This window comes from Homalodisca vitripennis, chromosome 5 (genome assembly GCF_021130785.1).
Source record: "Homalodisca vitripennis isolate AUS2020 chromosome 5, UT_GWSS_2.1, whole genome shotgun sequence".
NCBI lineage: Eukaryota > Metazoa > Arthropoda > Insecta > Hemiptera > Cicadellidae > Homalodisca > Homalodisca vitripennis.
This window is the reverse complement of record NC_060211.1, coordinates 116,974,012-117,250,676: the sequence shown is the minus strand read 5'-3', so window position 1 is coordinate 117,250,676 and position 276,665 is coordinate 116,974,012. Positions and strand designations below refer to the sequence as shown.

Genomic DNA, 276,665 nt, shown 5'->3' with positions numbered 1-276,665 from the left:
TTTTTGGTTCAGTGGGACATTATACAAATTTAAATAATATATTTTATATGCTATATACGAGTAAGCTATATAGCTTGAACGGTAATACAATTTAGCTGAGTCTCTACAACACTATTGTGAAAACCCGTTTCTAGAAAGTACGTACATTGTGGATGGTTCTAGTGTATATGAAGCATCTTATAGCTGGGTAAGTATCCAGAGTGCTTCTGTTGAAGATTGATACATCAATGCATACAGTAGATGACAAGTTCAATCTATATTTGTTGAAGATTTCACTATTACATTATATACGTACATTATAAATTGTGTATGTTTTATTTCAATAAATGTGTATTAATGGAAACTCTAATGGATGTACAGGAAATATCTATTGGACATATAAGGATGTATAAATTTGCATTAAATGGATATCTGGTGGATATTCTAAATATTCATACAAGATCCACTGGATATACACTTGTTATCTGGTGGATATTTCAAATATCTATGGATGATCTAGTGTATATATAGTGTACTTGGGTATTTATCGATTTGATTTATCGAATGCACATAGAATACCCACAGAAACTCTTCAGGATATACAAGGTGGATATACAGAATTGGGACATTGGATATCTCGTGTATATCCTGTGGATACCACTGTATATAGTTAATATCCATAGTGGACATACAATGTATATGGTGGATTTATCAAATGTACATACAATATCCACAGTAAAGCTACAGAATGTACATGGTGGATATACAAAATCGGGACATTTGGTTATCTTGTGTGTATCCTGTAGATACCACTGTACATCGTGGATATCCATGGTGGACATACATTGCAAAGGTTTGTGCTGTAAGGGTGGCCTCTAGTTCCCTGTGTCATCTTTTTTATGCAGAATGACTTTAGCCATTTTGAGACTGCAAGGAAAAGATCCATGAAGAAGTGATAAATTGGCCACACACTCTTACGGTAAAAGAAGTCCCCCTTTGGAATATTTAACAATCTTAGAAGTAATCTCGTGTAGTCTTGCTGATGGCTTTGGTTTTAAACAGTTGGTTATCTTATTTAGCTCAAGCTCTTTATTTGGTAGGAGCCCATTTAGACTTATATGGCCATTATATTTCTGGGAGAGAGAAAGCACAGATATAAATCGATCTAAAACATGGCCAGTAGACTTCAATGTATTATCAGCGATGGTGTTGAAGTACTGATTAAAGTGGCGTGTTAGTACCTTGGAATCCATTATGCGTTCTCAATTTACAATCAAGGACTTTGTCTAAATGTTGACTTTTTTCATAGTTGATCACGTCCCAAATAGCCTTGCTTTTGTTATCAGATGTCATAATATGATTGGCACTGGAAGTGCTTTGAAGTTCTCTCATCCTCATGTCATAACTTTTCTTTAAAGTATTTGATTTTAATTTATCCTCCTTTTCACCACCTAAAAGATACCGGTTACTATTGGCCTCCAAGAATACCTCTTCAATTCTCTGGCTTCTTCATCCCAGAACATCTTTCTTTGACCTCTGTTACTTCTTGATATGTTAACGGGCAGGTGAGATCAAGTATTGCTCCGACCAGACATTATAATATAATTATTTAAGTCTCATTAACATTGTTGAAGACGGTTTCCCATGATTCCAGAGCTGACTTTTCAGTTGATTTAAATGTCTTAACTTGGTGTTTCCTCCAACAAAAAAACCGTAGGTTTGTTACACTAATTAGGCAAACTCAGTGAGCATAATTTTCCGGAACCAGTCTGCATCACTTGTACTACTATTTGGTTTAGGCTTAAATAGTTCACACTGTGACGATACAGGTATTAGAGGTTGGGGTGATCGTAGCTGGAAGCAGTTTGACTATTTTTATGTTAAAAAATGCTAGCATTTTATTTAGCAGACTCCTTACGGATGAATCTTTTAAATCATCAATATTCAAGTCTCCAATGATTAGAATATGTAAGTTAGTTGTTGGAATGAGTCAATAATGTCTAGAGTTTGTTTGGAGATGTCTAAGCAGTTTGTGGGTGGCTGATAGAATCCTAATATAAAAATGACCTTAGAATTACTGAGACTGATTTTTATTCCAGCAATTTCACAAATGAGGAGTATGCTAATATTTTCTATTTCCAGATGTACGGTTTCATTCATGAGATTATTATTTCTATAGATAGCAATCTTTGATGTGAGTTTTCTGGAAATATACTACTACTTGTGAGAAACCAATGAGCTTTGCGTGTTTTTTTTTTTTAATCTTTTTAGATCAGTTTCCATGTTTTCTTAAGACAATCAAATCGGGATCCAGATCTTGTAGAAAACAATTCATTATTTCAATTTTGTTTGTAATCTGTCAGTGTTTTGATGGAAAACAGTCAAAGTTTGTCACTTTTATGGGAGGTTGAGTTGTTCTGATCCATTTTCCTCTTTTACCTGCTTGTTTACAGGAGAGTTCACTAATATCCTTATATTGTGTTTTTGTTTGAGTTTGTCTTTTCGTCTTGGATATTTGGCTAAAACTGCCCTTCTGTATGTGAGACTCTATTAATTGTATGTTTGGATGTGAGTAGTTGCCCTGGTGATGTACTTGTACATCCACAACAATTCTATTCCTATCTTGAACTGGGATTTATAGGAGTTATGTAGGCCTACTTATTAGTCCAGGTTCTGTAGATAACATCTTATTTGAGTTTTCTGTTTTTGTTTAGGTGTGTGACAGTCTCTCCCAGTTTTCATCTGCTGGTCAGTTGTCGTTTGGCCAGGGTTTTGTGTCACTCAGGACGTATCCTGTGTTTTGGTCCTCCAGCTCCCATTTGTTGGTTGATTGCCATCTGCTCCAGGTCTTGATCAACTAAACATTTTTTTCTTTCTTTTCGTTTAGCCATTTGTAATGAAATACTAAAACAGCTATTTTTCCATCCTTTGTTATAGCGTTAGTTTGGTTTAATTATAGTACTGTTCCCTACTATTTTGTAGCTTTGAGCTGTAAAATCTGTCTGAGTTTAGAAGTACTTTAGTATGTATGTCTGAAATTTGTGTTGTCAAGGCCTTAACAGCTTGTTCCAAACTATCTTGCCTATCCTTTATTTGTATAAGATTGATTAGAAAGCCTGAGGAGGCAGTTGTAGGCTTAGGGGTAAAGTGTAAGAATGTTTCAGTTTGAGTTCCATTACTCGTATTAATGTATGAAAAAATTCAGATTTTGAAGAGTCAATTTTTTCAAGAGCACTAATTGTATTTTGCAATTGATCTACTCCCTTGACATAATCATGAACAAGTTGACCTTGTTGGCTGTCGTGTTCTGAAAGATACCTTGTATATCAAAATGAAGACTCTTTTCCTCTTCTGAGCTGAATTTGTGTTTCAGAAATATTCTGTAGCATGTCTTCTGTTTTACTGACTCGTACCTACTTTCTGCAGTTTCCAGTTATAAAATTTTTCTTCTAAAATTTCAAGTTCAGTCTTTAACCCTCCGAGCGCTTTTCGTCGCGCCCGCGACTATATAACAGCGCTTTGTATTACGAGTATATTCATATTAAAATGGCAGCAAAATAGTCAAATTCGGTACCATTTGAAAGATGAAGATTTGTTATAGTACATATCATTGCGACAATGCATAATTGTGGAGGCAGTGCATTACGCATACTTTGTTTTGGCGATACGTTACAACTGCGTAATGCTGACAGCTGACTGCAGTGTTGCGTGATTTTCAAACATGGATCGTGATGCTTTAGAACATTCTAGTGAAATTCGGGATGTTTTAGATGAATATCTAGTGAAAACGATGCAAGTGACATTGAAGCTCCTGATATACCTTCAGACATGTCACTTCGTGATTTTTCAAGTGGCAGTGGTAAAGAGTACGAGCCGGACCCTAATGAACTTTGAAGCTAGGGTCAAATTACGCCGGTGCACAGTTTGCTAACTGAAAAAAAGAGGCCGAAGCAGATTTTGGTGTCCTGGCTGTAATACAGGTGTGCACAGGGAATGTTTCCACTTATTAGAACATTTCTGGAGACCCCTTAGGCCTGAGAGAAAAAGAAAGGCATCACAAAGCAGACACTCAGAGTAAACACAGGGAAACATTGTGTATATACTTGTGATTTTTCAATTTTATAGTTTGGTTTTAGTTTAAATATAGACAAAGTTTATATATTTGTAAAACTTATTACATTTGGAATAAAATGGCTATTTTGAAACTGTGTTTTTTTGTACATAGTGAAATCTTGAGTAGTGGATGTTAGGACATGACAAAATTGGGAACATTTTATTTGATATTTAACATAAACAATTTAATTACAACATTGTATTTTATACGGGTTTTTTTAAAAGAGAACTGTATAAACGCCAAAAAAACTGTGGCACTAAGGAAGTGGGTATGTGGCACTCGGAGGGTTAATTTTAAATTTTTCTTTCAAATAATTGTTTTTCAATAGGAGAGCTGCTCCTGTTTTTAATTTTTCCATTACAATCAGAAAATTTATTGTGGTAAACATTTTCACAAATGCGACACAACGTCATGCTTAGGCTTAATGATTATTTAACTAATTACTAAGTCTATCTACCTGACTTATTAAACTAACAAACTTTTCAATATTGTAACAGCAGAAATCCAACAACAAACATTTAATTTTCATTTTAAAAGGTCTTAAGCTAAGTTGTTGGATATGGTTTGGTAACAAATTATACAGTTTTTTGCCTATTTCTAAAAAGTGTGATTTAGTGGAATGATAGTTGTACTGATCTAATCTAAGCATATTACAGTTTCTTGTGAAATAACCATGTACAGAACTATTAGTTGGCACAGAATTTAAATGAGTTTTTACATACAACAAACATTCCAATATAAAAATAGAATAAACAGTTAAAATCTTAAGCTGTCTAAAATATGGTTTACAGTGAGTTCTATTCCCCACCTGACATATAACTCTCACAGCCCTTTTTTGTAATACAAGTACCCTTTTTACATTCCCATCATTACCCCATACTAAAATTCTATAGGTTAAATGGCTATGTATATGGGCATAATAAACAGCTATTAACACTTCTCTATTAACAATTGATCTTAACCTACACAACATAAAAATTCCTCTAGCCATCTTTTTACATAACATTTCAATATGAACATTCCATTTGATATTAGACTGTACATTAACACCAAGAAATTTAGTATTATATATATCAACATCATTTCTTAAACTAAACATAAGATTTTGGGTTTTACTCTAATTCAAACATAAAGAATTTGCTGCACACCAATCATTTACTATTTGGTCAACACTTAACAGCACACTATCAGGTAACAAATTGGTATCTCTTTCAATACTTATCTTAATCAGCAAAAACAAATGCAAAATCATCATTATCGTCTAACTTTTCTTAACAGTTAATTTCACTAAGACTGCTCACTAACTAGTTCATTTAGGGAAGTGCACATGTTTTGGTTCTTGAAACAGCTAGGGTCATAAGTACTGTGGCATTAAAATTTACCCTGCAATTATTCCATGTCCAAAAGTTAATTTCACTATCTGTCCATTTTTCAGGGAAATTCCTGGAATATTCTGATAGCCTGCATGGTGCCACATATCACAAGAACCAGAGCATTTAATCCCTGAATATTTTACTCCGACTGTGCAAGAACCACAATGGAATTTTGTGGGCATTTTAAGTTTACAAATTTAAATGTAAAATTAAAACCTGACAGTTTGTTAGGCAAGGTGTTAGTACACAGCTGCTGTTGTCACATTCCGTCACAAGTGCTGAGCTACTCGTAATGAGGTCAAGTTGCAGGTCAACATATTTTAATAATTACCGCACTTGTATTCTTCATTTAAGTTCTATTGTTTAATTGGTCTAGTTTTTGTTGTAGATACATTTTAATTTTACATGAGAAAATGATTGTCTTGAGCTTTAGTTATACTAGATATGATGTGGCTGTATGATTCAGCATGCTTGCTGTTGACATCATTATCTAGGCGAGTTATGTGGAAGTCAGTTAATTGAACATTTTTCTTAAGTCTTCCAATTAGGATGTATAATAATTGTGTGAGGATCACTTACAGTATTCCAGGTAAGGTGTAGTTAATAAGAAGTACTCTGTTGATTTTACCTAAAACCATCACTATTTCACCATTTCCTGGGACCACTATCACTATGAGTGGCAGTAGCTATGTTGTTTTGGTAGTATTTCAATCTCCTCCATTAATTGATAGATTGGAACAACCTTATGACTCAATAAAATCAGTTTCATAAACCCTTAGTTGGTTTGGAACCCCATATTTTGAAAAGACACCAAAAGAAAGAAATATTGCACAAGAAATTTGAAGTTAATGAAATAATTTGCTAAAAAGTTGTGACAAATGTTCATCTAAAAAGACCTTAAAATGTACATGTTTAATTTAAATTAAACAATGAAAGGAAGACTGCAAATAAACAAACACACAATATTTGTTAAGTAACTTTTATTGTATAACATTAAGTAGTAACATAGTATAAGTGCAATACCAACTAATTTAATAATTAATATAATCAGTATTGAGTTTCTAAACGATTATCACAATCATTCTGCACCGGTTTCAACATTCAAGGTTTTAACAATTTAAAAATAAATATTACTCTACAATTCTAAATACAAGCAATGGATCACATCAAAGCACAAACTATTTTAAAATAAAGTGTTAATCCATAAGAGTAATAAAATAAATAAAACTAATAAACACCGGTGTACGTTTAATATTTCATTTTTATTATTCTAACAAGCAGTGATTGCTTATCTAAAAATGTAAAAACGTGTAAAAATACTTTCATTGCAATAAAAGTGCTTTGCACTAATCACTAAAATAATTTGTAAATTATAAAACAAGTTTACAAATAATTCAACACAGTAAATTGTACTCGTGATTAGATAGTTATTGCAATTCCTAATGGAAATGTGAACAGTTCCAAAATCATCTGAACCCTTTACTAACCAAGAGTCAAACTATCCATGAAAACTATCCCATGAAATTTGCAGAGACTACTCAAACATTACGCACACTGAAATAATTAATTCTAATTAAGGCTTTTCAATGACTTGATATGCCCATTATATACGACTACATCCAAACACTTTCTAGGACAATGTTTTTAGTTATCCATAAACTGCAGTTTAGCTGTTGCTGCATTTTTTCGAGCTGACTTTTTACCTCTTCTTTTATGGTTTCTCTTACTAGAACATGGCATAGGTTTAACATCTTCTTTTTGGCCATCATCTGATTCAGAAATATCTGATACTTCTGATACATCACATGAACTGGAGTCAGGTTCGGCGAGCCAAATATCACATTCTTTATTATTCAAGTAATTTCCTTTAATAAAAGGTACATCACTTTCTCCTTCTGAATCATTCCCGCTTTCACTCAATCTTCTCTCCAGAGACCGTTTTTTATTTCTCATTTTCCGCTGATTCTTTTTTCGCTGGCCAAGAATGCTGGAATTCATTCTGAAAATTGAGACATACATAGTAACTATATGAACGTAGTTTATGATAAAGCCTGTATAGCAAAATATACATGTTTGAATACATTGTTTTGCTTGAAAAAGGTATATAAAGAGAATTTTAAAGATAATACTCATTAAAACTCATAACATTAGCGCCAAGTTTCTACTTGGAGCAAACAGTTCCCATAAAAGAGTATTTAATACAAAGTGTTTATAAACCAGTTATCTGATTAAATTTTTTTTCACAAAAGTTTCTTTTATAATCCGAATTAATTCAATATATGTGGGGTACTTAGCTATTTCAGTCTTCAAATTTTGTGGTGGAGGTAGAAGGGTAGGGTTGACTTAATATAAAACATTTTCTTCCATAGAAGTAGATGTTTGCGGCAAACTCTATACTTAAGGTTTTTAAATTTTTATAAAGATGCAATTAAAAAAAAAACATCATGTATAAGTTGTATGAAATTAATTGTCAGAAAACAGGTTATCATAGAACATATGCAAAAACAGTTTTCATAGAAAAAAAATTTTGAAACTGTTTCAAATCATTATTATGAATTTTTAACTACAATGTAAGCCAAAATCCATTAAGTCTGGGGTTTGATTAGTTTTTAAAATTGGAACATATGTTACGTTGTAAATTTATTTATACATCTTTAATAAATACAAAACCTATTTTTTTCATTTTAAAAAGCTGAAAGTCTGAAATGATGGATTTTAATTTTTAGAGAAAAACATACAATTGGGGTATTCATGGATATCTCAAAAACTTTTAATAGATATTTTAGGTACATTACTGTTCCTGTGTTACCTGGGTGGCATGGACAAGGCTTTGGCACATAAGCCTAATAGTGACCTTCGCCTTTACACCGATGATGCAAACCTAGTGATGTCATCAAAACGTCTAGAAGAATTAGAAATTCATACATTTATTGAATTGGAAAATATTAGAAATTTTTTTAAATACATACCACAAAGTATAAACAGAAAATGGCCTAAAGTTTAAAACTATGCTTAAAGATTATTTACTCAACAAAGCACTTTACTCTACTGAAGAACTATTCACATCTCTCTAATTTTAAATTGTGTTTTCTGAAATGATGTTGTGAAAATATTAATTTCAATTGTAATTATTTTTAGTTTAGTAGTGTATAGAACAAGTAAGTTTGGCACTATTTAATATATACACATGTACATAAAAATTAATAAAGAATTTTGAATTGAATCGAATATCACATAAGTCTTACATCATATTGACTATATGTTAAAATGACAAATCTTTTCTTTTCATATTAGTTTTTATGAGAAAGATTTTACTATAGTTGAAACAATAAAACTATACTATATTCTATAATGACTTAGTGACTATTAAACCAAATGCTAGATTATATTGTTGTTTGCATATGGAATCAACACAATGATAGTTTATTTCAAACAACTAGCTCATGGCGTATCTGTCATGTCATCTTGGAAGAAGGGAAGGCTATCTCTATCTCTGTACCAGGCTATCCAGTCAGCAGGTAGGGGTAGTACTCCAGTTATGTTCAGGCTAGTAACAGCCTTTAACACTAACAGTCATCCTCCATACTAGACTGGACCTTGGAAACTCGTCAACCCTTCCACCCCAATATTTGTGCTTAGTGATGTGCCGCTCCTGGACATCCACAGTGTTGCCCAGATTTAGATGAAACATCAGATTTTGCTGTACCCAGTGTAGGTTCAAATGGAAAGTATAAACCATCCAGAAGTGAACTCTGCTGGGGAGGTAGTGAGGACATACAAGGTTATATAATGTCTATGCTAAATTTTGTATTAAGTTGAGCACATTCTGATATTTCAGTTGTTGCTACATTTCAGTAGTTTATTTTAACTTGTAAGGCCACAACACAGAGGACAGAAATCACGAACATCTGTGCAAAATGCCATAGCATTTGTTACAATATTTCTGACATTTTGTTAGGTTAAAACTTTAAGGACAAAACATCAGTCTAAAAATTAAAGTGCTTATCTGCTTGTGAGATATCATAAATTATTGCAAAATTTCATGGACCAGTTTTTTTGGCCATTATCTTTTTACAATTGTTTTACCAATTTAAACATAATTTAAGGCTTTACTTTTACAATCTGAATGTTTTCAGATACCAAAAAAGTTTTGCATGCTTTATGTACTCATTAGAATGTATTAGTAGGATTTGGGGTCATCAGCCCCAGAATATGTGAAGCCAAACATTAAATGTTCCCTGTTATATTATAGAATTAATACATAACAGACATGCGCACCCAGTATTTCGCTAAACACTACTGCCAATTTATTTGACAAAATGAGAACAATTACAACATATTAGAGCTTCACTAATCGTGTTTACTGTTTCTTTAGTTATGTTGAAAACACTTGAAAACTAATTTGTACATCTAACCCTTCGTGAACTCCCGGGAGTCTGCGGATCATCAGTTGGGAACTGACATAGCTCTAGACTATTCGATGCTCACACTACCAAAATGTCTGCAATTTTTACATTATCAGAATCTGATTGACAAAACCCATCTTATCATCTCGGTGAGGTGCTCAGGCGATTAGGGCTGTTCCTTGGTCTTTAGGAGTTCAACTGTAAAATCTCAATTAAGGAGTACTTTGTGCCCACTCTGTTCTGAAGCAACGTCTTCACACCATAATTACCATAAAATATCTCCATGACCGTATCTCATTTAACAAAATACAGAAATATTTAAGCTGTTATTCACTCCCTTATGATACCTGATAATATAATAACTAAGAATGAATAATACTGTACGATGTCTGAATAATTTAATGTAACTGATGATACATACCTGAAAGAATGCTTTGATATAACTTCACTGAATCGGACAGTCTTCTTCGTTTTCTCCAGTTTTTCTGGTGACCAAGAAGCGTAATCGTCTACACTGGACTCTGACAAACTGCGACCAATTTTCAAAATGCCTCGGCTTTTACTAAGCTAGAAACAAAATAATAAAATTTATACAAAAATGTTGGATTTAGTAAAATATATTGTGTTCAAAAATAAATATTTCTGAATTTTAAAAATATCTACTTTTTAAACATTCAACAAGAATTCAAATCCACCATTGTTAAAAGCAAGAACATTTTTAGATGATCAGGGAGAAGACAGAAACTGTATTCTTTATACAATAGTACTGTTTACACTAATAATATGACTATTAATACCTTTTGTGCCCTAAAAAGACTTTGGCTTAGACTATATTTGTATTCACTGTTACAGATTGTTTCATTCCTTGTTTTAAAATACAAGATTCTTTTGAAATAAAGTAAAGGCCATAACAATAAATTATTGAATACGAATTGGCAATAGATGAAAATATTTAAAACTATCTTACATTAAACTTGTTTAACAAGAATCTCCATCTTAATAATATTAAAGTAAAAAACTAAACAGTCATAGTTTCATGTGGAATTTAAACTGAGTAATTATATTGACAAAATCTATCTTGAATTATACGATAAGACCATAACTTCGAACATGATGCACTCTTCAGAATAATTACAAGTTTTAATTTTTACTACTTAAACCTTAGTTTACTTTAATCAAAGTATAGCTCACTTTTTGGCATTTTTGGCACATAATACTGGTGCCTTACCTATCCTTCTGGATTTATATTCTTTCAGCCCCTCAAGGGTTGTATTATTTCAAACCTGAGCTTCACACTGACTAGTTTTTTTTTTGGACTAATATAATCATATACTTGCTAATTATAAAACTCATTCATAACTACAAACGTATGATAGAGAAATTAAATAAATATATCATGATACTATGATTAGAACTTTTTGTATTGGGGGTTTTGGGGAGAGGTGAATAGGAGGAGAGGAATTGGGTGGTTTTCAGATTGAAAGATAAATGTGTTGTAAAATACTACTTTGCCTGTTCCGGGTTTGAAAGAAAAAAACACACAATAAATTTTGCAGAAATAGTTTGCAATATTATATATGGCATAACACCTCTACAGATTTTTAATTTGAGAATAAACAAAATATGTAGGACTAGAACCAAATCAACATTGTTAGAATAGAAAACTAATAAAATGTTACGTTAATGCCCTTTTACAAAATAATTTCTATTAATATTGTAGGCTAATTAACCCTCCAGCTGGTATGAAACGAATTTTCGTCGCCAAAGGTCCGTCCGATTTGGCAAGAACGAATATTCGTCGCCAAAGTAGACGTGTACAGTTATTGATATTTTAGACAAATGATTTTTATTTGATGTATTCTTGAAGAGCATTAACTTTAGTACCGATTTACTGTTCTTACTTCGATTATTGTCTTCTTTGTTTACAGTAAAACATCGTTCTCTATGGACATCTGATGTGAACGTAGTACGGGTCAACCACATTGTTGTGAAACTGTAAACAAGTGCCGGGTTTTGTGTTTGAGGTTCCGAATACAATAGTATTTGGTGTTGTTATTATTGTTTTTTTAGCATTCTTAGGTTACAGTTTTAGTTGTTCAGTATGGGTGAAAACTTTAGAGACCGATCAAATCTCGCTCGCTCGCAGGGCGGGATCTAGAGACGCTGAGTGAAAAATGAAACTTTGTATATATTGTACATATGTAAATAAGGTAAGATTAAAATTTATCATTTATTTTCCTTTTTTTTATCTGTCATACTTATATAAGTATAAATGCAGTCAAGAAATTATGTTTACCCACAAACAATAATATTATTTAGAAATCTACGCATTTTTGAAAATAAGTAAATATGGGTGCTTTTTCATACAAAGCCCTGTAACACATACGTTTTGAGGTAAAGGTTACAATAATTATATATTTTTGGAATCAGGACAAAATTTTGAATATGTTATATATTTACAGTTTTGATGTAAAGCTTATTGCTAAGCAGTTACATAACGGAATATTTACAAAAATAATGTCCAAAAAAACATTTTCCTTACATTTTGTAAAAAAATAAAAATATGTTTCCATGGAAACAATAAGATATTGTTATTATAATGCTCTCCATTTATTCTTGAATACATTGACATAATAGTTTATATTTGGATTAACAGTTATGAAATGTAATACATTATAAGAAACATCTGCCAGGCTGTTAAAATAGAGCCGCCAGTACAGAGTGACACCATTGCCAGTTCTAGGGTTAAATAATATTTAAACCCAAATAATTAATTCAAAAAGAATTTCAGAAAGAGGTTTTTAAGGAGGGAGAGAACATTTTCAGATTTATGAATCCATGAATGAAACAAGGTCTATGTTCCAAATTTCTCCTCTGGACGAGATAAATATGGATCAACACTATCATCTACATTTTCCGATTTACACTACATTGAAACATTATTAATGCAATTCAAATATTGAAATGTTTTTGTTCTCACTGTTGAGAGCCATCTCAGTTCGGCTAACAAATATTAAACTGGAACTAATTCCAATTTAATATATTTCAACCATCAAGGGAAGAGGCAGAAATACTGTAAACAATCTTTTGACAGTCTGGAACAAAAAGCCAGATGATATTGATTTATCAATGTAAAGCTAAGAATTAAGATAAATATGTATCAATGAAAAATATGAAAAAAACCATGTCACGTTTTACTACCACATTAACCAACAAACCAACTATAATCATATGGCTTTTTTATTACAGAATTGTTTGTTAATTAATCTTCAGCTAATCACAATAAAGCTCTACCCATTTCAACTCACCTATTCAAACAAATATTATTGACAGTGTTAGTTTAAAATTTGTTTTCCAACAATGGTTCTACAGAGCGAGACAAGAATCTAATTGCGTAAGCAGTGTTTCAACAAGGTGTGAACCAGAAAACTTACATGATAGTGAATTAGGCCACATAACCTAATAACTAAGAAAATAATTTAAGATTAGTTTGTATGTAGTTATTAGGTAATGATTATGACATTTTTATCTTAAAAGATACAGAAGTTTAAAAAATAGGACAATTACCATCAAATCTTGATGTGACTCTGACATTGTTCGTGTCTTGACTGGATGATGATGTGGAGATGATGAACTTTCATCAAAACTCGAAGCACTCTCTGAGATATCTCTGCCCTCCTCAAGGAATTCATCAGTGTCTTCTTCATTTTGTGCATTATTTCCTTTTGGCAAATCTTGATTTTCATCATTTTCCTGCACAAATAAAAGAGAAATAATTGACTCTGAATTAGTCAAAACAATCCTGAGACTTTTGAGAGACAAGGAAAGCAATTTAATAAAGTTAATGAAGCCAAAGTTTGTAAAAATAGGCGAACAGAGGTCAGACCTTAAATAGGTGATAAGCGGGGTTCCCCAGGGCTCTGTTCTGGGCCTCTTCTTATTTTCATTAACAACTTTCCAAACTTTGTACCTAATAAAAGTGTACTCTACACAGATGATACTACATTAATGTGCTCTAATTTGCTTCCAGAAATTAATTCAGTTATGATAAACTATATGAAAGACAGGCCTAACCTCTGGTTTTCCGCTAATGGCTTACATGTGAATGAAGATAAGACTGAGCATATTATTTTTAGCTTAAGGAATAACTTTGTAAATAAATCACTCAAACTACTTGGTATCAACTTGGACTCAAAGCTTACCTGGAAACACCACACAGATGTCCTTAGCACTTGATTATCTAGAGTAATATTTTTGTTAAAAAAGGTCAAAACTCATACCAGCTCTACCTTGATAATGAAAGCATATTTTGCACTGTTTCACTCACTTTTTTTGTATGGAACTCTTCTTTGGGGTAATTCAAGTGGTGCTAAAGAGGTCTTTCTATGCCAGAAGAAAGCATTACACACAATGTTCAATGTAAGTACTACTGATTCATGTAAACCCTTTTTTATAGATCATAATATATTTACTGTACCCTGTATTTTTATATTTCAAAGTTTAATGTATATTACAGAAAATTTAGACATACTTAACCTTAGAAGCTCAAATCATGATTACTCCACTAGATATCGAGACCTTATTGATCTAGAATTTGCTAGACTTACTAAAACCCAGCACTCCTACTTCTATGTTGTACTAAATTATTCAATAAGCTGCCTGTAAATGCTAAAGATGTCTCTTGTAAAAAATTAAAAATTGTTCTGCTTAAATGGTTGAAACAAAAAAACTTTTTATAATGTTAACGAAATGCTTATGTGTAACGTAAATAATTTATTCTTTTAAACTTATTCTTTGACTTGTAGTATTTACCATATGTATGTAGTATGCATTTATATTTATATATTTTTTATATTGTTGTATTATATTGTATATATGTATAACCCTTCTGCTATAAGGACTTTGTCAATACAATATGTTTATGCGACGACAATAAATATTCTTGGTACTTGATTCAAACCGGATTTGAATACGTACTGATACTGATACCAGCCGCAGCACAACAATGAAATTCCTGACCTCTTGTATTATTCCATATTTGGGTTGAGTAAAAATATATATCACATCTAAAATATTTCTCTATTTTAAATATGCATTTACAATAGAATTTATAATATGTTATTTGACTTTAGAGCTATTAGAAACACACAGGATTCAGATTCCAAAATGAGGGCTAACTAAATGAAAAAAAATGTGAGTTAGTAATAATGAGTGTTGCCATCAACACAGTTCCTTAAAGTTCTTTGTCTCAGAGAGTGGTTTGGTCATGCGGAATTAAGAATTACAATAGGACAGTGTCACATTTAGAATCAAAGTAATAACCAGCAAAACTTTCATTGTATGGGGGATGAAAATGTGTGAACTAAATCTAAAATATGTGGATAAAATACACTTTTTAATGACCAAGACTAGGATCTAAGTACAAAATATTTCAATTGTTGTGTTTAGAACATTCGTATTTACACAATATGGTGGGATACTTCTAAGCTATGTAGAATTTCATGTAAAATAAAAAGTTTAGAAACATTAAAAATCTTGAGTAAAATTGAAAGAATATTGGATTATCATGGACAGATTCTGATATCCAAGGGTTTCTGCAGAGATCTGGAGATTTTCAGAAATATCACAAAAGTTAATCCAAAGCTTAATCTACGATCGTTACGGAGTGCATTTTAATTTTTTTTCCTAGCATTTCAGTCACAATTGAAGGTTCACTCCTTTGATCATCATTCACAGAACGTGTGACCATTTTTAAATTCGTGTCACCACTTGAACACTCATACAATTCATAGCTTTATCACCATATGCAGTTTATAACCCCATTATAAACCTGAACCAGAGTTTTTTCTCTACCAAACGAGATAACTGATGACACTGCATATTTCACACTTGGCGGGAGATTGGATTAACCTTTTTCACGAAACGTATTGTCGCATCGACAGTTCTCAACGCACTAACATCGAACCGGTCTCGTTGCGTAGGGGAGGAATCAAGGCTAGACAGCAGTGCTTGAAAAAAAAATCCCTCAGGTCGTGATAGCCTCAGTACACTTTCTGGATTTGTCTCCTATAAATTAAATATATATAGGCGGCATATCCAGAAAGATATATATGTATATTACTGGTTACTCTCTGACTAATGTAGAGTTTAGGGCTGTTTTAACACAGCAATTGATAAATGACACTGCTGGATTCACAAGTCATTTTACTAATCATTGGATTTTATATATATATATATATATATATATATATGATACGTATACAGTAATATATATTGGAAAGAAATTAAATATAAACATTCTCTATATTTCGTCTAAACTAGACAGTTTAAGAAAAGAAAAAGTATGTAAATACTATCAACAAAATAATTGAACAAAAACTCAAATCATATGTTAATAAAAACTAATTTTGAATAAGAGTAATAGAAAATAGTTTGCAATTAATGTCCACCATCTGTCTGAATTCACGAAAATATTGAAAAATTTAACGGCTTAAGCTTACAGAACGTTGACTGATCAGTTGTCAGTGTTAAGTGGGTTATCTTGGAGCCCAGTTCAGTGAATTTTAACGGAAGATTTGGAATGAAAAGGGTTACTGCCAAGTTTGTTCCTTGGGTTCTAACTGACATCGAAAGGAGCATCGAGTAGAAACATGTTGTGTTTTGAAACAACAGCTGGAAACTGATCAAGATTTTCTGTCAAAGATCTGGATGAGTAAAGGTGCTATGGTTACGACCCAGAAACAAAAGCAACAGTTTAAGCTAATGGGAAGACGTCATCGTCACAACCGTCCAAAAAAAATGTTGTCAAGTCAAATCAAACATCAAAACAATGCTGATTTGCTTTTTTGATGCTAAGGGCGTAGTTCATTCAGAGTTTGTTCCCCCAGGTCAGACCGTCAATCAAACCTTTTATTTGGAAGTTTTAAGAAGATTGCGCAGCAGTGTTTGTCATAAAAACACCCGATTTGTGGTAGACAATAACTGGTTTCTTCCACCACGACAACACAAGCCATCTCTATTAAACAGTTTTTGGCTAAAATGGCATGCATTTCCGCTGCCCCATGCACCTTACTCCCCCTGACCTGGTATCATGCAACTTTTTCTTATTTCCACGCATGAAAAGGGGCATGAAAGGACACCAAAGAGGTCATGAAAAAAACGAGGGGAGGAGCTGTCAGCCATTTCTAAAGATGAGTACAAAAATGTTATTGAACAGTGGAAACACCAGTGGGACAAATGTATTAGTTGTAATGGTGAGTATTTTGAAGGGGATAAGGTTTTTTTATAAAAAATTTGAAAATTTTTTTTATGGGTACCCCCCTCATACCTTTGTAACCTAAAGGCCTAATTACAGAAAAAATTTATATTTTTTCAAAACTTTATTTTCAAAATGGCGGCTTCCTAAAAATCTTTAAACGTAAATATCCTAAAAACGTCCTATGATAAAATAATCGTCACATTTTTTTGTACAATCCCACTGCAGTAGTAATATTGAATATAGATTGTTGAATATTAGACTGAAACTGTTCATCATCCGCAGCAGAAATTGGTCTTTTAATTCAAAATTATGTTTGTAGTGCCTACTCTGTTATAATATAAAAACTTATATTATTTAATCTGAAGTCATGTGCAAATAATGTTATGAAGCCAAGTTTCATTTTATACCTGGGATAGAAAATGAGTAGGATGAGTGTTGACAGACTCATTCTCAAGATTATTTACCTGAACAGGATTGTTTATTGTATCAGTTTGCTGTTCCTCTTCACTTCTTGTATGGGTAATATTTCTTCCCTCTTCATTAGTATTTTCTATGGTTCCATTTAAAGCGCATTTTTCTTTCATTTCAAATCCTGGAAAAAAAATGTTCTATGTCAAACAGATATATGCAGGCTGTCTAGAAAGTAACATACATTTTGAAATAAAAAATTAACGCAGTGAAAATAAAAATGTTTACTATTTACATTTTTAAGGTAAACACTTTGACTATTTTTCTACATAATCACCATTTAAATTAAGACATTTAACATAACTTGGTACAAGCTCTTCAATACCCTCCCTGTAGAAATCTGCAACCTTGTGAGTTCAACAACCATTGGTTTACACCAGTGTCAGAGTCAAATTGTTGTGTAGCGAGCCACGTCTTCATCACTGAGAACAGGTAGTAGTTGCTTGGGCCCAAATTCCAGGCTGTATGGTGGATGATGTAAAACTTTTCCAACCAAACCATCTAAGAGCTCTTGGAAACCCAACTTTGCACAAAAATTTATGGTAACCAAATTTACCAACTACAATTTCATGAATTAACTCTGTGAAATTTGGGGGAAATGTTTTAAGAATTCTATTACCGTGAAATGACAATACTGTATTTACGAATTGTTTTTTTAAAATATTTTTAACACCAATTCATCACTTACAAGACTAGGTTACAAGACTAGGCCTACCATTTTGATCCTCATCGTGAACACGGTTCGTCTATTTTTTAAATCAAGGCACCACTGCCTCACTTGGCTTTTCACTCATAATTCTTTGACTCTCCACATCACAAATCTGGTGATGCATTTCAATTGGTTTGTGATTTTTCATCAACAGAGACCTTATCACTGATCGCACTTCACAACTGCCTAACTGGTGGGATATCAATTTTCAGCACTCATTTCAACAATCTACTGTACACAAAGTATGGTAGGTACGATGCACAATCAACTATGGCTGATTCCGTTCTAGAATGTGGAAACACTCTGATACCAAGATGGCGGTGCTAGTCCTGCCCATTGCTGTGGCCATGTCAAAACGTCTGTTACTTTTTAAACAGCCCTTGTATAACAAAAAAGTACAGTAAAGTCCCGCTAACCTGAACTAATTGGAACCGAACCCAGTTCGGATTAAATGATTGTTTCAGATTAGGCAAAATGGCAGGAAAAATATGTCGTTAAGCATGAGAATGGATCTGTTTTGTTATAAAGTTATCAGTATTGTTTACTAAAACAAGTTTTTCTGATTATTGTATTTCATGTGGCAAATGTATTGGACTGCAAATACTAAGCACAGTTAGTAAGTTACAGTACACAGTAGATCACTTTTGTAATGCACATTGCAACATGTATAAGCACTACAAAGCAGTACTCTCCCTACGTCGGCACGGCCAAAAATACACACATTGACTCATAGAACAGCTGGACATTTCACTGAAGTCTGCAATGGTCGGCTGTGTGTCCGTCTGTTTTCTCAGTGCAAACATCGATTCCAATGTCATTATTTGTGTAAATAAAAAGTGTGAGAGCTGATTGTTATGGTAAGTGAAAGCATACCACCGTTACTCTTAAAGACAAGCTGGACGCTCTTTGCACAGTCATTCAAGAAACGATGAAGTGTGAGGAGGAAGGAAAGGAAGGAAGTAACGACAAGAAACTGTGTGATAAAGAAGAGTTGGTACCACACACGCAGACGGTACAGCAGCACTTAACCTTGCACTACGATACCTAGAGCAACAGACTACCGCTACACCTGCTGATATCATGTTGATGTTGGCGAAACTACACATCATCCAATAGACTATAATCAATGCGACCAAAAACAATTATTGTATTTATGTCTTTTAACAATTAATATTGTACTCAACAATAATACCCGTGCAATACGTCCAATTTTGTTTGATTTCACTTCTAAACACATACTTAACCTATAAGTTTCAATTTGGTACTTTATTTAAACTTCATTATTTATGAAATGTACTGAACCGTACACATTTGGCCTAATAAAACTAACTCGTATTTAATGAAAGTTTTTTTTTTACTGCATGATGCACCATTTTCATTTTTTAGGTAATTATTTTGCTATAACTATGCATTATCATTATAAATAAATATAAGAATTTCTTCCAGGATGTGTTCAGATTAAACGGATGTTCGGATTAGAGGAACTCCACTGTACATCTATTGAAAGTAGTGAAATAAGTGTCAGTCTCAGCTCAGCTGCCTTACAGTTCAGTGGTCTTTCTTGTTTTAAACCTCATAGTTTAAGTCATGTCTCTTTGCTCATCTTGTGGAGATGAATTACCACCCGATAATGACTATGTTAAATGTGCTGTTTAGTAGTTGTAAGTTACATTACAATTGTGTGCGGGAGTTGCTGAAAAATCGTGGCGACAGATGGGTAATGTTCGCCGTGATGTCTACTGTTGTGTTTTATGTAGGAATTTCAAGAAGGATTCTGGGAACATTTCAAGTGGTACTTTTACAACTGATTTGCAGGAACATTCAAATGTAAGTAAACAAAATATTCCAGAGAACTTTTTTCAGGATCTAGAGAAAAAAATTGTCAGCAGTACTATTGAAAAGCATTTGAAATCCATTGGTGATAAATTTAATGAATTTGAAATATCTGTTGACTTTTGTTCTAAAAAAAATTGATGACTTTGTGGAAAAATTGGAGTTTGTTGAAAATCGGATGAATGAAATTGAAAAACAAAACTACTTAGTAGCTAAAAACTTGAAGTTGGAAAAAGAAGTCGAACAAATAAAAATTCAGTTTGAGGAGTTACAGCAGTATGGGCGGAACAGCAACATCCAGATAGATGGTGTGCCTGAGTTACCAGGTGAAAATGTTTTGAACCTGGTAAATAATATGGCAATTGCTATCGATGAAACTATAGTTTTGAATCATGACATCCAGGCCTCACACAGACTGCCATCAAAAAAATACACAAAAGCCTCGCCCTATTGTTATTCAATTTAGTAACCGCCAGAAACGGGACTGTGTTCTAAAGAAAGCAAAACAGTGCAAGTTAAAAAGTACAGTATTTGTGAGGGATGCACCAGAAACTATGGTGTATGTTAATGAACATCTAACTCCATACTTCAAAAAACTATTCTAATGAATCAAGATTGGTAAAAGCAGAAAAAAACTATCAGTACCTATGGATATCAAACTCAAAAATATTCATGAGAAAGGACAGAGACTCGAATGCAGTAAAAATAGCCAGCATACAGGATTTGGAAAAATTGAGAAACGGTAATTGAGTAAATTGTCAACAGATGGACAGACAATCAAGTTTGGACAGAGCATTTCTGGAAAACTGGATTCTTGTGTTTGGTGCTCGTGTGGATTGACCAAAGGACAGATTCAAACATGTTCTTGTATTGGTTAATGATAACTTCAGTCACCTGTGCCATCACTATTATATTTTTACTCTTATCTTCACCAACTACCAAGGTCCTTCAGCAAGCCATTTCATCACCTCAAGCAAAATTCTCTTATTGCCATGTTGTAGAAAATCAATATTCTTTTCTCACATATTGTTTTGTCTCCTTTGATAAGGATTCAGATTGTTGTTTTATTTTTATATTTAAATATTTTCTTGCTTTGAGAAGCATCATTTTATTTTAATTTTATGCATTGTCTTTCTGATACAAATAATTCATTTCCGTTTTAAGCTTAGAAGAAAAACTTGATGTTTATTTTGGTGTAACAGAATAAAAATTTAATTAGAAAAATTTGTTTGTATTCTTGATTTGTATTGTGTCAGACAATGTTTCTTAAATGTAAATCTACTGTTACTAAATGCACATATACAATTGCAAGTAAGTAATTTTTCTGTATATTTATTTGTATGTGTGTATGAAATCATTGTGGTTAAGTTTACTAGTGTTTTTATGTCTACTATTGTATAACTGATTATGTTCTTGTTTTTAATGTAAAAAATGTTGTAAATTGTAAATAATGTCTAGTTCAACACTTTTAGAGAGCATTAATGATGTAAATCAATTTTATAGTGAGAAAAAGGGTTTATTATTGTGGCACACAATATTAGGAGTGTAAACAAAAATTTTGATTCATTTATTGCTTATTTAAATTTGCTTGCAGGTAAAGCCTCAAGTAATTGTATTGTCTGAGGTTTGGTTGGTAAGTGAGAAAGAAGCTGTTTTTATATAATATTAATAGTTTATCAAATATTTTCATCTTGCAACTCTGCTGTCAGAAGTAGTGGTGTCATTTGTCTATATACATCATGCTGTCAGAAGTAGTGGTATCATTGTCTATATACATCAGTCTATAACATCGGTTCTGTGTGAATGTGATATACCTGGTTGTGATGTGGTGATATTAAGCACCTTTGTTTAACAAATTTTAAACCTTTTATTAACGAAAGTTCCTTATTTTTATTTCCCATTACACTGACAGAACTAAAAATACAAATTAAGTCTCTCTTGCTGAGTAAAAGTACTGGTGATGAATTTTTATCATCAAGGTTAATATTTAAAATGTCAGTAAAGAATTGTCTCCTGTACTTCTTAATCTATTTAATAAAAGTATTAGTTCAGGATGCTTTCCGATGTGCTTAAGATTGCTACAGTAATACCTATATTTAAAAAAGGAGACAGGCTTTTTCGTAGAAAATTATCGTCCCAATTTCTTTACTTTCAGTTTTGTCAAAATTATTAGAAAAATTAGTTAAAGTAAGACTCATAAAAGTTTTTAAAAATAAATAAATTTTTTTCTAAAGTTCAATTTGGTTTTAGAGAGGGACTCAGTACAGAGCTGGCTTTGCAGCATTTTTTGAAAGATATATATATAACGGTTTGAATAATATATTCTTGTAACAAAGTGGCTGGTTTATTTTTAGATGTAAGTAAAGCCTTTGATACCGTTAATCATGGTTTGCTGCTAAATAAATTGGAATCTGCTGGTATTCGAGTGTCCCTTTGAATTGGTTTAAGACATACCTAACTGGTCGACAGCAATTCGTCAAAATAAACAGTAGCACCAGCTGCTTGGAAAGTCTACATTTTGGAGTCCCCCAGGGATCAGTTCTTGGGCCTAATTTTGTTTTTAATCTTTGTTAATGACTTTTTACTCTGGAAATTTCAATGGTAAGGTGACAGCATTTGCTGATGAGACACAGCATTTTCCTATAGTGCGTTAACAGTTGTTGATGAATTATATTCAAGGATGCAGAATGACCTAAATAAAATATCTATATGGTTTGCTTGTAATAAATTATCCTTGAATGTATCAAAAACATTATATATGATTTTTTCTTTGTCCCAATCCGGCAACTTTGGCACAGCCTTAAGAATACATTCAATAAATTGCAGCAAGGATCTGTGTGATTGTGGCATAATTAATACATGTAGTCAGATTAAGTATCTGGGTTTGACTCTAGATGAAAACTTATCGTGGAAACCTCATATAGGTTCTCTGAAAAAAATCTCTACGGTCATCACTTAGGGCATTTTTTCATTTGAAATCAGTTTTGTCCTCCCTCATCTTTATGAGACTGGCTTATTTTTCTTTGATTAATTCTAGGCTGGAGTATGGATTGTCATTGTGGGGTAGTTTCATATATGTTTCAAATTTATCTAGTCTAATAGTCCTTCAGAAAAAATTTATAAGATTGATATGTAATGCTAATATTAGAGAACATTCGTTTTCCACTTTTTGTTAGAAATTTTATTTTACCAATTAAGATATTTATATGTTTTTAAAGTTTTAATAATTTTTTTCATACTAAGTGTTAACAGTGGACCTGTTATTGACAACTCTAGTTATACTACTAGACTCAGTAATCAACAGTATTTGCGATTGCCTAACCAAACTGTTCTTTGTTTCAAAAATGTTTTGTGTTTTTAAGTTATAAGTTTTTTTAATTTAATTCCAAGTGAAATTAAAAATTAATAGATCCATATTTATTTTTAAAAAGAGGCTGAAGGTTTGGTTATTGAGTAGAAGTGTTAAAGGTATTGAAAATTTATATTTAGTTGTTCAGTAAAAATATTTTGTTCTTATTTTATAAATTGTAAATGAATTTTTTATATTGAAGGTGAGTTTGGATTTCTCTAATTAATGTGTGTTAATTTGATGGTTAACAGTAATTTTAGTTTGTTTATTATTATTTTGTTGTATTTTCATATTGTTATTATAGAACTTAAATTAAATTAAGAAGCTGATGATGGCTCCCACCCAAGTGCAAGATTATTTTCTTTTTGGGTTGGTTAATATTTTTTCTCTGTAATCTGTATATTTGTTGTATACTGCATTTACATGTATTTAAAAAAAAGAGAAAAAATCAAACGCATTTATTATTATTATTTATTATTAAGTTCTTTGTAGTGTGTGTAAACTGTTGAAATAATACCTAAACATAGGTATCTGGACTCTTATGTTGTAAACTGAATATATATATATATATATATATATATATACAGTTTAAGAATAATATTATTTATATATATATATATATATATATATATATATCAACTATATGTCATTAATAACGTGAACATGTCTTTTGCTTCTCTGGCTGTTAATTTTCACACTTTTAAAATTAACTATAGATTTCAAACTTGACATGCAATCTCAGTGTCTGGTATGTGACATTTGAAGTGACGTATTTATACCTTATTTGATTTAGTTTATTATATTTTTTATCCAAATTACTTTGTAATGTTCAGGATTTGTTCACATTTATAATTGACATCAGATAATCTACTATCAATAAATAAACGAAAACAAATATTTTTATCATTGCAAGCTAAAAAAAAAGATAGGTACATAAATTGTACATATAAATAAAAGTATAGATTATTTCTAGGTGAACTATATTCATCTTATTACAGTTATATACGAGCTGAAGAACAAGATCAATTCCAAACAAATATTTATAGGTAATATCAACTTGCAAATTTTTAGGTAATAAGGATGAAAAATGGTCAATTGTAAACGTGAAAGCTCTTTGTGAATTATTTTAAACACCCAAACGGTTAATAAAATTTATTAAATTGTAAAAAAAACAAAAGATTTTTACCCACTAATTCTATTGTTGCTCTTAAAAATTTATACTAAAAGTTAACTTACCTTTTCCAGATCTTCACAATCCAATAATACTGGTGAAAAGCTTAATCTTTTTTAAATTATTGTGATCTATTCCAACATAACACTCTGTCAAACGTACATTGCAATTCAATTGTAATAAAAACGATAACGTTGTTGTCCCCAGACTTCAACTTTGAGTGTTTCAGGGCTAATTGTAGTTTGACATTGTAACAAAATGTACATTGCATAGTTGATAGGAAAATATCCTGCTCCCACTGATTGAAATGAAATATGAACCCCATCATTTATAAAGTGTTCCTTGACAGATTGTGGGTTCACATTCTGTACTTGAAGAGTAAAATGTTAAAATATCTTTTAGATATTGACATGTGAAGGTTGGCAATGAATAATGTATATTCTGCTGTAAAAACTTGTAATCACCTGAATCACATACTTTAATGTCCTTTTCAAATAACATGTTCTCCGTTTTCGAAACTACTTTAGCTATTCTTTCAGATATTGGATTTTTTTTCCACTTCATCATCACTAGAAATGCTGTTGGTCCTTCCATAGTATCACACTCGACTCCACTATCTTCTCGAGTGGCATCAATGTTTGAATGAATCCCTTGTCGTATTACAGGTAAGCAGATAGTCAAAACCTTTTTACTAATATCAAATTTTGCATTTCCTTTACTACTATCAACTCTATAAGGTAATTTTAACTTTAATTTGTACTTTGCTGGATTTTCACTGACAAGGGTGATTAATTTTTCTGAAACATCAACAGATGCATCTGAAGCATGCTTCAGAAGTGGCAAATCAATAACAACAACAAGTTCATTAGGAAACAGTGATGGACATTTTTGACATTAGATCATTAGTATAATCTTGCATGTCGATATTATTACGATACTTAATAGAATATTTTGGCATCGCATACTTAGCATCTTGTTAGATAACACATGCAAATCTTCATGTTCTTTTCTTTTCAAAAGTTTTTAAAATACTTCCTGTTTTTTAACTATCATCTTTTACTGGTGGATAAGGGTAGTTAGGTAAATCTAGGACTTCTGTGGGGTTGAAAATTTTCAATCTTTTTTCTTATTACAGTTGCATGTTTCATTCCTTTAAATTGCAATTTTGGAAATTTCAAATTAATTTTATCCAAAGAAACATTGAAATTTTCTTCTACTGCTCCTAGGGCAGTGTCATTCACCAAATTTTTAAACGCACCATTGCTTTTAGTCATATGTAGAGTATCTGGGTGAAATATGACATCAAATACGGTACATGTATTATTCTTTTTATCAACATCTTCTCTTGGTGGGCCAAACAGTATGGTATTGACCACCGTAACCCACGCTGACTTCCATTAATATCAGGATTAGATGAAGGTTTTCCTAACATTTGTGTTACTGCAAATATTTATAAAAGCTTTACTTACGCCATCAACACTTGTTTTAATAAACATATCCAGAAGAAGGATGGACAAATTTAATATCAACTCCTCTTTCATTTTCTAGCTGGGTAATTTCTTTCTCATACTGTTTCCTATTTTCAGGATCATTTATCTCTTTCACATATTCAAGTAAAAGATTTCGGAATTCCTCTTTCTGTAGGGCTTCGCCAAGGTTTTTCACCTCATCTCTGGAACAAATTTCAACTCTTCCCATTTTTGTTTATTAAAGCTTTTCCATGTACAGTGGTATTGTAAAATTACTGAAATTGAGACAATATTTTTATAAAAATCCTTATCAAATAATATCACAAATACATCACAAATCGTACGGTATGAAGAAAGTTCAATGTACTGTTATTTATAACTAGGTTATGCGATGTGACGACTCTGCTTGATTTTGTATTATCTGGACGTCAACAAAACATGAACTAAATTGATCATACAAATAAATTTCAAATGTTTCTAAAAACTGAAACTAAAATTATATAATAGCGAACACTGTTATCTAATCAAATTCATAAAACAAACATAAGATTGTTTAATGTTCACTTCACTTTAGTTGATTGTTTGTATCTTTTTCTTTATTCTTCTCTTCAACCTTAAATTGGTCCAACCAACAGGAGTTTTTGCATGATACAACGTTGTCTGTAATTTCGTAAAACCATCTGGTTATCACAGATTATACAATGTGTGTCACTTTCCTATTGGTCTCCAGGATTAGAATGATTTACTATGACTTCTCAGAGTAACATAGATAGATACCGGCTGTATAAACTTTGGATATTAATTATCTTCATCACGTTCGATTTCAATTTTTTTTTTATTGAACATTTCAATTATTTTTCAACGGTAAAGTCACTTTTTACAGAGTTTAACAAATTTAGAATAAATGCAGTTATTGACAATAACAATATCAAGATAAATAACAATAAGTATAAAAAATAACACATATGTAATAATAACGATAACTAACTAACAAAGGATTAAAAAATGAAGATAATAACATTATATACAAAGATAACAAATGCATTGTAACAAATATGAGAATTGTGTGTTCGTATCGCGCGCGTATCGTGTGTGTGTGTGTGTGTGTGTGTGTGTGTGTGTGTTTGTGTGTGTGTGTGTGTGTGTGTGTGTGTGCGCGTGTGCCTGTGCCTGTGTATACTGCTTGTGACCCTTTGAAGGCGCCACTAAGAGAAAGGGATGCAAGGGAGGAGAATGCTGTAAAGAACGCTGACATGAGACCTGTAATGATAACGGCAGATAAGGAGAATGTAATAAAAAAGTCACCAACATTGATAATATTATTTAGAGACGTTGTAAGGAGTACTATTTATATTTTTTGGCCTTGGCAACACTGACCATTTTTCGGACTTCAGTAGACATTTCCGTGTAAACTTTACGTTGTTGAACATAACCTTAATCACAACAATTTGTCATTTGATTGCGATTAGCATATTTCCAGCTAATTGAAAAGTGCAGTATTTAGAAAAAAATGTAGTTGTTCCATAAAGCCTTTTGTGCATCCATAGACATTCTCACGGTTCTTAATATGAATATAATAGGCCTATTCTTATTCTAAAAGTCCCTCCGTGCTACGCCCAATTTGTCTTTAAATTAACAAAACATTTCATCTTGTCTCTACAGTTGTGTTAACATGGTTATATGACAGCACTAACCCCATGTTTTAATTCATTAATGTAACCACTATTTTCAGTTTCTTCTTTACATCGTAGTGTGTAAATTTTAAAAATGTACCGTTAACTGTAGATTTATTGCTTTATTTATTGTTGAAACTTTATAGTTTGTTCTTGTTACATATTTTTAATGGTTTATTTTTCTATCTGTACCTCTGTACATATTTATTCACCTTGTTATCTACCGTCTATAATTATTCTCTTTATTATTTCTGTATATAGTTATTCTCCCTGTTACGTACTGTTGCATAGTTTTTTCTCTGTTACGCTGCTATAAAATAGTTTATTCTATGTTTACTTTGTTAGGTACTTAATTTATGTTCAGGTCTTTTTTTTTTAAGCGTAAGGAAATTGTTTGAAATTGTCATAAATTTGTACGTGTATGCTTAGTTTAAGCTTTATTATTCTATTTGTGTTGCAAATTATTTCCTTTATTATGGTGGGTATCACTTGTTACTATTAATCATTTATATTTATAGTTAGTAAGATATTATTGCAGTCTTTCTGGTCAGCTGTTTCTATGTCATGTATTGTTAGTTTACGTTATCTCTATTGTGCCAAATGTGTTGTATAAAAATTATTATTGTTTACCGTTGGAAATAAATAAATTCTCTAAGGAGTAACCATTAACTTTCAGCCGTGTTTTAGTTCAGCAATAATTAGGTGAGTACCCATTTTATTTATAAAATGTCCTAAAATTCTAAGATGTAACTTGAAAGTCTCCCCCTTGAAATAGTTCGGAAGAACTATGGTAGATGAAAGTTCGTTACACTGTTCTTTGGAACTAATGTACCAATTTAAGCTCTAATATTCTAAAATATTTCAAATAATTTTCAGTTTAAAAAGAAACAAAGGCATAAATGAATGTCATTGTTAATGTACATCATTATCAAGTATGTATGGTAAGGTATAAAAAGATAAAATTACTATCTAATTTTTTACTATCATTTAAAAATAGAAATCTTTTGACAGAAATAGACTTTCCTGATCTGTGATACTTATATTTTCTAGATCGGGGAAAAAGGCAAAATCAACTATGGGACGAGAAATAATAAGAACTAAGTATACTACAATGGCCATAAATATACAGATTATGGAGTATTTTCCTGATCATAGAAACAAGGCAAGCTCTAAATTGGCGTCGGAAATAGAATTAACTCAAACAAGAAGTGCTCATACAGGTGCAAAACTGTGAGTAACTGCTAGTAAGTTATAAGTATAAGATATTTCGAGGAATATTTCAATGTCGGCAGCGAACGTGTGACATTTAGTATGAATTGCAGGTTTTATTCAAAAGAAATAGAATAAAAATGGAGTTAAAATAACAAATGGAGTGATAGACAATTATAGTCCTATCAAAAGTTTTTAAAATCTATAGGGAGATGGAGATGTAATCGATTGGTGCTCAAAGAAATTCGACCACATTAGCCATTCTCACATTCTGGCAAAACTGGAAAAGTTATTAAGTATTGGAAATTGCACACAAGTTGTAGCAATAATAATTTTAAACATAAATTTGGCTTGTAGATTTACTGAGACTACTTTCAACACATTTGCTCTACTTTCTTGTGTGACACAGAATTCCTTCTTTAGACCGTTTTATATTTTCATTCACTTTAAGATTTCTACAAATATAGATTTTTGCAGATGGCGTAAAGCTTTAAATTCGAAGGTTACCAGGCAGTAACGACTGTCATCGGCAATTTAGTCCTATATTGAGAATATTGTCCTTTTGGTGATAGGAGAATCACGAGAAGCGGAATTAATATAAATGTTCTGTAATCACTTTCACCTGATGCAGCAACTCTATTACATAATTATGTCTACCGTATTGATAGTGATGACCCTTATAGAAATTTAACGGTCTGTGATCTTAGGATGTCGTTGAACTTAAATATCAAGTATATTAGGCGTATAACTAAAGAAATATAGTAACGGTGCAGGCTATGGCAACACCGAAGTTGTCACTCTAGTAGGCAGATGCATTCGTGAAAAGACTGTGTTACCGAAATATGGTAACATATTTCAATACCTAAAAATTATATCTCGAGAGATGTCTTGTATTAGTGCTGGCAGATTCGGTCAAACCCAGACATAATGAAATGGTTAATACATTGAAGATTGTAATTGAAAGAAACATTGAAAGGACTATTCTTCCTATATTTGGACGATCCGTCTTTACAAATTGAAATCTTAACAAATCCACATGTATATTACAATTAATCATAGAATATATTCTAAAGTTAAATTTTTTAGTCAGAGTAAAGAGAAAGTAAATATTTACCCTCAAAATTAATTAATAATTAGAATAACTGTATGGCTATATTGTATGGTTATTGCAATTATATGGCTGCCATTTATATTATTAATAATTTTAACGAAATATCCTTATTTTGTGATATAATAAACATTATTTTCCATATTATATAGCCCTGAACTGCGGATTGACATTTATCAAAACAGTATCAGACTGTAGTTATACACTACTATAGTTTCGACTTTTAATTAGTCATCTTCTGGTGTCAGTGTCAAAAAATATTTAAAGCTAGGATTATTCATCTGGAGTCGTCATAGCTTAAAATTTACGAACACAGCACAAAATACAACGGATAAATTAATAATACGAGAAACAAACATTTGGTACGAATATTAAAAATTATATAACATCACGGCCGGCATAAGACAAGGCAACTAACACTAGGTGTATTCCAATCCCGTTACATCGACGTGTCAGCTGATCGGTCGATTGGTGAGACGCTGTTGCGAATGGAGTAATATGTTGAACAAATGTGTAAAATGACAACCATCTTGTTTTCTGCCATGACGATCGCCAATTTAATATTGACCTCTGGTCAGGCTATAGGTGGTTGGTTGACGAATGCAGGACGTATTGTAACCCGTATTATGTATTTCAGTTTTAAATAATTAGTATTGTGTTTAGTTTTTTTTTTTTTTTAATAAGCACATGTTTTAAAGTAAGTGAAGTTGATACACAACATGGTGGTTGTGATTCACTGACATAGAGTGTCACAAAACTCTGGTATGATTTTGTTTATTTAACCTAGTTTGTCAGTGTTAAGTTACTTATTTACCTGAAAAAAGTTCAGGTTATTGCAGATCTCGAAACGTAGTGTTACTGATTTTTTTGTTTCACTTAACGAACAAATGTCCGAAAAAAACTCTAATTTCCTTCACAATCCTTCCATCGTCAAAAATAAACTTCAAACAAAATGTAACGATTGCAACACATCACCCTAAAATACACCCAAAACGCTGTTTCAGATTAGGTGATCGAGCACTGTCTTATATTCAGATATGTATTATTGTCCGATCACCTCTGCGTTGTTCGATATGGCAACCAAGTATTTCTCTGCAAAATTGGATATTATTCAAAGGATTTCTTTGTTTGCACTTATTATAGACGCCATTATAAAATAGTCTGATGAGGCTATTGGTGATTTCAGTTCCCCCCATTATAAGAAATAAAAAAAATATAAATGAGCTTTCCTTCAAATAATGACCGAATTCTGAGGCTGATTTGACCTCAATTATGCCTACACAAATATAAGACAAACGATTTCCTAAATCTACGAAAAAATATTGGATCCATTTTTTTGGTTATGCAACCTCTCCCCAAAAACATTATCAGGCATTGAATGGAATCAGTATGAAACCCCTTAAAACCTGTCAGGACTAAATATTGAATCCGCTGTTACTTTTAATAAACACCTCACTGCAACAGCGTGGCCTTTTTGTATGGCTGAAGAATTGCCAAGGTCAGGCACTTTAAAAAAAAGGAATGAGTCGGAGATGTGTAGTTACCGCCCAGTCCCACTTTTGCTTTTGTTTCAAAATTAGTGGAGAATTGTCTGTCGCCAGCTGACTGCTTATTTCCTGGAGGGAAATAACAACTCCTGTGAGCGGCACTATGGCTTCAGGAAATTGAAACTTCAAACAAAACTTGAATTTGATTGCATTTTATGAATAGTAATATCGACGCAATGGAGACGGCAGTTGTAGGATGCTTTGCCGACCTTAGCAAAGCTTTCGATTGTATCGAAGTTGGTGTACTGGTTGGTAAACTCAAGGCGTTTTGGTATCGTTGATACCGCTTTGAGTTAGATGATTGTCTATCTCAGCGGCAGACGCCAGTTGACTGAGATCAAACACGTTTCAAAATTCAAAATAGAATTCATCAGATCAAATAAAAGGCAAATACCAAATAGTATCCCCGAGGGCGCTTTTGAGGCCTTGCTTTTTTATCAGTTACAACAGTTATATTGACAAAGGTCATCTGAGAGCAAACCTCTTTATGCCATCACTATCAATCACCAGGCATGAGGTTTTGATACCCTTGAAGGCAATGTGTTTACAAAAATAAGTTTTATGGCTCAATTTTTGCAATACATTTATTAAAATTGAAACATGAAAAAAAAACAAAATTGTCTTTATTCAAATTGATTGAAAGTGCCTTTCACAATTTTCAAAAGTCCCAACCCATTCCACCAATGAAACACAGCTTGATGTCACTCATTTAGTCGATTTTGTGGGGTAATGTTGAAACGAGTGTACGTAAAAAACTGTATTGAACAGTGTGTAAGATTGATTAAGGCTTGCCAAAGGACATTTTTTTCTTACCCAACTTCAGGGTGCTAAAAAAACTTGATCCTAATGAAATCAGTCCTGCTTGTTTGAGTAGCACATCTCCTACTCTATAGTATTATGGGTTTGTGACTGAATCAAAATTTTGTCTTGCACAAGAAGGCACTCAGGTGTCTTTCAAGTGCCCCTCAGCCGGATTTGGTATATATGGGAATTTTAACAGTGACAAACCTTTACATTTTGAAGTCTCTGTTTTACATACAATTTCACACAATGAGATATGTAAAACAACACCCCTATTCATACAACACCAGACATAAAACATAGGTTTGCGTTTCCCATAGACTAAACATTTATATAAAAAAAAAAAGCATAAAATATGCTGGTTTAAAAATTTTCAAGCACTGTCCATTGAAATCCGATCAATTAAAGGACCAAAGAAATTACAAAATAGAATTTTTTTTATAAAGGTCACCAGGGTGTTATATCATACCTCTTTTATGCCATCCTTCCATCGCCCTAAAGGCATGGGAGGTGAAATGTACCGCTAAGGCAAATTTTACAATTCTAACATTGCTCAGATCAACTGACACAGTATGAAGTATCAAAATAAGTAAGTGTATGCAACCCACCTCGAGTATGGACAGTCGAAGACCCCGCTTTGACAACAAAAACTCCCTCGTCACTATACTAGTTTCAAGTATATGAAAAGTTAACTGATCCGTCTCAACATCTATTACAATAATTTGTTTCACAAACAAATACACGTTCAATACGTTTGATAATTTATCTGTTTTCAGGGGGGACAAATTGTTGTCAGCAGCGATATGGCAACATCGCCTTCAAATGTCAATCGTGCTAAGATATTATGGTCTACTGTGCGAGTTCAGAAATTTCTGCTTTTTTCTTACTCCCAACTCTCAACTAAAAAACTTCACCACAGTTGTTTGCTTATGCACAATGTTTATTTACTGTTTGAGTTATTAAATGATCATTCTAATCACTGCAATCTGTTTTTGTCCATTTTTAATGGTTTAGGTTTGTGTAACTCTTTTGTACTCATTGGTGTTGGTGTTAGTAAGCTTATTCTTAGTGAAAACTATAACAAATAAACAACGTTAGGAAAAGGAGTATGAAAATAGGTTACGTTGCTGTATCATCTTAAACTCAGGCTCAAACTGATATAAGCTTAAAATAACATCATTAAAAATGGTAGAAGATATTATCACTGATGAACGTTTAGAAGAATTATCTGCTTTAGTAAGAGTAACCTACAACTGGTAGTTAAATATTGTATTTTGCAGACAATATAATTAAATACTAACCCCATTAACTCTTTTAAACCCTAGAATGGTAACGCCTATTTGCCACACATAAATGGTAACGCGTAGTCCTTCTCAGACTACTTTAGGGAAAAAATGATAAAAATTTATAAAAATTTAATTAAAATTAAATTTATTTACAAATGACATTATTTACATCTTAGAGGTCATGTTTCCTAATTTTTGTTGATTTCAGTCTTTATTGGAAACTTTACACACAGCATTCCTCGGTGCTCCAAGCAAATATGCTTATAAACATTTTGTGCACTGGAATCGAGTCATTCTCCTTTTTTTCGCTGGGCAAACTGCACAAATCTTCTTGTTCCTGCTTTCTTCAATAACACTTTGAGCCTCAGATGTTGATGTGCCAACGACATCTTCAATGTTGCGTTTGAGATTCCTTGATAAATTTGGCAGTTTTTGTCTTCCCGAATGTGTGAAGTTGTTAGTTCAACACATATTTCTTTAGCAAATGCCCTTCTTGTCATTGGCTTAATTTTTTTTGACAATGCCTGATGGACATAAATAACAAATGAGTTGATTAAATGATAAAAAAAAACGTTTCATCATGATCACTTTCTTGCTCATCCACAATCACTTCGTTCAAGTTTAGATAGTATTTAACTCTTATTTCAAAAACTAGTGTTCAGTGCATCAAGCCATGGTTACTTGACCATCTACGTAAAAATTATCACAAAAACTAACACTACATTCGCAACAAAACAACTTTTCATATATTTACTCAGGAATCAAAAAAGTTACATAAACGGTAACGGCGTAGTCTACCAGACGACTATGGACTCACTGAAATGAACTGAGTGAATGAAATAAAATTGGAACCCTATCCAGCATTGAACCTTGGCAGAAGGGGGAAGGTTATCTGGTGAATGGGGGGTCGGTCAAGTCATTCACCTACCAACCTGGACCGGTTTTACATATTGTAGCTTGCGTCGTCTGAGAGACTACGCGTTAACCATTTCTAGGGTTAATGTCAAACCATAAGCTACTTATTGACCTAGACCAACACAGCATGGTAGATGCATAGACCAGTAGACATTAGGTCTGCTTGATGTCACTACACAGCCACAGCAGCTTGTTCAATTTTTATAAATGGACACATAACCACATGCACTTCTGGTTATTTGAAAGTTAGAATGCTGATTTTAGTACAGATTCAGGTTCTTGTTTACATTAGTCATGTAGCTAAAATGATCCTCAAATCACTTATTATATCAATTTTTAAAAATATTATTTTTGTATTTCCAGAAAGAATGTTTAAGCAGTTAGGATATAATCCATAATTGCACATAACTGATATGATTGAAATTTTAGGTTATATCTAAAATAGTCCATCAATCTAGGACCCTGAGGGGAATCGGGGTTTCTGGATAGGGGAGAATAACAAGCTAAGGAGAAGTAGGCATTGGTGGAGGGATAATCTAGATACTAACATTCAGGCAAAAAAAGTACAAGGAATTTTAAAGGTCAGAGAAGGGCTACCAACTGCATACGAGGATTAAGCTATTCTGTTTTGTTCCTCTTTACCTTCATTTTTACAACAGATTCTACCTCTATAGTGAAGATTAATTGACTTTTTTTCCTCTGTAGTCTCTGTCTTGTTTCTCTTTCTAAAAATTTTTGCAACAGTTTCTACCTCTATGATAGTAAGTTTTTTCTCTATGCTCTCGGATTTTCTTTACCAATTAAAATCTTAGTCCCTGCATCCTCGTTCTTACAGATTTCAAAATAAAAGTTCTTCTTGAACACCAGCCAATTCATCATTAATCATATTCAACAGATCCACATCGTAGAGTCATCATCCTCAGGGATTTTAACTTCGTTATCACTCTCTGAATGACTGTACAAAATTAATTATTTCTTAGCTTTGTGTTTAGTTTTCCATTTTGTTTGCTTGTTGTTTTTTAGCTTTTTGTTTCAGGATTTTCTTCTTCATTCTCTTAATGTCTTGTTGTAAGTGGTATCCATAACAATGTTACTTCTACTAGGTTTTCTACCTTTTTTGTTGGTTTTTTTTCTTGCCTACTATCTTTTAGTGTGGTTGAATTACTTCAGGAGTTATAAAAGAACAGGAACTATTTCTGATAGGAGTAATCGTAAAAGTAGATAGCTCATCTTCCCCTCAATCACAGGTATTAAGGTAAGCATCTATAGAACAATCTGCTGCAGGTGAATCCTGCAACATTAGATTGAGTTTTGACAATACTCAGATTCTGTAGCTTTGCCCTGGACATTATTGAGGTTTCATAATGTCCATGTTCATAATATAATGGCATAAGCTCCAAGGAAACCCTGATCTGAAAATACGTTTCAATCAAATAGACAAATACCTGTTGCTTTGAAACCACTAACAATGTTGATGGTACTAAATGCTCAAATAAATTTGACCAGTGATTTCAACGATGTCATAAATACTGAATATCTTACCAGGGTTATTCATGAGCCAACTTTCAACAGTTTGATTACAAAAAATTCTAAGTGGTGAATAAACTATAACATCGAGGGGTTGTAGTTTGTGCGAGCTATGTGGTGAAAATGGAGGCTGCAGTATAATAAGTGGAATATTTCACCACCAACACAATAGAATATTTCAAAGAAAAGTATAGTTTTGCTAGTTTTCAATCTTGAAAATTAGTGTATAAATATTAAAATAATTTACAAATTAAATCTAATATTTGAATAATATAATTACAACAAAACAATAACATTTACTTACCTTGTGTATTTTCAAGGATAAACGTGACTTGTGAAACAAAGAAGACACATACGTCACTGTTCTTGCCACCATTAGTCAATAACAAAACACGTTTTTAATTTTGGATTTATTTCCAAATACCTTTTTACTTTAAATAAATTTTGAACGATAATTTCGAGCTGAATTAAGTTTTAGGCTTTAAAAATGTTAATATAGAGAAGCTATACTCTTAAATGTAAAAGAAATGTATTTGTTTCAGATTAAATCAAATAACTGAACTTTATTTAAAGTCTGTTTGAGCAGCGCAGTACTTACAATTACTTTAGCCAATCTGAAATTAAATGGTTTTTCTGCAGGTACAAATACTGTAACAACTACATTCATTAATTAAAATGTTGTAGTTTGTTTGATTTCAACTAAAATAGTACACAATTTTTGGTATATTCATAATACCAAATTAAGAATGTTCAAACAAGTTTTCCCAGGTGCATTTTTTTTGCACGCCCTGTTTGTTCTTACCGAAACACTATTTGATTTCCACTTTTAATTCTAGTTTTCATCTACTCACTACAAACAGGATACTTTGGATTTAAGGAGCTAGCTCCTTTTCTTGGAGCCATTGAAAACATCTTTGCTCAGTGTTTATAAAAACATTTTGAGCCAATATTTACTTATTCATCGCCATGCCATTGTTCTTGTCGTCACTAGCTTCCTCCTTCGTAAATGAAATAACAACAGCTGGTAATGACGTCACTAGCCTAAATAAAGAAAGCTGGCAATGATTAATTATGAATATCTGTGGGTCAAATGTCGTATTTGATAGTATCGATATTTAAAACCAATAGTTGCTGGGACACACATAATTGCTAGGAGTAACCATTCATGAAAAAATTTCATGGACACAGCATGTCGACAAGCTGTTTAAGAAATGAAATACCAGTCCTATGTCTTGAAACAAATAAAAACCACAGTAGTAACACATCAACTGCAAAAACTACTTACTTTGCAGTATTCTAATCGTACATTCAATATGGGATAGCCACCTGGAGAGAAAATAATCAAGAGAACTTTCAACGACTAGTGCGTCTCCAGAAAAAAAGCTATTAGGATTCTTAATTGCGTGGGCCTCAGAGACAGGCCTGCAAGAACCTAAAAATGATGACATTTGGTCTCTAGTAATGAAGTTACAGAGGGAAGTGTGTGTGGCACTTTAATATGTGGGTTTATTGATGACCATCTCGATTTAAAGTTTCCAAAAGAGATATGCTAAGCATTAAAGAATTGTATATATCTATTCATTAATGTACAGTATAAAATTTTAAAATTCATAGACCTATTTCGTTTATCAATAATTTTAAAAGGTACAGTAATTAATGTAATTCAAACTGTACGCACAACAAATCTAGAAACGTTTTGATGCACATAAATGATACAAAGATACTTTTAAAAAATGTCACAAAAAGTAAGGGGTAAAATTTCTAACGGAATAATCTAATACAATTTCAGTTAGTCAGGCTTTAAAAGTACTTCTGTATGTAATAAACACCACTCTAAATAAATAAGTTTTATTTAGTAAATTATAAGTTGTAAAATCACGTTTTTAGTCTAGATTTTGGTATGTTGCAGGGCATGAAGTACAAGAACTTGTCAGAGCCAGTTGTAAGGCCCGAGATCACGCCTATTGCCCTTACAGCCAGTTCAGTGTAGGGGCTGCAGTGAGGATGTCCTCAGGAGATTTGTATACAGGATGTAACATTGAAAATTCTGCCTATCCTGTCACCATATGTGCAGAAAGAACTGCAATCGCCAAGGCTGTGAGTGAGGGGAACAAGAATATCTCTGCCATTGCTGTTACTGCTATTCTAGAACCTAATAAAACATTTGTGTTTCCATGTGGATCCTGTAGGCAGTTTATAGTTGAATTTGCTAAAGATAAAGATGTTCCTATTTATCTTGCAAAACCAGACTTGAAGAACATTTATGTCACTTCAATAAAAAAACTATTACCACATGACTTTCATTTTTGAATCAGTGCAGTAATCATACTTATATTTACAAAATACAACAGTAATTTTTATAAATTCTGAACCTATTCAACTTGTGAGCAGTACAAAATTTCTCGGTCTTTGGATAGATAATAATTTTAACTTGGACCAATATGGAAATAAGATTTGAACTAAAACTAACTTTGTCACATATATGTTTTTGGAAACATGTCCAGTTTAAGCAGCGAATCCACACCAAAAATGAGTTACCATTCCTATATTTCATTTAGAATAAGTCTGTTTGTTTCAACAAAAAAACAAAATCTTGGTGCAATTTTTAAGCAACAAAAAGGAGTAATTAAGACAGGCTTATTAAGATAATTCATTCTATCCTGTTATAATATTCTACCAGGAAATATTTCAGATCTTTAAATATATTAACAGTTTATAACCAATCTGTTTCTGATATTATTATGATTTTAAAAGATGTGAATTTCTGCAACATTTCAAAATTAAATTTTATATTACAATATCAAAAAGCAATTTCTAATACATTATAATAAAAAAGCTGAAATCATACCCAACCGCCACAGACATAATTCTATACAAAAACAATTATGTATAGAATTATACAGGTGCAAATCATATGTATATATTCAAAAACATATTAAAGCAGCATTTGTTTGAGAGTGATCTACTCCATGGAGTAATATTTTTACTGTAAATGATTGTATATGAGGTAGGTTCCATAAGTTTCTGCACTAGGAAAGAAGGAAAGGTGAAAAAATTAAGTATCGTTTTTCAATATATTCTGCTACACACTTCAGGCACAGCTTAGGTAACATTTCCATACCTTGAAACAAATAGTTTTCTTCCTGCCTTGCCTGCAAAAATGTTTTTTTCCACAGCTGGTTGGTGGACCTCTTTATCTGTGTTAGTTCTCCTCCCTCATTGATCAGATTTCAACTTGGAAAATAGATAATAGTCACTGGGGCCCAGGACTGGGCTGTAAGGTGGATAAACGATTTCGTGAAACCCACAGTCCCTCACAGCAACCTTGGCAATCAATGTATGCCAGATGTATTGTCTTTTCTTGTTATAGCATTATGCAAATGATGAATTAGGACTTCATAATAATCTGCATTCACTATGGTAGACTATATGTTTCTTTAAAATCACTTAGCAGTATCCCTCTACAATCCTATAAAGGTGTTCACACAATTTGTTTTGTCGGCTTCTACATTTGGCAGGGTCTTCCTGGCCTTCTTCATTGCATGGATCCCCTTTTACTGAGAAGTTATAGTACAAGACCGTTGTTACATTCCTAGCGAATGTTCATTAGTTCAGACATTATGTGGGTCAGAATAAAATAAAATTTTAAAAAATTCATTGGAACAACAAACACCCATCTTGCGCTCACCTTACTCATATGCAAAAGTTCTTTTTTAAACATCCCAATCTTGCAGCTATCTTTGGTCTTCTGACACCTGTTGTTTCAATTTTCAAGAGTTGGTTTGTTTCAAGTGTGACTGTTTCCACAGAGCAACCATAATCTGACTTTCTCACTCTAACATAAACATTTCTCACTATTCTTTTACAGTAGAATACGAGGAGAGAACCGCCCTTAGACAGCATCCAAGCACTCTTAACTTGTATAGGAGTAAGGGACTCCTTACACAAGAATTTAATCACCACACTTTACTCAATCTTAATCATAATGAAACAGCATTATTTCCTTCCATGTCAGAGACAGACTGACAAAACTGAAGAGATTTGGGGAAGAACCGGTCCCAGCCAGCTTGAAGCAGGGCAAGTCAGAAACTTACGGACCTTATCTTGTTGGTAAGGTATATAGTATAATATAGTTATAATATATTATACTACTATTTAAGGTGACCATAACTGTGAAACATCAAAACAGGATGACGGAAATGTTTAAGTAAAATGGTGAGTTTTTATACTTCATGATATTAATTACTTTGCTTTACTATAAAAAAAAATTCTTTGTATTTGTATTATTTTCGTAGCCACTACTCTAGTTTAAATAAAATTTAAGTACAATTATTATTATATAGTACATTTGGCTGTCCCAATGGGAATCGTAGGGACGCCAGGACATGATTTGCTAAATTGGGACTGTCTTGCCAAAAGCCAGATGTCTGGTCACCTTAACTATAATAAACATTATAATAATAAATCAGATATGGCATAATAAATAAGACAAAGTAGAGTAAGGAGGACTTCTGTATTTTATTACATCATGACACTATTGAGATTGTACCTCGTACAATTATTAATGAATAAACAGAATTTTGATTTTAGCTTATATTAATTATTATTGTAAATTAGTTGTAAGGGGCATAAGGAATTAAATATGTATTATGTTGTTTATAGGTTATTTGATATTGGTTGAGATAGTCACTTTATTTAAACCATATCCAGGCTGTCAAAATGATATTCATATTTTTAGTAATTTTTTTATTTATATGTATATTTATATTTATACTTTCTATGGCTCTAGTCACTTTTTGTGTTTGTCAGTGCTGTATGCTAATTTATTTAAGTTTTACAAATGTTTAACTTAAAACTATTAAATTTAAAAAAATTGTTATTTAATAGTTTTAAGTTAAACATCAGCAGTGAAAAACTTGAAGCCAATGTTCAGTCAAGTTTTTTGAGTACTGCAAATGGATTTTATAATACCGCATAAAGTATCTCAAGCATTGGGCCTGCCATTTCAAGGAGCTTGAAGAACAACTTGGTTGGCTCTATCTGAAGGAAGTTCCAGTTTGGGAGAATGCAACTTTAGGTAAAAATTTATTATTTTTGAATATATTAATTATATGTAGGAACTGATTTAACCAGTATTAACTTTTGCATAGTAGAAAAATAAATTTATTATTTGTGACTTTTGTTACCTTTTTCTGTTTACTTTCCAATCATATAATTATAATAAATCTAATGTAAAATATCGAGTTGTAAACAGATGCCAGCTCTAACAACGCTGTTTGTGATTAACATGGTATTATTAAGTATAGTAGGATATCTTTTACATGGAGTGAAGTGACTACAGTCAATCATAAAAAAGAGGAAATGCACAAAAATAAATACTGTAAGCACTCTTGTACAGTAGCAGTAAATTAGACTAAAATTTTACTTCTGATAATGCATGTAATTTAAATGTCAATGTATGCAGAATATTGAAGTGTGTTATTTTATAAAATTCATTTTGTTTAATACAAGTTTCATGTAATTTATTAATATACTAAAAGAGAAAATAGTATCTCACTTTACAACATAAAAGCTAACTTGTGAAATCTTCAGAGTAGCCTATACACAAATATGAATGAACTGCCCTATGTCACTGAAGAAAATTAATTAATCCCATGTGAAACACTGAACTAGTCCTAAAATGCATTCACAAATAAGTTCTTTATCAATTCAATAAAAAGTGTGCTATGTTTATGAAATTAGTTTGCTGGAAAAATTATAATTATGGTAGCTCTATCCATAAAGTTAAACAACTAAAACTGTGTTGTCATAAAGATAAGGCTGTGTTGTCAGAAAGATAAGGGACGTACTTCTATGTTGAACCTTTGCTTTGCCTTCAGAAGTGGTTAGACAGAATAAATTAGGTTACAGTACCTGATCATGACACTTATTTAAGTAATTATGATTACTCAAGTTTTGAGATTCGGTATCCCATCTTCAGACCACTGATGTCTTGAACCAAATTCCAAAACATGGGTAATAAAATATTATTTAAATAAAGGTGATGATCAGGAACTGTAACCTTATTTATAATATTTCTATGACTCATCCAATTGTCCATAGCTTAGGAGGAAGGTAAGAATCTGATTGGCAGGTAGTTTTTGTGGTCATCGAGACCACTGTTCTCTTTCTTTATATAAATAAAGGTATTAAGAATTTCTAAATATACTTTATTTCCAGTAATTTTGTTTAATTTGGGTCATAATTTTGCCACTGAAGTACAATTAGTTATTAAAATTATCCAACCAGGATCTGGTACACAGATCAAAGGTTAACTGATTAGACATTTTACTCATACATGTACCAGCACCAAGTTACATAAGGATCTCTGGATAAAGCCCTGAATTCTAAATCACTTCAATTTGAAGGAAACAAATTCAAAGTTCTTCATGACTTGGCTCCTAAAGTTTGTTTTGGATTATATTAAAGCAAATTAGAAACTGATCATCCAAATTCCACCAAAGATTAGTGTAAGTGTATCAAAGTGCTATTTCAAATTTTCATAAGAATTTCATAGATTTCTTTATATGAAAGAGAGACTAATAAGTCTATGAAGTTCATTTTGTGCTCTGATAAAGATGGTTCCTCAATCACATGATATACCAAAGCCACTATACAAACTATAAATCTATCAGAACTAACTGCTACAGAGAGATCTAAAAGTTCAATATGTGAAAGCCATTGTAGATAAGGATATAAAATGTGTTAGGTAAATATTTATAGTCAGTAGATCATCAGTCTTTATACTGTAATAAAGCCTATTGATTACAATTATTATTACCAATATAAATAACTTTTATCTTTTTCTAAAATTCATTATTTTTTAACGAATTAGAGTACTTAATTATAAGATTATAGTGATTTGTACATTATATCGTTCTAATCTTAAAATTAGAAAAATTGTGCATTATAAAAAAGATAATGATTTTAAATGGTTGGTTTTATATAAAGATGGACCCTTTTAACTTAACTTGTAATGTCATTATGATCTTTTGGATCCTTCCACAATATGTTGTATTGGTTTATTTAACTGCCTTAATTTTTATTATTGGTTGTCTAAATTCACAACATATAATCATGAACATTGGTATATGACCTGTTTTAAAGATGGACTGCAATTTCTATTCACAAATTAACATTATTTGAAAATTCACCAAATTATAAAAGACCTAATTTCAAAATGAGCTGCTGCGTCATTTAAAACAGCATACAATGTTGTGGGTTTTTGCTGGACAATTATGTAACATATACACTAGATGTACATTTGACTAATATAATTTTATTTAACCCTAGAACTGTGTAAAAAACGTCTTTAGACTAATTATTTAATTGCATTGTTAGTTTACATTATATCATGATAACATTGGTATCAATCGGTTCAGGGGATTGTAATCTATATATTTTGTGTCTATAGGTGCAATATATTGGCCATAATAAATAGTTTCCCAAGCTTATTTTGAAAGCTGTGAGTCAATCAGGATAGTGGAACCCATAAAATACGTTGTTTCAACCAATTATAGCTATTTCACCCGTTTGACATAACACCGGTTGGTAAACTGTCTAATTTGCATTAGGAATAATAATATTTCTTCCAATATTTCTGCCACTTTATTTATTCATCCGGTTTATTTACATTTCTGTAAAGCTACAAGAGGTAATTTAGAAAATGGTATAGACGTGTAATACACATTTATGTCAGCAATTATTTATTGCAAAAATAGAAAGAAAAAAAATATTTTGTTGTAGCTGAAGAGATGTCCTATCAGTAGAATAGTATTTTGTGCTACAGGTTGTCACTACTGACCAATTTTCTAAACAGAAATCTGTCTCTCAATGGCAGAGTGCTCTAGCCATTTTCGCGTTGTGTAGACTAGTCAAGTTTGTGCCGAGTGTTGTGTGATTAGTCATCTTGTATACATGCGTATGTTATAAATTAATGTTATTAAGTGTTGTGATAATGTCTTTAATTTATGTCGATAGTTAACAAATAAAATTATTTTTTATAAACAGATTTATTTATCTGGAAAACCATTGATCTGTTGAAACAATTTCCAACTCTAGTTTGTCTGAAATTGTAACATTTATTTAGCTTCAGAGTAACAACTATAATTCCTTATTTACAATTACATACAATTCATTACAATAAGTAGTGTTCACTGGTCTGATGTGATATTATGTAGGCCTAAACCTACAAAAAAATTGGCATATATTTTGTAGTACATAATTATAATTTATTGTATTATTTATGGTCTAACATAGTATTAGATGTAAAAAAATCCTAAAGATGTTTTTATAATGACTCATTTACTTAAAAAGGGTTTTTATTTTTATACAAAAATGTGATTTTGTCTTGTTTCGCAAAATTTATCAATATATGGGCATTTACAGTATTTTGTTATCACTCAAGTTTTTACTATTACTTTTTTTATTTTCTTTTAGCCAAAATGTTATAGAATAGGCATTTAAAATTACTACAACAATAAAGTATAAGAACAAATTTAAGATTTAACAATTTAAAATTTGCAGTTTCATGATACAATTTTTTGTATGTTTATAACATTTTTTTACATTTTTGGGTTAAAATAATATTTACTATTATTTTATCAAAGAAAATTCACAATTATCCAATAATTTTAATATTTTCACACGAGGCCTTTCAACATCAAAGATGCCATCGTCAGGTGTAATATATAAAAATAATAAAATCATATTATTTTATTATTATATATGACATCGTCAATAAAATAATATTATTTCATAATAGTGTATGTACTTTTTAAGTGTACAAAAGAAACTTTATTTGTACTTTATAACCACTGTTACAAAAATAAAATAAAATATATGGTAGTGAACATACAAATTAGCTCACTCCTGCGAATTTGTAAAAAAGTGCCATAAATAAATACAATATTATACATCTATTAAAATAAACTACATATGACATTATTTGTCAAAAAATTATACACATTTTTGCTATTTTGGATTTGGTTACAAATTTTATTACTCCTTATGAGTGTTTAACGTTGCAATTTTGATTTATAACATCCATTCTTTACACACAAAAATAAATTTATAAGAAAAATATCTCAGTAATAGTTATCACTTTTAATAGGTATAATTTCTTTCCAAAAACATTATACGTATAAAACAATATTGTTAATTTAATTTTAGTATTTTTAACGTGAAGGCCTGCATACAGCCTGAAATAGGCACACCAGTAAAATTAAGGAAGTTTCCATAGGCACAATGCAACAGGGTTAATGTAATATTTTATGAACCTGTTGTTGTTGAATGTAATTACTGTAATCAACTTGTAAGGTGATTTACTGTCTTTGGTTATTATTATTTATATTCTGTTTATGTTATTTAATAAATAAATATTTTATTCACCGTTGAATTTTTGTCCTGTTGTTTTTATTAACACTTTAGTTTTAAATAAGTAGTGAAATTTATTTATTTATTTTAACTAATTGGTCAAGTATAACACAAAGCTAAAACCAGATGCATAATTGCATACATGTAAGAGTGAAATATTTATATGGCAGAATGATTAAGGGTGATATGCTCCATTTTAATATATGACATATTAAAATAATTAATATTTACCAAGGCAAAATTCTGAACACAAGAGATGGAATAAAAGATGGTTTAACTTAAATAAAATAATAATTTCTTCATCTTCAGAAATTATATTAAGCTATGGTGACTGTACATTCATTTTGAAGTGTTTTTACAGTGCAACACAAATTTAATTTTTTAACCGAACCTATTATATTAATATCAGTGTACTGAAAATGTAACTGACAAATTTAAATGTTATCGTCATTGGATGGATCTTTGTCAGTTTTTAAGACAATTTGTTCAATAGTCTTTCTAAATTAGGAATTATATGAATCACACTGTTTATCAACTACAGTTCCTGTTTAATAAATAATATGTCAGTGTCTATGTTCGCACAAGTAATTTGATTACTGATTCAGGTCAGGGAAAGGAAACAAATAATAGAATCTTGAAAACATCTAAAGCCATGTATTTTTCTATACAAATAAATATACAAAATATTGTTTACTTTTTACATGTACAATATATACTAAAAATACTAATAAAGTCTTGGACACAATGTAGTTTACATTCCAAGTAAGAACTCTTGATAATCCAAAGTGTTGGTATTACGAGGACAAAGAAATGGGAAGATTATCCAACATGAAAAGTTCTAGTAGTTTTATAACAAAACATATGCCCCTACTTAAACTTTTAAAATCTAAGCTCAAGATGAAACTAAATTATAAAATATTCATCGTCATACGCTAAGTGTGGACTGTACAATATATTTTACACATTATGTCTAAAGTTAACAGTAAATTTGCTAACAAAAATAATATTTTAAAACAAGCAATAGGTTGAGACATAGAACAATAAAAAATGTTGTAATGTATGAGATGGTGTATAATAAAAATAATTAAAATTCATACAATTTTTAAATTTAATTATTTTTTCTGGGACTAAATTTGATCAAATATTTTTAAATTTATGTTAGCCCTTGTAGCTAAGGGGAGACTACCTGGTCCATACTGAACAGGTCAAGCATAATATTTAACTAAATATTATAGTTATTTGGTGACGTAAGGTTAAATAGGAGTCTCGTGAAAACAATAACAAAAACTGCTATTAGTATTATTTAACAAGTTTTAACAAACAATAACCAACTTGATGAAGTCTGTATATTCCAGTCCAAAGCAATCATGCCTCAAGAATACAAATTTATTAGGTACTTGTTCATGTAGCTGAGTGTAACAATATACAATTATTACAACATAAATTTTAAAAATTATATAAAGGGTTGATATATTGTTAATTCAGCAGAACTGTATAATTGCAACACAAAAAAAAGAAAATACCTTATATGGAATAGTTGTTCCATGTCATGATACGAGAGGTTAGGTTGACATTTACCGCAAATGACACACCATCCACAGCTGATATTTTTCAGTATATTTTATATAGTAATAAACTAAAAAACAGCACAGTTAATCTATCAACATGCCATCTTTATTTTTTCCTAAATTCTATCGCTAGACTACAGATATTTTTGTTTTACATATCATCAGCTGAAATTGTCGTTTTGTAAGGGAGTCACTTTTTATGCAAGTTATTTTGTCATTGTTGATCATTTTTGGATGCTATAAATCACAGTTGTTCATGTAATTTTATAACTTTGCCAGATTTTTAGGACTTTTCAAAAATAACAAGTTTTTTGTTCCTGTGCTTTTTTTCTTAAAAGGAAATGTGTAAGTTGTATTATATTTTTTTGGTAATAAATTTATCTTTATTTTGGATTTTTGTTTGACTTGAATTTGGTATGCTGTACTCAATGTAAAAAAAGTAAAAAACCAATAACTTTTCAACATGCAACGGTAAGTAATTGTAATTATTATTTCCTTATTCTGTTGCTTTTGCTGAAAAAACATATATAATATGTTACACTTGGCTAATTTTATGTACTTATTATTTACTTTCAAAATATGCTTGCAAAACTCTTAAAAAAGTGTAGTACAGGTGAATAATACTCATCATTTGTAGAGTTAATTATTGGAGACTTGTAGGACACATATCAGCTAAAGTAGAGCCCAATGTTTATGTATTATTTTTAGTTCTTTAAGAAGCTATATTCAAATATGAATTAATAATAAATACTACTTATACATAAAATAAAAATAGTTTCATAAATTAGTAAAATAAATCTAACATCATTAATCTACCAATACGACACTAAAACATTATACAGATAAAACTTGCACATAGGACGTGCTATTTTATTGTTATAATCTTACAGAATATTCAACCAAATTAAATATTAATTATAGTATGAGACATATCATTCCAAGTCTGGACATTTGGCTTTTTTTATTTATTAATAATAATGTAAGATCTGTTATTCCTTCATTAAACAACAGTTTATTTAACACAGTACAGACTTGCAATGGTGTGTTTCGTACTATAGTAATTTTAAAGTGACAATTTTAGCATGAATAAATAACCTACATTTGTAATAAATATTATTCACAACCGTATCTGTTTCTATACTTTTACACACACACAGTTTTAGAGTAATGAATCAACCTTGGTGTTTTGACAACATAAGGTGAACTGAGCCAAATGGGAATAGCTGTGAAACATTGCTGTGGTAGCAAAGCCACTCCTAAACACTGCTATGGCTATCCTACTTTTGCAGAAATAATTTATATTGTTTTCAACAAAAACAGGCTTTTTGATTTAAATATACAAGAATTAGGGTATTTTAGACCCTTCCAAAGAACTAACATAACTCAAACCCTGCTATCGATGCCACTGGGTAGCACAATCCATCAACTCAACATTTGGTGGTCTCTGTGAATCTGGTATAATACCAATTAAACATAACCTGAACAGTGTAATTGGAGATATTTACTAATTCAAATCAAACCTGTGTTTAACTCCAGACCACTATGCTGACTAAAAGAATATATACACTTGTTATCACTCCTACTCTCCTCTCTTGGTAAATAAACTATTCTTGAACCAAACAAACTTAAGGAAAAGTAAAATTCAAGATAGACTTAATGGAAAATTACTATACTTGCAATTTCATGGACAAAGTATATAAATAAATACACCTTTTATGATTATTACACGTTTTACTACATTTAAGTTCACTCACTGCTGAAGAAAAACATTTTCAGACTTTTTTTACATAGATTATACAGAAAAAAACATCTGCTACCAGTCCAAGGGGTGGAGTGAAAAATCCCAACTTCTGGTTGTGCTTTATTATTCAAAGAAATAACTTTGGTGCCAAAAGTCTCTCCACTATATGTCAAATCATTCTTGAGATACTATATCAACAAACCCAAATTACCATGCTCAAATACATCTACACATGCAGACTAAAACTTATTGCATCTTCTCAATTTACTGGTTTCGCTTTGCTCGGCCAACCATATAATTTACTGTATTTTATACATTTATAATCTAAATTTTGTGCTGAAATAAAATTGTCTGCAACTAATTATATTAGCTGATATCTTGCCCATCTAACTATTTAAAAATGATTTACCAAACAAAATTAGGAAAAATAAATTTAACTACTTTAAATTTTGTTTAAGTATTATATAAGGCCAAAACCTATTTTCCTGAAAGTGAAGTGAAGAAAAAGTGAATTTGCCAATGATGATACCAAACCATTTGATTATTCATAACTTAGGAGGTAGCAAACATTATCACTATTGTGGAACAGCTGTTTAACACGTTCACTGCGGGTGAGGTCTCGGGACCTCAAGCAGAGGGTTCGGCGCATGCGTATGAGGTGGTCTCGGGACATCATGTACACATCACTTCTTTCTTTCATTAGTGTGTCCTTGGCCCTTGCGCGGGATGGTTGAGGTTATGTTTGTTTTGTTGTATGGGCTCGGCTGAATTCTCGGCACGTGTAGTTTACACTTCCTGTGCTCGGCGAGTCTGTGGCGTTTTATTAAAAGTAAACGTCACAAGTATGGAATCAAGTTGTATACATTATGTGATCCCATGGATTTATGCTTACATTTTTAATTTACTGTGGAGTTTTGGATATGGGAGGAAAAGGGCACGCCGCGAATGTTGTTCTGAATCTAATGAGAGAAAAACTCCACAACAGCCACAGTCTGTATATTGATAATTATACAGGACATTTGGGTGGCTGGTAGGGATGTATACATAATTGTAAATACATAGTTATGCATATATTTGAGCTTTCCCACAATATTTCTAAAATGTAGAGACAAAATGTGTTTTGTGCGCAAATGATAGTGACAAATCGTGTGCTATGTGCGCGTGAGGTCCCGGGACCTCAAGTTTTATACATCGCCTAAATGAACTTTTCCGGGCTACAATTGAATATATTTTACCTTTCTGACAATAATTCTATACATAAGAGACAAAATGTGTTTCCTTTGCGCAAGTGATAGTGATAAGTCGGGCGCTGTTTGCGCATGAGGTCCCGGAACCTCAAATTTTCAAAATGGCCAAAATAAACTTTTCCAAGTTACAATCAACAAAATACCATCCCCAGCCTACAAGAAAACATCTAACGTTAAGTTTAAACCAAAAATATATTTTAGCATATTGGGTACGTAGTGGGTTGAAATTCAGCAGTGAACATGTTAAAAACCAACCATTATGTACATCAGCCTACTTGAAAGATCTCAGAGATTTTTTTTTTGTTTGGTGCAAAAGAATGATATGAATATTATATTTTTGTATATAATTATTCAGTTTTAAATTTTTTTTGTACAAATTTTAATTAGCCCATTTGATTTAGTTCATTAGTTTCATTAAGTTCACTCTCATAAGTTTATATTGTGCAATCCTTGACTTATAAGTATTTAAATAAAAAAGTAAAGCACTATGGGTTTTCTAAATAATTTTATATGTATATATATATATATATATATATATATATATATATATATATATATAAATATAATTTATCAGTTTAGAATATTTTATAGATTATAAAATTATTTAGAAAAACCATATTCCTTTACTTTTATTTAAATACATATAAATCAAGTATTGCATAATATAAACTTATGAGACTGGACTTTATGAATAAATAAATAAATATATAATCTTAATATTCATAACTGGAGCTTTCTCTAATCAAACCATTACTATTAAATATTTGATGGCTATATTTTTGATATCTTATTCATATAATTTGTGAAACTTGAATTGCAAACCTGTATAACACTTAAGGGTTCTGCGTAATGTATATAATTCATTGAATCTCTCCATGAAGACAAAACCAGCCTGCCACCCAGGGAATGTGTAACCACTACTTTTAGGATTAAAATAACATGTTTACATGTAACAAATCTTTAGTGAATCTAATGACATGGACACACACATCTTACATATTTACTGTAACTTTATTAACAACAATATTCACAAAGAACAAGTTATACTTTAAATATTTAATGTAATTAACAGTAAAAAATAAACATTAATATTGTTTAAAATTCTGGCTTTATGCCCCATTCATCAAGAAAATGTGAATATTTGGTATCAAATATGTTACAGTTAAATGCCTCCAAATGGCAGTCCAATATAAATTTTTTCTGCCTATAGCAACTTATTGAGTCATTCACTAAACACAAATAAAATAAAGCTAAAATTTACTCTGACCTTCACATTATATACTTAATTAAGAGGTTGCCGCATCACTGCAGGAAAATTATTTACCAAAATGGACACCTGAAAAAAAAAAAACAATAATTACTTCCAAATTTGAACACATCAGTCTGTTATGAGCTTGAACAATATCACTAGTATATTTATTTCCATACAAAAACATACTGTCTGTTTATTCTCAATCTTGGACACCTTAAATACAAAGAATTTACCTGATGTTGTACTTAATAATATAATGATCTACTATATTGTATACTATAGTAGTGAATGTATTAAATATATTTCAAAATACACTTTTAAAAATGAAGTTCATTTGATAAAATTCTTAGTGTTGATTTTATACTAAGCTAAAGCTATATTGAACAGCTTGCTGAAATAAAGTGTATTGGTGAGAATGTAAATGAATTTATAAAAAATTATTAAATACAAAAATTAGTTGTGTTGGAAACCTGAAGAGTGTAAAGCTCTCTAAAATCACACCTACTTAAAGTAAATTATTTGTACTCTTCAATAATTTACCAGTTAACTATTTTTTACCTACTTTTGGATTTTTTGGGGATTTTTACCTACTTTTGGATTTTTTTGGGGATTTACATTTAGAGGTGTAGTGGATACGTTTCTCTAGTTTATTGGGGAGAAAATGAAATAAAGATTTGTATTCATAACTATGAAATAAAAATCAACAGCTTTTAATACATTTTTGTGAAACTACCAATTATTGTTTTGACACTTTATGGTTCGCTTGGTAAATAATAACTGGCACTTTTGAGTACACTAAGTAAAAAAATTGGTCAGCACTCAAATGGTTGATTTGCTTAATTTGGGCATTAGTTTTTAGAAATATGAGTCACCCTACCTCACAAAAATAATCTTAAACATAAAATAAAACATTTTGAAAGCATTTTAAACTACTACAGATAATGTATTAATCGCTAACAAGGTTGTTTGAATAATGATAAAGGTTAAAGGTAGTATGAACATAAAATATTATTTCTTATCTGAAAGTTACAATACCCAACAAGAGGGTGATCAGATATCAGTACTGTTAGAGTTATCAAAGTTGTAACACAACGGGTCATCCTATTTAATAAAATTTAAGATTACACCTCTTGTGGGTGTCTGCCATCATGAAACTCACAAAATCAACTTCAGATTATGTTATATTATAGAAGGAAATTTAAAAAATATACTGTTAAAAAAAAGTGGGGGTTACTGTGTATATATGGTTGGTTTTATGTTGTGATGGTAACAGCGGGCGAAGAGTTTCCTGAAATCATGAAGTCATGAGAGAACTTTTATGAAATGTACCAATAAAATGTTTTTTATGTCATATAAATTTTTAAAATTCTAAAATATTCAATTAATACTTGAAATAAAAATTACAAATTAATGTTAGAGTTTTAAAATTTAGGAATGACTAAACTGTTAATGTCAGCAAACATTTTCTGAAAAGATAGTATTACCATCCAATATAACACTGGCAGAGGTTCTCGTTGGCTGTTGCTTGCAATATAAGGAGTTGTACTTGTCGATCAACTGTCAAAGATTCTTCATGTGCAAAGTCACGCCCAGTTAGCTTTTCTCGAACTCTTGTCACAATAGCTAATGCTTTCATATTCAAGGCTTCAGGCTGACTGCTCTCACCTACAACAATTACAAAATGTTTCTTATTAATACACAAACTAGATTAACACAATACATACATTTTAATTAGAATACTATCGCTATGTGTGTAAACATCTATTGTTGTTCAAGTTAAGATTTAGCCTAACTACAGTAATAAGAACCTTTCACTTTTCTCTCTATGTAATCCTCAGCAGAGTAATACGACTTGGGTCCACCATCCTTCCTTCAGAGTATGTCCAGTAATGTCTTTTTCTAATTTTTTAAGTCAAATATACTTACTTATATAAAGTTCCTAATTTTTTTCAGCCTATCTATGTGCATTAGATAAATAATAACCTTTCGACGTGTTCCACTTTGAAAACATAAAAAAATCCAATATAGCATTAGATAGTAAATTTTATGTACTTTCCAAGAAATATGTTTGTTACATTATGTAACAGCATACTAAAGTTACATGTAAAAATGCACAAAGCTTAAAAAATGGATGTTTATGTCTATTCTCAAAATCATAAATAAAAAACTTGTATTTACACACAGACACACAGGTTAGTGCTATTCATAAGTTAAAAAAATTTTCCCAAAAGAACTTGTATTGTATTTAAAAATATAATAATTTTATCTGTTTTAATTGGCTTTATGCTAAAATAAATTGGTATAAAAGTACTATAATGATTTTTCAAACGAATAGATGTGTTTTATAACGTACCTATATTCTCAATACTACTAGGAACAGTGGCTTTCTTGGTAACGGTGGCACTGAGACTGTTGGCCACACTCTCCAGGATATCACCCTCCCCGCCCTGGGAGGAGGAGGAGGCGATGCTGGAGTCAGGCTGGGACTTGGTCCGTTTGGTCTTGACCACCGTTCCACCCTGATCCATCAGCCTCCAGTTGAGAAGTGGGTCGTACACAAATGCCTCTAATACTGCCATAAGGCTGTCTTTGTTACGATGTAGAACTGACATCACACTCTCACATGTCCGTCTGTACGTACCCTCTATACCTGTTACCTGTAGCAATCATAGACATAATTATACCATAAGGCTATCTTTGTTACGATGTAGAACTGACATCACACTCTCACATGTTCGTCTGTACGTACCCTCTATACCTGTCACCTGTAGCAATCATAGACATAATTATACCATAAGGCTATCTTTGTTTACGATGTAGAACTGACATCACACTCTCACATGTTCGTCTGTACGTACCCTCTATACCTGTTACCTGTAGCAATCATAGACATAAATATACCATAAGGCTATCTTTGTTTACGATGTAGAACTGACATCACACTCTCACATGTCCGTCTGTACGTACCCTCTATACCTGTCACCTGTAGCAATCATAGACATAATTATACCATAAGGCTGTCTTTGTTACGATGTAGAACTGACATCACACTCTCACATGTCCGTCTGTACGTACCCTCTATACCTGTCACCTGTAGCAATCATAGACATAATTATACCATAAGGCTATCTTTGTTACGATGTAGAACTGACATCACACTCTCACATGTCCGTCTGTACGTACCCTCTATACCTGTTACCTGTAGCAATCATAGACATAATTATACCATAAGGCTATCTTTGTTACGATGTAGAACTGACATCACACTCTCACATGTCCGTCTGTACGTACCCTCTATACCTGTCACCTGTAGCAATCATAGACATAATTATACCATAAGGCTATCTTTGTTACGATGTAGAACTGACATCACACTCTCACATGTCCGTCTGTACGTACCCTCTATACCTGTCACCTGTAGCAATCATAGACATAATTATACCATAAGGCTATCTTTGTTACGATGTAGAACTGACATCACACTCTCACATGTCCGTCTGTACGTACCCTCTATACCTGTCACCTGTAGCAATCATAGACATAATTATACCATAAGGCTATCTTTGTTACGATGTAGAACTGACATCACACTCTCACATGTTCGTCTGTACGTACCCTCTATACCTGTTACCTGTAGCAATCATAGACATAATTATACCATAAGGCTATCTTTGTTACGATGTAGAACTGACATCACACTCTCACATGTTCGTCTGTACGTACCCTCTATACCTGTCACCTGTAGCAATCATAGACATAATTATACCATAAGGCTATCTTTGTTACGATGTAGAACTGACATCACACTCTCACATGTCCGTCTGTACGTACCCTCTATACCTGTCACCTGTAGCAATCATAGACATAATTATACCATAAGGCTATCTTTGTTACGATGTAGAACTGACATCACACTCTCACATGTCCGTCTGTACGTACCCTCTATACCTGTTACCTGTAGCAATCATAGACATAATTATACCATAAGGCTATCTTTGTTTACGATGTAGAACTGACATCACACTCTCACATGTCCGTCTGTACGTACCCTCTATACCTGTCACCTGTAGCAATCATAGACATAATTATACCATAAGGCTATCTTTGTTACGATGTAGAACTGACATCACACTCTCACATGTCCGTCTGTACGTACCCTCTATACCTGTCACCTGTAGCAATCATAGACATAATTATACCATAAGGCTATCTTTGTTACGATGTAGAACTGACATCACACTCTCACATGTCCGTCTGTACGTACCCTCTATACCTGTCACCTGTAGCAATCATAGACATAATTATACCATAAGGCTATCTTTGTTACGATGTAGAACTGACATCACACTCTCACATGTCCGTCTGTACGTACCCTCTATACCTGTTACCTGTAGCAATCATAGACATAATTATACCATAAGGCTATCTTTGTTACGATGTAGAACTGACATCACACTCTCACATGTTCGTCTGTACGTACCCTCTATACCTGTCACCGTAGCAATCATAGACATAAATATACCATAAGGCTGTCTGTTTAACAACTTCCAATAACATTGATTGCTCAACAACAGTTATTTCACAATTAACATAAAAGACGACACAACAAAGAATAATATAATAATGTTTTTGTTATATGAGGATCAAATTATTACAGCACTTATCTACATCATCAACAGCTGAAAGAAATTAATTAAAAAATCAATTAAAAAACTCTATGAATATAGTTCTATTATTGGTATTTTTAATAAATTTCTTTATATATTTTTCAACTATGGTCAATATTTTATGAATCTTATGTTATGTACTCACAGCTTGAGCAATCCAATTTATTCTTAGCGTGACGAATTTCACTCGATCATGGCATTGTCAAACACACACTAAACATTGTTAACACAGCGTTTGAAAATGCCGTGATCGAGCGAAACACATCACACTAAGAATAAATTGGATTGCTCAAGCTGTGAGTACATAATATAAGATTTATACCAGCAACCCCGGAACGTGATCAAAATAAAAATATTTTATGACTGGTTGATGAATATTTGATGAGTTTTTTTTAAATTAATTATTCTAATTAAAAAGTTTATTATAGACAAATTGCATAGTATTTTGTAATACAAGTAAATTATCTTACAAAATATGATAAAAATGTTATAATTTTAACCATAGAATACAGTTTTTTATTCCCAAAGTTTTGCAAATGAAGATTTCAATTTGAAATAAAGAATAAAGAAATTACCATTGGACTATTAAAAGAACGGGCTGGGCAGTTAAGCCTGCATTGATAATTAAAAAGAGATAAATAAAGTCCATGATTAAAAAAAAAGTGGTAAGTCATCTATTATCAGTTTTCTGCTCATCACAAAATTAGAAAAATCAAATTACATGATCTTGCAAGGTTTCTTATGAATTTACTAAAGTTTTCAAAACTTATGTATTGAATAATGTCAAGAAAGTTAGTCTACCACAAGTTCTGTGTTTAATAGATCCAAATAGTTGTTTCTGAGAATCCCAAAACACAATGATGGCTTATGTTGTGATTTGCTTATACATTTAGAAAACTAAAGTGAAGAATTTCTAACAAAATTATAATTGATTATGGTATTTTGATTGAGTCTGTAAATCCTCAGTCTAAAGAACGGTTGAAGGTATATTGTAGTAGGTGAATACATGACATAATCTAATAGAGCAATAATATTCTAACAATACTGTTATGATGGGAGACAGTTATGGTAACTGTGATTAAGGATTCAAAGGTGCTGAAAATCAAAACGTGGGTCTATCATTTATTCAAAAGTATACTGTAAGACACTAAAAAAAGCTTAAAATTTTTAGTAATTTCCAGGACTATTTTGAATTTGATAAAATACAGAAACACAGTAATGTTTTTGGTATGTTAGCACTAAGGATCTCTTTTAAAATCTAAATGTTACTGTAAATGTGGGTCATTTTCATATTCATATTGTAAATTATGGGACTTTCTATATGGAGGATTTTGTGATTTCAATATGATCAATTTTCATTACACTTATCAACATTTTTGTTAGGCAGAAGGATTTATTCCCTAGCCTTCCTCATCACAGCCACCTAAATACAACCACTTAAGTATGATTTTGTAATTTCAATTCGATGAACACTACTTACTTCCATTGCATTTATCAGCATTCTTGTTAGGCGGAAAGGTATTTTCTCTGGGAACTTTTCCCTCGTCATGGCCACCTCAAAGCAATCACCAAAGTCTATGTGGAGGATTTTGCCACTCAATCGATCAAGCATGAGATTTGATGGATGCCTATAAAATAAATTAATTCTAGTACTATTGAATTAAAATTATTTTACAATTTAGTGTGTAATTATTATGTACTGATCTATTGGAGGGGTTTTTAAACGTATTAAAACCATTACTTTATTACTTGATAAAGAAAATATTACTTTCAAGCATACATGGAAACTGTAATTTGAGTTAATATGTACACATAAGTTGCTTTGTTGTTACTCTATACCCATATATCTACCACATCTACTCAAAAGTTTACCAGTGTATTTTTGTATTTAATGTAAAATGTATTTTTCCTTTCTGTTGGGGTTATTTTTTAAACTAGTAATAAGTAGCAATAAAAGCTAATAATTTTAGGTTTATCAGTATATACAAGGTGTTTGAAAAGTCTGGGTACAGCTTAATATTTTAAAAACCATAGCAGATAACATCTATAAACTTTGCACAGTGTCATATGGCTATGTAAACTATTTTTCCTTGCTATTACCATGACATGCCAACCATGGGGGGACGGCACACAGAGGAAAACATGGAAATCTTAAATGAAAGCATGGGTCGAGTGATACCTCATTTGAAAGAGCTCACTTAGTAGAGTTGAATGCCGCAAACCGCATCTCAAAAGGTTTATCCAATCAGAAATGGCGGGTTGTTTTAGGTACACACTGTGAAGTACATTATGCGCTGCCATTTCTGATTGGATCGTCGTATTCTGATGCGGTAGGCGGCGTTTCACTCTACTAACCAATGTGTTTTCACTGACATTTTTTAAATTAGCAAATTATGTCATAAATTTATAACACAATAAATGAAACTGTCACTCGACCCATGCTTTCATTTAAGATTTCCATGTTTTATTTTGTGGGCCGTCCCCCCATGAAAGACATGTCATGGTAATAGCAAGGAAAAATAGTTTACATAGCCATATGACACTGTGCAAAGTTTATAGATGTTATCTGCTATGGTTTGTAAAATATTAAGCCGTACCCAGACTTTTCAAACACCTTGTATATCGTATTATTGAAGAAGTAAACATTAAATGTCGTGGGAAATATCGAAAACTGCCCAACATTATGAACGAACAAGTTATTTAAAAAGACACATACCAACACTTTTTGTAGAAACATTTCAATCACAGCATATTATAATTGTAATTTTAATGTTAAAATGTGAAATGTTTTTATGTTCATTCAGATACAATAACAGATGGATTAATAGATTAGTTTTATTAATAAAAACCCAATTATATATTATTATTGACTAACAGTTATGTTAAACAAATAATATAATACATCATTTTATGATTTTCCTGGAAAAACATAAAATAGAGTAAATTCCTGCTCATATTACTGGAAAGTTTCTAGGCTCAAGCGAAATGGCCGCTCTGTCACAGAAGAATATTTATTTGCATTTTGCATCAGAATGGTGAATTTCTCTAATCAATAAATACAAATTAAACCCTGAATTTTAATCTTGGGTAGAGTACGATAAGCGGACCCAGTTTTTTATGTCGATATTGACAAACGATATTACTAAATTATCCATCAGTATAACCAATCAATACTTACTTACTTACGGCGACTTTTACAGCTATTCTGGCCGTTTGTCGCAGTCAATACGCCATTGTCTCTTGCATAGCCATGCATCCTCTTCAATGTTTCTTCTTTGCATGGCTTTCTCTATTCCATCTTTCCACATTAACCTAGGTCTTCCTCTTTTCCTATTCCTTGTTGGTCTCCAATTCCATACTTTCCAAGGGATCCTATCTTCATTCATTCTTCTCATGTGACCATACCATTGTAACTGTTTTCTCTCTATATTGTCCGTAATTGATGATTGAACATTCATTATCTCTCTTATTGTCACGTTTGGAACTCTATCTTCTAATGTCAGTCTACAGCACCTTCTCCGATAACTATTTTCTAGTAATTTTCTAGTATATAAGACCAATCAATACTGATTCATTAATTTGAGAAATAATTTACTTATATCATCTATATATGAACTGTAAAAAGGTTTCAGATAGTACAAATATTTTAATTTTTAATAAGTGACTTTGTTGAATTAAAAATGACAGTCAACTTGAAATTGCTTTAAAAGATGATAATACATGTTTTTCTTGGCCTCAAAATGTTGGTGTGGTGCCAAAATACCCATTATGTGGACAAACACAGTCATGGTTCACAAACATGTGGAAGGCATATTTTGTGTTGAGTGAACATGGTTTTGTGCATTTTACCGTCAACAACTTTTTAGAACCAGCAACTGGTTCTAATACTCAGACAGTCGATAGCTCATAAAGGGCCAGTGGCATACCAACCAACCTGCTTACAGATAATCTCTGTGAGTGTTTGTACAGAAGAGAGCTATGGTTTTCTAGATGATGATTTCAACCACTTCTTGAAAGCTTATTTTCTGTTCTAAATGTTATTTATGTTGTTATCATTTTGTTATTATTTATGAGTTTTGCCTTTTTCCTGCTATATTGTCTGATTGATTGTTGTTTCCTTCATTATTTATGAGATTTTCACTGTGTATATTAAATTAATGATTTAAATTTCAAACATGACTTTTATTATGACTATAGATATGCTGATATAGATTGATAGTCTTGTGTTTGATACACATATGTTATGTACCAATGATTATACTTATTGATATAAAAAGACAGGGTCTGCTTATTGTATTCTGCCTTTCCTCTTCACTAAAAATCAACACTTTTTGTCATTTGTATTACTTTTTTAAGTATGTAATCAATTTCATTATCGACAAATATCAATTTACACGTGCCATCTTGCACAATAAGCAAGCTATCAACCAACCAATGAAAACAGCATATAAATAATCTACTTGATACAAGTTATAAGTTATGGGAAGTTCAAATGATTCCAAAATGTTGCTAAACATACGAGAAAAATTACGAAGAATTAAAGTAAAATACAAAAAACATTTAGCACACAAGGAAAATATTAATATGAGTTGATTATTTCATAAAAAGTTCAAATGACTCCTGTACGATGACAAAATTAGACAAAAAGTGATTGATAAAAGAAATTCAACTTTAGTACCAGGATCCCCATTGTGGAGGTTTGAAGTGATTGGTTGGGAAGGAGTCAATTTAAATTACTAATTAAATTTTAATAATACTTTGTAAATGAGGGGATTTTTGGAGACATAAAACAAAATAGGAAAAAGACCTTACTAATGAGATCTTTTTAAAGTTTAGACTTACTGTTTTAAACTTTGAAACTTTAAGTAGTAAGGAACCAAGAATTGCTATACAAGAACTAAAATTATAAAAATAATTGACATTTAAATAATATGTTTTTATATGAATTTTGAATTGATTAATGATAATGGCATTGTACGTTAGACTTACCTATCTCCTAGACCCAGAATGTATCCGACCATGGACATGACAGCGAGTGTGAACGAGTGTAGTTGGTGCGTCGATCGAACCACACCTCAGAGCTTGGAGACTTGAGCCACAACAGACGAGCCAGGTCGTCTCCCTGGGTGTGTTCCAGGGCATGCTCAAACACTTCCACCTTCATCATCAGTGACAGATGGTCATAGTCCGGAGCCATCTACAAGTATATACTATTATTAATATTGAATCCTTTCTAAAACACTTCCTAGGAAAACTATACTTCCTAATGAAAATTTCCACATTAATGAGTGTGTATTTCAAAGTAGTAATGTTCATATAAAAAATAATGCATCTTTCACAAATAAAAAATATACCACGACACTAATGAAGAGTTCTTAAATGACCATTCTTAAAAATAACACGGGAGATTAATGGAGAAATAGAGCAACAAAATAGGAGTAAGCATCTTCAGTGCTAAATGTTATTTATATTAAAAAATTGATATGTTATAGTTGTGGCACATCTATCAAAAGTGATTTTCAATTACTTTATTTTTAATACTCTAATAATATGAATAACAGCTGATTATATTCAGCAGGTATATAATTAGATACGAGTTTTAATCCAATTATATATTAACCATAATAATAAAATCTATTGACAAGCTATGGAATAAAATTACCTCAGTATTAATAATACAAAATGAGGAATTAAATTATAAAATCAGGCTAGTGCCTAACATTCAGAACTAACAAGGTTAGAAATGTTGGTTCTAACCACAACAATTCAGTTATGTGGGTCTGATGTTGATGTGCTCATTGAGTACGAAAGGCCTCATAGAAATAAAAAAAGTATATTATTGGAGTGTTTGTTTTAAATTAATAAGGTAAGAAATGTTTCTTTAACCTAACCCAAACTATGACTTATAGCATAACTTACCCTTAGCATGATACGGTGTTCAATATTGAGAAGAATTTTCTTCTTATCCCTGTAATCTCTAATTAGAGTATGCAGAGTATCACAGTAAGGCACCCATCCTATCAGACCGGAGTTGGTAGACAATGGGATAACTGCATATCGCTGAAAAAATTAAACCCCATTATCTCTGTGTATTTTATTATGAATGAAAATTAAACCATAAAAAAATACAGTAAAACAGTTCAACAGAAATTATGAAATAAGACATCTTCCAACATTGAGGCTGTGTTTTGAGGTGCATTTTTGAATTTTAAACCATATTGATTCCATTTGGATAATCTATGCTTTTTAACAATTCTTAACAGAAGAAAATGACCTGTTAGTAGTTGAATCTAATAATGTTTTATCGCTATTGTTTAACTCTTTGATGAAGGTATTTCTTATTATTGATTGTCTATACTCAGTTCAGGACTATTCTAATACGGATAGTACTTTTTTTTTAACTTTTTCTTAATTTTGTATTGTATCAATTCATAGTTATTAATATAAAATATGAAGTATAGAAAATAACAATTGTATGATTTTTTGGAGGAAATATGTGCCATCAACGGGGTAATGTATTTTATTTTCACCTGGAGACATAGGAAAAATAATGTGATGGGGACGGTAAGGATTTTAAGTGTACAGTAGCAAATATGAAGAAGAGAAGATACCCACTCTTGGCAATGGATTCATAAAATTTTATGGAAAGAAACGGAAGTTATTTTGCAGAACAACAGTGAGTTAGACATGACAATAGCTATGGCTGTCCATATTTACATCTCATTCTATAATTTTTAACTCTCTGACAATAACTTAAATGAATTACCTGTATAGTGAGGTTTCTCCTGAATGTATCCGGATCATTTAGTAGTAGTGTGTTGACCAATCCAAACAGCTGCATCACTCTCTCATCTTGACGGAGATCCTCATGGCCTTTCAGCAGGAACACGTAGTCATTGCCATTGCTACCTTTGATACATAACTTGCGAGGTCGCTGCTTAGAGGTGATGACTTGTAGGGAACTCTGTATATGAGCGATGCGGACAACAGGCTGGCTGGGAATGTAAGAGCCGGGGACAGCCAGTTCCAGGTCACGACACACCAACAACTTGGGGCTGACATACTGCAGCTCCAGGCTTGTCAGCTGCGGCAGCTGGCGTGAGATACGACGAAATACGTGATAATACAGATCCCACGCTTGGTTCAGATCTCTGACATTGCCCGATACCTTGTATCGCTGGCACCAGTCCATGGCTTCCATCAGGTCTCGTCCATACGCCTGTAATGATCAGGGAATGTCACTTGATGGTTTAATGATTAACCTTTGTAATATATCAGGCACACCTAAGTTTGATAGTTATTATCTAATTACACCATTTAACATCTAATAAATAATACAATATGGCATGTAACTTATGAATTATATTACACTACAACTAGGTTGGATTATATAAAAGTATGGTCTCAAACAATCTAAAGAGTACTTATAAATATAGGACCTTACACATAAAAAAAATGTTGTGGAAAAATGATGAAAGAAAAAGAAATTTTACTCAAGATGAATTACAATATTCTTTAAATAATATTGTCGAAAAATAATTTGCCAAGCCTTTATAATGTTTCCTTTAATTGGACAAATTGTTACTTGAGTTTTGTTGTGAAACAAAATAATTTAGTTCAGCCCAACCCAAGTAAACAATAATGTATCAATCAATCAATCCTTTATTAAAATTTTCTTACAGTAAAGCAATGGAGTCATATATTTTACAAAGCAGTAAATCACAGTGCAAATTTGGGATTGAGCAAGTGTACATAAAGTAGTTTTTTTTACAAAACAAAAAAATAAGAGAGAAAAAACAAACGATTTATGAAGGCAGTGTTGATGCATTTTTTCATTCCAAAAATTCCTACTCTGAGTAGAATGAGTGTTAGGAGCCTGTTGGTCATGACAGTCTTCAGTCTATTTATAGAAAGTCTTTTCAAGTGGTTAGATAGTGAGTTAAATAAAGCTGAACCTTTGTATGGAGGCTTTTTCTCAGAAAGACTGATATCGTGAGGATCCAGAAGAAAGTTATGCTTGTTTCTAGTGCTGTGTTGGTGCTGGTCCACTAGTCTTGTTTTATTAGAACTGACAGCATACATAATGGTGTCGAGAGTATACAACATTACTACTGTCAAGACCTTGTGCTATCTGAAGGCGTCCTTGCAGCTCTAATAGCTTTTTTTGTGCGACTAATACTCTTTGTAAGTTCTGGGCCGTTGTTTCTCCACATACCACTAAGCCATATATATTAAGTGTGACTCAAACAGGACAACATAATCTTTGCTGTTTGGGAATCACTTACTTGGTTTATTTGTCTGATTACATAAACTTCTGCTTAATCTTTTAATAAACTGATCTAAATGAACTGGGGTGTTTATGAAAGAGTATTGTTGATGTTTACGCCAAAGTATTTGGTTGAGTCAATAATGGAAAGCTGTGTAATTGAGTTATAGTTGTTCTTAGCTACAGTGAAAATTAATTGTTGTGTTTTGTTTAAATTTAGGGCCAAATCATTCACACCACAGTATTGCTTTGTCATTTCAAATGCAATAAACTAAGAATGTCAAGCTGTTTTTTGTTTCTGCTGCCAAGAATGAGGACTATGTCATCTGCAAATAAAACCGTTTGACAATAGTTGAACAGAAAGGCAGGGAGGTTGTTTGTCAAAAGAAAAAACAATTGGTCCAAGCACTGAGCCTTGAAGTAAACCTCTTTTTACTTCCAGTGGATTAATTTGACTTTTATTTTTGTGCTTTTGCTCTGCAGGTTAGATTACCAGTTGTTTTTTGCCAGATAAATAACTATTAAACCATTTAGCATCTTTGCCTGTTACTCACAGGTGCAATTTATTTATTATGACACTGTGCTCTAGGCAGTCAAGGGCCTTACTTAGATCCATTAGTATAGTAGTAGCTATTGATCTGTTTTCAAGATGGTTTATCACAAACTCCACAAGTTGAACAATGGCTGAGGTGGTTGATCTTCCTTTGGACAACCAACCCTGCTGTCTTGGTGTTAGAAGAGTTAGCTTCAAGATGCTCAAGCAATCTTAGGACACAAATACATGTCAAGGAAGGACATATGTGTATGGGTATGCGTAGATAGTATATTTATCTAGATAAATTTCATTCTAGAGTTTTCCTGTGTCCTAGTATAGTACATAAAAAAAATTAAAGATGCTTGTTTTTTGAGTACCCTCACGTGCTGTGTCAGGCACATGGGATCATTAAATCAAAAAAAAAAACTGTTAATTAATAAATAAACATATTTGACATGTGAACATACATGAACACTAACAGAAAATACTAACACACAGCACTCTCTTTGAATTATTCAGACTCACATTGTGATAGAAACATGAAAAATGTTAGTAATGTACTGCAATGGCACATGTAATGTAAACATAATCAGAACAATTCCAATTATCACCAGCTGTCTTCCTTCATAGTATTTTGAGATATATTTTACCATATAAATTTAACAATATTCAAGAGGGTACTAGTATATTTTGTTTATAACCTACTTTAGATCATGTACTAGTTTATTAGAATTTGAGTCAAAGGAACATGGAATGGGTCTGTATGACAATCAGTCAATCTCTACTGATATAAAAGTTATCCAGAACAATTATATAAAAAATAACTATTAAAGGTTCTTTTTATTAAATCAAATTACTTGAAATTGATAAAGGGATTTATTTAACACTCAGACCCCACTTGTGAATATTGTATATGACAATAACTACATAACACTATACAATTAATTTATAATATTACAGATCTTTTTATAACAGATCACAATGGATGAAATCAATGGATTGATCTAATATGTAGACATGTCTTGCAACATGTAAGATTGTATATAAATTTAATCAGAACAATTCTACAATTTAGTACCATGAAAAAAAATTCACACACGTTACATTTAGAGTATAATTTAAAGGCATATATATATTTATGTTAACAATAAAATATATAAATTTGAAATTCTGCACCAATATTCAGAGTACTATACCCTGTCAATTCTAAGGTTAAAGTAATTATTTAATGTGAACCATTTTATTTATATTACGTTTTCATTACATTATTACAAAACTGTTTTGAAGACATATATTTATATAAATTTATATAAATTTATTATATAATATTTTCTCTAAATATATATAAAAGTTATTTCTCCAAAACAGTATTATATCATTAGTTAACATTTAAAAAATTTACTATAATTATATTACTATTACTTATTATATATTATGTATATATAGTCCCGGCGGAGCAAGTACTTTTGTGATCAATGTTTATTGAAATTATATATATATATATATATAAAAATATATATATATATACATAAAAATATATATATATATATATATAATTACAATATTAACCATTTAGTTCCACCTTAATAGTATATTAAAGAAACATGTACTAGTTTAACACATAATATTATTATTATATGCTGTTAAAAAAAATCATAAAACCCATATACACGTTATTAATATTCTTTACATACCACAAGCACAGAATTAAGAAAACTGATTGGTAAGTTCCTCTACAATAAGGTTTTGCAAATCTATGAAAAGCAGGCTAGTTAAAATACCGAATAGAGACTATAAATACAATTAGAGATTAAAAGACTATACATGCCTGATTGAAAGAAGTTTCTTTGAGGGTCTGAGGGCCTCGTTCCAACATCGCATGAAGTGGTTCTATCCTAGCGTGTCAAACATGCCTTTCACGTTTCTCTCCCCGAAATATAGTCAGCTGGCCTCCTCAAGCCCCTCATGCCACAGTTCATGCCACAGGATGGCCACTCTTATCAGTTCATCACTCACCTAGATATAACACATTTTAACCGTATTACAGCTAAAAAATTGTAATACAGTAAAATTACTAATTTGAAAAGATTAAAAAAGACCAGAAAACTCCAAGAGGAATTTCATAGTTAGGTTTATTCTAGTACACTGACCATGACTGCTTGCTGTACGAGGGCGGGGCTGTGCTCGCACATGCTTTTCAGAATCTTGTTAGCAGCATTGCGGCGGGGCACGCTAGCAGACTTGCTGGCTACGGTGAGGGGGTACACCAGGGCCTGGGGGTGATGCTTGCCAATGTCCATCAGCAGGTGATGTATGAGGCGGCTCACCAGTGTGCGTGGTGTGTCTATCCGGGCTATCAGCTGTGGTATAACCTGATAAACATATATACACATAGAGAGCTACTTGGTATGTAATGCACTAGTGGTCTTATTTAGCTCAAATACTTAGTATAAGTACTAACCTGAAGCCAAGTGTCAATCTCAATGGTACGAATGCCTTCCACAATAGCATCATAGACCTCGGGCCACTGACCGTAGTCGAACCAGAGGGTCAATAGTCGTAGAGTATCCTGGAGGGAACTGCCATGGGACAGAGCGATGGAGCGAAAGAAACCCTCCACAGCGGGGACAGTGAACTGTGAGATGTACTGAGTACTCGGCTGTTTACAAATCATTATATCAGCACAATTCACAAAACTTTTCCTATTCAGATGCATTAAATTAAGTTTTAACGTAAATAAAATCTAGAAGAAAGATTGTATAAATATATGTTAACATTTTTTATATTCTACATGATTTTCATTTTTGTTCCCAAAACTGGCATACTGCTCAATAGGTTTCCAATTGCAACATCAACCAAATCTACCATCTGTGAAGAGGCCTATTATTAATCTTTTTATCTATTTTCAAATTGTCCTATTGGAACAAGTGAAAATAATTGAGCCAAGATGAATGATCCAGTTGTTCCCAACCAAAAACATGATTATGCTCTGTGTTGTTCTAAAGAATGTGTCATTGTAATATCAAATCAGAAGTAAGTAGGCCAAGCCACTTCTTTTTTTATAGCAAACTTAAATTTTCTCAAGGCCACACAATAAGCACCAGACTAAGTTGTGCCTCAGTAAAAAATCTTTACTGTCTCAAGACAGTTGTCATGATTTTTTTAATGCTGGAATTGTCTGTTTAGCTTTTATTTTGGTTGGCAACAATGTGTATTTTTATTCAACTGTACAGATTTGTACTCGGAGAATTTCATTAGTTTCAGTACAAAAAGGAGCTCCTTAGTGTTCAAATGATAACAGAAATGAAAACTGCAGTTATAGACTGAGAATCTTCAAATGTTCTTTGATTTCAGAATTCAAAAGCTTGTTGAGTGGAATAAAAAGCTTTGTTTATAGAGGTATTTGTTATAGTAGTTTTTTTTTTTAATGAATCCCAATTTAATAATAATTTATCACAAAATTTCAAACAGTTTAATACAAGTCTACTATATTAAGTTCAATAAAAATTCTCACACCCCGAGGTTTTCCCACAATCAAAGAATCACTTTGATATTTTCTGATGATTAAATTTTCCCTTGATTACTATTACTATATCTTTCAGGCCAAGTTTCTTAACTCTAAATTTTTATAATTTTTTACCAAGTTGATACTCTTTTTTTAACCTTTATTTTTACCCACTATCAGATTTTACTTGTATGGACTCTATAGGAGTAGGTGCTAGGTGGATAGACGGGTTTAAGAATAAGACTGTTGATACTGACCAGCCCAGTCCTAGGAGCGTCGCCCAACTGTTGCTGCTGGTGCTTGTAGAAGAGTACAGTCTCAAAGTTCATGTACGCCCAGGCATGCCAAGCCTTGTACCAGTTGGGATCGTGATCTGTAGCTGCAGCATAGTATTGTAGCACTGCCGGAATAGAGTGCTCATTGATACCCTGCAGACTCTCCTGCCACTGGCCCAGCTTCAGATAACATCTGTGTAAAACACACATGGCGATAGCTATACCATTCATTAATGAGAACACCACATGTTTATACTGTGATAAGATAAACTTAGTGAACGATTTACCTGGCGAGCAGTCTTCGACGCATCTCCAAATTCTTGCCATCATCTGACAAGGCAGGCAGCTGCTTCACCGGTTGAGTGAGATATGTCTGCACGAACTCATGCAGCTGACTGCAATAAACATTTGTTATATTTATTTATATTTTTACGTTAAATACTACTGTACATCTACATAGTTCTTAACCCTTTGCACGCCAGCCTATTTTCCAAAAGTACTACCTAGAAACGCCAAGGGCATTTTCAGCAGTTTTGCAAGCTTTCACAAAATGTATCATAACTTTTTTATTTTTTAACAGATATTGATGATTTCTTTACCTTTATTTTGCTTATGAAATGCCCTTGTTCAGTTGGTAAATTGTAGTTGCATAAATGTAATTTAAACTTATAAAAAAATAAAAATTTAGAAAAAAAAATTTAAAATTTTCAAAAAAAGTTTTTTAGCACAAATAAGTGGTTAAAAAAAAATGTATGCAGATATCCTGTTATATCCCAGTAAACTATATCCACCCCTTAACCTAATTACAAAATTTCAAAAGCCTACCTTATATAGAAGTCCAGTTGTGATTTTTTTCACTAAATGTGACGCGGGCAGAGTTTTAGTAAGTTGCATGGACGTTGTATGTAATGTTACACTATATTCACAAATCAATATTTGACACTATACTAAAATAAATCGGTACTTTGGGATTATACCAACCAGTATGAAGAACACAAAAATATAAATTTACTCTTTAATTACAAAATTAAAAACTTACAAAGATTATCAATTGTTAATGGGGTCAGATTCGCTTAAACTTTTTTCAATGAACTTAGGACGTTATAAAACAATGTAGTTGAGTAACAGAACTAACATTCCATCAATCAACAAGCATTTCCAGGTATTGTGATCGGTTTTGTCGCATCGGTATTGTGTTATCTTATCTTTCTTGAGAATCCCGATTACGGCAGGCAGCACGGCATCACATGATTATTTAAGTTTTTTGCACGGTACATAATTGCCTTTCCATTACAATTCAATTTATATTTCTGATCAGCCCCTCTAGAATTTAATATTTTACTGATATGTACTATCTCGAGGGATGTTTTTCTTTCGTTGACATCAGCGCGGGCTTCGGCAGTACCTTCGGCCCGAGGCACTCTCATTTTGGGTGGCGGAGTGTGATCAAGAATAAAAACAAGTTTTGTGTGTTTTTGTCAATAAAGAGTTTAGTTTTTGTTTGGTAATGTTTGTCTTTGTTGAATTTTTGTGTTTGGAGAAATGTAGGGGTAAAACACGGAAGTACAACAAAGCTACGCACCAGCTGAACGGGCGGCGAGACTCTGCAATCACGTTATCTACTAGACCGCTTGACTTTTACCTCTGTCTGAGGATGGGGAGGGGTTTGCGATAAGACAATTCCTGTTTTATATTGACGAAATATTGTTCTACGCTAATATAGTAATCAGTAGAAGCTAAATGTCAACTGACTGAGGATGGGGAGGGGTTTGCAATAAGACAATTCCTGTTTTATATTGACGAAATATTGTTCTACGCTAATCAAGTAATCAGTAGAAGCTAAGTGTCAAATAACGATTCATGTCTGGGTGTGGTCGGTATAATCCCAAAGTACCAATAAATATAATAAAAGGGCCATAATAAAAATGCCCTAACAACAAAAGTAATGAGAGAAATACAAACGTAAACAACGCACAGCAACACGAACGTAACCTCACTCTCGACCAAACAATCCAACAGCTGCGAAGCTCAAATACGACCAAACAAACAGTCCATAGAGGAATAAACTACTTTGTGGTTTCAAAGCAATTAATCGACTATCGATTAGTCAAAATTTCACGGCAATCAGATGAACTATAAGAAAATTACAGGCGAAAAACGTGACGTACCTATATTAGGGCCGTTGGCGATTTTCAGTTGAGTAGCCGACGGCCGTAATATAGGTACGTTGGCGTGCAAAGGGTTAATAACTTATAGATATAAGTTTATAGTAAATTAATTAATTTATCTACTTCAGATGACAACAAACAAATTAATTTTTAAATCTCACGTCTTTGTTTTATTTATAACAACAGTAACATTAAGTAACATCTAATAGTTGCACAACAGTTATCCCCTGATTACAGCTACAAAAACAAAAGAAATAATGTTCTCTTTTGTGTTTAGACTCAACTACAATGTTTGGTCAATATACACCTATATCATAATATTTTGAAAGATTCTGAAAAAAGGTTTAATATATATTAATACAGTGAGACAAGATGATGATGGATGAGACATGAGTAGGATGGAGATTCTTCCAGTGACAGTCATTGACTCTGGAATACTTAGATATGTCTTGCTGTACATAAATACTGACCGGTGATATTTTATTACAGACCATTTGGTTCCAAGTCTGCTTGCAGACAGGCTATGGAATTTAGGCTTAGGACTGAAATACACACATTATGGAGAGTTCAAAATGTAAATTAAGCCTTCTATATAAAATAAAACTCATCAGACAATTCAATACAATTACAATCAGTTTTAAAAGATATATGAAAAATATTAATCATTTACCCATATGCTTTCTCTTTCTGGCCAGCCATCCATAGGTGTTTGGTGTAGGCAAAAGTAACCTGAGGATGATTTGTTGGCAAAGGATCATTAGGTGTCAGGGATGGATCTACTCCCAGCAGCATCACAAGGGTTTTGTGTGATAACATCTGTACAATACAAAACCAATAAGGAGCTTACAATAATACTTCACTTGTATATAAACATGCTTATAAAGACATCCCTAATCCAATAAAATAAACTAAAATAAATTTTTCCAATTATGATTTAACTAGTACGTGATGACTTCCTATGATAAATTCATAACCATTTCTTACTTCCTGGGAAAAGGAAGGCATCCCGGCCAGCAGCAGATGATGATATAATGTTAACTTATTCATTGGGTATTATCCCAACACTATATCCTCTTGACTCCAGAAGTGACAACTGTCAGATTGCCAATAATATTTCCTTGTTTGTGAGGTGGCAACCATCGGATTTTTAATGATCCTGTACTATTTTATTTTAACTCATGAGGTAATGTTTAAGGTTAAATTACACCCTAACGTATCATATATCAATAAATAGGTAAGATTTTAACTTTTTTTCGCACATAAAACAAACAATAATTTGTAAAAGTCAAAATTTACGGCAGTTGCTCCAATGAAATTCAATAACTTTGAGAAATTCTACTGGAATTATTATTATTTTTAGAAACTTTTGGAGCAAGTATGTCCAATTGAGTGTTTTTATGTAAGAGTTACAGTTTCAATTTAACAGATTTTTTAAATTATGTCTTTATTTGAATAACTATAAACAAACAAAAGTTTCAATAGTCGGGAAACCAACGAATCTTATTTTATTTGAATACATGATATAAAACATTTTTGTTCTAATGTTATTTATGCCTAACAAAAGCCTATGATCTTTACATTGTTCGATTACCTTTGTAATTGTTATCAGTCAGCAGTTATTATGACACAGCTGTTTCAAAAGCAATCATTTTGTAGGTTATTAGATCATCCAATGCAAAGCTCGGAGTCAGTTAGGGTTGTTTATTTTTATTAATTGGTGCTCGTGTTGATGTTGTAATAAAACAGTAAAGGGAATTGCACAATGATACAATCACGTATATTTGACTTAGTGACTGTTTGTAGATTTAACTACAAGATACTGAATTTATAATCTGATAAATGTTTGAATTGTTTTGCCTCAAATCTGGATTTTTTTTGGATTGCTTCATGCATATGGTGTTGAATTTACAGGTAGTATTCCTTATTGACCATTTGACCTTGTAGCAAGAATTCATGAATTCATTCTATACCATTAAATCGAAGAACACACTGAACATAACCTTCAAGTTCAACTGTACTTGTCAAGCCTTTTCAATCTTGGTGAACCAGAATGCCTTCACTGAGATGATTGAGCCTTAGTTTTGACTTCAAATCTGTAAACCCATGTTTCGTCACCTTATAACACGCTTCAGTAAATATGCATCGTCGTTGACTTCATTTAGTGATTCCTGAGGAACTTCCATTCACCGCTGTTTTTGTTCAAAATTCAAATTTTGCTGTCACATTTACCCATACACAAAACATTTAAAAAAATTTCATAGCATGAGCCAATTGATATGCCAACATTACCAGCGAATCCTCTGATTGTAATAACCATTTCTTTCACTTTTTTTACAATTTCATCAGTTTATGTGCTGAGATGTGCATTCGTTATCTTCAATGTCTTCACGGCTATCTTTGAAACAATTATACCACTTGTAAACCCTTGTTTTACTCATAGCAGACTCACCATTATGGTACGCCTTTGTTAACATTTCCCACACTTTGTTATAGTTTATTTAATTTTTCACACAAAATTTTATTCAAATTCTTTGATCCATATTTTTAACAAACAAAATTGCTGAGTTCATAAAACAGGCCAGCCTTAGCAGCTGTCCCTGAAAAAGTAAGCACTGAATACAGCTAGGAATGTTATTACATCTCAGGAGTATGAGTACCAACATAATTTAAAAAATCTTTATAATAGGACTCTACAAATCCATGAAACTTAAAAATTCTTGTTACTTTTTCAACACACCTCGTATATGACAATTTTAGACAAAATATAGAGAACTTTTGTTTTTAATTTCTTTTGTTTTTTTTCAAAGTTCTATAAACATAAAACTATAATAATTGTTTGGACCTTAAATTTTTTTATTCACCACTGTAATTTAACTCCTTTGTCATATTTTCCACATTTCGAAGATTTTATAAATAAACATTTCAATTCATTCATCTTTTTAAACAAAATACCAAACAAATATTTTATATTTATTTTAGCATTGTCACTCTAGATACTCACGAGTCTTGAAGCCTTGCGACACAATGAAGCATACTTGAGCCATGTAAACATGTCCTCCTGAGGGCTCACAACCAGAGTGTGTACTTGAATAATCCTTTGCCAGTCTTCCACAACTCTTTGGCACCCCTGGAAATCATATTATATATGTATTAATCATTAACACATTTCAAAATAGTAGGCTACTATCCAAGACCTAACATTAATCTCTGTGCTACTATCCAAGACCTAACATTAATCTCCGTGTTGGCTGGTAGTAATAATAAGTAATGGCTCTATTCCAAAACTCAAAACCTGAAATTCCTTAATACTTTGACATCACGAATCTTTTTACTTGATTCAAGTCACAACATTTTTAAGGTATTTTATTGCAAAATAATAAATAAAATCAATTGAAGTGCTTACAATAATACATTTAGATTCGGAATTGGATTCAAAAGTTTTAGATTTGCCCGTCACTATTATGACTACACTTGTAACAGGTCAAATTACGACATTTGAATATTCACGGGGAATTGGCAGACTGTGACGTCAATGAATCGGCAGACTGTGACATCAGTGAATCACATGTTGTCAGAATTGAGATTTATTTAATAACGAAGACATTTATTGAACTTTATACGGGAAAAGATTTGATTAATTAAAATGAAGTAAACATAACCAAAATTCGTGTTTTACAAAAACATTAAATAGAATTACGCAGAAGAGCCAATTGTGGTATGAATGACTTGTAAATTTATGACGTCATAAAGCACATGTTGCTAAAAATTTAAATAAAAAGCTTTGAAAAATTAATAAAAAGAAAATAGAAATACTTAAATTGATTAATTATAGTAAACGTGATAAATTTCGACAATTATAAAAAAAGAATTAAATTAAATTTATTCGTGAAGACGCTGATTTGAACGAGAGAAGTGATGAGTGTTGTTTTGAATCAGTATCCGTCGTATTATACGGAGATTCCTTCTTCTACCATCAGACTCGAAGCAAGGAGGTTGTGTTAGTTCTCCTGGGAAAGTAATGATCTGTTGTATAGTATATTGAAATTTAATCAAGGATGGGATATTGTTTAGACTTTTAAAATTATCAAAGCACTGCAAGGTGAGTGAGTTTATAATATTGTTGAGAGTGTGACATTTAATAAACTAATCTCGTGGTCACTTGCTTTGACTTTCTTTAAACATCCCTTTTACAAAAAGTGTGGAGTGATGTTAAATTTTGTAATTATTACTTAATATATTTTGGAACCCTGACATACACACAGACTTGTCTCTGGTGATAACACCAGAGACATTCAAATCTAATAATTTTTGAGTAATACGAGGAAATACAGCTAGCATTGGGCAAGATGGCGACCGATACTATGATGAACAACATGGTATAACAACGTGCCACTGGTGACAAGGCGCGTACAACTACATGGTGAGTGAATAATTCTAAAGAACTGACTTTCAGCAAATTATCGTAACCAACGTGGGAGTGACACATAGCAAATTGGTGTTATAACCTGGGACTCTCATCAAATTTACACTCGCATCAAATTTGACCTACATCAATAGGCGCAGCAACGAGGGGTCCTCATCAAAATTGACATCTCATCAAATTTGGCTTACATCACACTTATAGCTTTAACGGTTACACAAATTTGGAATAGTAATAAATGATTCATGAAAATATGTTCCAGTACTAGTAACAAAAGAGATCAAACATTGTCTAATTGAAGTAAAAGATGGTGGATCATACTGCTGATGTTACATTCCACGGAAAACAACTGTAAAATTTATTGGTGTATACAACAATACTCTATCTACTTCTACAATGAGCCAGGAATCGAATTCTATAAATAATACTATTTGTGATTGTATCCTGAATATTCTTCAAAATAATTAAATTAACTTCAATGTTCAATGTTTAGTATATCCATATCAAATATCAATCCATATTAAATAAATACCTCATGTTACAATGGGAATAAAAATGGTTTAAAATTTAAACCTATAGGTAAACCGCTTACAGAAAGACCCTGGATGATTTCAGTTCATATATGAACAGGGTGGGGTAAATACCCCTCCGACGCTGTGATGTCACCCTTTCCCAGTATCTCCACCACTGCTCGGCATTTGCTCTATTAGATCAGCTGATTGATCTGGCTCAGTTGGTCTCGTTCACTGCTGCGATTCGTTCAGTTGAACCGGTCAGTACAGAGTTACTGAGCCTTTCCGCTAGAGCGTGTTATACTGGTCATCGTGTTGACCGAACAAAATGAACGACTGGATGTAATGACCGAGTGAACAAAAGGATCTGCTAGTCAAAGTGTTCGAATAGAGGAAAAAACAGCATATCATACAGTGAATGGCTAGATATATAACAATAAATGTATTATTTCAGGAATCTAGTAAATGCTAATATATCTATTAAAACATATTTAGAAAATGTAATTGTAAGTTAGTTACTATATACATTACTAAATATTTTAAATGTTAATACTTATAATCAATGGACTTGGTTGATTGATGCCTTTGATTTATCATAAGTAAGGTTATTCCCTACAAATGGGGAGACTCCCTAGTCCCTCTGTTGAGTTATACGATTACGGTTTTATTCTTAATCGGTTAGCAGTGAATGAAAGTAACGACTGAACAATTTTGAGGACCTAGTGTCATCTAATGCATAAACTCTATAGTTTTGGTAAGTTCCATATGATGTTAAGCTATTTTCCATGGATACGAGTTTTTAAATGAACTTAATAATAATATTGTTAAGTTTTAACGGTTATTAAAAATAATATATCTGGTTTGAAAAAAATATCAAATATTTATTTTGTTGGCAGGAAAAAGTGAACGAAACGTTCTAGGTGAACGGGTCTTTTGAAACACTCTGATCTGGATCACTCGTTCACTTGACTGACCCGTTCGAATGGAACGACACATCTCTAATGGCCACTGCCACTGCACAGCTATCCTCAAAGCAAAATGCAAGCTACCTGGATACATCTATGGCTACATTAATCTGTTTAAACCCTCCGAGTGGTGGTACTTTTTATCAAAGTGGCGGGACATTTTTACTGATTTTGTATGTTTGCAAACGAAAATTGATATAAAATACTGTAAATTATATAAGTATGACATATCATATATCAAGTTAAACTACATAACACGCAAAATTGAATGGTCATAATATGAAACACCTACCTTGGATAGGTGTAAAAAACCAATGGGTTGAATTCCACAAATAAAAATAAAATATTTTTTGTTTTATGTTAGGCATTTTTTATTTACTCAATGTTACTAAATTTAATTTTTTACACAAATCCAAAATAACTATTTTGTTTAAAACATTATTCTAAACACAAATGTATATAGTTTATATGTATTATTCCTAAAAAAAACACACTAATTGCTGATCAAAACTTTTATGTAGACGATTTTTACTGCACTTTAGTCAGTATCAGGGCCAACCTCATTCCCCCTCTTTCTTCCTGGCCTGAGAGGTCTCCAGTAATGTTCCAAGTAAGGTAAACACTCCCTATGAACCCCAAAATTACAAGCTGGGCACCAGAAGTGAGTTTTTCCCCTTTTTTGGTGTGTCCACAGACTGCACAAAGTCTTTCACTACGGTTTGGTAAATGAGCAATCCGGTGAGGAAGATCTCCACTTGATCCAGGAGGTGGTACAGTAAGTGGATGAACTGTTTGTAAGGGTTCCACTTGTGCCAGTATATCTAAATGCAATATCAAATTAAAGGTTGGAATCAGGTCTTTCTAAGCATACCTAACATATAACGTTTAAGTTGCGGCATAACATCGGAAATACCGGAACAAAAGAGGCTTGCGTTAATACACGCTAGAGCGTCTCTGCCACTCTCGAACGTGATTTAATAGACGCTGCAGCGTCTTTCACCACTTGGAGGGTTAATTAATATTTTAGACTGCGACACGTGTATACGCCTACAGAAAAAAATATATAGTCATAGAACAGGTAAACTAGCTGCAGTGTAAACAAAACAGTGAGAGTGAGACACGATCCACACAGCTGATAAACAGATACAAGAAGGTGCTGGTTCCACTCCCCACCTCAACACCCCGCCGGAGGGGGGCCCCTCCTGCACAGTACTGATTGATAATTGATTGATAATTACCTATTAACAATGAACTTTAATCGCTTTTTGATTAGAGGATAAAATTGAATTGGTTTTGTGAGTGTTTCTGAGTTTACAGATGTTTTAATCAACATACGAGGGCTGTTTTTTTAAGTAAGGGCCGTTCTCCCGTACACGGTAGTAGTTCGCGTTCCTGCCGTAACGAGCGTGCGCCCCGCCTCCCGGCATTCTTAGCGAACAACTTCATGCCAGTTGCAGCTCTGTAGCTAACCTGTATGCATTACTGTGGATCTTTAAAATGTTTAAGATTATCGAATCACCCGCCGCGTGTGAGATTCGGTCAGTGATACGATTTTTGACTGCAAGAAACATGTCGGCTGCTGACATTCACCGTCAGCTTTGTGAGGTGTATGGTGCCAAGGCAATGAGTGAAGGTAAAGTGCGGAAATGGGTCCGAGAATTTAAAGATGGCCGCGAAAATGTCCACGATGAAGATCGCTCAGGCCGGCCATCTGTGATCACGGGAGATTTGATTACTGCAGTTGACGCAAAAATTCATGAGGACCGACGGTTCACAATAACCACTCTCTCTATGGAATTTCCTCAAGTGTCCAGGTCAGTACTGTACAAAATTGTGTCAGAAAACCTAAACTTTAAAAAATTGTGCTCAAGATGGGTATCCAAACTCCTCACTGAGGATCACAAAAAAAAAAGAGATTAAGCAGTTCTTTGACTTTCTTGACCCGCTACGACGAGGAAGGAGACGACATGTTGAGTCAAATTGTCACAGGAGATGAAACATGGGTATCCCATATCACTCCTGAATCAAGCAACAGTCCATGGAATGGCGGCACACAACATCTCCAGTCAAAGTCAAAGCCAAGCAAACGCTGTCGCGGCGCAAAGTTATGGCAACTGTGTTCTGGGACAGGCGCGGTGTTTTGCTAGTGGACTTTATGCCGCGACGAATGACGATTAACTCAGAAGCCTATTGCGCAACCCTGGCCAGTCTCCGACGCGCCATTCAGAACAAAAGACGCGGCATGCTGACAAAGGGAATTCTGCTCCTCCACGACAATGCAAGGCCTCACACCGCTGCTGCTCGGACACAGGAAATGATCGACTCTTTTGGCTGGGAAGTTTTGAATCATCCGCCGTACAGCCCCGACCTTGCTCTGAGCGATTTCCACCTTTTTCGTTACTTGAAAAATCATCTTGGCGGGAAGCGCTACAATGACGACGAAGAAGTCAAGACGGCCGTGAACTCCTGGTTGTCAGAGCAGGCGGCAGATTTCTTTGAAGAGGGATTTCAAAACTTAGTTTTAAGATATGATAAGTGCCTTAACAAACAAGGCAACTATGTAGAAAAATAAAGAAAAGTATGCAGATTCTGAAAATAAATGTATTTTGAAAAAAATAATTGTTGTTTATTTACAAAAAAAAAAACGGCCCTTACTTAAAAAACAGCCCTCGTATATAGTTTTATTCAATCTGAACTCATTTATTTAATAGGTTTTATTTTATTTTTTTACCAAAAGTTTTCATCACAATTAGACTTACAACTCTAATCTATATAGATCTATATATATTTCACCACGGGTTAGAATATAAGTTTTTTTTTACTTTTAAACTAAAATATACATAATTAATATACAAACAAAAATAGACAAACACTTTCTTAGATTAAAGTTTGTGTGGGTATTATATAATTGTGGTATTAAAAAGTTCCAATGTAGTATAAAAAACCCATTGAAATAAAATGTACCTTTAGATTGAAACATAACCAATTATCATAAACCTTCACTTAACATTAAGGTTGGTGATATTTTGTGTAGCTTTGGCCTTGAAAAACCAACCTTAGACTTGCATGTCACATCAGTCGAATTTACAATTTTTTAGAAATAAATTGCAGCTTGTCAGTCAATCCTGAGCGAATTGTACCAACACATGGTAAATCTTGGAGTTTTTAAAACTACAAGCTTGCTTAGTACTATACCTGAAGCCTATCCCACCACATGCTCCGGATTGTGGGTTGGCGCTCTGGTACTAGCTTGTACTGCACTACCTCCTCCAGTTCTGCCAACATTTGGACAGACACCATGGCACCATATGCTCTTTGGTAGCTTTCCCCAGCCATGGCAGTCAGTTCTGTGTCCAGTAGATCTCTGGCTGAGTCTATCAACTGAAACAAGTTGAACATGAAAGAAAAAAGAATATGCAAGGTGAACATTTCAACAGAAAGAAACATGGTACTGGAAAAGTGAAAAGAAATATTGTTCCAAAGAAGCTAATGAAGCAAATTACATTAAATTTACTTTTTGTGTTGCACAAGATTTTAAATTTGGGTTTTTGAAAGCAAGAATTTTTTAACAGAGAGTTGTAAAAAGTAGACTATTGTTTAGTAAAACATCTTGAGATTATGGAATGTAGGTATTATGATATGTTCTATGTTTATTGCTCAATTGAAATTTTGTTTTAGTTTAAGATATTTTCCACATGGAAGATTGGCTTTCCACAGCAAAGCAAAAATATTTCAATATAGCAAAAATATTTCAATATTTGAATTGTGTTTCGATGGACTATAACCCAGTAAACATTATTATCAAATATCAACTTGCATGAGTGCTCAGCCTTAAAACACAAGATATAATCATTGCTATGAGTATTATAATCTGCTGAGGTTCCTGTCTTCATCAAATCTCTTAAAAATTCATAACGTATTGGTATAAGGAATATCAAACAGATATGCCTACAATCACATTACAATGTCCAGTGGTCATCTATGGGTTAAACATGAATATTTTTTGTGTGTAAAACTCGACGAAATATTCACAAAACTTCCTTTAGTGTCCTTTAACACTTATCGCAAAAAAGTTTACTTTGTTAATAATATACGAGTTCACTTTGTCATAATATGAGTTTCACTGGGTAAAATCTAATCATCTGTAACATCTTTGTTAACATACAACAACATTTTTAGACAATAAACATCATACCTGTTGTGCGGTAGCATACTGCTCACGGTGAACAGCTAGTACTGCCCGATAGAAGGCACCATCGGTAGTGTCGCGAGGAATGCAGGATACATAACGCTCCATGGAGTCCCACTGTGCCAAGCCCCAGGAAGCAGCTGCAGCCATACGTGACATGCGCTCCCGACCTGCATCAGTCAGCTCGGTCCAGTGTCCACTAGCTGTGCTATGCAGCTGTCCCCTGTCACACAAGCGGGACATAGTAGTGGGGTATGTAGCTATTTTTAGTAGTAATTTATGACAGAAAATAACAATATCTGAACACCTCACACTCTTAGTTTACATAAGGAACTTTTTTAAGAATAAAGAATTGAAAGAATGGAAAGGAACTAGATTAGACTGTTCCCTGTGAGGAATACAAATGTCATTCCAAGAAATTTTATGAAACTATAAATATAAATAAATGATTGAACTATGGTGCTAACATTTAGCAAAAATAAAAATATTTTAATTTGCTATTGAATAATTACTGTCACAAAAACATGGGTTCTAATTCTTTTCCGAATTTTTCAATATTTCAGAATACAGGATACAAATAAATAAGTAGAAAAAAAATTGTAATTTAAACACATCCTTTTTATATTTTTTGGTTTATGTTCAACATGAAATATCTTTAAATTATAACATATTGTGTAAAATTTAATATTTTCATCAAAAACTTGATTTTGTGTTATATCGGACTATGCTTACAGCCATCATGTTGTGTCAAATAAATAGTGAGTATAAACTCTTGCTGTCTTTAGTTCACATAATATTATGATTTATCCTTATTTAACATAAATTAAAGTTTTTCTATGTGACCTCCTCACACAAACGTGTGCTCAGTCTCCACACTACATGGCATCCATATAGGCTACTGAGGATAAATTAAACTTGTGAGACATGGGAGGGGAATCTAAAAAGTTTACGTAATTAAGGGAGAATCTAACATCTATTTAATAGATTTGTCACAAATCAATAGCAATCAAAGCAGTGTACTGACTCAGTCAAGTAGAAGCTTTTCCACTTCGACATATTCAAGACATCCCGTGTGGATATCTGCCATGTCTAGCTGCTAGTAATCATTGCAGAAAATAGTTACCTAGTGGTATAGGTTTGATCCCTGTTCTTGGTAATTGGGTTTTACTGATTAGGTGCATTTAAACCAGAGTCTTTGGTCTGTATTAAGTTAAAACTTAATTATTTAAAAGCCAATCTTAAATTTACACTAGTTGGCTTAGTCTGTAGTTAACAGGATTAGCATATTCTTATATAAATTTAGAAGCCAAAAACACGATTCTGAATTCTTTTGCATCTACTTCTGAAAATAATTCAGTATGTATTTATAATGTTTTATGAGAGTATACTATTAAAGAATAAGAAAAAAAAAACAATTGAGTCAAACTGTAATAAACCACATAGTTCTTCAAAAATATAAAAAAATGTAAGAAGCAAAGCAAAGTAGTAACTTATCCTGATAACATTTTATTTTGAAACTTTATTTGTATCAGAACTAAGAAGAAAAATCTACATTACTGTATAATAATTAGCATGTATAACCACATACCAATCACCCAAAGCCTCCATACATCTCATTTGGCCCAGCACGAGCTCTATGTCATGAGGGTTCTCAGCCAGTCGGTCCTTGTAAGACTGAAGAGCCTTCTCCCAGTTGTGCAACTTCTCGTACCACCGCTCCTGCACCTTGAGGTGTTCATCCTGATGTGACATCACGTACTCCACCAGTCCTGTGCAATATTGCATTCATATCTCGCATGATATCATCTTACTATAAATAAAATAATTTTATTACAATTTAAATATATCTTTGCAGTTGAACTTTCAGTAGTTCTCACTATTTGAAAAAAAGAGAGTGATTGCTTACTCAAGTCAACAAGAATTAGCGCACAATATTTTCTGAGATGATTAATACCCGCATTGTGTCAATTTTTTCCCTAACTTATCCCACTTTGCTATGTTTTAGTTCACATATTTCATAAAATTCTTAAACATTAATTTATAATTGGTATTTTCAATCATCTTAACATAAAGTAGTAGATTGTTAGCTCAGACTTTTTTATTATAAACTTTTTTAGCACCTCAAATATTTTCAGTTTGCTAAAACTGACAATTTTTATTTAACTCAAAATGTAGTTTCACTTAAATTTCCTTGAGTCAAAACTAATTTTTTTATGAAAATCTAAAATACTTTCTTTAAATTAGAGGTAGTTAAATAGAATTTCTAAAAATAATATTATATCAAGACATTTTCAATTTATTTTATAGTATATAAGATATTTAAAATTTACTTAATTTATTTCTGTACATAAAAGGAAAAAATATAACACTTAAACGACTTTATTTTGTTATTATGTTGTTTTCTACATGTATACAAAATTGTAAGGCTTCAATATGAAATTTGTAAAAGCTGTAGAGCTCATTGTACAAATTTATTTGCTACCAACAACGCATGCAAAATGCAGACACAAAAGTTTTTGTTAAAAAATACACAACACAGCAACCATGAAAGTTCATAATAAGCATAGTAGCATAGTTTATAATGAGCTGTTTTCTCTAACTTTCAAAGTATTTGGATGCTCAAAAGTAAAAAAATGAATGAAGTGAGTGAGTGGTCTGATATGTTGCATTCTTACGTTAAAAGAGTTAACAAAAATCAGGAATACTATTACTTATATTTCTCATTGACAAAGAATTTTGAATTTATATATAAAACAATTAGTTCCTTACTTAGAATACAGAAGCCCTTTGTATGTATTTCACTGAACAATGTACAATGTTGGAGCATTCTCAATACTTCACCAACCTGATTATTTCTATAATGACAAAATATTCTCAAATACCTGCAGCTGCCTCTTTCTGTTGCAGTTTATTATTGATAGATATCAGAGACTCGAGGACCTGGGAAGTGCGAGCTTTGTGGAACTCCTCCTCTTTGTAGTGAAGAGCTTTGGCATATGCTCGGCAGTGCATTGCTCTCTCTCCTAGTAGTTGGGGGTCTAGTGGCAGAGGACCCTGTGACAATACCACTTTATTTCATATGGTTACTAAAAAACTACAACAATTTTATCCCTAAGTACGTCTATCATCACAAAATATCTACTACTCTGTTCAATTTACCTTATCACAATGATCCATGAATTCAGCCAGATTGAGGATGGTCTGAGTAATCTCCGGAAGGTCTGGTACCATCAAGGCTTGCTCCAATGTACGGATGAGCTCCTGCTGAAGAGCATCAGTCAGCTCCGCCCAACATGACACAAACGCTACATTGAACAAATCTCTAGGAAGCTGTGAGTACGTCTGTGCTAATGCCCAACACGACCTGTGAACATTGATTTGTTTACATCAAATCTGTCACCTGTCTCACCACCTGAAGGTAAGATCAGATCACAAGAAGATTTCTGAACCACTTACTGTCAAACACATATCACTAAATGTTAAATATTTGGAACAATTGCATCACCCATTCAAATCGATAAACAATCGTTATGATTTTACAATGTTAAAAACAAGCTTAAAAAGTCAAATTTATATTAAATATCAGAGTTTTTATTACAACACTGAAACTTTTATTTGGTTGTATGACTGGTACTAGATTATTAATAATCTACAGATGTTAATTTAGATTTCTTAAAACAAAATCTTTTGGCATGGATTCTAAACAAAACTGGAGAAAATTAAATCCAATAAATATGAAAATTTAAAAATAACACTTTAAATATTGTTATTTGAGTTTCCTAAAATGTGTATTCATTTGTTAAGACCTACTCCTAACACTACTCATAACAAAGTAGATGCATTGACTTTTATGCACCCTGAGTGTGTTAAGAAACACACAGTATCTGTGTCTTAGGTATCGAAATAAACATCAAATTATGGATATTTTCCTGTATACTGTCTCTTTAAGTGATCCTTATTAATATGCAAAACCGAATAGCTCACAAACTCACAGCAACAACAGTGTAAAGTTGTTGCAACTAACCTGTTGAATAAGCAGTATTTTGTTTATTTTGTGTGCTGTTTAACTAGTGATTTATTGTAAATTGTGTAATAATTTACATAGTGATATTGATGTAATTGACATTTCAAATAATGTTTCTTCAGGAGACTTCTTTACGCTGAATCAGACTAAATTTTAGGCTTTTTTATATGCAAATATTTTATAGTTTTAGTGTCATAACTTGTTGGTGTGTAAAATAACAGTATTTACATGTATATTTCGTAAAAGAAGATATAATAATCAACATCTAGTATATTCAAGTTAAATATTTCTTATTTTTTAATACGAAGAAGTGTTTAAAACTTTTTTCAATTATTTTATGTTTTACGTGTTTTGACTGAGGGGTTCTCCAAAAAAGTGAAGGAAGTGTTTCACCAACATATATACTAATAGAACATATGTTTATAAACATTTTAATGTATAATAGTGCTTACATTGAAAAATTGAAAGTGGATCAGAATGTATCAATGAATATTGCAGAGAGCTGGTTTAAAACAAATCATTTAAATATAAATAATAAAAAGACAGAATCAATTATGTTTTCACTAACTAAATTAACTGAAGCAGAATCTATTAAACTACTTGGCCTATACTTAGACAGCAGTTTGAAATGGGATGTACATATACAATACCTTTGCAAAAAGCTATCTAAAATCACGTATTTACTAAGAAAACTTAAACTGTGTGTTAGTAGTGATATGTTGATCAATGCGTATTACGCTTTTTTTCACTCTCAGATTGTATATGGTGTTACTTTATGGGGAAATAGTACTTATATGGAACAAGTTTTTTAGATGGCAAAAATATGCTATACGGATCATAAAAGGACAGTGGACAATCGTGAATCATGCTTTCTCCCATTTTTAAAGAATTAAAAATAATGACACTCCCATGTTTATATATATATTTCTGTCTAATAAACGTAAAAGAAAATTTGCATAAATATAAAATTAGATCCTGATATACATAATTATAACACAAGAAATAACTATGCCTTAGATTTACTACCTGCTAGACTTACAAAAACAAATAAACAGCATATTTTGCATGAAAAAAATAGATTATTTAACAAATTGCCAGAATCCGCTCACACTGTCACTATTAACCCATCTGCGGATCACTGACGAGCTGGGCTCGTCACGCAGCGGCCGGGCCTAACGGCACGGTGACGAGCTCAGGTCGCAAATGCGGTCTGCTTTTAAATTTCCCTCCAAATAGTTCTGTTAATGTCTGATAGATCGGGTGATCGTCTTCACTTGTCTACTAAGAGTGTTTAACAACGGTTCTACGTTTAGAGTTTTCAAAAGTTTTATAAATATCCTACAGATCGCAGTTATATGTCGAAGTTGAAAAATCATTCATATGAGTTTACTCTCTGCTTTTTAGCGCTTTCTGATTGGGTGTTTTTCCTCAGTTGTTATTATAATACTTTTGAGGTTAGTGACACAACTAAACGACGTAGACGTACATGTTGGTGGGTTTAGTGTAGACAATGGCCCGGATGTTGCAATCGATTCGCCCGAGCCGCTTTAATTTAGACCTATGATTCAGACATCATCCCTGCCACGCCGTAACCTTGCTCGCGTGTTATCGTTCCTACATCACGGATACCCCAGCAGGCCCATGTTCCATCTGAACGAATACCTTTGCAGCTGAATTTTTTAGTATACAATAGCGAGCGATACGATGTGGCGCACCATTGCTGTTCGTGCGGCCGCTGACCGTGAATTAATTCGCACCCGCTGGTGCCCGCGCGCCAAAACAATACGATCCGCAATGGGTTAATAAATTCAAATATTGCTTAAAAAAAATGGTTAAAGGAACAAGTTTTCTACAAGGTTGATGACTATTTAGCTACTGATTATGGTAAATTTAAAGACATCTTCTACTAATTTTGAATTGGAAGCTGAATTCAGATTAGAATAATTAAATGTATGTATTTTTATAAATGTTGATGTAATGTATATAGGCTATTCATTGTTGACATTGTTTTAAATTTTATTAGTTTATTGTTTTTTATGTTGTTAACTGTTGTCTAATTATTTATTTTGTAAATATATGTCTTTTAGGTCTATTAATAATTTACGTTTTTAATGTTAAAGAATTAATATGTAGTTTTATATAGTGTTATAACTATTTATAATGTTATATGTTTGTTTTTAGTTTTCACTTAAATATAGTGGTTATATAGTAATGTTTCTAAATCTATTAATAATTTATGTTTTTAATGTTAAAACTATTACAGTGTAGTGTATATAGTGTTGTAACTATTTATTATGTTATTCTATATTTATTTTAATTTTCACTGAAATATAGTAGTTACAAACAGAATTCAACAAACAATGATAAAGTAAATTGTGTATATTATACGACTGACGAAATCCTATTGCATCACTGTATGTTTAATGATGAATAAAATCTTGAATCTTACGTTCTATAAAAATTGTATTATTAATGAATTTATTTCCCAAACGCTTACAAAACCTTCCAAATCAGTGAAATACAGTGAACACTTAGAGAGTTAAATGCCTGTATGCCTGTAATTACTTGTGGAGTGATCAAAACAAGTATGTTTAATTTGTGTATCTTCAGCATATGAATTTAAAATAAAGAAATATTTTCCACACCATAAATTGATTCCACCACTTAATTACCTTCACTGCTGGTCTATGCTGGGTGAGACCGACAACTCATGTCGCACTTCTGTGCGCTAAGGCATCTGCCGCAGTTAATATATTAAATAAACACTTCATAGAATTTAAAGGGCTAAAGTTAGTAATAAGAAATAACCTTAGAGCAGGAGAAGGAGATTCTTTGAGGAAGTCAATACTCAGTCTTCTCAACCACTCCAGCCAATCGTCCTTGGAAACTCTTCTAGTTGCTGTCCAAGCTTTTTGTAGATTGAGAACTGACGTATGCATCTACAGTGGCAAAAACAAATTTGAAAATTTATTATGAAATTGAGTTTAAACAACAATAAGTAAAACTCATGTCTATAATTTCAATTATTATGGTTTTACGGAACAGTTTCATAAATGTTATTCTGCCAAATAAACTGTAATACTCTGCAGGATAATTGAATATAGATGAAAATTTGTAATTAATGAATGTATAATTAATATATGAAGAACTGTTAAATCACTTAATATATATGGTTTTATTAAATTGCTTAACATTAAATGAACTCACCCGTTTAATGGTGGTAGTCTCTGTAGGATTCAAAGCTGCATCTCTAATTTTACTTCTGGTTAGTTTGTGCCTTGTCAAAAGGAAATCTTCTTCTGCTGCTATGGTAGATTCCTGATGAAACAAAATTAATTCAAAATCTTATTAATGATTAATCAATTTCTTTCACATTGTTAACACAAGCCAGAATAGTTTTGTAAAAGTCCCAAGGATAATTCTGTAATCAGTAATTAGTTATCAAATCTGGAGAATTGTTTCAATTTACTTATAAATAAGAATGCAGCTACTTTTATTATTTTGTGATGTTTAAACATAAAAAATAAACAATAATTGTATTAAATTTAAACAAAAAAATAATTTAAGTAGGTATTAAAGCATTAACAACACATAAAATAACATAACAGCCAAGAATATGTCATCTTATAACAAAATGTTTAAATGTCAATGTTAATACACATTAATTTGGGCACATTTCAGTAAAAGTTTAAAAAGAAACTAAATGTACAATTCAAGTTTATTTACTTAATTAAAACTCACCGTTAAGATCTTTGTAGTAAGCAGTTCATAGCGTGTGCAAGTGATGCGATGTCTTGTGACCACTTTGCTGACCAAGGGAACAAATATTTTATACTTTCTGCCAAGTTGTAAAACCAGCGCACACAAAGTTTCCATGGCAGTGTTTCGCAACTCTGGGCACTGATCAAGGCTTCGCACCTAAAAAAGTTTGTTGCATTTTAGTTTGAATTTTTTGCAAAAAGAATGCTTGATTAAATTAATAATCATTGCCAATTCTCAGTGGTAAATATCTATTAAGTAGTCTGCTACTTGATGGTCAATTTGGCCTGATCTGAATAAAAGATTATCCAACCAAACTATATAACTCTACCTAATCACTGTAATTGTATAAGAAAATTCCTGTAGAAGATTAGTGTACTTAACAATTGAAATTTACCAGTGGATGAATGATGCGAGATGCAAAATCAGTGAAGTCCAAGGTGTCAGAGAGCTGATCAATGGTTTCCATGGCAACGCGACAGACAGCCACCGGGCAATCCGTTGCATCGAACAACTTCACAATGGGCGGCAACACCAGGTGGAGGTATTCATCAAGGTTGCTACCAAACTTCTGCAGCGCCACCAGCAGCTTCATGGTGACAGTGCGGTCCTTGCTAGTGTCATGGGTGAGAACCCGCAAGATCTGTGGCATCAGTTGAGGCAGGAATATCTTGAATTCAGCTCCCAGGGCCACTGCTATATGTTCTACAAGCAGTATTAGCGTGCTTTGTATGGGACTATTGATGGTCCAGAACTCCTGTAATAATACAAAAATAATAATTGAACAGCTAAAGAACTTAAATCATATATATTAGTTCATTCAAAACTTGTTCTAAATACTTCCTTGTCCGATTAACTTGTTAACATGGGTTTCAAATGGCAAGAATAACAAACAGCTGTCAAAATTAATACAACCAACATCTTAGCAGACAAAAACTTCTCTTATTTCCTTATTTTAATTTTCTTGTTATTATTATTGAAAAACAAACTGTATTAAACCAGTCATAACATTGAAAATAATATGCTACAATTACCTCTACCAAGATACTAAGACAAAACAAATTCAATTTAGTGTAAAGTTTACAATAGCACACAAATAAGGTAATCAACAATCACAGAAATGAACTAGAGTGGAACCCACCTTTATTAGTTGGAATATATCATCAAGATAATTCCTGATGTGTTGCTTCACAATAGCAATCAATAGAGCCAGTTGTTGAAAGAGAAACTCTCGAAAGTTCACATCAGCTGTTCTGATAACGTTGAGAAAGCTGGGCATTACTTGTGAGATGTATGGTACACATTTTATACCAAGTGACTTGAAAATAAATGTTACAGCCTGTAAATAAATATTACCAATGAGTTAAACACCTTTTAATATAATGTTCTTACTACGAGAATCAATTTAATACTTAATAAGCTCATTATGATGCAAGGAGATGCAGAGGAGATGATGGCCATGAAATCATGGTAATTTAAAAATGTATAATTATATGGACACACCCACTGCTAAAATCCACTAAATAAAATTAATTGATATAATTATTTTGTAGTAGTGAAGTGTATTTAAAATAAAATTAATTAATTGAATTGTACAGTAAAACCTTGATTATCGGAAACAACTTGAGAAGTAGTGAAAACAGTTTCAGTAACCTTGAATCGAGAAATTATAGAAAGAACAAATAAATTGGGCAAGCGACAACCCCAAAACAAAATATTCACTGTGAGGGCTATCAACGGAGGACATCACTTCAACCTCTCGCACTGGGCCGATGTTCACAAAAAAGAGCAATAAAAACTTTCCTCCTCAATATCATTGGAGCTTCCACTAGCCACACACCTAGTCATAGCTATGCTATCTGTAGATGACTCACCATCCTTCCATCCCTACATGTTCCCCCTTACAGCCATCACCGCCTCTTTCACATCTAATATTTGTATATTAATACCGCACTCGCCAATACTTAAAATTAAGCCAAACGTACTGATTCTGACAGAGCATGGTCTTAAACGAGACCAAATAGAAAACACTGTAATCACAGGATACTATCTCAAGGCCCACTTCTGTAGAACAGAACATAGGAAAGGTGGGGTTGCTATCTATGTTGACAAGAACCTTGTGAGGCATACAGAAGAACTTATTGTTGTCCAGTTCTGCAGAGAGATTACGCTTGAGGCTGCTCTGATCAAAATCAGGCTTAAACAATCAGTTATCCACATTCTTGGTACATACAGATCTCCTAACGGAGATTTTGATTTAGCGCTAGAAACAGTGTCTAATATAATCACTAGTACAAGAATAGACTACTATCCTCTGGTCATAATGGGGGACATAAACGTTGACATTTTAAATCCTGACAGAAGAAGTACTTTATTAGATGAGACTCTGGCCTCTCATAAACAGCAAGAGGGTACAACTTCCAGCGACCAGAATTACCCCAACTACACAATCCTCTATCGCGACTGGATTTGTTCTAATATTGACACTGAGAAGCTTGACACAAAGGTTATCCATGCTGGCATCTCAGACCATACTGCCCAAAGCTGTGAGGTCAACTTCGCAGTAATAATACAGGATAATCCACTCAGAATGAGTCGCTGCCTCAGAAGAAAAAAATCTTCAAGAGCTCAAATGCATACTTGGGGGAAGAGAACTGGTCAAACATTCTGCAAACTGAAGATGCTGACGAAGCTTTTGAAAGATTGAGCTCTACTCTACGACTTGCCATGGATGCAGCATGCCCTCAGAGGAAATTTAAAACACGCCATAAACTAAAACCTAATATTTTGCTGACCAAGAAGCCAATAGACTAAAGGACAGATACCTGATAGCCCTTAGTAAATATGAAATGACAGGATCTATTGATGACAAGGAAGAGTCAATAAGATGTAAAAAAAACTATGACCTACGACTGAAACTCCTCAGAAAACAAGCGGCATCAGACCACATTGCCCGTGCCGACAATAAATCCAAGGCTATGTGGGAAGTTATAAACACAACATGGTCCAAGAAAGGAAAGTCAGTGAACGAAATAAAGCTAGAAGTTAATGGAAAAATCATTGACAACTCTGTTAGAAGTAGCAGACCATCTAAACTCTCACTTTTTACACATAGCTGAAAAAACGTTAGAAAAAAAATAATGGAATAATAAGAACTTTTTTACCACCTGTACAGCCAACACTTCAACAGCTCATAAACCTTCGAGAAATAAATGAAAATGAAGTCAGAACAATCATTAACAACCTCAAATCAAAAAAACTCATCAGGTTTAGATGAGATTTCTTCAAAAAATACTCAAATTTTGCCCTGAAGAACTTGCACTGCCCCTCGTCGACATATTCAATAAGTCTTTCAGAAGTGGTAAAATTTCCTTCAGCTCTAAAACTATCAAAAGTGTATCCAAAATATAAAAATGGAAGCTACTTAGATGCCAGTAATTATAGACCTATCTCTCTTGTATCCACTTTCTCAAAACTGTGCGAAAGAATTGTTCTTAGAAGGCTACTGGACCACTGCGAAAAACATAATCTACTGACAAACTGTCAACATGGCTTTTACTAAAGGCAGGTCTACCACCACTGCAATAATAAAAATGGTAGAGTCTCTTATAGATAGTATTGAAGAAGGGAATTTAACTACTGGAATTTTCCTAGACTTTAGTAAAGCGTTTGACTGTCTTAGCCATGATCTCATCATCCGGAAACTGGAAAACTTAGGAGTAGCAGGAACAGCTAAAAATTGGTTCCAAAGTTACCCTTGGAGGACGAAAACAACTGGTTGAGCTAAGCAAAACAGAAAATGGAATATCCAATTATGTAAGATCTAGTCTCTCTACCTGTAAACCGAGGTGTTCCCCAAGGATCTGTTCTTGGACCAGTACTCTTCATCCTTTTCACTAACGACTTACCTCAATACATTTGGTGATGCATGCTTAACCTTGATGTATGCTGACGACACAACCTTGATGTTTAGTTGAAACCTCAACTGAAAATATGGCAATCACATCCTACCTATCCTCAACATGACCTATCAGTACTGTCATAACAATGACTTAGCAGTAAACACTACCAAAACTGCCCAAATAGCTTTTGGAAGGAGATCTGAATGTGTGCCATGTATACCAGATGTTGCAATGAATGACGAAGTCAAGTTTTTGGGCATAACTCTGGATAAAAACTTATCCTGGACCTCTCATGTAGACAAACTCTGTGGGAAGTTAAGTTCCAGCCTCTATGCAATTAAAAACATCAAAGCTTCTACTGATGAAACAACTACAAGAGCTGCTTATTTCGCTTTGTTTTGAGGCTCACATAAGATATGGTTTAGTAGCATGGGGAGGAACATCAGCTGGTCAGATTCAAAGGGTTCTCAAAAAAACAAAAAACTGCAGTCAGAACACTTGCAGGGCTGCAACCACCAAACAGCTGTAGAGAAGCCTTTAGAACCCATAAGATCCTCACTATCGTATTTCACTATACATTCAAGAAAAAACTGTGATGCACGCAGTAGTAAGAGAGGGCCTACCAAAGCGGGGTGAAGTTCATCAGTACAACCTCAGAGATACTACTTTGTATGACCTTCCAGCCCACCGACTGTCACAGTTCGAAAAGAAGGCCTACATACATCGGGGAGGAAGCTTCACAACCACCTGCCATCAGAGCTGAGAGACAAAGGAGAGAATGAACTCAAACCAGCACTACACAAATGGCTTGCTGACCGCCCCTTCTACTCCATAGAAGAATTTTTTTCAAAGAGTATTTGACATTTAAATTTTACAATGTAACCTTTTATATCATAACAAAAACTTTATATTTTGTAAAAAAAAAAAAAAACACTTGTAGTGTTTACTATGACGCTAATACTGTTCTCAATGAGCATGTTAATAAAAGAATTTTTGTCTATTGTTCTATTGTCTATTGTCTATTGTCTACTCCTGAAAGCAGCAACCCTGTTTCCCCATTAACACGCTCAGTGCTCATCTTGCAGTAGCAAGTGTTGTTTAGTCTTGTATCTGATTTTTTCACAAAAAAATAAGTTTATATTCAGTGGAATATGAATGTTTTTTAAAACACTATTTATTTTCTATACAAACTTTAAAATAATATGGTAGTATATTTGTAGTATAATATAGTAGTATATTTTTATAATTTGATTATATCTATGTATATTTCCCAGAAGTTCTTCATATTAACATAACCTTGCATTACTGGAAATTTCAGTTATCCAAAACGTGTCCATCCCCTATTATTTCCGATAATCAAGGTTTTACTGTACTTTCAAAACTAATTATGGCTATACTAAAAATAACTAATTATCATAGAATATTAGCAATGAAAAATTAACTACATTAATAGTACAATGTACTGGGAAGTGATGCTTGTAAAATCCTTGTATCTGAATTGATAAGAGTTTATATTTTCTTACTATTTGTGTGAGGACAGCACAATATTATTGTATCACATCACTATAGGCTTGCACTATTCACCTGATGCAGATCTGTTATTAGCTCAGCTCTTATAATTCTAGGGTACACTTTCTTATACCTCTTTTAAGGGTTATTATTTCAAAAAGTTTGTCCCAACATTTTTTTATGCAGAAAGAAGACAAATTAAAATTAATAACTATTATAATAAAACCACAATATGACTTGATTCAAGTCAAAATTTAAAATTGTACAATATTAAACTATGTGACTGGTTTTTAATTCGTATATACATATAATGAATCAATAACGAATACCCAAACAGAGAAAGAAAAAAAGAACAACACTCTGTTAAAAATGCCTTATTTAGCACTAATAAAACATAAATGTGCCAGCTTCCCCTTAAAAATTATTTGTAGCTAAAAATAACTAGTGAAGCAAATGTTGAATTGAGGAAAGGAGTGTCAGAAGTGTTGGCTTTTATAACTGTACTGGTGGCGTCTTGTTAGATGTTTCATGTTTTTGAGATTTCATGAGCTCCCAAATAATTAGGAGCTGACATGCTGATTGTGTGATCTGGATTTAATATTACTTAGTCTACTGTGTTTCTACTAGATATCGTTTGGATGTTCCTAACTGTTTCAGTTGCAAAATTAACCTAATTATTTCATTTCCATTTTCGTTTCTGCCTGACACTTGTAGGTTTGTATTGGCTGTTTTGCTTTTCAGGACCTGACAGCTCAGCTGTACACTGCATTATTTGCCTTTTCTTTTACACTTCATATCGTTACAGATTATGAAAACTTACATGATTCTAAAGTTAATAAGGTTGTGTAGAGTGATTGTGAATATAATTTAAGTGATACTGATGGATGTGTGGACAATGCCAAGTGCCACTGCACCTTTGTTTGTTGTTTTGCAAAATTGTTTTAAGGCTTTTTATACTTTAGTAAATTACTAAAGAAAGAACAGTGAACCATGTAAATATTACTATGTATGTATTATGAAAAGAATTTGATGGCTTTTTTAATTTAGTCAATTTAAAATAAGACTATAGAACATTTATTTTAAACAACATTTCATATTTAAATGCTCTACCATAAATAAAAAGTTCTATAACCAATACCAATACCAAAGCACTTATATTTTCACAAAAAGTAATTGCTGCAACCTGACCAGCAGCGGCCTAAATAACTACTTCAATGGGTTAATGAGAGCATAGGAGTCTTTCTCTACAGAGAGACAATCAATGATTAGAACATTAAACATAAATTCATTTATTATTACAGTATGTACAATATTGAATAAACAAAGATTGTTTTCAACTTAAAACTTTTAATTCACTGACCTGAACAACCATAGTGTGGTGTTGAGAGAGTGTGGGGTCTCTGATGATTCTCATCAGAGTAGCGATGGCGATGGCTGGATAATATTCCTCCAATGAGCAAGAGCTCATGTTTACTAGCATTTCACTTGTGGTGAGCTCTAAAACATTTCAACAGTTCATTGAAGACTAGCACTCTATAAGGTGAGTTAAAAAAGTAATGGGAATTTATAAGTTTCACAGTTTGTAGTGTCCGATTGTCAAGATCTTTTATTATGTTGGTACTCATGCTCCTGATATATAATACAATTTCCAGCTGTATTTATTGTTTACTTTTTCAATGGCAGCTTCTAAGCTTACGTGTATTATGAACTCAAAAATGTTCTTATGGATCAAGATATGAAGAAATGGATCAAGAATTTGTATCAAATTTTGTATGAAAAATGAAATAAAGTGTGAGAAATGTTAACAAAGACCTATGGTGAGTCTGCTATAAGTAAAACAAGAGTTTACAAGTGGTGTAACATTTCAAAGATATACATTGAAGATGACGAATGCTCCAGATGCACCAGTGAATTCCCAAACAATTACTTCCATTAATAGTCTGTTTGTGATGAAACGAAAAGATATATATCTTAAACAGTTAGTCCAGGCAGGTCCGTTCTAAGATGCTCTGGGCATGTCACTGGCAGAAGATTGAATGTGAGATTGTGTGGAAATTAAAGTTAGGATTTATTAGAAATGATTAGTTATAATAACTAGTTTAGTTTTATGAGAATATTAAAAGCATCATTTTATTTAATGCGTTTAACATTTACAAAAGTAGTTAGTTTATAATTTTTAAATTTTCATTTACATGCTAAAATATTTTATTGATTTTTCCATGCTATTTAAATGTAACTATGTTTGATTTTTAATCATGAGGTAATATATAATTTATTTTTTTAATTTCTTGTTGTTACAGGTTAAGTCTAAGAAGCCACATGGGCCTAACTTTCTCTGTTATAAAGAATTTTTCATTTAGTTTTTTTATTTACCATCAACAACTGATGAAAACGTAAAAAAGTGGAATAAATGGTTATGAACGATTGCAGTATTACGATCAGAGAAGTTGATGATGATGTTGGCATATCAATTGGCTCATGCCATGAAATTTCCCGAAATTTCTGGGCATAAAACGTATGGCAGCAACATTTTCCAAAAATTAGAATTTTGAACAAAAACAGCGGCGAATGAAAATTACTCAGGAGTCACTACAGAAGTCAACGACGATGCAGAGTTATTGAAATGTTTTATAACAGGTGATGCAAACATGGGTTTACGGATATGACATTAAAACTAAGGCTCAATCATCTCAGTGGAGGCATTCTGGACCAAGACTGAAAAGGCTCAACAAGTGCAGTTGAACTTGAAGGTTATGCTCACCGTCTTCTTCGATTTTAATGGTATAGTGCATTGTGAATTCTTGCTACAAGGTCAAATGGTAAATAAGGATACTACCTGTAAATTCAATGCCGTATGCATAGAGCAATAAAAATAAATTTCAAAAAATGTTTATTTTGAAAAATAAAAATAACTCTAAGAGGGCATGGTTTTAAGAGCATACACGATTTTAAAAGCACATTACTGAAAGAGCTAAAGGCTATCCCAAAGATCGAGTTTGAGAAGTGTTTCAAGGATAGAAAGAAGTGCTGGCACAAACAAGTCCATAATAACTAATGGGAACTATTTTGAAGGTGACAACAGTAATGTAGATGAATAAATTCTTTTAATGAAAAATCCCTTTACATTTTGAACATAAATTGTGTATCGATAAGGATCTTTAAAATTAAACATCAATTGAAAACAGCATTACCCTTACCGTGACTGGCTTCTGCCTCAGATTTGAGGTCTGTCATGGAGAGTAGAGCTGTGGAATCAACCTGAGTGTCAATCTGACCTAGGTTCATCTTGTGTTTGTATGGGTCCAAGGCTCCTAGCAGACCCAGCACTCTGATCGTTTCACGCCTGAGAACATTTTACTTTAGGTAGAACAGGGAAAGAATACAATTCAATCTCCACCATTGATGCAGTGTATAAAAATAAATACCACCACATAGGATGTTTTTGCAGCTTAGAAGTAGTAATTAATTGTAAAATACAAAACCACCCAATAACAAAGTTTTGAAAGTGAGCTTTCTTATAATAACCCTTTCAAAAGTAACACCCCCCTACATCAATTTGCTAATAAACAGTATTGTAACGGTAATAACAAGACGTTATACGTTATTTTATAATTTCAAATATTATGAATTTATGAGGGCAAGTCTGACAGGTATTTATTTCTTTTGTGGAATCTATGAACGTCTTATATATTTGTAAAGCCATTCTAATTTTCTTCTAAAAGTCTAAATAATACAGACTTTGCAATGTCATAATTTAAAATTATATAAACAACAGCAAGAATTCATCAGTCAACTTCAAATAACATGCACTGTTAGAAACATTCTCTATGATTTTCAAAAGAAGTTTTTTGCAAAGTCTCTATATTTATTGTTTGTTACTTCAAGTAGTAGAAAATTTGAATAGCTTTTCAAATATACAAGACGCTTATATATATCACAAAAGAAATAAATACCCGTTAGACTTGCCCTTGGTTAGATTACATAAAATTAAAAATATTCAGGTGTTTTTAAGAATAAAACTATTTAGCAAGTTACCATATATAATTTATTTATACATGCATATTAGGGTGGTCCAAAAAGTTCAAATTTATCCTAGACCTCTGAGCACGCACTCACGTTTTTACTACAGTTGATAGTTTAAATTGCCAAAATTTTAATAGCTTAGTTATTGTAGAAGGCAGTGCTTAACATCTTAGAAATTTTGAAAATGTTGTCATTTTCTTAGTAAAAAAATGTATATTTATATGTTCTTTTCAAGATTAAGTTTTTGTATTTAAAATAGATGTAAAGATAACTGTATACAAAATTAAAAAAATAAAAACTGTTAACAGTTGTTTGTTAGGGTTGTTTTTACTACATGATATCATTTTAGACTTGTATTTTTCATATATAATGCCATTACCTTATGATGGGCTGTTGTTCAGTTTTCAAGAAGTTAATGAGGGTATCTAGTAGAGCAGGATATTGGTTGTAGGGGCGAACCACAAAACCAGTGGCTCCCACCAACTGTCCGAGAGCCCACAAAGCCACCCCTCTCTTCTCCGGGGAGCTGGCATCTCCCAGCATCTCCAACAAGATTGCCAACAGCTCTCCCATCCAGGGCTGGATCTTCACACCATTCACCTGCTCATGGAGTAAACTTTGAATAACCAATTAGCCAAGCTGATACTCAAGTTCATGGGGTACTTATATTAGTAAATGATCAAAACCACATTAAGAGTGTTGTAAATTATTTCATTTCTTACATACAATTTCAGAATTAGGTTCTTTACAAACAACTTTATTAGTATAAAATTTAGTTTTCATAATCTCAATTCTTTTCACAAGGGTCCTTTTGTTCATGAATAAAAAGGAGGTTTTTTAGCACATTAAAACATAGTTTTAAATATAACTGTAAAATTAACATTGCCAGGTATTTTTATTTTCAACCTAATTTCAATAAATGTACTAATACATTTGTGTTAAGGTTCTAAACTTTTTTAACTCTTCGTACGCTAAATAATCAGTAGAAATAGCTACTGTTATGCTTAATGAATTTTTTTTTTTAATTTTTAATTTTTTTATTGAACATATTGGTTAAATAATATATAAAAACACATGTTATGTTAAAAAATTATTTTTATATTATTTACATAAATACATATAATACATAATAAAAGTTTTCAAGTAATTTTAATTTTTTTTTCATTTAATTTTTTAAGACTTGATACATATTAGTTTAAAACAAAATAATTTGGATTTGGTACACTGTTAAAAATTAAATTAGAAGGCACAAAACAGTTAGAACATTGCACAGTTAGAATTGAGCTTGACTGTGGTAGACTTCAAAACAGTCATCCGGATGGACAGCAGATTGGCATTGCATGTCTTGCAAAGATAAATGGTTTCTTTCCTCAGACCTCTCTTCAAACACACGACGCACCTAGCTGTTCCTTTCCCCCTTTTTTCATAAAGTGAGTCTTTCCACTGTTAGGTAACTAAACAAACAATGCACGTTCAGCTGTCGTTTTCACGAGCGAGTTTACCCGCTCCGAGCGTAGAGACGGCAGGCCGAGTGCGCGCACAGGCGTTCACAGCCTACAAAAACCAGATGTTGTGACTGACGACAGCTGTTTTGATGTGTCACGCTCCACCAATATCACAATGGAAGACATAAGAAGCATTCATGAACATTCTGACGGGATTTCGTGGTACTGAAATGTTTATAATACGTTGTTAAGAGATACCGCGAATTATACCGCTTAGCGCGCTACGGGGAAATTACGATCGGCGATATATACCGCTTAACGCGTACGAAGGGTTAAGTTTAAAAAATTTGTTATTTACAAGCGTCTGGCATCATATTTATAATCATCCCATACCAAAAAACCACATAATATTTGTGGTTAAGGTTTTTAAATTAAATATATTATACAGAAATATGAGTTTTGTCCACAACTACAACTCTTAGACTGTGACATTCTCTTTTCACTTAAAAAACAAAGTAGATGTGATTAATATAAAAATCAATAAATTGTGTGGATTGCACAACTATAGACTAAATAACACTTTATTATAGAAACAATTTGTGATATAAATATTTAATTATTATCAAAATATAATTTTTATAATAGTCATGTACACTGTATACAGGTAGGATAAACCATCTATATAAAGGCAGTAACGAAAATATTGCCTATATACAAGGGCGGTTTGATAAGTCTGGTAACTTTGTATGAAAGAGTGGGAAATTTTTGGAACCTGCACTGTTGTTGGTAAGCCTCATTTTTCCACGGATTTTACAGAAAGTTTCGAATGGCAGCTGTTATTAGTTGACTGTTGAAGTGGAAACTGCATAGTTAGTTCCTTAGGATGGAAAAAAATGAATTTTGTGCGGTCATTAAACATTTTTATATGAAGGATTAAATTTGAGTTAGATAAAGTCCATGTAGATTCTGCACCAACAGTGAAAACCATTTATTTTTGAATCAATGAGTTTAAACGTGGTCAGAGAAGCACAGAAGATGAAGCATGCTCTGGTCGGCCCGTTGAAGTCACCACACAGGAAACCATCGATAAAGTGCATGATATGGTAGTGGAAGATAGAAGATTGAAAGTTTGAGAGATAGTTAACATTGTAGGCATCTCAACTGAAAGAATTGCAACTCACTTTGGTTCAAAGACAGAAACGAAAGAACATTTCTACTCAGAATCACAAACTTTTCAGGCACAATCTACAGGACTTTTTGCACATATTCATAACTGTGGATGAAACTTGGATACACCATCACACTCCAGAGACCAAACAATGGACGAAAAGTGGGGAGATTGCACCAAAGAAAGTGAAGATTGTTTTGTCAGCTGGAAAGGTGATGGCAACTGTCTTTTGGGATTCCCAGAGTATAATCCTGATAGATTATTTGGAAAACGGCAGATCCCTAACTGAGCCCTATCATGCTGCTCTGCTGAATTGTTTGAAACAGGAACTCATTGAACATTGAAAAACGACCAAGACTGGCATGGAAGAAGGTGCTGTTTCACCAGGACAATACTCCAGCCCACACAGCCGCAATGGCGAAAGTGCTCAACTTATGATTCAAATTGGTTCCTCACCTACCCTATTCACCAAACTTGGCTCTGAGTGACATCTTATTCTCAAATTTGAAAAATTGGCTTAAGTGGGAATTAATTTTAATGAGAAAGTGTCCGTTGCTGTAACGGACTTGCAAAGTTTGACATTGAGTTGAAAAAATTGAAAACTCAAAGGACCTAGTGTATAGCCTTGCAAGGAGACTATGTTGAGAAATAAAGTAAGTTTTTGCCTTTAAAACAACATTTTATTCTATTTTTACCAGACTTATCAAACCACCCTCATATATAGCTCTAGATATTATGATATTTTCTTCCTTCTACTTTCCATCTGCATTTTAATACAACACAAATGATCAAAAGTGAAAAGATATACTGCAATATAGTGTATTAACTAGATAATCCACACTGTGTAATATATTATATAAAGGAACTCTTGTCCCATAACCAAAATTTATAGTTTATTATAAATGAGTAAAGAAGCTGAACAGAACAGTTCAGGCAGTCTGGGCCAGCTGACTATATAGATCTTATAAAAAATAGTTAACTGATTATAGACAAACAATTACAAACGTATGACAGACCTCAGCCAGATCACCGATGGCAGTGAGCACACTGATGACCACTCCAGGATTAGGTTCTGGCTCCTTCAGCTTGGGTACGAGCACCTTGAGTATGGGCTCCATGTAGTTCCTGATGAGCCTGGGAGCGTTGACCACGAGATGATCCAACATGCGGGCACTCTGTTCCTTGTTACGACCCATCCCACTGTGTTCCAACTCTGTCAGGAACTGCAACAACCAACAATTTTTTCTACAATTATTGCAATTTATACCATATTTTTGTGATTAAAACATTGTTAATTTGTTTATATTTTAATATGTTTAGATGTTAATCCACTGTAGGGCTAATTATGTTGTTTGAAGATAAAGATAAATTGTCTTCTGATTCCTTTAACAAAATATTTATTTACTTAAGACTTTAAATACCATTAAAAGTTTAACTGAAACAGACTCAAATGTTCAGATTGTGAACTACTAGACTAAAACATAGACATATTTGAATTCAGAATCTATAATTAATGCTTTCTTAACTGTGTTATTATTACCTTGCTTTAGTTTATGAATCTAAACTACGTGATAGTAAGTCCAGTATTTAACATACACATTTGACTTAACACAAGAAAAACAGCTCTTCCATAAAGACACATTCAATTTTGCATTAGTGTATAATATAACAATAGTTAAAGAAACAACTATAATATTAACACTGTAAGATAACAGTTAACTATGAAAACCATTACAGAGATGTGTAAAAATCAACCCATTTTGTAGAAACTATATCTACAAAAATTATTTTTGTAAACTCACTTTTGTCACTTATACAAATCCATAAAATAAAAAAATTAAACTATTATGTCCTCCTAAAAATAATTAAACTAAATATTTCAGTTCTGTTTAAAATAATTTTCTAGTACAATTATTATACACAAATCCTTATTACAAACTCTTAACAAGATAACTAAAAGGGAATAGAAAATAATACTTACCTGGATTAATGTTTTGCGAAGAGAAGGCATTACATATGCAGGGTTCAATGAACTTAGCCGTCCAATAGTACATAAGGCCATTTCTCTTATCTCAAAAGCTTCATCATTCATAGCAACAAACAGTGCACTCAAATTTTCAGCTTGCGCCAAATGGTTGTCAAAACTTTCATCTAAAGATGCCATGACCCAGTAACGTACTTCAGGATCTGTAACAGTAAAATAAGTATGAAAATAATTTTAAATTTCATTTACAGATAACATAGTTTTTAAAGCATGAGACTGAGTAAGGAACAGTTTAAGCAATTGCACATTTATTTTTAGTAATTGAGATTCATCAACTGTCTAGAAACATTTACCAAAACTCGTTAAATTCATTTCATACAAAAACAATACTACAAAGAATTTTTAAAACCTTTTGAAAAGCATCTACTTGGTTATAAAAATCCTATATATTAAAAAAAAATGCTTGCAAAAACACCAAGCCATATGATATTCATCTTACAGCTATTCTATAATAGTTTCTGATAACTATTTATTCAATGGATTGTGAAATGTTGTACTTAAAACATTGTGAAAACAAAAAACGAATATGATCTGCTCCAAAATTAACCTCCTGATACCATAAATAGCAGAAAAAAGCATAAAAACAGGGTGTGTAGAGATTAAAATGAAATGGGCAGTCCTCTACTTTTACTAAAGATTACAACATTGACCATACTGGAGAAATTGTAACCATGGACAGTGTAGGCTACAAACACTTTCATACAATAAAGTAAGTAAGTAGTTGGGTAGTGCCGATGGCCGAGCGGTCTAAGACGTTGTACTTTGAGTCTGAGTTAGAGATAGCGCGGGTTTGAATCCTGTCTGTAACTGTTGCACTTTTATCAGTACCATCGACCTTGTACCACATCGACTCTCCCCCCCTTATTCTGTTTGATAAGATCCTCGCACAGACCAGTAGCTCATGAGGACGAACAGAGTAAGGCTTAAAAGGGGATCAGCTTCTCCTAGAAAAAAAGAGTTCCGATATTGTTGAACGTTACTCAATTGCCGGAGTTCATTTTTTTAAAGTGGAATACTCATCTCACATGAACATCAGTTTCTTTGTTTGTACAACCTATACTAAAACATTTATGCCACTTGTATGCTGCTGTTTTGTTTTCAACCTTCTCCATATATTTTTTCAGCATTTCAGATTTTGATTTCTTAGAAAAAATGTAAAATTTGAAGTAGCAGACAAAAGTGAAGAAGTCATTCAAAAATCTGGTCAATAATTAGGAACATCCTTTAGGCAGAAACTATCAGCAGCTGTTGAGAGGAAGAACTACTTGCAGCTATTAAAAGAAAGAATGTCACACTATCTTACATCTAACATTGCTAAGGAAATATAAATTTATATGACACTAATTTTAATATTTATAATAAATAGTATTTAATAAGTCCAAACTATTTCTCACAAGTTTTCTACCAATTTGAACTATGAACAAACAACTATAATCACCAGTATCGGTAATGCCGACGACTAGAAGTTTGCCCAGTACTTCGCTGACAGTAGCCGTGACAGTGTGTGAGTGGCGACTACTAGAACTCTCCACAGCCAATCGCAGCAGGCGGGAACATGTCCGCACCGCTTCTAGTCGTACTTCTTGTTGCTCACTGTTCAAAAAGTGCTCTGCACACCGACGTACAAACTGCAGCAACGAGTGACCTACAACACACAACAGCAAACAGTTGTCACCATATAGTTGTAATTTTTTAATTTCCTACAAACTAAAATCCTGTTTCCTTTACCTACATCTAATTATAAATTTATGAAGAAATGTTTTTTGTAACTCTTGGCACAATTGTTTCTGCTTTGAAAACTAATACATGCTCACTGTGGCTATTTTCGCCCTTGTCTTCAGCATTGAACAAGTGGTTACCTAAAGATTAATGGATGTTGACTTTAAAGAACCAAAAACTGAGACAAGAAGAATAAACTTCCAAGTATTAAATTTCATTCCTATTTGTGACTATACTGAAAGGAAGTAGTAAATTTATTTTTGGGTCAAAAGATTATAGGGCAGTCTGTCTACCAGTCTGTGCAGTTACTCTTTGTTATGTTCTGACGAGTCCTTCAATATTACACTGTATTTGGTTTATTTATTATAGGGCAGTCTGTCTACCAGTCTGTGCAGTTACTCTTTGTTATGTTCTGACGAGTCCTTCAATATTACATTGTATTTGGTTTATTTATTATAGGGCAGTCTGTCTACCAGTCTGTGCAGTTACTCTTTGTTATGTTCTGACGAGTCCTTCAATATTACACTGTATTTGGTTTATTTATTATAGGGCAGTCTGTCTACCAGTCTGTGCAGTTACTCTTTGTTATGTTCTGACGAGTCCTTCAATATTACATTGTATTTGGTTTATTTATTATAGGGCAGTCTGTCTACCAGTCTGTGCAGTTACTCTTTGTTATGTTCTGACGAGTCCTTCAATATTACATTGTATTTGGTTTATTTATTATAGGGCAGTCTGTCTACCAGTCTGTGCAGTTACTCTTTGTTATGTTCTGACGAGTCCTTCAATATTACATTGTATTTGGTTTATTTATTATAGGGCAGTCTGTCTACCAGTCTGTGCAGTTACTCTTTGTTATGTTCTGACGAGTCCTTCAATATTACACTGTATTTGGTTTATTTATTATAGGGCAGTCTGTCTACCAGTCTGTGCAGTTACTCTTTGTTATGTTCTGACGAGTCCTTCAATATTACATTGTATTTGGTTTATTTAATAACCAAATTTATGCATTTAGTGTGAGTTAAAGCTTAGAAGTAATTCTTCATGAAAATGAGCTATGATCTAACCTTAACCTTTTCTTCAAAAAAATCTTAAAACCTTATTCACAGAACATTACATTAATTCAAAATTTAGAACATTAGCAATCAAATAAATTCTAAATGGCAAAACATCTCGCTACTGTAAAAGTTTAAGATGGTCTTACAACAAATTTACATACATTTTTGTTTAAACAATTTGTTAAAAAATTATTTATTAATACACAATAATTATTAATATTTATTAATACAAACACATTAATGGTAATTTTAAAACTAGTAATAGGCTATTTTAAACATTTCAAAATTAAATATGACACTTATTGTAATTATTTATTAGTTATAGTTAACTTAAACAGATACAGTACTTCCAATAGCCGAATAAAATATTACAGTTTTTTTTAAATAAAAAACAGAATATTATAATGATGTTGAAAATACTTAGAATAAATCTTTATGTATGAAAATTACCATCAAAGTTGAAGCTGCCTAGAGTACGGAGAGCTAAAACAATGGATGCAATCTCCTGTGGCTCAGAACTGAGACTGGCAGAGACTCCAGGGATGTGAGAGGTCCTCACATGTTTGTTCATCAGCACCTGAGACAGCATTCGGAGCAAACCTGCAGCAACCATAGTGCTCTATAACTCACTTTATCAGCAAGCATTATTATCATTTTAACATCAAGACTCAATATACATAATCTTTATAGAATGATCCTCTCAATGAGTTTGGTGAAATTCAAATAATAAAATACAACTTATAAACATCAATGTAGATAAACTCGTTTTAGGAATGTTTCAGATCTATGAAAAGAAAGCATGTACAGAATACAGCATAAGTTTGAAATGATGAATAGATTTAAAAGGGATGAAAACTATAAGGCATTTACGAAAGATTAGGCTTGGTAACTATTAATAACAGTGTTATATAATATTGTAAAGTTCAGTGTAATATTGGTTAAAATTATCAATTCTATATGCTTCAAAACTAAGTATAACAACTTTTCATTTACCATACGGGTTTTGTTTTTAATGTTGTCTTTAAATTTACTAAGTTTAAATAAATGTGTACCACAGTACAAATGCAAATGCTGAGATCAGCTCCAGTTCACAGATTTAACTCCTGGAATTTGAAATTATGTACGGCTGAAGAGATCCAAAAAAAGTCATAAGAAGAAGCTCAAAATAAACTCTTTTTCATCGTTTCAATATCAGAGTCTCCTAGACTACAAAATCAATCAAGTACAATCTAGATGAAGAGGAGCTTTCTTTTTCTCATCAGGTGCATCTTGTGACATCAGGAGTCAAGTTCTGACTGTGTCAGATTTCAGACGCTGCACTAAGAAAGATGTGAACTGGACCTGGTCTCGGCATTTGCATTAGATAATTCCTTGCCAACATTGCTACGTTATGTGAAGTAACAAATTATGAAATTCATTACGACATTATACAGGGTGTTTGAAAAGTATGGGTACGGCTTAATATTTTAAAAACCATAGGAGATAACATCTATAAACTTTGCACAGTGTCATATGGCTATGTAAACTATTTTTACTTGCTATTACCGTGACATGCCAACCATGGGGGTACGGCCCACAGAGGAAAACATGGAAATCTTAAATTGAAGCATGGGTCGAGTGATACCTCATTTGGAAGAGCTCACTTAGTAGAGTTGAATGCCGCAAACCGCATCTCAAAAGGTTTATCCAATCAGAAATGGCGGGTAGTTTTAGGTACACATTGTGAAGTACATTATGCGCTGCCATTTCTGACTGGATCGTCGTATTCTGATGCGGTTGGCGGCGTTTCACTCTACTAACCAATGTGTTTTCACTGACTTTTTTTAATTAGCAAATTATGTCATAAATTTATAACACAATAAATAAAACTAAAAAACATCGGTATTTGTTGTGTTTTATTTATTGTGTTATAAATTTATGACATAATTTGCTAATTAAAAAAAGTCAGTGAAAACACATTGGTTAGTAGAGTGAAACGCCGCCAACCGCATCAGAATACGACGATCCAGTCAGAAATGGCAGCGCATAATGTACTTCACAATGTGTACCTAAAACTACCCGCCATTTCTGATTGGATAAACCTTTTGAGATGCGGTTTGCGGCATTCAACTCTACTAAGTGAGCTCTTTCAAATGAGGTATCACTCGACCCATGCTTCAATTTAAGATTTCCATGTTTTCCTCTGTGGGCCGTCCCCCCATGGTTGGCATGTCACGGTAATAGGAAGGAAAAATAGTTTACATAGCCATATGACACTGTGCAAAGTTTATAGATGTTATCTCCTATGGTTTTTTAAAATATTAAGCCGTACCCATACTTTTCAAACGCCCTGTATGTTAAGTACAATACTGAACAGATTTGATCAAATTTGTATATTTAGAATCTATAAATACATTATTAAAACATGCTTTAGAACACATAAATTCTTAAATCTGGGTAAATAAATAACTAAATATGTATTAATTTTAATAGCCAGATTTCAAAGACTACTGTACATAAAGTAGTAGATAATTTCAGACAAACGTTTAAAAAAATGTATTTTTATTTTCTAGAAATTTTTTGCTAATAAAATACTAAATACAATGATATATAATGTAGTACTATTTTGTACCACACACGTGAAATAAATAAACATAAGGCAATTTGACCACAAGTCCCAGGATTAATGTAGTAATAAGATCAGTGGAGTTACCTGCATAATACGTTCGCCTATTGATCTGTTTACATAGTGATGTAGTGATCATGCTGTTATGACATGCAAGTGTAAAATAAATATAAGATCAACAGGTGTTGCCTATTTGTAATTGTATTGCCTATTTTGGTACATACATTTTTATAATTTAAAGAACACTAGCTACAGGACAAGAACAACTGGGGAACAGGAAAATCATAATGCTAATCCATACATAAATATAAATATTTTAGGACTGGCAAAATACAGAACTTAGAACAATTATTGACATAAAATAGTTTTGATGAAGCTACCTTCAGAAATGTCAGGCTTGAGCTGGGGGATGCTTGTGGCAAGCTCCCGCAGGGAGGTGGTGAGGGCAGGAGAGAGTCCTGTGGCCAACATGGGTTCCAACAGGTCCTTCACATCAGACTTGATGAGGGTCTTCACTGCATGTCCCAGTAGTGTGATACACACAAACACAGTTGGCTCGATACCTGACGTCCGCTTCTTGCTAGGAGTGTCCTGTCAAAAACACATGCCAACTGATCGTAAAACTGAGGTGAAATATTTTAATAATATTGTTTACCACTTGTTAATCATTTTTTATAAACATGTTCATACTGAAGGTTGACTGAAGACTGAAGAGAATATGACACCTTTATTAACCTGAGGAAAATAACAGACAGTATATACATGAAGCATATGGTTATTTACAAGATTCTAGTAGTATCATTAAAAATGCTAGCAATAACATAACAATTATATAACTCACTAATTCGGTAATGACCAAGAAATCACATTATATATAATCATGGTTTTAAATCCTCCAAATCAGACATACACATTTTAAAGTAATATATTTCTATTATTATTTAGACATTTTTAAGCATGGTAAAACAATGCACTATTTTGTGCTTAGAACCAAAGTAAACTATTTAGTTTAATCATGACAATGATTACTATTGGAAAATACCTTAGTAGGAAGTGAAGCTCTGATTATCTCCATTATTTTAGGAAGGTAGGGTTTGATGTGATCCTCCACTGCCACTGCTATTAGACCAATGGTAGTAAAGGCGGTGGCTCTGTCCCGATCCCTTCCTCTCAGGGTTGTCAACAAATACACCATCGTCGGATTCAGGTGTCTGAAAAACAACATTTTCCTTGACATTTGTCTCATACTTACATTAACAAATGTATGCTTACAAAGCATATTAATTTATACATGAAAACAATATAAACAGGTTGAGGTTTTTGCTATTATATCTATATTTAGTTTGATTTCAATAAAAGAATTTAAAAATCAGAGGCTATAAAAGGGAGGCTCATTGTTAACAAAATGCCTACTACTGCAGCTTGCTGCCGCTAGCTGAGTCACTAGAAACAGCTCATGGCCATAGTGATTCGGTAATTGATTAAAAGTAAATCCCTTAAATTTAATCCTAATTTCTCTTACTACTATTTCAAAATAAATATAATACTAAATAAGTCAAGAAAACTTAATAAAATAAGTAAACATAGTTATGGGTAATTAGCATGATAAAAACTGGTACAAACAATATGCATAAGTTCTACAAAACAATTTTCACCATTAAAAAGTATTAAATATTGTTTATTTGTTCGTTTTCATTCATTTAACATAAGACTGAAATGTGTAGGTAGACTATAAACAATTCTAAAAATTCAACCGTAAGAAGTGACATGTGTCCTGCAATGCACAGAGAGAATGGAGAGAGACAATCATATTTCGAAGCTAAGGGGGAAATTGGAGTTGGCCACCACTGCAGGCCATGGGAGTGTTAGAACAAAACAAAAAACATCCTGAGAAGTGCTAAAGTTAATTTGCCATAAAAAATGTTTAACAGTGTGCATATGTATGTGGTGGTCAGAGATGTGATACTGAACGTGGTTGTGTATTAAATATTCAATGTACGAGGTGCAATGCATTTATCCAAAGACTTGTTATAACAGATCCAATATTTCAAGGATGTTGGTGATGACAAATGTTTAATAGTAGAGGCTAATAAACTTGGGGATCCTAGCAGATTGGATGTCACCATCATTAATACAATGCTGTAAAACCGAATTGGAAGTGTAACAGAGTGAACTTAAGGATTGCTATCAGACAGACTCTACTCTCAGTCGTACTAATGACTTCTGTATTCTACTCAGCATACGTTGGCTTCATGATTTTAGAGAAGTGAGTCAACGCCAATCCCAAAGTAATAACAAAAGAGTGCTGATAATCTCCTAATGTCAAATGTATTTCTTTGAAAATTACACACCTTTAGGAGAGTGTACAGTACCAGTTTTTGCTTATCTGTAATAAACAAAAATTTCTCAATAATTCATATTTAACAAGAAAACGGATAATTAAATTTAGAGTACATGCAGAAACTCTGCCACAGCAGCACAGAGAAGGTGCAAGTAACCAATATACAGTACACACACACACACACACACACACACACACGTGCGTGCGCGCAAGCACACAATACATAAAATGGAAATATGAATACTTATTAGACACAAATTATAGGTTCGGCTGCAACTACGATTAGTAACATATAAAGGATATTCTGCCATCCTAAATAATGGTTAATGATATATCCAAACAATTGCTGGGTTTTAAACAACAAATTCATTAATAATATTGAATTATTCCTGAATTTGGAAAAAGTTAAAGTTAAAAGTAATAAGGAGAAGAGTAACTCACTTACTAACTCATCTACTTTATTAAAGTATTAACTATGTTAAGGTATAATTTCTTATTACAATGATTGAAAAGTATTCACTAAGAGAGAAAATACATAGAACTTTTAATACCTGTTCTAAATAAACTTTAGAATAATCTCACAGAACTACTCACGTTTTCACAAATTTCTCTTTGTTGAACGCTGCAAGCCTAGGCAGAATGGCCAGCAAAGTTTGAAGGATATGGGTAGACCGAGATATCCTCTGTGCCAAAGTCTCACTACAGACATCATCAAAATGTTCGATCATGAGACTGCGACAGACGGAGCTCTCAAACAGCATGTGTTCAGGATTGGACTTGTTGTTGGCCAGCACTATGGAGCTGATACTAGTGTGAGACGCTGTGCTCTGGCGTGTCTTGGTGGAGATTAGTGGTGACTTTAGCCGAGGCAGCAAACTTACAGAGTCCTGAACAGAACATTATTCAACCATTCAACTAGTGTTCAATACTTTACAGCAAAATTTGTGTTTATATCACGTTAAGACTCAGCCTTTAGTCTTCAAAATAGGTATATATATATCATTAGCCAGAAATACTAGACTTTATTGCAATAGGTATTGTTCAGTTTATAAAATCCAATTTCATTTTAATCCAGCCACTGTTCCCCAACACAGAAAAACTTCAGAAAAGCACTACAACAGTCACCATATTCATACAATGACGAAATGACCTTACTGCAAATTCCTTTACGACACCATTACAATATCAAAAGCTAAAACATAATTAAATATTTTAAAAATAAACTTAAAATTGTAAATAAAAATGTATGTTTAAGGATTTCCATTACTTTAATTAATACAAACACTTTTAAGGATTAATAACTACTGTAAATTTAAAATTACAGTCCCTCTAAATTCCGTCTAAATAGTCCAGTAGAGCAACAGGTTGCAACCTAAAATGTTATTATTACCTGTAAACTGATCGCAACTGGATTATTTACCAGCATAGTTGTTCTGCTTAACAGTGTCTGAAACACCCAGAACTTCTTGGCACATTTAGTAGACCATTCTGACAGAACATGGAGTTCCGAAGAAGTGAAGCATTACAAGAACACTCTGGTTCCAAAACAATCTGAGGGAACTAGTTCCACTTCTTTGGACACATTTCCAATTCTTATCACTCAGATTAAGCATGCCTAATTCTCATCCTCCAATAACTAAGGATCTTTAGGACCATGTAGAACTCAACCCCAAGACACTTTTTGATTGGGGTCTGACTTCAATATTTTAACCAGACTTAACTCCAAGTTCCAACTAATTTCCAGAAGCAAATCTAAATTCTCCTAGATCCCAGTTCTCAATTAGTGAAAATTGTGAAATGACAGATGGAATAATATACATTTTTTAAGTACTAATGTGTCCCTTCAGAAAGGTGGGTAGTTATTTCCCCACAAATCCATTCAAATTACCATACCAAAGGCCTTACTAAAGTATTAATTATACTTTAAAATTATTGGTTAAATATAACATAGTCTAAACAAAATTTATAGAAATAAAAATATACAAGATTAAATGTATATACCGAGGGTGGTGTAGTAACTGGGCATTGCAACTTCTGCATCAAATCTTCATAGGAGCGTTCCCACTGGGCATTACTACATCTCATCAGCTCGTTGAGCACCAGCAATGATCCATGAACTCTATCATCTCGATTTACCCCTTTTTCTTTGGTGAATGTGTCGTCAAATCCGTTTGAAGCTTCATCGTAACATTGCTTGTACCTGCACAAAGGTTATAATTTTCAACAGACTACATAACAAAATTAACCGCCTTTTTAATCATCCAAGAAATGACAAGAAAACAACAGACGATTACAGAGTAGAACTAGATCTAGAAGTTATAGATCCAACGATTTTTTGAGAATGATGAGACGTGTTAAAATAATGTTCCTGGACATAACTGATTTTCAAAATTGAACAGAGAAATCATAATGGCTTGACTTCCACTTTGTCTATAATGGTTATAACACTTACAAAGTAAAAATCTTTATGTTTTCAGTGTGAATTAAAATAAAAGATGTTTAAAATAGAGTAAATATTTTACTCTATATCTCTCTCAAAGTCAAATTTTGTTATATATTATGTATTTCACTTGCCACTGAGGTTTCTGAGTCTGTTTCGCAGTCTCCCGCTGTGCCGTGACCACCAGAGCGGCCCGAAGAGCTTCCACAGCACCTTCTCTGATTATGGGTTTCTGATCTCTTATTGCATTAAATATCAGATCAAAAAATAGTTGCACTTGCTGGAAGAAGTATGTAGGAACACTCACAGCGAGTTCTCTTAACACCAACACCTACAAATAATACAAAAAAAATAATATAAACTTAATAACTCAAGTCTTATGTTCAGTTGTAAAAATGTACTATCAACTTTCATAACCCATTTCAGAACAACTCATAAAAAATATAACTATTTAGCATTTTCCTGCTTATCTATTATATTTGTTGCACTTAAATGCTGGGAATAGAAAATGAGGATTTTTAAGGGCCTCAGAAACCTCTCCACAAATCATAACACATTTTGTTAATACAATTAAAACATGTATCTTACACGTCAATATGAAGATGAAATATATACATGTATAAAAAACGTAAATCTCATTCATACACCATTTTAAACTTCTTACCATGATAAGCTATTTGAAAATCTAAACTGAAAATTTAAATTTTTAAATATCTATACACTACAAAAAATATATTCTTACTTTCATTTTTTTTTAGTTTTCTTTAGATGTAGTTTTAGTATTTATGTATTAAACTTAACCCTGGAACTGGACATCATTTTTCCCAAAATGGCAGACACTTTTTGGTGATTTTGTAAGGGTTTTGTATTTTAATCACTGCTCATCTATTTTTTAAGATAAAAACATTTTAAAAACATCAATGTCTTTAGAAATAAATGTATTTTTCCCAAAAATATTAAAGATTGAATCATTTAATGTATTTTTATTTTTTTACAGATTAACGTAAAAATATTAGTAAAGAATAATTTTTTCTCAAAATGTATAGCACCCTCTCAGGTAATATGAATTTTTTTAGAATAATTCTAAAATATACAAAAGTTTGCTTATATACCTCAATTACAAATTACAACAAAAATATTTAGATAAAAGAAGTTTATTGGTACTTTTGAATAATATATCTATAAAAACTACAAAATCTGAAAAAAGTTTGTATAGCACTATTATGTATACCATTGTGACATTTTGAAATCTATTGGATGAACAAATATTTATTTCTAAGAGATACATATATGTAGAAGAGAAAAATATGATATTTATAGAAGTTTACATTGTATAAGATATTTTTATATGGTAACAAACTTTTTTTAACTTTTACATAAGTCAAAACTGTGAAATAAATGCCTAACTTTTTTAGCTAACAATTTTCTTTTCATCCAAAAATTATTTATAAAGATAGTACTTTTATTGAAGTTTACAAAAATGTATTTTTATCTCTATTATTTTTTGTTAAAAAAATAAAACAATGGTCATAGAAATAAAACGCTAATACCTTACCTAAAAGTAAAAGTAAATACCTAAAAAGTAAAAAAAAAAAAACTTTATTGTGTAAAATACATGAATATGCTTTTATAATAAATACCTTTGCAAAAATTTAAATCAAAATTTAATTTTAATTAAAATTAAATTGTCTACAAAATAATAAAACACTGAACCTACGTGAACATAGGCTTATTTTCAGTTTCACAAAAATCCAACCTATTCAATAAAACTTAACCTAACCTCTACATTTTTCACTTCACTAATTAAAAAAAAACACTAAACAAACTTTTATTTACGAAAAGTCCAAAATATCCAAATAAATAGCAAGCAACACACTAATACCGGCAATGGCGTAATAACAACAAAGAAATCAACATGGCAACCAAGCCATGCGTTGTTCTTCTCTACTGGCTGAGTCGGTGATTGCGCAACAGAATAAAAATAAAATACTAGTTCATAATCTTCGTTGATGATACTGTTGCTTAGAGCAATTCTTCTTCTTTGTTTTGATATGATTTTCACTATTTCCAGACAACGATAAAATAACAAAATTTAATTAAGCTATTTTCGACACATTAGGCATTTTGGGATTTTACAAAACACGAGCTTTTCAAACGCTTATTTTATAAACATTTATTTTCCTACTGGCTATTGAAAAGATGTTTCTGAAAGCCAAGAATACACTGTTTTCAATGACGACACTTACGATCATGTAGAACGTAAACTCACGATAGGAAATTTTTACAAACATACGGTAATTTTAGCGTGTTCGGAAATTACGCAAACAAATGGCAATCAGAATAATGTGAACATCCAAGTTTAGAATTTTATAATGAAAGATTTAACGTAACTATAGAACGTTTTATGATATAATATGAAACCTTGGATCTTTATCTTTAGATTTACGTATGTTTTACTTCAAACAAAGTAAAAATAGACTTGCTGTGAGAGATCATATTACGACATAGTTAATGCGTCGAAAATAGCTTAAGTAGTGCCATTTTGAAACTGTAGTTAATGCGTCGATAATCGCTTAAAGCCAGTTGCAGGGTTAACTTAAATATACAATAACATTTGATAAAATATTTGAGGATATTTGAAAAAATATATTAAATCTAGATTAATTGATATCAATTAAAGCACTGCCAACGGCCCAGCCCAGCCTATTTGGTCTCGGCTGGCAGCAATAGGTGGGTGTCCATTTAATTGCATGTGTTTCGACTTTACAAAAAGGCCGGGAAGGGCTGGGCTGGGCCTGTCTCAGTGGGCGGATGTTCATTTCATTACATGTGTATTGACATCAAAAGAATCCGGGACTGGTCTGGTCACAATCAGCGTCATGCTTTACCCTTCTGACTTCCTAGTACAGTTTCGCATTTTACATTGAAAACAAAATAAAATAAGTGAAATGATAATAATGAAAATTAAAAAATGTGAAAAATGAAAATGAAATTGAAGAGGCGGAGTTAGGGCTATTATACCCTCTCTACAACTCAACCTCATATTGTATACAGAAAATTTACAATACTTTGATACAAATGCGGTACTTTAATTAGAAAATAACAAAATTGCTTAACCTATACAAAATTAAATTAACTTAAAAGTAAAAATCTATATATTGAAATGAACTCAAAACTTAAAATACAAAAGAAAAACTTTATGTAAATTGTAATAAATACAAGAAAAATTCAAAATGAAGAAGCAAAGACACATTAAATCACTCTAACACACTAATTGACCACATGACTAAAACAAGCAGAACCCCCAACACCCCCACAGACAAGCTCCAAATCTCCGCCCTGAAGCGTGAACGGTCTTCAATACATCTAATATCATCTGGAAGAACGTTCCAGCCTGAACAGTAAAGAGCCTATTAAATACTACATTGATGAATTAAAATTGATAGTGGCTTTCCTTCTTGTAGGTCATTCAATAATATCAGAGATAAAGTTGAAATGATTGGACAGATAAAAAATACAGTGCAATCTCGCTAATCCGGCAGTATATCTGAATTGGTAGTGTCGGATTACCGAAATTGCCGGATTGCCGGATTAATGGATGTATGGGTAAAAACATACGAAAAACATACAAATGTACATTTATTAAATATTGAAATTTATTAGAAACCAGTTAAAGTATAGTTTAACATAAGTAGAACGCAAAAGTACAATTGGAAAATAACTAAATAAACAATTAAACGTAATAAACAAAGAGTACAGTATGCCTAATCTGGCTGAGAATTAACAACGGAAGGATACAGTAAAAAAAATTTGAAAAGTAGGCAAGCAACTGACGAGTGACTAGTGGCAGCGCGGCGGGCCGGTGAGTCATCCGTGCTTACAGTGACATGAACCGAAGGGCATTAACCCGACCCGTCATCGCTTGCACAGTGCCGGATTACTGGACATGCCGTATTAGCGCACGCCCGGATTATAGAGACTGCACTGTATGTGGTTTTGATAATTAAATGTAGAATAGAAAGAATGCGGAATTTACGTAGTTAATAAAGTTTCATGACAACTGCTGAAATAAATATAATACAGTAATTATGAACACGTTGGAGTTTGCCTAATTGCTCAACGCTCATCTCACCATCACGACATCATAGTAGTCAAAATGTGATAGTGTAAGAGTCTTAATGAGCATCTACTTAACATTGAATGGCAGGTACAAGGCAAACGACTTTAAACTGTGGATGCCAGTAAAGACTATTCTGAGTTTGACGTTATCGTAACTTGTCAGTCCATTTGAGATTTGTGTTCATAGTGAGTTCAAAATTTTTCAGTATGTTCTGGTAATTCACCGTTCACAACTCTTTAAGTTTTGGTATGGTGTCAAGATTAATTTGGTTTATCATCCTAGAGTCAACAATCATTATTGCTTACGTTTTGTTTTCATTTAGTTTCAGTCCTTGTTATGTTGCCCAAGAGTTAGTTAATGGTTCAATATCTAAGTTGAGTAGTGACAAAAAACTGGTTAGTTCATTTAGCAAACAGTACATGTATATTTGCAAATCGTCGGCGTAAAGATGAAAATTTGAAAGTTTTTTTAATTGAAGTGAATTGTTTTTAGTGAGAATAAAAGGGGCCTAAATACAGAGCCTTGTGGGATCCCCGCATAACAGATTTCTAGTCTGACATTTTATTCCCCTCCTTCCCCACCCAGTGAGGAGATCAACTATATGTGATCAACTCAATTATTAACATAGAAATAATTACATCTATAAGAAAAGAATTCACATTGAAAACATTAATAAACAGTTAACCCTTTTATGGACAAAGGGCTATTTATAGCCTGAAAGTTTGTTGTCCAAGGAAAGCTATCTGTAGCCTGCTTTTGTTTAGTGTCAATGAAACAAAAAACATTATAAAATTATGATTACCAATATTAATGTACGTTCTAGGACCTTTCTACAAATATTTTATGCAGTCATGGTGATAATATGTCATTTACATTTTTTTGAGTTTTTTATCCTTATTTACCAAATAATTAACATAAAGTGTTATACCCTTATATAAAATTTAAAAAAAAAAACTAAAAAATGCTGCTTCCTACACTAAAATGATATGCTCTTCTTACAGTAAACAAAAAAACACAAATATGCACCTTTAAATGGAATGCACTGTTTCACAGTAATGCATTTTTGTTAAGAAAGTAGACCTACACAACAATAAAATTCTATAAATTTACCAGAATTTTAAATTTGGTCTGAATATAAAAGATTTGTAATCAGAGAAAATTATTTACAACATGTAACTAGTTACTTGACAGTTCTTTATTTATGCATTTCTTTCCTATTCATAATGAATTCAGACTCCATCATGATCTATTCTATTAGCATACAACACAGTATGATTACATAAAATGGCTGAAATAAAATATAAATAAGTTAGTATTTAAAACAACCAAAATTTAAAACCACCCATACTTACGGCTGCATGTCTTTTTCCTTCATGCCTGTCCCCACCGAGCCACTCAAACGCACGTTTCACTTCAAACTCCACATACTGTGCTGAATATGTACCGGATACCAGTGCTAGTTTTCCAACTGTCTTTGCTGCTAGTTCCATCACACCAATATCATTAGATGGTAAGAGATTTCTTAAATAGTTTGCAAATCTTGATATTCTGTTGTTGATATTTCCAACATCGGCATCTATTAGGCAAACTGAAAATAAACCATTACGATGGATTAATATTCAAATTAACAATAGTATGAAGATAACATCTAGAAGAGTTTAGTTCTATGGTGAAAGCTTATTACTGACAATGTTTGATTTGAAAACACAAAACAGGATTTCAAATATAATTTTACAAAAGACAGAAACAATGTTTTGAGAACAGATACTGTATATCTGCAATCTTCTTCAGGTGTCAAAACCTAACACTAAAGGTTAAGCATGCATCACAATTAACAAATCAAGATTTGTACATAAAACTCAGCATATCTCTAATCTAGCATATAGTAGTTTAGTTCCCAGCCACCGAATTAACCGGTCTATGTTTTGATTTTTAATCTGCCACTTTTTAATACAACATCATTTTAACCAACCGTGACCGACCAGAAATGAACAACGACAATGTTTCAACTAAACTCTATGACTCATAATGACCTGTTACAACATGGATGCTCTTTCTTAATTCCTGTACAGTCTTGGATTCTTATTGTTTATGATGTTGACAGTTTTACAAATACAGTTGTAGGTTATGCATGTTTTTCCAATGTGTGACTGTAAGATTAATTGTGTGTTCTGTATACATACATATTTTTATTAACAAAACATCAAAAAATTGAAAATAAATAATTTTTTAATTATTAGCTAAGAATATAAATTTAGTGTCCGGTAAACTATAATATAATAAGTTTTAAAACACATCAATTTATCCGGCCAAATCATTATCCGGTCGGTTCTCGAGCCTCGAGTTAGCGGAATGGGTGGAAAGCTATTGTAGTACAAATTAGTAAGGCCTATAGAAACTAAACACAAAAACTATTAAGACTGTTAGTATTCTACGAGTAAGTCATCACTGGCCTATTTAATTTCATTACACATCTGGAAACGCATGTAAAATACGCATGCACAATGTACCATCATTATGCGTTTCTGATTCTAATATGTACTAACCAATTGCAAGGATGCCTCCTTTCTTCTCATGAACATCGGAGCCAGACACCATTTCAAATATATGATGATTGAACTCATCCATAAAAGATGCCAGTTCCTCTGCCGATACTTCTCGTAGTTCAGTTTTAACCTGTAAGCATCGAATTACCACAATAGATAAAACAACTAAGATTAAAATAGCTTTATAGACTGTAACTGTTGATTTAAAGCAATAGTAACAAAGTCATGAACTTGTCCAGACTACTTAAGAGTGATTACAGTCATTATTCTGTTACTACTTCATTAAACCCAAATTACATCCAAATAAAAAATATCACATGTAATACTTACATATAAATACAAATCCCGAGCTGATTTCCCACGAACCTCTGGGTTTCGAGACTTAAGTCCCTGGACAAAATTGTGAGTAAGAGAATTCGACATCTTACTTGTTTTTCTTTGTCTTCAGTAGGAAACTTGAATCTGTAACAAAACGTCAATTTTATTTCAATAACCAATTAAATTGAATAAAAATGTATTATAACAAGGTAGCTGTAAAAATGAAAATCTTGTCATTATCATGTCAATCTACAGTTTGAAGATATGGCCAAGAATTGCATAGTATTTTAAATTTGCCACCAGTTTAATTTTTTTGGTATTTGAGAGAAAAGTCTAGGACCCTGCACCTAGTACTAAAGGGTCCATGCACCTCCCTTGCATTTATTCCTCAAATATAAGTTATCTGCCAAATCCAAAAAAATGTGTGGGCTTTTGTTCTCCATTATCATTTACGAGCATTCATCAGTGTAGCTTAAGCCAAACTCCACCAGATGTTTCTGAATAGAACCATGCCCTGTTATCTTCCCGAGCACACGTTGTATATCCACATTGCTTAGATCAAAGACTCTAATCCAACTTTACCATATGGAGAGAAGTTATCTCTCCATGTACAATTACCATATAAAATATTTAATTACCCGAGTCCTGACGTTTTTTTCCACATCTCAGATTTTATCCTCTTTTCCCAGGCATTTACAAGAGCTTTACTGTAAAGAAGACTACCCCATAGCCAGCTCTAGCCCTACCAAAAGATTTTCAGAGCCTATCTTGGCCTGGATGTCCACGGTCTCATTCCCAGGAATGCCTTTATGACCGGCATCTAATCAAGGATGACTTTATTCCTCTTCACCAGTTCTGTTAGAGCAATCCTGCATTCCTACACTACCTTTGAGTCAAGAGTAGGCATCTAATGCCTGTTTTATCTTGGGTTGTTCCTTTGTTGCGGGTTTCATCCAGTAGAAGGGAATAAGTTGCATTGCAGTTTTTAGATATGTTTTCCTGACGAAAAAAAATGTTTCTTACTATTATAATAATCTCAAACAAGCCAGCTACAACAGTACATTAATTACTCATTTCCGGACCCATATTTGAAATATTGGTGATTTTTTCAACAACTGAACTAGGCCTACCTTGTTGTAAAATTGGATTGGTGATCTAACATCTCAACAACAGTTCTTCCCGATTGCACAAATATAAATTGTGTCAGGCTAAAATTAAAACAGATTATCTTCTCGCAGACCACCTCTAAGATAATGTATTGGTATTTGTTTCTTCACCAACATCAGCAAAGAGACAGTTAGACAATGTCGAAAATGCAGAAATTCGCCCACCGAGGAAAAACAGTGGTGTCAATTAACGTTTCTGGACTCTAATCAAAAACTTTTTTTCAGAAAAATTAACCATGTTCAAATTTTAATTCCCCCTAATGCGTTGGGCACTGCAGTGATCTAATTAGCAGGTCTTTTTAATGGGAGTCTTCAGGAATGATTTTTCTCAGCGTCGTACCTATATTCAAAGATAGGGACTGCATATCTGCAAGTAACTATCGATCGATTACAATCCAGTTTCCAATTGCTAAAGTATTTTAATTCATTGCACTTGATAGATTGAAGTCTCTCATTAAGTTAGTTATTATTTAAAAACAGCATGGATTTTCTGCGGGCCTCTTAACCACAACAAACTTAGTTGTTTATAAAGATTATACATTGTCTACCTTCACTGATGGGCTGCAGGTCAATGCAATTCATCTTGACTGTAGTAAAGGCCTTGATAAAGTGAACCACAACATTCTGGGGCCTTATTTGTTTAACTTATTTATGAATGATATTAGCGAGGATTGAAAGTAAGTTTCTGCTCTTTGCTGACAGCATAAGTTGTTTTAAAAGCTGAGTTATGTGCAAGAGAGCAATATTCTACAGCGCTATCTTGCATGTCCATATTCTTTCGTTGCAGCGATTCCTACTTCAAGAGACTATCCCACAGATGGCACTTGCATACATCATTGTGAGAAGGTGAAGAAACGGTTCTCTTGAACGTTACCCTTTCTCTGGATCACCACATCAATGCTGTATGCAGTAGAGCAAGCCGACTCGCAGGTTTCTTATGGCTAGTGATAGTTTGGCAACTCCATGGTCATCCTCTTCAGGACGATTCTACATCCCATTCTGGAGTACCCAGTGGTCTGGATGCCATCATATTACCAGGCTTTAAGAGATTCAGAGAAGATTTGTGACGCTTGTAGAAACCAAGATGGGTTTCGGTAGCTAAACAGCGATATAATGAAGTTGCTTGATGCCCTTTAGAACAACGATTTAATCTGAATGATTTACTCTTTCTCCATCAATTTTTCAATTGATTTATAGACTGTCCAGCTCTACTAGCCAAAACTGACTTAGGGATTCCAAGGTCCAACAGATCTAATGAACTATTTGCTCACAACAACCACAGGACAAATTATCTGAAGGCTGGACACATCGCTAGATTACATAAGCTTGGTAATTGTGTTCCAGATGGAGTGGACTTCTTCCAGGATAAACTACATATATTTTAGATGTATGCCTGTTGGCATCATTATCTTTAACTTAAATGAAAAACATAAAACCAATATTTAAGACTTTTTATTGTTTTGTGAGGTCTTCCGATAGCGAGGCTATCTTCTTCAGACAAGTGTATGTACTCATAGTGGAGGAAGACGATAATGTTATTGACGATAATTTTTCATCTGATGAAGACAATGAGTTGAGTTCAAACAGTTCTAGGGACAGTGAAGGCGGCGTCCCCCACCCCCAGTGGGCCAGCACGGCCAGCGACATGGCTGGTTTACGTGACCTGCCATTCACTGGTCAACCTGGCTTACTCGTTCCCATTCCAGGTGACAATAAACCAATTGACTGGTTCAATCTCCTTCTTGACACTGTGTTTTTAGAGAATATCATTAGACAAACCAATCTGTATTTTGAGATTCTTTTGAGATGTCTGCATTATTCAAGAATTGATACCCCTGATCACCCCGAACCTGCTAACGACCGGTCTTTTAAAATTCAAAATATTGTTGATTATTTCAACAATAAGATGCAACAGATCTATTATCCCAACCGTAAACTGACAATCGACCAAGAGATGGTACTGTGGCGTGGCAGACTGGTCTTTCGCCAGTACGTAAAGGGCAAGCGCCACAAATATGGAATCGAAATTTATTCCCTGAATGAACCCGAGGGACTCATGCTGCGCTTCCATGTTTACACGGGGAGCCATGACTTTTGTAGTGGCAAAGGTCATACCGTCAAAGTCGTCATGAAGCTGATGAGTGACTTCCTGGGAAAAGGCCATTCCCTGTTCATGGATAATTTTTACATCTCCACACAATATGACAATGAGATGGTCCAACCACCAACGGGCGAAACCAAAAATAAACGCCAAAACCAATCATGTACTACAACTCTCACATGAAGGGGACTGACCGCTTGGACCAAATGGTATCTTATTACCCCTGTGAGCGCAAGACCCTGCGATGGCACAAGAAAATCTTTGTGCACTTTCTCCAGGTTGTTGTAGTAAATTCTTTTTACCTGTACAACATGTACAACTCAGATAGACTGTCCCTGTATGACTTCCGAGTTTGTGTTCTTGAAGACCTGCTCCCTCCAAAGGAAGGCCCACTTCTCATCACACACCGACGCACAACAGCATGCATCGTCTCTCCAAACTAACGAAGCGCAGGAAACGGCAAGTCAGTTACTCGGAAGTGCCGCGTTTGCTACCAAGAAGGCAAGCGTAAGGAAACAGTGTACTATTGTGCAGTGTGCCCTGACGAACCAGGTCTGTGTGAACTCAGTTGCTTTAATAAGTAGTTTTTAGTCTTTGGCGGTGGGTGGGGATGTATATAGTTTTTTTTTTCTAATTTTTATTAGGGGAGGGGAGAGTGTTAACTGTTTTTGATGTTATATATTTTTCAAACTAATATGTAATATATCCGTGTAATTGATGTACTATCTACGTGTCATTCATGTACTATATACGTGTAATTCGGGAGTGGTTGTGCCGAAAACTAGTGCGCTTCGAGCACATACAACACGGGGACCGGCACCCGGTGCGGTTGACGAGCAGACTCGGCACGGACATGACGTCACCCGTTCCGACCAACGAAGCTTCCGGGATACCTTGGACAACCCTTTCAGGGGATACTTATCCTGACTCCGTTTTGGGTAAGTAAAAAACAAAAAAATTCCCGCATTTTCTGTCGCTAGTAATTTTGTCATCCGCAGTGAATGTGTTAACAACTTGTTTTGTATATTACTGTAGCAAACTTCAGTGCATCTAGTTCTTTTGTTACACTTATGTGTATATTGAAATTGCTAATGAAAATAAAATATAAATAAACTGTTCTGTGTAAAAATTGTTTTACAGCACAACCATATGTTTAATTAGTTTTACCACTATTTTCAATTTGTTTACATTTACAGTGTGAAAGCATAAAATAAACCTGATAATAACAACACGTCTTATTGCAACCTTTTTTTCTGAAACCGCCATTGAGCAGAGAGTAAAAAAATAACCAGATACAAAAATAGAAGTTTTAGTTAAAATATACTTTTAACTGTAGTCTACATTTTCAGCAAATATTAAGTATTAGATATAAAAGATAAAGTTACTATCTAACCTTTACTATGAATTTATAGACTGTTATAAAACACACCTTCATTGTCTTTTGACAGAAGGAGGCTTCTCAGACCTGTATATGTATACATATTTTCTTGATCAAGAAACAAAACAAAATCAACTATGGAATTAAAAAAAATCTAAGACTGGAGTAAATTTAAATGACCATAAATATACTCCTTGACATATTTTCTTGATTGTGGCAACAAGGCAAAACACAACATTAGTGTCAGAAATATAATTCATTGAATCAGAACTGTTAGTAGTAATTCATAAAGTATAAATTAGAGTAATTGTTCCCAAGCAATAAATTACATCACTAATTGTCTCTTTGAACATAATGGATATTGCCTCAACAAGAAGCTGACTCGCCCCTCCCAATACTAAGTAAGGGAGTTGAAAATGTTTGTTTAGTTTTCCAGAAAATAAGGCACTGAAACACATATCACAAATTTTGTCAAAATCATCTTTTAAAGACGAATTGTGATGCCCTCAAAGGAGGGGGGTTGGGGTGTAAAATGTATGTTGTAGGCTATGGCTGCAGTATGATAAGCGGCCACCAACACAAGTGAATCATTAATATTCATGATTATCTAGACTACTGGAACCAAAATTTCAAATTCAATTACGTTAAAATTACAATTGTTTTTATATCAAAAAAGTAATAATTTAATGATGAATAAAAAACATCTGGTTCTGTGTATTTAAAAATTGTAACAAATGAAACAGTGTAAGGGTACTTTGGGATTATACCGACCACACCAGTATGAAGAACACAAAAATAGAAATTTATAGAAACAAACATGATAGAACGAAAAAACAACTCTTCAATTACAAAATTACAAACTTACAAGCATTTCCAGGTATTGTGATCGGTATTGTTGTCGCTGTTATCTTATCTTTCTCGAGAATCCTGATTACGGCAGGCCGCGCGGCATCACGTGATTTGCACGGTACATCATTGCCTTTCCATTACAATTCAATTTATATTTCTGATTAGCCCCTCTAGAATTTGATATTTTACTGATAGGTACTATCTCGAGGGATGTTTTTCTTTCGTCGACATCAGCGCGGGGCAGCACCGAAGGTGCTGTCGAAGCCCGCGCTGATGGCCGGAGGCACTCGCATTTTGGGTGGCGGAATGTGATCAAGAATAAAAACAAGTTTTGAGTGTTTTTTTAATAAAAAGTTTAGTTTGGTAAATGTTTGTTTTTGTTGAATTTTTGTGTTTGGAGAAATGTAGAGGTAAAACACGGAAGTACAACAAAGCGATGCACCAGCTGAACGGGCGGCGAGACTCTGCAATCACGTTATCTACTAGACGCTCGACTTTGACCTCTGTCTGAGGATGGGGAGGTGTTTGCGATAAGACAATTCCTGTTTTATATTGACGAAATATTGTTCTACGCTAATCTAGTAATCAGTAGAAACGAAATGTGAAATAACGATTCATGTCTGGGTGTGGTCGGTATAATCCCAAAGTACCCAAAAAAGTAATAATTTAATGATGAATAAAAAAACATCTGGTTCTGTGTATTTAAAAAATGTAACAAATGAAACAGTGTAACATTTTGTTACATTTGTTTATTTTGAAGAATAAACTTGTTCTACAGCTTTGTTACAACTTGTGACACTAGTAACATGATGAACATCGCCATTGTTCTTGTGACAATTACTCAAATACCATACAAATGATTTTAATGTTTTTAAATGAACTTAGAACAATATTGTTATTATATGCAATAAAAAGGAATGGAAATAGTTAATTTTAAATAACTATAAATGAAATGTTTCTAATCAATAATTTTATAGGCTGCAGTATAATAAGCGGCCACCAACACAATCGGATTATGATTATCAATTTTAAATATTGTTAATATAGAAATACAACATTTGACCTATAGATATTCATAAATAATCATTGCCAGCTTTCTTTATTTAGACTAGTGACGTCATTACCAGCTGTTATTTCGTTTATGTAAGAGAAGGCTAGTGACAACAACAAGAACAATGGCAATGAATATGAAGATATTGGCTCAAAATGTTTTTATAAACACTAAGCAATGTTCTAAATGGTTACAAGATAATGACCTTGCTACTTTAAATCCAAATTGTCCAGCTTTTAATTGACGAGATGAAAACTAGAATTAAAGGTGGAAATCAAATAGTGTTTAGCTGCAAGAAAAGTAAATCAAACACAACATGTCTAAAAATGATCTTGAGAAGACTTATATTAATATTAATAAAATTTGGTATTACTAATATGAAAAACAATGTACTATTTTAGTCGAAATCAAACAAACTATTACTTTTCTATTAATAAATGTACTTTTGACAGAATCAGTATCTGCAGAAATACCATTTCAGATTGGCTAAAGTAATCGTAAGTACTACGCTGCTGCTCAAATGTCATTTTAAATAAAGTTTAGTTATTTTATGTAATCTGAAACAAATACATTTATTTTACATATAAAGGTATAGCTTCACTATAATACAATTTTAACAGCCTACAACTTAATTCAGTTCGACATTATCACTCAAAATTAGTAGTAAAATCGGGGAGGGTACGATGGTATTACAGTCACCTTCCCCCAAGGTGGCTTCGGACCTTCTCTCATTAAACAGATCAATGTCTTCTAAGGTCATTGGTCTCATTACGGGGCATGGTCACCTGAAGAAGCATCTACACAGAGTTGGCATCCTTCAGGAGGATCCGCTCTGTGGTCCAAGGTGTAATGAGCAGGAGGAGACTGCTGAGCACCTGCTCTTTGATTGCCCTGCAATAGCAAGAGAGCGGTATGCCATCTTTGGTAGCTTGAACAGGGATGGTGAGTTTTCCCAGGAGGACTTGATAGGTTGTTTTCGGCGGTTTGTTGAACTGCTGAAGTTGTAGACTGGTAGGCCTCATGGTGTTTCCGGGGTGCGCAAAAGGCCCTTGAGGCTTAAGTGCATGGCAGTAGGCCGCCCCAAGGAAAAAAAAAAAAAAAATAAAAGCGGACCCGGTTTTTCATATCGAAATTGGCAAACGATATTACTTAACCATAACCATCGATATAATCAATCTATACTGATTTTAAATTATTTTGAATAGTTAACTGAAATAATCTATATCAACAGCTGTAAACACTTTCTAAATAATACACGTAAGGTAATATTTCAATTTTACATAAGTAAAATTTGTTCAATTAAAATGGCAGTCAATTTTAGAAAACTTTACGACATTGGTTTGAAAAATGATGACATAGATTTTACATGGTTTCAACATGTTGGACTCGTACCGAAAACCCCATTAAGTATGTGAAATTTGTGGGAAAGAAACAACTTGTAACTGTGAGAGGAGCAAATATTGTTGTCTTCAGTTTTCCTAATTTTTGTTATATTAATTTATTTAATCACTGTAAATATTAAATTAATATTTTAATATAAAACATATTATTGTTGTTGAGGACTATACTTTTATATCGATTGATGGTCTAGGATTTGAGATATGAATATTAGGTATCAATGATTACATCCTTCGATATAAAATACCGGGTCCGCTTATCGTACCCTACCCGTAAAATCGTGTTTGGAAATAAATTCAAATTTAAAATCATATGTTTTTTGGGGAGACTTTAGTAAGCGGCCTACACTCATTATTCGATTGCTATTATCAAACAATTCCATATATTATCCAACTTAAAACTCGTACACAATAAGAGTTATAATAAATTACTGTAACAAGAAGAATCTAGTAAATAACAATTTTTAAAACATACATTTTACAATAACATTACAAAACCAACTATGGCCTAGACTTAGATATTAACCCTAGAACTGGCGGTCATTTCATCCTGTAGTGTGGGGCTGTTTTGGAGCTTCGCGCAAGGTTTTTTTAAAAAAATTATTAAAAATATAAAATAAAAGCAATATAAATAAGAGTATATATTTTTGTGTTCAGAATTAAACGTAGAATTGCACTATATTGTAAAATTAACCATAAAAAATTTTGTAATAAACACTTTTTTTTAATCAAATATAAAATTTACGAAAAATATTTCTTAAATTTGGGGGGGACCATACCTAGCAAATGAAGTTATGGTGAGAAATATTACTATGCTTAAGTTAAATAAATTGTAATATCGAATTATCCTACGGATAAAAACAATCGATGGCGGCAAGAACAGTAACGTACGTGTCTTCTTTGTTTCACAAGCAGCCACGTTTATCCTTGAAAATACATAAATCTCATATTCTACCCATATTTAAATTTTATATTTTGTTGTAATTATTTAAACTATATATTACATTATAATTTGTAAATTATATTAATATTTATACATTAATTTCTAAGGCTGAAAACTAGCAAAATTATTTTGTTCTCTATAACATCTATTACATTATTTGTTCCGACATTTTACTTTTAGTCTTTTGGATGGTCATGAATATTGATGATCTGATTCAATTCAATAATCATAATCTGATTGTGTTCGAGGCCACTTATTATACTGCAGCCATTTGATACCCGATTCGATTATGGTAGTGGGCACTTACTAATATTGCAGCCACCTTAGGGGTCACCCATTTGTTATTAAACACATGTGACTCATGTCACATATCAAATGTGTGGGAACACATAGGCTAGGCCTAGCATGTGCCCAATTATGAATTACATATACTGCTTAAGTCTTTATTTGTTGGAATTGGTATATTTATAGAAAATGTTGGACACATAAGTTAATGTCAATAGCAATACGGCATTAAACTATCAACCATTAAACTTAGAACAAACCTTACCTTCTTAAATATTAGAACAAACCTTACCTTCTTTAAATATTAGAACAAGACTTACCTTCTTAAAAATTAGGTTATCTTCAATTAGATATCTGAATGTAAATACATAGTTATTTTAAATCAATTATAAGTCACCACAACTGTTATTAGTTCATACATTTTACACACAACTCTTTACATTCTCTTCTGCGCTTAAAAACAACGATCATAATATTAACCTTTGACCCTCTTCTCTTCTTTACAGTTTTTGTTTGTGTTGTATAATCTACAGTCTACAGATGTCGCAAAGTCACCGCCTCTTAAAATATCAGGATTGGTAAACGGAAATTACTATGGTAAGAAGATTTTGGTACACCATAATCAATTTGCAGAGATAACATAAATCAGTCTCTTCTATTCACGTGTCACGTATTATCTATAATATTTATATTTACAATGGTGACAAAGGTTATGTAAGTAATTTTGTAATCATTCAGCCGGTAACACCGGCAGTTATGATATCACAATCTTTGAAGTCTTTTTACTATAGGTCTTTGAGCTTAAAACACTACTCAGCTGATGTTGTTTACAAATAATTAAAGATACTGACAAACGTCAAAAAGTTGATTCAAGAAAATCAATGTAAAGTTGATAGTAAAAGAACGAAATAAAGTTGATTTTATTTGTAAGTGTGTGTAACTTTGTAACGTTTGAGTTAAAATGTATTCCTGTTGAAAGCTGAAAGGTGTAGTGAAAGGTAAGTCCATGTATTATTTGAACAAATCGGCCTATTGAGATTAGGTTCTTCTCGTTAATTTAAAAATAAAAGTAAATGCTGAACTTAACACAATATGGTTTCAAATCAAGTATTGGTTTATTGCTATTATGTGTGAGCATAGTTATACTCAGTTTTATATAATGTAGAGTGCAATTTATTCTCTAGTTGAATTATTTTTTTTTAATTAATGTGAGACTCAGACAGAAGTGACTAATTCTCATAATGTGCTGTGAATATATATTTTGAAAAAGTAGTTTCCTAATTATTCAACAAAAAGGCATTAGCAAAACTTCAGTTGGGCGTTAGTAGCCCAACAACAAACATTAATTAGGAATGAAGACATATACTTATGCATAGCCCCTGGAGAAAATAATAGTTCCTATCAGTATATTTTTTTATGAACACACAGAAGAAATTTCTTTTCCATCAATATACCTCCGTCAATTTCATGAATTTCAAAAAGGTATCTCTGTAACACCATTTATGATTGCAAGTAGTGAACTCAGGTGATATGACAGATGAGGAATTGTCCCTCATCACATAGTATTTATGGCAGAAAAATAATGAGAATAAGAGTATGTGATTCGCTTATCATTGCATTTAAGCATGTTGGTAAAGACACTAATATTACAAAAGAACAAATTGAAAGTTCTTTCCTTGCTTGCTTCACTTCATCAGTCGTATTTTTATTTACACTTACTTCTGTTTTCTGCCCTATGTAAATTACAAATTCTACTTCGCTGTTCTCAGAGCTTTCATCACCACCTTTTTTTATTTGGTTTTGTGGATAAATCGGAATAATTGTTTTCATTTTCCTCCATTACAATTTTTAGCTGAAAAAGAAAAAAACAAATATTTACTACCTGTGAATACAATTAATAATAATATGTACGGTACATTACAGCTGATTGTAGACACCAATCTAAATGCCTAGTTGTTGACTGCTGGTAGTATTAGTAAAACATGCTTTAAATTGTATGTTAGTTCAGATAGATGTTTATATAACGGATTTTTTACGTTTCGGTAAAGCTGTCATTCTACTTTGAAAGCATGTGGAAAACATAAACATTTGTGAAGTTCTGTGACGCAAAATGAAAGATTTTCCCCTGTACATACATCCACAGCCCCCCCAAAAGAAGTAGTCACTTCAATAGGCCCAGCATTCTGGTAGAAGAGGAAGAGGATCACTGTCCTAGACCTATTTAGTGATTAATTCAACTATAATTAACCTTTTTGCTGCTGGGGAATCACTGCCAGACATTATTTGTAGTCTTAGTGTCTACATATGAAAAGCTCCCTGATGGGACTTTCTATTTTGCTGATTGGAACATAACTCTGGAGGCTGGGTATGGTACTTGGACTAATCTGATTTTGATTAAACTTATTAATCATCTTTGTATACATATTTTGTACATACATTAAAAAAAATTATTTCTCTGGTTTATTCTTAGTATGTTTTCCATGAAAAACTTCTTTAAACCCTGCAGACTAGGTACTAGACTAATCCGATTATGTTTAAACTTGGTAATTATCCTTGTATACACTTACAAAACTCACTCACTTACAAAAAAATTTAAACGTACCACTTATACGTTGTATTAATATGTATAATTTTAAGTTAGAAGTAAGATTGAATTATGTGCGTTGATGAGTAACAATAAAGTTGATAAGTAGTAGTAGGTGGTACAACTGGTTGAAGCCTGTTATAAGAAAATCAGTACTAGGACTGCAAAACATATGTTTACTAAGTATATGATGAGCAGTGTAAATGTGATATTAATATTTGAGAGAGAAGACTTTCATTAACTTACCGGGCTTCTGCCTGTAGGCACTTTTCGATTTAAGTGAGCTCTTGGAGAGAGTTAATTTGTTCTAGTGATGACAGTAGTTGGTATTCTTTACCGAATCTTTAGAAAATCTTAATTCGTGTCAACTATTTCTAAGTACTTTGTAATAATTGATGAATGAAAAGTCACAATTCTCCAATACTTTTATAAGATGTATTAAATATAAATATAATATATTAATAATATTATATAAAACATATATTATATAAAATAATATAATAAGAAGATATAAAATTATTGGAGAATTGTGACTTTTCGTTACAAAGTAGTGTATTCCAATAAGAAGAGCTCCTCCTTCAATGAAATATTTGTAAGTAGTTATGTTTACAATTTTGTTGAATTTTAGTATAGACCAATTTTAAGTAAGTTTATTTCGTTTCAAATTTCTTAAATTTTAAAATTTTTCTTAGAAAGTAAAGTTGTTGAAGCAAAAAGTTTTAAAGAGGATTATTTTTCAAAAAACTAATTAATTAACATTTTTATTTTTTCAAGTGACATTTATTATTTTGTGACTAAAAGTAAAATTTTATTTGGACTTCACTTAGGTGAGTTTTCCTGTTTTAGTACAAGTCCTGGTTGTATTTAGCTATTTTGTTTTACTATGAAAATATATTATTAGTAACAAAAATACTAATATTTAATTTTAAATATATTTTCTGAATGTTTATTTAAAATTTGTTAAAAATGTATTTAAAAAAATAATTCCTTTCAAACCAGTGGTTCATTTCTCAGATAGGAAAAATGTTCCTATGATGTACAGTTTTATCTGAAGTGTATATGTGTGGTGCCAATGGTGCAGTGTAGCGGGTACAATGGTTATCAAAAGATAACCGAATCAAGCAATGTCGAGCGTGGCTGCTGCTTGGCTGGGTGATCGCGGAGCGATCCTGTCCTTGCAAGTGGCCCGCCTACCCAGCTATTGGTGGTGGTTCAGTAGTCACCTTTAGTTGGTCCCCAGGTTAAATGTTAACTAATCTGACAAAAATATCAAAATACGGACATTTAAAATGGCCGCACTAATTTTTATGACAATAGTCGTAGCGTAGTAACTGAAGATTTTATGTGGAAAATCAATGACAAAGTTCGTGAAAATCACTGTTTTACAATGATTGAACTCGCGGAACATTTCCCACAAATTTCATGAAGCTTACTTTTAGGGAAGCTTGGATACCACAAATTTTGTGCCAGGTAGGTTCCAAAAATCCTAACCGAAGATCACAAAAATCAAAGACTTGATGTCAAGACATCATCAATCAAGACATCATTACCTTTTCTTGATGAACACGACAAACAAGATAACAAAATTCTTGATCATTTCGTTACTGGTGATGAAACATAGGTGAAGCATGTCAATTGTGAAACAAAAATGCAATCTATGGAATGGGGCACACACATTCTCCAAAAAAACCAAGAAAATTTCTCCTAACTCTGTCAGTGGGAAATATTATGGCAACTGTTTTGGGATACTAAGGATGTGATTCTGGTTGATCTCCTTGAACGAGGATCAACAATCAACGCAGAGAGGTACTGTGAAACGTGGTAGAAGTTATGGCGAGCAATACAAAATAAGCGTAGGGGAAAATTGAGCTCAAAAGTTTTGTTTTTCCATGACAATGCACGCCCCCATACACAACAAGTCTTGGATGATTTTGATTGGGAAGTGTTTGATCATCCACCTTATAGTCCAAATCTGGCACCAAGCGACTATCACCTTTTTTCCAGTGATGATGACCTGGCTCGCAACACAGTGCTTCGATAGTGACATTGGCATTAATTAAGATCTAAGGCGGCACATTTCTACACAGCTGGAATCAAACTTGTATAGCGTTATGATAAATGTCTCAATTTTAACGGGAATAATGTTGAAAAATTGTGAAAGAACCCACAAAGAGATTTTATTGCCAAGTCTCAATATTCCAGAGAGGAATCAAAATGTGCAGCAACCTAGTTCCCGATGGTACAAGGATTCGAATTCTCTTCAGGAGGCAGGAACAGTCTACCTACATGATAGATCAAAAGTTTGTACATCATTATAAGAACAACAATTTTATTCTAATCAACCGATTGTAGTAGACCAAGTTGTAGTTACAGGTCAAATACTTTAACCTTGATATATATAAAATCTACTTGTACACCTAGGATTCTTAAAAAATTGATTTTGAACTCACTGAAGCAATTCAACTTTAGTTCTGTTGGTAAGGACACCACATAACTGAAGTGTATCCTAAAAACTGGTGTACTAGTCTAGTACCTTATAAAATGCCATCTAGGTTGATGTTCTAAATCCAAAGTGACATAACAGAATAAGACCGAAATAAGAAAAGTTTTAATGAAAGTACCTGGCACTAACACTGAAGTTCATTCAGTGCTTGGTAGTCGTCAACCAATTTAATTTCCCAAAAATTCTTCATGGTGTTAGCAAAGGTAAGAAATTTACTATTTAAGTACAGAGCTTTGTCATTCATAAATGAAGAAAACCAGAATAATCTCATATGAGACCCTTGAGGAACCCCGGAACTTGCATAGAAAGTGTCTACAAAGGTAGCAAACTTAATAAAAGACCTGCCTGTTAAGTAAGTAGCAAGCTCCTGTACCAATCAAACAAGAGACCATACATGCCATATGCTTACAATCTAATAAAAAATTATTATAGCTGATCTTATCAAATACTTTACTTATAGTGCAGTCATTGAAGCATTATTGCTTCGAATTTTTTTACTGTGAACCGAATTGAATACAATTTTGGAATTAGGTTCATCTTACCCTTAACTTCAAAAGTGAAAATGATTTGAACTCCGCAACCACCCTGGGGGTGGTTGCCACCCCTTCTCGGGGGTGAATTGTTTTTTTTTTTCAAAATAACCTCGGATATCGATAGAAGGCCTAATTTTAAGCAAAAAATCATCTATAAAGTTTTTTAAAAAATCCAATAATTTTCAAGTTATTGGCAATTGAAAATTCGCAATTTTTTCACGTTTTTCATTGGTTTTTTGCAAATATCTCCAAAAATATACGTTTTATCTAAAATTTTATAAAGAACAAAATAGTAGCAGGTAAAAAAATGAACAATTAAGTTTTTTATTAAGTATTCTAAGTGCAATATTAAGCTAGATATTAAAGATCAAAGCCGTTTTTTATTTTGTCTGAAATTTAATCGATGTGGTCAATGCCATCTAGCGGCGAGGAGATGCATTTTAGGCATTCTAATAAAAAAGGATTTTGTAGTGCTTAAAATAAGCTTTAAAAATGAGCACTATTAAGTCTTTTGCACGTAAAATAAGTGACCTGTATTGCAAATAAGAGGAGCATCTAATGTTTTTTCTTTTAAATCAATGGGTTTCATAAGTGCCATTTCCACCAAAATTAAAATTAATCGTATTCCGCCTAGAACTAACTTTATTATGAAGAGTTTGATAGATTGTATCAGTTTGGCTGCTTCAGGACACATATTTTTCAAAAAAGTCACGATTAAAAAATTTCAAATTTTTAAAAATACCACCTTTTTTCATAATATCTCAAAAATGACGACAGATACGTATAAAAGTGTAGGAATGAAAAATTTAGGTTTTTTTCTGACAAACAATTTGGTTTTTTGTTTTTTCTGTCAAACAAAAATTGACGGAGATATGATTGTTTAAAGAGCGCGTGGCAGCGCAATCACAGCCTCTCTTAAGCCTTTTAACCCTTCACCGTTTGAGAAAAAGGTTTTTTACTATATATTGCAATGAAGGATGTTGTAGCTCTCTCAATTACCTTTACAATGGTTTTTTTATAAATTTTGATAACATGAAAATTGAAGGAGTTATGGTCCAAAAACTTATCATATTTTTTTCTACTTAGTAACTGAAAATTTCGGAGTGTGAATATTTGGAGCAATGTGAAAGTATGCAGTATAATAGAGACCCAAAACTATTGTAATGTGTATATATATACATAATATGGCTCATATATTTTGGAAACGTAGGCATGAATAAATACCAACGTTCTTATATATATATATATATATATATATATATATATAACATATTTGAGTGAATTTTGTATAATTTGTAAATATTTTATTCAATAAATGGCAATTTTTTACTCTAAATTAAATTATTTTTAAATATGTAATCATATATATTTACTGTTTTAATTTAGGGGTAGTTTTAAGGGTAGAAAAGCTTAAGAATATGATAATCATTTTCGAGAGTGTGGAATAATATTTAAATCCTTTTCATTTTATTAAAAAAATGTTTTAACAATTTTTTATCAAGAGGTAGTTTTCAAGGGTTGAAAGGGGGTTAAAAATTTGATAATTATTATAGAGAATATAAAATATTACTTACTCTATACTTACATCTTTTATGTCATACCAAAGTATTTTTTTGTGATTTTTTTCAATTTAGGGGTTGTTTGCAAGGGTTGTAAGATTTTCAAGGGGTTGGAAATTATTTTAATATGAAGTAATTGTGTTAGAAAACACTTTACAATTTCACCACTTACTATTAGACATGTTTTCTAGCGATAAATGGCTAAATGTCAATTTTTCAATTAAGGGGTTGTTTACACCCCTTAAAAATAATAGGCGGAGTTCAGATCATTTTCACTTTTGAAGTTAAGGGTAAGATGAGAATAATTCCAAAATGTCATGCAAATCGGTTCACAGTAAAAAAATTCGGAGGTAAGACCGTATTTTTAGCTTCAATTACTGCACTATTAGGTCGATATAGATGAGGTAAAACTCATTATTCCTTGCAAATGCATCCAGAATAAGAGTTTGAAAAGTCAAGACATTGTTTACAGCAGATTTTCCAGAATAAAATCCATATTGTTCCACGATTATATCTGTGAAAACTGTATGCTGTTTAACTCCAGCCAGTTGAGCTCTGTTTGATAATAGAAGGAAATATACCATATGTCACACTAGCGTTGAACAAATTTGTGGACACCGGAGCAACCTTCTATCAAACTCTCAATGCAAAGACCCTATCAGACATAGGCAATGTAGATAGATACATACTCCTTTGCAATGCATTTACATTTGTCCTGAATATCAATGAAATTTTATGTTATCCGTGAAATGTCTTTTTCTTGATAGCCAATAATTACGGTAACAACTATTCTTTGAATTATTTGTGTATAATTTTTATTAATTAGTGCATTATGTGCTCATGTTATTGTAATACCAGAATATAGTAAAATTATAGTATTTTGAGTTGCTTTTAAAACCACTTTTGAAAAAGTGAGTGACCAACTTTTCATCAGAGTTAGTGTCATTTTTGGTACAAAACAATCAAAAATAGAAAATAAATTTGTTTTCTTTACTGTACCACTTCTTTCAACCCAAAATATTGTGCTTTGTGTGCTTTAAAAGTTAACTAAAGTGTTCATCTTGGTTACATAACATTCATAGAGTAAAATACAGACATATATTGAAATAGTGACATTGTCTTCATCCACTTTTGTTATTTCCTTCTTTGTTATATGTTAAGTTTATATATATAATTAATAATTAATTGGGTATGGTGCATAGAAGTAAGTTCTTGTTGACTGTGTTTTCTGTAATAATAACTCATACAATTATTTTCTTAAAATCTGTGTACCTATATTGCAAAAAATGTAATGCTATTTTTATTTTCTGCTTTGTATTCTTGATGGAAGTCACCAGGTTTTAATACAAAAGGCAAATGTGGAAGAATAAAATTCTTATGCTATTTTCTGTCCATTTCTATTACAACCAGAATCTGAACATTTACTTGTGGCTAACATATTTTATGTTGTTGTATGTTAACCAATTTGATAATGCGTAATCTGGAGTTGGAAAACTTTTATTTCTGCCTGTCCGTCTATCCACACAATATCTCGAGAACAAACTGATCTATAGACTTAAAATTTTTCATGAAGCCTCATTTCTATATAAGAAATATTGTGTTTGATGATGGTGCATGTCATTCCATGTGATTTGGCTGAGTAAAAACTTTTACATTGGTCTTTTGGATGGCCTTGATGGCAACAAAAAACTGCAGAATAAATAAATTTGTAAAGAACTGTATATGTTCATGATATTGATCAATTGTCATAATTTAGCGTAATGAAATAAGCTCCTCACTCATTGAGATTAATATTTTGAATAAATACAAATGGCCACCATCTTTTTTTATTGGTCGATATTGGCTTAGAACTTTTTTAACTCTTTGTACGCACTACCTGTGTATTAAGTTCAGTCTGTATCTAGTAGAATCACATGTGCAGGATCATCAGCAAAACCGTTACTCCTAAAATGAATCCTCTCTTCTTTTTTATGAGATTAGGGGTAGTAGGAGTGAGAGAAAGCACATAGTGTTTTTGTATCCATGTGTTCTTGTTGATTCTGAGTTAATCAACATGTAAGTAGTGTTGTTTCAAAACCTAATAAGAACTTGGATCTTGTAATGTGGATCACCAGATTTTTCTTTAAGAACAAAGATTCTTGTATGTTACTTTGCAGAGGCTTTGTTCAGAGCCATTTTCAGTACGCCACCATTCTCTGGAATATAGTTAGACATTACACAAGTAGAGCAAATCAGGATGTGCAGGGTAAAATCCTTTCATGGATGATTTAGAAGTTCCTTGAGCTGGTTAGAATAATGAATATTCACTGTTATCAACACAAAACAGTTCATATACAAAGTCAAGAAAACAATTTCAATAACGATAATACAAATACCAATATCAATGTGACAGTAATGATACAGCCCAGAATAGTGTTATAAATGTAATGTTTTCATACAATCCTATAATATATATTTAAATACAATATTTTCATCATTTAAACTTATAGAGCATTTGGTTAGGGTATGATGTGTGGTACAGGGAGATATTAAATTCTGTTTATATACATTCTTATCATTTGTCATGAAATACTATTTCTTTAAATGTCAGGATCAGGAATTGTGCACTGGATAGTGTTAAGTAAAATAACAAATAGGTGACCAGTCATACAGTGTAGTTTTACAAGTCAATATGGTGGTAAATATAATATATACTGCACCCAATTATATATTGTACCTTTAAATGTCAGGATCAGGAATTGTGCACTGGATAGTGTTTAAGTAAAATAACAAATAGGTGACCAGTCATACAGTGTAGTTTTACAAGTCAATATGGTGGTAAATATAATATATACTGCACCCAATTATATTGTACCTTTAATTGTATAGAGCATATATTTCTCTTTTCTGGGTACAGTCTTCATGAAACAACTGCATCATTGTGTCGATCTGACTAATCTTATCACATAGTCCAAAACTTACTCATCCACTTACCACACCTTCTTTCTATGTGCTCTCTTGTTGGATACAGTTGCTTCAGTTCTATGTATTCCTACTTCATAACACCTTTAACTTCTCTTCCACATTTAACTGTTTTCATTCACACAAAACATGTTCTGAAGCATTTTCTAATGGGTACAGCTCACAAACAACATTCTTCATATTCCCTATCCTTTGCAAATAACTCCTAAAACATGCATGTCCCTTAATATCTGCATCAGTTACTATCCTACCTCTCAATATTTTCTGTTTATCCAGCCTTAAATGTTTTGATCTAATCTCTGTGTACATACATCTTTTTTATATCTCCATTTTACATTCTTATCTGCACTACCTTTACGTTCTTGCTTTCTCTTGCTCTTGTTGTCTTATCCAATATCATCTATCAATATCGTACACAATATCTTCTTGTGTAGACCTCTCCCACCAGAGTAACAGATGGAGTGCTCATCATCACAAAAACAGCATTTGTTGATACTATTCTGTTTGCTGATATTCTAAGAGAGGCTTGTCTCTAAATTGATAGGGTCCCCTTGTAAGTCTTATTGTTCAAGCCAGATTCCCTATGCTACTGCATAGTCCATATTAGAAGTTACCATACTTGCTAATTAATAATCTGCTATTTTACCTATATCCACCCACATTTGACATAAAACTTAATACAGAGGAAAAGCTCAACTTTGTTTTGTAACATCTAAAGAAAACATGTAAATAGTATGTGATAAATCAATTCCAAGGAGTCAAGATTCAATAATGAAGCTGGTACAGTGACTTTTAGAAAGAAATAATACAGAACAAATTTTGTATACCTTAATAGTTGATGAAATGACATCTTGGCAACACAATTCCAGATCCACAAGTATTTGTTTACTTGACAAGTCTGCTGCCCATTCTAACAGTGTCTAGTTCATTTGCAAGGTGTCTATAACCTACTATATAACCTCTTCTTGGGACTTGAAGATACCATTAGTGATTGACAAGTTTCCACTGAACGCATAATACTTTCATATCAACCTTAAAAAGATGTAAACATCTCATGTCATGACAAAAATCTGAGAGGTTCTATCATTATGAATTGTTTATTTATCAATACAACAGTAATTATTAGTAACAAGAAAGAGGGAAATCTTTTAAATAGCCTTCAAAATGTCTGATTTTGATTCACTTGGCAATTAAAGATGATTTTAAAATTCAAATACTAAATCCTTGCTGCAGTCATCCAAATGTTGTTGTTTGTCAAATACGTGTTGCGGTTTGATGCCATCCACGCCACTACAGGTCTGGTTCTCATAACAGATTTTAGAAAAGTTTTCTCCGGATGCACAAACATTTGAAATTTCCTCGGATTGAATATGTATGCCATTAACAGGAGTTGTCACCATGTATTACTTGATTTAAACACTATGTGACAAAAGTTAGAGTGTTACTATGAATTTAATTTTGTTTCTTCATCCAGCAATACAGTTACATAATATGTACAGAGCCCAGTAATTACTCTATATACGTACGAATGTTTTATTAGAATCTGAACTCAGTTATTCAACTGCTTCAGTATTATGTATCAGTTTATGTAAAGATCTTAATTTATTTATTTATTTGAATTGTAATTTAAAAATTGTTCAACCATACACACATATATATATATATATATATATATATATATATATATATATATATTACATTTAAATTCTAATTTGAAGTTCATCTTGTTTTCTTAATTGACGATGGTGTGAGTTGTATCTCAAAGCTTAATATTTCAAATGCAATCCAAAAATGCATCTGTGTTCAGTAGCTGTATTGTTCCAGTTTGTTCAAGACTGTCAGAAATGTCAAGAAATTCTTATGTTGCATTGTGATAGTGACAAAACCGTATTGTTGATCAGCAAAATGGCAAGTGCAGTGAAGTGGGCAGCTGTTGCAATATCTGTAGTGGTGTAGTGTGGTGGAGTGATAGTGTGCGGAGCAGAGTGGGTGGCAGGCAGCGCCGCGACGCTATCGATCAGACCGACGCTGCCGTCGACAGTTGGGCACCAGCGGCGGGTGACTCATCGTCGGCATCGACCTCACCGCGACCTTACTGCCACCGCCACCGCTACCGCTGTGCTCATTTCCTGCCCTCACTGGCACCCGTATGTCCCCCGCAGATACACATTTCCTGTCAGGACTCGTCAGAAAACATCGTTTGAAAATGTCCATCAGATAAACTGATGTAATTCGAGTGCCAGAGTGATGTCGAAATATGAGCAACACGAATTGCTGAATGGAAATTTGAATGGTGGACTCCCTGACTATTAAATGATCAGCCGTTTCAGAGCCATTACTCGAAACGTCGTGATTGAAAATTTTGTTATCTCGTATCAACACAACCCTATACTTACGTAGTATATAATATTCCCAATTTTATTATTTTAAACCCTTAAGTTACCTTTAAATCGTAACGTTGCTACTTGTATATGGTCTAAATGGTCTGTAGTCTAATTTAGCAAAATGGAAAGAAAGTAAATTACGCTGTACATTTTGATTTGGCAAATGAAATAAAACCCTAGAGAAATAAATGGTCACAGAAATTTAAAATAATGAAATGTCCATTTTAAGAAGTTTAAGTTTCATCATTTTAGAAGCATTTCAGTTTTACTTTTACACTGACAGTTTTAAAAAGGGATAAAATCCATTATCTATAGCTCCTGAATTTTATAAATAACTAAAATGTGGTACTATACATTTTCAAACAGTTTCAAAATGTAGTAGCTGTCCACTACATGTTTCAAAACGATTGTTTCACCATCGTTCATAAAAAAATATGTCCGGAAACGGTTTGTTAGCGAACTACGGCTAGCGAAAGATTTTCTGGAAAAGAACGGAAATAAAGCGAAACTAATGTTTTTATGGCGCAAAGATCTATGGTGTTAAATTTATCGGATTTTATATGAAATGGACTTAAAAATTGAATAAATTGAAAACGTTCCAGACCTGTAATTCTCGACTCATACCGAGATATCGGACAAAATATGTAAAAATTCGGTCTCGAAAACCTGCTTCGTTTAGATTGTAAGTACATTCACTTCATTAAACTAGTAATAAACTCGCAAAACTTTAGAAGAAAACTAGGTAGAAGACGAAGATATATGGAAAGATAAGGTGGAAAGAAATGGAGTCGAAGAGGAAGACGAGAGTGAGGAGTAATATTAATTATTTATATTTATTTTTTGTGATAGTAAAATTATTTATATTTACTTTTTATAATAATAAAAGTTGTTAAATTTTTTTAATACATTTAAAGATGTTTTATAGATTTTTAATAGAGTTAGTTTTTAAACCCCTGAAAATCAAAAGCGGACACAGAGTTAACTTTAAAGTAGAGAGTAAGCAGAACCTAAATCTTAATTTTCATACAGTTGGGTTTCCCGGTTAATAACAATATTTCGATGTAATTTTTTAATGATAACTATCATAAGGGTGGTTTTTAGGGATCGAAACTCTTTATTAATATATCAGAAATTGTCTTTCGACGTTACTTTATCGTATTTGCAGATGATTGCACGCTCGAAACTAGAAAGTTGTATTAAGTTTTTCGAATGGGGGTAGTTTTCACCCCTAATAATTATAAATCAACCCGCGGAACAGGGTCAACTTTGAAGTAGAGGGTAAATAGAACCTGAATTCAAATTTCATTGCAAATCGATACTATTTAAACAGTTAAATAACTGCTTAATAGCATGTTTATTGTTTTTTAAATTATTTCTGTCATAAGGGGTGACTGTTAAGGGCCGAAACTGATTAATGAATCATAAATTACATTAACAATTGTCAATTGATGTTCATTTAACAGATATAAATATGATTTCAATTGATTACATACTCCAATCTATTTTTTCTTCGAATTAAGGTGGTTTTTACCCCTAAAAAGGTAACTCTTGGCACAAGTAGAACCTAAATCCAAATTTTCACACAAATCGGTGCTGTATGGGATAAATACACAGTTTACACTTTTTTATCGCCATTGACTGGACTATCAGGTTTATCTAAGTTGTTTATCCTTCATTATAGCATTAATCGTTTATAAGCCAATATATCCGTGTAAAATTCGAGCGATTTTACAATGTACTCGTATTGCTAATGAGCATGTAGGCTATATTTGGTCTGGTAACTGCTGCATACATACGATGTAATGTGTGGCTTCAAATCCTAGTAAGACACAAAAGAGCTTTAAAGAACCATGGGAGACTATCATTCTTCTGGGCAAGTTGTCAATGTGTGTTATCCATATCACATTTCAATCTAGCGCAATCCCTTCACAAATATAGGTACTCGACTTCCGAAAAACGTTCAAAATTAAAAAACGAATAAATAATTAATCACGTTTTTTTCTGGATCACAATCACTGTTGCTAACACATTAAAAAAAATAAAATTGGCGTCATATAGGAGTTTTAACGTACTTAAAAGTAGCTATTTGCCATATCCCAGAAGTATATTGTCAATATTTTATACCATCCGAGACATGACAACACACATTGCACTGTTCACTGACTAACAATGTATGAATGGAGCCTTATTGTATAATGTATGTGTAATGAAAGCCTCGGGAACTGTCTAGTTCTAGACGTTCATGTTTCTACATTATATTCGACTTTCCAAAGCTTAAAACATAAACTTTATTGTTTAAATACCACGTAAATATGACTCTAATTTAGAACATTAATAAAACTTCTTGTCAACTTGATAGATGATGGTACCTTGTAGTGACACTGCCAACTGCAATCCCAACAATCGTTTATCAGGACTCATGTATACTGTGCGTTGGCGTATATGAAATATCCCTTTTGTTGGTTGAGCAGTTTCAACCATAAGAAAACGTTGCATGGTTTTTTAGTAATTTTTATTAATTTTAAACGTGTTTGCTTAATACTCGTGTTTTGTAGTGACAACCTCGAATGGAGCACCCCTGGACGACTATTTTTACATACTTTGAATTGCTTCTTATAATCCCTTTGAAAACTTGAAAACCTCGTTGGATAAACATATGACTATTTCCAGTTTTCTACAAGTGTCAGACTTGGTCACCTCTATAAAACTTAATTGTAGTTAAATAAGAAAGCCAGATTAATTTAAAAGATAAAAACATTGGAATATGTTAAAACAATAATTAAGTAGGTATGTTGATCATGGAAAATTAATAAGTTGTAGGATTTCTTACAGAACTTGTATATACTCTTTTGAGTTTCCTTCTTTTTTTGTAGAACGTTTATTTTGGTGACCGGGGTTTTAATGATTTTTGTTTTAATTGTACACTGCATTTAGTTTCATTGAAGTAAAAACCCATCGATATGATTGACCATCAGTCGAAAGGATTTTCATCACTTTGACATCCATTCAAAAAACATAATCTTAATATGACAGTCTTCTAAATTGTGAGGTCAGGAATTTATAAAGATATAAGAGAATTTTTACCACTAGTTGTTTTTAGTGAAATAGTCAATATTGAATTTCCATTATAAACTATTTGCTGGACATTTTTGTTCAGCTTTAGCTAACTGGTATGTTTACACGCGTTACAAAATCGCCCTTTCATTCTACGAGATGGCATCAAATCCCGAATTATAAGATGTATTATCTTTGCAACATAAATATTAAATTATATACGTTTGAAACAAAAATAAATCTTTATTATTCGAATTTCTATCCGCCCGATCGTGACCGTGTGTGCGCGGTGGGCCTGCCGTCACAATCTTCGTATATCGTGTGTACTGTATTTATTTTTTAACGCTAAATAAAAAGGTAAATTTGTCTTATTTAACCAGACGAAGTTAGGGCTAAGAAGCCAGTGACTTCCGAACCACCACCGGGCAGGCGAGCTGCTTGCAAGGACAGGATCGCTCAGCGGTCACCCATCTCAGTAGCAGCCACGCTCGACGTTGCCTGATCTGTTGCCGATAACTGTTGTGCCCGTTACACTACGCAATGTGGAGAATTTTTATTTGTTTTTATCTCATTATATTAGAACGATTGTTCTGAAGCGTCTAATGGACATCTACAATATTTTGGAAGTGTTTGACATGGTGTAGTTGCATGGTTTTTTAGTCATTTTTATTAATTAGCTGTGCAATATTCATTAAAAAAATGATCACATGATGCATCATGTTCGATTATGATGTAAAATCAATAAATCTTATATTATACGTGTTTTTTATATTTCCATAAATTTATTCCAATACTTAAAATAAGTAGGCGTATATGTAATGACTGTGGTTTTCTTTGCAGGGATCTCTGTACAGTGTGGAAACTCCACATTTGTTTGGATAATACATTTGCAACAGTACAATATTCGGAAATCTAATTTTGTTTTAATCGATGTTGCAAAGTGATTATACAATAGAACAGATAATTCAGAAGAAATAAAAAAATGTAATAAATCGCACAATGTGAACGGATTGGATAATATCTCTTAAGTAACCTACGCCTTATCACTTACGTATGTAACTCAGACTATTGTGCGCTGTTGTCCCAATAAAACGCCACAGCATTTGATCATATACACGTAGTGATCTGCTGATGAAAATGAAGTGCTAGAGAAATTTGGGGATCGTAACTTATAGAACCTGAGTAGGTACTAGCGGAGACGGTGGCCGTACTCTTGGAGACCGAATCTGTTAGAGATCTCACAGGTTCAAAACGCGATGTATACAAAAGTAAATTAGCGTGAACCACCGAGGTAAAGGCCGACTATTTAGAACTGCGCGTAAAACAAAAAATACAATTTATGAAAATGTATAGTTTTTTCTCTCTGATACTCTTTTGTATTTCAACCTCTACAATAACTAGAGCGGCTGAAGATCGATTTCTTTACCAAGGGAAATTCCTTTATCGATTTCACGAAGAGCCAGGCTGTTTGCTTTTACAATGCAAATTGGCTATCGGCTTCTAGACTAACAGCAACTTTGTCTTGATTAAACGACTGGAAACTTCCTAGCCCCTCAGCTCTAGCGCTGAGTGTTGCAGTATACATTCTTAACAACTGCCACTGACTTGCACGAGTACAGAGTACAACCTGATGTGAGTCACAGTTAGACGGGCCTCCTCGTGTTCTTACCCTTTCCATATTTTTTTCTTTCGATATGTCTATTAGATGACTGCACAATCATCGTTTTAGGTTGTACTACGTGGATTCCCCGGTCTCCAAATTCCCCCTTTACTGAGTGACGTTTATTTCCGTAACACTGTAGAAAAAGGTTTGGGGATTCCTAAAAAGTTGTAAAAGAGATAATATTTTTAATTTTAAAAAAATAAACTGGCATTATCGTGTATATGTTAATTTACTTTCTTTGATTAATGACACAGTTTCCAATTAATAACGGGGTATTTTTACGACGAGTTCGACAGTAACATGAACCGTACAATGAAAGTAATTCGTGATCAAAACGTAAAACATTTTACCTTTAGAGGCAAAATACTCATATACATGAACATCCTAGTTAAAATTTCGACTCAAAGGAAAGTCGGCTATTTGTGGGGCTATTCATGCTTACGCTTCTAGTGATACCAATGATATTCTATTCTTGAAGTTATCCTTGTTGTGACTTTTCAAGGTGGTACGATCGTTTATTGGTAATATAAGCTTATATGAAGCCATTTTCTCACTGAAATTTCTACCAAAATTTTCCGCAAAATGTGTGACGTGGTTCATGTGCGCATATTTTAATTCTCATGCGCACTTACTAATATTAGAATAACATTATGTTTTGTAATAAATCACAAGAATCATTTGTTGTCAAAAATGGAAACGTTTTTAAATATTACATCACAGGAGCCGAGTGCCAATGTGCACTGTATGAGCACACAATCTGATTATTCTTGAAACCGAAAGAGGTATTTTTCTTGCGGAATAAATTGATAGTCAACCGCTCTAATTGTGGAAGTCGAAATGGGAGTGTGTCGAAAGGGTTACAGTATGAAACGATAATTTATTTTCGTGATATTGCATTTTTCATAGCTTGATAAACTTAAAACCGATCGTCAAAAACATAAATAGTGGTTGTATATCATCGTCAGACGACTAGATAAATAGGCTGCAAATTGCCACTTTAACGAACTGTATTTTTTAGCTGTTGCTGATTTAACATTTATTTATGTATCAGATGGTCGGTTTATGATACAACCCAGTAAATTTGAAATTTGTATTTCAGAAAAGTATCTAGCAGTAATTCTCTTGGACTACCGAGCAGCGTGTATGAGAATTATAATTCTACAAATGCTGAACGTGAAAGTTAGTGTTACAAAAATGGCAACACCATTCTAGTGAGCAATGTTTCCATATGTTGGTTAAAGCAATTCTTTAAACAAGACGTATCAATAATGTTGTTTAGTATATAAAAGAGGGTTACCGTACTGAAACATTTATATTTATTCGTTTGTTGTTTTTGTGTTTAAATAAATGAATAGGATTTGAATATAAACTTGTTCGCAGAAACCATGTTGCTCACTACATCACATCCGTTTCTATTCACAGCCAATCGAGATGACAAGCAGATAACTTTCAGTGAAGAAAACCAACCCTGTTTACTGAACTGAACGCGCTATTTCCGTATGCCTTGTTGTGCAATCTCCAACCGATCTCAATTAAACCGTAATTTCTCAACGATTCCCGTGTTAAATAAGGGTTGCCAAAATCGATCGATCCTCAATTCGAATTCCCCACATCGCCCCAGAAAGGAATGCGTTTTGAGGTGAAATTGATTAGTTTTAAAGACGTTGCCCTAGTCTTGTATTGGTTCAGAAGCACGTTACGTCACCATTCCCTATTGATTGAACGATCCTTACCGCCATTGGTCGGTGCAGACGCGACCTTCCTCACGCGCAAGCGCCACTCGCGCAGAGCCAGTCCTTCCCGTGGCGACTGGCGAGTGTCGTGCTGTGGTCGTCTCGTCATCCGTGCCGCGATACCGATACCCAAGTGACAATGATGATTCATCCCCCGTCCGACTTTCCCTTCTGATATCCGGACAGTGCAGCACAGTCGCCTAATCTCCCTACACCCGCCCCTGCACCACCGTGAGTACCTCACAGATGTTCCCTTGTAGATATCGATGCTGGATCTCGCCTCTGGTCTGCGTAAATCTGGACGAAACGGATACCTTTGAGAAACTCTTCTGCTCTCTATTAGCGACTAACTGTGTTGTATTACAATATTGTGAAAACATATGCTCCTTCAACGCAACTCAATTTTATCCTTCCCATATTTAATGCGCGCCTCCCCCAAAAAAGCTATGACAGATCAACACCTTTCTGTATAACTCCTTTGTATGCTTTACTGTTCTTAAAATTAATCTAAATACATTAATAGTTCTATAACGAAACACTGAGTGCCGAAAACAAGGTAATACAGTGATTCCTTTGTGATTTATCCAATCTGACGGGGAAGGGTTTGAGTTTTAAATGATCAAACATTTTTATTCGATAGTATTTATGTGACACTATTTATTTTGTATTTTTTCAATTGTATTTTAAATATTTTAAACGCACAATTTGGATTAGTTAGTTTTGGATAGTTGTGTTTGGCAGTATTTTCCTTTTTACGTGATATGTTAAAATTCTATTGTCATGGAAATTTGTTCTACAAAATATTATACAAAAAGCATTATTACCTCAAAAAATTTAATCTCTATGCAAATCCCCATTTATATGTTTATTTTTAATTCTAAAAATGTGCAATGTTTTTTATTAACATACTAGATAGATGTAGACCTAATACAATATCATTATATCTCCTACATTTTAAATATTTCAATTTCAATTGAAAGTTAACATTGTATTGTACAATTATGTCGTCGTTCTTCAGTTATATTATATCCCTTCTTATGTGGCATACAACAACACATTATTTGATTTATTATCGATCGCGTAAATGTGATACATCTCAACATTACTTACTTCTCAGCTCGCACGTTCGATGTAGACAAGCAATCTATAACTAGTTTATCCTGTCCTTAATATACTTATGAGAGAGGACCCACCAGTTTCAAAAAACGGGGTTCAACAGTCGACCATCAATGATACATAGGCCGGTACTTGTTTTACAGCAAGCCATATCGAGATTATAGCGTCCTTCATCGATATCGAACATCTCCCGTGGCACAGTTCGCCACTGCCGAATTAGGCCTAAACCACCGTGTCTAGATTGACATGATCAATGCGACCATTATGAATGGAAGTTTCCGATACTAGGCAGTCCTTGGAATCATTCATTTAACTATTTCTTTTCGCTTCTGCGTAGTAGAAGACGTCTTCAGACATTATTACGAGTCGAGATATTGAGGGGAACAGAGTCTCTCCAGTATCCCTCTTCAGGCATCCTTGAAATGACGAACTGATAGGCCTACTAGTACTGTGTCACCACTTCTCCCGCTATACATACGAATTACGCCTTTACGAAAAAAAAAAGTATTTAACCATACGCAACACAACGGATCTTAAATTGTTTATTGGTCAGACAAAATCAGCGGCAAGGGTGCTGGGCATTGTGGGTGAACCCGTGTAGGGAATTGGAGGTCCCTGTGAGTCATTGGTCGTGGCCACTGCCGTTGTGGTGTCTGATTGTGAGGATCTTCTACAAAATACGAGCAAAACTGACAATATGTTCAGTGAGAGCCATACAGCTTTGAAGGCATTGCGTTCCTCTGAATTCAGCTTAAAATGTGACTGAAATAGTTATCAGGTCATCAGAATGGATCTCGACGGGATCAAAGAGTTATTGATTTTTGTTGGAATGAGGTCATCGAGGTGGGGAATGAGAAGGCAAAACTGGCACGGTATTAAACGTGACGGGACCTCAACCGATTTGTCCCCAGTCTTTTAGCCTTTAGGCCTATTTAGGACTGGACGTACTCAGAACACAGTGTTACTGTGCTTGCGGATGAATAGCCTGATGCACATTCTAGATATCATCTGATCTTCTCTCTAGTAGCAATATCTCTGTTCATATTCCCGGATAGTACGCTTAACTAAAAGGGCTTGGATATTTAAGGCAACATATCCCCAGAATGAGTGGCGCTTAATGTTCTCTACTAACATAGTTTACAGACGTCTGTAATATAAGTACAATATCGTGATATCTTCTTCTACATTATACACATTTAAATTTCAATTACAGTTAAGCACTGTTTTGTACAGTTATGTCCGTGTCATTGTTCTAGTATTTGGAGAATCTGTATGAATAGTCAAGTTTGTAGGCTATGCAAAGAGATAAATTAAATTGCGCAACACTTATTTTTGGTCTGTCATGTGCTAGTTTAGGACCATTTTTCCATAGTTGGTGCTTTAGAAGAAAAGGAAGAAAAGAGAGCATTATTATTTTTGGATTTTAAAGAACTTTTGTGGTCTTATCAAGTACTTGTTTCCATTCACCTTCGTCTTCGTTTGGGAAAACAACGTATTACTTTTAGGGTTAACGTAGTAATTGTAACTGAAGTTATTGCAATTTTCTTAATTTGATCGGACTAAACACAAAAAAATAAAAATGTCGAGGATTAAAAGCAAACCCTTGTGCTAATGGCGGTTATGACATCCAATCCAGAGATTACTGAAAGCTCCACTCGACCCAGTAAAGCAGAGTTCGTCATCGAAGCCAAAACAATGATTAATCCACTGGCTCCCAACTTCAAAATGTGCTATCAAAACAACACATACAGTAAGGTAAAACAAAATGTAATAACGTATTTGACCTTGAAGCATATGATTTTTTTCGATGTACTTTTGGGTTTAGAAGCCCACTTTGCCGTCATAATTCATTTTAAACATTATAATATTAACTGTTGGTTTATATTTCACTTGTTTGTGTCATATAACATGAACCTAACGTAGTTATAACGATCGTTTCCGACAAGTTAACATTTAAAAGTAGACTGTGACGTTGTTAGTACAGTAATAACAAAAGCACCACTGCTCGACGCAAATCGATTACGTTCTCCTCCCCCCTTCCTCTGGAGGCGCCGAGCCAAGATTTTATGGAGATGCCTGACAGCCGCGCTGGAGTAATGCAAATAGGTCAAAAGTTTCACGATTTAAACGAGTAGAGATTCTTTGCAGTGGAGATTTCCCTCAAAAAGTAAATTAAAAAGTGTCAGAGAAGGAGCCAAGATCTGAGAACGAGATTTATGGACTGGATAAAATAAGATTAAAGGGGGTATTTATTTATAAAGGGCTACAAACAGGTGGTGAAACCACAACCCTCTGCTTAGTAGGGAGTGCCATCGTATCAGCAAGGAAGATTTCCATGTATTTCATTACATCATTATACACCATTCACTCAGTTTCACTGCATTAAATAATTGTTTGAATTCAATTACAAACCAGCTTTTTCAAACAAACAGTAGTTTTCTCTGCATACTATGTACCAGGTAGGCTATAAGTGAAGCTTCAATTCATTCATTTTTGTCCGAAATGGTCCCGGATTTAAAGTTTCAAAATTGTTGACGTAGGCCAACAAAGTTACTCCGTTAATAAACCCGTTGCCAACTCTGGTTGTATTAATTCTTACTTTAGCTTCATTGAATTAAATATACTGCCTAGTTTCACAATTCATTTCTCTGTCAAAAAGCAAGAAGTCGCGATTTGGTTGACACTAATAGGAATAAATTAAAATTATTATGAAATAAAAAGTAAAGAAATGTGTACTAAATCGAAGAGTGAAACAATCAATCTATGTATACTATCCTGTGTTTATCGGATTGTAAACAAAAATATATCCTTTCTAAATAGCCTATTTATCTACGGTTATTTGACTGAAGAAGTTCCTATCGCCAAACAATTAGCCCATAGTGGATACACTAAGTTTTGAGAGTGATGTCTCACCTCTAGCAGGATTGTAATATAAATCCGAGGAAGTCAATAGTCAATAGTCAATAGTCAATTTTTTATTGCGGAGACAAAATACATTTGTATAGCAAACGTCAAAATATGTTAAAATTTGGACATACATACCACATCGAGCTCTCATTCAGACATACATTTGATCACCTCATTTCCACGTTCATCCATCGCCAATAATTCCCACTTCGTTCTAGAGTCAGTCTTGTTATTGTGTGGTCTCCAGTCATACTCCAGAAACTCTTTTATATTGTAAAATGCATTTGACGCTAAACAGCGTTTTAAACGAGTTTTTAACGCCTTGAGCGTCGAGGCTTTTCTTAATTCATTAGGCAATCTGTTTAATAAAAATGAAACCCCTGCCTGTGAAGGCAAGCGTTCATAAACCACCGTCCTGTGTCTCCCAGTTCCGGTAGTTGTCTCTGCCTCTAGTCCCGTACGAGTGAATGTCTCGGCCCGTAATCAAGGCACATTTAGACATACAATACAACGTTGTTTGTAAAATGTAGAGGCTAGGCAGAGTTAACAGTTGCAACCTTTTGAAAAGTTGACCTGCACGACTCTCTAAACTTTAATTTTGCAATGGTGCGATCGCTCGCTTCTGTAATTTAAACACTCTTGAAAATTGGTTCCTTGCACAGGCACCCCATAGTACCAATCCGTAAGTGAGGTGTGGATAAAATCAAGCCATAATACGCCGTTATCAGAACTTGACTTGGGCAGTATTTGGCTAGAGACCTCAGAACATAAATGCCTGAGGCTAATTTTGAGCAAACGTGATCGATGTGAACATTCCATGTCAAACCTTGATCAAGGTAAATTCCAAGGAATTTTGAGGAATAGACTTCTTCTAGTATTGTATCCGCTAACATAACGCTAGGTCCATACTCAAAGTCTACTGGGTTTAAAGTGAAATTTAAAACGTTAGATTTAGATGAATTTGTATTTAGATTGAGGCTATGAAAATGTTGGACACAATTGTTCATTCCAACAAATGCGTTTTGTTCCAAATCTGATTTCGAAGATTCGTTAAAACAAAGAGTCGTATCATCAGCATACTGCACGATTTTCCCGTGTGGTAGTGATGATTTTATGTCATTAACATAAAGCAGGAAGAGAATTGGACTGAGAATGGATCCTTGAGGAACTCCATAACTCATATTTTACAGAATTTGAAATATGATTAGAAATTTGGACAACTTGAGTTCTATGGCTTAGGAATGAACTAAGCCATGTGAGAGGCACGCCTCGGATGCCATGCGATTCCAGTCTGTCAAGCAGTGTAATATGGTCAACACAATCGAAAGCTTTAGATAAATCGAGAAACACACTTAAAGTGTGATTTCGACTTTCCAATCCCTCTACAATCATATCGACAAGACCCACAATTGCATCTATTGTCGATTTGCCCTTTCTGAAGCCAAATTGGTCATTTGAGAGCTGATTGTGTTTATTCCAGAAACTGAAGCATTCGCACTAAAAACAACTTTTCAAATAGTTTGCTTAAAATAGGCAAAATAGAGACAGGCCGATAGTTATTCATGAGTGTAGGGTCGTCTTTTTTAAAGATAGGGGTTACTTTTGACATCTTCAGGAGTGAGGGAAAAACTCCCAAATGAAATGAGGAATTTATCAAGGCGGTCAGAGGCCTCAACAATATGCTTCGAGCATTTTTTTATGAGCCACATTGAGTTTGAATTAAGATCATTCGATTTTTTGGCTGGGAGCTGCTGAATAATACTGACGAGTTCTTTCTCGTCGACCGGTGCCAAGCACATAGAGGCTGATGGAATTTGTCTTCTCGTGGAGTTTGCTACAGGAGCCGATGGCCGAGGGCCTTGGTCACAAGCCACAGTTGCAAAAAAACTTGTTTAAACTCGTTAGCCACCTCAGTTTCATCATCCAAAAGCCGATCCCCAATTTTGATCTGTGCTATTTTTGAAGGATTTGATTTATTGTTAATGATGCCCCAAATAGTTTTTAGAAATGTTTTTTGAAGATATAATCGCTTTTGAGACATCATATGCTTTTGCTGCATGGATCACCTTTCTATAAAATTGTTTTATATTTCCGGAAAAATGTTTTAAAATTGTCATCTTGTGTTTGTTTATAAATTTCAGAGTAAAACTTAAGTTTTTCTCTCGAGATGAGAATTCCTTTAGTGATCCATTTATTGTTTGTCATTTTTTTGACCAATTTTGATGGTTCTTTTTGGACAACATAGATCTAAATAAAAGTTTAAATAACTATTAAAAGTTTCAAACTGTTGCTCAACTGGTTTGGATAAATTTAGAAAGTCCCACTTTTCTTTCGAAAGGAAAAGAGTTGAGGAGAGCGATATTTTCTGGCCTTGTGTCTCTTACGGTTTTTGGAAATTTTGGGCTCCCTAATGAATTTTTTGTTCCACTTAATTACGGCCTCTTGGCCATAGTGGTCAGAAATCGCTGTATTCACCACAGACACTGCGACATTAGGAAGGTTGGAGATAACATTGTCAATAGCAGATTTTGTCGTTGCTGTCACTCTTGTTGGGGGTCTTGACAAGCCACTCGAGATCAAATGACCTTAATAAATCTGCTAATCGTTTTTTGTGGTTTGCTGGTTGTTGTCCAAGACGTTTATATTAAAATCACCCATCAGGATGTAGTCTAGGTGATGATTCGTCAGGTCCGTTAGTAAGGATTCTAATTTTGTAAAAAACATGTTTTCGTTGCCACTGGGAGACCTGTAGATGCCAATGACAATTAATTTTGAATTTTGGGTTTTAAGTTTAATTCCGACTGCTTCAAAATGTTTCTCGTCTGTTTCTTGAATAGGAAAAGTTTTTTGAAATGAAATTTTGTTTCAAAAAAATTGCGAACCACCCCCACCTCCTTTGGAGTGATTACGACAGTACGAGTTCGCCAATTTAAAATTTGGAATTTTACATTGCTCAATGTGTTTACTGTTGAACCCGTTTTCGGTTACAACAAGTACATCTGTGTTCAGATCTTCACACATGAGCTGAGTGCATCCAGTTTGTTAGTTGCGAATTGAGCGTTTTGGTGAAGCAGTCTCAATGAAATTTGGAATGGAACTTTTCCAATAGGTTTTTGTTTTTGTTTTGATATATTCAATTCTGCCTGTCGATCCGAAGTGGGGACCCTAAAAAAGTATGGTGTTCTGTCGATCGAGAGTCAGTCTGTCGTTGACTTGGTGTCGTTTGGAGGCTGGAAGTCCCTGGTTGATCGGAGGATCTGACGGCGGCGGCATACGTCTCATGACGTAAGGTTATTGGTCCGGAGAGGTCCCTGTAGGTGTACACGTGGACTGAGCAAATTACCGGAATTTCGGCATGCGCAGTTCACGATCATTCACTTTGAGTGATGTGAAGACATTTCTTCAGTGGCTTGTTTACTAACAATATATACAGTTTTAAGTTGTTGAGTTGGTGCCACTGTTAATCACATTTGAATCATGCTATCGCGACGTCACGGCTATATGGTGGCGCCGCATCATTCACATTGCCCTATAAATCCAATAAAGCTGTCAATGTAAAGAAAGTGATCACTTCAATTTGTATGGACATTGCCGAGCTGTCTCTATATAGCCACGTTGGAAAGTGAGATGTTGCGGTCACTCTCTCGAAACTCAGGGCTGAGACCAAAGTGGTGAATGTAGACCAATCCTTTTTAAAAAACATTTGAGACTTTTACTTTTTAGGCACTATGGACATGGTTATAAAGAAATGCTGGGCTGTGTACATTTTGGGATCATATACCGCAATTTTAACATATTATCATCTAAATACAAGGTTTACTCATTTCATAATACCTCAGTTCTATCATGCAATATGGACAAATAAGGTAGCAAACCCTTTTTTTATCGGAGCTTTTTAAAATTAGATGTACACTTTTTGTTGTCAGTTTTTGTACAAAAGTAACCACCATTTTAAAACCAGATAATACTGTTAGTGTTATTTACTGTCTTTCAATAAGATAGATTCAATAATCATCTTACAATACTGTAAACTCAGAGTCCTTGGTAACAGACTGATTGTTACATTAAATTCATAGTATATATATTATGACTAAGCAATACAACTATAACTAACTCTATAGGCCTACTCTCTCACATGGGGTTTTTGTTTATTTTATCCAATCATTTCATGTCTTTCAATTTATGGACAACCCTTTACTTTAATAACAACTATGTTATCAATGTTTGTCATGGTATCTGCTTAACTTATTAAAGTGAGTTAGATCAATTTTATTAATTCATAATAACTCAATATTTATACTATACTAGACAGCCTAAGGAAACTTTACCTAAGGAGTTTTACAATGAAATGACAGTAAACATAATGACTACTAATAATTGTAATTTTTAATGAAATTTGTTATTTTTTTAATGATGAACAGGAGATCAGCTGAACTATTACATAACGTGTGCTTTTCTTGGCCACTCATCATTTTTTATCAGCCGATGGTAGGTCTAAACCCTTTATAAAACCAATCTTGGTTTTTTCACAGAAGTAGGCTTCTGCGTAGGTATATATTTTCTTGATCGGGTCAACAAAACTAATTCATCTGCGGCACCGGAAATGCCTTAGACCGGAAGTACATTACAATGGCCGAAAGTAGACGCTGTATGACCGAAGTAGACTTGCCAGATCTGTGTATGTAAATATATTTTTTACTAAGGGAGTAATTTACTACGGTCGTAGGTATCCTTGACCGATGTAGGCTTTTCAAACCGGTCGCGATACATATTCTTGATCGGGGCAACAATAAAAACTAAACCATTGTGTCGTAAATATAATTCATGTGAATTAGAAAAGCACATACCACAGCCTAAAATTAAAACGATCCGAAGGTCTTAACCATGAAAACTGTAATAATATGAACCTAAAATATGCCTATTTCCGTTCCAAAAATATTTAGAGCCTTACCATTTATTACATCATAAGTGCCTTAGCTGAAGACTAAGGACTTTGACTTAATGATTCTTCTACAATGGCGGAAAATACGAGTAGTTCAATTATTACTGAAACCGTTTTAGCTATTCAATCAATAATAATGAAATATTATAGAGAAATTGGAATTGTTTCATAGGTACTTATAAAAACTTTCACTCTCTGACTTCACGGTCTCAAAACACTGCGCATTAAACTTAAACCTAAAATGTATCAGGAGATTGGATATCTTTCAGTGACTATCACTATCTCAGAAATGTATAAAATGCCATTTAAAAGGAATATACCGACGATGTCTCTGTTTTTCAGTTTGAAATTGCATGCGAAGCCGCAGGTAACTTAGTACAAAATATAATATGTAAAAAGTACATTTCTTGCATACTGACATTTGTTTGAAGAATTGCGCAAGTTTACCTAATCACGATTCCTGACACTCGTGATAAACTAAAATGATGAACTCTACATCAGCAGAGGTTGCAGTTCAGCTTTACATGGATCTAGGCCACAGTAAATTAGCAATTAGTTTGCAGCTGATAACATTGTGTACGGTTAACGAATGTATGGGGTTTATGACTACAGTAAACCACAACCCTTACTGTACTTTACATCTACTGATTCTTGTATCATCTGCTATTTACCTAATGAATTTATATTTTAAGATAGTTTCATTTAAAAATATAAAGACTTTATTATAGTGGCTGTAACAAAGTCTATTTTACTTCTAGCTGCGCTTTTTCACTTTCTTTTTTGTTTTCCAATCTCTTTCATAGTGATTGAATTAAGTCAATTAAACAGTAATTGGATTTTTAATCCTTTAGACATGAATCAGGATGATCAGTAATAAGCACTTGCTTATAGATTGGCCTGATTGCCAGGGTACTAGCACAGATTATCTGTTAATATTGAAGATGATGAGAAAAAACTCAAATGTTTTACAATATTTTCCATGAAACTGGATGAGCAGTCAACCTAATGGGAAATAAGAACTGTTACAACATATATATTATAAAGTAAATGGCTGTAATAATATTTGTATCTTACCCCCAGTAATGGTAAGAGGAATTTGAGAAATATTTTAATAAAGTACAAAACATCTTTATAAATTTCCATCAAGTAGTGCCTGTCCAATAGTGGCTCTGCTCACTTACAAAATGTGTGTTTTCTCTGTAACTCTTTACTCATAATAAATTATTTATTCCGATTCATTAACAACCAAAAACTGATTACTTTCCAAAAGATCTTGGTATCTCTGCATTTTTATTTTTCAATCATTTAAAATTAGGATGATTGAATTAAACCACTGAATTAATGTCAAGTAACTTACTTTCTCTCACCCAATCTCAAATCACTGCTGAGCTCATACCCAGTTAAGGTTATACGTTACTTGAACTGCAGCTCATTATAATAAGCCCATTTTACCACACACATTGGGAATGTTGATCACAAAGGCCAGATTACTAACAGACTTTGATGATGCAAACAAGGGTTCTCTCATAGTCCTGTACTTTTGGTTTTGTTCTGAGCTGCAATATGTACAGTGACAATGTAAAGAACACTACACATTATTTCAAGTGTACTTACAATTAAAATTTGAAAAAGTAAACTTCATCCATTTTTTATTTTATAAACTTTAACAAAACACTGATTCAGTGGTTATGGTTTTCATTTGTTACATTAGTTTTCAATATGTATTATGTTTTCCAATTCCTACTGTTAGCTTGCAAACTCTCCCTGTATATATATATATATATATATACTAGCTGTTTCCCGCGGCTTCGCACGCGTCTCTTAAGCTTTGCCCGTATATTTCTTTGCCTTCAAATAGTGTTTGGATATTTTAATATACGTAACTACTGTGTTGTAATTGCAGTTTATAATGTGCAGGCGCTTTGATAACTTTTATATCTTGCAGTACAGCCTGGTGGTTAGTTACATCAATGGGCATTGCGTATAAACCTTCTACATAGAAAAATACAAATTTTCATAGTGATCGGTCCAATAGTTTCTGAGTCTATAAAGGACAAACACACAAACATTCATTTTTATATATTATGATTGCAGAAACAGTTTAAACAAAATTTGTCGTTTCTCTTAAGCTTACTCTATGCTTTAAAACTATAAGTGTAAAGAAATTTATATATAAATATATTTTTTGTCGCATTATATATGTTTACAAAGAACAGCTGATTAAAAATTTGAAAAGACTCTTTCACTTAATAACATATGTTTGCTGCAATGCATTTCTTACGGGTATTTCTGTAACCAGTGGGGCGGAATCCTGAATCGGGAAAGGGATAAAAAGTATCCTATAACCTTCTACAGATCAAGACGAACAAATTAAAAAAAAAAATTAGGCGAATCCGTCCAGCCGTTTGTGAGTGATGCTGTTACACACGAACAGTTTCATTTTTATATATATAGATATACATATATATATATATATATATATATATATATATATATATATATCGTCATGACGTAAACATTCCTTGCTTAAATTGAACCACTTTTCATTACTCGATCAAGCTGAATTTTTTTTATAAAAAATCTCAAATCCCATGACTTTATTAAAAAAATTTATAACAATTAAATTACCTGGGCTCCGCCCCACTTCCCTCTAAGGCTGAAGAAATCTCCATAAGAAATTCATTGGTGAATCACATAAATTGGGAGTTTGAATTTTAGACACATTTTGAAAGTAAACTGCAGTGGTTTTATTAATAATTTGTTCTAAATATATCAGCTAGTGTGAACAAAAGTTGATGTAAACATTGTGCATATTATGTTTATTGCTTTTACTTTTCTGTTTGAAATTTATAGAAAGCGAAGGGAAGCTTGCGAAATGAAACAGAAGAAATTAGTCTTAGATCAAAATGAAGTGCGTTTATAAAACAAATTACAAGAGGAACGCGAAGCACTATTAAATGTTTATCATGCCTGATATATAACAGCACTTTCACAAGTAACTCTACTCTAACAAAGTAGGAATTTTTTAAATATTTAATATTTAAATTTTAATTAATTATACAGTCTTTTCTTGATTGCCTGAGTATCATTTCATTTAGGCCACATTGAGTTCGATGATGGTACAAGTCACTCCATGAGATTTGGCTGAGTGTTAGCTAACATCTTTATGGCAAAGATAAAATTGTAGAATAAACAAACTTGAGTACAGTCATTTGACATTTTCATGTAATGTAGAAACACATGTAATGAGTTTACTGAGTTTGATTGGTGAGTAGGACTTTTGTTGGGACCTCCAACACTCCGTTGTATGTTGTGTATGTCCCATCATGAGATTTACCTGAGCGTTAGTAAAGCCTATAACTCAGGGTGAAGTCTGGAGAATGACATGAGATGTAGGTGTGAAATTTTACTTGCAACTTCAACAAAGCCTGTTACATGTTATGTGGTGTGGTGTGCTCCTACCTTGTTTTATCAGTTCTTAAATAGGGAATTTGAATAATGCATGCTATATAAAAACTACCACTATTTAATTTGATAAGGTTTAGCGAAGTGTAGTATGTTTTCTCACCATCAACTGCAATTCTATAATAAAGGGAATTAGTTAAATAGGATTAGATAAAATAGTTTGTAATATTTAGTGTATAACTTTATTCTAAATTCCAAGATGTTACATTTTAGCCTTATTAAGGCTGTGGACTACACCAAGAATGTTCTGTTACAGGTTCCAACAATGTCATCAGTGAAAGTGGCTGTGAGGGTTCGCCCCTTCAACAACAGGGAGATCTCCCGCGAGAGCAAATGTATCATCGAAATGTCTGGATACACAACCAGTAAGTTCACTTTTTACAAGAATCTTTAATATTAAATTTACTTCCCTTTTTTTTATAAATTAGTACTAGTTATAAACTTCCGACATTTTCAAAAATCTTTTGGGCTCTTTTTATAGACATTAAACTATACAAGTTAAGAGAACATTTTAATACATGCATAATGCTTAACCCTTTGGGTACCAGATCAAAATTTTGTTGTGTCTCAGGAATACCGCGGACTTTTACCCAGGGATTTCCGAAAAATATCAGACTCTTTTTAGGCTTTTTTGCACTATTGTACAATTTAGCCTGAAATTTCCGTACTGTTTATAAAAATAATGAATATCCAGATGTTAGTACCGAAGGGTTAAAAGGTAGATCAATAGGTATTCCTAATTAGTAGTTGTACTAAGTTAGACTTTCATATAATATTGGTGGTATGTTGGCTGGATTGTCACCCAAAATATTTGCACCAGAGATATTAAATTTCAAAGACAACTCTGGTCATGTTTGGTTCGTACCCAGTACATTATAGATTTATTGTTTTATTAATATATGCATAATGTTTAAAGGTAAATCAATATTAGCTAATTGGTAGTAGTGGTCAGGCCTGGCTCATCCATGTAGACAACCTAGGCAGCTGCCGACAGCACAAAAACATTAACTAAATAAAAGTGCAGTACTTCTACATGCTTAGGCAAAAAAATTGTAAGAGTGAAATGTGAAGGTTATTTTATTTTATTTAAGTTGTATTAAAAATAAGGAAGTATGCCCTAATGCTAACATTACTCAGTTTGGCAACTCCACTGTACATTGTACATAGCGAATTGCAAAACGGCAACTCCGCACTTCACCCCACATCAGTCATAAGCGTGAATCGTAAGACGTAACTGATTTTTTAACTGAGTAAAAACTTGGAAAGAGCATTATGAATCGAACAAAAGGAAGGTTTGAATGTATTAGATATTCCTGCTGAAGGACTGCCAGAATGTGTTCTGAAGTATGAGAAATTTTTCATCATCCCCATGGCTCAATATCAAACAAACCCTGGAATCCCTAAGTATTTTATCTTCTTAGTTTAAGAAGGCCTAAACTATAATTACCAACTTAATCTTGAAAACGGATTTCCTAACATTTGTGTCGCACTTGTATTTGACTTACATTGCCACTATCCATATTTAGTGATGAACTATTCAAAACTTAAACTAACCCAAACCTATCTGTGTAGTACAGTGTGTCAGGAGATACTTGTGGGTCTGGCAGCAATATTTTTTTTAAGGTTAGGTAGCAAGACAGTTAAACTAAAAGCCCTCTTACAATAATTTGCTAAGCAAAAAGAAAAGTACTATTTAGTAGGGGTATAAACACTGGTAATTGTTATTTCAAAGTGCCTTTTGGACCGTAGATAAGATAGCAGTTATTGGCAATATAAAAAAAATATAAAATACTCTTTGTTTATTTTTTATATTATAAGAACAAAAACACTCCCTGTAATATAAACGTAAGTTGTTTTGTTATTGAGAGAACTTCATGATGCTATTACAAAATCTATAAACACCATTTATGTAAAACTGTGTTATTTAGCTTTAATAATATTAATTTAGATTTCTAATTATTAATCTAATCAAAGCCATTGTTAAAACTAATTTTTCAACTGACAATACATTGGGGCTTGTAGTTAATAAATTATAATTATATTTAATTTAAAATTGACGTTCGTTTTATTTACATATCTCAGACATTATTAAAGGCAGTAAATTCACATTTTTTGTTATGATAATTATTAACAAAAATGTTTTTCCAAGATTCATAGTGTATATCTAAAAATAAAAGGACTTTAATAAGGTTGCAACAATTTTGTTTGTCCACAGTGCCAAAAACCCAGAGCCGATGATATATATATATATATATATATATATATATAGATCATTAACATCATCAATGGGACATGCCAATCGTAGCAAATAAATAAAGAAAACATTTTAAAGTGAAATAATCATTCCATATGATGGAAACACACATGAATACTTTCTTAAGGATGTTATAGATCATGGGACTCAATATCTGTAGTATAAACTGTTTTAAAATAAATCCTGTATTTTATTATTATGTAATGGTTTACTCCCCATAATTATTATATATCTTGTGTTAACAAAATAAAAATATTTTTGTCTGTCCGAATCAAATAAATAACATTTAAACAGAATACATTATGTCATTAAGGAAAGAAACAATTTTATTTTGTAATTAGTATTTTTTGGAAACTGAAATAAGTCTAGTTTTAGTGTTGTATACATTTCAAAACTAACTTTTTATAATTTTTCTGTAACTTATTGTAACACACAACAATGGCAAATGTCCGAAATCCTACTATCCTTTCAATTAATCCATCGTCAATAACAAACTTTAAACAAAGTATACATTCCGATTTAAATATTTATTTCAGTAATTAAAAAATGTGTTAATGAGACAGAATTTGTTTCTGTTTATACCTGAAAAGAATTTTTTTCAGTTTTGTTACTGCTCAGACCATTAATAATGTTACTAATATTGCTACATCATCATATTAAGCAGATTGTATTATTGCTGGGTCAGCTGTTATGAAGTCCTCTCCAACATCTTCCTTTCATTCTTTATTGTCACTATCTCTCTTCCAGTACCTTCAGTTGGTTTTGTCAATGTCTTTTTCATTCATTTCAACCAATTGTCCCTCGGCTTTTCTATTCGTTTCCTTCCCTCCAATGTCATCTCATATATTTGAATTGTGTATTTTTTGTTTATCTATTTTCCTTAAATGTGGAAATAAAATCAGCTAGTTTTTTTGAAAAATATTTCTAAGAAAGAACATGAAATTGTAAATCTCTGTGCAAGTATTATTATGTTGGCCATCCAACTAACATATCACCAAAACTATATATAAGTCTCACTCAACAAAGACGCAAAAACAACAGTTTGTTTGTCTTTTGTTCCTACTGTATTAGTTACTTTGTACCTTATCATACATATACTCATATGGATAGTAAAAGGGTTAATTCTCTTTAAATAAATTATCATTGATATGGTTTGCAACATTTATAAATGTTTTTGTATTTGTGTACACTTCTTCAGATAATTGTAAACTGTTTAAATATTTACGATATATGCATGTGAGCATGTGTGTCTGGCCTCTTGGTTTTCTCCTAGTTCACCATGTGGCATCTTTGCTTTTGCCTTGTTGTTTGTAAAATTATCATATACTTGCTGTTTGTGTACATTAAAGTTGTGAAACCTCAAATTGCATCACTTCCTTTGTCCATGGATCCAACCTCCCCTTTACATGCTCCTGCATCATACAATATATTTATAAAGTTTAATCATAGTCATCTCCTTCCCTCAACTATCTGAGCCTTAATCATCTCATCTACCACCATTATTAATGTGTATTTCCCTATCTCTCCTGCTCTCATAGGCTATGGACCTCAGTATCATTAAGAATTTTCTTTATTGTGTCTACTTTATTCCCCCAAATTCTTTTTTCCCTCAGGATGTACTGTAAATATTCCTCTTGTAAATAAAAAAATATACTCCCATTGGTCTCTCCACATTCAGGAATGTTAAAACAAGATATTTTTTATTCACACCATATTCTTGTGGAAATGAAAATATCATACCCACTACTTAATCCATACGTTCTTCTCATAATTCACAAATTCCTCCCTTCCCCCAGACTCTCCTTGTAAAATTTTCACCCTGACAATCCTAATAATGTTATAAAATGTGAAAGTGGCTTTTTTCTTTTGCTTTCATAAGTGAACTATTTAACTGATTGTACTGAAATTTTACAGGGACCTTCTTAGGGTCCTCTATGAGAATATAATCTTTTCTTATTTCAAAAATCCCTCTGGGCCACACCCCACTAGTCTCTAAATGTACGAAAAATCCTATTTCTTGTTTCTAAAGTTGCATTACAGCGAACAAATGTTATTAATTGAAAGATCCTCTTAAGGTAAGTTAAACGCACAAAATTTTTCAATAGATTTTTTTTGTTTTATATAATTATTTAGTTTTTTCTGAAAAGCAAGGCAATTGAAGATCTAAAAATATCTTTTACATTTTTAAAGGTTATGTGTTCAGATTGTTTGTATTGTTTTGATCAGTCTTATCGCGCATCAGCTGTAACACTTGTTATAGAAGTATTTCTACTAAATTACTACTGTGTGATATTTTGTTTTGGATTTTCATCAGTGCGTTACAGACATAGTTGAGTATCCAGAAAAGAATGGGAACACCCCTGAGAAATTATAAACTAGGAAACAAAAATTTAGTTTTATCAGAAGGGAAAGGACTCAAAGGTGCCAGTAGACTTACCAATAACGTCATATATCAACTTCAAGGCCTTACAAAACCCAACCTTCTCATTCAGTATTCCAGATGCAAACACATATAAATAGTTTTAAAAGGAATTTAAGGGCTTACTTGATCGGTAAGGCTTTCTACAGTCTCCAAGAGGCTTTCATGATACCCATATATTGATGAAACAGATAGTAGTACTATGGAAAATTTAAAGATTTTTAAATTTCTCTAAATTTGTCAAAAGAGTGTATTCTGTTTTAAATTTAGATGGTATACTCCGTTGGAAACTATTCTTTTAAATTGCTTTTGTATAATTTATTCTCTATTCTGATGTTTTGAACTGCACAGAAAACCTTTTTGTACATTATCATTCTTATTCAATCCCCATTAAAACATTATAAATAGTCATAAGTCTGGTAAAGTGATAAATGAAAACTGATGATTCTTTCCTAATCCACAAGACAAAAATAATTAGGCTAGTAATAACTTGATATATAATAAATACAGTACTGTAGGTAAAAGTAGAATGAACATGTGAATCTGTGTGGTAGCGACTTCTTTCTCTTTTGGATGTAAATAAACCATTCTATTTAATACAATTGGAAGTAAATTTGTTTTTTCAAATGTAATATAAAATTAGCAAACAAAATAAGAATATTTTTAACATTGAGACAGTTTTAGGAGAAACAGGTTTGTGGTGGGGGTGATTCAGTTGTGGACTTCAGAATGAGTAATAGAGGGTGTGGGTGGCAGGAGTACACTTGCATTCAACTGTCATTTTATGTCTCGTCGGACACTCATTGTTCCCTACTTTTTACTATCAACGTAGAGAAACATTTAATGTATATTTTTTTATAAAGCTTTTTCTGTCATGCTTCAGATTTCTGAATAGTGAACAATGCGCTCATTTTTGCAATTTGTACAAATAATAGAGGGAAATACCCATATTGGCATGATTCATATACCACTGAAAACATAAATTGCAGTATGAATTTTCTTATATTTTTCTCTTCCCGTGTCAATGATACTGTGAAGTCAGCTATTGTTGAGATTCAGCATTATCACACCAATATTACAAATCAAACCTTGATTGCAAAATGTTCTTTTTGTTTGATTAGCTGGTCAGAGGACGTGTACTGTAGTACTTGCTATTTTTTATTACACTTTATTATAATATCCAATAATGTTGAATATTTTTATGCTTTTCATTTGTGTTTGTTTGAATAATTTATGAATATTTTTGTCAATCTCATACATGCTTAAATTTTTGTAACCAAATAAAAACTGCTTTCAACAATTATCTAAGATTTTTATGTTTTTAAAAATAATTCTGTTTGAACTATCATTTCCATCTGTTATGTGTTTTTTATCAACAACTTTAATAAAACATATACTCATATGTTTTGTGTATTTAAACACTGTATTTTTTCACAGTAATATTTTACTTTCATAAAAAAAATTGATTACATAATTTTGTTTATCGCTATATTTATATTTTGACATTGATAGTTAGCTGACATATATAATCATCTGTTTAATTAATTTTTTGCATCTTAGAACATTTATATTCATAACTTTGGTGTCTGCCTATATAAAACCGTTTTAGAAGCTACTTGTAGTTTGGCTAATAATATCTATCTCAGATTTGTTATTTTATTAAAAGGATTACTTTTCAAATCATAGTTCACGTTCTTTTCACCACAATTATGTGAATAAACAAAACAAATGATTTCTTTGTACTCTTTTTCTGTTTTTGTATTATTTCTTAAAAAATATTCTATTGCAATTCTAAAAAATGGTCTACAAGAAGTGGAATTACTGCCGGAAGAGGAGTTGATACTTAGCTTGCACAGTAGGTACCAACATTTTGGTCTAATTACAATGATAAATGCGTCATCATAAGAAATTATCGTTCTGCATGAAAATGTAACATTTTCCCACCAGCGAAATTTAGGAATATTTCCTTCTTTATTTATTGTGTCCTGTTTTATCTTACCTGTCTTAGATACTAGTAACATTACTCAATTAAACTCCAGCTACTGTCCATTCATTCTGCTTAATGTGTGTTATAATAATTTATTGTTATTTTGATTATGTTTTAAATTAAGTTTTGCTAGTGATAATGTATGCAGTTAACAAAACTTGAAAAGGACCAGTGTTATAAATGCTCACAACACTTGTTATAGTGAAAATTTAACTTTTTACAGCACTCAGACTAACACTGAAGAAATCTCTTTCTACTAAGAAGCACAATGTACAAACATTCTGTCTGGTAACATACAATCTCAAAAACATAGATGGGACTCAAGAAACTAAGATCTCTTTATAATTATCTTTTTCATACCACTGAAGAATTTGTAGAACTCAGTAGAATGCAGCATCTTAAAACATGAGTAAACATTTGTATTTTTGACACTAATATGTCCATAAATATACAAATAAAAACACTATCTATTGTCCTTAGTCCTAATTTGATCAGTATTTAGTCAGCAATCCAGGAAAAATATTGCGCTGATATGATCTATGTTGGAACATTATTATCAAAGCAGTACTTAGATTGTAATATTTTAGCACTGGGCGTTGTCGTACTAAATATGTAAAAATACAAAACACTTAACATATACACGAACACAAGGACAAGGAATAAAACTTTTTTAACGTTTGGAAGGCTTACTACTGTACTGGTACGACTAAAGTGTGGACAGGTGAGAGATTTAAACTGAGTATCATACAGGAGTATTTGTAAAATACATCTCTGCATTGAAAATGAACCAACCAAAATGTAAATAAAATATTATCTTAAAATATAGGTACATTTTTCTCTTCATTTTTAAGGCAGTAAACCTATCTGGAACAAAGTAATAAACGAACATATTATAAAATATAATATTTTATAGTTTAAAGTACTTTATTTACAACAATTAGAACATTCAGATTTGGTGATATTACAAATTATTTCAGAAAAATCTTCTCTCATAAATTTAAAAATAACTATGTATAATCCTTTATAAAGTGGCTAGAACATTTTTGTATATTTTATAAGTAGCATGAAATGTGTTGGACTGATATATCCCATATTTAGAAACTGGTGTTCACAAGAAGGGTCACACCAAACAAGACTTGAAGAGACACTCAACATATGTTAAAGAGTGTTTCTACAGAAAGAATTCTGTCGGGTGTGGGGATGGTTGGGTGAAGAGCTCTTTTGATCAATAGCCAGACAAGGAGCACTCCTCCACCTTCTTCTTCTTCTTCTTCTTCTTCAGTCTTACGTTTCACTGTGATAGAATGAAAAAAACAGCTATCTGAAACATGAAATATTTCAAGACAAACTTTCATTGGTTATACCTGTAATTATGGTTAAATTCATAAATGTTGAAAGTTTAATTTAAAAAAATAATATTACTTTTACTGTTATAAAACAAATATTTTCAAAGTAAATACATTTTTTACAAGTACTTTATTTCAAAATATTTTAAAGTGAATATGTTCTAGGTTTTTTCCTTCCCCTAATGTACCAGTTGATTGGAGTCGTTTTACATAGAATTGTGAAAAATGTCTTTTAACATATCTTACTGCAGTATTAAAATCTTACTCTGTACTTGTTTCAAGATTTCAAGATCTTTATTCGTAAATGCAAAATACATTTTTACATTACATGTCAAAATACTAAAACTATATCTAATTTAACAAATCTCTTACACAGTAGAAACATTTATCAAGAAAGTGTGTCTTTAGTTTTTTTTTTAAATAAACGTAGATTTTGCTCATTTTTAATATTCAATGGCAATGCATTGAAAGCTTTTGCACCCAAGTGGTATGGACCCCTCTCAAATGCGCCAGTACTATGTGCAGCCACAGATATCAGCCCTCTTGATCTGGTCGGATACTGATGGTAGTATCCATTGCTTACAAAAAGCTTTGGATTGCCCTTAACAAAAGAGCATAGCTCGTACCCCACCAGACACGCCAGAGTAAGTATTTTTAATTCAACGAAAAGAGGTTTACAAGTTTCGAATCTCCTACGTCCTGAGATGATTCGCAAACACCATTTCTGGAGGACAAATACTCTATTAAAATTTACTACACTGGATGGACCCCAGAACATTAACCCGTACCTCAAAATCGATTGAACGTGAGAAAAATATACTGTTCGTAGAACATCTTGGCTACAGACCTTGGCCAGACCTTGACCTTGGCCTTGTTTTCATTATTGTGAAAAATGTCTTTTAACATATCTTACTGCAGTATTAAAATCTTACTCTGTACTTGTTTTCATTATTGTAATACTATCCGCAATTCTAAAACTGTGTGTATGTTTTTCAAATAAAAACACACTTAAAGATATAAAAACTATTTAGAATCAGTTTAACATAATGTATTGGATAATGGAATAGGTTTATTTATTGTTATCCAAACCTTTTCTGTACAGTGTAAATATTTTTGAAACAATTGGCAAGTAACTGAAGAAATACTATTTTAAGCGGATGCTCACTATCTCAAAATAATACTTTTTAATATTTTTCATACAAACACAAGCAAAAAGTTTAAAGTGAAAACAAAAGTAAATTTATCAATTTGACAGCAGCCAGATCAACAAAGAGTCAAAACTGAAAATTAAAAAAAAATTAAATCTAGTAGATAGAACTTCTTTAAACGTCAGATTTATTATTTATAACTAACAAATACTAATAACTGTTGTTAAATAATTTGAATTGAATTAATGTAGAAAAATGTATTTACAAAAATAAAATCTTATATTTAATTAACATTATACACTACTTTGAAATTACTTGTTCTCATCACAAATTAAATTACAAACAGTGGAATCCAGTTGGTTTTAGTATACAATGTATTTTTAAGTAATCTAATAAATTATTGACAATTACATTACACAAATTTTAAAAATAGGTTTTTCTTTATTTATTTTGTTCTCTGTTGATCAAATCATTGTGTTCAGGTCACTAAGAGAGTTTTGTACTTTGTACTGAATCAAATTTATGTATTTAGCCATTAATGCCAGGATTGAACATCATAATTTTAATTGAAAACATTGTAAAAATGCAAATACTTAAGTACTTTATTCAACTTTAATAAATTACAAGTGTAAAGATGTATTGTATATGTAGAACAAATAATATAGTTTCTATTTTAATAATTTATACAAGTAGAAAGTGTTTTGAATAAAATATAAATTTAGAATGAAAATAAGTTTTCACTACAGATTACTGCCCTCAAAACTTCAGATATAATGAGGGCCAAACATCAGAAAGCACTTAAACCTTTTAGCCCCAGCGTGTGCTTGTACTTGCTCTAAATTAGGTTTTGTTTCAACCCCCGAAACTTGATTCCCTTGTGTTCCTAAACTTAATACTAAGCTTTTAAGAGCAAAAAGATTTTTAGGTATTTGTAATTTACAACCTGCTGTTGGTTCCACAAAATGTTATTTTATATTAAATGAGAATTTTGTCATTAGTACATGTTGTAAAGCTCATATATTAATCCTACAAATTAGATTTAGAATCATAATATTTTTATTTCATCTATGAACAGACCTACTTAGGACAGTTCAGTAACTACATAAATATATGTGTGCCCTTTGAAAAGAATTGAAACATTTTTTCCCCAAGTGATGCTTAAAATATCTAAAAAAAGTTAATAATTCAAATGAAGAAAGTACATCAACACTGCAAGATTAAATTGCAGCTGACAGACATTATTTCTGTGGTCTTGTAATCGTTATAAAGAATTGAGTCTTTGGTCTAGTCAATCTGACACTTGTACCACTTAATCCTAGCAAAAGGATAGTAACTGTAAATTTTTATGTTTTTTAGGAATGAAACAAATATGGAAAGTCAAAAGTTCTTGACTTATATGGGCAACCAGATGCTTGTCCCACAGCAAAAATGCTGTAACTCTATTACTTTTTGCATTATAGCTCAAAAGCTATTTTTATCTACATTTTTAAAGCATTTCTTGGTTTTTGTATGGAGGTTTTAGGTATATAAAACTATTATGGTATTTTATATAACCATTTGTTATCTATTGAAAGCTCTTACACTCTAAATATGCTTTTTTTAATAAAAAATACATAGATTATAGGAATTTGTCTCACAACCTTCCATAGTACCAATTTTCGTCATATGAGAGAAATTTTGTTGAACATATAATATGTTGCTTAAGCAGTTATTGTCAATCCATTAACCAACCAAGTTAATAATATCAGCTGATTCGTCGGAACATCCATAAACCAATATAATGTAATCTTATTTCTTATGATGGTTTACATTCATAATTATTATTTTTTTCCTAAAGATAAATACATTTTCTGCAATATAATTACCTGTATTATACAGGTCTTATTCTTTTGTAAATACAATTTTACTAATTTTGAAAAAATGTACGTAAATTATAAATTCTACAACAGTTTTAGGCTTTTTTAAACATTTGTGTACAGCGCTAAAAATATGAGATTAAAATAAAATAGTAATGTGGATTTTTAAACACAAATGTATTTTCTACATCTTCAGCAGTTTGCTTTCATACTTTACTTGTTTATTTTTTTACAAAATGATATTTTTTGTCTTTCTAATTCTGAAAATCTACTGCATCACATCATGCTCTTTACTTATTATATATTAACACTAATACTATGGGATACTGGAAAATATTAGTTATTTTATTTTATTAAAGGCAATTACATTTTATACAGGTTTACCAATACTAAATGGCCAATATAGAATAATATTGTAAATATTACCATTCAAACATTGGTAAAATCTACAAAGTATATTACGTAATATAACTTTTTTAATTTTTGACTGTAACACTAAAATTGTTATTTTTTAGAAAAAAATTTGTAGTATCCAAACTTAAAAAGAATAAATTTCCTACAATTTTAAAGCAAATGAGCAATGTAGTTCTTATAGTTTGGATTATATAATCCTTACAAAATCTGAAAAATACACAAAAAGTTGGGCACAGATTTATATTTTTACATTATACTACTCAAATTATACATTTAGGGAGAAAACGTTTTTGACCTTCTAATTAATGCATTGTATACAATGTGAATCCAAAACCTCATTGTAAGTCTAGTAATTTCTTATATGCAAGTATTGCTTTGAGGACTGTGCCACAATATATTGGCAATAAGAGTCAACCATTGTGAAACAACCTTGAATATCCCATATGAACAAAGCTACCCTGATCACAACACTTTTATACAGTTATTTTTGGTTATCAGATTGAAATGTCTCATTTACATGTAATATAATTCTACGATCTGAGTGACTGGTACTCAGGTGGTAAGTGTAACATGTGCGTCAAGTGTTTGGCATACTGCTAAAGTGGCCAAGTGTATTTTTTTTTTTCAAAAGTAGTGTACAGATAAAAAACATTGTCATCTCGTTGTACACCATCACTTGGTGCGGTTGTCCAGAGCACAGATTTCTTGCCATTTGGGCCTGGTATCTCTACTCGGGCTTAGTAGAAATAATAACTAGGATTCTCGGAGGTAGTCATATGAACTTTAGTAGATGAAAGCAAATGACCACCAGAAGTACAGAGACTCTGTTAGAGTCAGGTATTCCATTGACCTCTCTCGTGTGTGGAAATCGGATAATTTAAACAGAACTGTGATGTGGATACCGGCACCTATACTATAACTCTTTTTTTGTTTTTATTAAGGACCCGATAGGGCCTTCTTAAATTTATGTTGTTGTCTGTCCTTTGTTCCATAACTATCGATAGAAAGGTCCTAGAGACTTGAAACTGGACATAGTACAGGAAGAACACTATTAATTTTGCGATCAAAGTGTAGTCCATCTGTGCAATAACTCTTTAATTAAAAGGTCCAAAAGACTTAAACATTTTATATATGTTTCTCTTTGTTTTTCTATTCTTTGGTTTTTCTCTTTCTCTCCATGAAAAAATTTTATTGATTTTGGGGTTGAACATAAAAGGGCAGTATCTACATTCATCTGTTTATCCAACTGTGCAATAACTGTTTTGTTACATTCTGTCAGGTCCTTCAATAATCCATTGTATCGGTTCAGTCTTGTTCATCTTAAACTTTGTTTCAGTTCATGTTACTAGCAATGTAACAATTGTTATAAACTTCACCTTCTGGAGATACGAGTATGTCGTAAAATTCATAAACAATTTAAACATAGAACAATCTATGTATGCAAGAAGTTATTTGAGATAATTTCTTCATAGTATTTGTATATCAGTATATTCTAGGTAAAAATGATCACTTTATTAACCCAAGAAATTTGATAAACCTACACAGAGTAGAAATTTTGAAGCCTCAAACTGATTGTGAACGTTTGTGTTCCATGACATCAAGAGCTTTAACCTTGATTACTCGTATTGGTCCCACAATGTAACAAACACTGAGGAATATCATATGAATTAATAACTAAAATTGTAGAACTTCAACAGGGTAGGAAGAAATAATACCTCTATTTCTCCTCAAGGAATGTGGCAGCTTCCTAAAGAAGCCTTTGCTTACTTAATTAATCCCTTTCTCAAAACTGGTGTTTTTCCTGATGCTCTTAAATACAGCAATGTAAAACCAATTTTTTAAGAATATGATCCAATTGAACTTGATAAAAATTGTCCAATTGCTGTTCTTCCTGCAGTATCAAAATTTTTGGAAGTTGTAGTTCTCAACAAACTCTCAAGTCATCTTGAGCAGAGTGAATGTTTTCATCCTTCACAATTTGGGTTTTGAAAGGGAAGAGGAACCCTTAATGCTATTAATGAGATGGTCTCTAGAATGGCGAATACTTTTGATTGTTCACAGTTTACTGCTGCTGTGTTCTGTGATCTTTCAACGGCATTCGAGTTTGTCCAACATAAAATATTGTTACAAAAATTGCATTTTTATGGTATCCGAGATGGTGCATTGGAATGGTTAGAATCATATCTCACTGACCGCTCACAAAATTTAACTCTTGAGAACGAAATTTCTTCTAAAAAATATGAAACAATTAGTGTAGGAGTACCCCAGGTCTCTATAGTGGGACCACTGTTGTTTTTGATTTACATTAATGATTTGCCAGTTAATATAAAAAAAACTCTAATATAACTGTGTATGCCAATGATATGCTCTCATTTCTAATCATGACAAAATCACATTGAACAGGCTTATTTTTCAGGTTTTCTTACAAATGAAAAGTTGGGTTAAAGCAAATAGTCTTTTACTCGACACTGGAAAAACTCAAACAGCCATTTTGCACTCTAATTATAGCAATAGTTCCAGATCTGACATCTCTTTCCTTGATGCAACATATAACGTAACAAAAGCTACAACTTTTTTAGGAGTTCACATTGATGGGAGTATAACCTGGAGACAGCATGTTCATTTGTTATCGAATGAGCTTAGTAAGGCATATTATCTGATATCTTTTTTGTCTTCAAAAGTAGGTACAAAATATATTCATACCTATATGTGGCATCAAATTCTGGGGTGATTCAGTTGAAGTAAACAGGCTTTTCATAATTCAAAAAAAGATCATCCGTAAAATACACTGTATTAAGTATGATGCATCCTGCAAGCCTAGTTTTAGAAAGTTCAAAGTGCTCACTCTTCCATCAATTTATATATACCAGACACTGATTATGATCAAGAAAAACAGCAAATTCCAATTCATTCTCAAATATGCATAATTATTCCATCAGACACAATAGTACTCTTATTTATCCTGTACACTTGATTACCGAGGAGTTCATCTGTATAATAATTTGCCTAATGATGTCAAATAAGAGAATTGTTTGGAGGTGTTCAAGGAGAAATTTAAGTGTTATTTCCTAGAAAAGTGTTTCTACATTGTACATGAATTAACTGAAAAGCAATAAATTTTTAATCATTATTTAAATTGTGTATTTTTGTTCATTTTGTGCTGGGGAATTTTTTATTTTGCTCTATATTTTTATATCTAATGCTAATGTTTAATGTTTAAATTCTATTTTATATGTCTTATCTATACAATTTATATTTTTGTACATTTTAATTTAGGTTAGGTGTTTTTAACAAATTGACATGTCACTACCACAAGGTAATTAATTATTACTGTGCATGGTGTTATGTGATAACATGAAAAACATATATATATTTTAAAAAATCAATAAATTCTGTAGCCTCAGACTGATTGTGAATGTTTGTGTTCCAGCTATAGCCAACCCCAAGGCTCCACCAGGAACCAAGGATGCCATCAAGAGCTTCAACTATGATTACTCATACTGGTCCCACGATGTAAGTTGAGTGAAAGAATTCTTTATTTAGAGAAAGAATCATGATGTTGGTATTATTATTTAAAATTCATTTTAATAACAAAGTAAAATTACAATGTTACAATAGAGGTGATGCAATCGGATTCAGTTGGAGTAATTATTTTAAATCTTTTAACTGAGTTTTGATTACAGCCCTTTAAGATGTTTTCTGAAGACAAGTAAAAACAGCATTTTTAATCATTCCATAAGAACATAAGGAATGGTAGGCATTTGAAGCAAAATTTAGGGACATCTTCATAATCAGGCCCAAAGTTTCAAGACCTACCTGCTTGCCACTGGCACAGTGTAGAGCGTAATGCTGTTATCACAAGATAACTAAGTCAAGTAACGTTGAGCATGGCTGCTGCTTGGTTGGGTGACCGCTGAACGATCCTGTCCTTGCAAGTAGTCCACCTGCCAAGCTATTGGTGGTGGTTCGGAAGTCACCATGTTAATTTTTACAGAGGGCTTCTTACCCAAACTTAGCCTGGTGACATATGACATGATTACCTTTATTTTACCAAAGATTTTTGAAAAAGACGACTGAAGTGTATGACATGTTTTTATTTATAAACAAATCATTTCTTTAATATTATTTAATTATGATATTTTGTTAAATTATATTTCATCAAATAAATTCAATTTTTTTTGTATAAAGCCATAAGTTATGAAAATTTTTCTCTGACGCTATAACTGTACAATATCACATTTTTATTTCAGCTATTTTTATTTGGACCTGCTTACAAAATTTCCAAATATCCTACTTTTAATGTCTTTGATTCTTCACAGAATATTTCAGAAATAGCCTACTTTTTCTGTCTTCATGAAACTTTTCTTAATGCTTTGACTTAAAAATGTCCGGGCAAAAAAATTATTGCACTATCTGAAAGTTTAGATGTAAGTCTATGGTTCAAGCAAAAACATTCCTCAAAATATCTTCTAGAGTAAAATGGGTGTTGAGAAACCATTCACGAATTGAATTGAATTAAAAATAACTTTATTCATACAGTGGTATACATTGAAAGGAGTCATTAGAATAAACTTACTTTTCTGTTCATCTCCAGGGCTATATACAAGGTATTATAGCTGTGAAGTCCGATCCTTGTTACAGATGTTTTTGTGTATGTGCAATACCACTTTCCTGTTACAAAGAGAAAGACTGTCATAGTTTCTTGTCCCAAACAAGTTTTATGTAATTAAAATATAAGGTAAAATGTAGTTTCTATTACGATATAAAGAATAAATTTAGATTTGAAATGTTTTCACTAATGTTTTGTGTTAACTTATAAAATATTTTAAAATGTAAAATTAAAAATGTTATGGAAAAATGACAAGATCACTTAGTAAACATGGTTTTACGTAACTCAAGTGATAGGCTAATCTGTCAAAGAGGTTTGCAAACACTGTCTTCTAAACATTTCACCTGGTTTCTTGATTGATAGTGAGAAAGCTGTTACCAGTGATTCGTAACTGTTTATTATTGTGTTGGTATACCTGAACATCAATTAACCAAAAACAAAAAACCACCTACAACCTAATATCAGTCAGAGTAGTTGGCAAAGTTGTTACCATCACACTGTTGTATGAATATCATCAGGTCAATTCTTGAGCACTCTCCCTCAATACATTGAGTAGATTATACTGCTCTGGTGTTGAAACTCATAATTACACAGAATCTGAATGTTTATACTTTAAAAAGGAACTATTGTTTTAATTTATTAGTCAATTTTTAATTGATATTGGAGAAGAAACTATTTATAGTATTTTATTAATTAGGGACAAATTATTAAAATATTATTAGTTTTATGTATACATATAGACAAATCTGAATTCAAAGTGTGTTACATTCATGTGAATTTTTTAACATCTTTGAACAGGAATTTCAGTTTTGTTACAAAGGAATTCACAGTCTGTTATTCTTATAAATTAAACAAACAGTATTTTTTGTAAATATAAACAAGTAAAACCTTACTATTCCAAATAATTTAGGGATTTTTGAATTAAATATGTTGTTACTGTTATCTTTTTGTAATTAGTTAAATTGAGACAAATTATTAGAAAACGCTAAACACTGAGTAAGGTTCTTTAATGCAATTGTAATTTTTAATGATGAATAGTGTCGGAAGATTATAATTATATCAGCACTAGACAAACATGCTCATTTCTCTTCTCTTGTTTTAAAACTAAATTATTACCGTTTGTAACAAAATTCAAGTCGTAATACTCACAACTAAGCCAGAACAAGAGTCTGGTGCAAATGTAAAGCCATTACAAGGTGCGCCGCATTGTTTTACAGCCTGCTGCAGCAAGTGGTGGCAAACAAACAAAAACTCTCCTGCTTTGCATGTTTACTGCTTTATCATTTTTGCAACTGCTAAGGTAGATAGATGGTGGTTGCTCCGTTCAGTTATAATTTCATTCCCTAACTTGGCTGTCTTGTTATTTTTTATTAAATCAGTATCTATACTGCAGAGTCCAACCAATTGATACTTCAGAATGTATAATGCAAAGTTATAAGTTAAAAAATGTTGAATTCTATCCACATAGATTGTAGACAACATTATTTTGTTTGTGCTACAATGTGTATTTAACTATTTACAGTTAATAAAATAATAAACATTTGTATAATTTTGTAGACATTAGTATCAGTTCCAAATTTTGAAATGACAGTTAGCAATTTAACACGTGGGAGGTTGCACCTTCTTCCTGGACACGAGATGTCGTAAAGGAAATTTGCTCACACTTTTAACCTTTTATTATTTTTTATTTTCCATCAGTAAAAAAAACTTCAAAAAAAAATTATTTGATTAGTTTGACTAACGTATCTCAGGATATACTACTTTAAATTATCTGCAAATAAAACTGTCTCGATAAAATAATATTAAAAGTATTTGTACAGTTCGCTGTAAAATTTAAACTGCTGGAAGTCATTGGTGAGCAAATTGCCGCATGTACCTTTTTAAGCATGTAAATAAAATATTTGTTTTTACTTCAAAAGAGAATGTATCTAATAAAAGAACAACATATAAAATGTAACTTGAATTTATTATTACTGAATGATTGTATTTATAAATGTAATTGTTTGTATTAGAGAATATTGATGAATTGGGTGAAGAGGACAACAACATTTCAATTATTTTGAAAAAGAATTTATTAAGACTAACAAATATCAAGGTCTTGTGAGGAAGGTGTGTTCAAAAAGTAATAGGAATTTTTAAGTTTTGCGGGTATGTAGAGTCCGACTGTCAAGATTTTTAAAATTATATTTGTACTTGTACTCCTGAAGTATAATGCAATTTCCAGCTCTATTCATTGTTTACTTTTTCTGTGGCAGCTGGTAAGGTTAGACGTGTTTTATGAACTCATCAATTTTTGTTTGTTAAAAAAAATAGATCAAGGAATTTGTATAATTTTTTTTTATGAATTAAAGTGTGGGAAATGTTAACAAAGGCCTAAAGTAAGTTTTCTATGAGTAAAATAAGGGTTTACAAGTGATATAAATGATTTAAAGATGCCCCTGAAGACATTGAAGATCATGAATGTTCCGGACACCTTAACACATCAACAACCAATGAAAGCATGAAAAAAGTTGAAAAAAAAAAAAACCTATTATGAACGATCGCCATATTATGATCAGGGAAGTTGCTGATGATGTTGTTATATCAAATAACTCGTCAGGATATATTTTTAATGTTTTGGGTATGAAACATGTGACAGCAAATTTTTTCCAAAATTGTTGAATTTTGAACAAAAACAGTGCCGAATGGAACTTCCATTCCGGTTAGTATTTTTTTTTTTTTTTTTTTTTTTAGTATGTCCTATGTTTCTACCTAGAATATCAAATGTTTTTGTAGGTCTAACAATATTCCCGGGACTTCTCCAAAATGTATTACTGTGTTGCAAAATGTACTGAAACCTATGTTTAATTCATTTATTTCTGAATACACATTATTGTGTACATGTGATTATTAGACTTTATTTTTCAATATAGTCCATTAACTATGATACTGCTTCCTTTCAATAAAAAACTCTGGTTACTGTTGTTAGTCTTTGGTTTTCTCAGAAGGCGTAATTCCTATTTTGTACTTATAGAATAAACTACTCTCATCGTTGTGTTTTCTCTGAGTACTGATAAATTAGTTTCTTCTAGATTCTAATTAATATTTTATTCTTTGAAATCTGTGGTAGTTTGGTATCATATTAAGCAGTAAGAAAGTAGTCTGTTGAGCATAACCAGTGGCAGTGGTTATCATCTCAAACAGTTGGTGACAACTGTTACAAGTTATCAGATTGAATTTGACTCAATGCTTGTACATAAAACAAATGACTCAGTCCAACTCTGACCTCTGCTTACGTGGTCACTTTAAAATACATTGGGACCACTGTGTGTGAGTTTTTATCATTACAATTTGAACTTACATCATGCTGGTGAGTTTTAGATATTATATAGTGCATCATGTATTATAAAACTTCTTTTAAGTGAAAACTTTGAAAGTCGTTATGTATAATTAGCTTTCAATTATGTGATGATAATACATTACTGTTAACGCATTTTGAATTTCTTCACAATTAAAAATTATCTAACCTGAAACATAAGTATTATTGTTTAAAACTTACAATTTTAGGATGCTATTAAAATAAACAGTTTGTGAGATTGTATGTACAGGGAGTATCATTGGTCCTGGTCTATCTTAGACCTTGTTTAAAAATTAGGGCTGGGAAGGATATTTGATAAAACTGAGCTTGTCTTAGACATGGTCTAGCTTAGGATACAGCCAATAGAGCTGTGAATTGATGCAGTGAGGTTGGTAATATTCTACTGGAAATACCAGATCTGATTGCTCTCCTTTTTTGGTCAACAAGACACTGCTTTCCTAAAGAAAGGGGTAATTGTAAATCATATTTTTGTTCAATACTAGAAATGTTCTCAAAAATGGCACTAAAGATTTTGACTGATACTACTACTAATTAGTTCCATAACAAAACATACCAAACAACACTTTCATAAAGTTAAAAATCTGTAAAAGACCAAACAGATCTTCAGTTTATAAATAATACTTGCAAGTATAATTAGATTACCAGAACAATTCAGTAGTTCAGTTAAGTAGAAATAATATGAGCAAAAGTGCTTTGCTAGCATAGTATCAAGTGGCTTTACGAATAGCAAAGAAAGGTAGTAATACACACGATTGCTGAAGAGCTCATTCTACCTGCTGCTCAGGATATAGTTTCAACTATCATCATTCCGGATGCAGCTTAAGAAGCTTTCCACCATCCCTCTGTTGAACAGTTTGATGGCACATTCCTGAGATGACTCAAGGCATAAAGGATCAGATAAAAACAAAGTTGCAGAAAAGTGAGTACATTTCCATTCAAATTGACGAGTCTACGGATGTATCGAGTTTGGTGCAGTCTATGTGCTTTGTTCGCTTTGAAAGTGATGGCAGTGTGGAAGAAGACATTTTATTTCACAAACCTTTACCTGACCACACAACAAGTGAGGAAATGTTAAAATTGTACATATCTGCAACCGATTGAATTTCAAAAGGGTATTTAAATCTGCAGTGATGGTGCCAAAGCAATGACTTGGAAAGACAGTAGTTTCGTGAGACAGATAAAAAATGACATGCCAAATGCCACTTGGGTTCATTGTTTTTTACATCGCCAGGCATTAGCTACCAAGGTCATGCCCACTGAGTTAAAAACAGTGTTGAACAAAACTGTTAAGTTAGTTAATTTTTTTAAAGTTGGCCATTACAGTGTTGACTCTTATCACAGTTGTGCGAAGAAATGGAGGCACAGGACAGATTTTCTTGCTTCACACAGAGGCAAGGTTGCTGTCACGAGGGAAGGTGTTTTCTCAAGTGTTCACTTTGCACTCTAAGCTTAAGACATGTTTTTCAAGTTGCAAATAAAGACATCGGTGGTTTTTTTTAGTGACAATGAATTTCTGTTAAAACTTCCTTATTTAGTGTACATATTTTATCATCTGAACAACCTCAACGTTTCCTTGCAGTAACAAACAAAACCATACTTTTTGCGCAAGACAAAGGATTTGTTTCAATTAGTTTTTAAGGAAATTAGCCAATTGGTCAACCAGGATTGAGAAGAATATATTTGAGAACTTTGAATTGACAAATGAGCTCATCACATCCTTGGATCAAAGCGATGACGATTATCCTGACATTGACAATCTGTCCAAACTGGTTTCTACTCACTTGCAAGGTCTACGAGAGCAGATCCTCAGCTACATTTCTGAGAATCAAAACACCAGTTAGAACTGGTTACTTAGCCCCTTCAACGGGCATGCTGTGAACGAGGTGGTCTTAAACCCACTGATTGATGACAAATCGAGCTATCCTGTGACAAGACTTTGTAGCTGTCCTTCAGCACCCAAGATGTTGACAAATTCTGCTACAAAGAAGAGCTGAGTATCCAAGCTAAAAACATTAGTTGCTCTGAGAATCATCATGCCCTTTGCGACATCCTACCTCTGCGAACTCGGATTTTCTATATTGGTCAACATTAAAACCAAGGCAAGAAATCGACTGTACGTAGAAAACGATCTTATTGTATGTGTATTTGAAGTGAAGCCAAATTTTATGAAACTTGTTGACAAAAAACAGGCCCATTTTTCTCACTGAAGAAGCCTTTTTTCCTTAAAATGTATTAACCATTTAGATACAACAATTATTAAATGATTCTGTTTTGTTTTGACAAAATCTGAATCAGAATCATTTTATTGTCGTCCAACAATTACAAAATTGTATTGACAAAGTCAAATATGATATTAAAAATATCACTATGTAGGCCTACAGAGCCTAAAATAAATACAATCTATATCTATGTTAAAAGTTTAAAATTTTAAAATTGTAAGTCACTAAAATTAGCATTAAAAATCTCATCTACAGAACAAAACGTTTTTCTCTTGAGCCACTCTGCAACAACATTCTTAAACCTACCAACAGAAATTGATCTAGCACTTAAAGGTAACTTATTGAATAGCCTAGCTCCGGTTATTGCATAGTTCTGTTGAGTTTTACTTAACCTAGCATATTGTACATAATTGTATTTTTAATTCTAGTGTTGTGTTCATGGTTAAAGCTTCTAAGATTGAAAGACTCGAGATTTTCTTTAACAAAAACTAAACTGTGTAAAATATACACACATGTAAGCGTAAGTATACCCAGTTCTTCAAAAATGGCCTACAGGACTCTTTGTTGCTAATTCCCACTATGCAGCGTATGGCTTTCTTTTGCCACTTAAACACAGTCTTGGCCCCACTAGAGTTGCCCCACAGTAAAACCCCATACAGAAGGTGTACATTAAAAAAAGCGTAATATGCACTAATGACAAGATTAAGACTTGTATACAATTTTAGTTTTCTTAGTAGAAATATTACTCTTGCTAATCTAATACATAAATGGTTAGTATGGATTCCCCAGCTAAGCTTTGAGTCTAAATTGATACCAAGTAGTTTTACAGACTTATTTTCAGAATTATGTAAACTAAAGACAATTTCCTCGGTCATGTTATTATTAACAGTTAATTTATTAGCAGAGAACCAGAGATAGGACCTTTCCCTCATATAGCCCATAATGACATTGTTTAATTTTGAGTCTCTGTCTGATGATAACAGAGTAGTATCATCAGCATACAAGACAACCTTACCAGGGACAAATTTAGGTAGATCATTAATGAAGACAGTAAACAAGAAGGGGCCTAAGACTGAGCCCTGGGGAACCCCGCTTGCCACCCTTTTAAGCCCTGATCTCTGGTCACCTACTTTGACAAGCTGAAGTCTATTGCTCAAATAAGACATAATCAAAGACAAAGCATTGTTCTCCAGACCATAGTATATCAATTTTTGAATGAGTTCATCATGAGGTACAACGTCAAATGCTGTACTTAAATCCAATAACACAGCAGCTGTTTCTTCCTTATTTTCAAAGCTATTCAATACATAAGAGACAATATTTTCTACAGCTTTAACAGTTGAAAGATTTTTCCTAAACCCATACTAAGATGAAGAGATCAAATTATTGTACTCAAAGTAACATTCCAATTGGTTTTTCACAATAGTCTCTATTAACTTTGATATGACAGGTACTGGGGCAATAGGCCGGTTATTATTTAAATTCATTTTGTCACCCATCTTATGTAAAGGTACTGTTACTGTTATTTTAAGGCACTGTGGATATATTCCATCAGTAAGCACCCAGTTTATCAGCTGTGTTAAAGGATAGATTATAGCATCTAATATTTCCTTTAATACAAAGTTGGAAAGTCCATAGACATCTTCTGATCTGGAATTACTTAACCTATATACAGAACTATATACATCTCTACTATTTACAACTGTCCACTTAAAACTAGATAGGCCAGGGGGTTTAATACCTGACGATTTCAACATATCAACAGAACTTGCTACATCTAAAATATCACAGTTATTTTTTAACACATTAACAACATTAATAAAAAAGCTATTAAAATCATCAGCTGTTATTGGGAATTTTTCTTTGGCTTTGTTAGGCACACAACCTGTTTCAGCGTTTATAACTTTCATGCAGCTTTACATTTATTATGTGACTCAAAAATAAACTTTTCATTTGCTCTTTTTTTAGCCAAAATAATTTCCTGCCTATACATTTTCTTAAGCCTACCATGAATTGCCAAGCACTGAGGATCTGTCAAATATACCCCCAGTTTGGGAACTGCTGATCTACACATTTTCGGTTTAAATAAATTTTTATTACTTACTTAAATAATATTTAATTAATTTTATGAGATCAGTTAAGCTGTCAACTTTAGGTAGAACAAAAATGTATTCTATGTCTGGACTTATTCTTAAAATAAAACAGTAACTGTGTTACTTTTTCATTAGCTTATATTTTCTCCAATCAATATAATTCGCCCACATTACATTCTTCAAAGGCTGTATATAACAAAACAGTTTTTAGCACCCGGGACTCAAGGGCACTGATATTGAGTAGTAAACAATCTATAAATACCAACCACAAATTTTTAATTTGTTCTGATTTCTTTAGAATCACACTTAGACCAGCCACTAGGCAAGTAAAACTTTGGTTCTAATATCAACAAATTCACACTGTATATCTTTTTTATTTATAAGATGTTAAAAAGTCCAGATTACCTAATAATTTTTGAATTACGTGATAATATTATAAACCTTATACTTGCAGCTGGTGAATCAAGCGTTTGTGTTGGGTGCAGCACCACGTGTACTCTCTCGGTAGTCGTAACTTGGTTAAACCCGGTATTCATGCTCCACTTGTCAACGACTCTGTGGGGCTTCTCATACATATAATCTCACCCAAACATTTGTCCACTTTCTGATCTCACTAACAGCTTTCTGTTTGATATATTGTTCAAATGTTATTTTTTTAATTTTTAACTTATATTTAAAAGTTAATTTGTTATGTCCTTAAAATTATTCTATTACATTAGTAAATTTGACATTATGTTTTAAGTAACACTGTGTAATATAAGTGAAAATGCACAAAAATTTCTTAAGAATTGTAACATTTATTGTTACAAAATACTGGATTGTTTTATGCTTTAGTAAATCAGGACTTTATTTAAATGTAAGCCTCAGTTTAGTACTGTATTAAATTGTTTTTATGTCTAATTCATATTATTATATTATTAAATTCTCAATGAAAGGCTATCTTCATATTTAGTATAACAAAGTAACTTAATACCCATGGTAAATAAATTGTTAAAGGTAATGACATGTGTTTCAGTATTTAGCCATCTTTAGAGTACACAAATAGCTCCAAGAAAACAAATAAATATCTACCCAGTATGATAAGAACCAATATGAACACTTTTTTAAGCCTGCAACACAGAATACATGAACAAAATTTATATATACTCTTCCTAGTAGTTCAAAGTGTAAACGCAACAGAAAAATCAGTACTCATTTTTTCAATTTTCGAGTTCCCAGAACCCTTTATCACTGATTTAATGGAGCAAAGAAACAGAACCTAAACCAAGAATTAAACACTTTTTTAAATAATTTAGTTGATAAATGACGTTTTTGTGGTGCAATCAATGTTGCTAATATATTCTTTTCAGTTGTACTACTTTTAAAAGGTTTATAATTTATTAACATCTTACAAATACCACATCTTGGCTTGTTACTAGAATTGCACACATTACATTTTGATGTTTTTACTTTTTCGATTGCCTTCATAGTTAAATTTTAGTCTAGAGAGAATGTTTTGTAAATTTTGAGGTTTTTTAAAGCTTACTTTAGGGGGATTAGAAAGTAAATTTCTAGTTTAAGGAAAGATTCCAAAATAGGAATAAGAGCCTTCCAAATTTTGTTTATTTTATGAAGGCCAGGAATATATTGAATAATAAATTTAGGGTCATTAGGATTAATAGCACTGGAATTGTTTTAAGTTGCTCTGATTTGTTTATCAACAAGGTGTTTTAGATACCCTCTTTCAAAAAATAAATTAGACAGTCTATTATGTAGTTATGAAAGTCAGAGTGATTGCTACAGAGATTTTTTTGCCCTTATTAATAGACTCTTGGGCTGGATTTTTTAATGTGAGTTGGATTGTAGGTAGCGAAATGCAAATATTACATTTTGTTGCTGTCTTTGATAAGAATTTTTGTTTCCAAATTATGATTTTCAATAAATACATCAGTATCCAAGAATGTTACTAATTCTGGTAAGATAGACCAGGTAAATTTTAAAATACTAAATTTATTGAGATTAAAAAGAAAGTCCTTTCCGTAGGGCATCCATAGCTAGAGATGATAGGCCTGTTAGGAGGTGGTCTGGTAGGCTTGTGTGTGTTTTCGGTGAAGTGTAAAACACCAGAGTTCTAGGATATGTAGGTGTTAGTAGTTCAATGGCTTTCTGTGACAATCCCTCTTGAGGCGATGTTCATAAGGTAATTTTGGATTTGTTCGTTATATTGAGGAGAAGGATCTTCATCTAATTTTTCATATGTTGATGTGTAATTTAGTTGTCTTTGTGATTCACCAATGTAATGTAAAGAATTCATCAGAACATATAACACTCCAATAATACGCTTCATATTTTTGTGATGTCTTAAAAATAAAAAGTGTATTATCGTGGTGTTTGTTTTCAAATTAATTATGAAATTTGTACTTATACAAAATCCCACTCAGATTGTATAAGGAAAAAGAGTAACCAGAAAAACCACAAGTTAAAACCGCTGAACACTCAAACAAAACGCTGAGATGCGTTTTTATACCGACTCCTTCCTTAACCAAAACTACCTCATCATCCACGCCCTTAATTGGCCTCCCACTATCCAATCACAAGGCTAGAGAAATTAATTGTCAACTGTCCAACCCTTATTGTCACCAGTTATCAAAGTCGACTTCCAGATAAACTGCTGTCTTACTGTACCTAGGTTTTGACAAATCTACGTATATTCTAAAATATTTTTGTATATATTTTCTCCCTTAATTATTCATTAATTAAATTTTAATTTACCTGTGTAGCAAATGCTACACAAAAACTTAAATTTTTATTGGTTTACCTTGGCATAGCTGCTGCTGTCAAAATATATTAAATTATGTCAGTGCTTGCCTTGCGATTGGTAGTGGATCACTTTTAAAGGTCCTGACTTTTTGCATTATCTAAAAATTCCATTTGAAAAATGAATTTATAAAATCCTGATACTTTTTACTTAAATTTTATGTCATCCTTAAAGTTATCTTTTATTTCCTTCAACAAACCTGTATTCATCCCACAAAATTTTCTTTTCTCGGGATACTGTAATACTTTTGATTTGTTCCTTTTGAATAACTGTAGAAATTATTACAACTAAACACTGTTAACCCGGGAAATATAAGTGCATTTTATTTTTAATTTTAAACTAAGCCATTCAAAATTACCCAAAGGGGTATTAGCACAGACCAGGGTAATGTTCAGATCTGCTAACTGAATGATTCAGTGATTCTGCTCACATGCGCAGAGTACCACCCTTGTCTCCTTAGTGGACCATATGTTGTGTATACATACAGAAGTTCCTTCAAATGCTGTGTTTACATTTAAACTTTTTCATTGGTCATACCACCGTGAAGTTGCTGATATCAGAAAACAGTAGTGATTTTTATCATTCAAATTGTATTGTTATAAGATAAAAAATTAAAATTAATTATTATCTTGGTCTCATAACTATGACACTTTACTCTAGTTGTTTTACTGAAAGTATTTCTAATATTGTGAAAATTGTCTTTAGCCAACTGATGCTAACTTCTCTTCACAAATCATGGTTTACAAAGACATTGGAGAAGAAATGCTGGAACACTCTTTTGAAGGTGGGTATAATATTGTTTTGCTATTGTTTTTGTTTTTTATTGTATAATAATTCTTATATAGAACTGAATAAATATTTTAAATCATTTATTGCAACTGTAAGTGATTTAATTAGGAGTAACTCAAATTAATTTACTAAATTTAGGAAATAATAAGGAAGAGAATTTAAGATGGTAGTATGAGGTGTTCATTAGAAAGCTAGGAGAGGTTCTTTTCTAAATACTAGGAAAAAAAAGGAAATTGAAATAATGACCCAAGTTAAATAAGTAATATAATTAACTGCTTCATCAATCAAAAATGAAAACTTTAAGGGACTTAAAATTTATGCTTTAAGGGACTAAATTTACACGCTTTATACATTTCAAGCATATACGTATGTGCTTAATCTCAAGCAATGGCTGGGAGAAAATAATTTTTCATTTAATGATTTTTTTTTAAAGCTAATCTCTTTTTCTATACCAGATTTTCCACATGATGTGTAACTTTATGTTGGAAAAAGAAAATGTTTGTGATCAGTATACTGTATATTGTTTGCTGTGACATAAAAATTTGTAAATGGGACTTTAGTTTAGTACCATACTGTAGAAGTAGCATTCAATGTTGTTCCATAGACACTAATAATTTACAATTAATTGTCGATTTGAAACATTACATTTCTCAAAAAGTGGATCTTTTTCAGGTTACAATGTTTGCATATTTGCATATGGACAGACAGGTGCAGGAAAATCATATACTATGATGGGAAGGCAAGAGGAAGAAGGACAGGAAGGAATCATACCCCAAATTTGTAAAGATTTGTTTAAAAGAATACAGAAAACAACGTCAGACGAATTAAAATATTCTGTAGAGGTACAGTGCCTTCTATTTATTTATTCTATTAAAATTAAGTAAGCCACCTAGTTTTTGGATAAGTTAAGTAAAAAGTGTATAAACATATATTTTAATAGACAGATTGTGTAGGAAGGGGATTCAAAAGTAAAAACATATAATGAATATTTTCAAATGTCTGAGATTCAAGGAATATTTGTTATAAATCATTGAAGGTGTCGGTATATAGTGAGTATGAAATGTTTCTAATTTATTATGTATCTATGAATGTCTCTCTTTTTATTAGGAGTTTTCAACCGTCCAAATTAGAAAAAAATAGACCTACTCTTCCTATTCAATCTTTTAATAATTTCTGGGAATTTGTTAGTTATAAAATATATAAACGTGACTTACCAATAATTTGACTAGTCAGTTTTCAACTAACTATTCTTGACTTGACTTTAAAAACAGGTGGTTTTAAACAATGCCCATTGCAGTACTATTCAAATAATTATTGTAAATGTTAATTCATAAAAGTTTTACTATTAATATTTCAACTATAGTAATATATGCTATTCAATGTTGAAGAATATCCGAGCTACATTGAGCTAAAAGAGTGTTCTTCCTATTGCAGGTCAGTTATATGGAAATATACTGTGAACGGGTGAGAGATTTGCTAAATCCAAAGAACAAAGGGAACTTACGAGTGAGAGAACACCCACTTCTTGGTCCTTATGTTGAGGACCTTTCTAAATTAGCTGTTACTTCGTACGAAGATATCCATGACCTCATTGATGAAGGAAACAAGGCCAGGTACTTTCTACTTTTTTCTTTGCTCAGTTGTAAAATAATATCTTGTTCATCGTAGAGAATTTGTATCAACTTATTTTGCTAAAAGATGTAATATTTATTTGTAAGAAAATAAGAATTTCTTACGAATAAGAATTATTTGTAAGAATGTTGCACAAACTATTTACTCAATATATACACTTACTTACTTAAATGTAAAATTTTTAATATTGTTGACCAACTGTTACTACTTACCTGTAAAAAAAACCTGTATTTAATCAGAATAAACCAATTTTGAAGTATATTCTAATTTGTTACCTTCAACTACTTTTAATCGTGTTTTGTTTTGTTTCATATTTTGTATGTATATTATTATTAATTACTAGTGAAAATTTATTTTAGTGTTTTAATGAATTAAAACTTCAATTAAGAATTTTGTAACATAATTGCCCAAATCCAAGATTTATGATTGCTATTGGTAGAAATCTATTTTCTGTAAATCCTTTTCTATAAAATCTTATATATGATGATAACAAAGGATGGATATACTCAGGTACAACATATAAATAGTAGTTTTATAATTACTCATAATATATATGTTATAACAGAACAGTAGCAGCCACCAACATGAATGAAACATCAAGTAGATCACATGCAGTTTTCACGATATTCTTCACACAGCAGCGGTTCGACAAGCTAACAGAACTTTCAACAGAGAAGGTGAGCAAGATCTCGCTAGTCGATCTTGCGGGCTCGGAGCGGGCCGACTCTACAGGAGCCAAGGGTACCCGGCTGAAGGAAGGGGCAAATATCAACAAGAGTCTCACTACTTTAGGGAAAGTCATATCGGCTTTAGCAGAAATTGTGAGTACAATCTTGATATATTGATAACATTCGTGTAGTCTTCTAATGATCATTTTAGTAAAAGAAATCAAAATTTATCCTAGCACAGATAAACATTTAGTATACTATTAACTAAATTAGTAAAGGAAAGTAATCATCTGATGACATATATTCTTTGAAGTTTTTTCAATAAATCTTTGTCTATTATAATTGAAAAATTCCACTTGTAATTAGACAGAAAAAAAGTATAAAATTAAAATAAGTAGAAATGGCTCGCACTTGCTCTTGTTGTTAGGGGCTAACTCCTAAAATTATCATACTGTATATCATTGAAGGAGCTCTTCTTATTGGAAAAAACTATTTTCTATTATTTTATAAAAGAAAACTCACAATAATCCAATAATTTCAATATTTTCACATGAGGCCTTTCGACATCAAAGATGCCTGACGATGGCATCTTTGATGTTGAAAGGCCTTATGTGAAAATATTAAAATTATTGGATTATTGTGAGTTTTCTTTTACAAAATAATATAAAATATCATACTGTAATTTAAAATTGAATTTTAAACTAACTTTTAAACTGAATCATTAATTTCATATTTTAAAGTCTATCAAAACCTTTTACTGGCTAAATTTCTTCAATTTTGTTATGACAGTTGTTCATAATTGTTGTTAAGTACGAGAGCTAACACAACTATAGTACTAGCTTGTAACTTAACTTTAGAGGTTAGAGGTGGCAACCCAATTACACCCTTCTGGCAGGGGTTCACTAAATGTGTTATAAAATGAATATGTAATTTCTAAAAACCAAAAATATTATATCTTTTAGTAATAATAAGTTGCCACAGATTATGATTATGGTAAAAATATAAAATATTTTACTTATAAAAATTATCAAGTTAAGTTTAACCCTTCGTGCGCTGTTGACAAATATAACCGCCAATATTTACTTTGCTAAAAACGCTGTTGACAAATATATTCGCTTTTAAACATTGAAGTTATTATTGGGAGTAAGTAGTTCCCAGTTTTGCCGGTGAAGTGCAGCAACTGCTGGAGCATATATCCCTCAATAGAAAAGCACGGTAATAGTTGTCCCCGCCTCCCGGTTTTTCTCCAAGCTGCAAAATAGCGGCGCACTACCCATGCCACTGCCTGTTTTGCCAGACACTAGCGCTACTGACGAACTAACTCGCCGGTTTAGATCGTTGTGTTTACGTTGTCAAATTGGTTTTTGACATATTGGGAAAATGTGTTGTGTGTACACGCAACGGTTTACGCAAGAACACCATTTACGTGTGCGAGACATGCACCGCCCGGCCGAACCTGCACCCCGATACGTATTTCAAGATGTACCACACGTTGACGTTATCTTGAACACCGTGATGGCTAATGTTAGTTCTTTTTATACCCATTAATGTTTTATTTTAATTGTATAATATACATACTATACATATAATATACTATAATATAATATTATACACGATAGTAAAATTTCGTTCAACATTTCGTTAAATTTGGTGTATTTATATTGTTTTATAATTTAAATAAACGTATTAAAAAAATTATACTTTTTTCGTTCCCAAAAGTCTTTTTATATGGTAACAAACTCAAATAAAACATTAGCGTTGACTTTATGGGAAAAAAATTTTGAGGTATATGTAGCGTTTGGGTATGGTGCGTCCCAAATTGCCGTAGCGCGGGAAGGGTTAAAAAACTTTTTTCTTTTTCTTTTGTAATGTCCATGATTGAAGCCTAGACAATATTTATTCATGTTTTCTAACAAACCAAAGTATTTAAATTTCTAGAAGGTTTGTTAGAATAAAATTTTATACATAAAAATATATTGATTTAAAAAAATAATTATAGTTAGGTACTATTGTTTCAAAGATATACAGAAAATCTAAAATAATATTCAGTAGTAATACAGTATTATTTATTCTGTATAGACTTAAATAAAGAAAATGGTAATGGAGTTGACTGATGTTTAAAAATCTTTACTAAAACAACATATATAGAAAATCATTAATAAATAACAATACTTGCAGAATGTTCTTGATTTACGATATATGAATGAGTTATATTATATCAACCAAGATATAAACATTTCTGTATGCTTGTATTAGTTGTAAAATATAGTTTTATCTCAATCTAATGCTAATACATTTTCTGTTTTGGTGTCTTTGCTGTTCTTTTGGAAATACAGTCTGTAAGTATTTTTATTTTTGTTCATGTAAAATATCTTACTGGTATAAAGTTTAAGATTTATAGTGTTAGTGTTTGTATTATATACAGGGTGGTCCATAAGTTAACCCATTGATTTAACTTGTTATTGAAACTGGTTTCACAGTATTCACTAGATTGAACTCGTGTTATGCATTTGAATCATTTAAAAATATTATAAATATGTAAGGTCTTAGTAACATAGGTATGTAATTAATACATAATGTTCTTGTGAGGTATTGAATAAGGATATTGCTTAATCTTTTATGAAGGTAATTGTCAAACTAGTTTGCATCTTTATACGCTAGACTTTTCTATTTCTTAATCAAAGTGTTGAAAGTTATGAAAATTTAATTGAATTTTTAGGCAATGAAAAATAAAAAGAAAAAGGAAAACTTCATCCCCTACCGAGATTCCGTGTTGACTTGGCTGTTGCGGGAGAATCTGGGAGGGAACTCCAAGACCGCCATGATAGCTGCTATCAGTCCTGCAGATATCAACTACGACGAGACCCTCTCCACTCTGAGGTATAGTGTTCTGAACTCAGCTTCTTTTACACAGAATTTGTGATCACTTTAAGGTTATTTATATCATTTAACTCCCCGTTTATCTATTCTCTACCAAAGGTATGCTGATCGTGCCAAACAAATAGTATGCAAGGCTATTGTGAATGAGGATGCAAATGCCAAATTGATCCGAGAGCTGAAAGAAGAGATCCAGAGGCTAAGAGATCTTCTGAAAGCAGAAGGAATTGAAGTACAAGAAGGTAAGCATCTTTTTACCAAGGCGTGCTTGTAATCTTTGTATATAGTGAGTTTATAATTTTTAATTATTGTTTGAATTTTTTTAAAGATAGGATAGACTACAGTATTTGTACTTTCATAGTAGTTTTCTAACTATTCTGTAAACTGCATTATAACTCACATGAATATTGCTAAATTCTTTTTTTTCTGAATATTATATATTATTTCATAAACATACTGGTAGTTTATAACCTATTCCTAGTAAATTCAATTTTGTCTGAAAAACTATTGTAATTTTTTGTTGTAATTTAATAACCAATCAATATAACAAACATTTAAACTTATATTTTTGAAATTCACTAATACTTTTCTCAAATTTTTGTACATATTACTAATTGTATTATATTGGCTGCATATGTTTTACCCGGCTCTAATGACAATTAATACTTACGCACTAATCCAACTGTATATAGTTATTATATCAGTAAACATTTAATTGTACGTCGTTTAAACATTTAGTTTTTGAAATGTTAGCAATATTCCCAGAGTTTGGTTTCTTTACCCTAGTTGATGTGGGTGCACGTAACAAAGTTATGTCCACATCCAAACCACAATTACTGCCCTGATTTGAAACTGATAATGTTCACCCCCAACTTTTCTCTTCCTCTGTAGCCCTTACTGATTCAATCTTGTTTTGCTCTCTGGCTAGGGCCGGATGGTAAAGTCGTGTATGAAAAGTCTAAAGAGAATAATAGTAAGTAGACCTGTCTGTCAGCTTCCTGCTTCTGCCACACACTACTCTCTGGCCTAGCATTGCGCACAGTCCCTTCTCTTTGGTTTCGTTCTAATTATGTTTTATTTTCAACTGGAACTCCATATTATGAATTGCTAGCCGTAACATTAAGTAAAGCTTGAGTTGTAAGTGTATCTTTTTTTATGTTGTTTTTTATTCAGTGCAGCATAATATTGGCATAACTCTCACAGTGTGTGTAATATGTTTACTGCTTAAGTTGTGACCTAGGGACTAATGGTAATTGAGCAGTTCATTTTGAGTCTTCAGTGTTAATTATCTACTGACAATAATTACTCTAATACTATTTGAAAATTAAAAATTCAGTATTGTTCAATATTCTTTAAATGTAACATGTTTAATAGTATTCAGATAAATTTACAGAATAGGCTAAATGTTTTTACATGTTTATGAAAAATATATATTTTTTATTTCCCATTGACTACAGGTTGATCTATACAAAAATGCAAAAACATTGTGAGTATATTCCTTATTTTAAAATAAAGAAAAGGGTTAGTAAAATACAGATACAGTTAGTGTGGAGACACTTGAGAGTTACGGCTAACAAAATAGTTCGGCTCCAATCACAAAATAAAGTAATACTGAAATCTTTGGTATACTATTTTAGGGGCAAAAGTTGAGATTCCTTTTGATGTTTGACCTTAAAATTTAATAAAGCAGGTCTTTTAAACATTTAAAAGTTATGGAACTCGTGAGGAATTTAATTTGGAACAAAATCGTGTAAATATATTATACACAGTAAATAAATGTTAAATGAAATAAACTGTTATTTAAAAGAGTGATAAGCAAACTTTATCTAAAAATCAGCAGACTAAAACATAAAAATAACATTGATATTATAAATTAACATCAATGCATTTTTTTCATATTTGTGGATGGCTTGTGTTGATTGTAGTGGTATAGCAGGACTGTTCTTCAATACTTCTGAGTAAGTGATTGAAACATGTAAAAATGGTATTAGAAAAATTTGATTTAGTGCCATGATGTTGGAAGTACATCTGATGTTACATACCAAGGAGAATTTATCTTATGATCTTAAAAAAAAAAAATGAAGAGAATTCTGATTTCAGACAAGAGAAAAGCATTATGCTGCAATAACAGCGAGCTAAACTCCCATTCCAAAAGAGACCTTAGATTGCTTTGAACAGTTTCCATGTAAAATTTAATGACAATCCGCAAATTTAGCTCCTTTAATCTCTAATGAAAGCATTTAGGATATAATGTTTAAATGAACTTTTTCTTAATTTTCACTTGAAGAATGAGCTCATTTAGTTTCTGCATTTCTTTGTAGATTTCCCATGAAATTTCCATAAAATATTACATTATTGATTAAATACAATACTATTTTCTTAGTATGATAAAAATGTATGTAATATAAAAAATAAATGTGATTATACTTTTAAAAAAATAGTACTGCTTATATAAACATGTCAATATAATAAAATAATCCCTTTTTACCCCAAAGCCAGAGAATTGGTACAGATTTTTAAGCACAGGGAAATATAATAGCAATTAAAATGAAATCTAATTAATTAATTAACCAACACATTACAGCTAGGCATATAACTTATTTTTATTTGATGTTTATAGAAATATTACATTTTGTGTATTTCTTTTAAGATTTTTATGAATTTTATTATAAACTTAATACTAAATCTGAAACCTGTGTTTGCCTACTACTGTGTAGAACAACTCTTAGGTGCCATGGATTAGTTTGTGGTCTATGCATGATAAGTCTTTCTTTGCACTGAACAACTATTAATTTCTGCTTAGTTGCAAAGAAATGGTCAAAGCTTCTAATTCCCTTGATGTATATTATTTTTATTTGAATACATCATTAATTGTGCATTTTATTTAGATTTTTGTAATACTGATTACTTTATTTAAAAGCTATAGTTTGAATATATTTCATTGCTAAAATCTAGCATAAATTTTAAATGCCAATATGGTGAATTTACCAATATAGAATTTATTACTTACAACCTTGAAGTAAAAACAAGGGGATAAAATATATTCTTTGATTTTTATAGGTTTTTAAGCGTGACAAAAGATAGTGGTGGATAACTGATTGCTCGTAACATGCTTCTCTTACATAAACCATTGCCATTATTTCCCAAGTTTTATCTTTCAATAATCTCAATGTCATTTTTTGTGTCTTTTTCTGATTTTCATTTTACTTTTGAAAATCATTGTTTGAACTAAACATTGAAATCTAAAGAGACAAATAACTATTTTCTATCTTATATTATTTCAAATTTAAACTCTCAGAAGATCCAAAAAACCTGTAAATGTAATTAACACTTGAACTGCCTGTTTATCATGTTTCATTGTTTTGGTTGTAAGGATACATTTGTTGTAAACCACTGATACTTTTGTTGAATATTTTCTCAGTCAGTATGAATAGTTGTAACATGCAAAGTAATAAATAGCATTGAAAGTGAGACCTCCATGAAAACATTCTCTTGATGTTATCTAAAGTAGGATGATAATACAGAAGATAATCGTTTTAATCATTTGTACTACAATTTAATTCCAGGTTGGATTTATTTATTATAATATTCTTTTATATAATCTATTTCAAAATATTGATTTTATCAATATGATACTGCCACAGATCTTTGCAGTTTTGAAATTTAGATTTGAAATTGTTTTCCAAAACAACGTTATAGAGTAACTTTTATAGTTTGTACTATTTATTAACAACTGTTTAAAACAACTTCTAATTTTAATTATATGAGTACAAAATATGACAGTATTTCTTTTCAATGATGGGCTTAACATGTGATTTCTCAGTGTACTATGAGAAATAAAATAATAAGCTTCATTTAGACTGTCCACATGCTTTTGTTTCATGATGAGAAAACTCAATTCATTTGATGTGTTAGTTTTGATGCAACTTTGTGATGTCGGATATTTCTTCTTTTATTTGTCCTTTTTTTATAATTGTTCTATTTTTTTATTCATAACAAACATTGGTAACTGAATTATTTATAATATTTAGAAAAAGGTTCTACGATAATAATTTTTTATTTTCATTAGTTTCTCTCAGTGATTTTGCAGCATGTTTGTTTCCTAGAAGCAAGTTCAAGAAACATATCAATAAAGAAGTTACAAATCATTTACAGTACATTAAAACTGTTGACCTAACTAAAGTATTGTTAACCCTTTGAACCTCTGGTGACAATCTTGTTAAGGAAGAGAAATTCCTCGCCAGTAAATAACTTAACAGTAAAGCCGTCATCTGAAGTGCGGTGTTAAAAAGATCCTGAATCGTAGAAAAAGTTTACTGTTTAGGAAATGACTTGTCATTTGTTTATTGATGTGAAAGAATATTTAAATCTTCAGACTAAGCTTTGCAGACGTGTTTGTTTCATTTAGATCTATTTACTTGAAATATTTTATCTCCTGATCTGAAGAGAAGTTATATGACATGATAATTTCTCATGGAAAGTTGAGACTTAAATCAATTTATTTGATCTGTAGTTACTTGAGAGTAACTAGGGTGGCTAATCACATGATTGTGCAGGAGAGGAAGGTCTGAAGGTACTGAAGAGTGACAATGGAGTGTGCCAGCAGACAGTACAAGGTTCTACTATTGCTGAGGAGGCCGTGGACCAGCTACAAGCCAGCGAGAAACTCATTGCAGGTCTGCCAACAATATATTACTGTGCGATTTAAACATTAACCATGTGGAGGACTTGTAACAAGGTTCAGTCACAATTTTACTATTCATCTCTTAGTTTCAATTTTAAAAAAATCATCAGCATGTTTTCTTATTGGTGATTTTTGCAAAATTTGTATTGTAGCAGAGTTAATGATCTGTCATGATCACACTCTAAATAAATCTCTCTGTCTAACATGGCATTTTATTAATTCAAATTGTTATTAGTTTTCAATGAATCCTTATCAACTGCTCAAAACAGTATAATTTATTCTATATTCCCATTGTGGCTAAAATTATTCAGACGTTTTCCTTTTATTTCTGGAATCATCCACATGTGAGGTCTCGCTCCCCAAATTGAGTGAGGCTTGTAGACTCATCTAAGAAATCTCCAATATAGATTCTCAAAATGGACTACTTAAGATTTAGTAATTGTATAAGCATAATTGGGATAACTTACTTTATATAACCCTACCGAGCCAATGTCCTCATTTAATGCTACTATTATTTTTTAATTGTCAAAAAAGTGAGACTGGTTTATATATCCAAGCCTGTGCGATGGGAATATGTAAAGTTGCAGTATTCTTGTAATTTGTTCATGTGTGAATAAAAAAAGTTTGAATTTAGTTAATTATTAAATTTTTTTTGTAGAACTTAATGAAACATGGGAAGAGAAACTAAAACGTACAGAGGTAATACGCATTCAAAGAGAAGCTGTATTTGCTGAAATGGGAGTGGCAGTGAAAGAAGACGGCATAACTGTTGGTGTCTTTTCTCCTAAAAAGGTATAGTAAATTTCTAGAAGCTATACCACCTACATGATTTGTGTATATAATGTGTGAGTTTTGTGTGTGTGTGTGTGTGTGTGTGTGTGTGTGTGTGTGTGTGTGTGTGTGTGTGTGTGTGTGTGTGTGCAAGCGTGCATGTGTGTACGTGTGTGTGAGCACATGCGTCTGTACATTAAATTTTTATAAGGAAATGGCAATAACCTAATTTAATTTCAATCAAGAATAAAATAACTAAAAGCACTTTCTCTTGTTTATAAATTAAACATCACAGAGCCCATACTCTTTACGATTCAATTATTTTGTATTTACCTGTTTCTGTCATATATGTGTTTAAACAACCAAACTAACATAAAATCTGAAGAGTGCTTTTTGTGATTCAATCTTTATTGAAATTATAAACATAACCTAATAGTATAAAGAATCTTATTAAACTAATAAGATCAGTAAGATCCTTTAAGCCATTTAAATCTCCTGGGGCGGATGGAGTTTTCCAGCCGTTCTTCAAGAAGGGTTGAACTTCTTATTAAATACTCTGATTATTCTATTCAGAAGCAGCTACGCCCTAGGATTTATTCCAAAGACCTGAAGGACGGCACTTGTGGTGATTGTGCAGAAAAAATATAGGGATCCGACTCAACCCAACTCGTACAGACCCATAAGCCTAACATCCTTTTTAGTGAAAACTATGGAAAAAATAATTAATAGACAAATTAGGGATGAAATCCTACTAATACACCCACTCAGTCTATCTCAATATGCTTAGTGAAAGCAGTGGAGAACAACTTCAATGAAAAGGAAGCCCTAGTCAGCGTCTATGGAAATTGAGCTTTCAACTGAGTAGCATATCAGTCCATGGAGGCAGCTATGGAACGGTTTAGAGTTCCCTCGGATGCTGTCAAGTGGATAGTAGCCTTCCTAAAAAGCAGACAAGTTAAAGCAAAGTTTGGGGATGAATTGGTCACCATCATGGCCAGAAAAGGCTGCCCCCTGGGAGGGGTTCTGCCTCCCCTCCTCTGGACGATGGTGTTTGATGACCTTCTAACTAAAGCAGATATGAGGGGAATAAGTTTACTATGCTATGCTGACGAAGTAGCACCCTAGTGCTTATGGTAAAAGGGAAAAACAAAGGCATGCTGGAACGCCTAATTCAAGAAGAATTAAATTTCATAAGCAACTGGTGTCATGGGGAAGGTCTTCGGATTAACCCATCAAAAACCAATATGATAACCTTTACCAGAAAATGAATGTTCCAGCTTTTACAACCTGTCCTGGAGGGAATCAGGATAAAACAATCAAAAGAAGTAAAATATCTGGGTATAGTCCTGGATAAGTGGCTGACTTGGAACTCACATATTGAGAACACAATATCTAAAGCAACAATGGCTCTTGGGGCCTGCAAGAGACTGGATTTAAATGAGGTTTGAAATTCAAAATGATTTATTGGATATATGAAAATATAAAAAACCAATTGTCATATATGCTGCTTTAGTGTGGTGGCCGAAAGTAGAACAAAAAACAGCTGCCAAGAGGCTACAGAGTCTTCAAAGGCTAGCTTGCGTAAGCATCTCAGGAGCGATGAGCTCCTGTTCAACCCTGGCAATTGAAGCAGTCCTCTCTCCTCCTGAAACACTCCTATGGAGCAGGAGGTCATCACTTGCAGAGCTGTCTGAGAATAACAGAGTAACACTCGGTTGGGTGCTGGGCATTCATGGAAATGAAAAAGCATATATCCTTGTCAAAAAGGGAGCGGAGTCCATTATGGAGGGGCCAGAGCTCGGTTGCGGGATAGCTTTCTCCAACAGCAAAGCTCTTGTAAAAGATTGGGAAAAAAGGATAAAAAACTTTAATTGAAGTAAGGCCTCAGAATCGACAATCTAAAATGTTTATCTCTCCTTATGCTAAAGGGTGGGTATCTCTCCTAGATTAGAGAAAGGAGGATATAAGAATGATATTAGGTATGTTGACAGGACATGACCCCCTTAGGAAACATCTTATGAGGGTGGGCCTTAGCCTGACTGATGAATATAGACTCTGCGGAGAAGAGGAGGAATCAGCTGATATTTTAATATTCAACTTTTGTAGAACTTGTTTTCTCTCCAAGACACATGATTATCAGCAAATAGATAACAATATAAATTCAGTTTAAACCACACTACTATCAACATCTACATCAGTCACAATGGCAAAAGTATGGAAGAAAATATGGTCTCAGTGATACAATAATTTATTGCACAAAGAGGAAGAAATCATTCAAAACTCTAGTATATATTGATAATTTTGGACATATCAATCAATCAATCAATCAATAATATCTTTATTCAAGACATACATAAAATGTACATGAATGCGTCATTCTTAATAAATAAATATTTAAGGTGATGTTATATTAGTTGTACATACATACAATCCTTTTAATGTCAATTATTTTAAAAATCTTAACATAGTTAAAAATAGGTTTAATATTATTTAGATTAATTTTATTACCAAATTATAATTAATTCCACTAGACTTCAGAAATCAAAATCAAAATACAAGGCTCTGGGAGTAAAACTCTTCAAAGTTATAACATGACAAATCAATTAAAAACTGTTTTAATTTATTTCTGAATCTAACACTATTGTTTTCATTCCTGATGCTACCTGGCAGGTTCCCCATAAACTTGATTCCCATATAAGTTGGGCTTTGCTTAAATTTTTCTTTATTATGTTGTTTTATTACAAAGTTATTTTTGTTCCTAGTATTATAATCATGAACATGTAGTTGTCGTGGTAATTTAGTCTCATTATTTTTTACATATAATACTGTTCTATATATATAGAGGCTGTATACAGTCATAAACTCGAGCTCTTTAAAATGTAACTTACATGACTCATCTTTTTTGAGTTTTAGAATCACCCTAATTGCCTCCTTTTGTAGACGTAAAATTTTTATTCAGGTTTACAGCACTTGTTCCCCCATACACTTCAATCCCGTATGCGATATGTGAATGAACCATGGCATAGTACACTGATTTCAAGGTTTGTTTATTACAAAAAGGTGCTAGCCTTCTTAGTGCAAAAATTCCTGAACCTAATTTGTTACATATTTTTTGTACATGAATGTTCCAATTAAGTGTACTATCTAAATGTAGCCCTAAAAATTTAGTTTCTTTATCCAGGTTTTTCATATTAATTTTGTTTGATTCAACATTTTTGCAAGTAAACTGTATAAAAGTAGTTTTATTATCATTGAGTAAAAGATTTCTGTTATTTAAATAACTTTTTAACAATGAAACTGATTCGTTACATTTCTTTTTAGTTGTACCTAATTCCATATCGGCAATGCACAAGCTTATATCATCCGCATACAAACAAATTTTACTATTATCAATTATATCATACAGATAATTAGGTAAACCCCCCAAGTAGCACAAAAACAGGAAAGGGCCTAATATTGACCCCTGTGGGACAGAGTAGGTCACATTTTTTGTATGAGACCTAACATCATGCTGATTATTTTTATTTAAATACTTAACATTAACAAACTGTTGACGGCCTTCCAAGTACGACTTAATCCAGCTAAGTTCTTTACCAATGATACCATAGCTTTTTAATTTTTCTAGTAATATTTTATGATCAACATTGTCAAATGCTTTGGTCAAATCTAGGAAGGCCCCAACAATGTTGTATCCCTCATCTAAGTTCTCTAAAATGTGTTCAATATAATTTCTTAATGCTGTTAATGTGGATCTATTTTTCCTGTATCCATGTTGATCAATGTCAAGTAGTTTATTGTTTTCAAAATAGTCAACTAATTGAATCAGCACACACTTTTCAAATATTTTAGATAATGACGGTTGAATAGACAATGGTCTGTAGTTAAGAGGATCAGTACAATCCCCTTTTTTTATGTACTGGTATTACTTTTGAAACCTTTAATTGAGAAGGATATATTCCAGTTATGAGTGATGCATTAATTACATGTAAAAGAGGTTTAATTAGTGGTAATTTCGCTTCCTTAACAATTTTCATGGGTATGTCATCATACCCTGCTGACCACTTAGGTTTTATTGAATCAATTATCATATGTAGAGTCTTATCATCAATTGTATTACAAATAAATCTGGATTCCGTTACTTGCTGTATCGAATCCTCTGTTTGAACATCATTTTTACTTAGATTAGGGATAACATGAGTATCAACCATTTCAACAAAATTGTTATTAAAAATATTTGCAACTTTGTATGGATCCTCTATAAGAATATCATCCTTTTTAAGTACAATGTTATTAGGTGACTGCTTTTCTTTTTTATTTTTTGTTTCACTATTAATGATATTCCAAATTGTTTTGTTAACATTAGTGGACTTTTTTATTTTTAAATCAAAATGTTTTTCTTTTTACATAAAATTGTTTTTTTGAGATATTTCTTATGTGCTTTCATATTTTCTTTTAGATTTATATTACTCTTATCTTTCCTATACTGCTGATGCATGTCAATAAGCTTATCATGCTCATTAACAATTTCATCATCCACCCACTTTTTATTTTGGTTTCCTTTTGTAATTTTAGTCAGAGGGAAATGCAAATCAAAATAATATTTGAGCAAGTTGTAAAAATAAAGAAACTTATCTTCACCAGAAATTTGGTAAAGTTCGGTCCAGTCTTGTTTCTCCAAGTCGTCTTTAAACAAGTCAATTTTATCTTTTCCATACTTCCTGCCCATTACTGTATTTTTTGTATTATGACCTCTTTTATTATTTATGTTTACTATTTTAAAAAGTTGTGCATCATGGTCCGATAGAGCTGTTATCAAACATTCCACTTCAAAAGAATTTTCGTCTAGGTTTGTGATGAAATTATCAATAGCAGATTCACATGTTTCTGTTATTCTAGTAGGTATTTTTATAGTATATTGAAACCCATGCATATTGATAAGACTAACAAAGTCTGTTTTCTTTCATATAGAATATGGTGTACAGTTAGATGACCAGAATAACACACTACAATATAAAATATTATTAGAATACAAATTTTTGAAATTGTGAACTTTGTAAACTTTTGTACTTTCAACATAGTGCTGAAACATACCAAGAATATTTTATATTATACTTTGATTAATTCTTTTTAATTAATGGATTGCTTGATTATTGCACACAATATTTTTTAACCCTTTTAGTGTCAATGTCCTGTTATCCTGACATCTAAAAATATACTCAAAAAGGCCAACATTTTGTTTAATGGACATTTAAAAAACTATGCCTAAAGTGCCAACGTCCAATTAACTGAACGTCAAAAAAAATTAATTTAAAATGTCGTTTATTCAGATACATTTTTTATTTGTAAGTAAATGTTTTTAAATCAAAACCAGTATCTTTATATATATATATATATATATATATATATATATATATATATATATATATATATATATATATATAATTATTATTATAGATTTTTATTTAGATTTTATTATTGATTATATTATATTATTAATATGAAGAAAGTTCTGAAGTTTGTCTTTTCAAGATTTTAAGGTTTTTGTAAGTATACTTGCAAAATCTGATAACTTTTTAAATGTATAATTTACAGTTTATTTTTACTTTCTTTAGTGTTGTCTGTACTTTTTAATATTTTGTGTAAAATCATGAGGTGTTCGTAAGGCTTACTCAATTGTGCCAGTTTTTAGATTAAAACAAAATTGCCTTAACATATTTATTTTAAACCTGTTATTATGACATTTTGGAATGGGATCTTTATAACTTGATGGTATTTGCAGTAAACTGACTGAATAGAGCCCAGCTATTTTTATTACCTTAAATAAGAAGGTCCAAAAAAACAAAAACCATTTTTAAGTAAGTAAATTTGTTTTCTAATGCCACAACACTTGTATTTGTGAACATATTTACTATGAAATTTCAACAGGGTGTTCATAACTTACAGTACAGTTATTGAATAGAGCCCAGCTATTTTTTCAACCACCAAAATGAGGTGCAAGTGATAAAACTAAAAATTCTTTATATAAATAAATGTGTTTTTAATAAAAATATTAGAATATAAGTAAGTATTTTTTTTAGTGTTTTATTTCAATAGTTGACTTTTTATCCACAATTTGGTACAAAAACATAAAAGTTGTATAGCAAGTAACAGAAATACAAAATATTTACCACCACATTGCAAAATGAGATAGAACCCTCTGGCATTGTTAGGTACACACTTGGAAATAAATGTTTGGCACTGACGGAGCACAACTTTTAGAAATTGTTCTTGCTCTAAAAGGGTTAACTCATTGTGAGACATCATGATGATCTACTTAAGTTAAATATGGTTAAGTCATGATTGCTGTTTTCATATCACAAGTTTAAGAGTTATTAAAGTGTGTTTATTTTATTATTATGATACTTTTACATATGTACAATAATTATAAAATGTTTCTTTGAGATTTAATCATAGTGTGATCTTCATAAATAATTCTTAGATTACAGTCAAAATAATGAATATTGCTTATTTAACATTGCAGTAACATCAATTAATTAAATAGTTTAAGATTATAAAATATCAATATGAAGCTGATTAAATTAGAAAATATTACCAACTCACATTGTACATACCATTTTGAGACAATTATATTTTATTTACCTGTATTCTCTGTAGACACCGCACCTTGTGAATCTGAACGAGGACCCGTCAATGTCAGAGTGTCTGCTATACTACATCAAGGATGGACTGACCCGTGTAGGATCTGGATCTTCCAACGTAACCCAGGACATTCAGCTGATTGGCAGTCACATCCAGGCCGAACACTGTGTATTCGAGAACAAGGAAGGTGTGGTGACACTGCAACCCATCGAAGGAGCTTTTAGCTACGTCAATGGTCGACAAGTTCTGGAGCCTGTTGTGCTCAAACATGGCTCTCGTGTAATTCTAGGCAGGAACCATGTCTTCCGGTTTAACCATCCTGACCAAGGTGTGTATCTTGTAGTATCAAGTATGTTAGAATTTGACATTTATAGCCCATAAATTGTAGCAATAGCAAAAATGAGTAAAAAAGATTTAGTCTTTTCAGTTTTGTGGATATGACTTATGAAAAATTGCTAATTTTATGTACATACAGTAAGTTACGTACAACACTATAAGACATTATTAGGGAATTTCTGAAAGAAAATGAGCTGGAGAGCATACTTGATCACACACATTGCTATTATTATATGTTAAAATAAATGAAATGTCAATATTTCAAGAATTTAGTTGTTAAAACTTAAAATATTAGCATATTAACACAAAAGGAGGTTTCTCGCATGTTTAACTCTTTCTTCAACAGAGCTATTTCTCATGACAAGTTTGGCTTACTTTCGCCATTCATGTTTTGTAACTGTTATGAGAACATATATTTGTTTAAATAATCCAAAATTGTTTGCAGCTCGTGAAAGGAGGGAGAATAAAATCAATGAGATCAATGCACCTGAAATCAAAGATGAAAAAATCAAAGGTACTTATATTAGAAGTAAAGTTAGTTTTGTCATATAATAGTTACTTGTTTTCGTACATTAAAGTTACAATGTATTGTATATCATGCCATTGTTCCTGGTGAGGGACCAATTCACATTGGTCCATTTGCAATGTGGTCAGGTCACCAATGTAGGGTTTAGTTTATTATTTAGAAACTCATACACTCCTCTGATCATCAAATAATTTTAATCACTTTTCTTATAATAGTGTCTGTTTTCTCTGAAGGTAACGTGCCAAAGCATAAATTATTACCAAATTTATTTTGCAATTAAAAAAACAGTTTGAACCACTAAAAAACATTTGAGATAAAAACTTTTAATTATTATTTCATTATCGAAAAAGGTAAATGTTAGCATCAAAACACTTTCACTAATATTGGGCAGAACAAGCTGGAAAGATGAAAATCCAATAGGTAAAGTGAAAATAGCAGGATTCAGCCATCCCTCTCTAACCTTTGTCTTGTTCATTGGCCTGCTGTAGAACTGACGATCTAGTTATGTCACAGGCATAATGTACCATTATTATTCAATTCATACTATGTTATTAAATTCAAAAAAAATCTAACCTAAATTTAAATTGTATTTTTAAGTTTAAAGAATTGTATTTTATTGGAACTATTAAACAAGTTTTTAGTTCTGAAAGCAGCTTGTTATATTGTTAAAACAAGAGAAGAGGATAGAAATACAAATTAAATGTCCTAATTTAAGCAGGTAACGTTTGGGTGAGCCACATGGCCTTTTTTACACTTAATCTCCCTAACGAGTTGCTGAAGAAAATCAGCAGATTAGTCCAAAGTAAAGTCAAAGGTACTTGAAATAATTAAGTATTTAATAATTGATTCATAACAGTTTATTAGTGCATAGAAAGAAATATTATTATTATATTTTAAGGAAATAATTCTGAGATTTTTATTAAAATATATTACTACAATATTTGTTCTGTTAAGATTTATTCAGTAATTTTTACATATTCTTTTTAATTTACGTTGTAATTAGTAATTAAAACACCAAGTTTTTTAAATAATTTCTTTATATTCACATTCCTAAAGTAATAATGCTGAGTAAGAATGCACATATATCAATGCAGTAATGTCATTCTCAACTGTGGAGTCAAAATAGATTATTTAAAATCTATTCAAATTAAACACCATTTACAGAAAAATCACCTGCCGAGACCCCTAACAATGGAGAAACAGTGGACTGGAATTTTGCTCAGATAGAGCTACTAGAGAAACAGGGTGTGGACCTCAAGCAAGAGATGAAGCAACGATTAGTTGCTCTGGAGGAGCAGTTCCGCAAGGAGAAAGAGACTGCGGACCAGGCTTTTGAAGAACAGAGAAAGGTATTTTAATTTGCTAATGGTTCATGTATTCATCATAGCTTGTTTTTCAAACCACCTCTATGGTTTTGAAGAATTTCTCTGTTATCTTTTGCATCCTTATGGCATTTCCCTGACTCTTTTCAAGTTCATTCTTCTACATTTTCAGTGTGATGTTAAGAAGAATTTGTTATTGCTTTATTTGTTATAGTATTTTTCTAATATACCGTTTTCAGGGGTGGGAGAGGTGGTTATTTGAAGTTAGGAAGAAATCAGGCATAGTTATTATTTTTTTCAAAATTAGGGAATAAAAGGAATGTGAGATTTTATCCTGGATTTTAATTTATTTATGTTCTTTTTTCTTTATTAAAACGTAGGAGAAATAATAAATAAGCACCAAATATATATTTTGGAAATAATTTATACAGTTAAATGAAAATAAATACCTAACGATAACAAATAAAACTTATATGATTTTTCAGTTCAAAAATTGCAAGTATGGATTTCTTTGATTTTTTGTAATTTTTTTAAGTAATAGGTGTATGTATACTTTTGCAAGTAAAACTTTCTAATCAATGTCATTTTTAAAAGGGAAATAATGTTACTAAAACTATAGATAATCAAAATAAGTCAAATGAAATCATTTTTAATATTACCATATTGAAAGCTTTAGTTTGTATCCTATAATAAAATGTCATGTAAATAGAATCCCATCATCATATTCTATAAGAACAGTTTTATGACGTATTTCGATCTCTGCCTTTTGTGTCTAGCTCTTATATCTCAGACTCTAATAGGATCTTTCAAAATCCCAGCTCTCAATATTTAAAAAAAATTCTTGCAGATCATAGTTTACAAAAATTTATTTGTTCAATTTGCCAAGGTCAATTCACAAATTTTAAATAAAATTTGAATCAGAAATTCAATTAGCTAACCTATTTTCTAGTGTCACTTGAGTTGAGTTGTCTGTTACTAAATTGTTCACTGATCAATTTAGTGATAAAAATACATTTTGTGGCTTTAGGCTGTTCAGAAGAATTAAACCTCTGTCTTATATTTTTCAATCATTCAATTTATTTAAAATTGTTTATTTTTTAATGGATAAACAAACTCCCAGATCTTCAATGGTTTTTTTTGCACTCATTAATGAGTAAGAAAGAGATTTCTTCAATGCACTCTATCCTTTTCAAGAAGCTAGACAAAGTATTTAACTTATGAGCTCTCCAAGAGGTATCACTTGCCCCTTAACCAGTGTCTCAAATGCTTGTGTGCCCTACCTCTCCCTCCCTCCCTCACTCACTCAGCTCACTGCAGTTGAGAATTCCATGTTCAGCAGTCTCTCATGCTGTCCACACAGCCAGTCTCCATCAAAGACTCTCATCCTGAAAAGATGCTTTCTCAGCTGATAGTGTCCTGTAACAAGCCTTCTTATCCTACGCAGAACATCTCTCTCCAGCTTTAGTGCCTCAAAGGCAACTGTTATTTGTTACATGTGCTTCATCAAGTTGTCTGCTTATTTGTACTGAGATTGTTTTATCATAATTGTTTATACCAAGTTAAGTTGCAAATTAACTTGTATCTTGTTTGCTTATGCATTGTCAAGGTGCATCTTTCTTTGTATTATGATTGTCAGAACTAAGTCTGTTTACATGCAACGGCCTTTATAATTTTTAAAACACGTATAAGTAATGTGACTCTGATTTTTTTGCTTTGTTCTAATTAGTTGTTTGTGCTGTGTCAAGCTACGTTTTCCTGTGCTGGTCACAACATTGTATTCAAAATAACTAGTCTGATGTTTTAAGTACCATTACTATATTGTTAACAAAGTACAGATGACCTTTTATGATTCAAAGTACTTAAGAACACAATATGCCAAGTTATATAAAATATTTTATTAACTCTAAATAATTTTGAAATTCATCTGATAATTAACTAAATTTATTTGTTTTGTTTTATTTATTAAATTTATTTATTATTCACTCCAAACTGTGAGTAACTTTTGGAGAACACTTTAATTTATACATTTGAGGGAGTATGTACATAACATCTTTCATTAATACACTGTTTGATAACATCAAAAAAATAACACTGATATAATTCAGTTTATGGATTTCAATTTTCATTCATATTGGATACATTAATGGAAAGCTGTGTCATAGTGAATGTGGTAATTGAAAGTATTGTATATGTGTGTACCAAGTAAGTATATTGATATATGTTTAGTCTCAATTGTCCATAAAATTTTCTCCAAACAATCCGCAGATAACAGTACCAAAATCACTGCTGAACATTTTTTAATAGTTTTATATTGTCAGGTTTGAAATTTTGGTGTTCCAGTTCTGATACCCTCTGCTACATCTAACTCATGTTCTAGTTTTAAATTTTATGTTGTAACACATAATATTAGACTATTTTTGTGAGCTGAATTCTGCTGCAAACGATTATCATTAGGTTTTGTTCTCTAGATAATTTTACTAATGACAAATCAACCAGTTGGTTTTTAGTGATTGATTTAAAACCAACTTTGCTGGGTATTATTACTTTTAAAGTAATATTTTTTATTACATTTCATGTCTGAAATAAATTATGTTAGTTAACTGTTATACATTTTTATTTTTAATTATTATTTTTGTGAAATTTGTTGATGCTTGCCACTTTATAACTTCAAATAAGTTTATGGAAACATCTTTTAATCTCAAAAGATATTACCAAAATGATGCGTCGTGTTTTGAATGAAAAAGAATTATATGAAAAGTTTACCTTTAGTGGAATGAGGATTACAGTGAGTCATAGCTTCCTGTGTCTTAACAGTACTAAAACTATGAATAAAATACTTTATTATAAGTAAAATATTAAAACACACACACATGCACCCATGCACGCACACATACATTTTTGAATTAAAATTTGATTAAAGATTACCTTCATGATGTAAATACATGTGAATGTTGGATTTTACTTATTTTTGTCAACTCTTGATACCTTAACTCTTTGACACCAAGGGGATTATGATCTGATGGAGACGAATGATAACCTACTGTACACTGAAATTCCTTGGGTTTCAGGGGGTAATGTGATAATCCAAGACAAGTTAAATATAAGATTTTAATCCTCTGTACTCCAGCTTCCAATCAGATGGATGTGGAAATGTTACCTAAATATTTACTTTATAGAAAAATTATCTTCTGTGATCCAGAGGGTTATAAACAAAAACGATGGGAACAAACTGGTAGTTAAAAACATATTAACACAAATTGTTCTTTTATTAAATCATATCACAACATTATATTTAAATTTTAAAACTGTTACTCTCAATATATTGAAACAAACCAAACATATAAAATTAAATTACTCAGTTTCCTACTAAAAAATAATTGGCCGTTATTTTGTTCTGTTCTATTAATTTCTGAAGAATAATGCAGAGAAAAGTTAGGGAAGACTCATCCTGCAAATAAGTTATGTATAAGTTTTTTTGTGTTGTATTATCCACATGTGAATTTTCTCTTGTTTTGCTTCCAGAACTATGAGGCTAGGATCGATGCATTACAAAAACAAGTTGAGGAACAGAGTATGACCATGTCTATGTACAGTTCTTACACACCAGAGGACTTCAACAATGAAGAAGATATTTTTGGTAAGGCCATAAGCGTTTTTACCAAAAGATTTTTAAAATATATAAATGTATAATAACTGCAAAAAGGTGAAGATGTAACAGTAAAATTGAGGTGGTTTACATTATAAGGGCCTATAGGTTTATAAAGCCCTTACTACACAGAATGCACATATTCTAGTCCATTTTTATAGAATGTAGTGGTTTACTTTTCACATTAATATTTTTTTTTAATGTAGTTGGTACATTTGTTTGAAGAGAGAACACTATCAGCTGTTTTTGTGAACACAGCTGGTATTTTTAAATGCTCATGTTAGTGACAGATTATGTTGTGTTATGATTGGGTAGACTTGTTTGGTGTTATTTTTTGTATATATAGAAAGAAATTCCAATGATCGGTCAAAGATAAAAATTGAAATACAGCATATCTTTAACAGTTTTTGTTTCTGGTGTATTAAGTTATCACCTTGATCGAGCCGTCCCAACGTTCGCTTTATTGTGATGTAAATTGAGATTTAAACTGGCACACTGATATGAATCGTCATACCATGTGCAGTTTTAGTAGTGTCCTTGTGAATAGTATTACTGCTATTATATATTAAAGTTGGTGGGGGAACACTAATCGGTTGCAGTATACTCACAGCCAATTCATTATTGAAATAGTTTTTTCTGGCATCTGCAGTGTTCATGAATGTTACATAGTTGAATGTTGCACAGTGAACCCATTGTTTGAGGCTGCATGTAACTGGAGTGAAAGAGAGTACCAGCTAGCGTCCTGGGCCTACCGCAAGTGGAAGTACCATCAGTTCACTTCCCTCAGAGACGATCTATGGGGAAATGCTATATTCCTGAAAGAGGCTAATGCTATTTCTGTGGAACTCAAGAAAAAGGTATATATTAGAATTAACGTATTAAATTACCAAAGCTAGCCAGCAAACCAGTATCAGTATTATAAATTTGTATTGCTTTAATTTATATATAAACTGTTTATTGGTGGTATTTTGTTCATTTGTATGAGTTTTAACCCTTCCCACGCATTTTATGGAAAATCCTGCAGGGTAAAAACTTCTCCACGTGCATGTGATGGAAAATGTCACAATAAAAGTTTTTGTTCTCTATTGCTAACTAATTCTTAAAACTGGAGATGGATTGTGTTGGAATGTTAACTGATAGTCAGACAACAGATGCACCCTATTTGTCATGTTTGACCTACTTTTAATGTTCCGAAATCTGTTGTCATATTAACTGTACACTTGCATGTTTGACGACTTTATCCTTGTGGGGATGAGTTTAACTGGGATGTTAATTTTATTTCTTTAAAATTATGATTTTTTTCTATTTTTAGTAAGTTTAAAAATTCCATGTGTTGTTTTCTTATACATATTTATTTTTACAAAACGTAGTAGTCTTTGAAAAGATAAGTTTTTTTTATATTTTAAAAGTTAATTGCGCACTAGGGATAAGTACAGAAATTTGTGTCCAACGCTCTAAGGGTTAAAATGTGTCAAATATTTTGCAGGTGCAATTTCAGTTTACACTTTTGACTGACACTCTGTACTCCCCTCTGCCTGCTGATATGATCCCTGTGATCGAAGATGAGGCTGAAGATGAAGAAAGGCCGTTTCCAAGAACGATTGTTGCCGTGGAAGTCCTGGACACAAAGAACGGAGCCACCCATTACTGGACCCTGGAGAAACTTAGGTAGAGTAATACGTACTTGTGCATTAACGTATTCCATTAATGGTCATTATGTACCTTCACTTGTTATCCCTGTAATCATTAGTGCATGTGTGGACACAAAGCAGTTTGCTGCCCCTTTCTCTATACTTGGATAAACCTGTATGACAGATAGAGGAGCTTAGCAACAAATTCCAAAATGTGTTTTTGTGATTGGTTCTTAATTATTTACATTGTAGATGCTTTATAATGTGCTACCGATTCTGTTTTATTTCATAACTCACTGTTGCTAATTTAAACGTGAATTGTTTTATTAATTTTTTAAAGCAATTAATACAAAAATTTACAAGCTATCAAATATTGATACGAAGTAAAGTTATAAATAGATAAATAAGTAGACACCCAGTTATTTATTTTTCTGGATTATGAACCATGTGATTACAAAATAATAAAAATTAGGCCTTTTGATTATTTTATAGTATAAGAAAGTGAGTACTTATTTTAATGCTAAAGTCATTTTTCAATACAAATAAATTAATATTCAATACACATATCCTTATTGACTTTGTAAATAACACACATTAAATCTTTTAAGTATTTGGCTTCAAGTCAGTACAGTCTAACAAAGCAGGAGTATTTACAGATCTGCCAACATAAGGTGTGGTTGCAAATGTAACCTTCTCTATTAGCAGGTTCCTTTAATAATGGCATCTTGGTTTTTGGAAGTGTGTGACATCTTTCTTGTTACGGTACTGTTATTAGTTACTAACCGTGGTTTTTTTTCAAAATACTGTCTAAGTCACTAAAAATGATTTTTTTTTCATCCTTTACAAACAGTTCTTACTTGTTCATATATTTAAAGTTATTTTATAGCTATTCATTTCATTGTTACTGATCCGATCTTCAGTAACACAAAAAACAATTATATCACATGTTAATTATTAACTACCGGGGATTAATTATAGATCATCATCAATAAATAAACATGAATTCTGACTAGTATGGCTAGCATTTTGGCTTATAACAATAAAATGAATCTTTGTCATGACATTTTTAAATCTTTGAAGTCAAGCAAAAAATTAAACTTGCCATCCAAAAAAATTAGGTACATATAACACATTGTGCATTGCTTTACTAATATGATTATAATGCTAATGGTGTTTTAAACTAATAATAGTGTCTTCCGTTTTATATACAAGATGTCATGTACAAGAAGTTTATGTATTATTTATTTTATAACTTTTTATTGTACAGTTATAAAAGTAATAATCAATTTTCTACTTTACCATGAGGACACATTTGTTAGTTTACAGTTTAATTATATCTTTACCACTCACTGCCAATGCTACTGCCTCTGTGGCTGCTATTTTTACTGCTACTGCTACTGTTACTATCACTGCTATTGTTACTGCTATCACTACTTCTACTTCTACTGCTACTGCTCTTGTTACTGCTGTTTACTGATACTGTTATTGTAGCTGCTAATGCCACTGCTACTGCTACTTCTACTTCTACTCACACTGCCATTACGCCACTACCACCATCATTACAAGATCACTATATAGTTTCTGAATTCTAATCAATTAACCAAACTTGCAATGCATCTATAATTTTTGTTATGTACTTATGAAATAAAATGAAGAAATACTAATAAAAGCATCTACTTAACCTAATGTATTTTTTGTATCTATCCTATATTAGTATGTAAACTATTAATATGAAGACAGATGCAATACAACTTGAGGAAATATTATTAACTATTTACAAGAAACAGTGAGCAGTCTATCTGGTGACCACAGCAGATAGAAAATGCACAGAGTATAAAAATTATTTAATTTTGTTATGTAAGCATAAGTAAATAAAACAAAAGTATTGATTCTGTTATATACAATCGTCCATCAATAATATACTGTAAATACCATATTTAATTCAAAAATATTATTTAATTGGTATTTATATGTTGATTTTTCAAGTATTTGATGGATTTGACATTTGCCTTTTGTTAAATACATTATGTTATGCAAAGTAGCATATGTACAATCTATCTAAGACTTTAAAGATTATCATCACTTTCACTGACTCCAGATTAGTTCTTCTTGTTAGACACCTCTTATCCATAGGTAGGTACGTTTGACGTTTTTCTCTTAGTCCAATAGCCTGTATTGAGGAGCCTTGTGTAGGCATGTACTTTCATTGATTCCACATGTTGTCAAAAGTAATGGGTAGAAACATAATTTTTACACACCATTTTTGTAACATAGCCTCAACATCTGTGCTGTGCATCATCTTGACTGTTAAATCAGTAGGCTTCCCAACCCATACTTTCCATGTAGCATGTGGCATTTACTGATCACTGTTAGTTATCAACTGTAAAGTTATGTCCAAAGTTTTACCAATTGTCCAGACTACTTGTAACAATTGTTGTTCCCTCTCTACGGTTGTATATCATGTGTACCCCGTACCCCCTCAACAATGTCCCTACTGCTACATATCATCCATTCTGCTTTCCAATTGGTTCACTGTACCTCCCAGCTCAGCATTGTCAGTTTTCAGCTTATTCACAGTAGATTATGATCTTCTAATGTGCATAAATATAGCGCCAATGTCCCAGAATGTGTTAATATATTTAAAAACAAAGGTTTGTATGAACTTGTTTGTTATTTAGTTTCAATACGTAGTTTTTATAAGAATATTAATCCAAGAAGAAGTTATATGCTTTTGTTTTTAGAATAAATTAGGAGAGAGTACAATAGACACATTAACCAATGTGGTAATTTTTCTGCTGAATTTCTTTTTTTTTATTGTCGGAAAGGAAACAGTAGACAGATGTTTCTGACCTATAGCTATTGAGCAGAAAAACTGTCTTTTAAAGAACTAGCTGTTTCTAATTACTACTGGGTAGTTTCTCTCCCGTGTACAGTATCAGGAAAAACTAGCACAAAATACTCTCTGCATTCGCATTCATTTACTGTGCTGAAAAAAGTCATTTGGGTGATCCCCATGTTAAAATATTAATTTTTAAGCTTAATTTGTTTTACATATTGCATATCAGGGCTAGTGTGTTTTATTTAATTCTGACTAATTTCACCATTTGTGATATCAAGTGGTTCATTGTCAATGGTGAGTTTAGCTCCAGTTCTGTAACTATGTTATGTGTAAGTGGTTCATAATGTAAAAACAATTCTATATGAGTTTATATCAAATTACAAATAATATTAGGATACAATGAAAATGAGTTTGGTGATAGTGACAGTGCACAAAACTTAATAAATTCTGCTTATTAAGACGAAACCGTAGAAGATTGCTCTTTTTTGCCTTCTTCAATATTGGATCTAACATGGGATCTAGAACATACACTTCCAATGATTGATTTTGATATTTATAAACATAAACGGGTTTGGTGTTTTATGACAATGACTATTGTCTTTAAATTGACATTGAGAGTAATAACAAGAAGCATACGGACTGTTTCTATAAATCTTTTGACTGCATTTAGTGTTTCATTTTTATTCTCTTAGTACAAGAAGCTTAGTTTCCACTTAGTCCTAAAATAACTTTTGCACTGCGTCCGGAGCCACAGGATATTCTGGATGAGTAAGGTTGGGGGTAGGGGCCGCTTCCGTTGAGATCCATGAGGAAGGATTTTGGTCATGGATCTCAGTCATGTCTTCTTGGAAGAAGGGGAGGCCAGTTCTGTACCTATCTCTCAAGTCAAAGTGGCCAGGGGGGCACGCCCTCATATATTCAGACTAGCAACTGCCTATAACACGTAGGGAGCCCCACCAACTGCAACAGTTATCCCCGCAGTAGACAAGATCTATCGATCTACCTTTGGACTCCAATATCTCTAGATTTGCGGTTAGTGATGTGCCACTCCTGGATATACATAGGATTGCCTAGATTTAAGTGACACATCGGTTTTTGCTGTACACAGTGTATGTTCAACTGGAAGGTATAAGCTAGCCAGAAATGAACCCTCCTGGGGGGACAATTTAGTATTACTAATTTTCTAATGTTCTTTAGTATTAATAAGCCTACTAATACTGGCAACTTGCAAAATTTTTTTCTGTTTTTAAAATATCGCAATAATGAATTGAGCTATAGAAATTTTGCATGAAACTTAAATTCTGTATAGGCAACGTTGCATTTGATAATAGGTTCCACCATGGATTCAGGTTGAGCTTCAGCAAAGTCTCCAATTCTCAGGAGGATATTTTAAAAATATATTGAGCTATTTTTCATGAAACAATTGTGCCTAGCAGTAAATTAAAAGTGAATTGAATAAGTAGGCCTACCTACCGATTTTACAACCATTATTCGTAAATGACAACATGCTTGGAAAATCTTTAAAATTAAGGCCATTAAGCATTAAGCCCAATCCTCAGCCTGGCTCAACGAAATTTCAGCAAAGCTATAATACCACCTCTAGTCAGTATAGCAAATCCACCCCTAACCCAAGAACATTTTCCTTCATATCTAAAACAAAGCAAGGTATACCCCAAGCTAAAAGACAGGTCCCATACTGAGACAGGCAACTATAGACCAACATCATTAATTTCTATATTTTCCAAGGTAATTGAAAGAATAGTCTTGGAAGACTGGTAGAAAGTCCACAACATCCTAACAAAAGACCAACATGGCTTTGTTAAAGGAAGGTCAACAACACCAGCCATGATCAAACTGATAGAATATCATTGACTCCTTGGAGGAGGGAAATGTGGTTGCTGGTATCATGTTGGATTTCAGCAAAGCCTTTGATTGCTTGGCAGCTGAACTGATTTTTACTAAACTTTAACAACTTGGAGTAGGACAGGTAATAGCATGGTTGAGGAGTTATCTGGAAGCAAGAAGTCAAGTCATTGAGATACAAAACTCACAAAATGGTATAACCCAAGTAACTGTTACACAACTGTTAAACAAGATCAAAGCCCCCCCTTCCAATCAGCAGGGAGTACCACAGGGTTCTGTATTGGGGTCAGTTCCGTTCATTCTCCTGATGAACAACATGTTACAATACATAGGTACACACTGCTCCCCTCTGATGTATGCCGATGACACAACACTGTTGGTATCTGAATCATCCTCAAACAACCTGGCTGTTAACTCATACATTGCACTGAACACGGCTTACCAGTATTGTAACGGGAATGATATATTACTTAATACTGATAAGACCAATCCGCTTGCTTTTGGAAAAAGAAATATCGAAATTCCAGTGCTTCCAGATGTAAGTGACCTCCATATGACAAGTTTCTTGGAATGATAGTTGACAGCAACTTACAATCAATAATTAATATTAATTATATTGAGAGTCATTCCAAGAAATCAAGTGCAACCCTGTAGGTTTTAAAAAGAATCAATTACATCAGTGATGAAGCCACAGCTAAAGTTGCATACCACACTGTTTGAATCGTACTTGACATACGTCTCCATAGTTTGGGGAGGGACCACAACAATAAACTTCAATAGAATTCTGCTGATTCAGAAAAAAACCATCAGGATAGTGTCAGAACTGGGTCCTAGAGAGAGCTGCAACATTTTTTCCCCAGCCAAAAGATTTTAACAATAGTTGGCTTACACACTCGAGAAGTTATTATGTATGTTGATAAGGAACATGTGTACAACAAGGCAACAACATCCATAAACATAACACTCGCCATGCATTAAACTTCCACCTGCCCTTGCACCATTCCACACAGTTTGAAAAGAAACCATCCTACATGGGCCAAAGCTGTTTAACCTTCTACCAGACAACATGAAGTCACTCCGAGAACAGAATCTGAAAAAGACCCTGACCATTCTACTTCATGGATGAATTCTTGGACTGGATGAGAAATGAAACCAACACAACTTGACTAATCTGTATAGAAATTCTGACACATGTACATTTCTAAAAGAAGTTGTAATAAAGATTATTAACTATATTGACACTGTTGTAGAACTGTTATACAGAACACAAAACTTTAAAGATCCCCTAACATAACAACATCTTTCAATGGCAATGCAAAAAAGTTGTTCTGGAAACTATTTTTCCACTCGATTTATGTATAATTTTCAAGAATCAAGAATCAAGAATGCATACAACATGTTTGTCATCATAACCAAAGAGGTGATAGCATTTTCTGACTTCAGACTGAATCTAATTGAATCGTGAATTATTTTTACTGCTTTGGTATTGTTTGTTTCTTAGAATACAGGAGCATTTAACAAAATGCATTGCTTTTTAAACTTGATTTTAGTTAGCACTGCCAAATCTTCTTTTTCAATATGCTTCTGTTTATTACTTTGTACAAGTATTAAACAAAACATATTATTGTCTTCAGAATATATTAATTAATTTATGATATGCTGGTTAATGCAATGGTTTAAAATTTTAAATAATAATTTGCTCTAATTCTTATTATTTTAATTAGGAAAAAATAGTTGGAGTAATTATTCAGTTATTGAAGTAGTATTTCTACTTATTTTTAATTCTATACCAGATTTTTTTATGTGTTAAATTTGCTTATTTTATTTATGACAGTTTCATAATAAATACAATGGATTATTTGACTTATTATGTATGTATATTTAAGTTATCAATTAACAACACAACTTTAGGGGTTGTAACGAAATTGACCATATTTGATTGGTATAGGTTTGGCTATAGGATTTTTATGTTTTAAAAACAAGTTTCATAATTTATTATATACAATTCCCCTTGAAATTATGTATGTAACTGTGATAAAATGACTTGTTTTCATACTTGACCTAATATTGCTGGGCTATGTGTAGAATGCCTAGGTTTTGTAGGTCTATAAAATGGCAATTTATTACGTTTTTTGTGTTAAATGGTATATGACTAAAGTTTTTACAATAGTATAAGGTATATAAAGTACAATGTGTTCAGTTGTAAAGGTGTAAATGATTGTTTTTGTTAAAGAAATAAAATACTCTAAAATGTAGCTCAAAGTAGCTCCAGTTTATGGTAGCCTAGTTCATTAAAACATACTCAGTACATTCCTCACAGATTATTGATGTGTTCAGAAAAAAAAATAAGGGCGAGATTCAAAATGTAGAGATGGGTTGTATTGATGAAATGTACAAAGGTCATAGACAAGATCTGAAATTCTTGTTTAAAGTCTTAATACAGGTCAAAAGTACAGAATTTAAACCACCTGATAGTTGACGCCTTGTTAAAAAGATTATTTTTTCAAAAGGAATAACAGTTTTAGTTTTAGTTATTTTAATGTCAAATAAATTAGCTGAAGGTAATATCAAATCATACAAAACAGGTTTTAAAGATGTTATTAAACATCAGGAAGGTTATTTATATTGTATGATGTGATAGTAATTTATGTTATATTATTTACAACTATACTGTAAAGCATTTGTTTTATACTGAGGTGTAGTATAATTGAGTAAAACTACAAATAAATATTTTCAATATCTGTGCTGATGCCATTATTAAAATTTGCAACTCAACTGCTGAGTTGCAGTTTAAGCTTGTACATTTAGTTCTTTTGATTTTAAATACTTCTACATACACTATGTCTAGAGTTATTTTACAAGGTTGGAAAAAAACAGTTCTAGATCAAAATATTTGATAAAAGATGGTGTTTATATAGTCAACTATTACTCCAAACAATACAGTTAATTATTATGATGTCAGTTACTACCCCAACCAACTTCACAATTTAATTGTAGTCTTATTAGCTACCATCCTAAAAATGCTAAATTAATTAAATTTGGGCCTCCTGGGACTACCTCTGATCAACAATCAGCAACCATCTTATAAACGTACCAAATAAAAAAGTAAAATTCATTTCATATTTTAGAATATTTATATCTAATATAATTTCTTAATATATAATATATAATTAGTTGACCACAAATGGACAGCTCAGGCTTTTTTGTTGTCATTTTGGATCAGTTTCCAGAATTGTTAAGTTACAGTTTTAAAAATTACTTAATCTATTAGAATAAAATTTCTGTTACAAAAATAATAATTGTAATGAAATATTTATTAAACGAACGTGTTATGATGTTATGAATAGATTATAAATGCGAGGTTACCTTAATATTAGATTAATAATAAATAACTAGGATTATTATGAAGCAAATATAAACATAGTTTATTTATTTTTGTGACTTTTATTGTATATTTATCTCAGTATAACAACACAATATTCTCCAGGTATATAAATATATATTTGTGCAAGATTTAATATTTATTTTTTATATTTTTATTAATACTAGTAATATTATTTTGTTAAAATATGTATTTAATAGTAAAACTTAGAATTATTTAATCATGTAGCTATTGCTAGAAAATAAATTCAGTACATGTAATATCTAATTGAAAATTATTATTAGATAACAAATTGTATAGTTTACTATCCAATTCTGTATTGAACAAAAGGCTCATTTCAACTACCAACAACTAATAGTTAACTTTTATAAAACATAAAATACTAAATAAGAAAACTCAATAATATAGTTTTTTAATTGGAAAAATGAAAGAATGTCTACAATTTCAAATCATAAAAAATCGTTCAAAATGTTATATTAGCTTTACTCCATTAGTCTTAGAGTGTGTTCCCTTATATTATAGTTTTATACCTTTGTATGTTTTTATTTATAGAATAGCATTTTACCTCCTTTTCATAATTTACATTTTTGTTGTGTAATAGTTTACTTAGAACAGAAGTTCCATTATTAGGATTTGCAAAGAAATTATGTATTTTATTAGAATTTTTCACCATCCCCATTGATAAAGATGAATGACTGGATGCATGATGGAGGTCCCAAATATGCACTAAAAGACTTATAGAATTAATATTTTGCAAAAAATGAATCAGTAACTAAACAAAGAAGTTTCGCGATTCCTCTCCTGTGTACCGCTCATATCTAGGAAATGAAATAAAAGTAAATAAACTTTGAGAAAGCGAGTGATTCGTTTCTAATAACATTTCGTGTTGGTAGACATCGGTTGGAACTGATGCGGCAAATTTACAATGAGGACATTGAAAGCCCTGCTACACCTGAACAACTTATCAAGGAGGACTTTTTCCAATGCCTAACAATCTGTGCCAATCAGAAGTCTGCCCTAACCAATCTTTTACCCTCGAGGTTTGTCAGATCTCGTTGTTTCAATGTCTTTTCTTTGTATTCTTCCCTTTTGCTTAACTAGCGGCATGCACTATTTCTTTCTTGTACTATAATTTGATTTCTTTTCTTGATTTCTCTAATATCTTTCTTTCGCTACTTGGCCGTATAGTTTTAAGATTGTGTAACTAATGTACATACTTTGTTTGGTTTAATTTTTAAGCACAATATGGTATAATTTCTGAAATTGTATATTAAACACAATTTGGAGTAATCCTTTGCATAAAAGTTAACTGTTTTTTTCTATAAGTGAATACATTAAAATAATTTTAACGCTGTACTTATTTGATGAATTGTCTATTGTTTTAAATACAGTGACAAAAATATGTTGATTGTGAAAGTGTATTTACTAACAATAAGAGTGGTATTGTTTGTTGGTTATTTCATAAAATAGCCTTTTTGGTTTAGTGGAAAGTACTTCTTTATTTTAAGCTGTAGTGTACACTTTATTAACAGTATACTTTATCACATCAGGATGTCACCATTATCCTATTACCATATTATACTATTTAAAAAATACAAATATATTAATGGTCTAACAAGTCACACTTTCTTGAACTAGAACCTTACAATCAGACAAACCTTAATCAATTATAACATTTATATAGAATATCTGAGGAGTAAACGACTAAGACAACCAAGATGGTAGAGCTTGCAATTTCTACACAGTGGCTAGTCATGACCTAATTATTTTAAAAATTCACAGGTCATATTTAAAGAGATGTTATGTCAACCAATGACGGTTGACCTCTTCAAATAACAAATCATAACCCTAGAAAAGTTGCTTCATTTCCGAAACATTAACACATTGTTTTAAATCACAAAAACTGGTACTCTTGATTAATATTTCATGTACTACTGCTGCAAAACTATGAGTTTTGTTATACTTTTTTCTTTTAACTAAGTCACAATGATAAGAAATTGTGTGCAACTAAAAATAGGTGAGTGCTTTTACTTTGTTCCCATTAAATTGAAAAATATTTGTTAAGTAAGTGAACAATCGATAAATAACATTTAGAAACTTTAAAGAACAAGCGTCAAGCCCACCAGAACTCCAGAGAGTACAAGCTACAAGGTACCTGGAACTGACACTTGATCGTCTTTCTTAGAATCATCATGTTGATGCTAGAGAGCGTGATGCAGAGGCAAAAAGCTTGGGATGGCTCTTTACACTCTGAGGATTGATAAAAGGCAATAGACACAACAACCGTTACGAGAACTGCATACCTTGCCCTATTTGAATCACACATTCGCTATGGAATAAGCTTATGGGAAGCTCCTCAAAGGACATTTTACATCATGTCTTAATACTACAAAACCATGCAAGAATCTTGGCCAAAAAGTTCAAGACTTTAAGAATCCTAACCATAGCATTCCTATACATTGTAGAGGCAACATCCTTTGCTCTTAATTACAATATGCCAAAGAGAGGGTATAACCATGAACATTACATAAGGCGTGCCAATGACTTCGACCTGCAAGCGCAAGGACTACCCTCTACTAAGAAGCCCTACTACGCTGGTGTAAGATTTCTTAACCCACTCCCTCCTAACATCAAGAATGGGAATCAAGAGACATTCAAGAAACAACTTGCGTACATGCTTGTAGAAAAGTCCATCTACATTATAGAAGAATTTTTCTTTATTACTACCTAATTATGGCTCATAAATTGTATTATAATCTTAATGTTTATATTAATAATTTGGAATATTTCTGACATACATGTACCAATGTAACAAATATATATAACGATACCAAATTCATGTCTTGAAGATATTGAATGAAACATTCTGATTTGAGATATTTAGCATAATCATTCTCCAATCCAAAAATTCCTGCAACAAAGAAGAATACCATAGTAAACTGCCATTTTGGTTAAAAATGATGTAGTCTTTATTTTTTGTGGTTTTAAAATTATATAAATACTATTTTATATTTAAGAAATAAAAGCATTTTCAATTTATAAACTAAATTAACTCATTTTGTTAATATAGGTAATGTTAAGTAATTAAGGTCAATCCTAATCAGGCTCTGTTCCTTTGATACTCATGATCCTAATTTTTTATGCTCAGATAAGGCCGATTTCATTTCAGACAACAAATTAAGGGACTTCCTGTCCATTACATTTATCTGCAGATATTCACTAGTTGCAACACTTCATTCTGTGATGTGATTGTTCTTCTGTGCGTGTCTGTGTTTGTGATTACTGTTGAACATTTATTGTGTGTTAGAGCTATTAACTATGTCTGCTTGGTGAATTCTCTCGCAATGTCGATGCGGCTGATAACATGTATCAGGGAAGGTATCTGAGTATGCAGTGCGATTTCTTGAGTATCGTGTTTTCATAAATGTTCATCATCAGGCTTCTTAGAGAAAAGAATATCTAGTGATCAAATGGAGCAGGGAGACCTCATCTGGAAATATGTACTGGATAAAAATGTACTTCAAGAAGACAATGAGGACAACTCTTAACGTTTCAGTAAGGATATCAAGATCTACAGCCGACAGTTTGAACATCAGTTACGAGGCTTAGTTCAGGATAAAATGCGTAGTATTATAAGTCTTCCACTTTAGTCCTGTAGATTAATGTTATGAACATTTTTCATAAGAAATTAAATGTTGATTTTGTAATAAAATGGATTATAATTCTTAATTTCCAATTATTATGGTTATGTAATTTTGAAAGCCCGATAAATTGTGCATGTTTTTTTTACCAAAATGGCAATTTACTAAATATTTATCAATTTAATAAGCTATAAAACAGCATTTGCCTGTTTTTTTAGTTGCACCAGTTTTAAGAATTTAGTCATTTTCACTAGCTGACATATCACCCTTTGAAATAATTATTATTATTGACTTATTGGATATTCTATGTAGTAGGATTACATAAAGGTGATAAGTATAGATTAACTTTTGAAATTCCAGAAGTCTCATAGACTATAGACTAGCCGACATTACTAGTCTACTACTGAAATACAAAAACCATCAGAAAATTGTAAGTTTGTATAATTTTGAAATATTGTAAATTTTTACATCCCCTCTTTATTCAAATACCATACATTCCTACTCTGAACTTTATCACTGCAGAAACTGAGACATTTTTTTTGTTATTAGTTTATTGATTAGTGCTGTACATATTGTATTAAAATAGAATAGAAAGCATCATCAAGTAAGCCAGTAGATTTTAATGTTTCATTTTTAACAAACTTTAATTGTATAAGTTAAATCTGTTTGTATCCTGCACATATATTGTTTATGCAAGTGAAAAAAATGTATTTAGAGTGTCAAATTGTTAATATTTAATTTGTTAGAACATCGTTTCCATCACAGATTACACTGAGAGTATTTAAAGCTTTTGTAACAGACAATAGTGGTGAATGTGGTCAATTACATTGCAGGCAGCGGCTGGAGTTGATGAGGGAGATGTATCTCAATGAGGCTGAACTGTCGCCTACAAGTCCTGACTACAACATTGAATCCCTCACAGGAGGAGACCCATTCTATGACCGCTTCCCCTGGTTCCGCATGGTTGGCAGGTAATTCCTTATACCCTTTCATTTTTGGATAATAAATTTCATACTTTTTATTGAGTTCAATTAGTTAAATCTGTACTGTTTCTAGATTGTTGAATTAAATATAACATTTAAAATATTTAATGCTTGATTGTCAGACAGAATAGCAATGCCTCTCTTCTGTAGTTTATTGTAAGGTTTAAGTATGCACATTTATCTGTGACTCACATTTTTGCCAGTGATTTACCCAACAATTAAATCCATCTGTATACCACCTGATAGTATTCTCCTAAAATGTGTTGTATACATTTTTCTGTCAATACCTTCTTGCTACTCAAACTCACATAATTTTTTTTTCTAAATTGTCCTTCATATGTATGATGTCACTTAGGTAGCTTTAGGAGGTGGTCATCTGATAGCAATTGAGCTTCACCAACCATATTTCCCCAACGAATTCTGATTTCGTCTTTCAAACTATTGTGACCCCATCAACTCGTTCCACCATAAGTGGTAAAGGTGAAAAGTTCAGTGAGGCCTCCATGGCTGCTGTGGGGTGGGATCTCATCGTTCCTTTAGTGGCCACACATTGTGGCCCCTTTGCACTTGCTCAAGTGCCTTCTGCTATTAGTAAGTTTTAATTTATGTGATACGTGGTCCCATTATCACGATGTACATCCAGCCATCTTTAAACTTTTGGGATGCATGTCCAGCAATTGTTTTAATAATAGATCATCTGATTGGTCGTTCTGCAACTGGACATGCTCATCATTTAAGTGTTTCAATGATATTTCATTTTCCATAACTGAATAAAACAGTTATGCATGTCATGTCAATCATTTGAATCATGGGTTATATCTTGGGTTCATACAAAAATTTGGTAGACAAAAATATTTTGGTTTTTCATAATTAAAAAACATTTTTGGAATATTTCCAAACTTTTTTCAGTCCAAAGATTTCCTCATAAAATCCCAATTTGGACTGTATAGAACATATTAAAACAAAAATAGCAAAATCTGTCTCAAATTTTGGCTGTTCTCAAATAATAATCTTACCAATGCACAGCATTTAACTTTTATTTAAATATATTTACTATAATGTTTTGATAGTATATATTGTTTCATATCTAACCTTGAATCACTAATTAATTAACAAAGAATTTTGTATTTTACAGGTCTTTTGTATATCTGAGCAACTTGATGTATCCGGTACCTCTGATCCACAAGGTGGCTATTGTCAATGAGAAAGGAGATGTTAAAGGTTACCTTCGTATTGCTGTGCAGGCTGTCAATGGTAAGCAATACCCCTCATTATTTTGGGCCCATATGGATGTTATTCAAATAGTTGAATAATTGTATTATTTTTTATTTTTTGGCATTTTCGAATAGGCAGTATTTCGTTCATTCACACTACAAATAAAGTGTAGGATGAAGGAATATACATACAACCATTTGCCATACTGTCAGACTGGGCTATCTTATTTAATTTTATAAAATAAAAACATCTTTTTTAAACTGGAGCTCCAACTTTTGGAGTTCTTAAGTTGCTGGCTGGAGTAAGAAGCTGCTTAAATAATGATCTACAAAAGATTATTTATTTGGCAAGGAGATCATTAAGATACTTGATTACATTTGATATTATGCAGTTTTCTGTTAATTTTAATGTTATTTTACGTTATATCTAAATAATACTGTTGTAATTCATGGTTAAAACCATTCAGTCCATACATGGCAAGATTATAAGCTTGGCTATATTATACACACTGTCTGTGGTGAAAGTAAAATATTAAATTTCACTTTAAAGTTTTTACTACAATGTTTCATACTCTCTAAACTGATAACTAGTTTTGTATTTTACCAAACCCAGATGAAGAGAGTGGAGACCACATCAGTGGAGTGCGACAATCTGCTAAGATAACATTTGACGACGACTACTTATATGGCCACAACAGAGGATCGACCAAGAAGTCAGGCATCCATCTAGAGGACCGAGTCGTGGAGGGACAGCACTGCAACCAACACGACAAAATTGAAGGTAGTGTTCGTTTCTGAATACTTTTTCTAAACTTATTGAATTTAAACTATCAGACTACAAAAATAGTACATGGAAGGTTTGTTAACACTTCAATGTGGGGATTTGCAAGAGAGTTATTATTAATCCTTTCCACTCGGATTTTTTTCACCAGTCTGCTCCCTCAGCTCGTATTTATTTTAGCACATTTTCAGTAAAAACCCATTTTTAGCAAACTGGAATTCAATAAAGTATATACATTATTATATTGTATAATAATTTTATTTTATTTCTAATTTATAGTATAGAGATATAAAATTTGATACTTACACTAATAAGTTTTATATTTTAGCACGGTATGGTATCGTTCTAAATACTCTGCAGGATGAAGACCAAGATTTTTTGAACAGGTTTTACAATAGTAAAGTGTTTCCTTTTTTCCTGCTGGCACCTTTCTATTGATACAAACAGGACAGACTTTAGATTTTTTTGTTGGATGAGCTGGGTGTTTGTTTAGCCTTTCTTCTTTTTCTACTGATGAAGGACGACCCCGCTTCAAACTCATAGAGTTACGGACATGGCCTACAAGTTCAGTGATGAGCATTTCTCTAAAATTCCTGTGTTGAATTGTTTTTTCTCCATGGTTTTGTTTATTCATGTTGAACAAGAGAAAGCTATTTACTATTGCCACTTCCAACATCCAGAAAAATAGCTTTCTCCACCATTTCAAAGATTTACGGGAAAATTTGTAGGAAGCAATATAGTGGTCTGTTTGGTCCACGCCACCCATATATTTGTTATACTGACAGATAACTGTTGGCTTTTGTATGTTTATTTGATGTTCCTTGCCTCTTCATTCTAATTCAGCAATAACTTCTGAATCAGAAAGAAAAGATGTACTTGGTAACGAAATATTGAGTCACTAATGTGAACGCGTCTGAAAATTGGTTAGGAAACGTGACTACAATGACAAAGCAAAATAAATAGTTCAGCTGTCATTTATTAGTTCCTGAAAATGCCGTGCGATCACAGCACCAATCGGAAACATCGTAGGCTGGCTAAAAATAAAGTAAAGCTGACGACATTGCAATGTCGGATGGCGTCCGACATACGAGTGGAATGGTAAAGTAGCAATGTCGGACGACGTCCGACATACGAGTGGAATGGTAAAGTAGCAATGTCAGACGACGTCCGACACACAAGTGGAAAGGGTTAATATTTATTGTGTTATAAATGGTTTCTTTATCTTAAAATGTATTATTATGACCATGATTCAATAATAAATGCCTCATGGAACATGCAATAACATAAATCAAGTGGTTTTGTTTATATATATACTAGCTGTTTCCCGCGGCTTTGCACGCTTTTCGTAAGCTTTGTCCGTGTATGTGAACTTCTGGTTTAATTTAATTATATTTACAACGCCGATGTAGAGTTTGCCTTGTTGCCACGATCAAGAAAATCTGTTTATGTTTATAGCCATTGTGCATGTACATGTACTTTATTATAAAGTGGTCTAACACTCAAACTTTAAGTTCAATCAGAAATGTATCTTAAAGACAAATATACATAATAACTTAGCGCCTTCAAATAGTGTTTGGCTATGTAATATACGTAACTGTCTCGTAATTGCAGTTTATAGTGTGCAGGCGCTTTTAAACCTTTTATCTTTTGCAGTGCCGCTTGGTGGTGAGTTACATCAATGGGCATAGCTTATAAACCTTCTCCTTGGAAAAATATGTATACATACAAATTTTTATAATGGTCTGTCTAATATTTTGCAATTCTATAAAGGACAAACACACAAACATTCATTTATATTTATATATATACTAGCGGGCCCGGCGCGCTTTGCTGCGCATTTCAATAATTTTTTGCAAAAGTTGCCCGCGGCTTCGCACGCAATTTCCCGTTGAAAACAGTACACTATATTCACTTATTCTTTTTCTATCACATTCTAAACATTGCTGAGATAATTGATAGTCGTTCCATCGTGAGCCTCTTGGGCGTATTATGAAGGTATGTACCATATTCCTGCCTCTATCTAGCTGTTACCCACGGCTTCGCACGCAAATCTTAAGAACCGAAGTCCTTATATTACTTAGTAAATTTTTTTTTTTACTATAATAAATTTTAGATTAAATTAGTTATATCTCCGATGCCACGATTGAGCTTGCTTTGTTGTCTCGATCGAGAGAATATGTACACACGGAGTTTTGAGAACCATACTTCTGTCAAAAAAAACAACTAAGGTTGATTTTATAACATTCTTTATATTTGTAGCCAACGTAAGATAGTAATTATGATATCTGCATTACTCTTCTGATCAAGCATGAGCATGGTTTATATTAAATAAATATTGCAGTTAAAGGTGAATTTTTACGTCAAATTTGAATTGTATTATCTGGATAGTAAAGTCTATGTTTAACAGTGATTGCAAAAACAGTTTAAACAAAATTTGTCGTTTCTCTTAAGCTTACTCTATGCTTTAAAACTATAAGTGTAATATATGTTTACAAAGAACAGCTGATTAAAAATTTGAAAAGACGTTAACATATGTTTGCTGCAATGCATTTCTTATGGGTATTTCTGTAACCAGTGGGGCGGAATCCTGAATCGGGAAAGGGATGGGCATAGCTTATAAACCTTCTCCGTGGAAAAATACATATACGTACAAATTTTCATCATGATCGGTCCAATAGTTCACGATTCCATAAAGGACAAACATACAAACATTCATTTTTATATATATAGATATATATATACTAAAATTAACATGATTTTAAAACTGAATTACCCCTATATTCAAGCATATTCATAATCCCATTAAAACTATACAAAAAATGTATAAGAGTGAATGTTAATAAACAACAATACAATGCAAAAATTTAAGAATGTTATAAAAATGGCATTTAAATGTGAAGAACTTGTGGTAGATCTCCATCATAACAATGCAGTGATTCATCCCTCCAATATTAACCAGTATTTTCTAGTGAAATAACATATACAACTTTGTCAGCCTTGCTATAGTTCTGATGACACATCTCCTTCCCAGAACTGTAAACTCCTCTGATAGGAATAATATTTAAGGATAAAAGGAAAATTTAAACAAAGTGGGAGAAGTACTGAAAGGCATGGTTTGGGATGAGAAATACTTAGAACCGGAATGAGTCACCATTATCACATTACATTGCAAATATCTTATAATAAAATTTTATAAGTTTAAAATAAATATTGTTTAAACTAAAATAAAACGTTTTCATTTTTAGATCAAATAAATGTTTATGTCATAGTAGGTTAATTTTAAATTAATAAAAAAGTAAATCTTTAATAAATAACTAAACTAATTCATCTGTTATTTTAGTTTTCTCTCCATAGATATATGTTACACTACTTTAAACCAGTCATGAGTGAAATGAACAGTTTCTATATACTTACAGACTTGGAATGTGACACAGACAGTGGCCGTGGAGACAGTTCTGTGTCATCTGAAGTGAAGGAAGAGGAATTGCCGCAACACTTGACGGTCAACAATGAATTCACCTTCAGAGTTACGGTGCTGCAAGCCATTGGTGTGTCTACGGAATATGCGGACATCTTCTGTCAGTTCAAGTAAGTGACTAGATGAATGTTGTAATCATAGCGGAGTCTTTCCAATATGACAGAACATGTTGTTTGTAGCTTTTTATTAGTTATAACTGCATTCATTGTATCTACTTCTCACCGTGTTTGTCATGGCTGATTGCCATGTAAAGCGAAATATATTTTTCAATCTGGATTGGGAAATATTTCCTATTATCCAGTTGATTTCTAATACCACTAGCAATAAATATTATTGACTCATGAATATAGAACTGTGGAGCAGAAGAAACATCGTAGCGCATGTGGCTGAACTGTCTTACTATTTTTAGAACAAAGAAAAAGTGCCCTTAGGGCTTATTTCTTGAGCCCAAACAAAATAAGAGAACAGGAACTAACTAATCTAACAAGCTTTTGTAGAAGCCTTAGATTTGAGGGGTAAGGGAGGAGCAAAGGTTCTTTTAGTGCAGGGTCATAAAATCACCCTTAGTTAAAATATCATTATGAGTAATATTTAGGTACAAGTTAATTGCATTTTACCATATGTTCTTTAGAGTTCTTTTGAATATAACATAACTTTATTTTTTTATGCTGTGTGAAGAAAATGTCATACAGAAATTATCACGACTATCGGCAAGTATCTGTTTCTCGGTTTTATAAATGCTTTATTCAATTATTTAAATGATAACACAACACATCAATATAGAAGGTCTTATGAATATTTGTTATAAAATATATACAACAAAGGTATCTTTTGTAATTTGTCAATTAACTTAAAAAGTTTTTGTTGCCAAATAAACTTTGTTGACAAATCAAATTTTGCATGATTATATTATTGTTATGAAAAGAGCCCAAAACAAGTTCATAATTTGAAAAATTGTGTTAATGTTGGTGTTCTGTTTACAGTTTCCTGCACAGACATGACGAAGCTTTCTCTACAGAACCAGTGAAGAATACTGGGAAGGGAACACCTCTAGGCTTTTACCATGTTCAGAATGTAAGTGATATGTATACTCAAACTAGATGTAGTTATTAATAACAACATAATTGTAATAATAGCTTAAATAAGTGCTATAACTAGTGTACAATTCTTTCCAATCACTCCAAGAATCTTAGGTGTGTATTGCTAATCAGTGTTAACGGTACTTATCTATTATACTGACCATACTTAATTTTTATACCTTTTTTATTTATTGGTCATAAAGAAACAACAAACTTACATAAGCATATACAACCTACCTTACGCATACTTTATTTATCCAAAGCAAATATACTGGTTTTGAGAAGAAAAATAACTAACCTAACCTGTGTCACACATGTACTCCTCCAACCTATCCTACCGGAGGTCTAACAACCCCACCCGAGGGCTGACCCCCATAGGCAGGAGCAAAGCTCTATAAAATTTAAATCTTGAAACTATTTTTGATCTTCATGATTCTTAATAAATATGATTCTGATTCATGTTCATCGTACCTTTCAAGATGTTATTTGTAGGTACATGTTTCTTTTAGCCAACTCCCCAGAAAAAGTTGTGGATATTTAGTTTCATGATTGTATTTGTCTACTATGACCTAGAATCTATCACAATCAGAACTAAGTCAGGCTTACAAACCGATCGTACTAATGAAACTAGGAATCATAACAGGTGTAATGTTCTGTTATTAACATTTTGCTAGCAATCCTATCCAGTAATCCATGTTTAAGGTTATTAAGAACATAAATTAAGCTGTGAAATAAGTGATGCATCAGCTTATGAGTAAGTTTAAAATAAAATAAATGTAATTTCAGATCACAGTGTCGGTAACAAAGTCCTTCGTGGAGTATATCAAGACAAAACCGATAGTATTTGAAGTGTTCGGCCACTACCAACAACACCCCCTTCATCGGGATGCCAAGCAGGAAGGACATCAGTAGTAAGTTTACATCAGAAACATAGTGGTTTGTCTTTCAAAACAACTAATGGTGAAACAGTTGATGATACTTTTCTCTTCTTTTAGTGTACGCCAGCCACCCAAGAGGATGCTACCCCCCTCCATCCCTATCAGCCAGCCCGTCAGGTCACCCAAGTTTGGAGTGCTGCCATCACCTTGCACGTCGCACGTCCATGCCAAATATGATGTCCTTGTTTGGTTTGAGATCTGTGAATTGGGTAAGTTCATTATTTTCAATATATTATGAGTAGTAATATTTTTTTTATGTTAATTAGTAGTTGCATGTACTTGAATAAAGTATGAAACATAATAAAGTAATCTGAGCGATTAATTTTTAAAATTATTTTGTAATAGTAACATTGTTTTAAATTACTGTCAATTTGTCTATATTTACTTAAAATAAAATATTAATGTAAAATGTTTCTCCTTAACAAAACAAAAAGTTTATTATATTTGTCTGATTTTAGCATTCATTTGGAATAGTCCAATGTTTCCTGTAGTCATTTTAATATTTCTATCAAATAGACTAATAACCTATACTTACACTTCAATTTCTTCAATAAAAGTGTAAACATATCATTCTTCATTTCTCATACTTGTAAAAATATCAACTGTTGCTTGATTTCAAACGTCGTTAACATCAATTACTTATTTCATATAAGTTTCATCTATTTTAAAGTAAACTTTGATATAAGCTATAAGGGGTCTCCGAAAAAGAATTCTAGCCTTTACTAAAAACTATTCAACATAACAGGGTTATTCAGTAACGTCTTTGATTCATCATTAAGCAATACTGTGACAATTTCAGTGTATTATATGTTGTTTGGTATCATTTTTCTTGTTATGATGTTTATACTAATCACTTTAGTACAACTTAACAAATAACAAAAATCGTTTTTGTGGGATTTTTTTGAGGAAATGCACTAGGTGACTAACTGGGTGGAAATGTGGCCTGGCCTAATCCCCTGTATCTCTGTGTGTTAGGTCTCTTTGAGAAATTTAAAACTCAAAAATTGATTGAAAAATAAATTGAAAACATTTATTTCAAGTCTCCTAAATAGTGCTGAGATTTTTAGCAAATCAGTATATTGCAGGAATTTTTGTACATGTTTTTGTAAAGAGTTACTTTAGTGGTATATGAAAGGAAAGATCCCAGATCATAAGTAACAGTGCCTTAACTAACCTCTTTCAATCTCATTTCTCCTTATTTACATTTTTCACCATTATTAATTTTGGTATCACCATTTTCCCCCTTCTTGGTTTCACATGAACATAAAGCACCATCATATCTTTACTTTTTGTGGACTTTGACTTTTATTTGTGTTGCTAATTGGTTAAGTATTTTGATCATATTTTATTTACTACAACCAGATGTTATAACAGTAAATCTTGAGAAATGTGTCTTTATTCATTGATACGTAGATGAGTATGGGGTATAATCAGGGCACAACCAAAGAACGAGTATAGGTCTAACTCCTGTTTGAAAGTTTTACGTACCTAAGTGCTGGTGATCAGCAGCAAGTTATTATTGGTCATTATTGGCACTTGAAATGTCATTATGCAATATGAAATGTTGACAATTTTATATTGAATTATTTACATAACCAACATGTTGAGTCTCGAAATTACATTTTGTTATATTGTAAATTACTTAAATTTTCACATATTTACTGCTATTATTCAAATCATATTCCTATCCTCTGAGTACTGCTCTGAGAATGCCACATCTAATGGGATGAACTGCCAAAAAATTTTGTATAGTTATAGACACTTCAATAATAGAATAAGTACCATCCAAATTATCTGGTGTATAATAAAATGTTGTTGTAGCCCCCAACGGAGAGTATGTTCCTGCGGTAGTTGACCACAGTGACGATTTGCCCTGCCGAGGACTGTTCTTACTCCATCAGGGAATCCAGCGGAGGATTCGTATCACAATTGTTCATGAACACGCTTCCGAGCTACGTTGGAAGGATGTTCGAGAACTTGTTGTTGGTTAGAAAATATTTACCATTTTAGTAGGGTTTGACATAATTTAATTTAAAACTCTTATGATGTAAATGGAAACCTATGTTGTTGTGGTGTTAACCACTGCATGATCACAGATTTTAAATAGTTTCAATTGTTAATCATTTTTAAACATTGCATCCAAAGTATCTTTATGGATTAATGATTTTGTGTCATCTTTTTAAGAAATTAGTGTCCCCCCTAGGTCTGACTTGTACTAGCTTTGATTTTAAAATGAGGTCCTCAAGATCTGCAATCTGATCTAATCCTCAGGTGAATAAAAAATTTGTTTACTTTAACGTAGATTTTAGTTATGTGTTAGGTTAGTTGTTCATCTAAGGGAGAGCTGCCGTGGTTGCCTTTACCAGGAGGCGACAGATGGAGGGCATTGGTCCTTTTCTATTTAAAGGCTCACCCGTTGAGCTGAAGCCTGAGGTCAAGTACCTGGGCGTGATCCTAGATAGGGTTCTAAACTGGGGACCTCATCTAGAAAGGGTCATTGCCAGGGGTAAGTGGTCTCTAATGCAATGCAGACGTGTGATAGGTGGGCCCTGGGGACTGAAGCCGAGGCTCTTGTACTGGCTTTATGTTTCCGTGGTCAGACCTGCACTAATGTACGGAGCTGTCGTATGGTGGCCAAAAATGGAAGCCAAAACGGTGGTAGCACGTTTGGCAGGTATCCAAAGGATGGCCTGCCTCGCTATCACAGGGGCCTTTCCTAGTGCGCCAGGCGCGGCTCTGGACTGTTGTCTTAATCTCGCCCCCCTGGACATTGTCATTCGAGCTATGGCCAGGAAGAGTGCCTACTGTCTGCAGCAGACGGGATTCTGGTCGGGCTGCAGCGGTGGGCACTGCAGAATTAGCACTCTGATACAGGAGGATGTTTTGCATATGATCTCTGATCAGATGCCACAAAAGTTTTCCTTTGACAAACCCTTTAGGATTATTTTGCCCTCAAGGGATGATTGGTCAGAGGGGAAGCAACCTCTTCCACCAGCGGAGCTCGAATGGTACACAGACGGCTCTAAAACAAAAAACGGCACAGGTGATGAAATTCTGGGAGTGAGACCATGTAGGGAGCTGGTGGTTCCTATGGGTCCGTATCCGACAGTCTTTCAAGCGGAGGTCGCAGCCATTATGGAATGTGCTCGTGAGAATCTTCGTCTGCGATATAGGGGCAAGACGATTAACATTTTCACGGACAGTCAGGCAGCGCTGATGGCGCTGGATTCTTGCGCAATCAAATCCAAACTGGTTTGGGATTGCTATCAGACCGTTTCCTCCCTTGCCAGAATCAACAATGTAACCGTTTGTTGGGTTCCTGGTCATAAGGGGATTTCTGGGAACGAAAGAGCTGATGCCCTGGCCAACCAGGGCTCAGCTCAGCAACAATTATGACGGGCCCTCAACCATTCTGCGGTGTTCCAAGGTGTGAATCCTCTAGGGTTGTCTCGAAATGGATTCGCGCGGAGCATGGGAGAAGGTGGAGGTTGCATCCGGGTTTGAGAGTGAGTAGAATGGTATTACAGTCACCTTCCTCCAAGGTGGCCTCGGACCTTCTCTCATTAAACAGATCAATGTCTTCCAAGGTCATTGGTCTTATTACGGGGCATGGTCACCTGAAGAAGCATCTACACAGAGTTGGTATCCTTCAGGAGGATCCGCTCTGTGGAAGGTGTAATGAGCAGGAGGAGACTGCTGAGCACCTGCTCTTTGATTGCCCAGCAATAGCAAGAGAGCGGTATGCCATCTTTGGTAGCTTGAACAGGGGTGGCGAGTTTTCCCAGGAGGACTTGATAGGTTGTTTTCGGCGGTTTGTTGAACTGCTGAAGTTGTAGACTGGTAGTCCTCATGGTGTTTTCGGGGTGCGCAAAAGGCCCTTGAGGCTTAAGTGCATGGCAGTAGGCCGCCCCAAGGAAGAAAAAAAGGGAGAGATCAGAATGCAGATCTCAAAATGTAGTGTTACTGTCTTTTTTTTTTTTTTTTTTTTTTTGTTACTGAACAATGGCAAATGTCTGGAAAAGTCCTTTTTATAAGATAATACATATTTTATATTCTGCAATACAAGTTTTGATTACTGGGTAAAAAATTGCTTATATAAAGAAAAGTAATTGATAAATTAAAATAATAAATGCTCATTGAAAACATTTATTGACGTTTTAAGTGCATTAACAATTGTGTATAACCATAGCTGAATTAAATTGAGTGAACCAGATATAATGTAATTCTGAAATATTTTCTGAGTTAGACCAATTATTGTGCAGGTCGTATTCGGAACACACCTGAGCCCGAGGAGGAGGACAATGACAGCTCAGTATTATCACTGGGACTGTTCCCTGGGGAGATGGTGGAAGTGGCAGGAGATGACCGCTGTATGTTCCGCTTTGAGGCTGCTTGGGACAGCTCTCTGCACAATTCTCCACTACTAAACCGAGTCTCTGCATATGGCGAGCAGATCTTCATGACCATCTCTGCCTACATGGAGGTATATGTCGTTAACCACGATTTTGACTGAGTAACATGATAAATAATCTCTCACGAAACATTATTGTGAAAACTGTTTAGCATCCTAGCGCTATTGGGTTTACTGTGAACGGCATGTAGTGCGCTCGTGAATTCATTTCGGGATTACTGGTGAAAGGGTTAAAGGCTATTATTTATGAATGTGTTTAACATAATCCGGAAGTGTAGATTTGTAGAGTGGTCAGTGTGAAGAAAATTTAATGGGATCTGAAATCTGAAATGTTTACGATTCTTGTATATACTCAGTCACAATATAATAGTAGAGCGAGTACAAATTAAACTGCATTTTTTATTAGACATAGTCTTATATTGTAAGCTTATATTATTTGTTATATAACATTCTGCTTTGGAAATGCATTTTCCTTCCAGATTGAAAGATTTTAAGTCTCAGCATCGTAAAATGAAGAGTAATGAAATGTGACCGAAGCTAGTAGTAATCAGCTGATAATAATTTGTGTGTCAACAACATTAATAATGTACTTTTTAATGTGAGAAAATGTTTTTAGTAAAACGTTCAATATTCAATTATTGTTTTTCATAGCATGAGAAACTTAGTATCGAAATATTCATATAAAAATATGCAATTCTTTTACCACTCTTAAATCAATATTTAATTAAATCTCAACTTTATGAGAAGTTAAAGTTTAACTATTTTGAAACAAATTTTTCTGAAACTTTTGGTCCAAAAATAGGTTTTCATCAGACAATTTTGAATTTAATATTTTATCCAATTTAAGATGCAGTTTATTTATTATTTAAAAAGCACAAACAATTGATGATAATTAACTACAACTACTGAAAAATACAACTACTTTATATCGGCAGTTCTTACGAACAATATGTATATCAAATAACTGAACCAAAAGTAAAACATTTGAACAAGCAGTTCATAAAATACTGAACAATAAAAAATTCGCTGTGGCTATATGGCCGGCTACCGTCATGTAGATTAGACAGACGGGCGATGAGTGGTGAACGTCAACCGTTGACGTAACGAAAAGGCAGCCAGAACTGTCACCTTTACACCACTGCCTTAGGAAATAAAAAAAAATACATAATTTGTAGACTATTTTATTAATTGCATACTATGCATTGGTAATGTATTGAACGGTAATATAATAAAAGTGTACGCTTAAATAAATTAAAAAGACGAAAAGAATATACAACTAAAAATTAACCATAGTACCAGTATCTACACTTCGTAGTTTATTAAGATATAGTTTTGTTTCTCACAATTTTTTCTGGAATGTTTCTCAATTAATAGTCAATTAAGAGAAATTTACATAATTAATTTATAAATAATTTTTGTCATATTAAATATGTCAGTCATTTTAATTGCATAAAATAACTGGAACATTTGTTTTATAATTTACTAATAACACTCAAATGGTTAATGATTTCATTGTATATTGTATGTAAGTGGGTAAGAGGGAAAATTAGTCTCTCGTGATATTTGAAAATTAATTCTTCCATTTTACCGATTAAAAATAGTTTTATTATTAATCACTTATGTAATTATCGGACTACGTTCTTATAGAAGGAATCTTGGTACAGTTTAAAAGTTATATATCATACAGTCTACATCACTACCTAACTTTTCTATTGTTTTCGGCAAAATACTGTCAGTTATACAATACGTCTGGATGAGTCAGACAGATGTAAAGTAACACTTAAACTGAACTTGAAATTTTTATACATCAATGTTTGATTCTCATTCATATGTTATAAAACAAAGGGATGTTGAGTCATTACGATAACAGATAGGATTATCTAGAAAAGTTGCTTCTTACACGAAAGAATTTTTGAGCTGTTAACTTACCCATAAAAAGAAGCCTGAATATGTTCATTAAGAATGTGACTGGCCAAAACGGAAAACAACGGAAAATTGCCGTTAAAGCAATAACAGTCTAGCAGAAAGTTATGAGTTGTATACGAACATCTCAACGAAACAACTGATGGCATCTACACACCCAGCACAACTGTCATAGATCTAATGCATTTATCGTGGATGATACAAACAGTTCTTTTCATTACCACAATCCTCATTCGCTTTCCCTCATTACTGTACAATAAATCTCGGGACTGAAGTGATTTCCTCAAGCTCAAAATTCTTATTTAACAAAAATCGATCATAAAATCCCCATTCTTAAAAATTGACGCTAAATATGAACTTGAATTATTAATTATAATTAGGAGAGGCAAACTAAAATAAAGCCGTAGAATGCATTATAAGAAAATTATTAAAATGGAATTAACTGAGAACTTACAATATTCATTATTAAAAAAAAAAAAAAATATGAGTAAAAATTAGTAATTCACTTAATAAAGTTGTAAGAGGGATTGGACGTAAGTTACCATTGGCGGTATAATGCTGTTACTAAAATGTGACAAATAGCTCTTTGTATGCATCCATAATTAAATAGTAGTTATAAAGTTTGCATGATAATTGTTACACGATCAATACTGTGCACTTTATGATCAAAAGATAAGATCACTGTATATTTCTAAAGATTTAAAATTTTATACGTACTTGTAAATTTAAATTTTGTTTGTTTTTTTGTATTCACACGTATGGAGTTTAATCACAAACCTGCCGAAGTTTGGTGCACAATAAATGAGTATATTTAGGGTATAGACCTATTTCATGAAATATAGTTATCACTTTTAAAATTTATGTTTGAAGCCTTATAAAAAGTATAGAAATATCGAATAGAATAGAATATTATTTTATTGCGTTGACAATCTATAGATTACAATTCGTATTGCAATAGTTCAATAATAACCAATTTTTTAAGCGGTAATTTATCCTTAAAAACTAAATCCATTCACTCGACTTTCCATCTACAGTGTTGTATTTTGGGGCACGCAGGCAACTCATTCATACACATACAAAATTCATAATTCGTGGGATCAACCCCCAGGATTGCAACACTGCTGACCCGCGCGAATATCAATCCCAAGTTGTGCTCCATAAACTCGCCAACTGAGTAAAAAGCACAAGACACCAGTGGGGGGGGTAGTGTTTTAATTGGGTTTTAAATTTTTTGTGGATTTGTTTCTAAATTTAGTGTTTCAGGGAGATTGTTAATGAAATTGTATGCAATATGAAATCGAATTCAAGATCATGTATAAATTATGTTTGGTGTTTAATGTACAGTATACCGCTTATATTGATCACCAAAACTCTCAAACCATGTTTATGTATATAGTGGTTTTAATTATGATCCACAGATAAAAAAAACATTTGAAAGCTCAATAACGAATTTGTTATGAGACAAAGGGCAGTAAACTTGCTTGTTTGACTATATATACTTTTTATGCTGTATTGTAACAAAATTAAATGAAAAGTAACATAGACAGTAACGTTTACATATAAAGTTGTTGGCTGCCAAATTATTATATATACCCAAACTGTTTGTAGTTATCCCTTTTAATAACAGATAACATGTGTACTGTAATTAATTGTACAGTATTAGAAAAAAACTAAACTAAAACCAGTGTTGGTTTGAGAAGAGGGAGTGAAAGAAGAACATTTTAAAAACAAATTCATGTTTTAATGTATCTGTATAAGAATGTTAACCTAACATCAATACATTTAGCATCAATTCACAACTTTGACATTCAATTACCGTTCAATAACTCTCTAAGTAATGATGGTTTACTTTTTATATTCAGCAAGTGTCTATCCTAGAGTAGTATGGGAGTCTAGGCAAAAATAAAATTTAATAGTTCTAACAACCAAAATCCAGTAAATCTAATTTTTACTTTTCTGTCTTTCTCAACTCAATGGAATGTTCAACAAGTTTGTGTCGACGTGGAACCTCATCTTTATGTTTTGATGTAATGAATATTATTTACAATGTCAAATCTCATCATTAATAACCAAACTTAATGAATATTTATTATACACCACAAGTGCTAGAGCTACTTCAAACTTCAAAACCTTTTGAACCGTCACAGTCTGTGACGTCATTAGTCGTTCCCGTTCTTTGAAACCAAGACCGGTGACCGGGCATATAGCCACTCTCGTAAAAAATTATATTCAAGTTGATGACAGTACAGATGTGACTAAGTGTGCTGTACTGCTTGAAATTGTAATATATCTCTATGAAAGTGATGTTAAAGAAAACACTAATATGATACCTGCTGTTTTTATGGGTGCCTTATTGAAAATGTAACTTAGAACATCTGTTGTGGCCTATCTACTAACAGAGTAAAATCTGTGTCAAACTGTTTTATTAGTCTTCAAGCTCATGTCAAACAGGTAGCAAGTAAACTGAACTCTCTGATCTTGGTGAAACTATAAAAATTGTTAACCTTATCAAACCTTATTAAAGCTTTAAACTCAGGGCATGTTAAATATGTTTTGATCACTTATAATCTTATTTATCACTTTTAAAAAATGTTTTAAATAATTCTAGTTGGAGAACTGCGGTCGACCAGCAATTGTCACCAAGGACCTGAGTATGATCATCTATGGGCGAGATGCTCGTGTCGGGCCAAGGTCGCTCAAACATCTGTTCTCCGGAAACTACCGCAATGCTGAAGCCAACCGACTGTCTGGAGTGTATGAGTTGGTGTTGAAGCGGGCCTCCGAAGCAGGTAGTCCAGGTAGCAACCCTTAGATGCGCTCATCCCACCCCACCCAACTCACCCTACACCAGTTTGGCTGACTATCAATGATTATTATATTAAATATTCATATTAAAAATTGTTATTGTACTTCCCAGTACATATCTTAAGTGAACAAGACTGAATTATTCTAGTACTTGGATAAATCTCTCCTAACAGAACTATGAGCAATTTCAATGTAGAAACACAAAAGTTAAATACTGCAAGTCATACCATGCTGTACTAAAAACAGTCCATTTTTTATGTAATATTCCAAAAAAATACTTCACTAAAGTATGTGGTTATTAAATCTACATTTTGAGTTTTTACTCAGAATAATGTTTTTAGTTATTATAAACTATAGTTTGGTGGTGAATATAATTACTTATGTAATTTTTAATGTCAGCCAATTTCTTCTTGATTTTGCATGTAACTGTTTACTTTTTTATATTACCCTGGCAGAATGTTGCCTCTAGTTTAGATGTAGATTAGAGTGTTAGGTGTTTCATCCCAATACTCGTAATACCATTGCTTGGTTGATTTAATTGTCAATGTTTAATTTGATTATATTCCATAATGGATATTACAAATTATTTGTTTGGCTGAATTAAGTATTAAAAATAATTTTCTATTTTCCTAAGCAGACACATTCACTAAGCACATTTATCATGCAAGTTAGGTCTTGAAAAATATTAGTCATAAGCTTTTTGCACATTTAATTTACATTTATGTTTATATTCAACAGTGTTTATTGGTACATCTGAGCTGAAATAAGTTAGTTTTAGATGAAACTGATATTGTAGTATAGGTATCTTATAAAATATCATCACTTTTGCTTGTAGTGAATGCTTCTGAGTTGATTTGTTAATATAAAACTCAACTCAATTTACTGAGTATGAGACAGTCTATGATCACACTGTCCCAGATGCAAGTCTGTCTGTCTCGCTTGTCTGTAGCTCCTTCTCGGTGATGGCTTGCTACAATGTTGTAGCTGGTCAAAAGTAGTCACTCTTAATATTTGAAGTGTACGTAAACTGACAAAAGAGATGAAGCCTGGGCAGGGGCTTACCAAATCATTCCCTAAAACTCAATTTTATCAGTTTATTGATGAGATAGACTGACAAAACTATACATGAGATATCCTAATTGTTTTCAATATTACGTGATAAGATTAATAATCTTATAGTTAATGACAAGTGTAACTGCCAAAAACAATAACAACTACTGACAGCTCAAAATTATATATACCTCCATGTTAGAATTTTCTGGCCAAACCATTGAATCAATAGTAAATCCAATCATGTTACTTTTTAAAATCTAATTTCATGATAGTTTATTATATAAGCGTCAACTTTGTATAGTTTTCATCGCAGTTGAAATGGAAATAGAACAGATTTGGTTTTCTATGCATCAGCTTATAAATTTTACTCATCTAAAATTTAACCTGATTGCATTCCAACTTTAAAACTAGGTTAATGAGATTGTTTTTTGGGGTAAAAGTTTTAGAACTTATATCTATCCAATTACAGTTTCTAATGGAATTTTTTCATGGCTTTGAGGAGTTGTAGAATTTATCTCTTTGCATTGTTGTTATCTACATTAACGAATTCAGAGATTGTAAAATGGTTTTAAATTGTACTGGTTACATGATGCAGTGGCTGGTCGGGGTCAGGAAAAAAAATGCAGCATTCTCAATGCCATGCACAACCAGCTGGATACTAAACATTTTCTATAATATTTTCTTATAAAGGACTATGGACCTTTAAAGGCAGCTTTAAAAGTGTTTCTTGTGTTTTTTATTTTTTTTTTATTTTATGCCTTTGTGATAAATTATTGACGATCAGTGATATCGTTCACTATACATTCAAAGTCGCTTTCAGAGTTTCAGCTCTCAAGATTTACAATTATTGGCTGAACTTGTGTTAGATAATACCTAAAATAAGGTGTTTCTTTTCCCAATAGTGGTTTTCTATTTTCACTGCATGTATTACACATTTTGCCTACAATTCTGGATTAACATATCAAGTTTTTCTGGACACAAATCCCTGGTAATGTTTATACTATATTCTTTCCCTCCACAGTTTATCTATTTACTTTTGAAACAGCATCTTTCACATAAGCCCTGTTGAGTTTGATTGCCTTAAGCTCACAATACACAAGAGGCAATAAAAATCATTCTTTGTAATTTCTAGATTTATTTAAAATAGTTCCAGTCTTTTTAAGTGTTTTAAAATACGTTTTAACATGATTAATCAAAACTGTTTCATTAAAGACTGGAATGGTTTCATCTAGTGGTAGAGGGACTTTTTTTGAAAGCCAAGAAATAATATACTTTTTTGTCATAAAATTATACGATTTGTTTGTGTCTAGAACCAAAAGTAGTGTAATATTGCCTGCCAGGGGGATTTAGGCATCTGCCACCAGGGGGATCTAGGTCGTGGAGTCTTTTTTCACTATCCCCAATCTCATCTAACTCGCCTTCGACCACCCCAATAATGAGAAACACTGTAACACACCCCTAAACATCTCATTATTTATACCCTTTCAAGATCAAATTCTTTTTAATTATAGCCTACAAAGTCTATGGGGTTTGGGTTACTAATATTTATTTTAATTATGGTAGTTTATTTAAAAAGTATGATATAAAATTGTAGCTCTTACTGCTAAACAATCTAATCTTTACAAAAATTACTTTATATGAAAACTTTAAATGACAGTATAAAAAGAATAAAACACAAGTTTTGTTTGATGAATGATGTCTGTTTACAATATCTTCTTGAAAAGTATCAATAACATTTCATAAGCCAGAAAAAAACTTAAAAAATCCAGATTTCTCCTTCAATATTTAAAACTGCAAGTAAATAAAGTCTTTCTCCAGAAGATCAGTGTCTTAGGTTGAGAGTTTTGTTTGAGAATTTCAATATATGATTTAAAGTTGACAAGTTCATCTGTAAAACTTTCTTCAACATCTGGAGAATAAACTTTATTAAAACTGGCCCTGGTTCTCTTCGCTTATCCAAATTTAAACTTTCAATTTCAATGAAACTGTTGAAAATGTCATAAACTTTTCTGTTAGTAAAACATTTATCTCAAATTTCTTTGTAGGACTCAAACCAATTTCAAGATTATCAATTTCAGCAATTTTCTTTTCTTCTTTATTCTCGTATACTCAGCCTGGTAGTGGCTGAGTTTAAAAATCTCTTGAGTTTCTCTCACAAACATTTTAAACTTACCCTGAGTGGTCACAATGAGATCGTGAAGAGAATAATAGAGGTTTATTACTCAAGTAAACTCTGTTTAACAAACTGCAGTCTTGTGATTTTGGTGTTTAATCTTTAATAATAAATCCCCAGAGTTATACTACAGCACTGAGCACTTAAAATTGCTTCCCATCGTTTCAACAGCCCTTTATCATCATCCTATGTAGACAATCACGTATCAGTAAGGTCTTTAATTTTTGAAGACAAAGAGTGTGTTTTGGATTGTCTTTTCGCGTTTGTATGCTGAGACGTTTACAAGACTTCTCACCTTCAAGTATAATTATGAAAAATGTATGTAGCTCCTGCAGAAGTATGAAGAATGAGGACTTTTCGAGACAGCAATCTGGAGCATCAGTCCCCACTAGATGTATGAAAAGGGCTGAATAATTAAAAATTATTCTGCAAAAGAAATATTTTCTTTTGTACATGTTTGGAGGCTTATGTAAATGCCAGACATTTTATTTTATTTTAATGACATCACACCTCATAATTACTACGGAAATATTTTGCAGAAATATCCCCACCCCGTAATATTTGCCGCCCTATATGTTTCTTACTACTACAAATTTTTGAGGTAGAGGCGTAGTAAACTTTTCTGAACCATACATCAAAGTATTGCTCTTTCATTTCCTTGTAATCTTCACTGCACTTCTTACCAACAAAGCAAAGTTCAGCTCCTTGAAAAATCCTCTCAAAAATGTCCTCTGTTTTTATAGTTGAATGAACGTCAAGGTAAACCTACAGCGACTGTAGTAAACATAGTAGTGCGCTTTGGGAGGGAGAGAAAGAATTTCTAGATCTCGCCCTTTTGCGTCTATGCTGAGTCAATATAAGTACAAATCATGCCATGCAAATTTATTGTCGCAGGTTTTCTAATTAAGTCAAATGAGATTATTTATCTACATATTCTTCACAACTGCAGTGAACTTTTGAACAAATGGCTACATCAGCCAATGATTACTGATGTAGCTAAATTCATCTTTGTATATGAAATGCTTAGAATTTAAGTTCAACTTTACTCTCGGAATGATGTTTTAGTGGTTACAATTGATTTTTTTTCACATTAATAAAAAACACATGGTCCTGTACCATTAATAACCAGATTATGTGGAACAGGTGTGCAGCGTAGACAGAGACGGGTGTTGGACACCAGCTCGACATACGTCAGGGGAGAGGAGAACCTGCATGGCTGGCGGCCCCGAGGGGATAGTCTCATCTTCGACCACCAGTGGGAGCTGGAGAAACTGACTAGACTGCAGGAGGTGGAACGAGTGCGGCACATGCTGTTGTTGCGGGAGCGGCTGGGCATCGACAAGGCTCCAATTACTAAATCTGAGAAGGTACGAGTTACATAAAAATAGTACATATACAATTATGTAGTTTCCATACTATAAGAATGGAACTTTTACTATATAGGAATTTTTAACAATACATGAGCATAGGTAGAAGTGATTTATCTTTTGATGTTGCCTTATTTTTGAAATCATTACTAAACAACATGATAAACTTATTTACTTTTAATGTAAATAGGATATGTGTAGGATTTTATTGTGTACCAAACTGATACTCTGATAGAAAGTTTTAATGGAAAAAGTTGTAAATATAAACACGTTTTGTGGGAATTCAACAAGCAATTAGTCATGTCATCAAGTAAAACTTTTAGGAAATATTTTTTATAATAAATCTAAACAGTTGAGAGGTATGTACAGAATTAGTAACTTTGATAAAATTTCCAGTTTGCTTTAATATAATTAATTGCTTCATTTAAAAGCAAAATATATTGTTCCCTCTTTAGTAACCTTAATAAAATGAATGAAAATTGATAACGATTGTACTAGCAGTTGTGAGTTGCAAGTTTGAACCTCATCAGAACCTGAAAGAATGTGGGATGCCTGCACGAGTGCTCACAATTTCTGTGGCAAGCGTGTGTAATATGAGTACAGGGAAATCTACATACTCACAGCTCAGGCCAGTCTATCACTGGTTCGAGTACAGGGAATTCTACATATTCACAGCTCACGCCAGTCTATCACTGGTTCGAGTACAGGGAATTCTACATATTCACAGCTCACGCCAGTCTATCACTGGTTCGAGTACAGGGAATTCTACATATTCACAGCTCACGCCAGTCTATCACTGGTTCGAGTACAGGGAATTCTACATATTCACAGCTCAGGTCAGTCTATCACTGGTTCGAGTACAGGGAATTCTACATATTCACAGCTCACGCTAGTATATCACTGGTTCGAGTACAGGGAATTCTACATATTCACAGCTCACGCCAGTTTATCACTGGTTCGAGTACAGGGAATTCTACATATTCACAGCTCACGCCAGTCTATCACCGGTTCAAATTTCACGGTTCCAACTTGGTAGCATATTCAAGTTTTTAATTTTCTATATTTGCTTAAAAATATACTATAAAGAGCTATAAAAATATACTATAAAGAGGATGAAAATGTTGTGTATGCTAAAAAACTGGTTTAATGCCAATCAACTTGTTTTAAATGATCTCAAAACACAAAATATTTGCTTTACACTGAAAAACATGAGTTCCCCCAGTACTTTCTCTGATAGTGTTAAGCTATTGGGCATCTATCTAGATAATAAGCTATCATGGGTAGATCATATTAACTATGTATGTGGAAGGCTTAGTAGAGTGGTTTTTTTGTTGAGACAACTAAAGAAAAATGTTCCTAAGCAATATCTAAGGAGTGCTTATTTTTGCCTTTTTCAACAGTATTTTACTGTATGGGCTCCAACTTTGGGGTAATGGTTCAGAAATACATAGAGTTCTGTTAATCCAAAAGAAAGCTGTACGAGTGCTCACTGACTCAGACCAAAGAACTAGTTGTAAGCCGTTATTCATTAGAGAGTCTATACCCACTGTTGTTTGTTTATATATTTATTTACTTGTTGTCAATGTGAAATCTAATCTAGGTGATTATGTTATAAGAGGTAGACTTCATTCCTACAATATTAGAAATAGTTATAAAATAAATAAAGATTTTGCTAGACTTAGTAAAACACAGTCAAATGCCAATGCAATGTCAATTACACTTTTTTAATAAATTAGGCCATAAAGCCCATACAGTTGATATAAAGAGTTTCAAGAGAAAGCTGATGGACTGGTTAGTAAACCACCCTTTTTATTCTTTAAATGAGTTCATGGACTGTGATATTGCTGACTCTATATTTTGACTTGTTATTGTTGTTTCTTTTATTGTTATTGTTCTGACTTACTGTTAATCACATGGCTGTTATTATTTTTGAATTTATTTTGTCTTTTTTTGTTACTGTTTATATTCATTTTAGAATTGTTAAGTTTTGCTTTTTGACGCACCTTGCTGGTTTGATGACGTAAGCTCTTGCTTTATTGTTGTGTGACAAGGCTGTTGCTATATATTTGTTATTTTTGCTATTTTTAACTTGTTTTTATTGTTGTTGTTGTTAAAATATTTTTTAAAACTGTTAAGTTTGTCAATTTCCAGTGCCTTGGCAAACCGTATTTTTTTTAGTTTTAAGTAAATTAAACACCTGACGATGTCTATTGCTACTATGGCCGAATGGCAAATAAATATTCTTATTCTTATTCTTATTCTTATTCTTATTTCCCATAGTACAATTAATTTTATTATTAAACAAAAGAACAGAATACAAAACCTATTCTTTATAAGATCTTACATTATACTCAGGTTTTTTAAACATAATGTTTTTGTGTGTTTCAGGAGGTGTGCAACATGGTGGCAAAGGCGAGCACGGAAAGCCGAGGTAGCCCAATCAAGATCAGGAGAGGCAGTGTCAGGAAAGATTCAGAGGATGTGTATGCTCCATGGGAGATGACGGAGAGAGAGAGGGATCTGACTTCTAAATGTGTCAAACTGATACAGGGCAGGATTCCTAGCAAGGTACTTACTATTCCTTTCATGTACAGGACTGTGGCCTGAAAATGTCTTTATTAAGATAATCTAGTGAGTGCATAACACCCAAAATGCTTACTAGTAGTTTATCTGTGATTTTAATGAAGACATTGGTTTCACTGACTGCAACCAGATAATGGCACTAACAAGAACCGTCAGTGTATAATCAACTTTATAATGAAGTTAGAAAATAGCTTATTATAATTTGTTGCAAAATTTTATATATATATATATATATATATATATATATATATATATATATATATATATATATATATATATATATATATATATATACAGTTTATAGTTGTTGCTGTTAGAAGATACATAAAATCTCAAATATTAGAAATGCTTTCTCTAACAGCTGAGTGACTTTTTTCTTTGTGAGAGAGCTTTAACTCTGAAAAAGTACATTTTTAGGCCTAATAGAGTGCATTTTTGGAAAAGTTTATTTTAAAAAGTAATTTAATTTTGGTCTCAATAATATGTTATATAATTTTGTTGCGTTGTTTCAGGTACACACTGAATAATATTCAAAATGTATTTATTAGCAATGAGGCACTAAAATGTATGATTCTGAAATAATTTGACACGGGTTTTTATTTATAAAAAATTTTAAAACTTTTGCTCATCGTGTAAATCAGATCCTCAGAAGCGCAACCAGCAACTAACTAGTGTACTCTCTTAAGAATGTTAGGTGAGTCTCAATGCAATTTATAAATATATTTAAACCGGTGTACAGGAGTTGGTGAAGCATGGTGACGTCTCTCCTGGGGAGGACATAATGGATATGAACACCAGCGTCATCTCCAGCATTACCTCCCCCACCACCCACGAGTAAGTATAGCAGGGACTGTAATTAGTCAGAGTATGGTTATGTCAACTATTCAGAGAGACATTTGTCCATGTCAGTTTAACAATAATAATATTAATAATCAACAGTCAGGAGCTTATATCACAAATGTTCATATAACACGTATAAAGCTAATTCATTGATCAGTGACACTTAACCCTATGCACTCGAAGGCAGTATTTATAATTTGTCCTTGGAGCTCGTAGTAGCCAGTAGAGCTGACCGCCGCCCATGTGTCGAAAGTGCGGATTAAGTTTTGCCGTAATGTTATCTCAGTTTGTATGTCCAGCTGTACTTGGCCAAGATATAAAACGTCCATAGCTTGTAAGGCCAGCACCACTGGCTACTGAACATAGCACTTATTTTCTAATATTCTTTTTGTTTTATAATAATGGTGAGTGCTGAAACCTATCAAACAGCTGGTTTTAAAAGTAATTTTTAGGTAAAGTAGTAAATTTTAAATTAGTCCACAATTCTTTTCTAAACATTAACTGTGCAAATAAGAAGAATGACATATAGTTGGACTATACTGAAGTGATATAAGGTATAGAAACCTAGAACATTTTACTAGTAGATGTGTGCTAACTATTCTTGACTACACATAGGTGTGTATTTTTGAAATTTTTATTCCGTAAAAAATGAGAAAAATTTTTAATAGTTCATCTCAGAGTATAATATAACTGTAAATGCCTACCTTATAATATTTTATTTACATATCATTTTAACAATATATGAATAAGAGTTAAATTTCCCAAATGTATGTTTATTTTTGTATTAGAAATATTCACTAAAAACAAATTTTAAATGAATTGTCATTTCTTATTTAAACATTTTAAATTACTATACAAATAATGCAGAGGATATTGAAAAATAATTCTGATCTGGGGAGGCAAACAACAAATATGGCCGCCAAGCTAACAGTGAAAGTAGTGTGGCCATACGAGTTGCAAGGACAAACTACAGCAAAACTAACACGAGCTGTTTGCAACCTTGGTGTGGCCAATGCTGCTGGCCTTTTGAGCGCAAAGGGTTAAATCACTTAAGCAAGTGAAATCAATTTGGCTTATCTTGCAACTACTGATGTTAAATAAATGAATCTTCAAAATATTCTAGAAGTAAATAGTAGGATTTTAATTTTAATTTTACTTTTTATTTAAATTGCTCATTAGAAATTTCTTTTTAGTAATTAGGTAGATTATTGTACAGTTTTAACTCCATATATTGGGTTTTTTAAGTCAGTTTAAATGATGCAAGGGTAATCTAAAGTTAATTCGATTTCCCATATTTTAATTGTGATTAAATATTATGTATATTTAGCTTTGGATCTGAACCTTTATTGGTATGGAACTCAACTCAATAATTCTAATAAGGTATATAGTGTTTCTATGAAAACTAATTCCGTACTGTTTAATGTCACCAGATACTATTAGTAAATTCAACATGTATCTAATGGTAAATGTCAATAATTAAGAAACAGAAATTGATCTCCTGACACTAAATAAGTTACTACTACTATTATTATCATTAAAATAGAATAACAACATGTTAAAATCAATAGTCAAATTAAAATCTGAAAGTAACTTACCATTTTATGGACTGCAGAAGAATTATTCTGATTGTACTTTATATGATTCAACTCTAAATAATTGTGTAATCCAGCATATTTCCTGACATGCATCATACAGCCAGTATACATTTCCATATTTAATAATTCAGATTAAGTTTTATTTGCTTTGTGAGGTAAATGTGATTTGAAATTTTAAGCCAACTAAATTATTACTAACAAATGAAAATAAATTAAAGTTCTTCCTACATAAACCATTAATTATGTTGATAATTTATTATTTTTATTATCAAACAATATAATAGAATAACAAGCACCAGTTCCAGTTAAAGTTATTTTATTAGGTTTATAACAGTATTTTATTATGGAAGTGCACGTGACTATTCGTAGCAGTGCTCTGTCCAGGCTTATTTCACCAGAGCGTGTGACTCGGCCTGCCCTGCCTGAACATCTGCACCTTCTGTCTGAGAGCGGATTACAGACACCCAACGCTACCTCCACTTCGCCCGATCAGACCCTCATCCTGTATGTGCCGGAGGTGGAGGAAATCCGCATCAGCCCTGTCGTTGCTCGCAAAGGCTACCTGAATGTTTTGGAACAGAAGACGAATGGGTGGAAGAAACGATGGGTGGTCAGTAATTCTTTAGCAATTTGTGACATTCAAACTGTGTAATTTAGAGCTAGTTCGTAAAGCTATTTTAAAACACTAATCCTAATCAGTTTCCTTTATGATTGAATCTGCTTTACATAACTTCTTTTCTACACACCTTTATACCACTTTTCTCTAATGTACCTTCTCTGGCAATCAGTTTATCCTCTTCAAGAGCTCTTATATTTTAAAAATCAAATAAGATACTCAAAAAATTAAATTAAAAATATATTGTGATACCCTGTTTTAGACTGTCCGAAGGCCGTATGTATTTATTTTCCGAGAAGAGAAGGATCCTGTGGAGCGAGCTCTTATCAATTTGGCAACGGCTCAGGTGGAGTACTCGGAGGACCAACAAGCCATGGTTAAAGTTCCCAATACTTTCAGGTGATTCTCTTGTACAATTAATTGTTGCACCACATTTAATGTTACGTAGAAATATTTATAGAACAATTTAGATGTAAAGATTATTCTTTCTTACTCGTGAGCTTACATATTTAAATTGTTATAATAGGGTTAAATTACTCATAATGTAGGATCTATCTGTTACTGTTGTGTTACAGTGTTGTGACCAAACACAGAGGTTACCTCATGCAGACTTTGGGTGACAAGGAGGTGCATGACTGGCTGTATGCTATCAACCCGCTCCTGGCTGGCCAAATCAGGTGCGTGTATAAAACATATATTACTCACAAGTTATCCAAATACAATGTGAAGCTAAAAATAAGTATAATATTTTGTTATATATATTCACAGTAGACTCACACTAGTTCAATCTCAGATGGTTCGGACCTCGCTTAGTCACTTATCAGCCTTTATTTACATTTTCCGCTGCATCACTATTGTTTAATTTGTATCCTGTTGATGTCTGGATTCATTGGCAGTGTGTGTCTGTATCAGTAGACCAGTGATAATCAATACAATTAGTGCGATTGTGCATTTAGTCTTACCATAAAGTTCATTTAATAAACAGTTCCAGCAGAGTTCATTTTACTCGTGTTTTTGTGAGTATTGGTAAACTCTTTCAGTTAAAAAACTCCAGCATGTTGGCTGAAAAACTAAATTTGTTCAAGAGGTCAAAGGCAAGTGTTCAAAAAGTTGCAAGTGAAAGTTGGAGAGTTTCTGCGCAAAGGGTTAAACAATTGACATCATACCAAATCTATAACATTGACGAATCTGGTTTAAACTACAAGATGGTAATTACTAGAACTCTAGCTACACAAAATGAGCCTGTGCAAGGTACAAAAGCTAAAGTAGAAATAAGAGTCACTCTATGCAATAATGCTGAGTCACTGAATGCCATTGTTATTTGTAAGACAAAAAAAGGATTTTAAAAAATATTAACATAGTATCTTTGCCCTTGTTTCAGATCCAAGCTAGCTCGACGACCAGTGCTCTCGACCGCCCCTAACACTTCCACTCCTGAACTTGCCAAGTGATTACGTTCTCTCATCCAACACTACATAGTTGCTCTCTAGAGCTTGCCGAGTTGTATTTTGCAAGCATTTGAATGTTATGCACAGTATTAATTTTATGAATGTTACTTTATGTTTGCTATGTTAGCAATGTATATTAAAGATGAGGATCAATTCCTAGGTTGTGAACTAGCTTGAGCTTTTGCGAACCGGGCATGTATATTTCTGTGTATTACCTTGCAGTCTGTTTTGTTATAACGTTAATGTAACGTAAACATAGAATAAGTTATTTATTACTCAAACACAAAGAATTATTTTTGAAATAGTCCTCCTCAGATGAGGCAAAATCAAACTTGGCCACAACCCGATCTGTGGTCGTTTCGTGTTGAGTGTCTCCTCCGCCTATAACTGTCTAGTATATTTACTCAATAACATTGTTGATATTATATATCACACTTCATTGTTTATGTTTTCTTATCGTGTAGTCAATACTCTAAATTGTTAACACCAACAGATCTTCTGTTCTCAGCCTGTCTCAACTACTTTAACATCCGCTATAAATAGTTGTGAATAACTGTCAGTCAGTCAATGTTCAACCTCCTCTTTTTTTATTACCTATAGTAAAAAAATTACAAATATTTCCTATTTCATATGCTATGTTTAGCAAACATTTTATAAAAAATCTATTTTGTAACATTTTGGATCAAAAAGGAAGAATATTTTTGTTCTATATGCTTAAAATGTATTGGATCTCTTTTTTTTATTAGTTGCGTTGTATAATTTTGGGTCAGAGTAAAACCACTTGTAGAAATTTAATTAGGTATTTTAGTTTAGCTACACCTTTACATTCCAGTTTAAATTTTTGTTTTAAAAGAACTGTAAATGTTTATTGTGTTTTGTATTTTTTTATTTAAATGTTCTTATTTTATTGTTATATTTAATTTTTATACCATTATTATATTTAAAGAAACTTAAAACGTAATTGTTGAGTGGAAAGCTGTTTTAAAACTCTCATAAATGTGCAATATAACTATATACATGTGTTCTTACCTTTGCCCTCTTAGTAAGATTATGTTCATGTTTGAGAAATTTTTAATGTAGCTTTAGATGTTAAGGTTAACAAAAAATATTAATGTAATGGCATACTATTTATCTACGCAGTGAGCTCAGTCTACCAGCTTAAAAATCCACTCCCACACTATAACCACAGCTCTGAACCATGTTAGAAAATGTTGCTGCAATAACTTATACGAGTATTTGATACAAACAATCTCAGTTTCAGAGCCAATCTTTGTTACAAATAGTTTAAAACTTCATGCCGAGATGTAACATTAGTGGAGTTTGGTTACCAGTCTTTCTTGAGAATTTGCTATTTCAGCTAATTCTCAAATCAAAGATGTGCAAGTGAACGAGATTACGTTACAGTGCAAAAACAGGAGTACCAACTATTGAGCAGTTGAGTATCTAGCTCTTGAATAATTCAATATCAATATTAAGACAGAGTTAATTGTTTTGAGTTACTTCAGTTTTTAAATATAAAGGGCACATTTTTGGGTGTGCCCATTCTTAGGACATCTAATGTTTGTCATATACTTAATCATAGCAACATAACAGCTGTATAACTCGATTGTAATACCAATATTGTTGATCCATAGTTAGTGATCTTTAACCGTTTGGTGTATAATGATATCAACAGACTACTTATCCTCTATTTATTATCTTTAATTCATTGTATGAAGTTATATAATAATTAAGGACTCGACAGATGCTTCTTAAAATCATTTTGTTTTCTGTCTGTATGTGTCATAACTCTTGATAGAAAAGATGAAACTTGATGGAGACTTGAAACTTGGTACATAGAGTCCATTTGGACCAAGAAAAAAACACTATGATTTTGAAACGGAGAGCAGCAAATGTCCAGAAAAAAGCTGCAGTCAATTCGGTAAAGATATTTGTTTTGTTCTGTTGGGTCCTTCAATAAGCCATGTATCTATTTACAATAAAGTAAAACATTTATATACCTCTTATTTTATGCTATTGTTCTTTTGCAAGTTTCATTTGTCATTTCTAATCTATATGGCCTCTAAAGTTGTCTGTCTGTTGGAATATGTTTTTTTTTTTCAGTTGGTTAGCTATGAAACCAAATCTTTTTTGTGATTGTAATGTAAGCCATATCGCAATTCAAAGGACTAATTCTCTGCATGAAAAGTGAAGAATAAATTGTTAATTCCATCACAAGAACACCTTTTAACGTAGTGTTCAATGAAATAATATATACATGTATTTATACATATTTTTACTAATTGTTGTTTTAGAAAAGAGTAATAAACAAAGTAAGTAACAACTGAATAATCTTACATAATAAGTTACATTAAATTTTTCTCAAGAAAGAAATACCCTCTTCCTTCTAGAACTTTATTTCTTGATTATAAAAAAGTAGTCCTGTGTACTGTTAATGTTCTATATTAAGAGATTATTCCAAAGTTAAAATGTCGATAGTACAAAGTGACAGTATGATTTAAGAGATTATTTTAAAGTTTTGGTGCTTTTATTATAACAATTATTTTCATTCACTGTAATAAAACATCACATATAAAAGAAAACTCCATAAGGATTGAACCTAGATTGAATTTACTTGGTTTATTAATTAATAATGCACCTTTCTTTCTCAATTACATCATTTTAATAAGGTTGGTTTCTGAAGTGTATAAAACTATTGCTTATGTTGAAATCGTAGTATTATGCAGTCTTTTGTTCTAAAATATAGTCCCACAAACTCTTTGTTATATTTATTTTAGGTCAAATCTACATGCATTGAAGTGTTACATGTTATAGAAGTATGGTCAAACACAATTAGTGTTACTATGATAAAAATGTAAGCTTGAACATTACGAAAACAAAATAAAAACTACACTAGTTATGATGAATGATCGAACCTATAGGCTCAACCACTGAGAGAAAGTTCACCACCAGTTCCAGGGTTAAAAGCCGACATCGGTGTGTTTTTCATTCAAGGTGTGATTTGTTTGTAACATACAGTAGAATCATAAGGTACTTTGATCAACAACTGTAAACTGTAAGGTACACAGAAGGTGACTTGGTATAGATAAATGAATGACAAAAACATTGCCTAAACAATGATTTACTATTGTTCTGTTTCTGACAATGTGATCTGTCTTGCCAGCGTAGCTGGAACTTGTAAGATGTAATATGACAATAAAAGTTCATTCATTTAATGCTTTAAATATGAATGTTGGATAATTTCATACTTTTTGTTGTTGTTTTAATGTCAATTAGATAAATTTTAAATGTACTTTCTTAATGCATTACTATTTCCAATTCTTCTTACTTGGATGTTTTGAATTTTTATGATGAAATGAAGAGATGATTCTTTTTATTGAGAACCAGTTTGATTGAAGTCCTGTACCATTCTACTGTATGCTTCCTTCTATTGTCTATTCACGTATTGCACTTAGTCTATATATTATTGAAATCACTTTGCTATGATATGTATTGTGTCTTTTCTTATTAGGATATTTACTACCGTATTTAAATTAAAAATTTTTTGTTTGGCACAAATTATACTGGAGTCTGCTTTGCACTTCATCTTCTACACGCACTTGTCTTCCTATCTTCTTCTAGTTCTTTCCCACATTTCTGTCTTCACAACACATCTCCTCGTCCCATCTATAATTTGGTTTACTTCTTGGTCTTCTGTAATATAGCTCCTATTTCAACATCTTTCTTTACATCCTATCTCTCTCTATTCATCCTTTCAATGAGGCAAAATCTTTTGATTTTATCTCTGTCTGTTGTTCTTAATAATTCAATCTACACTTGTTTTTCATTCTATACACTATCTCTCTTCCTGTATTATTCTTCGTATTTATCTTACATGCACTCCATTTTCTGCAATTTTTGCAACCCATTTATCCTCCATATATCAAAATCGGTATATAACATAGGAGTTTCCTTTATGGATGTCATGTAATAAGGGCATTATTTTGATTCAGCTCAAATAAGCCACTATGGCCTAGATAGGATTTCAAAATTCAAGGTATGAATTGTAACTGATAACCTGTATTATCCTTTATTACTATCTCATAAAAAATACTTTGTTTCAAAACTGTATAAGTTATGGAAACGTGAGTTAAACATTAAAGCTTTGAGACTTTAAAATTACACTCTATTACATTAAGTCATTTATTAAATCTTGACTGTAAGAAAGGGTTAGAATGATTCCCTCCACAGCCCTTCAAGGTTTTTGTACAACCTCCTCAACATAATGCCATTACTACATTACACAATTGATTTCTATATTATGATGTAAACACGACAACCTGAAATGTATTTGAAATTTAAAGACACAGATAATGTTTTGTAATCCTCATTCAAAAATTAAATAGGCTTGTAAGTAGAAGACATTTTCATAGAATCTTGAAAAGGGAGAGAGAGAGAGATGTTAGGGGTTTTCTATAAAAACCACTATTCTGCTTTATTAACAGTGAACTTAACAAATGTCCAGGAAAGTTAAAACAATTTCAAATAAAAAAAATCAAACAACAAAAAGTTCTTGAGTTTTAATAATTATAAAAATAATAATAATAAGTTAATATAATTATTAGTGTATTTATCAGCAATTGATGCTTCTTTTGCACCTTGGCAGAACAATTTCCTCTTGCAGGGGATCTGTGGAGCAGGTGTAACAATTTTTTAATATTAAAAATAAAAACTACTCTACTTTTAGAGTTTCTTTCTTTGTTAGAAGTTTGTGCAATCAGTGATTTGCATTTTTATTCTTCTTATTCTTAGCTAAATAATATTTTGGATTGACAATAAACTTGTTTTTGGAATATTTTATATCTCTGTAATAGCAAAAACGCAATACACTGCAAACCTAATGTTTTCTATATTTAGTCTGGTTTTCAAACTCTGTAAGATGAAGCAACTGTGTCAATAAGGTACTTTGGTCTTCTAAAGTTTACCTGGATTGCTCTGAGTTGTCAATACTTCGAATTTTATTGTTCTTTATACAGTTTTATGTTTGTGAATATTCATGTTTTGAGTTTACCTGTCCTGTGTATAAACTTTGACTTTTAAAAAAAATACGCTTTGCACCAATATGAGGATTGTGTGGCAGACACTGTGTGACAATAGCAGTTCTGTGTTGCCATTGTAGATAGCGCTACTGTGCTAGGAGTTGTAGTATATTTTAATTTTGTATCAATCATCATTTAGATGAATGAATTTAAATATCAGGTATTCAGAGTTAACTCATTATACTGTGCTTAATACTTTTCTGCACTACATTTATAGTTTAGGTTTCTCCTATTTGCTGCTAGATAGCGTGCAACCAAAATGTTTCAAGTGGTAACGGAATTTTGTACTGGATGACATATCTTCTTATCGGCTGTTTCATAATCAAAGGCATAACTATTACCTTGAAACTAATACTAACTTGAAGAATAGTACTCATATTTAAGAATTACTTAATTATTGTAATGAAGTAAAAACAAGTAAGATTATGTGTGAGATACAAGAACTAGATGCAGTGTTGATGTTAATAATATTGGACGATAAAAAATGTACTCCTCCTGCTGATATTTTATAGTTGTAAACAGGAAAATCTAAATTATAAAATATATATGTAGGTCATAGAGAATTCTACATCAACTAAATGTTAAAAAATTAGCAAATAGGTAAAATATGTTAACTCTATCTCTCACTCCCTCTATCTTTTATTCTTTTTCCATATATGTGTGTGTATATATATATATGGATATGTTCATTTACTTAAAGCTTCGTGGGTTTTATTTCTCCCAGCTTGTACCAAATTAATGTAAATATTAATTGTTATTTTGTCACCTCTTAGGCAGGTAATTATCTATACCAAATATTCTGTTATTTAGAAACAAGCTATTTTAAAGGGACTAAAGCAAAACAAAAAAATAGTGTAATGAAATATATTTGTTGTTGTGTTACTTGTGACAAATATTTTGTTTTTAATGTTGGAACTTGCTGGACTGTTTACAGCTTGGTGGTGTTTAAATAAGGAAATGAAGGTGGTTGACGCTAACTAAACAACTCTGTGCACTACACATTGTGTGGTAGTAATAATTTTGTAAACTGGAGTAATCATATAAATATTTTTGAGAATAATAACTCATTAACTACAAAAGTGTTGCTATTTTTTATGTATTGGTAGGTGATATTGTTTCTAGTCAAATTACAGTTTTGGTGCCAATGTTATATTATAATTTTGTTAGTGGGGTAGCTTTAAACAATTTTGTAGTCAGCAAATTCCCCTTGTGCTTTAAGACTTTTTAGGATTAGGAAACAGATTGGATGGTTTAGAATCAATGATTAAAGTGACCTTCATGTGTTTTTAAGACTCAATTCGCAACACTGGTATGCTCTGTTTTCTTTTTTTTAGTACATTCTTTATGCTTTGTCAAAGTTTGAACCATTGACCCACTCCTTAGTATTATTTCTATTTAATGTTTTATGTTGTTAGCTCGTTTAAAACTAATTACCATATAGTTTCTCTGCTGTCATACATTCCAAGTTGTATATTCATTTTGTTTTGATAAAATAAAATAATTAATTTACTGGACAAGTTTTATAAAAGTAAAACTTTTCAGTGGACAAAGTATTTTCTATTTTAGAAGTTATTAGACCAAATTTAATATTACTGAATGTACAATAAATAACTGAATGGTTTCAAGCTTTTTAGGAGACAAATCTTGTATAGTTTTAAAAAAGTGTGTTAAAAAGGTCACGCCTAAGAAGAACCAAGGATCTCATTTTCTTTGCAAAGTCATTTTCAAGTATAGAGATATTTTTACTAACCTATATTTGTTATGCAATTTTATTGACTTTATTTTATAGTGTAAAAGCAGTTAAATATAGTTATGATTTCCATAATTGTAAATTATTATTAATACCGCTACAATATGAGAATATAAGTGTATTAAATGAATTCGTCAATAAAATCCAATGAAATCATAATAATGCTTTTAATTTACCATATGTGAGAAGTGTAAAGATGTTTAACTGTTTATGTACATGTAAAATGTATACCCATATAAACAGTACCTATATGAAGAAAATATTTTTAATATGCAAAAACCAATTGAAAATTGTGTAAATGTGCAGTGTTTCTTGGCCAAACCTCAATGTATATATGTAAAGGTATTCAAACATTGATTAATACATGTAAAAAAATCTTTCATACACACATCATGCAATTTATCATTTCATTGCTGTGCTGTATAAATCAACAATATTTACTTGTCTTACTTAACCAAAATACTTTTTCTCTTTGAAAAAAATAGTTCAGAAACAGGGATGTTACATTTGAGGTTCATTTCTTGTACACCTAATCACATTGACATTTTGAGACGGTTCAAACCAATCAACTATTTCATGTCACGGAGTTGTAGATCAACCTTATCTTTTTAAATATATTTTACATTGAATTTACAGGTTTTTTTAATGTGGATCAAATTTATTCAATAAATGGGTAAAATGATTACATTAAACTCAAAAGTTTCGATTTCCAATAATATGTCCTCATTGTCATCTGAGTAGTAAGTAGCATGATCCTGATAATTAATTAATTGATAAATTAGAATTATCCTGATAAAGCTTTCAAATATTACTGTTCAACACACAAACGCACTACTGAACTGGCTGGAGATATGGCGCAGTCATATAGGGTTGAGTGGAAGGAACTAAAAAGTTATGATTTGTTTAAATTAATTAGTTTTTTTTTTCATTATTTGAGTTCCTAATATGAAAAATTATGCGTACAGTTTGACTCAATAATGCAGTACAAGTACACCCTATTTTTACATTGGTCTTATGACTATGATGGCTATGAGGAAATAGCAGAATGAATAAATTTATAAATAAACTCAATACGCCCAAAAGAGATTTAAAAATGTGAGTAGCCTAACTATCCCAACACATTAAACATAATTTTATAGTGACAGTGTGTGACTAGATGTTTATCATTCAAACACTGAAATGAAACCCAATTTAATGAATAAAAATCTGAATGTATCATGTGGCAAAATATTTTAATAAAGATTATATATATATATATATATATATATATATATATATATATATATATATATATATATAGACTTTAAATGTTGCATGAAACTTTATTTCTACAATAATGAGTTCTAAGATGCGTCATTTTCTTGTCAACTTCTCTTTTATATGATTGCCTATCGGTCCGCAGGACATCTCAAGAATGAAATGAACTGTAAATATGAAATTGTTCACGCAATCTCAGCGAAGCCTGTTACAAAACATGGTGTGGCTTACTTCAACCTTGTAAACATATTATTAAAGTAAAATAGAACCAAAAAAATTAAAAGTATAATATTATCACACCCGATAACAGTTTGAACTGCTGACAGGAGAAAATGAACCCAGGCATTGTTACTGCACAGAAATCAAAAGCACAAATACATGCCACACCCACACAAGCGTGGACCGTCATAGTTCCACTTTAGCTTGTGCGGGTGTGGCATGTATTTGTGCTTTAGATTTCTGTGCAGTAACAATGCCTGGGTTCAGTTTCTCCTGTCAGGAGTTCAAACTATTGTCGAGTATGATAATTCATTGCCACACATTATGTTTTAAGTACATATTTGTAAATTAAATTTCTCACACCTGATGAAGAGCTTAGTGAATATTGAGTTAGCTCCAGTTCACCTTCCTCTTACATGCAGCATCTGGGTTCGTTTTGAGTTTCTTCGTTGCCGACTATTTTTGGATGCCTTTGAAGGAACAAGACTCCAGATTTCAGGAGTCAAGTCTGGAAAAGTATCAGATTCTAGATGCTGCACGTAAGAGGGGCTAAACTCAACATTCACATTGAGTCACCCTTCTCACCATATATGCCTTATGTGTAGAAGAGGGTAGATTTCAATCCTCAAAATGTAGTCTTATACATTTTATAACATAACAATAGCAATTGTCCAAAAGGTTATTTTAATTTGGAGAGTGTTTAGTTGGAACTTTGTGATATGATTAAGACCAGCATACCACTGCTCTTGAGGGTTGTATCATCAGCATACACGGTCATGAAGGAGTCATAATTTTTAATGTATAATTGAAAATCATTGTTTAATTAAATAAAAAAGTTCCAGTACTGTGAGTGCCCTATGGTATCCTATATCATTTGGTTTTTGGAACATTTGATGTTCGTTATTTGTTTGTGTGTGCTTGGTCCTAACTGACTGACTCGATCTTCAAGGTAGTTTTCAAACCATTTCTTTACATTTTCTCTCTCCAAATCACTCTAATTAATTGTGTTCCAGGGGGTAGTCTCATGTTATAATTATGCTGACATAACAAACTTGAAGATTAGTGGTATGCAGTATAACTACTGTAACTGGTTATATCTCAACACATGGCTAGCTCCAGACTAAACATTCATCTGCTGCCAAGAAAATGACCTTACTGTTAGGCGTAACAAGATTATCCATCTTAAGTTTAGTAAAAAATTAGGACAAGTCCCAGAAAAAGAACAAGCTAACCACAATTTGGTAAGGTTTGCAATTAATAGTCAATCAGCAATTAACTTATACCTTTTTCATCGTCTAGGTGATAAATAATGAAGGTTTTTAAAAACGATTATAGTTTATTTTTTAATACACTGATTCAGATGATGTCTTAACACAGCCAAAATCTACCCACTTACCGTACTAAAATTACAGTATGGCATTACAATAAAAATGTGCTTTAGAATAAATAATATTGTATTGTTTTAATGTAGTGTATTTGACACTATATGCAAGAACAATAGTGTCACAATTATATTTATGTTGCTGGGCACCACCTAGCGACAGGAACAGCCTTCACCAATGGTTGGAGAACTCAAACCCTTGCAACAGCCCAAGAGGTGGAATATAAAGTACTCAAACTTCATAGTAAAAAGATCGTTTACGACTTTTGTGATGCGTTTTGTACCTCAGACCAACAATTACTATGGAACTTTTCTTATACAGGAAGTAGAAAAAGTCCACAACCCTGTTAACATTGATCATGGCAATGATAGGCAACTAACTAACTATGAGTTACCACTTTTAGTGATGAAAAATCTGACTCATTATTTTTTTAGTATTATAACTTTTATTAAAAAAAAACTTCTTTGATCTTAATATTTTATGGTATATGTGTGTATATATAAGTAGTTTTTTAAGAGCAGAGTTCAAACTTTTTGCAAGGACAAATGAAAACTTTTACTACATAAATCTACCTAGCAGGCTATATTTTGTTTACAATAAAAATGTGAATTTTGAAACATTTACTTTGACATCTTCATTTATGTAGATGGGTCGATTCCGATATTCGCTACTCCGATTTTTAGCGATATCGAGGTAGCGATTATTCCGATACTGTGACTTTTTCACTCGATTCCGATACGAGAATTTTTTTAGTATGTTATTACAAAATAATGAAAAAATGTACAGAAGTGCTTAAAATACGCTTAGAAAGTCGCGATTTCTCAATATTATATAATTAGTGACAATCCAAAATTTAATCTCGAATCTTCCTACAACAGCTAATCGGTAGTCCGCAAATTATCCTTCGCTAAAACGTGTTAATATAGTACTGTCTGTCTGAAAAATCGTAGTGTTATACATAATATTTTATCTACAGTCCATCTATGTTTTCGGACAACAACTGATCGACACTACGCAAATTACCTCCTATTGCCAAAACGTGTTTTTGTTTCTGACATTTTACCTGGGAACCAACAGGTATTTTGTGTAAACACGTAGAGAGACAATTAAATTACCAAATTATCGTAAGATTTCGCTGTATGTACAGCAACCTTCAATTCACAGACCTATGATAGCTAAAACTGCGATGAATAACGGTAATTGGTTTAAATAATTGGAAAATGTCAGCAAAATTCGTTTCACCTTACTTCCCGGTAATTTGTTTTATTTAAAATTTATAAAAATAAACTAATTATGTGATTCGACGGAACTGACAATTCAAATTAATACAATACTTTTCGTCACTGACCGCAAGGACTAAATTTAACTATACTCTTGCGTTATATTACAAAACCAATAACATCACATTCATTTGTATTGAGCCGGTTCAATACCTATATCTCCCCGGCTCATGTGTGTTTTATATAGTGTATGTGTGTGTGTGGTTTATTGGCTGCAGAGCCCAATGACCATTTGAAGGCGTTTGGCCTTTCCGGTAGAGTGGCGTCAAGACTCCGAGCCGTGGTGTACAAGTTAGGAGTAGCTCCAGTTTAATATTTTGTTTAATTAAGTGTTTGTTAGTTTTGCTGAGCTGTTTTCCTTCTGACATGTGCGGCTAAGTTTACGGCCCCTCACTGATGAGGTCCAGGAGATGAGTTGATATTCTGCTGTCATCTCTCCATCATGCGTGGTCGCAGAGAACCTTCGCTTTTGCGCTCTGCTGAAGGACGGCCACCATGATGGACATTTCTACTAGTCAACATCTGTGATACCCTGCCCATATTCTTTATTTATTTGTTATTGTTATTGTTGCCATTTATATAGTTTATATTTTGTTATTTAATTTTAAGTTAGTTTTAGATATTATTTAGTTATTTCTTGGATTTCATTAGGAGCCCGCCCTTAGCCGAAGGATACCGGGTGGAATTGGCATTTCTTGTTTCAAATTATGGCGTTTCTAATTTTTTGTATGCAGGTGCACCTGACGAGGATTGTTTGAGGTATACTACTGCAGGCACTTTTTATTTTTTTTTTGTTTATAGTATATATAGATATATTTATATTGACTGGATAGGCCTATGCTGTGTCTTAGTAAATGAACCTGAGTATACTGACTACGGTGTTCTTTTTTACCTAGTTTTGTTTTGATCCGGCATCCCGTTCGCCACCATGGGCGCGCGCTTCCCTGATGGTTTGCTGTGGGTGTGCGAGCGGCGATGTACGGTTTCAGTATTTTACGATTTTTTTAAACTTATAGTCGCTCAATTATCTAAGTTGTATTTAATATTATTGTCACACCGTTTTATTAATTTTTAAACTATTCGTTTATGTCATAAAATATAAATAACCCAACAAGTATCCTACATTTAAGAATGCTCATTTTATAACGTAGGCCTATATGAAATAATTCCTTCATAACACATTCAGTAATAATTATTAAGTACCACTACCGATTTATCCATACTGTATCAGAATCATACTTCCCTTCCGTTAACAATTAACAGCAGGTTAACAATGACACAGCTGATCAAAATAATTAATTATTCTACGTTCTTATTATACAAGATCAACACGCTTAACTTTAAGATCCCGATTAATTCATTACATTTATATCCAGAACTTACATTTCCTTCATTTTACATTTTAAAAGCATCTAAACTTTGTTGTTAATTAATTAATTGTATTACTATATAATTTAATTTAGTTTAGCCTCTTTTCGAAAACTGTCTAATTTAATTAAAAATTATAATCGGACAGATCTTTACATCATTGTACCAAATCCCAATTGACCTTTCGATCATCCCACCGTCTACTGTATATACACAACACCCAGAGGACGTTACACATCGCACTCTATTGGAAACAACCGTCTGAGGAATCGTATCCATCTCAGTCCAACTACAAGCAGCTCTTCCACATCATCAGTATTTGTGAGCTCGTTCCTTTACTAATATTAGTCTTGTATTGACAATTGTTTTATTATTATTATTATTAAATATTGGTTCTTCTCCATAAAAGCCCAAAACCCACAATTCTGATATTAAAGTCATGACTCATTTAATTTTGTTCAACATGTATTCAATTCTCAGAGTTGCATTAATCTGTATTAATTTATAGAAAACTATCATTTAGTTTAATTCAAACATATTATTGTGTATTTTTTATTTCAAAGAAAAGAAAATAGAGAGGGTTACATAAATTACCATAGGGACGCAGTGTTTGTTAGAATCGAGCTTTATTTTTATTTCTTAGTAACAAATAAAACCAGAATAGGTTATGTTTTGAAATTGGCCTATCTCTCAAGCGTACCAGAAAAGGAAGAAGTAGTACCAGAAGGCCTAGTGCTACAAAATTAATGTTCGTTCATATATAAACATAATCGTGTAGTAATTAGAATCTAAAACATCCCGTAAAATTCAGAACGTGCTTAGGACTACTGAGAAATATAGACGAACGATAAAAAAATGGGGGATATAAGGTATTTTAAGAAACACAAATATTTCATTTTCATCTAGTTTAATCTAATTATTCAGCAAAATCCACTCATTTCCTGTAACGTCCTTTATGGGATAAAAACATTAAATGACTATTTTAAGTTTAATAAGATTGCCAACAGAGTGTTTACCAAACATACATTACCATTAATCAAATTTAGCTACATGACGAACATAAGTTTTAACACTTTAAAGAGGGCGTTTAGTTCCAAATGTAGTAAAAGTCGGATTTCAAATACAGCCTCTGATGTGTTTACATTCAAACGCTTAACTTTTCGTTCTATATCGAGTGTTATAGCAGATTCTATAAAACGACACATTTAAACTGCCGTGTAATTTTATTTCTATAAATGTCTATGATATTTGTAGTACTTTTTTATTATAAAAAGAGGAACTCTGCATATAGGCGTGCGCAGGGTTCGTGATTTTGACGTGCCTGATACACCGGCGGTGGGGAGGGGTTAGTCCAATAAAAAGAAGGGTCCAGACCAACCACCGAAAAATGTTTGAAAATCGTACTCATAATATGAATTTTGAAGCTTTTTGACAATATTTTAAACATAGAGCTGTTACAAACCACAACACTAGTTTCTGTGGGACATACGAGTACACCATTCAAGTGGTAGTAAGGAGGGGCAGTAGCAAATAGGACAGAAAGGAACAACGTATTATAAACACAACAATATAAATAATACGTAAAACCCGGCACCGGCAAGGATGTTGGCACTTAAAATGTCAAATAGCATTAAGGCTCTATTATTCTCTTCTAGTTATTATTCGTGTCTTGGAAATCCTCGAGTTTAGAACGGGTGGTTTTCAAAGCAATTGTAAAGTTGTCTTTACAGAGCAATCCCCTTCAATCCTTTGGTTGAACGTAATCTACCAGAACGTTCCACGACTCTGGGACAATGTGAGTCAGGGTTTCTTCAAAAGATACTCTGCAATGTAAGGGCTGAACATAATTGGTTGTATGAATTGAGACTAGTTCTGTTTGGTGGTTCACGGAGTGAATTTGTGAAATTACGTGTATTGAATATTCAACATTGTGACAGCCATTTTTCTTCCTAGATAGTTTGAGAAGAGTATTGCTTTGATTCGATGTGTTTTATTTATAAGTTGAACTCTTGAACTTGCACATGCATTGGGAGACATATTAGACCAGCTCTTCGCTTTTCGACTAATGATTTTAAACTCGGAGAGAACTCCAATATCAATGAATTGATATATACTGTGAAGTTACTTATTAAGACGTCAATAAAAATTAAATTACATCAAATGTGTGTAATTGTTAGATATTTCCACCGAGGACACACAAGGCTAGATGGTGGGGTCCCTTGTACTACATTTTGAAAACTGCGACCCCATAAAGACCCTCACCACTCATACATGGTCGCTGCAACCTTAATAATCCTGAATACTACATCTATCTGCTCTGAGTTACCAATTGGTACCATGGTACACAAACTAACTTTTTATTAATGCATTGCAATAATTTTATGAAATATGTTATCTCTGTTGGCAAAATAAAGAAAATAATCCGATACGATGAGTATCGAAAGTCGAAAGAACGTTCAAAAGGCCCAAAACAATAGAGTGCCTTTTGTAATTTACTTTGCTATGAAGACGAGATATTGCAGGTCAAGATGTTCTATTTTTTATAAAACCAACCATCCCAACAAATAACTTTTTCACATGTCATATATTAACTATTAACTTAAAATTTTGTAACACGATCACTAGATAGATACGGAGTAGATCAAAGTATAGACAGAATGGGTAGAGTGTAAACCGAATGTAGACGTGCTATGTTTCTTGGGCGATGTACGAGTATCGATAGTTTTGGCACAGCCGGGTCAAGACGATAATTAAGTGCATATCAAACCACAGCGAGAAAAGTTTCCCACACGCTGGAAATCGGATACTACCTGCAAGGATTCTTTGGCGATGTGTAACCATCACAGAGTCAAAGCACGAACAGAAAGTCGCGGTTTGTTTTTATTCCGAATCGGAATCGGGAAGTATGTAACTTGTAATAGCAAAACTAGACTTTGCTACATGTTCGACTAAACGGTATTTCCAAAGCAACAAAAAAGATTACTGATAACCAATATTACACTGAACTTATTATAATGTAGGTACTACGGATTAATAATTATTACGAATTACTACACAATTGTGTTTTATTTATGTAAGTAGAGCTTACAGTAACAAACAATTGTATGGATAGTAAGTTTGCTGTTGCACTATAATTGGTAGCCAAATAAATAACGTTGTATATAATACAGTCAGAAAAATATTGGAATCGTTCACGCAGTTTTCAAACTGGAAGTTCTATGAAAGAAATATTAACTTATTATAATTCTGAACGTATTTGGAATTTGAATGTGAGTTCCAAAGCCTAACTTATTTTCTACAAATTTCATGGATTTTAATCAAAACTGCCATAATAATTTTTAATATATTTTAGCACAAGATTTAGCAGCCGAGCTATTTTCTGTTCAATTATTTCGAACGTCTTGTAGTTGGGTGAGTTTAAATCAAAACTGCCATATAATACGATGACAAATAAAGAATATATCTTAAATACCGATGATACTATATACTGCTTTTGGAGCCGAGGGGAAGAGTCAAAGTGCAATACAGTTTTCATATAATTTCCATGAATTTTGTTCCATGGATTTTTGAAAAATATAGAAAAGAACTTTTTATTAGCCGACGTTAACTGTAATATCTCTTATGCCAAGATGCTCTCATTCTTTGGCGTAGATGTTTAGTCAAAGAAGATGTATCTATACCTTTGGATGCAAATGTATAAAAAGGCTCTTCGTATATACAGTTTTCATTACAAGATTGCATAGGCTTCTTGTAAATACATGAATATTAGGCAATATATATTTTTAAATTTCCATTATATGGCTTAAAAGTTTTTTATTACGACTCAGCCTGCAGGTCGTTGGGTGAATTGAGCAGCTCAGCGATTGTCGGTCCCAAGCACGGGTAAAGGAGGAGGGTTGAAAAGAAAGGCTCGCAACCTATCTTTAGGGAAAGTTGAGGATGCTACTAGCTCAATAAACAGCCTCGGAATTTGTACGGAAAGAAAAGACGACGACTGCTTCGAAAAAGGTCTATGAAAGTGGCCACGTGGAATATTCAAGGTTTAAGGACCAAAAAACTAAAGTCTTGCAAAAATTAAAATGACACAAAATAGATATATGCACATTCTCTTAAAACCAAGAAAAGTGGAATAGGGAGTAAAGAAATTGAGGGATAAATTACGTTTTATAGCGATGTGGACAAAAGTAAAGAGAAAAACAGGAGTTCCATTGCTATACACAAGAGATTTAGAAAAAAACAATAAACCTGGAAATAAATAGGTGAATAGATTATAAAATGGGCTTGGATAAAATTGGCGATAAAAGTAATTATATGAGCCTATGCCTTAAGTTCCAGGTAGGGGAGCATGAACCAAGTGAATATACTGGTGCTAGCACAAAGGATGATATCTATAAGAAATAAAAATAACAATGTTCTGATGAAATAAGGCCACACCAATGAAATCTGTTTACTAGGAGATTTTAACACCAGATTAGAAGACAGAACTATAGTGGGGAAATTGAGAGGAACGAGTAAATAGCAATGGACGTTTGAAATAGCAAATAGCAAACGACTCTTGGACCTGTGCCTAAGCGTACATCTTAAGATTATGAATGGATTCTTTCAATATAAGTAGACTCACGAATTCATATGAGTACAACCAAAGAAAAAACTGCAGTCAATAATTGCCTATCTGATCCAAACACAAAACTAAAAACAAATGACGTAAGGCCAGCGTAGTGCAGAGAGTGGTTCTAACCACTATATTGTTATAGCTAAAATCATTATAAATTACAGAATAAGTAGTAAACAAAACGAAATTAAAGACGACATTGAATTCAGACTTAAAAATGAACAAATATAATACACAATTTCCCTACAAACTAAGATCCAAATGCCGGAAAACGTATTTAAAATATAGTACTTAAAAGAATAGTGTCTGAAAAGAAAAGTAAACTCTGGGAAAGACAATTTGAAGATGTACCTACAGATGCATATGGGAGGCAGTAAGAATAACACAAGCATGGGAGTCTATTTAAAATATACGAAGAGCTGGAAAAGAAAATGTAAGTCTAATTCAAAACAAAAACGGAAAGAACATTATAAGACAATACCGACAGTAACCAAGAAAGAATTTTTATGAAAAATTACCAACGTTATAGAAAATAATATACAGAAAATAAATCAGAATGAAGTAATAAAGGAACTAAAAGCAATAAAGAGTGTTAAAGCTCCAGAGCCTGGAGACATGCGTATTGAGCTGGTGAAACATAGCCCAGATATAATAATAGAAATTGGAGTAGATATTTTAAATAATGGTTTAATTAAGGAACAAGACATTCCTGAAGATTGGAATCTAGCATATACGAGTATTAGTTTCATATACTAAAAAGGAGACAGACAAGTATGAGAGAATTACAAAGGGATGAGTGTCATTAGCTCGGTGAAGAGATTGTATGGTCGAATCCTTAAGAAACTAATTGAACTAGAATATGAAGAAATAGAAGAGCTTACAAGCGGGAAGGTCCATGGTTAATGTGTATACGCTTCAGCAAATCATAAAAAACGCGTTGCTCGAAACATTTCTACTATCTTGTTTTCAGTAATCTTGAAAAAGCTGACGTGGTGTCTTTAAAGTTTTATACAATACTTTGACGTAAACGGACATAAAGAAAGGATATATCAACAAAATATCTATAAAACTCCTCAGGGTGTATTTAAGACGCACAACATCTTATCAGGACCATTTGAGGAACAAATGGACTCAAACAGTAATGCTGTCTTTTTCCCATGCGTTATTTGAAATTTATATTTACGAAGTTCTACAGAAATGGAGACAAACATGCTCAAGCATGGGAATTTCCAAGTGACGACTATTTCTCGACATTTTCTTTGCTGACGATGAAGTGATAGTTGCAAGTAGTGAAAAAGATATAGATTACATGTTAAGAAAACTTAACGATGAATAAGAGGTGGCGGGTATGAAAATGAATGAAGCATCATAAACAGAATATTTAAGAGTTAGCGAGGAAGACAAAGATCCAGATGTGTAATTACAATAGATAAGAAAATGAAAAAAAAACTGTAAATGTCTAGGCAGTACTATATTAAACAAAGCCTCATCTGAAAAGGATATACAATACAGAGTACAACGAGGATAAAAAAGTGTACGAGTTTTTAATCCTGTACTTTGGTCCAATGGAATCTTCTTGGAAACAAAATTTACAATCTACAGAATAATCGTATAACCAATTTTAACATATTATGGATTAGAATGATGACAGTTGACCGAATCAAAAAAGACAAAAATAGATGCCGTAAAAATGGATTCCATCAGATCATCGCAAATACTAGATCAGAGTACATACCAAATATTGAAATTAGACGCTCTACAAAAAGATTACACAGGACTACGGAATGAATAGAAACAAGACGTATGGAAGAGCACATGTGACCCCAAAAACTGTTAACTATACTCCACTGATTTAGAGAAAACGAAGAAACCCACATGGTTTGATAGAGCTATGGCATCAATGAGGGGCCGGGCAATTAATGAAGATGCCTGGAGAGATAGTAAGATGTTCCGATCGAAATGCGGCAGACACTGTAGGTATATGCATGGTGTTCACAAAAGGGTGCCACAAACTGGCGTGGCTGATAGTAAACTCATTATTCCAAAAAAGTGTCCTATAACATACGTCGAGAATGTATCGTTTAGCTAGGAGCCACCATTTTTTATTAAAAAATTCTCTAAAACTAGTAAACCTACAGATACCAAACCGTAGTAACAAATAAGACAAAAACTAAAATAAATAATGGCGTGATTTGCTTTAATAATAACAAAATGGCGTCTGTTATTGTTAATGGCTCAACGCATAATCCAGGACGACCGCTTTAAAGGTAACGCTTGCACAACCCGGGAGCTACACATATGACATTTTTGTTTGGAATAATGAGTACTATCAGCCACAGAAGTTTGTGACACCCTGTATATATACTTAATACTTGGCCTGGAAATCCAATTAATTAATCAAGTGGTATAATATTCCACTATATTCTATTGAAGTTTCCAGAGGTTATGAGTTCTTAAACACGAATGTTGAGTTACGCTCCGTTTCACTGTCCTCTTAGAGAAGCTTTAAAAATCTAACACTGTCACAAGTTTGACTCCTGGAGTCTGCAGTCCACATCCATCCGTCTAGAGAAAATATTTAAAAAATCGGTAACGAAAACTTTCAAACGAACTTTTTGACGTGACAACGTCTTAAATTAGGTTGCGGCTCGGAGTCACTCATGAAAAACGTGTAACGCCCGGTAACGTTACGATGCCCGTCCAGTGGGTCCGCCGCACGGGATAAAGCAGATAACTGTGGGTCCGCCGCACGGGATAAAGCAGATAACTATGTTTATTCGTGAAAATGTGGAGTGCTTAGATTCGTCATTTACAACAACTACAACAATAAAGGTAAATAATTGTACACTGATATTTCATTATCGTAAACTATGATTGATTGATTAATTGTTAGATTGACACAAAAGTTGAGAAACTGAGTTTAAAGGTTATGTCATACTATTGACAAATGTTGATAGTGTTAAGTAAATTATTAGTTTAAATCACTCTGCAATCAATCGTAATTCAGTCGATTGAGAAGAAACAGCGCGTATTGCTAGTCAAACATTTAAAATAACAAATTATAACCTCTAACCTGTCATAACAGTGCGACCAAACAAACGAACTAAACCGACCAATCACCACGCGCGGAGTTAGAATTTAACTGTGTTTAGCAAGAATTTCAAATTCCAATTTTAGTAAATGTTTTATTCAACTTTACCATTTACAATAACAAATTTTAATTAATTTCAAATTATGTACAATGTTTTAGTAAACAAAATATATTTCTATAGTTAAAATTTGTGCAATTCTTATTTTCATTCAATTCCTTGTTCCTATTGTGCAATTTAATAATATTCATATCAATAAATATTCTACCGAGAAAAAGACGTTGTCACGTAAAATCTTCGCCCGTAAAACCGACTTTACAAGCAACCATAATTTTTTGAATCTTTTCGACATCAGAGACACCTAGACTATACAACAAATCTGTCTAGTTTACCCAGTAGCCATTCACTGTAACCCAGATAAAGAGTACCTATTCTAATTGTCTCATCAGGTGCAGACTTGAGAGCACTGTAGTGTTTTGGCCACGACCCCTTATCATAGTGGAACAACTGAGTATTCTACAGTGTACTTTTGAGATATTAGGCTAAGGATATGTCAGGATTAAACAGAAACTCGCAGAAGCCAAACTCTTTCAGAGGATGTGAACTTCCATCTCCCAGAGGTTAAAAACTTCAAGATGTTGGGAGTATCTGGGGGATATCTGAATGTTAAGAAATAATATATGTCTACAAATTTTAAAGGACTATTAACACCCAGAAACAGGGATCTATCCCATCGTGTTCCATATACTGAATGTTTTTAATGGCTGGAATAATGCAGTAGCTGGAGGCTTACGTTATGCGATTTAATATATAAATATACTACACAAAGTAGACTCCTTAGTATAATCGTACTTTAATATTTCGGCATTTGCCGTTTTCAAAAAGGATTTATAAAGTTTAATAAAAATGTACAGCAAAAAACTAACAAGATTAACATAAAAATAAAAAAATATGTGTGTGACCTAAAGTCCAAAATGTTTATATGTGAATTTGACTGTTATTTTTTCAACTGTTATAATCTTATTGGTCTTTAAGTAAAAGACTAAGACCTTAAAATACATTAACACGTCCATGATGAACCCAAAAATAATGTTATAATACAGAGCGTCCACCATTGTAGAAAATTGCTCCACTTTGTCCACTTATATTATATAATAATAACAATTGTAGGCGTTGTGAACTACATCATATCTTTTTGCCGCGGTCTGCCGCTAGACCGAGCGACTACTATTTGCTTACTTCCGCTACAATTGTTACCAGCACGTCTTTATTTGAAGTTATGTTTATCGTCGAAACAGGTGGCAGTGTTTTGTATTGATTGGCCTATCAACTCTACAATGCGTTTAGATTGTTCAACAAACACAAATGATAATATTGTATTCATTCTAAAACATCATTCCCATTGTTCGCATAATAATTGTGTGCTACAATTAACAACTGCTCGAAAAAAATAATTTTCACACTGAAAACTTTTAGGAATAGGTAGAGTGTACTATTTCAGAGAAACAAATCTATAATCGTTTGTCTGTGGTATTCTAATATCAGATTAGAGAAGAACAAAATAAAGTGACAGTTCTGTACGTGTAAAATCTGGAAATATTAAAAAGCTGATACGCCCTCCCCAGCTCACCGGATACGGGAGGCTCTAGTGAGTAGTAAGTATCCAGCACTCCCTTATCGATATATAATTATGTTGGATCTACCAAAGGGTTATGATTAATTATTTTACTGATTGACTAATAAACATTCGACTTCTATTGTCCATTTGCTTTTGTTTGCAGTTTCTTTAATTAATTACAGTGTAATATAAATTATTTCAGTAGGCCTAAGATTAAAAAGTCTATATTAAACTGTTTTGGAATTTACAAACAGATTTTAACACCTCAAACGAAATATATAAAACCATGGTTGTGTGAATAGTATACTATTGCAGTACGAGAGCTGTAAAGAAAGAACAAATCAAATTTATTGCTGTACAGATAACCAATGCTGGAATTAATATTATACAGTATATTTTTAGCCATTCAAAAAATCAGGTATTTGCTTGAGTTTCTCTTAGTTTATACTACATGGTGAAGAAAAAAAGGTGCACGAACACTGGAGTATAAACAACGTATCAGGTTTTACTGAATATTTTGACTGTTTATCAGTCTATGAGAAGATATTGAATCCAATCCTAAAATCTGTTGCCACTTGAAACGTTGTGGTTTTGCTCTCTCTAGCGGCAAACGAAGGTAACAGCTATTATAGTTAGGCCATATTACAACAACAAAAATATTAAACACATGTTATATTGAGCGAACTTTGACAGTAATAAAAAATACTCAACATTTGAATTTTTTAATCTCATTTAAGCCTGAGCGTCAGCTATGCCGGCTTCGAAGTGCACTGGTTTTTTTTATTAAAGTACAAAGTACATGATTGGTCCTCCCCGGGATTTGAACCCGTGATCTCTCGGTTAGAGAGCCGAGACTATAATCATTAGTCTACGGAGGAGGACATATTTGAATTGAATTCATAAATGGGGTAACTTGTATAAAATTAAAACTCTGAACTCTGAAGATTTAGTATATTACAGCTATATATGCTTTAAAGAACAGAGCTAGCTTTACTAACAAGATTACTGCCACATATTCCCCATATGGATACAAGGTCTATAGGTAAGTCAGAGCTGAATGTCAGGTAGTGACTACTGATTGTGCTTATTTGACGTCTGATAGTTTGGGGTTTATTTTCGTTCTTGTTACAACCAAGCTATATCAAACCTGTATACTCGTACAAAACATATTTTATAATAACAATGCAATAAAATAAAAATGTAATGTACAGCTATCAGAGAGGAGTTATCGATCTATATTGAACACTGAAATACAATAGACATGACCAAAATAAATAATAGACTTAACATTTTTATCACAACTAAATTATTAAATTTAAATTAAATTGTTTAGTTTTTGTATTATAGAAAATTACTAGAAGTGTTTTGCGTTTTTTACGATTTTAATGATAAAGTTTAACAAACGTATTACCCTTACAACGCAATGGTTTAATTGCCTCGCTGCACGAAACTTACAATACAATTT

The 276,665-nt window shown here is 32.4% G+C and overlaps 6 protein-coding genes across 19 annotated transcripts; 2 read left to right on the top strand and 4 right to left on the bottom strand.

The window, feature by feature from the left end:
• Window positions 1-6,429: 6,429 nt before the first annotated feature.
• On the bottom strand, window positions 6,430-24,863 carry LOC124362795 (protein kintoun-like). The gene is made up of 5 exons (XM_046817601.1): window positions 24,726-24,863; window positions 17,595-17,722; window positions 13,440-13,625; window positions 10,294-10,439; window positions 6,430-7,465 (listed from the first exon to the last, which is right to left on the bottom strand). Exons 2-5 carry the CDS (start codon window positions 17,712-17,714, stop codon window positions 7,111-7,113), a joined length of 807 nt encoding a protein of 268 aa, XP_046673557.1. The 5' UTR covers window positions 17,715-17,722; window positions 24,726-24,863; the 3' UTR covers window positions 6,430-7,110.
• LOC124362797 (protein kintoun-like) lies at window positions 24,853-25,773 on the bottom strand. The gene is given in 2 exon segments (XM_046817605.1): window positions 24,853-25,530; window positions 25,532-25,773. Coding segments are annotated over 2 exon segments (633 nt in total). The 5' UTR covers window positions 25,619-25,773; the 3' UTR covers window positions 24,853-24,984.
• LOC124362796 (protein kintoun-like) lies at window positions 25,703-26,763 on the bottom strand. The gene is given in 5 exon segments (XM_046817602.1): window positions 25,703-25,760; window positions 25,762-26,014; window positions 26,017-26,101; window positions 26,103-26,150; window positions 26,152-26,763. Coding segments are annotated over 5 exon segments (651 nt in total). The 5' UTR covers window positions 26,359-26,763.
• Window positions 26,764-33,380: 6,617 nt separating this feature from the next.
• On the top strand, window positions 33,381-44,241 carry LOC124362794 (cytidine deaminase-like). Its single transcript, XM_046817600.1, has 2 exons — window positions 33,381-33,481; window positions 38,105-44,241. Exons 1-2 carry the CDS (start codon window positions 33,397-33,399, stop codon window positions 38,503-38,505), a joined length of 486 nt encoding a protein of 161 aa, XP_046673556.1. The 5' UTR covers window positions 33,381-33,396; the 3' UTR covers window positions 38,506-44,241.
• A 6,916-nt stretch (window positions 44,242-51,157) lies between these two features.
• Window positions 51,158-129,621, bottom strand: LOC124362792 (serine/threonine-protein kinase mTOR-like). Its single transcript, XM_046817599.1, is given in 42 exon segments — window positions 51,158-51,501; window positions 52,902-53,082; window positions 53,771-54,074; window positions 57,565-57,712; window positions 61,074-61,120; window positions 61,123-61,281; window positions 62,004-62,144; window positions 62,851-63,303; window positions 66,714-66,779; window positions 66,782-66,901; window positions 67,036-67,257; window positions 67,347-67,544; window positions 68,648-68,858; window positions 68,953-69,060; window positions 71,504-71,649; window positions 73,835-73,960; window positions 79,926-80,111; window positions 80,926-81,142; window positions 82,508-82,688; window positions 83,802-83,973; window positions 84,079-84,283; window positions 87,752-87,882; window positions 88,151-88,261; window positions 88,685-88,861; window positions 89,100-89,459; window positions 89,844-90,041; window positions 95,474-95,610; window positions 97,311-97,456; window positions 98,516-98,736; window positions 101,766-101,972; window positions 102,731-102,936; window positions 104,232-104,438; window positions 106,021-106,170; window positions 108,556-108,766; window positions 109,218-109,386; window positions 111,111-111,403; window positions 112,518-112,716; window positions 113,091-113,287; window positions 118,429-118,664; window positions 119,623-119,752; window positions 119,953-120,084; window positions 129,431-129,621. Coding segments are annotated over 41 exon segments (7,386 nt in total). The 5' UTR covers window positions 120,046-120,084; window positions 129,431-129,621; the 3' UTR covers window positions 51,158-51,485.
• Window positions 129,622-129,963: 342 nt separating this feature from the next.
• LOC124362791 (kinesin-like protein unc-104) lies at window positions 129,964-260,534 on the top strand. 14 transcript variants are annotated; one of them, XM_046817585.1, is made up of 37 exons: window positions 129,964-130,108; window positions 160,771-160,879; window positions 175,369-175,451; window positions 187,720-187,798; window positions 188,476-188,645; window positions 189,238-189,416; window positions 190,001-190,256; window positions 192,440-192,442; window positions 192,823-192,983; window positions 193,083-193,222; window positions 193,909-193,953; window positions 197,537-197,656; window positions 198,323-198,456; window positions 205,090-205,402; window positions 205,856-205,924; window positions 207,101-207,285; window positions 210,781-210,895; window positions 211,589-211,761; window positions 212,391-212,572; window positions 221,513-221,659; window positions 225,094-225,231; window positions 226,379-226,497; window positions 227,071-227,238; window positions 230,655-230,826; window positions 231,700-231,790; window positions 232,582-232,706; window positions 232,791-232,942; window positions 234,555-234,719; window positions 236,996-237,216; window positions 241,676-241,865; window positions 246,242-246,465; window positions 248,854-249,033; window positions 249,788-249,882; window positions 251,856-252,093; window positions 252,362-252,498; window positions 252,675-252,776; window positions 253,481-260,534. In XM_046817585.1, exons 2-37 carry the CDS (start codon window positions 160,780-160,782, stop codon window positions 253,548-253,550), a joined length of 5,241 nt encoding a protein of 1,746 aa, XP_046673541.1. In that variant the 5' UTR covers window positions 129,964-130,108; window positions 160,771-160,779; the 3' UTR covers window positions 253,551-260,534. The 14 variants fall into 14 exon arrangements, with proteins under 14 accessions (XP_046673541.1, XP_046673546.1, XP_046673543.1 ...); XM_046817590.1 differs by lacking the exon at window positions 129,964-130,108 and adding an exon at window positions 148,132-148,315 and having other exon boundaries at window positions 230,673-230,826; XM_046817587.1 differs by lacking the exon at window positions 129,964-130,108 and adding an exon at window positions 148,132-148,315 and having other exon boundaries at window positions 241,676-241,856.
• The last annotated feature ends 16,131 nt before the right edge of the window (window positions 260,535-276,665 follow it).

Excerpts from the sequence above, each read along its gene's own strand:
- LOC124362795 (XM_046817601.1), bottom strand. The coding sequence starts at position 17,714 with ATGAAAGAAAAATGCGCTTTAAATGGAACCATAGAAAATACTAATGAA. Across the intron at positions 10,440-13,439 it reads AGTCACATCAAGATTTGATG|CTTAGTAAAAGCCGAGGCAT; the intron begins GTAATTGTCCTA and ends TTTTGTTTCTAG. Across the intron at positions 7,466-10,293 it reads ATATCAAAGCATTCTTTCAG|AATGAATTCCAGCATTCTTG; the intron begins GTATGTATCATC and ends CTCAATTTTCAG.
- LOC124362794 (XM_046817600.1), top strand. The coding sequence starts at position 33,397 with ATGCACAATGTTTATTTACTGTTTGAGTTATTAAATGATCATTCTAAT. Across the intron at positions 33,482-38,104 it reads GTCCATTTTTAATGGTTTAG|GGCATGAAGTACAAGAACTT; the intron begins GTTTGTGTAACT and ends GGTATGTTGCAG.
- LOC124362791 (XM_046817585.1), top strand. The coding sequence starts at position 160,780 with ATGTCATCAGTGAAAGTGGCTGTGAGGGTTCGCCCCTTCAACAACAGG. Across the intron at positions 188,646-189,237 it reads AATTAAAATATTCTGTAGAG|GTCAGTTATATGGAAATATA; the intron begins GTACAGTGCCTT and ends TTCCTATTGCAG. Across the intron at positions 230,827-231,699 it reads GACATCTTCTGTCAGTTCAA|TTTCCTGCACAGACATGACG; the intron begins GTAAGTGACTAG and ends TTCTGTTTACAG.